Below are 266,525 nucleotides of genomic sequence, written 5' to 3'. Positions count from 1 at the left end.
GGGAGAGGCCCGGAGAGAATTCCAGAGGGCTGGGCGACCCCCAGCTGCCGTTGCCCACCCCGTGAGGCTAGGGATTGCCGGAGATCTCGGAGAGGACTGGGGCTGGAGAGAGTTCCAGAGACCCAGCTTAGTAGCCTAGGGGGAAACCCTACAGGCTCACAGCAGCCTTAGGGAAAGCCTCTGCACAGCACCAGTAGAAGGCACCCAGCCGCCAGCCACAAGGCTGGAAGACCCCAGGGCAAAAGCAGCATAGCTAGGTGTACTAACCACAGACTGTAGAAGATGCCAATAGCTCTCCTGCGACCCATAGAGGACAAGTGAGATTTGGTGGGTGCCGACAGCAACGGAGCGACAAATATAAGTGATCCCACCCCTGGCCGCTGGAAAAGCCCATAACACCGTTGCAGACCCCAAGGAGAGAGTGCATCTAGGTGGGCAACAACAGTAGGCACCTGCAGCCTGAAGCCCCCCTGTGACGGCCCCCACGGCAGAGGAGGGAATCCAAAGGGCCACTGTGGCTACGAAGAGGGGCCCAGGCCCAGTTAGCAACTACACACAGGGTTCCTGGTTGGTGAAATATAAACAGCTGCTCCCCCCACCGCAGCAGCTGAAACAAGTGAAAGGAGCAACTAAACTCTATCTCCATGCGGAGGCACAAATCAACATCATCAAGCAATATGAAAAAATACATTAAATCTCCAGAACAGAAAGAAAGTAACAAATACACAGAAAACAATCCCAAAGAAAATGAGATATATAACCTAAATGATGATGACTTCAAAACAGCCATCATTAGGATTCTCAATGAGTTAAGAGAGAATTCTGACCGACAACTCAACGAGTTCAGGAGCTATGTCACAAAAGAGTTTGATACGATAAAGAAGAACCAAACAGAAATATTGGAAATGAAGAACACAATAGAGGAGATTAAGAAAAATCTAGATGCTCTGAACAGTAGGGCCGATAATATGGAGGAAAGAATTAGCAATTTGGAAGACGGCAATATAGAATTGTTGCAGGCAGAGGAGGAGAGAGAAGCAAGACTTAAAAGAAATGAAGAAACTCTCCGAGAATTATCAGACACAATTAGGAGATGCAACGTAAGGATTATAGGTATACCAGAGGGAGAAGAGAAGGAGAAAGGGGCAGAAAACCTATTCAAAGAAATAATGGCTGAGAACTTCCCAAATCTGGTGAGGGAGATGGATCTTCAGGTGACAGAAGCCAATAGATCTCCAAACTTTATCAATGCAAGAAGACCAACTCCACGGCATATAGTAGTGAAGCTAGCAAAAGTCAACGACAAGGAGAAAATATTAAGGACAGCCAGGCAAAAGAAACTAACCTACAAAGGAACCCCCATCAGGCTATCAGCAGATTTCTCAGCACAAACTTTACAGGCTAGAAGAGAGTGGAATGATATATTCAAAAATCTGAAGGACAAAAATCTACAGCCGAGAATTCTCTACCCAGCGAAAATATCCTTCAAATACGATGGAGAAATAAAAACTTTCCCAGATAAACAAAAATTAAGGGAGTTCATTGCCACAAAACCTCCTCTTCAGGAAATCCTCAGGAAAACCCTCATTCCTGAAAAATCCAAAAAAGGAAAGGGGCTACAAAACCAAGAGCAGAGGAGATAAGTAGAAGGACAACAACAGAGAGTAGCAGCTCTACATCAGAACAGATTAAACCATGGGACGAGAAACAAAGGAAACTGAAGAAAAGCGGAAAACAAGACACAAAATGGTAGTGGTAGGTCCCCACGTCTCAATAATCACTCTAAATGTAAATGGATTGAACTCCCCAATCAAAAGACACAGAGTGGCAGGATGGATCAAAGAACAAGATCCAACAATATGCTGCCTCCAGGAAACACACCTCAGCCCCAAAGACAAACACAGACTCAGAGTGAAGGGATGGAGAACAATACTCCAAGCTAATAATGAACAAAAGAAAGCAGGTGTCGCTATACTAATATCAGACAAGGTAGATTTCAAAGCAAAACAGATAAAGAAAGACAAAGAGGGACAGTATATAATGATAAAAGGGACTCTCCACCAAGAAGACATAACACTTATAAATATATACGCACCCAACACAGGAGCACCAAAATTTGTAAAGCAACTCTTAATAGAACTAAAAGAAGACATCAACAACAATACAATAATAGTAGGGGACCTCAACACACCATTAACACCAATGGACAGAACATCCAGACAGAAAATCAACAAGGAAATAATAGAATTAAATGAAAAATTAGACCAGATGGACTTAATAGATATATATAGAACACTTCATCCAAAAACAGCAGGTTACACATTCTTCTCAAGTGCACATGGAACATTCTCAAGGATTGACCATATTTTGGGAACCAAAGCAAACATCAATAAATACAAGAGAGTTGAAATAATATCAAGCATCTTTTCTGATCATAATGCTATTAAACTAGAAATCAACTACAAGAAAAAAGCAGAGAAAGGTGCAAAAATGTGGAGACTAAACAACACGCTTCTCAACAAACAATGGATCATTGAAGAAATTAAAGAAGAAATCAAATATTATCTGGAGACAAATGAAAATGAGAACACGACATACCAAATCATTTGGGATGCAGCAAAAGCAGTCCTAAGAGGGAAATTCATCGCAATACAGGCTCACCTCACTAAACAAGAAAAAGCTCACGTAAGCAACCTCAAACGACACCTAACAGAACTAGAAAAAGAAGAACAAACAAGGCCCAGAGTCAGTAGAAGGAGGGAAATAATAAAAATAAGAGCAGAAATAAACGATATTGAAACAAAAAAGACAATAGAAAGGATCAATGAAACAAAGAGTTGGTTCTTCGAAAGAATTAACAAAATTGACAAACCCCTAGCCAGACTCACCAAGAAAAGAAGAGAGAAATCGCAAATTAATAAAATCAGGAATGACAGAGGAGAAATCACAACAGATACCAATGAAATACAAGAGATCATAAGAGAATACTATGAAAAACTATATGCCAACAAACTGAACAACCTGGAAGAAATGGACAAATTCCTAGACTCCTACAATCTCCCCAAACTGAATCAGGAAGAAATGGAGAATCTGAATAGACCAATCACAAGTAAGGAAATAGAAACGGTAATCAAAAACCTCCCCAAAAACAAGAGTCCAGGACCAGACGGCTTCTCTGGAGAATTCTACCAAACATTCAAAGAAGACTTAATACCTATTCTCCTCAAACTGTTCCAGAAAATTGAGAAAGATGGAGAACTCCCTAACACATTCTATGAAGCCAACATCACTCTGATCCCCAAACCTGACAAGGACAACACAAAGAAGGAGAACTACAGGCCGATATCACTGATGAACATAGATGCAAAAATCCTCAACAAAATTTTGGCTAACCGATTACAGCAATACATCAAAAAGATTATACACCATGATCAAGTGGGATTTATACCAGGGACACAGGGATGGTTCAACATCCGCAAGTCAATCAACGTGATACACTACATCAACAAAATGAAAACCAAAAACCACATGATCATCTCAATAGATGCAGAGAAAGCATTCGACAAGATCCAACACCCATTTATGATAAAAACCCTCAGTAAAATGGGTATAGAAGGAAAGTACCTCAACATAATAAAGGCCATATATGATAGACCCACAGCCAACATCATACTCAATGGACAAAAGCTGAAAGCCATCCCTCTGAGGACAGGAACAAGACAAGGGTGCCCACTTTCACCACTCCTATTCAACATAGTTCTGGAGGTGCTGGCCAGAGCAATTCGGCAGGAAAAAGAAATAAAAGGAATCCAAATAGGTAACGAAGAAGTAAAACTCTCGTTGTTTGCAGACGACATGATCTTATACATAGAAAACCCCAAAGAATCCACAGAAAAACTATTAGAAATAATCAACAACTACAGCAAAGTAGCAGGGTATAAAATTAACGTGCATAAATCAGTAGCATTTCTATACACTAACAATAAACTAACAGAAAAAGAACTCAAGAACTCTATCCCATTCACAATCGCAACGAAAAGAATAAAATACCTTGGGATAAACTTAACCAAGGAAGTGAAGGATCTATACAATGAAAACTACAAGACTTTCTTGAAAGAAATAGGCGATGACATAAAGAGATGGAAAAACATTCCTTGCACATGGATTGGAAGAATAAACATAGTTAAAATGTCCATACTACCTAAAGCAATATACAGATTCAATGCTATCCCAATCAGAATCCCAAGAACATTCTTCACAGAAATTGAACAAACAATCCTAAAATTCATATGGGGCAACAAAAGACCGCGAATTGCTAAAGCAATCCTGAGCAAGAAAAACAAAGCCGGCGGAATCACAATCCCCGATTTCAAAACATACTACAAAGCTACAGTGATCAAAACAGCATGGTACTGGTACAAAAACAGGTCCACAGATCAATGGAACAGAATTGAAAGCCCAGAGATAAAACCACACATCTATGGACAGCTAATCTTCGACAAAGGAGCAGAGGGCCTACAATGGAGAAAAGAAAGTCTCTTCAACAAATGGTGCTGGGAAAACTGGACAGCCACATGCAAAAGATTGAAAATTGACCATTCTTTTTCACCACACACCAAAATAAACTCAAAATGGATCAAAGACCTAAAGATTAGGGGCTGGCCCCGTGGCCGAGTGGTTAAGTTCGCGCGCTGCGCTGCAGGCGGCCCAGTGTTTCGTTAGTTCGAATCCTGGGTGCGGACATGGCACTGCTCATCAGACCACGCTGAGGCAGCGTCCCACATACCACAACTAGAAGAACCCACAACTAAGAATATACAACTATGTACCGGGGGCTTTGGGGAGAAAAAGGAAAAAATAAAATCTTTAAAAAAAAAAAAAAAAAAAGACCTAAAGATTAGGCCTGAGACAATAAGTCTTTTGGAAGAGAATATAGGCAGTACACTCTTTGACATCAGTTTCAAAAGAATCTTTTCGGACACTGTAACTCCTCAGTTGAGGGAAACAATAGAAAGAATAAACAAATGGGACTTCATCAGACTAAAGAGCTTCTTCAAGGCAAGGGAAAACAGGATTGAAACAAAAAAACAGCTCACTAATTGGGAAAAAATATTTACAAGCCACTTATCCGACAAAGGGTTAATCTCCATAATATACAAAGAACTCACACGGCTTAACAACAAAAAAACAAACAACCTGATCAAAAAATGGGCAGAGGACATGAACAGACATTTCTCAAAAGAAGATATGAATATGGCCAATAGACACATGAAAAGATGTTCATCATCGCTAATCATCAGGGAAATGCAAATCAAAACTACACTAAGATATCACCTTACCCCCGTTAGATTGGCAAAAACATCCAAAACCAAGAACGACAAATGTTGGAGAGGTTGTGGAGAAAGAGGAACCCTCATACACTGTTGGTGGGAATGCAAACTGGTACAGCCGCTATGGAAAACAGTATGGAGATTTCTCAAAAAGTTAAAAATAGAAATACCCTATGACCCAGCCATCCCATTACTGGGTATCTATCCTAAGAACCTGATATCAGATATCTCAAGAGTCCGTTGCACCCCTATGTTCATCGCAGCATTATTTACAATAGCCAAGACGTGGAACCAGCCTACATGCCCAGAAACCGATGATTGGATAAAGAAGATGTGGTATATATACACAATGGAATACTACTCAGCCATAAAAAAAGACGAAATTGGCCCATTCACAACAACGTGGATGGACCTCGAGGGCATTATGTTAAGCGAAATAAGTCAGTCAGAGAAAGACGAACTCTATATGACTCCACTCATAGGTGGAAATTAGTATATTGAGAAGGAGATCTGATCGGTGGTTACCAGGGAAAAGGGGGGGTGGGGGGAGGGTACGGAGGGGGAAGTGGTGTACCCACAACATGACTAACAAAAATGTACAACTGAAATCTCACAAGCTTGTAATCTATCATAACATTAATAAAAAAAAAAAAAAGATTTTGAAGATCCAATAGAATAAAAGATTTTATTTCAGCCCCCAATCAAGTCATATTTAATCAGGAAACACTACAAGTATTTCCATTAAAGTCAAGAACAAGACAAAGATGTCAAATATTACTATTATCTAACATTTTACGAAGAACTAGTCAATGCAATTTGTTGAGAAAAAGATAAGTGAGGTACAAAAATGGGAAATAAATACATTTATCATCATTCACAGCTGATAGGATTATATACTGGAAAACCAAAGCAAATCAACAAAAAATTTACAACAAACATTAAAAAATTCAATACACTAGATGCATCAAAAATTAATATGTAAAAATTAATAGCCCTTATATGCAAACAACAGAAGATATAATGAAAGAAGAATTCCCATTTACAACTGCAACAGAAAAGAAAAAAACTAAAAATAAACATTGTAAGACATGTAAAAAATATATTTAAAAAAATTTTTAATGTCTATCAAGAGACACAAAATACTTGAAGAGAGGTAAAAGCATGCCATGTACTTATATAAAAAGACTCAATATCATAAAGCTATCAATTCTCCCTAAATTAATCTATAAATTTAATCTCAATAAAAATGGCAATAGTACATTTTTGGAAACAGGCAAACTGATTCTAAAACTCACATAAAAAATAAGGAAGAAATGTCAAGAAAATTCTGAAAAGGAAAAATAATGATGAAGAACTAGACTAACCAGATACTAAAATAAAGCCACAATGATTAAATTATAACAGCGTAGGGCTGGTCCGGTGGTGCAGCAGTTAAGTTTGCACACTCCACTTCAGCAGACCGGGGTTCACCAGTTCAGATCTTGGGTGCAGACCTATGCACAGCTTATCAAGCCATGCTGTGGCAGGCGTCTCACATATAAAATAGAGGGAGATGGGCACAGATGTTAGCTCAGGGCCAATCTTCCTCAGCAAAAAAAGAGGAAGATTGGTGGCAGATGTTAGCTCAGGGCTAATCTTCCTCAAAAAAAAAAAACCAGCATGTACTGGTATATGAATAGAGAGGTCAATGCAATAGAATAAAGTCCAGAAACAGACCACAATACTTAAGAAATTTTAGTATAGAATAAAGGTGAAATTTGCAATCAGTGAGAAACATACTAAATATATAATAAATGTTGCTGATACAACTGAGTAGCCATCTACAAAAATAAATTCCAGATGGATCAAATATTTAAATATAAGTAGTAAAATCATAAAAGTGATTCAAAAAATGATAATTTTATTTATAATCTAGGAGTACAGAGAGCCTTTCTAAATAATAAAAGAAATGGAAGCCAGAAATGAAAAGATTAGGACAGTAAACAACAAAACAAACTATTTCTAAATTGCAAAAATTGCTACAACTTAGTTTAAAAATCACTGCAAGCTTGGAAAATATCTACAATTCATAGGACAGATATAAAGGAGTCTCACAGATTAGTAAAATAAATATTTATTTTCCAGGGAGGAAAACTAGGGGGCAGAAGAAGGTAGATATTTTTCACTGAATAATCTTTATACCTTTTGAGTTTGTACCATGTGATTTTAAAAATAAACTCAACTGAAATTAAACAAAACTAGATGTTCTAAGAAAAGCAAAAATAGAATATTTGAAAACAAAAGAGAAGCACATTTAAGAAAAACAAATAGAAAGTCTAGAAAAGAAAAACACAGGAATTGAAATAAAAAACCTCAATGCATGGTTCAACAAGAGTAGACCCAAATGAAAATTAGGTAAGTAGAAAAATAAGCTGAGAATCACCCCCTTCCAAAAAAAGTAACACAGAAAGGCAAGAAAATGAAAAATATAAAAGAGAAATTAAGAGACATGAAAGATAGCACAAGACAATCCAATATGTATGTAATAGTACCTTAAGAGATGAGAGAAAAAAGCAGAATTTGAAAAGATGATCCCCAAGAATTTTCGAAAATTGAAGACAAACATCAGTTCTTAAACTGAAGGAGTATACCACGTCCTGAGCAGAATAAACTGTAATTAAATACACTCCTAGACAAGCACAGTGAAACTACTGAACAAAAAAAAAGATGATTCTAATTACCAGAAAGAAAAGACTGACTAACTAAAAGGAATAACAACTAGACTAAGAATTAACTTATCGGCAAGAATAGTGGTCAGTGAAAAAAAGGAAGAGTATTTTCAAAAGGCTAAAGAAAATAACCGTTGTCCTAAATTCTGTCCTCATTAAATTACCATTTAAGAGTTTATTCAACATAAAGATAGAAGCAATCATAACAAATGTAAACAGGTTACAATCTCTGTCTCTTTACGGGCAAATTTAACTTTGGATCAAAAAAATTTTAATATAAAACTTTCATAAGACACACATAAAAAATGTACTATAACAGATAGAATAAAAATAGAGATGAAAAAAGATATACTGGGAAAATACTAACCAAAACAATACACAAATGCATACAAGGAAGAAGGTATGTGATATTGCCATAAGGTAAAATAGAAATTAAAGCTAAAAGCATAAAATGGGACAAAAATAGACAACCAATATTTACAAAATAGACAATCCATCTATAGTGTACAAGCCAATAATAATCATGAGCTTCTATTAACATCTACCTCACAAGATAGCTTTGAAACAAACAACATACTGAGAGAAACATAAGGAGAAATCTATAAACACATTAGGAAATATTAATAGAACTTTTCCTAAGAAATACATCAATTAGACCAAAATAAGTAAGGCCATAGAACATCTGAATAATACAATACAAAAGCTTGATCTAATAGAGATATGTAGAACTTTAAGCAAAGAAACAAAACAAAGAATTCATATTTGTTTCAAACACATTTGCAGCATTCAAAAATATGACCATATGTTAAGCCAAAACAACATCTAAATATACTCCAAAAGGCAGACATCATATAGGCCATTTTCTCTGATCATGATACACTAGAATTAGAAATTAACTATCAAACAATTACCAGAAAAACTCACCATGTAGAAATTTTAAAACTTTCTACTTTCTTTTATATAATTCTTAGATTAAAAAGGGAATCAAACCAAATTACATTTAGCAATGATGAGAACACATAAAAGCCTGTGATATGGACAAATCAACAGGAAACCTTAAAGTTTAAATGCACATATTAGAAAATAAACGCTGGGGAAAACTGAAATAAGAATAGAATTCTGGGGGCTGGCCCAGTGGCAAGTGGTTAAGTTTAGACGCTCTACTTCAGCGGCCTGGGGTTCACAGGTTCAGATCCAGGGCGTGGACCTAGCACCACTCAAGCCACACTGTTGCAGCATCCCATGTAAAATAGAGGACGATTAGCACAGACGTCAAGTCAGCTCAGTGACAATCTTCCTCACCTTCAGCATATCTGGAGGATAATCTCCAAAAGTGGAATTGCTAGCTAGATCAAAGAAAATATACATTTGTAATTTTGATAGCTATTTCCGAATTGCACCCTCCTCCCACTATAGAGATTGACCACTTGACTTTCCCACCACTAATATATGAAAGCACCTATTTTCCCACAGCCTCACCAAAATAATGTATTATCAAACTTTTGGGGTTTTGATACATGATGGTTAAAATGGCATCTGTTGTATCTTAATTTACATTGCTCATTTTTTGGGAGGTTGGGCATCTTTTTGTATATTTGACAGACATTTATGTTTCCTTGCTTGAAAGCATTCTGTTTATAACCTAGCTCAGCTTTCCTACTGAGTATTGGTTTTTCTACTGATTTCTAGGCACTATATATTAGGAGACTAATACTTTGTTCATGAAATGGAAGACATTTTCCCCCCAGTTTGTTCTTTCTTTTGACTTTTCTTATGATTTTTTCGTCGTGCAGAAATTAGTTAGTAATTTTGGGGTGGGTGAAATTATCAAAATAATTTCTATGGCTTTTGAATTCTGAGTCATAGTTAGAAAGACCTTTCCTACTCCCACTTTTTTTTTTTTTTTTTGGTGAGGCAGATTGACCCTGAGCTAACATCTGTTACCGATCTTTCTCTTTTTGCTTGAGGAAGACTGTCGCTGAGCTAACATCTGTGGCAATCTTCCTCTATTTTGTACATGGGACACCACCACTGCATGACTTGATGAGTGGTGCATAGGTCCATGCCAAGGATCCAAACCTGCAAACCCCAGGCCACCAAAGTGGAGCACATGAACTTAACCACTATACCACTGGGCCAGCACCAGCACAGTCCATTCTTAAAAATTAATTTTGATTTATGGTTTCTAGTCCCATATGCAAGAAGCATGGAAGTCACCACTACATCCTATAAGTAAAAACCTGAACAAAATGAAAAATCAACAACTCTTTTTATATCCCTCAGAAGAGTGAGGTCACAGGGCAAACCACTGCCCCCAAAACTGAAGAGACAGACACGCAGACACAGAGAACCAAAACTTACCAGAGCAGAAACTGATGAGCAGAAACCTCTGGAGGAGCCACTGCTGGGGTAGGAAAACCTGAACTGTAATTGACAAATTGCTGGAGGCTCAGTATGGACAACTTGGAGAGTTAAAAACTCCAGGGGGATCCAGTCATAGGGGTCCCCCAACATTTCTGTGAGTTTTACCTCCAGCAGCTCTACCCGGTTCTCACAGTGAAGACTGGAGAAAAATCTCCTCTAGCTTCTGGCCACAGGAGGGAAAAGGAACCATTTTGAAATATACCAGAGGATTCTGTTCTTAAAGCATGCCCTCAGGAGAAACTATTTACCAGATGCTAACCTATTGGGGTTTTATCAGAGCCTAACCTACTTGAGGGGAGGGAAACACCCAACTCCAACCAGCTCTAGCCTTCCATGTAAGGGAAGGGAATTACCCAAACTCTTGCCTACTCTAGCCATCCTACCCTGTCTAAGGAGGTAAAAAAAAAGAGAAGCACTGATGAAGTTCACAGTCCAAGGGCACAGGCTCACCAAAAGACTGAGACCTCCTCATAGGACTATAGAATTCTTTCACACACATACACACCTTACCACTACATTACTAAAGGCCTTTTACAGATCCTTATACCCAGTACATCACGTCTACCTTCCAACAAAAAAATTACACTTCATACTAAAAGACAAAAAACACAGTTTGAAGAGACTGAACAAGCATCAGAACCAGAGTCAGATATGGGAAGAATGCTGGAATTATCAGAGTGAGAATTTTTAAAAACTATAATTGATAAGCTAAGGGCTTTAATGGAAAAAGTAGACAAGATGCAAGAACACACAGATAATGTAAACACAGAGAAAGAAATTCTAAGAGAGAATCAAAAGGAAATGCTAGAGATAAAAAACAAAATAAATAAAAAGAATGCCTTTGATAGGCTCATTAGAATGAGCAGCTGAAGAAGAATCTCTGAGCTTGAGGATATGACAATAGAAACTTCCAAACTCAAGAGCAAAGAGAAAAAAAGATTGAGAAAAGGAAAAGAATATCCAGGAACCATGGGACAGATACAAAAGATGTAACATACGCAAAAAGGGAATACCAAGAGAAGAAAGAGAGAAAGGAACAGAAACAATATTTGAAGCAATAATGACTGAGAATTTCCCCAAATTAATGTCAGACACTAAACCACAGATCTAGGAAGCTCAGAGAACACCAAGCAGGAGGACTGCCAAAAAAACTACGCCTATCATAGTCAACCTTCAGAAGATCAAAGATAAAGAAAAAATCCTGAAAGAAGCCAGAGGAAAACAACACCTTACCTATAGAGGAACAAAGATAAGAACTACATCCAACTTCTCATGAACTATGCAAGCAAGAGAGAGAAAGAAGTATTTAAAATGTTGAAAGAAAAAACCATCAACCTAGAATTCTGTACTCTGTAAAATTATCCTTCAAAAGTGAAGGAGAAATAAAGACTTTATCACACAACAGAAATTGAGAGGATCTGTTGCCAGGATACTTGCCATGCAAGAAACATTAAAAGAAGTTCTTCAGAGAGGAAAATGATAACAGGCCAAAAACTCAGACCTACATAAAGACAGGAAGAGCATTACAGAATGAATAAATGAAGAAGCATCAGATCTTAATTGAGCAACAGATCACAGTTTGTTCAAAATAACAGTAACAATGTATTCAATTATGTATGCTTATATGTGTGTGCATGCTTATATATGCTTAAGTTTAAATGAGGTATAAGTAAGACGAATGACAGCAATGCTACAAGGGACAAGAGGGAATAATTAGGAATATTTTGTTATTATAAGGTACTTATACTACCTGTGAAGTGGTATAGTATTATTTGAAAGTGACTTGGATTAGTTGTAAAGGTATACTGCAAACTCTAGAGTAACCACCGAATAAAGTAAATAAAGTAAATAAATTAATTAATAATAAATAAATAAATAAAGTAAATAAAGAAGTATAACTGGGGCCAGCCCAGTGGCACAGTGGTTAAGTTCCTATATTCCGCTTCGGTGGCCCAGGGTTCACCAGTTGAGATCCCAGGTGCAGACCTATGCACCGCTTGTCAGGCCATGCTGTGGTAGGCATCCCACATAAAATAGAGGAAGATGGGCATGGATGTTAGCTCAGAGCCAGTCTTCCTCACCAAAAAGAGGAGGAGTGGCAGCAGATGTTAGCTCAAGGCTAATTTCCCTCAGGGGGGAAAAAAGAAGAAGTATAACTGATGTGCTAAGAAAGAAGAGAAAATGGAATTATATAAAATGCTTAATTAAATTGACAAAAAGCAAGATAAAAAAAACTGACAAACCCGTAGCCAGACTCACTAAGGAAAAAAGAGAGAAGGTTCAAATAAATAAAGCCAGAAATGAAGAGAAATTACAAAGGATACCACAGAAATATAAATGATTATAAGAGAATACTATGAAAAACTATACACCAACAAATTGGATAACCAAGAAGAAATGGATAAATTCTTAGAATCACACAACTTTTGAAAACTGAACCAAGAACAAAGAGAATTTGAATAGACTAATCGCCAGTAAGGAGATCAAAACAGTAATCAAAAACTTCCCAAACAATAAAAGTCTAGGACGAGATGGCTTCCCTGGTGAATTCTACCAAACATTCAAAGAAGACTTAATACCTATCCTTCTCAAACTTCAAAAAAAATTGCAGAGGAGGGGAGGCTTCCTAACTCCTTCAACAAGGTCAACATTACCCTGATACAAAAACCAGATGAGGACAATACAAAAAAAGAAAACTACAGGGGCCGGCCTGGGGGTGTAGCAGTTAAGTCTGCACACTCCACTTCAGTGGCCCGGGGTTCATAGGTTCGGATCATGGGTGCAAACCTACACACCTCTCATCAAGCTATTCTGTGGCAGGTATCCTACATATAAAATAGAGGAAGATGGGCACAGATACTAACTCAGGGCCAATCTTCCTCAGTAAAAAGAGGAGGACTGGCAGTGGATGTTACTTCAGGGCTAATCTTCCTCAAAAAAAAAGAAAGAAAATTATAGGCCAATATTGTTGATGAACATCAATGCAAAAATCTTGAACAAAACACTAGCAAATCAAATACAACAATACATTAAAAAGATCATACACCATGATTTATTCCAGGGATACAGTGATGTTTCAACGTCTGCAAATCAATCAACATGATACACTACATTAACAAAATGAAAAATAAAAATCACATGATCCTCTCAGTAGATGGAAAGCATTTGACAAGATACAGCATCCACTTATGATAAAAACTCTGAATAAAATGGGTAGAGAAGAAAAATACCTCAATATAATAAAGGCCATATATGACAAACCCACAGCTAGTATCATACTTAACAGAGAAAAACTGAAAGTTATCCCTTTAAGAACAGGGATCAGACAAGGATACCTATTTTTACCACTCTTATTTAACATAGTATTGGAAGTCCTAGCCAGAGCAATCAGGCAAGAAAAAGAAACAAAAGGGATCCAAATTGGAAAGGAAGAAGTGAAACTGTCACTATGAGCAGATGACATGATTTTATATGTAGAAAACCCTAAAGAATCCACCAAAAAGCTTTTAGACATAATAAATGAATACAGTAAAGCTGCAGAATACAAAAATCAACATACAAAAATCAGTTGCATTTCTATACACTAACAACAAAGTAGCAAAAAGAGAAATTAAGAATACAATCCCATATACAATTGCAAGAAAAACAATAAAATACCTAGGAATAAATATAACCAAAGAGGTGAAAGACTTGTACACTGAAAACTATAAAACATTATTGAAAGAAACTGAAGAAGTCACAAAGAAATGGAAAGATATTCCATGCTCTTGGATTGGAAGAATTAACATAGTTAAAATGTCTATACTTCCTAAAGCAATCTACAGATTCAATGCAATCCCTATCAAAGTTCCAAAGTCATTTTTCACAAAAATAGGACAAAGAATCCTAAACTTTATATGGAACAACAAAAGACCCCAAATAGCCAAAGGAATCCTGAGAAAAAAGAACAAAGATGAAGGTATCACACTCCCTGATTTCAAAATATACTACAAAGCTATAGTAATCAAAACAGCAAGATACTGGCACAAAAACAGACACACAGATCAATGGAACAGAATCGAGAGCCCAGAAATACACCTACACATCTATGGATGGCTAATTTTTGACAAGGGAACCAAGAACATACAATGGAGAAAGGAAAGTCTCATCAGTAAATGGTGCTGGGAAAACTGGACAGCCACATGCAAAAGAATAAAAGTAGACCATTATCTTATACCATACACAAAAATCAAGTCAACACGGATTAAAGACTTGAATGTAAGACCTGAAACCATAAAACTTATAGAAGAAAACATAGGCAGTATGCTCTTCGACATGGGTCTTAGCAGCATAATTTCAAATATCATGCCTGATCAGGCAAGGAAAACAAACAAATGGGAATACATCAAACTAAAAAGCTTCTGCACAACAAAGGAAACCATCAACAAAACAAAAAGTAAAAGTGTCAAAAGAATGAAAGGACAAGCCAAAGACTGGGAGAAGATATTTGCAAACCATATATTTGATAAGGGGTTAATATCCAAAATATATAAAGAACTTATACATTTCAATGACAAGAAAACTAACGACCCAACTAAAAAGTGGACAAAAGTTCTGAACAGACATTTTTCCAAAGAAGGTGTACAGATGGCCAAAAGGCACATGAAGAGATGTTCAACATCACTAATTATTAGGGAAATGCAAATCAAATGACAATGAGATATCACCTCATGTCCATTAGAATGGCTATAATGAACAAAACAAGCAATAACAAGTGTTGGAGAGGATGGAGAAAAGGGAACTCTCATACACGGCTGTATGCTGCATGAGTGCAAACTGGTGCAGCCACTATGCAAAACAGCATGGAAATTCCTCAAAAAAATTAATACATCTACATATGATCCAGCTATTCTACTGCTGGGTATTTATCCAAAGAACATGAAAACACGAATGCATAAAGATATATGCACCCCTATGTTCACTGCAGCATTATTCACAATAGCCAAGACTTGGAAACAACCTAAGTGCCCACCAAGGGACGAATGGATGAAAAAGATGTGGTATATATACACGATGGAATACTACTCAGCCATAAAAAAAGACAAAATCTTGCAATTTGTGACAATATGGATGGACCTTGAGGGTATTACGCTAAGCGAAGTAAGTCAGAGGGAGAAAGTCAAATACTGTATGATCTCACTCATAAGTAGAAGACAAAAACAACAACAAACAAACACACAGATACAGAGATTAGATTGGTGCTTGCCAGAGGGGAAGCGGGGAGGGAGGAAAGTGTAAGGGGTGACTGGGCACATGTGTATGGTGACAGATGGCAGTCTTTGGGTGGTGAACATGATGTAATCTATACAGAAATCAAAATATAATGATGTACTCCTGAAATTTATAGAATGTTATAAACCAATGTTACCGCAATTAAAAAAAAAAACTTGGAACCAACCCACGTGCCCATCAATGGATGAATGGATAAAGAATTATGTAGTATGTGTGTGTGTGTGTATATATATATATATACACACACACACACACATCAACAATGGAATATTATTCAGCCATAAAGAAAAGACAAAATCTTGCCATTTGTGATCACACAGATGGACCTTGAGAGTATTATGCTAAGCAAAATAAGTCAGAGAAAGAATATTACTTCACTCATACAACATGCTCGCTCGCGAGTGAGTATGACTTCACTCATATGTGGAAGATAAACAAACACACAGATATGGGGAACAGACTGGTGGTTACCAGACGGGAAGGGGATGAGGAGAGGGCCAAAGTGGTGAAGGGGTACATGTGTACAGTGACAGACGGCAACTAGACTTTTGGTGGTGAATAAGATGCAGTCCATACAGAAGTCAAAATATAATGAGGTACACCTGGAACTTATATAATGTTATAAACCAATGGGACCTCAATAAAAATACAATGAGAAAAGGCAGAAAAAGTGTGGAAGATAGAAATAGGAACAAAGAAAAAGGGCAAAAATAGAAAATGGTAACAAATATGGTAGATAGTAATCCAACTATATCAATAATCATCTTAAATATCAATGGTCTAAATATACCAATTAAAAGACTACTTCATGGGGGGCTGGCCCCGTGGCCGAGTGGTTAAGTTCGCGCGCTCCGCTGCAGGCGGCCCAGTGTTTCGTTGGTTCGAATCCTGGGCGCGGACATGGCACTGCTCATCAAACCATGCTGAGGCGGCGTCCCACATGCCACAACTAGAAGGACCCACAACGAAGAATGTGCAGCTGTGTACTGGGGGGCTTTGGGGAGAAAAAGGAAAAAAATAAAATCTTTAAAAAAAAAAAAAGACTACTTCATGGGGCCAGCCCGGTAGCACAGCGGTTAAGTGCGCATGTTCTGCTTCGACGGCCTGGGGTTCACCTGTTCGGATCCCGAGTGCGGACATGGCACCGCTTGGCAAAAAAGCCATGCTGTGGTAGGCGTCCCACATATAAAGTAGAGAAAGATGGGCATGGATGTTAGCTCAGGGCCAGTCTTCCTCAGAAGACTTCCTCAGAAAAAAAAAAAAGATGTTAGCTCAGGGCTAATCTTCCTCGGGGGAAAAAAAAAAAAAGGAATTACTACCAGGGCCGGCCCAGTGGCACAGTGATTAAGTTTGCACATTCCACTTCTTGGCGGCCCAGGGTTCACCAGTTCAGATCCCAGGTGCGGACATGGCACCGCTTGGCAAAAAGCCATGCTGTGATAGGCATCCCATGTATAGGGTGGAGGAGGATGGGCATGGATGTTAGCTCAGGGCCAGTCTTCCTCAGCAAAAAGAGGAGGATTGGCAGTAGTTAGCTCAGGGCTAATCTTCCTCAAAAAAAAAAACAAAAAAAGAATTACTACCACAGGGGCGGCCTGGTGTGGTAGTAGTAAAGTTCACATGCTCCACTTCAGTGGCCCAGGATTTGCAGGTTCAGATCCTGGGCATGCACCTAGCACTGCTCGTCAAGCCATGCTGTGGCAGCATTCCACATAAAATAGAGGAAGCCTGGCACAGATGTTAGCTCAGTGGCAATCTTCCTCAAGCAAAAAGAGGAAGACTGGCAACAGTTGTTAGCTCATGGCCAATCTTCCTCACAAAAAAAGAAAGAAAAAGAATTATCAGGATATATAAACAACTTTTAAAAATTTAACATAATAAAAAGACAAATAAAAATATAAACAAATTATATAAATGGACTTAATATAAACATAAAAGGACTTCATGGATAATCAGAGCTGATACAAATTAAAACGAGTTATCAACCCTAGCACATATGGTCAACCAATTTTCGACAAGGTGCCAAGACCATTCAATAGGGAAAGAACATATTTTCTTAACAAATGGTGCTGGGAAAAATGGATATCCACATGCAAACGAATGAAGTTAGACCTTTACCTTACACCATATACAAAAATTAACTTATATGGATCAAAGATCTAAATGTAAAAGGTAAAACTATAAAACTCTTAGAAGAAAACATTGGGGAAAATATTCATGATATTGGATTTGGCAATGATTTCTTGGCTATTATACCAACTGCAGAGGCAACAAAAGAAAAAATAGATAAATAGGGCTCAGAATTAAAATTTTGTGCGCATCAAAGGACACCATCAAGAGAGTGAAAAGACAACCTACAGGAGAAAATATTTTTAAATCATATATCTGATAAGGGATATATAAATATTCCTTATATACAAAGCCAATCCAATTCAAAAATGGGCAAAGGACTTGAATAGACATTGCTCCAAAGAAAATACACAAAAGGCTTATAATAAGCACATGAAAATATGCTCAGTATCATTAGCCATTTTAGAGAAATGCAAATCAAAATCACAATGAGACACCACCTCACACTCACTAAGATTGCTAGTATTTTTTAAAAAATGAAAAATATCAAGTGTTGTTGAGAATGTGGAGAAACTGGAACTCCTGTACATTGCTGGTGGGAATGTAAAATGGTGCAGCCTCTGTGGAAAATAGTATGATGGTTCCTTAAAAAGTTTAATGGGTACAAAGTTTCTGTTTAGGATGATGAAAAAGTTCTGGAAATGGATAATGATGATGGTTACACAACAATGTAAACGTACTTAATGCCACTGAACTGTATCCTTAAATATAGTTAAAATGGTAAATTTCTGTTAGGTATATTTTACCATGATGAAAAAAAAATTTTTTGAGAGAGAATAAGAGGAAAGGAACTGGAAACGGTGAGCGGAGACAACTCTAAGGGGAAGTTTTGGTCCAAAAAGAATAAGGCATGACGGAATATAGCTACAGGAAATGACAGGGTCAAAATGAGGGTTTTTTCCCCCTAAAGATATTTTTTTTTTTTTTAAAGATTTTATTTTTTCCTTTTTCTCCCCAAAGCCCCCCCCGGTACATAGTTGTGTATTCTTCGTTGTGGGTCCTTCTAGTTGTGGCATGTGGGACGCCGCCTCAGCATGGTCTGATGAGCAGTGCCATGTCCGCGCCCAGGATTCGAACTAACGAAACACTGGGCCGCCTGCAGCGGAGCGCGCGAACTTAACCACTCGGCCACGGGGCCAGCCCCCCCTCTAAAGATATTTTTAAGGTGCGAGAAATAACAAAATGTTTACATGCTGATAGAGATAATTTAACAGAGTGAAATATGATACAGGAAACAGAGGGGAGACTTCCTAGGTAATGTCTTTAAGTAGGCAAATGAAAGAGGATATACAATACAAATGGAAACACAGCTTAGATTGGCACATGGGTAGTTCACCCATAATGACCTATATAAAAGCCCAGTAAGTGGGTAAAGATGTGGGTTAGTAGCCATTTGTGGTGATATGAGAGGCTGTGGAAGTTCTCTTCTGCTTGCTTCAATTTTCTAAGCGAATTAGGAAGCACACTTGTCACTGAGAGTGAGGACCAGAGAGAAGTACTGGGAGTTTGATGAGAGAAGAAAAGATAAATAATCCTCTTGGGGAGTAAATGAACTAGGGAAACACGATAGCTTGAGAGTATTAAGGGCTCAATTTTATTAAAAAAGCAAACAAAAACTATATGTGTGAGTATATATATCTTTTTATATGTATGCATAAATGGTTACATATGTATATATGATGTGTGTGTATAATATATCTAAGTCACGTGCCACATAACAATGTTTTGGTCAACAACAGACCGCATATATGACAGTGGACTCCTAAGATTAGTACCACACAGCCTAGGTGTGTAGTAGCCTACACACCCACGTTTGTGTAAGTACACGCTATGATGTTCACACAACAAAATCACCTAACAACGCATTTCTCAAAATATATCCCTATCATTAAGCAATGTATGACTGCATAAGTACAGAAAAGGGTCCAGAAGTATACATACCAAATTGTTAATAGAGGTCATTATTGGAGATTTTATATATATATTGTGTGGAGATTTATATATATATATAATATATATTTTATATATATTTATATATATTATATAAACTTTTTATATATAATTATATATATTATAGAGAGAGAGAGGCAGGGGGAATGGAAAAGACTTACATTATTTGGATTTTTGATGAGCACATATTATTTTTATAATTAAAAGACATAAAATATCTTACAAGTTCATAAAGAGCTTGACAAGAGGGTTTAGAACACTGCTCGTGATCCACAGCACCCTGACTAGGCAAAGCCTATCTCCTAATTAAACACAACTATCAACTCTGCAGTGAAGCTGACTATCAACAAAACAGTGTGAGAAAAGCTGAGGCATCACTCACCTTGAACACTTCAGAGAAGAAGCCAGACCCTATTTTTTCACAGGTGAAGTCATCTAAACGCGTCAGTCTGGAAAAGGCACTTATAAGAGCTCGATATGAAGAAGGCCAAACCCTTCCCACCTGGGTCATGTTCCCATCCCCTCCGCCACCTCCTTCAAAATCTTCCAGACGCTCCACACGTGGAGGAAATCCTGCAATTGAATTCCGTTTGCTCCGATCCATAGTCTCAATAATCACTTTTTTCTTCTCTTAAGAAGGAACTCCACGCATAATAAAGTTTTGTTGACGTCTACTTCTCTTCCGGTTTGACACTAAACAAGAGATCAAAAAGATATTAAAACCATTAATGAATAAATTCATGCAAACCAATGAACTATTAACGTAAAAATATCTCCTCTTTCACATTCTAGCTCCTGTTTTCAGATGTAAAAAACACTTTATACCTTTATCTTCAAAAAATACTGATATATTTAAAGCCTAAGATGTAGATAGTCTTTAACATGAGTAGATTATAATGAAGATTATCGAGTACATTCTAAAAACAAAATAATGATAATATCTATTATTCATTGAGCACCTACTATTTAGGAAACTTTATATAAGAGCCATACACATGTGATGTCATCTGATTCTCAAATAATCCATGATATAAGTGTTATTATGTTCATTTCACAGAGAAGTAATCATACAGTCACTAAGTGGCAGAGATAAAATTAAAATGCAAGACTCCGATTCAAAAGCCTGTGCTCCTACCAATGTCCTCCACAGCCTCACATAATTTTCTCTTCTGTTGAAAATTTATTAATCCCAAATATATAAAACAAAGATGACAAAGATTTTATACTATAAAATTATATAATTTTAAAAGAGGAAAACTATATCCAAAAGCAAGTTAAAAACTCATTGTTAGAGCCGGCCCCGTGGTCGAATGGTTAAGTTCACGTGCTCTGCTTCAGTGGCCCAGGGTTTCACGGGGTCGGATCCTGGGTGTGGACATGGCACCACTCATCAGGCCATGCTGAGTCAGCGTCCCACATGACACAACTAGAAGGACCCACAACTAAAAATTACATAAAACTATATACTGGGGAGATTTGGGGAGAAAAAAAAAGATTGGCAACAGTTGTTAGCTCAGGTGCCAACCTTTAAAAAAAAAACTCATTGCTTAAACAGCACAGTCCAGCAAAAGCAAATGTAAAAGGCTCTACACCATCTGGTACATGACTAAGAAGAAACACAAGCCCACTTTTTCTTTTGCCTGTCTCTCCCTACTTCTACTTTTTTCCATGAGAATTGACTGTAAGGGTCCTATGCAAAATGCAATACTGTGACTCTTCAAATAGTGAGATGCTTTCATAAATGTGGTGAATATCTAGCCAGGAATACCTACACCACCTCCAATTATGGAGAAGAGAGGCAGGGCTCCCCAAAGCCGTTCTTAAAATATGACCCTCCCTCCCTAGCCATAGACAGAAGTTGGTACCACTCTACCCAATAAGGACCAATTCACAGTTCCTTTCCTAGCATTTGGCATTGAAATTAAGATATCCCAGCCTCCATCTGCTGCTTTCTAAAATGCAAGCCACGTACAAGGGCAACAAAAGCACAAATAAACAAATGGGATTACATCAAACTAAAAAGCTTCTGTACAGCAAAGGAAACCATCAACACAATGAAAAGGGAACCTACTGAATGAGAGAAGATATTTGCAAATGATATATCCAATAAAGGGTTAATATCCAAAACATATAAAGAACAATACAACTCAATATGTAAAAAAAAAAAAAACCCAATCAAGAAATGGGCAGAGGGGCTGGCCCCGTGGCCAAGTGGTTAAGTTCACGCGCTCTGCTGCAGGCGGCCCAGTGTTTCATTGGTTCGAATCCTGGGTGCGGACATGGCACTACTCATCAAGCCACGCTGAGGCAGCGTCCCACATGCCACAACTAGAAGGACCCACAACGAAGAACATACAACTATGTACAGGGGGGCTTTGGGGAGAAAAAGGAAAAAATAAAATCTTAAAAAAAAAAAAAAAAGAAATGGGCAGAGGAGCTAAATAGACATTTTCCCAAAGAAGACATACAGATGGACAACAAACACATGAAAAGATGCTCAACATCACTAATCATCAGGCAGGTGCAAATCAGAGCCACAATGAGATATCACCTTAGATATGTCACAATGACTATTATCGAAAAGACAAGAAATAACAAGTGTTGGTGAGAATGTAAATTGGTACAGCCACTATGGAAAACAGTATGGAAGTTCCTCAAAAAATTAAAAATACAGTCATGTACTACATAAAATGTTTTAGTCAATGATGGTAATCCCATAAGTACCCATTAGTAATCCCAAATCCCATTAGTACCACACAGCCATATAACCTAGGTATACCATAGACTATACCATCTAGGTTCATGTAACTATACTCTATAATGTTTGCACAATGATGAAATTACCTAATGATGCATTTCTCAGAATGTATCCCCATCGTTAAGTGACACACGACTGTAGAACTACCATACAACCTGGCAATTCCACTTCTGGGTATCTATCCAAAGAACATAAAAACACATTCGAAAAGATACATGCACCTATGTTCACTGCAGAATTATTTACAACAGCCAAGATATGGAAACAACCTAAGTGTCCATCAGTGGATGAATGGATAAAGAAGATGTGGTGTATATATATATATACAATGGAATGCTACTTAGCCAGAAAAAAAGAATGAAATCTGGCCATTTGTGACAACATAGATGGAACTTGAGGGTATTATGCTAAGTAAAACAAGTCAGATGGAGAAAGTCAAATACCATATCTCACTCATACATGGAATCTAAAAACACAAAACAATGAGCAAACAAAAACAACCCCACAGATACAGAGAACAGACTAGTGGTTATCAGAGGGGAAGGGGGTTGAGGGGTGGGCAAAATGAGCAAAGGGGGTCAACTGTATGGTGATGGATAGTAACTAGACTTGTGGTGGTGATGATTTTGTAGTGTATTCAGAAGTAGAATTATAAAGCTGTACACCTAAAACTTATACAATAAAAAAATAAAATGAAAGCCATGTAAACTCAGGAGCTATTGACTGTGGCCATTTTCTACCACAAAGAAGGCAAAAAAGCCAAGGAATTGAGGCCCATTTGCAAAGAAAAAAGAGACAGAGAGAATTTGTTAACTTTCCTAATGTGCTCTAGACCCTGATTCCCGACACCTAACTGCATCCTGGCTTAAGGTTCCATGAGATATCCCTGCATCTTTAAAGTAAACTATTTTTGCTTAAGCTAGTTTCACCAGAATCTTCACAGAAGGAAGAATAATCTGAGCTCCCAAAGAATAAAACATCTAAGCACCTCTATTGGACCTCTGCCAAAAAGTGGCAACAGACCACCAGATCAAAATTTAGGATTACAAGACCAAAACTGTTTTAATTTTACAGCCAGTAGAGACCGTAAAGTTCAGTCATTCATTTTATATTCGAGGAAACGTAAGGCTCAGAAAGTAGAAATGATTTGCCAGTACTTATAAGCTACTTACTAGGAAAGCTAGACTTGGAACCAAGGGTAGTGCATTTCTAAAAGTGTATCTGTTGATCATCTGCTTCAAAGTTACACAAGGAGCACGTTTAAAACCCAGATTCTTGAGTCTCAACCTTGACCTACTAAATCAGAATCTCTTGGAGTGAGGCCTGGAAATTTTACTAAGCTCCCCAGTGATTCTTATGTACACTAACAGTTGAAGATCCTCTACAGCAGGGATCTGTACAGCAGGGTGGATTATCTTTTTGCTGAGGAATATTGGCCCTGAGCTAACATCTGTGCCCATATTAATATAGCTTTAAAAAAAAAAAAAAAAAACAAGTATTTTACAAAAATTTTTTCATTTAATCCTCAAAACATACCACCAAAGTATGTGTGATCCCCATTTTACAGGAAAAGAAACGTAGGCTCAGGAGGTTAAGTAACTTGCCTAAGGATACACAGCTGGTAAAACCAGAATTGGAACCCAGGTCTATCCAGCACGAAAGTTCAAGCTTCTTCCATTTCATTATTACTTTACTCAGCGTTTTTCCACTATAAGAGTTGTGAAGAGTTAAGCTAGTTATACGCACAGAAAAGAGGACCAGTACTTGAGTACAGAGGAAGGCCAGGGTGATTGTAATTTGTTCAGAGATAGAAAAGAATGAAAAAGAAACAACTGTAGAAAAATAACACAGGAAACATTAAAGTTAAAATTGAATATATAAAACATAGTTGCCTGCTAAACTAACCGAACAAGTTAATAGGCTTGCCATCTACTGACTTTTTCACTTTTTTCAGATATATTTCATTTTTAATGAAATACACTGTTAACCTCCACAATGCAAGGGTTCCCTAGGGGTGGCAGATTCTATTCTCTATGCTAAGGTTTAGAAGACACACACACACAATCGCTCATTGCAGCTCACCAGGTCAGGTTTTCCATTCTCAGCTAGGTGAGAGGAAGTAAGGAATAACTAATTGCAACTGAGCTAGTATGGCTGGATTCTGTTACAAGTTTCACAATAGCACAACAGACTGAAACTTTTGGTATTTATTTTGAAAAAATAACTTTGTATCTTGGCTCACAGCACTTTTCAAAAAAGGGAAAAAGTATTTTTAAAAAGGTATATGCTGAGCCAATTCTGATGGCCTAATGGTTAAAGTTCAGCACACTCCATTTCAGTGACCCAGGTTCAGTTCCCAGGCATGAAAGCACACCACTGTCTGTCAGTAGCCATGCTATGGCAGCAGCTCACACAGAAGAACCAGAAGAACTTACAGCCATACACAACTATGTACTGGGGCTTTGGTGGAGGGAAAGGAAGAAAAAATGAGGAAGATAGGCAACAAATGTTAGCTTAGGGCAAATATTCCCCTGCAAAAAAGAAACAAAAATGGTATATGCTTATAGAAATTCTTGCATAAGCACTGAACAAGGATGTGCATTTCATTTCAGCATTGTGTGTAATAACTAGCAAAAAGGAAACAACTCAAAGTTAGTCTGTAGGAGCAACAGATATATTGCAGCCTATTTTTCAATGAAATATAAAGCACTTACAATAAATGAACTCTATATAGTAATGTGGATGTATTTCAAAAGCAATACTTAATGGAGGAAAAGAATCAAGTTGTAGTGAGTGGTATCACCAAAATTTAATTCAAAAGAAAATTTTAAGAAGTTACCAAAAAAAAAGAAAACACTACAGGACCATTCCTACAGATGACACCATTTTAATAAAAAATGTATTTCTAAAAACATACAAAACAATATATATTACAGAGATGCAGGAATAGCATCTTGATTAAAGGTATAGCCTCTAGAGTCAATCTGGGTTCAAATCCTTGCTCCATTAACTTGTAGCTATATGAACCTAGCCAAGTCATTTTAAAACCTCTCTATATCTCCAGTTTCCCATCTATAAAATGGAAATAAAAATAATACCTACGTGACAACGTTTTGTATGTATTAACTCATTTAATCCTTACAACAACCACAGGGTTACTGATTAAATGGCCAGTGCCTGGCAAACAGTAAGCATTCAACTCCTATTGAATTATTATTATTTAAAACAATTATTTAAAGTAAATTTAAAATCATTAAAGATACATAGTCATAGTAAATGTCTAAAAGCATGAATTAGAAAAATAGACACTAAATTCATAGTAGTAGTTGCCTTGGTGGGAAAGAAGAGACATGAGACAAGGAAGAGAAACAAAGGAGATTTCGACTCTAGCAATAGTGTTTTGTTTCATAGCAAACAACGCAAAATTATATATTTGCTAATTTTGTTATTTTTTGTCAACTAATATTTGTTAATTATGGGTGGTATTATATTGTACACTTTTCTATATTTAATTTTTTGAAATAAAAAAAGAAATTTAACAGTTTTTTTTTTTAAGTCTATTGCCAATACAATAGCTATGCAGTATGCTTGGGCCAAGAAAACTGAAAACAATTTGGCAAATAAACAGCACCCCACTGTGCAAGCCAAGTCTCTAGATTCTCAAACTTTTATTCAGCAACAGTTCCACTACAGTTTTTAGTCCAAGGAGTATTTATATCTTAAGCAAAAAACTCAAAAACACTGGAAGAATTTTTGGATAGCCTAACTTATTCAAGTCCAAAAACTTAAAATATAAAAGCACTCGTGATAAACACTGCTATTTCACAGTAGAGTTCCTACTACGTGCTAAAGTAGTACTAATTACTAGACAGTTGAGATTAGTGGTAAAAAGCATAGCCCCCTCACGGGAGTAAGAACTTATTAATCCATTCTGAGAAGTGCTGAGCATGGGAAAACTTCCAAACCATGCCTTCTGCTCCCTTAGCCAGCATACTAAAGGACCACATTTTAAATGAAATCAACCAAGCTATAAATGGCTTTCAGTTTAATCTGACAAATTTTAGTTAGCCATAAAAGACAGCAAAAGTTTGTATGATTCATTTTAAAATCAGAAAATATATTATTTGAAATGTGTGAGATTTCATGGTGTTTTCAGCCTCCGGATTGCCTCTCTTGGTCTTATATATGGAATACTACCTTTTGATACTAATAGTGCCCCTTAAAGTATACAATTTGGGGGGAACAGAGACACAATTACTCTCACATTTACTAGAAAGATATGATTTAAAAAATGCAGGTTTCGCTCTAAAGAGCCTACTTGATTCAAGAAACTACACTTTGTTGATCAAGAATAATTAATTTTGGGGCCAGCCGGTGGGGCAGCGGTTAAGTTCGCACGTTCCACTTCTCAGCGGCCCGGGGTTCACCAGTTGGATACTGGTGCGGACATGGCACCGCTTGGCAAAAGCCACGCTGTGGTAGGCGTCCCATTATAAAGTAGAGGAAGATGGGCATGGATGTTAGCTCAGGGCCAGTCTTCCTCAGCAAAAAGAGGAAGTTAGCCCAGGGCTAATCTTCCTCAAAAAAAAAAAAAGAAGAAGAAGATGAATTAATTTTTAAGCTTGTAAAAACTTGGAATTTTTAAATGAAAACTAATGATACTGCGATCTGCTTCACTAAAAATATTTCAGCTAGAGTCCCAGGGATTCTCAATAAGGGGCATGTGAAAATTTAGGGAAAAGGAGGTCCTTGTCAAGGAGGAGTAATTATCACAATGGCGGGGGTGTGGGGTGGGCACCATTGGCATTTTAGTGGGCAGGGGCCAGGGAGGCTAAAAGTCGTACAATGCACAGAACAGTCCTGCACAACAAAGAATTGTCCTGCCCTAAATGCCAGTAGCGCTCCCGTTGAGACCCACTGTGTCAGAAAAGCTTAATCAGTCCTGTTCTTAAACTAGGAAACAGCATTTAGCAGTCTTTCAAAAATGCCAAAATTATGTTGCTTACAAGGGTACAAACAACTTTTTAGTAACTGTGTTCTCGGTTTCAATATTTATAAACTTGGAAGTTCAAAACTGTTTTTCTTTCTTTTCTACGTAGGCAGGTTTGTCTTTTCAAAGGGTGATTTTCACTTATACTGGGATTGATTAATCTTTCACAAAGAAGGTACAATTAAAAGCTTTGATTGGGGAAAGTAATTTGAAAAGCTATCAATAAAAAGTTAGGGAACTAAATTTCTTATATTCAATACTATATATTTTATCTTTCCAAAGTGGGAATTCAACAAATCATTTTCCAGAGACCCAAGGAAACTTTTTTTTAAGGAAACTTTTTTAGGACGCCCAGTTAAAACATGCATTCTCCCATCTGAAAAGCTTCTGTAAATAATAACAACTGCAGCCACCATTTACCATGGGCCCATGCATTCTACCAAGTGTTTTGCATATGCTATCTCCAATCATTATGACAATTCTGCAAGGTAGGTATTATCATCTCCAAATTAAAGAGGAAGAAATTAAGACACTGAGAGGTTAAAAGACTTGCCCAAACTCAAACAACTAGTGACAGACTCAGGATTCAAATCTAGTATTTCAAAATCCAAACACTTCCCACTGTGACATGTGTCCTCCAGAAAAACAGCTAAACTTCTGTGAAAATGATTTGCATATTAGCTAGGCAAAAAGCTATTACTATTCCCCATCCTACCTTTACAGCAGAGATTAAAGAGTATACAGTTGATGGTCTTCAGTCATTTAATCACATTCTATAGACATAAAAATTAGCATTCATTTTAACAGACTGTCTAAAGACTGCATGCCAAGCTGACAGGGAAGATACGCCAACTCTCCATCAGTCTTTCTTTTCCATTCTAATGTACAGTATTTGTTGTTTCTTACCCTTTCACAAAAACAAAGAACAAAGAACAAGAACAAAGTAGATGAAACTTCATAACAGCATAGACACAAATAAAATCCTGCAATGCACTCAACAGCTATCAACCAACAGGTAGCAGGACATGGCAAAGTGTCAGCCAGCAACCAAAAATCTTCAACATCCATCCAAATACGGAATCATGTGTGCACAAAGCTGGTAGTAAGTTCCACAACACGAGTAAAAAAGATTTCTGAGAATTTAGTGGACTTTTATACCCTGGATATATGGAGTAAAAAAGGAATGCAAACATAATATCCTAATCATATTTTTTTTCTTTCTATAATCATAAAAAGTGCCTAATTAATTCAAAATAAAACAAGGATTCGTTGTGGGTAAGATGTAGCCAAGAAAACTGGCCATTTTCCAGAATAGGAATACAGACAAGTATTTTAGCTGTGTATCAAGACCAACCACATGGCAAATCTACATGACAGGTCTGCTCAGCTCTTATCTCTTCTATGGACCAACATAGCAAATACAGACACATTTCAGGATGACTGCCTAATTAAAAATAAAAGCAATACTGCTGAACTTGCATCCTACTGTGAAATAATGAGTTGCAGTTTCCATTCAAATCAAAGGCAATCTAACATAAAAACTGGCATCCCCTATTTAATTAGCCATGAATATACACAATGGCATATATTAGTGCCAGACAGATCAAAAGCCAGTTCTTAAAATTGTATTATCTCTTTGGCATAAGCATCTTATTTTGCTGTTCTAACTACAATCCACCAGGCCCTAGAAACTTAGGTTGAAAGTTGCAAAGGCATTTAGAGGTTAACTAATCCAATCTTTTGGCCAATTCAGGAATCCCCTCTGTTAACTGGGTTCCCACTGGGTATAAAGTATTATGATAGGTGCTATAATATTTACTGAGCATTTACTATAATCCAGACACTCTTCCAAGTGTTTCATGTTTAATATTCATAAGAGCCCTATAAAATAGATACTATTATTATCCAAGTTTTAGAAATGTGGAAACAAAGACATGAAGGAATTAGTTAACATGTTCAAGCTCTTACAGACAAGAAGTAGTAGAGCCAGAATTCAAATCCAGAGCCTGTACTCTTTTTTTTTTTTTTTTTTTTGAGGAAGATTAGCCCTGAGCTAACTGCTGTCAATCCTCCTCTTTTTGCTGAGGAAGACTGGCCCTGAGCTAACATCCATGCCCATCTTCCTCTACTCTATATGTGGGACGTCTACCACTGCATGACTTGCCAAGTGGTGCCATTTCCACACCTGGGATCCCAACCAGCGAACCCCGGGCCCCCGAAGCGGAACGAGCGCACTTAACCGCTGCGCCACCGGGCCGGCCCCCAGAGCCTGTACTCTTAATCACTATACTAATACTGCCTCTCTGGGGGAAGGATATATAAAGACGAATAAAACATGACTCCACCACTCCAGGAACTTAGTCTCCCAGAAAACACATCCGTACATCAATGAGTACAATACAGAGTGATAACTGCTAATATCAGATTAGAAGTAAGGAGGGCTTAATGAAGGCACTAGCAGTGAAGACAAAGAAATAGGGAAGGAGATAAGTGACTTTAAAAAAAAGTGAGGGGCTGGCCCCGTGGCCGAGTGGTTAAGTTCGTGCACTCCACTGCAGGCATCGTTGGCTGGAATCCTGGGTGCGGACATGGCACTGCTCATCAAACCATGCTGAGGCAGCGTCCCACCTGCCACAACTAGAAGGACCCACAACGAAAGAATATACAACTATGTACCAGGGGGCTTTAGGGAGAAAAAGGAAAAACAATTAAAAAATCTTCAAAAAACAAAAAGTGAGCAAATGGATGTACAAGGTACAAGAGGTACCTAGGATGACTCCAAGTTTAACTAGAATCCTTCCCATGTTTCTGGTTTGGGTGATTGCGGGAATGACTAGGCATTCACCGAAAGAAAAAGATTTGTAAAGAGATTCAAATTCTTTTCTGATCTTACTCAGTTTAAGGTGCCTGAAGGAATACCAGGTGACAATGTCTAGAAGGCACTTGGAGGCACTACCCTGGAGCTCAGGAGGAGGACTAGACTGGAGATGCAGACTTGAAAGTCATTAGCGCTTACATATATTCTAAAGAGTTTCCTAAAGTAGAGAACATGAGTAACAGATAATATTTACTGAGTTGCTACTATGTGCCAAAGCCCAGTCTCCTTCTTTATATCCTTAGGTGAGACCAGATAAGAGGCCAAGGGAACATCAACATACACAAGACAAAAAAGAAACAAAAGCGGTAAGAATAAAACCACAGAAAGTATGTCACACAAGCAAAAGGCGGAAATGATGAACATATCAAATGCCACAAAGTAGTCAAACAACACGAAGAAAAATGTCCACTGGATTGGACACTACAGATGCCAGAGTCAGCTCAGCCTGCTGAAACAACACACTAACAATGAGCTCACTAATTCCTCAAGCAACCTTATAATAGCAAGTTCTATTATTGCAAAGTTCTGATTGGTACAAAGTTTTTTCTTTCCAAGGAAAGAACAGCATAGGAAAAGCACAGTACTGTGTTCAAATTCTGACTCTGAAGGAGAATTAAGAGTTATAACAACTAAATACAATAATGATATTTGACTGGATCCTGATTTGAACAAACCAGTTATAAAAGAAAACTGGGGAAATTTTAATAAGGACTACTATTAGATGATAGTATAAAATTATTATTATTAATTGTAAGTGTGATAATATTAAGATTATATAAGACTTATTTTTGGAGATGCCCACAGAAATAGAGGTGAAATATCATGTTTGTATTTGCATTAAAATATATCAGAAAAGGGCCAGCCCCAGTGGCCTAGTGGTTAAGTTCGGCATGCTCTGCTTCAGTGGCCAGGTTCAGTTCCTGGGTGTGGACCTACACCGCTCTGCTAGCAGCCATGCTGTGCAGGCAGCCCACATACTAAAAAATAGAGGAAGACCGGCATGGATGTTAGCTCAGGATGAAACTTCCTCAGAAAAAAAAAAAAATATATATATATATATATACACACATATATATACATATCTCTCAAAAAAAATAGATGTGGCAAATTTTACAAAATGCTAATAATTGTTATATATGGGTAATGGGTAAATGGGTGTTTGCTACATTTTTCTCATAATAATAATGAAAAAGGCTTCAGAAACAAGAGATGATACTTTTTGTCAATAAAAAAAATCCAGAAAATGAATACAGCATGGAGACCACAAACACCAACACTAGAAATGGAAAAACCAACTGGCTTTATGTTGTGTGAATGAGTACTTGTTGCTTGGGATAAAATTTCTAATGAAGTAGCATTGCATACATATTCAAAGAATGCTGTATCTTGGGGCCGGGCCCATGGCGGCATAGTGGTTAAGTTCACTGCACTCTGCTTCGGCAGCCCAGTTCACAGGTTCAGATCCCAGACACAGACCTACACCATTCATCAGCCATGCTGTGGCAGCGACCCACATATAAAGTGGAGGAAGACTGGCACAGATGTTAGCTAAGGGCTAATCTTCCTCAAGCAAAAACAGAGGAAGACTGGCAGCAGATGTTAGCTCAGGGCTAATCTTCCTCAGCAAAAAAAAAAAAAAAAAAAAAAGCTCTATCTCTAACAGCTCAAACAGAAAAGCAGATAACATACATACATACCATGGCAAACTGTGATAGATAATTCAAAAAGGATCTAGTGATGGCAAAGACACTGAGATTGAAAAAGTATGTAAAAGATGGATAAAACTTCATAAAATGAGTGCAGGAAAAAAAGCAATTTTTCTAAAATAATATATATTATTTAAAATATATGTGTATGACTAAAATAAACAGGACAAGTTTAAAAATTCTGATTCCAACTTAGCTGAATGATCGTGGCATGTTGCTTAACTTCTCTCCTTATCTATAAAATAGAAATAAATATCAATTGTACCTGAGTTATTATGAGAACATAGTAAGGAATTTAAGGATAAAAATGCATACATGAAGCACTAGGCAGGGTGCCTGACACACAGTAAGCATTTAATAAATATGAGTTCTCTTTCTTCTCCCTCCCCCACCCACCCTTAATCCTAGTTCTGGATGCTGCAAGTATACAACAAATTAAGCCTGTTTTTTTTATTCTTTATGATACTTTTCAGTTACCAAGTCTAACCCAGGGCAAATACACACAAGTCTTTCAGGTTTCCCATGGAACATAGCACAGACATCTCTCTGGTTACCTTCTTTAAAGTTTAGCCTTAATTGCCCTCCAAACTGTCAAAGCCCTTCTAAAATACAATAGCAAAAACTGTACACAATGTTATGTATATGATCTAACTAGTACAGGACTGAGCAGGACTATTATTTCCCATAATCTGGATATAAAGAACACGGTTTCTTATCTTCTAAGTACACTCAATGTATCTGTAACTTTGTATGGGTCAACATGAAACTTGACACAAGATAAGCTGATACTGGACCCCATTCAAATAAACTGAAATGCTAAAGTACTAGGGGGATGTATGACTTTCCAGGATAATATCTCTTTTGATAAATTTTTCTATTTGATTTTAAGAAGACCTGTACATGACCACTTAGGTCAGAGGCAACTCACCTCTTCTTCTGATAAAGTGAGTTAGAAGACTATTTCAGACACTATGGGAAAGAAAGCAATCAAGAGGAAAGAGGAAGTTAGGTTTCTGGGGTCAGGACAGGCTGTTCTATAGTCTACATTACAAAAGTCAAAAGAGGAATCTGATAAAAAGGAAAACAAAATTAATAACATGAAGTATTATCAAAAAATATTCACCAAAAAAATTTTTTATTCAATCTTGTTTCTTTCTCAAATATATTCTTTCCACTAAAGGGAATATTTTTTAGTCATTAAAAACGACAGTTATTATAAGCACACAAAGATATATGTACAAGAATATTAACTTACATGTTGTCAGTAACAGGAAAAAAAACAGAGACAATGCAAATGTCCTTCAACAGGGATAGGTTAAACAAATTGTAGTACATCCATATAACTTAATATTACATAGTCATTAAAAGAATGAGGTATGGGGCTGGCCCAGAGGTATAGTGGTTAAGTTCGAACACTCTCCTTCAGAGGCCCAGGATTCGCAGATTTGGATCCCGGGGGCAGATATAGTACCGCTCCTTAAGCCACACTGTGGCAGCATCACACATAAAATAGAGGAAGATTGGCACAGATGTTAGCTCAGTGACAATCTTGCTCAAGCAAAAAGAGGAAAGATTGACCACAGATGTTAGTTCAGGGCCAATCTTCCTCACACACACAAAAAAAGGGGTACATTCTATACATACTAACATGAAAAGATGTCCAAGTTTCACTATTAAGTGACAACAGCAAGTTGCAAAATAGAATGTATAGTGTGATCTTGTTTTTATTTTTTAATATAATATATTAAACATTAATATATGCCTAGAAAATTTAGAGAAATACATATACTAAACTGTCATCTTGGTGGAGGAAGCAATTGTAAGAGACACTCATTTTTTTTTTTTTAAAGATTTTTTATTTTTTTCCTTTTTCTTCCCAAAGCCCCCAGGACCCTCGTTGTGGGTCCTTCTAGTTGTGGCATGTGGGATGCCGCCTCAGCGTGGTTTGATGAGCAGTGCCATGTCCGCGCCCAGGATTCGAACCAACGAAACACTGGGCCGCCTGTAGCGGAGCGCGCGAACTTAACCACTCGGCCACGGGCCAGCCCCGAGACACTCATTTTTTTTAAGGAATACATTTCTGTGTGGTTGTTTTTCACAATGATCATGCATTAGTTCTGTTTAAAAAATGAAGATAAAGGGCAGGCCTGGGGGCATAGGGGTCAAGTTCACACACTCTGCTTCGGAGGCCCAGAATTCACCGGTTCAGATCCCAGGCACAGACCTATACACCGATTATCAAGCCATGCTGTGGCAGGCGTCCTGCATATAAAGTAGAGGAAGATGGGCATGGATGTTAGCTCGGGGATAATCTTCCTCAAAAAAAAAAAAAAAAATGAAGATAAAAAGGTTAGAACGACAAAAAACCATTCTTTCATCTTTCCCACAATAGTAGCTTAGACTATGTAAGATAAAATTTATGATATATGTTAAAGAGGAAGAGGGAGGGGCAAAGAATGTAAAAATTGAATAATCAATAATTACAATTATATAAAATTATGCACTGGGAAAAAAATAAAGGAATTATACCTAAGTGATAACGTTATTTTGGAGTGGAAGGATTATGACTTATTCTTTACTCTTATCCTAAACTTTCTGTAACGTTATACCACTTCTATAATTATAAAACAGAATATCAATTTATTGACATAATAAATGTAGCAAAGCATAATTTCACAATCAATGTATGATGAACCTGAGTCTCTTAAAACATTCAATTATGAATGTACAGAAATACAAATACAAAAGATGTAGTCATTAACTGAATTCATATTAACTGCAGCATATTACCTGGCAATTATTTAACTTTCTGATAGGGGTTTGCTTCCTTGAAATATTTTCTTTCTGATTTAAGTTCAGGAAAAAAAATCCAGTTCCAGGTAAAAATGTATTTTCTAATGTATTTATGGAGCGTTAAGAGGGCTTTTAATGTGATTTCCTTAAGCTTGCTGAGAAGCCTCAACAAGACCGGAGCTTCACTACGCCGGAAGAGTTGTCTGCTCTCAAGAATCCAAAGGAGACAGCACATAACCATTAGAAAAGGTACTTTCACATAATGCCTAGTTTCAAGAGTCTTTACTATATATAGTTCTTTTCAAATAAAGCATCATTTTTCAGTCTAAAGTTTCACTCCTATTTAAATACAATTGCCTTTGATAATATTTCTACTATTTCATAGGCACGAAAGATTTCGACAGCATTTCAGACTAGCCGGAAGAAGCAAACTGCAACCTGTAACAGTTCACATAACACACATGACAGTTAAAAATCTTCCATGACATCTGTTGCTTACAAAATTCCTTAGCCTGGCATTCAAAGACTTTGCTCTACAAAAACTGGCCTAATCATTATCCCCCAAATTTAACCCACCTTTCCAGTGTAGCCTTCCCTTCCTATCTCAGCTTAAGTGATGTTCACCTCCCCCTTCCACTTCTTGCACTCAACTAATGTTTTCTTGGTCTTCCTATCTCGACTCTCACACCTCTTCCAATCTATTCTCCGGGGTGAGCAACCTTTTGAAAACTCTTCATGTGTCATACAAAGGCTCTTTCTTATTTGGCCCCTACCCACATGTCCAGCATCATCGATCTCTATTCCTCTACCCACAGACACAATCTACTCCAAATATAGAGCACCACTTGTAGAGCCCTGCTCACACTTCAGTGATTATGCACGTAATATTCTTTCTCCCTGGTGTGTTCTTCTTGACCTCTTCTATATGGCTCTCTCAGTAATCATCTCATGTGGTAAGTGTTCTCTGACCCCTCAATCTCCTTTTTCTGTGCTTTGATAATGCCTTGCACAAATGTGTTATTACAGTTATCACACAGCATTTTAATTGTTGCTTGCCTGTCTCTTTCACTGGACTATGAGCTCCGTAAGGGCTTAGAATGGAACTTACTCACCTCCAAGTGAATTGTGGCATACAAATTTTAATACTATATGAATCAAGATTTACAATCGAGGGGCCGGCCCGGTGGTGCAGCGGTTAAGTGTGCACGTTCTGCTTCAGCGGCCCAGGGTTCACCAGTTCAGATCCCAGGTGTGGACATGGTACCGCCTGGCAGGCCATGCTGTGGTAGGCATCCCACATATAAAAAGTAGAGGAAGATGGGCATGGATGTTAGCTCAGGGCCAGTCTTCCTCAGCGAAAAGAGGAAGATTAGCAGCAGTTAGCTCAGGGCAAATCTTCCTCAAAAAAAAAAAAAAAAAGATTTACAATGGAGAAAAAAAGAAAATAAATAGACATTGAGATTCCATACTTTCTATGAAAAAAACATGTTCATTCTTTCAGTCATTCAGTCAACAAATATTTATTCAGCACCTACTAGGGACCAGTCACTATGTCAAGCCCTAGAGAGTTAGTGATGACAATACTTACACAAACACAAAAATAATTCTGAGAGGATATAGTCCAAAATGTTAACACTGGCTATTAACTCTTTGAATCTTGGGAAGATATGAATAATTTATATCTTCTTCAAAATCATCTCTATTTCCCAATTCTTCCTTAATGAACATCCATTAATTTTAAAATCACTCCAAAAAAATGAGGGGTCCTCTCAAATTACAAATTCCTACCAATCAGTAGGAATACAATACCGATAGCAAATAATGTGCAAATTTGTGAACCATAGCTAATGTGAGAGCAAAACAATTTTTGAGAACTTTAAGTCAGATTCTAATTATACCTAATACAAAGAACAAGACTAAAGTATGCAAAAACACTTCAGGATTTCCACAATGCCTACTTTTGAAAAAGATCCCATGCAAATTGTCCAAGAAAAACACTGACCACAAGATCAATATCACCTAGTTTCCCACACTGCAGAAAAAAAAATTATACTATTCTATTCTATTTAATGCAGAGAAGAGATGACAGCCTCTATACAATTTGTTCAGATGACAAATTAATAAACACCATACTTCATCTGTATAATGATTTACAGTTCACAAAGTACTTTGACCTTCACAATAATTTTGTTTTCTTGTTCCCATTGGATAGATTTATAAACTAAGGATTGAAATGGAGAAGGCCTTTCTAACTATGACTTAAAATCCAAAACCCATAAAAGAAGTTTGTCTACATAAAAAACTAAAAGTTCTGCATGGGAATAAAATAAATCAGAAGACAAACATCAAAACAGGAAGGTATTTGCAATACAAATCACAGATAAAAAATTTATCTTACCATATATTTATATATGTATGAACGTGTGTGTGTATATATAGAGAGAGAGAGGGAGAGAGACCTAGAAATCATTAGGAAAGAAACCTATGACTCAACAGGAAAATAGGTAAAGAATTTAAACAGGTAGTTTACAGAAAAGGAAATATGAGTGACTCAAACAGTATAATAAGATGCTTAACCTTAACATAATTTTTGAAAACTTAAAACTACTCTGAAATATTATTTTTCTCTATCAGATTGGCAAAAATTTAAGTTTGATAACAGCAAAGCATATTATTAACAACACTGACCCTGAAGCCAGAGTGCTTAGTTTGAATTTCTGCCTTAGTAGCTGTGTGATTTGGCTAAGTCACTTAAACTCTCCATTCTTCAATTTACTCACCTGAAAAATGGAGATAATAATAGTACCTACCTCTGAAGGATGTTATTAAGATTAAATGAGGTAATGTATATAAAGCATTTAGGATAGATCTGGCACATAGTAAGCACCATGTAAGTATTAACTATGATACAGCTAATGGTGAGTGAACAGGCAATGTATATTGGAACAACCCCTAAGGAAAGCAATTTGGCAATATATTTCATAGTTATAAATGCACATATCCTTTGACTTAGAAATCCTGCAAATTTATTCCACAAATACCTTGCACACGTGTAAAATGACATATGTTCAAGGGTTGTGATTACAGAATTGCTTATCAAATCAAAAGACTGGAAGCAACACCAATGTCCAACAATAAGAAACTATTAAACTATGATACATCCATTCAATGGAATACTATGCAGGCATTAAAAAAGAATGTGCAAGCTCTCTATAAATTGATCCAGAAAGGTCTCCAAGATACATTAAGTGAAAAAGCAATACAGGGGTGAGAGGGAAGAAAGTACAGAACAGTGGGGAAGAACCAGGGGTTAAGTTTTCTATGAAAAGTAAAAAAAATAAGATTATATATTCATATTGATAAGTATTTGCCTAAAGAAAGTCTAAAAGAATATAAAGAAACTAGTAAAAGTGGTTAGGGAGGGGCATGGAACTGGGTGGATGGGAGCTAGGCATAGGAGTGAGACTTTTCCACTGTCTATATAAAATATATAAATATGCAAATATTTATTTAACCATTTGAGCATATTACCTCTTCAAAGACTAAACTTTTTTTTTAAGATTTCATTTTTCCTTCTTCTCCCCAAAGCCCTCCAGTACATAGCTGTATACTTTTAGTTGTGGGTCCTTCTAGTTGTGGCGTGTAGTACACCACCTCAGCATGGCTTGATGAGCAGTGCCATGTCCGCGCGCAGGATTCGAACTGGCGAAACCCTGGGCCACCAAAGCAGAGGCCGCGAACTTAACCACTGGGCCACAGGGCCAGCCCCCTCAAAGATTAAATTTTAAAAAAGAAAAAACTAAAGCTCACATAGGATAGGAAATTTGCCTACAATCATATAGCTAATAATAACGGAGTTGATTACTCTTAGCACTTCCATTGTTTTTCCTTATATCGTACTGCCTTTCTCAAAGTTTCAGGAATGGAAGATTCAAAAATTATCACAATGAGGGTTTTCTCTGAAACAGCCACTCTCACTGAGTGCTCAGCAAAAACAACACTAGTGAGACCACGCTGAAGTCATCGCCATATGATGACTTGGAAAATAGTATAATACCCATTGTTGGTCCAAAACATTCACCATCACCCACACTACACAATGTAATAATTGGGCTTCATTTACTGGAAGGAGATGAAATTCTCATAAAAAGCCTTATCACAGGTTTCAAATTCCAACACAACATTCATTTTGCAGAACAATGAAGCGTACGACACTAAGAATTTATCTATAAACACTTTCACACAGGGAAAAAAGTATTAACGCAAGTCAGCTTTCTACTCTAAATAAGCCAGGGAATGAGCACATGTAAATATGTAATTTTCTTTTTACAATTAACATAACTACAAAACGTTATTGGGGATCCCAGGGTAGAGAGTCCCTAGCCTAGCTTCCCAACACATACACTTTTAAACAGAATTAAACAGGTCCATCAAATGCCAAATTGCAAAGGATTTGTGTTTGAGACCATCCCAAATATACATCCATATGAGAGAATAATACATCATATATTCAGGGCACCAAGCATCTGAGGATCTCCACATTAATTCACACACAAACATCTGCACCATCTAGACTACTATTAACAAATGCCAAGGAACCTCCAACTCAACTCTGGGTCCCTCCTTGGTGAGCAGCCCCACTTATAGGACCCAACATCTCCTCTGTTCCATTTCCTGCTATCATATTAGGCAACTATGACATCCATATTGATGACATATTCAACATATTTCAGAGCCCCTTAACCTCTCGCTACTTCAATAACCTATAGCTCCATTCCTCTTCAACAGCACTGAGACAGCTACATCCTGTTTTTGTTTTTACCTTGAAATATTACCTTGACTATTCCATTCTTTATTTCTTACAAAATCTGGTTTTCAACCACACTTCTGGTCGTCTCCTTACTCTCCAAGTAACCAGCTCCTCTGCCAGTTTTAGTTCTTATAACCACAGCCTGGACTTTCAGAGTCCATCATGTCTCCCACACTATCACTAGCAGTGTAAAGTTGCTCTCCGTTTTATCTTCCTTTCTTGTAAATTCCAATCCTGTCAACCCAAACATCTTTTTCCACCCTCCCAGTGGCAAGCTGCTGGAGAAAGTGTAAAATCCACGCTACAGGGCCCCATTACAAATACATTATTTCTAACTTGAACTGGGCCCTCAATGTGGTCCGTGATCTTTTTTTTCAATCTTTAATCCATTCCTCTTTCATTTTCCATTAAAGATTTCCATGGCCATAATACTCAAGTCAGAAATTCACCATAAAAAAAACCCTCACCATATTTCCTCCAATCTCCAGAGATAACTGACTTCTCTACAGATAAGCAATCACATCAAGAAAATAAGGCCATCGGTCAAACTCCCTCACCTTCTTTCCTTTCTACCATATCATTATCCATCTTGACTTCTATCCTTTTGGCATCAAAGAATGAAACGCCCAACCTATTTCCTATGTAAGTTTTCTCCTCAATTTACAAAACTGTTTCACCTATACTAAAAAGAAAAGCACACACGTGCCATAGTGGAAAAAACACAGGTTTCAGAGCTAGGCAGACTTTGTTCAAATTCTTACTTATAGTCTTCCCAACTGTAAAAGAGGGATACTGATACCTAAACCACAAGGCTGTTGTGAGCTATAAAGCATCTTTACGGTACCTGGCATATAGTATGTCATCAATAAAGACATTCCACTACTATCACTCTCCTTCACAACCACACTTATTGAAAAAGTAATTATATTCACTGCCTCGCATTTTACTCTCAATCCATCACGATCTGACTGCTGCCATCATTGCCACCATCACACTATCTAAAGTGTCTTTCAAAGGAAACAAGTGATCTTCTAATTGCTAAATTCAGTGGTTTCTTCCTAATCCTCATTCTACTTGACCTCTGGAGCAACCGACACTGATGGTCACCCCCTCCCTTCTCGAAACCCTTTCTTCCTTTGGCTTCTACTATAACGCCATTCTGTTCTAGTTCTTGTCCCACTCCTTCAACCTCTTTCTCAGCGTCTGTTACCCTTCAAACAATGATGTTCCTTCTGGTCCATAGCCATTTTCTTCTCTTCTTTCAGTATTACCATATCATACTAAGGATTCAAATATCTCCCATATATTCTCTGTTGACTCTCAAATTTATGTATTCAGTTTCAACCTTTCTCCCAATTTTCAGACCCAAATTTCCAGCGAACTACAATGATACCTGAAAATACCTCAAATTAAACGTCCCAAACCAAATTCATTACCTTCCCTCAAAATTGTTTCTTTACGTTCCCTATTTCAATTAACACCACCAATCCATCCCATCAGCCGAGTCAGAAACCACCCACTATTAATCCTCTCAAGTCTATTCTGAAACCTCATGGAACTGAAAGCCATTCTCTTCATTTTCCTACCACTATCCTCGTTCATCCCCTCCGACCTCGATTAGCACACTAGTTTCCAGTCCACCTAGGCTTTCTGCCTCCACACTGTCTTCACTTTCAGTTCTTCCTCCACATTTTCACCGGAGATAATCAATCATACCAAACTCCTGCTTACAAAACTTTCAACGGCGCCCCATGCCTACAGAATAAAGTCCAAATTCTTTAGCAAGGTTTCCTCAGACGTATAAATTGAAAGGTTTTTAAATCAGGCAAACCCTGGTTTCACTTCTAGCTACATCTGAATACTGTCTTAGTCCAGAGTCTTCAAAGTGAAGGGTAAACGGCAGAAGAGGGAAAAGGAGGGATGGGGAGAAGAGGGATGACAGGGGAGAAGAGAAAAGAAGAGAGGGCGACAGCAGCGTCAGAGGAGGGGAAGGATCTCTCGAGGGCAGAAGTGGATGTTTTGGAGGGAAGAGTATGTTGGAGGGAAGTCAAGTGAGGGAGTCCAATCTCTAAGGGAAGAGGGAGCGCTGAGACCACAGAGGCTCTCGGTGTGGAGCTGGAGGTCTCAGAAACAGGAGCTCTCCGAGGAGAGAAAGGCTTCCTGGGTCTCCAAAGTGAGGAAAGTCCCCGAGAGGAGTCCGGGCCGAGTCCCCGACATGAAGGAACTTCTAACGGGTTCCGGGCCTCCGCGGGGAGAGGCGGGGGGCGGGCTGTCCCGGGACCCTGAGGGAAGTGAAGGGGCAGGGGTCGAGGAGCGTTCCCGGCCGCTGAGAGGACGAGCCCCGGGAAGCGAAGGGTCCCGTGGGTGCTAAGAGTCCCGAGCGCCAAGGCTCCGAGCCGCGACGGGTGCAGCAGCCGCGCGCGGGCCGGGGAGCCCTGGGCGTGTGCCGCACGCGCTCTCTCGGCGTTACCTGAGGCGGGACCGAGCAGCCAGAGGGGGGCCTGCACGGGCGGGAGGGGGAGGCGGCGGCAAAGAGGGGGCATAGTAGCCCTCCCGGCTGGAGGCGGCAACGGCTCTTAGCCTGTGGAGGCGGTGGGGGTCCCTCGAGCAGAAGCCGGCGACTCGGCAGGGCTAGCGGCGGCGGAGGACGAGGAGGCTACTGCCATGGCCCCGCAGTCGGGGACTGCTCCCCCCGCCTGTTTGGCGGGGCCAGGAGGATGATCCGGCCGGCGAGCCAGAGGGGGCAGCTGGAAGCTCCGCTGGGCTCCCCGGCCGCGAGCGACTGAAACGCCTGCCCGAGCGGGCAGGCGAGCTGGAGGCGGGGCTTGGGCGGGCCACGCCCCTCTCAGAGCAGCCAATGAGTCGTCAATCCTTGATAAACGAGCTAGAGGAATTGCCCAGTTAGCGTTAGGCATGCCACGTGGTATGAGGGTGGGCACAATGGGCGTCTAGAAAAGCCAATCAACAGCCCTAGGCGCCAACTCTGGAGGACGGAGGGACCCAATAGGAAGGAAGTGAAGGTAAAAACAGAAGAGGCAGTGTGTTGGAAAGGCGGAACCAAGGAGGAGGGAATACACCTGGGGGAAACCCAAGTCGAGCAGTCTCTCAGAGGGCGGGAGAGTAAACACAAAACGGACCAATCAAAATGCCAAACATATAAGCGATTGGTAATTGATAAAACCAACAGAAAATGGATACGACTGGCGCGGCTTTTGGGTTGGTGAAACTACAGCCTAGTAAGGACCATCTGAGTGAGGAAAACCTATATGAATGCGGCGTCCTGCAGGATCTCAGTTTGGGGGGCAGGGGAGAAGGACTAATATATAAACAATTACTAGCGACTTGAGATAGTAAAAGCAATGAGTAGGGTTAAACAAAACGTAAGGAAGTAATTCATCTACACTAAGAGATTCGATTCCGTGAAGGATTCGTGGAGGAGTTAACACTTGAGCTGGCTTGAAAACAGGATTTTGAAAGAGCTGGGTAGGGAATAAGAATTCTAATCATCTGTTCAACAGGCACCTATTTCCTCATGCTTTCCGTATGCCTGATTTCAGGTGCTCAAAATCTCATGCTTGAGCACATTGGAACAGAACTAGGGCTTCCAGGGGGAAGAGCAGGCAAAAAAACAGCGGAGTTCCGGCCTTCCTGCACCAGCTCTCCCTTGAGTTAGAGACCTCCTTTCAGACATCTTTAGACTTGCCCCCTTCTGGAAGTGTATTCACAGATGAGCAGGATTTGAATAATTGGAGTATAGGTGGTGTGCATTCCTGGTGGCAATAAAGTTTAAGAAAGGTGTGTGGTAGGAGATAAAAATGGAGAAAGGGTTAAATGTGGGTTGGGATTAAATGCCAAATTTGTCCTTTCTTTTTTATGCTGTGAGAGCTATCAAAAGTTCTTGAGCAGGAGAGTAGCCTTAACAGGACCTGTTTTAGGAAGATTGGTAGTTCACAGGATCTCTGACAGAAGAGACCTCCCTAGCCCAGTCCCCTTGGCCCAAAGCCTTTTCTGTATCATTCTTCTGGCAACAAATCATGTGCTGCCACCTGGTGACCGTTCAAATACCATTGTTCCACAGTACTGTTTCTGTTTCTGTTGTTAGAGCCCTGGTATCCTTGCAAACTTTTCTCCCACAGAGCCTGATACAAAGTAGTTGATAAATAACTAGGGCACTGGTAGCAAGGACAATCGAATAATGCCACCATGCCAGATGTATCACCTGGCCAGTGAAAGATGTAAAAGACAGGGGTTCCTTGCACTTGCTTCAGAAGGAAGAGGAGTCTGGATGGGAAGTTTTTGGTTTTTTGAGCAGGTTCTGTTAGACCCAGGTCTGATCTCTATCATTCTATTCTCAGCAATCTCCCTAATGCTGAGGGATTGCCTTATAGCTATTCAGGTGTCAAGGACCTACTCTTCATGACCTGTTTGCTAGTTACGCCAGGGCCGTGAATGCACCCCACAACAGGAAGTAGTTCCAGCCCTACTCACCTCAGCCTTTTATTATGCTTTCATTTCACATAACTGTCTCCTCTTCTCAGCTAGACTGAGCTAAGAGCTGAGACCTTTACATGAGCCCACTGGGCATCTCGGTTCAGGGCAAATACATACCAGTACATATCATGCTAAAAAAAAATCCACTTAGGGGATGTATGGCATTATCATTTGGCTATAAAGTCATGCACTGCAGAACAACATTTTGGTCAATGACAGACTGCATATACAACAGGGGTCCCATAAGATTAGTACCATATAGCTTAGGTGTGTAGTAGTTACCCTCTAGGTTTGTGTACTTACACTCTATGGTGTTTGCACAATGACAAAATTGCCTAACGATGCATCTCCCAGAACAATGCACTTCTCAGAACATATCCCCATCGTTAAGTGACACAAGACCGTATTTAGCAGTGGAAGAGACCTCAACGAGATGCTGTTGCTTCTAAGAAAATCCTGGACTGCACTATCTAGAATACAACACCCAGGAAAGGAGAAAGTAAAGCTGCCCTTAGTCTATCTAGGAACATATACTTTCCAGAGAGCAACCAAGTGGAGGAAGGATTAGAACCAATAGCCACAAGGCATTTTTTGGTACATCACTCCTACTGAATAACGAAATTTGTTGAATATCAGAGTGCATCACTCCTATTGAATAATGAAATTTATTTCAGTTAATAAACATATACATGTGTGTTTACTGGGCTACAGTGTAAACTGTATTTCCTACTGGAGGTCATAGTCAAAAAATTCTGAAAGCCACTGGATTAGAGGCAGAGAGACTGCAAGAGAGACCAGGGAGGAGACTGCTGCAGAAATGCAGGCTGAGCTGCTGAGGATGAGGAGGTGTGGAGGGCCTGGAGTAAGCCTCAAGAGGCAGCAGCTGGAGACGAGGAGAGGAAGCCTTGTGTTGCCCAGGTCCAGGGCCCACCAGAATGTCTTGCCCTTTTCTGCATCCCCACAGCAGTACTGCCTCAGAGCACTGTCCTACCTCATTCTACCCACCAAAATGAGACCTCCCATCTCCTTCCAAGTTCCACTGAGCACAGGGCTTACACTCAGAAGTTACAGTTATAAATGTCTATGAACTTGGATTTCAGAGAGAGAGGTGGCAGGAAGCAGTCAAGTAACAGAAGGAAGAAAAGGTATAGCTGAGTCTATCCCATGGGGGTGCCGAGTCAGAGAAAAGACATCTAGGAGGGTTAAACCATTTTATTTTATTGAAATTAGTGGGCAGGGATGGGCAGGCAGTGACAAGTCCCAGTAGGGAGGGGAGATTAAGAGGGGAGGGGCAGGGGGGCCAGAAAGAGGGCCGTGGAAGAGAAAGGGAGCAAAGAAGATTTCATCCTACTAGTCTTACAAGTTCTTACAGGTCACTCAGGAGCATCTTGGGGTCCTTAAAGGATAAGTCCTTCTGCTCAAGGCTATGGGCCTGGAGCTGAAAGTTGCTGGGCTCTGGTTTAGAAAGGGTGTTCCCCTGTAGATCTAAAAGGAGAGAAAGGGAAGAGAGGACAAACCATCAGCAAGCACTGTAATACACACAGAACTAGGCCCTGGTCCTGTCTGACGGGGAGAGATGTATAGGCCTGACTTGGGATAAGTAGCAACAGAGGTTGATGGATTCACAAAGAAAGAGGCAGAGACTCCATTCTACCCAGTGCCAAACAATTAGGCAGCTGACATCCAGGTATCATTCAGATTCAGCCTCCCCCAAAACTGGGATCCCTGCCCTTACCCCCACCTAGCTTCCTTAAGACTTCCCAGCTACTGTCCCGAAGACTGACTTCAGAGCTAGATGAAGAAAGAGACATGGCGAAGGTGGCAGCCAGGGGCAGCTCATATTGGAGGACGTGAACAGAGGTCCTAGAAAGGGGAACAGAATCAGAGGTAGAAATGATGATGGTGGGTCAAGGGGGCGCTACCTCTTCCTGAGTCCTCTAGTCTCCTCTCCCTTTATCCTCCAAACATATAAAGATATTTCAGTGACAAGTAAAGAATGTCCACTACTGCCCTTATGGGCTATAACCCGGATGCTCATACCGCCCCTACCAGCCCATGTCAAATCTGGGATTGCTGAACTTTGATCTCCAATGTCTGACCTCTGTGAGACAAATCCCTTCCAATGCCACAAGCACCCATACCCCCTGACCTGAGGAGGTCGTTCTCCTGCCGGGCATCCTGGGCCTCTGTCCTGGCAGCCTCCAGAGCATGACCCTTGCCCACCTGGACACTTTGCAGCTGCTTCAATATCTGCCAGACCATGGGCCCAGGTAGGACCAAACCTCTCCCTCTCCAGGAGGAACCCCCCTCCCCATGATTGGCTTCTTCAGCACACTTGGAACCCTCATGTTAGACAGTTTCTCATGGCCTGGAGCAGAAGGCGTGGGAAGAAGAGTTTTGGAGGGAGGTGGAGTCAGCACAGGGAAGAGAGGAAAAGAGATAGGGGTGGAAGAGGGTATCCTGGCCTGCCTGCAGAAGAGGACAGACAAAGAAAGTAAGGGGCCTCCACAGGGAGATATGAAGAGATAGGTCCAATCCTGGTCCTACCTTCCAGCCACGGGCCTGAGTTTGCCGCCCCTGAGCCATCTGTTTCAGCAGCAGCTCCTGGTGCTGGCCTACAGATGAAAGAAAATAAGGGGGCTGTTCTCCAACTTCTTCCCTTCCCCCTCCCTGCCTTGTGCCCAGCTCAGTGCTGAAAACTGAGACAGAAGCATTCTGGTCCAGCTGTTGGGAAGCTTCCTAGCTGTCTGGGGAGACTAGACTCACACCATGGGAGGCACAACAAAATACCTGGCCAGACTTCTGAGTAGCTCAAGCAGTCAGAGCTATGACCACCTACTGAGAAAGCAAGAAGCCTTTCCAGAAAAGGGGACAGACAGATGAACTCATACCCACTCCCAATCTTTTACTCACTCAGCTGGTTCCGCAGCAACTTCAATTCCTCCCACACAATCTCTGACTCCTCCCACAGCAGTTGCCGCCTACAAAGATGACAGCAGTGTCATTCTAAAGGCAGTCAACAAGGCCAGAGGAGGCTACCAGAATACCAGGAGTTCAGAGGCCAGAAAAAGGAAAGGTCTTGCCCATTGCTTACTCATTCTGCAGCTCTTGGTGAAGGCCACTGGTAGCACTGCACTTTCGTGGTCCTGTCTGTATTTGGGTTTGGGCCTGTTCCTGCACCTGGCTTCGAAGGCCCTGTAGTTCCCTTCTTAGCCCCTCCAGGCGTTGCTCCAGGAGAAGGACTCTCTGCTCTGGGCCCTTCTGCAGCAACCTTAGTGATGCTATAGTGGGACAAGTTGGGGGTCAGCCCCTCTAAAAGCTTCACATATGAGCCTAGAGACTCCACTCGCAAATCAAGACACAAGCACACACATAAGTGTGCAACAAAATTGTGTGCATACATATGAGGATGTGTGCATAAAGAAAAAAAAATGGCCAGATACCTTCCAGAGTACAGATCTGGTACTTCTGCTGCTCTCGCTCTTCCAGCAGACCCTGCACAGCCTGCCTTAGAGCCTCAGTCACCTACCCAGGCAGAAACACCACATGAGCTACCGAGTAAAGGGCTTCCCCAACACCTGGTATCCTCATCGCACACAAACACCACATATATACACCTAGGATTCCATGCCTCACCTTAGCCTGGGATTGAAGCTGGGATCGGAGAACAGTAACTTCATCCCAGAGAGAAGATGCACTATGGGCCTCAGCCCAACTCGGCCTCTCTGGGACAATGGGAGTCTCTAGACCCCAAGGCTTTTGTGCTTGGACTCCTGACTGGGGAGGCAAGTGATGAGGGGAAGTCCGAATCCCAGTCAGATCTCCTGCTGAGGGAATAAGGAAGGGACAAGTGCAAGGCTTAAGGGGGTTGGGGGGGCACGACACATGTTTGTTCAGGAAAGGAAATGGAATTTGGAAGGAACTGTGGATGTTACAGGCACTAGAAAAAAGGCAGATCCTGGAAAGCGAAAAGGCTGGGGAGTAGAAAAGGGGGCAACACTTACCTGAGGTAGAGACCCCAAGGGGATACAGCCGCTGCTACAAAAGACACAAGTGCACAGGCCAGTGAGCTCTTTATGAGAGTCCCTTAACCCAAACCCCCAAACCGGGGGCCACAGGCGCGCCCCCTCACCTTAATCCTGGCCACATTTCCGTCAGTCGCACTGAGAAGCGCGTCGAGCTGCTCAGACCAGCTCAGGCCCCTACTCATAGCCTGCGGCAGGGGTCTGGCTCCCCGGCGTCTTGTGCCCTCACTCTCCCAGCCCGAGGCACCCGAGGCACGGCCCAGAAAAGACCGCAACGTCAGATGGAAAACGGGGAGTAGAGATGCAATACTAAGGGTAGGGATGCAGTATCAGACCAAAACTGAGCCTCTGGGACTAGTCAGGGGAGAGGCGTTCTTGGGGATCTGGGGTAAAAGCAGGATACCCAGATATGCAGACATCAGGTAAGGGTTGAAAGTGCCGAGTCTTGGTCGAGACCTCTCCAGATACAGGACACTGACGCCATCACGCCGAACCTGTCCCAGCGTCTACTGCCGCCGCTGGGTTCAAACCCTCGGGTAGGCCGGGAAAGTCCAACTTCGGACTGCCTTCCGCAGCGCCACTTGGGAAACTGAGTTCGCCTCTGGCGGAGAAAACCGGCGTTGGAGGCTGCCGAACTACGTTTCCCTGGAAGCGACATGTGAAGTCACACCTCCACCGTGAAGCTTGCCGGGAAACCGAGTCTTTCTGATTCTGTTGTAGTTGTCTCTAGGACCAAATGAACTACGTATTCCAGGATGCATCGCGCAAAGCTAAGGCTTTCCTGCTGCTGGTCCCAGTAGTTCTTGGGAAATGGAGTCCAAGTACCTTGAAACTTAACGGCCCACGTTGTCCTTGAGACTCCATTTCCCAGCAAGCTCAGCTTGTAGGGCGCGCTATGGAGCCGCAAGTTGCAGAGCTGCAGCAGAAGATTGAGGACACGTTGTGCTCTTTTGGCTTCGAAGTTTACCCCTTCCAGGTTGGTCTCTCCCTATTTCTGTACTAGGGCAAGGTGTATGAATGGCCTCTGTGCTACCTGCGTGAGGCCCGGGAGCCCTCTGATCCTTCCGGAGCTCCTCTGGCCCCGTGTCCTTCTGACCTACAGGGACAGGATATCAGCCGGGGCTTGGGTTAAAAGTGTGGAGAAGCAGTCTCACGTTTGTCCTTTTACCTCCATATAATGCCAGATTGGTGAGTAGGAGACACCATATGATCCAGTAACCTGTGGCTCTGTCACCTACATAACTTACAGGAAGAAAGGGACCCATGGGGCCAGAGTCACTTTTGGAAGCTTCCTGAAGGAGTTAGGAGAGGGCAAGGCCTGGAAGGTTTGCATGGCTAGGATTTAGGTCATCTGAGGAGAGAAGGGCATTCCTGGTGTTGAACAAGCAAACAATTGACTGGTTTGTTCCATCTACCAACAGAAGGATAATTCATGATGTTGCCAATCACCAGCGCTGGGCTGGGTGTAGAAACTCTTTGCACCCGCCTGACACAGAAGTCTGGCACCACCATCTACCTTTGTTTACATAAGTCCATTTCCCCCTTATCCAGTGACCCCTGCACTGAGCCAAATGCTTGGACACAAAGCTAAATCAGCTCAGCTTGAGCCTTAGCTTGATGCCTATGAGAGCCCATTCTCACCCTTTCCACTGAGTGGCCCACAGCAATGCTAGGGGATGATATAGAGGAAGAGATAGGTTAGGTCTAGCTTGAGAAAGAAGGCTTCCCAGAAAAAAATGGAGTTGAGCTATATCTGAAAAGATAGACTGGAAGAAAGGAGGGTTATGTACATCCCAAATATCACAAGCAGCTTGAGTAAAAGTGTGGAGACAGTGGTGGATGGCAGGTATGGGTGAGAGTGAGGATGCCTATCTCGTGGGTGAGGTAGACCTGGGTAGTGGGAGCTATTGTACTGAACAGAGCCATCTGGAGCCCTGACAGTCCTCCTAAGCTCCTACTTCTCTCATCTCCAATCAGCCACCAAGACCTTTAGGAGTCTGTCTCCTGAATCTCCCAAATCCAGTCTCTCCATCCAACCCATCTATGGCCTGGTCCAGGCCACTATTTCTCATTTAGATTACTGCAATAACCTTCTTGCTGTCATTTTGCCTCCAATCCATCCTCCACACTGCAGCCAGATTGATTAAATCTTAAATCTGAAATGGCTAGCCCCTCACTGTCACCAAATTATATCCATATTCCTTAAATTGGTATTCAAGGTCAGTAACAATCGCGCTCCTAGTGATTTCTCCAGCCTTCTTTCCCTCTGCTTCCCTCTACAGACCCACTTCTGGCAAACTAGACAATTTGCTGTTCTCCAAATATGCCCTGTACTTTTTCCCTGTCTTTGTTTATGCTGTTACCTCTGTTTAGAATACACATCAGATTCCCCCTCCCTGCATTAGCCTGTCAGTTTCCTCCCCAGCCTTCAAGATTCAGCTTCCAAGAAGCCTTTTGTAATTTCAGAGGACCCTGATCTGGCCCTGTCATTGCACTAATCACAGTACAATCAGTTTCTTTTTTTCTTAGTTGTTCATGAATTCTCTATTCTAAACTCCCTTTCAAATTCGGATGAATCCTCCATAAACACATCACACAGCATCAGTAGAAATTCATTGATTGAATGAATGAGGTGGAGGTTGGGGTAAGATATATGAGGCCTTGAATGCCAAGCTAAGGTATAGGCTTAGCTAAGGCTTAAGTTCACCCTCCTGTGTGGCCTGAATTTTCTCTCTGTTCCAGGTGGCATGGTATAATGCACTCTTGCCTCCAGCCTTCCACTTGCCCCTTCCAGGACCTACCCTGGCCTTCCTGGTACTCAGCACACCTGCCATGTTTGACCGGGCCCTCAAGCCCTTCCTGCAGAGCTGCCACCTCCAACCACTGACTGACCCTGTGGACCAGTGTGTGGCCTACCACTTGGGCCGTGTTAGAGAGGTGAGCAAGGCTCATATCCTCCCCTAACTTCCAAATCTGCAGCTGCTTCCAGCTCCTCCAAGCTCATTGCAGGATCTAGACCTACCTAGGGTTAGGAGCCATTTCTCAGGTGGAAAGATACCTTAAAGCCTGCCTTGACATTGTGATCCTTCCCTATTCTGCCTTCTCATCCCAGGTTCGCCCATTTCTTCCAGCAGCACCCACTCTGGTCTGAAATCAATAGCACTCACCCTACACTGATAGGCAACTGTATGAACCCCAGACCAGACTTCCCTTGGCTTCCAAGTGAAATAGGAATAAGCCCAACATTCCCCAGGTATCTCTCACCTGTCTGCCCTAGACCTGGAAGTTTAATGCCGTCTCTGGGGTCTTTTGAGGACAGAACAATAGTCCCCTACCACACGCTCACATGTACACACGCATATGTACATATACACTGGGTCTCCCCAAAGGTGGGCCAGATCTTCCCCTACACTGGGACTGTGGAGGGCAGAGCCAAGTCACCCCTCATAATGGAAGTTTCTGTGGAAGACCTTGTATATTTCCCTTCAAACATGGGCCCTCCTAGACAGAATATCATTTTCTTCACACTGGAGCTCCCTACCCCTACGCCCACTCCAAGTTTAAGGTCACGTTCTTCCCTTAAACATGACTTCCGAGGACAGGACAGTTTTAACACAGATCAGGGCTCTGTAGGGCAAGGTCATGATTCCTCTCATGCTGAAGGGAGCTTCCATCTTGTCTTCTATCCCAGAGCCTTCCAGAGCTACAGATGGAAGTCATCGCTGACTACGAGGTACACCCCAACCGGCGCCCCAAGATTCTGGCTCAGACAGCAGCTCACGTGGCAGGAGCTGCTTACTACTACCAACGACAAGATGTGGAAGCTGACCCCTGGGGAACTCAGGTCAGAGACCGAGTGTGAATGAGTAGGGACTAAGAGAGAAAATGGCAAAGGCCCCTGAAGATATCAGGTCCCACATTCCTCCACCTCCCCTGGGTAAAGAAGTTGGTAGACACAATCCAGGACAAAGGTGTGCCCTGGCCAGGGATCCAGCCCAAATGCTTTCTGGAGTCTACCTGGAGACACATCAGTTCAGTGAACTTAGTCTGTTCTTAAAACCCTGTTAAAGGATGGAGGATCTGAGTGGTTATCAGACCAGTGAAACTGGGAAGTTGATTGAGGCTCAGCTCAGGGAACTCTTCAAGGCCAGTTAGCTCATGAAAAGGGTTGTTCAGAGGGAATGGGGGCCAAGCCAGCCACAAAAGTGACATAGGCTTACATGTGGAATTAGTGTCTGTTGAGTGAGAAGTGAACAAAACCTAGCTTGCAGTGATGGCAGTTGGACTTGGTGACAAGGTGACCTCCATGACATTTTCCTTACCCTCTTCCCAGCATATATCAGGCGTGTGCATACATCCCCGATTTGGGGGCTGGTTTGCCATTCGAGGGGTGCTGCTGCTGCCAGGAATAGAGGTGCCCGATCTGCCACCCATGAAGCCTCTTGACTGTGTACCTACAAGAGCTGACCGAATTACCCTACTTGAAGGCTTCAATTTCCATTGGCGTGACTGGACATACCGGGATGCCGTGACACCCCAGGAGCGCTACTCTGAAGAGCAGAAGGCCTACTTTTCCACCCCACCTGCCCAGCGCTTTGCCTTGTTGGGCTTGGCCCAGCCCTCAGAGGAGCGTGGCTCTTCTGTAGTGTTTCCCTTTACCACCCTCACACCCAAGCAGCCTCCGAAACCCAGCAGAGCCCGGGGCTGGCTCAGCCCCAGGGTCTCACCACCTACATCCCCTGGCCCTTGATACCCTCCTTCCCTGTGGGATCCCTATTTATGACAGTGGTACTCGCTAAGACTTATTTGACTTTGGCAAGGCAAGAGGTTTTATTTTGGGTACAAGATGATTATTTTTGATAAGAGAATTAGAGGTCTTCAATTAAGATAAGGCTCAAAGTTTTGTCAAGACACAAATCAAAGACTAAGGGAGATGCAGAATTCACACCTGCTTTGGACTATCGGATTATTGCCTGTTACCCTTTCTCTGCAGGGCTCTAAGACGCCTCTTGTTAATTAATGGGACCTGCCTCATTGGGTTGTTGTAAGGACTGAATAAATACATGTGAAGTACTTATGAAACAGTGCCTGGCATATAGTAAGCGTGCGTAGGCTGCTGTTATTGAAGACGCTGGAAATCCCATACTGCTGCTCAGAGGTCTTGACTGAATACTGGAGGGGTGGGAAGGCTGGGGTAGCTGATAAAGGCAAGCGTCTGGAAGGGCACATAATACACAGGGTCCTTAGTTCTGAATCTTCCCTAGCCTAAGGGCCCAGGAGGAACCCACCTTCTCCCCTGCAACACCCTTACTCAGAACAATGATATGAATGAGGGGCAAAACAAGACTACCCTCAAATCAGTGCCCAAACCCAAGGAAATCGAGAAGCACTCAGCACTGTCCTTTTGATACCAGAAGTCTCCCCCTCCCACTTTGAGTTCCAAAGGTAGAGAAACCTCTAATTTTGATCTTTTACAGAGCCAGTACCAGACATTTATTAGAAGAGGCCAAGCTTCAGATTCTCACGCAGTCCTCCCAATAGTGTAAAGGTAAATGTAATCTCACTGGGGCCTTAACCTACAACCCAGCCTATAGCATAAATTGCAGTGCCTTGGCCAACACTAGAGCTCCCTCACATATACGGTGAAACAAAATGTTAACATCTTGGTTTAGCTCCATTCCCTGTATCTACTTGCATTTCCCCTCAATGTAATTTCCTGATTCTGAGGCAGCTCTCACTACTCATTTTCCCCTAAAAGAGGGAAAAACAGAGGGAAGCCTGGTGGCACAGCAGTTAAGTTTGCACGTTCCGCTTCAGCAGCCCAGGATTCGCCAGTTCAGACCCTGGGTGCAGACCTACACATTGCTCATCAAGCCATGCTGTGGCAGGCATCCCACATATAAAGTAGAGGAAGATGGGCACAGATGTTAGCTCAGGGCTAATCTTCCTCAAAAAAAAAAGGAAAACAGAGTAAATTCCTCTTAAAATCAAAGGCTAAGGCCCCCTAAAATGAAGAATCAACAAGGTCTCAGTTCAAGTTTAATAGAAACTACAAAAGTGATGCCCCAGTACTGTACACATCAGTTGGCCTGCCCCACAGCACAACTCGGGCCATTCCCTCCAGAGGAAAGCAGGCTGGCCTCCCCAACCCCTGCAGGAAAGGCCTGTCCTGTCCCATATCACATCTGGGCTGAGTCTAAGGCCTTGTTATTTTAAGCATGACAATAGTACAATAAAAGAAGTTTTGTTTTCATGGCTGCCCACTGCAGCCTGGCCCTAAAATGGCCCAGCACTCATTTCTGCTTCGAGAAATATTCTTTGCTCTTCTGGACATCAGGCTTGATGGTATCACTGCCAGGCTTCCAGCCAGCTGGGCACACTGCAAAAGAAAGATACCACTAATTGATAACCTGCTCAGTGGTGAGGCCCACTCTCCTCCCACAGACAAATGATGCCTCAAGACCAAAACTGAGCCTTAAACAGCCTCAACACTCCGCGGCACCAAGAAGCATACCCTATAGTTTAAGATCATTCAGTCTTTTAGTGGAAGGCTAACTACAAACATATAATTTAATCCTCACCACAGCCCTAATACTATTCTACCTAATTTATTCATGCAGCACTTGAAATTTAAAGAAATTAAGTAACAACTTCAATTGTATACTTTGTTCTAAAAATCATCTGTCTAAAGCATATATGGCAAAATATTAAGGTTTGTTAACAGTAGATAAGTAAATGGGCATTCATATGTTCTCTATAATTTTACGTATGCTTCAAATACATCCTTTTAAAAATAAATGTTTTGGGGCTGGCCCCGTGGCCAAGTGGTTAAGTTCGCGCGCTCCGCTGCAGGCGGCCCAGTGTTTCATTGGTTCGAATCCTGGGCGCGGACATGGCACTGCTCATCAGGCCACGCTGAGGCAGCATCCCACATGCCACAACTAGAAGGACCCACAACGAAGAATATACAGCTATGTACTGGGGGGCTTTGGGGAGAATAAGGGGAAAAAAAAATCTAAAAAAATAAATAAATAAATGTTTTTCGGGGCCAGCCCCACGGCTGAGTGGTTAAGTTTGCATGCTGCACTTCGGCAGCCCAGGGTTTCACCAGTTCGGATCCGGCGTGTGGCCATGGCACCACTCATCAAGCCATGCTGACTGAGGCGGTGTCCCACATACAGAGCCAGAAGGACCTACAACTAGAATATACAACTATGTACTGAAGTCTTTGTGGAGAAGATAGAAAAAAAAAAGATCGGCCACAGATGTTAGCTCAGGTGCCAATCTAAAAAGAATTAAATGAAAAAATAAAAATAAATGTTTTGCAACAAATGGTGCTGGAACAGCTGGATTTCCACATGTAAAATGAAGCTGGACCCCTACTTCATACCATATACAAGAAGTTAACTCAAAAATGGATCAACATCCTAAACATGAGAGCTAAAACTTTGAAGAAAACATAGAAGGTAAAACTTCACGACCTTGGATTTGAAAATATATTCTTAGATATGATACTGTAAGCACAAGCAATAATAAAAAACAAACTGGACTTGATCAAAATTAAGAACTTCTGTACATCAAAGGACACAATCAAAAGAGTGAATGGGGCTGGCCCCGTGAACAAGTTCCATGTGCTCTGCTTCAGCGGCCCAGGGTTCACAGGTTCAGATCCCGGGCGCAGACCCACTCCACTCATCAGCCATGCTGTGGAGGCATCCAACATACAAAGTAGAAGAAGAGTGGCACAGATGTTTGCTCAGGGCTAATCTTCCTCAAGCAAAAAAAGAGGAGGATTGACAAGAGATGTTAGTTCAGGGTGAATCTTCCTCACCAAAAAAAAAGTGAAGACAACTCACAGAGTAGGAGAAAACATTTTCAAATCATGTAGCTGATATGCGATATATCAATATCCCCTTCTATACAAATACAACCCATTTCAAAAGTGGGCAAAGGAGGGGCTGGCCCAGTGGCACAGTGGTTAAGTTTGCACACTCCACTTTGGCGGTCTGGGGTTCACAGGTTCAGATCCCAGTGGAGACCCACACACTGCTTATCAAGCCATGTTGTGGTGGCAACTCACATACAAACTAGAGGAAAATGAGCACAGATGTTAGCTCAGGGCGAATCTTCCTCATAAAAAAAAAAACCTTAAAAAAATGACTTGCGTCTACACCCAAGAAAAAATTAACCTAAATAAGCTAGGACTGTGTAAACCCACAACACTAAGCTGCTCCGCCCTCTGGCAGCCCTTCAAGAGATCTGAAGGCAGCAAACAATCTGCCTCCTCAGTGTTCTTTAACTGGCTACCCTGAAATACAAAGCAGTAAGGAGCGCCACAGAAAGCCCTGCTTGTTTCACTAAGTAACTCCCTTCTACCCCTACGTAAGCAAAAGGTCTGCGTTTGACTGTTTCACACACGGACACAGGAAGCATAGCCTTCAACCTTTCCCTACAATCCTAAGCTGCCAAACGTTCCTTGGGTGAAGCTGAGGAAAATGAGGCAAGGAGATCAATCTCTGATTTTCCACTTCCATTTGCTATTTGTCTTCTAGGAGACACAAAGTCACCAAAGTCCAGTAATGGAGCAGCAAAAGTCTCACTTGCTCAAGCGAGAGAGAGGAAGCCCCTTTTGGTCGAAGGATGTCATAGCCTCAGATGCCAGACTGCAACCAGCTGTCTGGGAACAAGGTATGGATGAATAAGCATTAAATGGCAGACCTGGCTGCCATTCCTTCCCCAAAATCTCCATTAGATTATTACATAGTTATTGGCACCAAAAGGTTAAAACACAGGTCCTAAGTATACACAAGATGCAGAGAACAAAGAGAAGCACGCAAGCAAAGACCAAGCCCGAGCCAGCCAGAAGTTTGGCAGTAGGTGCTAAAAGGGGACCAGAAAGACACTCTGTCTAGGAAGAAAACATGAAGCTTTACAATGGCCCAATTATAAATCACAACACAAAGATAGGAGGAATAATGAACCAGAAAGACCGACCTTGCCAACTTAGTCCCTTGGCACTAAGGCCTCATGGTACTTAAGACTATACTAGTAATTAGTGACAGGACAGAAAGGTCTACACTTGTCTGTTTCACTCATATCCAACAGTGTTGCTTTTTCAGAATCAATATGGAGCCCAGGAGAACTGGCTGAGTCCCACATAAACCAGCTTCAAGTGCAGCTGAAGTACCATAACTCTCCAAGGAGAAGATAGCAGCCATGGCAACCTCAGTATGAGAGAAACAACTTACCCAACACAGAAGGCCCTAAACAATGACTTTTTCAGCATTTTAATTACCTAAAAAAAGGACGGCTTTGAATTTGGATCCCAGTTCCAACATTTACTATGAATAAGTGCTGGTAAGTATTGGTTTATTGGTCCTTAAAATAAGAAGGCAGGATATACAGATATCAAATCATTATGTTGCACACCTAAAACTCGTAAAATCTTAAGTCAATTATATCTCAATTCAAAAAAAAATAAGGGCTGGCCTGGTGGCGCAGCAGTTAAGTGCGCACATTCCACTTTGGCAGCCCAGGGTTCACCAGTGCGGATCCCAGGTGCAGATACGGCACCGACCACTTGGCAAGCCATGCTGTGGTAGGCATCCCACATATAAAGTAGAGGAAGATGGGCACAAATTTTAGCGCAGGGCCAGTCTTCCTCAGCAAAAAGAGGAAGATTGGCAGATGTTAGCTCAGGGCTGGTCTTCCTCAAAAAAAAAAAAAAATGTAGGGTTATTTGTCAAATAAACAACACGTGTAAAGTGCTTAGTATTCACAGGCTCTCAAATGGTAACTGTCATATTATAAGCCATAAAAGGCTGCACACAGAAAGCTGTGCCTCTTTGGTGGGATGGGAAGCAGCAGAGACCAACAGAGACAGAGTCTGAAGAAGCAAGCTTCAGAGAGTTATAAGAGCTTGGGTTCAAGAGTCTAGCCTATATATATGCAAGGTCCCAGGAAAGTCCAGTAAAGGGCTGACCTGGCCCCTCCCCAGCTCCTAGAGACTTCACGCTGAACCTCACCCCCCACTAGGGGGCAGTCTCAGCAGCTGTCTGCTCCTTCAATCCACCAGGGTAAAGCCCACACATGCTTCTGTGAGTAGTGCCTTCTGGTATCAATGCTCACTGATTCCTATTAGCCTTCCACTCTAGCTAAGCTAGTAGCACTTTTGGGTCCCCCAAACAGAAACCACTAATTCACTCTAGCAACTTCCAATTCTTTAAATCACAAGATCAGAGCTGAAATGGGCTGTAGAAAGGGAGTGAGAACTACTTAATACGCTAGAGAAAGAGAAAAAGGTGTAGTAAGACAAGAAATTTGTCCAAATCCTCCTGTACATTTGATCTGCTATCAACAGCACTTAATCTATTAATAGCACTTAACTATCTTGTCCTCAATTACATTAAGCTTGGGCGGGTAGGGGGATCTAAGATTTTGTTTCCCCACATACCCAGCACCTGCTGCCTCAGGAGCTCAATCCTTTAACTCAGTTGGGATAAGGCTGTCTCATTCTAGTTAACTACTACACTCGGGGCTGGGGAGGGGGGCTGCGGGGGGGGGGGACAAAGCCAAAAAGCCATAGTCTTTCAAACTCAAAACCTGGGATCAAGCCGTTCAGTACTTTATCACAACACTGCAATGAGAATACACCAGGAGAGAAGTACTAGTGGTGGAGCAATAGGAAAAGAAGGGCCTACACTCTAGCAAATGCTGGATAAACACCATAAAGTTGCATCTGCTCAGTCATGTTTAGATTTTACAAGGACATACTTACAAAAACATTATCTTTGACCCTGAAACTTCTAACGAAGAACCTTGACATTTTATCTGAAACCTTCTAGCCCGAACCCTTCCCCCTACTTAAAGTTTTTACAATAAACATTTATACAATTTAGTATTTGGTGACTGTTAAGTCCTACAAACACAGCAACCACAATGTCTAACTATGGACTTTTAAAAGATAGAACTGTATTAGCTGTATCTGCCTATTGTCTTCGGTAAGTTATCTTAGTGCTATTTTATTTTCTAAATTTCAAAACTGGTCATATATAATCTTTATTTTTTAAAACCCCAATAAAACAAATAAGGACGAGAGGGATTAAGCTCTTCTCCCAATAAACACTTGTCAAGAATGGCAGGTTTTATCTCTAGAAGTGACCTTTTTGTTTTCCCTTTGAACTTTTGTTTTGCCTTTATACACCTATGAGATCTCCCTACACTCCTTTAATAAGTTTAATCTTCAATAAGTTAAATCTGCAGCAATGAGTGATTCTAAATGAGCAGGGCAGAAGCTGGGAATATGCCATTAGAACAAAAAGCCTTTATATTCTCCTCCCGGAGCTTTTCCATTACCCCACCCCTCCAACCCACTATAATCCAGAAACTTTAATTTATTGAAGAGACATAATCACTCTTTTCTTACTGAGCAGATTTAGTTCCTACCATCTTTCCCACCCTACTATTCTGTTGTCCTGCTACCAGGCAGATTAGCTTACCTTCCCCATGTTTGTCAGTGAACTGGAAGGCCTGAACGAGTCTCAGAGTCTCATCCACAGAGCGGCCAACAGGAAGGTCATTCACAGTGATCTGCCGAAGGATACCTTTATCATCAATGATAAAGAGGCCCCTGGGAAAAAGATTGAAGATTTGAAGAAGAGGCAGTACAGGTTTAGAAACCACTTTGTTAGAATAGAGAAGCAATGGAAATGGGCTGGTTTCCCAGACTTGCACTGGCCTTGCCCATAGTGAAGAGGCCCCAGCGTACAGAATGAAATGAGGGGCCGGCCCCATGGCGTAGTGGTTAAGTTCGGAGAGCTCTGCTTCCGCATCCCGGGATCATGGGCTCGGATCCCAGGCATGGACCTACACCACTCATCATATGCCGAGGCAGCAACCCACATATAAAACAGACAAAGACTGGCACAGATGTTAGCTCAGGTCTAATCTTCCTCAAGAGAAAAATACGAAGATTGGCAGTGGAGGTTAGATCACGGTGAGTCTTCCTCACCAAAAAAAAAAAGGAAAGAAATGAGACCATCATGTTGTACACCTTAAACTTATACAATGATGTATGTGAATTATTTCTCAATACAACTGGGGAAAAAAGAATGAAATGAGAAAGGAGTCTATAAATCAGGGCTCTACCTTTCTCCAAATTAAAGGTCCTCGGCAAACTAGGTAATTCTCCTGATGAATCTCAGCCCCCTAAGGAGGTATATACCTGAATGAGATGCCTTCATCAGCCTTTAAGACCCCATAGTCCTGAGCAATGGTGCGCTTTGGGTCGGACACCAAGGGAATGTTCATGGGTCCCAGTCCTCCTTGTTTCTTGGGTGTGTTGATCCTACAGCAAAAAGCACACACAGAGTTACATTCAAATTCTTGTGTAGCAAAAGCATTAACTATCTATTCCTTCCCCTTTTCCAACATTCCTAATCTAACTTCCCCAAAAAAACTTCAAACTTTTTCCAACAGTAAAGTGAACGGCTGAGCACAGTTAGGGTCACCAGGGTACACTCAGCTGCAACCCAAGCCGCTTTTCCTCTGCTGCCAGGTAACAAGAGCGCATCAAGAGGAAGTCAGAGCCTTTGCACTTCCCTTCCATGAGGAGCCAGGAGCCAATACCTGACACAGTTTATTATCAAAGCTGCTGATTAGTTAAAAAATATGCCAAATGGACCAAGAGATTTACCAAGCCAGGTGACAGAAGTGAGAATCAACAGAAGCTCCAATCACTTGGCAGTTGAGTTTCTTGAATTCTTCTGCCCTATCACTGAAAGCAATGATCTCCGTGGGGCACACAAAGGTGAAGTCAAGAGGGTAAAAGAAGAACACGACATACTTTCCTGGGGAAAAAAAAGTTTCAAGTTAGTTTTTTTTTTTTTTTTTTTTTAAGATTTTATTTTTCCTTTTTCTCCCAAAGCCCTCTGGGTACATAGTCGTGTATTTTTAGTTGTGGGTCCTTCTAGTTGTGGCATGTGGGATGCCATCTCAACATGGCCTGATGAGAGGTGCCATGTCTGAGCTAAGGATCCAAAAACCAGTGAAACCCTGGGCCGCCGAAATGGAGCACACGAACTTAACCACTCAGCCACAGGTCTAGCCACTCAAGCTAGTATCTGAAACAGATTTCCTTGCTTTAGAGACACTGAAAACCTAAGAACATTTTCCTACGGCAGCTGAAGTTGACGGCAGACAGAACGACTGCTAAATGCCAAGATGCTCAAGACAGGTCTCTTAACAGTTGCTTTCAGAACCTCTTGCAGCAGGAGGATGCGTGAAAAAAAGTTCCTTCCAGTTCCATGCTTTATTTTCCAGCTTCCATATTAGCAGCCAACTACAGAATAAACTGTTCAGTCTAATTTTGATCTTCTCTGGGTAGTTAAAATTAGCACAAACACCAAGTTCCCCAGTGAAGAAAGGCAAAAGCAAGGAGGCAATTATTTACTGGATAGCCTAATGCCAATGCTTACAATCAGTGCCCAGAAAGAGCTGAATTGCTGGATTCTCTGCTACAAGGCACAAAGATACCAACACGAAATTAGAGCCTTTGCACTTCTTCCACAATGAGCCACAGTTTGGGGACAGGTAAGGTTTAAATGAGCACCTGAATCAGCACAAAGATGTTCCTAACAACCCTGATAGGACAAGAAAAGAAAAATCTCCTAAGGCAAAAGTTCCAAAACTCCAGTAGATAACGACTTCTAGTTGAAATTTTTTTTTTGTTTTGGTGGGGAAGATTTGCCCTGAGCTAACATTGGTTGCCAATCCTCCTTTTTTTTTTTGCTTGAGGAAGAACAGCCCTAAGCTGACATCTGTGCAAGTCTTCCTCTACTTTGTAATCTGGGATGCCTCCAGAGCATGGCTGATGAGTGGCAGAGGTCCACACCCTGGATCTAAACCTGACAACCCCAGGCCACCAAAGCAGAGTGCATGGAACTTTAACCACTTGACCACGGGGCCAGCCCTGTAGTTGAAATTTTACTGAAGTCACTCACATTACCAAATGGAGTACATCTTCAACTAGCCAGGCAGACTCTCACCCTACCTAAGGGGCTGAGCTACTGGAACAATTCCAAAGATTCACTTATTTCCAGGTAACAGCCATGTTTGAAAGTCAAAACAGGCTGCTCCTTTTGACATTCACTTTGAAAACCAAATCAGTGGAAACTCATCTAAACAACCTCTCCAGGGCTTTTGCCTAACAAGCACTTGGAAGCCACAGCAGGTCAAGCCCTGGAGGGCAGAGAGCAGCTCTTCTTAAACCTAGTGCCTCTACCCTTGGGCCAGAGTCACCTCTCTAGGGTGCGACTTACTTACCTTGTTTGTGAGGAGGAGGTTCCCTCCAAAGGGCCCCACTTACCTGCTCTCATTCCAACCAGCAAGTGTGATGTGTCAGTAAACCCAGTCACCCGTTCTACCCAAAAGGTGACTCCAGGAACTGATTACTACACCACTAAGGAAGGTACACTGGACACCTGAGTTTCAAGTTTGCATTCTAAGAAATCTACATCCTCAACTGTCCCACAAGACCTAGCTGTTCTGGGAATGCTTTAGGCAAGGAAAGGAAAACCTTCATTAGAACTTGCCAAGTGTCTGCATGAAACTAACAGAAAGGAAACTGGTTCCAACTGTGACGTCATCTCTTCTCTGGGGACAAAACAGTTGTCAAGGGAATGTGCCTAGGCCCTCTGCCTAATAATACAGCAGGTGTGACAGTTCAGTGACAAACTGAACTGAACAAGCAGTGTCACAGCTCCAAAGACTTGAGCTCTGAGACTTTAAACTGGTGAAAGCCTCTCACAGAGATCATGAGAATGTCACCAATAATACAACTAAGGAGGAGCATTGAGAAAATAAGTGAGCTAATATGCCCGGGCATAAGAAAGCATGTGCTTTCTCCACAAGCAGTCTGGACCTAGGATATCTAGCCTAGTGATCTGTGATCACTGTTGATAATCACTTCACTTCAACATGAAGGCAACAGCCTCCCACCCTTAAAGACCTTAACCTGGAAGATATAAAGCATTCTACAATCAAACATAACAGAGAGAAAAATCAAACAAGCCATCCCTAGAATGTAAAATAATTCCATTTTAATGAAGCTAATGTAATTACTCTTACCTTTGTAGTCAGCTAAGCTGATATCTTTGAACTGACCATCTGGCATAACAGCAGTGGCTTTAAAGTTGGGGGCAGGGTACCCAATTTTGGCATTTCCTGAAGACATCTTGCTATCTGCTGAAAAACGTAAAATAAATTAGAAGCAAGCCTTATTCTTCTAGATAACCAACGCCCTCCAACTACTTAGACAGTAAGTGGTAGAAAAAAGGAATTGTTCAGTGGCCCTGAATATATAACCTTTACGTTAGTAAGAAGCCTAAGCTGAACTTCCCAATTTCTGAAACAAAAACAGATTATATACCTCTGAATCTCAGCTTTTCTTTTCATTTAAAAACAGTAATTTCTTTATAAATTGAAGTAATCTCTATTACTCTTCCTGAACCATCATCTGTGCAATGGCATTTTCTTCTGTATTTTTATTATTGGGGGGGAATGACTGTGGACTCTCAAAACTGAACCCAAACGCACAATGCCACCAACACCTGACTCCCACAAGCAACCATGTTGCCCTTCTGCGCCTCCATCTGCCTTTAAAACTTGGGAGGTGCACAATCTTTTTCCAGGAAGATTTGCCCAAGACAGCACATACTATAAAGTCAATCCAACTTTTTAACAAGCAAGATCAGGATTCAGGCCTCTGCTCAATTTCCAATCTTTAAGTCCTGTGCTAAAAGCCTAGAAGTCCTTTCAAAAATGGGTTTCTGGGGCCGGCCCGTGGCCAAGTGGCTAAGTTCACACGCTGTGCTTCTGTGGGCCAGGGTTCACCCGGTGCAGATCCTGGGCGTGGGTGTGGCACCACACATCAGGCCATGGTGAGGGCGCATCCCACATGTCACAACTAGAAGGACCCACAACTGAAATATACAACTACACACTGCGGAGATTTGGGGAGGAAAAAAGCAGGAGAAAAAAAAAAGATTGGCAACAGTTGTTAGCTCAGGTGCCAATCTTTAAAATAAAAAAAAAAAAAGGTTCCTGACCTCAGGGCCAAGATCCCGTTGCAATAATAAGTAGAACAAGAGTCGATTTATCGCTAAAAAAGCAATACTACACTGGATTCACCAGGTCAACACCAAGATAAGGAGTTAAGATTTAACCTAGTAACCTACGGGTTTGAAAACCCCAAGAAGCTAATGTTACAAGTCCCAAAGGATTTGTTTCATATATATCACCACAACCAAAAGAAACGTTGCGAGAACCGATCAACGCAAACTTTTTACTGCTTAACATCTTCAATAACAGCAACAAAAACCAAGCAGTAAGGCACGCTACAACTGGGCAACGAAACATAGGGTGTGACCCTAACACAAACGGCCGCCTTGCCCCAACTTGCTTTTCAAGCTGTTTCCCCCACATCACTAAAGTCCGACCAATTGGGAAAGGCTGGTGGACTTTCAGCCGGTGTGGGCGCCCTTAAGGGGTCTGCCCAAGAATTTCCCTGGGGAAAGCCACGCCCCCGAACTCCACTTCAGGTACTCTCCCGCCACTCCCATCATCACCCCCACCCTAGCACTTCGGAAAGCACCAGCAAAAAAGAGTCTGCAGTCTTCACCAGGGCATTGGGGATCACCACAAACCCCAAGTGGGAAAGTGGGAAAACGACAGGGAAGGGAATCCGAAGCTCCAGCTAGTTACGGCTCAGGACAGGGAACAGCATCTACCCTTGCCACACAACACACGAGTTAGCCTCAGATCAATTTCCAGATCCATTCTAGAAACTTCCTGAACCCGTCACGCCCCGCCCGACAAAAGACTAGTCCAGAGGACCCCACCACCACCACCAGCAGACCCTGCTGCGACTCCAAGCCAATCAGCGCCCTCTGCCAGGGTTGCCGGGGAAAAAGACGACTTGAGTCGACGTTAGCCTCGGGGTTCAATCAGGTCCCCGCACCCACAAAAGGCGGGGGCACGTGAAGGCGCGCGTACCTCCCAACCACTCGAGCGCCAGGCCTCGCCGGGGCGCCTACCCCATCATACCGCCCCTAGGTGAGCCAGGCAGGCCTCAGGGAGGAGGAGGAAAAAGCGCCCAGCGGGGAGTGGGGCGCTTTGCTCAGGCAAGGCCGCGCTACCCACACACACTCACCAGCTCGGAGGCACAAACCAACAAGGCCAGGCAGGAAGACGATGCGCGAAGCACGCGCGAGGCGCTGCTTTTATAGCCTACACGGCTCTCGCGAGAGTCAGAGCGGGCCGGGGGTACGGAAGGGGGAGAGGGGAGGGGGATTTGGCTCGAGCTCCGCCCCGACCCTACCCATCGCGCCCCGCCGGAATGACTCAGCGCTTACCCTGGCGGTGGGGCGCGCTCCGGCGCCGAAGATAGCCATCCCACTCTCTGCAGGCTGCGGTCGGGGCGGGAACCTCTTGACCGCCTCCAAGCTCAAACGCCTCCGATAATCCGGGATCTCTGAGGGGGCCCCCTGCGGGCCTTGCCCCCAAAGCCCAAACCAGAGTAAGAGTCCTCGCTGCTGCCCACGGAGGACGACGTCTAACCATACCAAGCCCCGAGAGCTGTCTGCCCAAATATTTCTCAAATATTCTGCCCCAGTCTCCGCAACCTCTGCCCTAGTGCTGATCCTCAGTAACCGTCACTGCTTAGATAGCCTCCTTTATTGTTCTGATAACAGAATTGTTGCTTTCCATCTCCCATCCGTCCCTTTCACTATGTCTGGAAGAAATCTCGCTGAAATCTGATCATGTCACTCCTCTGGTTTGTGGTTAAAAAAACTAGGGCTCTGTAGTCAATTTCCTGAGTTAAAACTCACTGTCATTTTATGCGTGGCCTTCAGGCAAGAGTCTTAATCCGTTGCCCTCGCTTTTCTCACCTGTAAAATGGAAATACTATAATTTTTTGTTGAAGTCATCTCTGTAGCTTGTTTAGCACTCTTCTTGTTATACATTATAAGTGTTAGCTACTATTATTACTGTAACTTTTCCTTGTTCCTTGATTGTAATATTCAGAATTGTGTGTAGTGGTTTCAAGCTGTCTGAAGAATCTGTTCCCTCCTAGTTGGCCAAGAGAAAACTTCTTTAAAGACTCAGCTGAAGCATTACTGCCTCTGAAACTGTTCTTGACCTTGTCTCATCCACAGAAGTGACCGTTCCCTCCTTTGTGACCAAAAAACAGCCTGTATAGGCAAAAGAGTTTTAAGCTATTTTATTTGTTTAGATGTCTGCCTCATCTTGCTAGACTGACTTTCTGGATTGTAGGGTTTGGGTCACATCCATCTCTGTATACCTGTTAGCACACAATGGGCACAATCTGCTCACCATGAGATAAAAGCTAATTGTCAAGAGGCAAGATGGTGGCAGAGAAAGGGCATTTTATTACAGCTTGCCAGCAAGAGGGAAGATGGCTGACTAATGTCCAAAAGAACCATCTTCAGGGGGGCACAGAATCTTGAAGCAGTTATATAGGCCAGTGGGTCATAGGGGAGGGGTTAGGAATGTTGACCCTCTGGTGTTACAGACCCAGAGTTGCCACAGCAGATCTTTCAGCAGTCATTGATGATGGCTATCAGCATAGACTCTCTGTTTGGGGGGGTCATCACATTCCTAAGGAACGAAAAAGAACAAAGTTATCGTCTTATCACAGCTGGGAGGTATATGCACTAGGAGGGGTCATAAAATCCAGACAACAGGTGGATCTCCTGGAGGGTGCAAATCCAGCTGGCTTAGTCAGAGGACATTCAAAGTTACAACATGGTCTCTTTTCTACAATATGGCTTCCCTTATGTCAACCTTGTGTTGAGCCGGTTTCATACCCAAGTCATGAAAGAGCACTTGACTAAAACAAGAGTATCTAATAAGTACTACTGTTGTGACAGGGAAACAGGCAAGTTACTGAGAATCTGATCAATAACTAACCTAGTCTGTCAAATGTTTTCCGAACAAGGAGAAAACTAAATGTGCTGTTTTTCAGAGGTTGATGTCCTCATTTTTTGCAAGTGTTGCTGTCCTACAGTGAGACTTACACGGTTGCAGCAAGACCCCCACAGGTTGCTCCAGCTTCAGGTGTCCAAAAGTTAACATGGACCTGTTATGTAATAACATGTTCCTTGACCTCACTGTGTAATGAATGGCATGTTGCATTGATCCTGTTATGGCACCTTGACCTTGTCATGTAATGGCATGTTATATTGAACTCGCTATGTAATGGTACCTTGAATTCCTTACATGATGGCCTGCACATGTGCCCTGACTGGGCCCAGTTGTTACACAGTTGTAGCATATCCTCTGCACTCTGGTATAAAGTCTCCACTGGCACTAAGCTCAGGGGAACACTGCTTTGGGAGCTATGCCCAGTGTTCACCCTTTCTTGTGCAAGCAATAAATCTTTCCCTTCACCCACTTCGGCCTTGGTTTTGCTTTTCGACTCTGTACTCACCAAGAGACAAACCCATTGAGTTCAATTACATTATGTCCCCCTTTCTGCACCCCCTCCCCACTATCCTACTAACTCCCTTGGACTTTACAGAAGGATAAGAAATGGAGAAGTGCTGTGTCATGCTGGCTGAGCATCTCAAAATTTTTTGTTATTTATCATCCTGCTTGCAACAGTAGTGATTTTTTTTTCCCTTCTCTGCCTTAGGCTGAACAGTTATTTGGCCGTTATTCCTTCCTTTTTTTTTTTTTTTTTTTAAGATTTCCCTTTTTCTTTTTTCTCCCAAAGCCCCCTGGGTACGTAGTTGTGTATTTTTAGTTGTGGGTCCTTCTCGCTGTGGCATGTGGGATGCCGCCTCAGCATGGCTTGATGATCTGTGCCATGTCCGCACCCAGGATTCAAACCAGTGAAATCCTGGGCCTCGGAAGCAGAGCGAGTAAACTTAACCACTCAGCCATGGGGCCAGCCCCCACTTCCTTTTTTTTTTTTTTTGCGGAAGATTAGCCCTGAGCTAACATCTGCTGCCAATCCTCCTCTTTTTTGCTGAGGAAGATTGGCCCTGAGCTAACATCCATGCCCATCTTCTTCTTTATATTTGAGACACCTGCCACAGCATGGCTTGTCAAGCAGTGCCATGTCCACACCTGGGATCCAAACCGGCGAACCCCAGGCCGCTGAAGCAGAACGTGTGCACTTAACCTCTGAGCCACTGGGCCGGCCCCTATTCATTTCCTTTTTGAGGAGGCAAGGGAGATGTAGAAGTTCAGACCTTAATAATGCATGGCTATTGCTGTGAGTAGGTTAAACCAACAACACACAGTCCTACTTCAGCCAGAGGAAAATTACCATTTATTGCCTTTACCATATGTCAGGCCCTAGGCTCAGCACTTGGGCTTATCTCATTTAAGAACCAGAAGAGTCATCTTGGCCCAGGAAAATGTTAGCAACCTATCTCTACGGGAATATAAAAAATGAAATAGCAGGACAACTGTCTGAAAAGAGAAGAAATCTGTTGAACACATCTAAGTAAGTGATTGCGGAGTCTCTTTCCTCAGAGAACGGTAGAGATTTCAGAGATGGGAGCATAGGGGCTTTCTCCTTTCTCTTTCTACAGGACCTAGTATATACCTCTATCTCTATTTTTACACATATCCCATTGTTTTGTTGTTGTTGCTGTTTTGTTTTCTTTTGTTTTTTGAGGCAGATTAGCCCTGAGCTAACTACGGCCAATCCTCCTCTTTTTGCTGAGGAAGACTGGCCCTGAGCTAACATCCATGCCCATCTTCCTCTACTTCATGGCTTTTGCCATGCGGTGCCATGTCCACACCCAGGATCCAAACCGGCGACCCCCCAGCTGCCAAGAAGCAGAATGTGCGAACTTAACCGCAGCACCACCGGCCAGCCCCATCCCATTGTTTTGTCCTCACTTGTTCAGCAGTAGTCTGGGAAGGATTTTACCTGTTTTATTTATCTTTGCCAGATAAATAGCAGCACCTAGCACAGTAACTGGCCTAGGAGAAGTGCTTAATTAATTTTGGAAAGTACTGAAGATTTTTGAGTTGTGGAGTTAACTTATTTGAACTATGTTTTATGAAGATGACTCTAGCAGCTGTATGATGGATGAGCTAGGAGACAATGACCAGAAGACAAGAGACAAAGAGACCAAATGGGAGGCTACTGCAATGGTCCAGACAAGAGAAGTCTCAGAATTTTAATATGACATTGGCAACAGGATGAGAAGAAGGAAAGAAAAGATATTTCTATAGGCTTTAGGATTAATTGGATTTAGGGTGAGAGGAAAGAGGAAGGTCAATCTGATTCCTTGGTTTCTTATCTTGGTGACATAAGAACATCGTTAACCAGTGACATAGGAAATACCGGAGAAGCAGTTTGAGGTTAAAAATAATGACAAACACTTGTTGAGTACTACTTGTTTTACAGATGAGCCCTGATGCCCAAAGAATTTAAGCACATTGTCCAAGGTCACAGCTAATAGGTGTTGGAGCCAGATGCCATCCCAGGCAACAGAGCCATCATGTTGCACAATATGTAAATGTTACCTTTAGATAGATTATAATGTGGATGGTGCCCCTTGGAGTTGTGCCTTACAGTGGTCTGGCCAGGCTGTGTGACTCTGGAGTCCACCCTACTAGTGGCTCCTCTCTCTCTCTCTCTTTTTTTTTGAAGGAAGCTTAGCCCTGAGCTAACTGTTGCCAATCCTCCTCTTTTTGCTGAGGAAGAATGGCCCTGAGCTAACATCATGCCCATCTTTCTCTATTTTATACGTGGGACGCCTACCACAGCATGGCGTGCCAAGCGGTGCCATGTCCGCACCGGGATCCCGAGCGGCAAACCCGGGCCATCGAAGCAGAACATGCGAACTTAACGCTGCGCCACCAGGCCAGCCCCTGGCTCCTCTCTTAAAGAAGATAATCAGTTTGGTTTGAGGCGAATAACATTGAGATGCTCACAAGATATCCAGGTGGAGGTGTCCAGAGGTCACCGTTGGAGATGTAGATTTGAGAATCAGCAGCACGGAGATTAACTACATATTTATTGTTCTTCTATTTACAGGAGGCCTACACTTTGCTAGGGACCAGACAAGGAAAAATAAACACATCATCTATTGAGCAGTCTTAAAGGATCACTAAAGAATTAGCTAACAAGAAGAAAAGTGAGGGAAGAGTTCCAAGCATAGAAAACAGACAAAGGGGACTGGCGCCCTGGCCAAGTGGTCAAGTTCGCGCACTCCGCTGCAGGCAGCCCAGTGTTTCGTTGGTTCGAATCCTGGGCACGGACATGGCACTGCTCATCAAACCACGCTGAGGCGGCGTCCCACATGCCACAACTAGAAGGACCCACAACGAAGAATATACAACTATGTACTGGGGGGCTTTGGGGAGAAAAAGGAAAAAATAATCTTTAAAAAAAAGAAGAAAACAGGAAAAGAAGTAGGAGACAATATTACACATTTGGGGAAGTACAAAAACTTTCATATTAATAGAATGTAAAGGCCAAAGACTAGAATGTAGGGACAACGAACAGAGATTGGTTATAACACTCTCTGAGATTGGTTATGATATACCACATAGGCCCAGCTAAGGAGTTTGAATTTTATCCCAGGGATAAAATTGGATATGGGAGTATAGAAAGAAATAGGAAAATGATCACATCAGGTTGTATTATCAATCATTCTGGCAGGCGCAGAGAGAATAGATTTAGAGGATCAAGAAGATATGGGATAGGGAGACCAACAAGGGGCTCTTGCCATGATGCGGGAAAAGAGGTTGAAAACTTTGAAGGCAGGCGTGCCAAACATGGAGAGATGGGATTAGATGGCAGAGTTTGCAAGATCTGGGCATCAGATATGGGAATTGAAAGAGAGGAAAGTCAAGGATGAGTCCCAGGGGAACTGGGTGAAGTGTGTTGCAATTCACAGAAATACAGTAAAACAGATTTTGGAAGAGATGGTAAAAAGCCCACTTGGAGGCATGTTGAATTTGAGATTCCCCAGGGAGATGGCCAGGAGAAAGTTGGAAAGGTGGAAACCTGAGGGTAAGCCCATAGGAAGGCAAGGACCCACCTCTTTTTCATCATGTTATAAGCCTAATACTTGGCAGCATGGTTCCTGGTACATGTTAGGTACAATAGATATTGGTTAAATAAATTAATGAATTATATTTTTTGATATCATTCACAAAATCAAGGATACTTGAAGCTTGGGGAGAAAATGAACTCCCTGAGAAAGTGGAGAGAAGAGAGCCGATCTCAGAACCTCAGAGAATTTCTGTGAGAGTATGAGGAGGGACAAAAGCAATTAAAGGCAACTCAAAAAGAAGAGCATTTTGTGGGTGAAGGGTCACTCATGAAGATGGACTGTTTCTTCCAAAAATAATTTCCTTTGGTCCCCGCCATCAGCTTCTAAGTTCATTCCACCTGGGAAAGGGTAACAAACAAACAAACAAACAAAAAAGGAATGAGGTAAAAAGTCAATTAGTAGATATAGAAGCTGCTGCCTGTGAAATTTACTTAGTAAGTTTTCTCGAAAGTCTTTTAAATTAGACAACAACAATCTGTTCCTAGTTGCTGGTTGCTGAGGGCGTTAGGTAGGGCTTTGTTAGGAAGAATTGTTTAGAGTCAGGGCAGCTACTGAGAAAATAGTTGCATAAATCATATTTCGTTCTATTTCTTAGAAGTGAGGCCCTTAAAATTTTTCTCTGCCCAATTAAAATGAAGTATGGCTCTTTTTTGCTGGGCAAAGCACTGATTCCCAGTCCAGTTCTTCAGAGGACTGAGCTCCCTTCATCTATTATCTTAAACTAATATTCTCAAACATGAGTAATATAAGGTCCCTGTAAAAAGAAAAATATTCTTGAGGAACCCTGATGTTGGTTTGATTTATTTAATTATTTAACTTCCATTAATTTTATTTTATTCATTTTTTTCATTCAGACTATTTAATATTTTAGTAGGTTGCCCCAGGATGCGATATTGAAAATAATTTAAAATACTGATCATGAAAATATTTTCCTTGTTAATTAGTAATACCCTGCTGCTGCTGAACTATTGTAAGTTGAAATATACAAGATGAGTTTCCTGCAAGCAATACCCTCCATGAATATTATCCCAATGCTAGTGTATCTCCTTCTGGCTTCTGCATACCTATACTGCCTACACCCTGTGACGGTGACTCATCTCTCCCGCTACCTTTCTCTGTTCAAGCTAGTATTAAACTTTTGTGCATAGTGCTCTCTGACATCATCTGCCTTCACTTAACAAAGCAGTGGTTACATCACTGCAGGGATTTGCTGTGGTAGACACAGGTAGCTGACTCATCAACAGCCGTTGCCCGTTTTTCATAGCTAACTAGATACAACAGATAAGGCAATTCAACGATCATTTTAACATTAGGACTTGTTAACCTAATAGCAGCCTGCCACAAACTTAGAAACCATTAAAGTTAAACCTATAAACCATTAAAGCTAAGTGCTTTCATGTAATTATAACAACAAATACAATCATGGAAATCAAAATCATAAGGTAGCGCTCAGTTATGAGGCCATCCAGATGATTCAGAATATGCTCATATTAATTTTTTTAATTACCACTGAAAGAAAAACATTACATCAGCGGTTCTCAGAGAACAGTTAATCTTTAAATTTACAAGAATTTAATTCATAAAATTATATTTGGGGGGCCAGCGCCGTGGCCAAGTGGTTAAGTTCGCATGCTCAGTTCTCACAGCCCAGGGTTTCCCCAGTTTGGATCCTGGGCGCGGACATGGCACCACTCATCAGGCCATGCGGAGGCGGCGTGCCACATGCCACAACTAGAAGGACCCACAACTAAAATATGCAACTATGTCCTGGGGGGGTTTGGGGAGAAAAACAGAAAGAAAAAAAAAGAAGATTGGCAACAGGTGTTAGCTCAGGGCCAATCGTTAAAAAAAAATTATATTTGGGACACACAAAAGCCTACAGATACCAATTTGAGAAACACTGTTATTAAGGATCATATGTTTGTTAGAATTGAATACAGCTGCAAGTAACAGATTAAACTCAAAAAATAGCAAGTTTAACCAAATAGGGGATCAGTTTTTCCCATTTAACAAGTAGGCCGTCCAAGGCTGGCATGGTGATTCCACACTGCTATCAGGCACCCAGAATACTTTTAACTTTCTGTTCCCAAATCCCTAGCCTCCAGCTTTTATTCTTATGATTACCTTATAATCACAAACGTCTGCTCTACTTCCAACCTTACCTATATTCCAGGCAAGGAGAAGGAAAAAGGCAGCCAGAAGGGAGGGGGGTGCTATGCTGGGGAAGCAAAGCATTCCCAGAAGCCCTCAGGTTACAGATCATTTGCCAGAACCATGTCACATGGCTGCTCCTAGCTGTAGGGGAGGCTGGAAATTGTGTCTGTTAGTTGGTATATTACCACCCCTAACAAAATTAGAGATTTTGTTAGGAAGGAAGGAAGGGAGAAGGATATTGGATAGGCAACTAGAGTGACTGAGCTTGATGGAATTTGAAAGGAGGAATTTAGGATTCCGACTATGGTCATATAAGCATGTCAAAACTCCAGAAAAAAAGAGACAAAAAAAAAAAAGTAGAACATAATAGATTATATCTACAGATATTTTCTCTATTAAAAAAAATGATTCAATTACGGGGTTTTTTTCCTACCCTTGCTAGAGATGGCAATTCATTTTATTAAAATTGCCTTATATATAATAAGGGCCTCTGTGTTGCACAGCTTCAGGGGATGATATTCACATTATATCCTCTGTGAATAGTGCCCCTGGAATTGGGTAACAAAACAACCTGATTTGTGGTAATGCTTCTGGTATTGCAGACCTTTCATGAAGTGATATATAGCTCTTGGTCACTTGGACAATTAAATATTTACTTATGAACCGTTACCCCCTCAAAAAATATAGAACCCTAAACCCTCAGAGATTGAAGGAATCACATTTAACTAATTTAACAATTTAGTTCCCACCGTGTGCCACGCCCTATCCTAGGCCCTGCCCTCTGTGCCCTGCACTGAACATGGAGCTTAACATCCAAGCTTCCACCCATTACAAGAATCCCTTCTTCAATAGGCCTTACAGTCCTTTGGCCTTGGCTTGAACACTTCAGTGACAACTCCTTTCTATCTCTGTCACCTTCCTCCAGGTGTTCATATGGGTGCTCTCTGGACTGTCCGTGACCCCTAGAAGTGGGTAGCAATTCAGCTGCATAGAACTATGGTATTACCCGTGTGGAACACAGTGGAACTGTCTCCCTGCCTTGGCCTGCCCACCAAGTTCTGGAGCAGTTTGTTACACAAACATAGATAGCTGAGATTTCATGTAACTCTCCTCAGCCTCACTTTTCTCCTCATTAAAATGGTATGACAGTTATCTCTGGCACAGAGTAAGTGCTCAACACATAAGTGTTACTATCATCATGATCATTATTATCGCTGTTAAAATTTGTTGCATTGGGGTCAGCCTGGTGGCACAGCGGTTAAGTGCACATGTTCTGCTTCGGTGACCCAGGGTTCCCCGGTTCGGATCCTGGGTGCAGACATGACACCGCTTGGCAAGCCATGCTGTGGTAGGCGTCCTACATATAAATTAGAGGCAGGTGGGCTTGGTTGTTAGCTCAGGGCCAGTCTTCCTCAGCAAAAAGAGGAGGATTGGCAGCCGATGTTAGCTCAGGGCTAATCTTCCTCAAAAAAAAAAAAATGTGTTGGATTGCTTTTAGCCCCTCCTTTGAGTCCATCAAAAAATAAAAGTAAGTAACTCTTTACCTAATCTTCATTTAAGCTTGTTTCGGAGATAGCATTGACTTGTATTTTTGGTTTTTATTTTTACAAATCTGACATCCCAATTCCATCATTTTCAATCAGCTTCCAACCTTCAATTCAAGTATGACCTGGCATTTGTTACTCCTCTGTCATTGTCCTGTTTTGTACTGAGCTGCTGGTCATAATTAAATAAGGCGTGTGTTTGGGATACTGAACTCTTGATTTTAGGCTCAAGTTTTCCACCTTCCCACACCTAACTAGAAACATAATCAAGATGTTGATTTTCTTCTCTCCTTGCATGTTCCTTCCCCTCCAGTTTTAGGAGAACTAGAATGAAGGCACGATACAGTCCAGACCAGAGCAGTAAAGGGGAAGTACCAAGCTGGATCAACCATGGAGTCGTCATAAGCTAGACTAGCAGGGCACTTGCAGCCTACTTTTATAGAATTAAAGTTGGCTTTTACCCTAGCCACCTGATATTTCATGGATTAATTTTAAATACTTTTCCACCCAAACCCAATCCTTATAAACATGAGCATTTGTCAGTTATTTCTCAACCTCAGCGCTATCAACATTTTGAATCTGATAATTCTTTGCTGTGGGGGGAGGGTGCTGTCCTGTGCATAATAGAATGTTTAGCAACATCCTGTCCTCTGGATGCCAGTAGTACCCCCACACACATTGGCAAATGTCCCTGGGGGACAAAATTGCCCCAAGTTAAGAACTGCTGAGCTAAAGAAAGTCAAATAAGTGACTTAAAGACTCCTAGCCTATCTAAGCTTCTGGCCCATTTGTCCTGGCTGGTAGAATCTTCTCTGCCTGGAAGCAGGAAGTAAAAACTCCTTACTTCTTTCATGTATTCATACTTTAATTCTCGACATCTTGGCTAAAGTTTCCAGAAAAGAGAGACTTACTTGTCAGAAGCACTGCAATGAGGAAAGTACTGATGTTGACACTAAAAAGACACACCCAGTGTAATGAGTCCTTGGCTTGTTCTTCTGGGGGCCACTTCCCGTTAACAGATTGGGGAGAAAGGGAGACAAAGGACAAAAGGCTCTGAGAAAGCATACAGAAGGAAAAGGAGCGCTTTACCTTGGGCAAGAAGGCTTCGCTGATTCATTCCTAACCTCAACCACACCTCTAACCACAAGCTGCCATCCTGCCTTTCATGGCTCCCTTCATCGTGTTCCCTCGGCCCTTCAAGCCGCAATTCTACAACTAGAGCCATCTCCATATTCTCTCCTTCCACTTTCCCCAGGGGAATATCAGGGCTGACAAGTGGACCCTAATCTGAGAACTCTAAGACCAGAGTAGGATAGGAGGCAGGACCATCATAGATGGTTTAAGAGTGGATGGGGCTGGCCCAGTGGCCCAGCGGTTAAGTGCACATGTTCCGCTTCTCGGCGGCCCGGGGTTCACCGGTTCAGATCCCAGGGGTGGACATGGCACTGCTTAGCATGCCATGCTGTGGTAGGCGTCCCACATACAAAGTGGAGGTAGATGGGCACGGATGTTAGCTCAGGGCCAGCCTTCCTCAGCAAAACCGGAGGATTGGCAGCAGTTAGCTCAGGGCTAATCTTCCGCAAAAAAAAAAAAAAAGAGTTTGGGCACCTGACCAAAGCAGCTAATGGAGGTCTAGTAATCTGCCCCTAAACTACTCATTATATATTGCTCACCAAGCCAGGATAAAAGTTGGCTCTTTCTAATTCTTTTTTTTTTTTTTTTTTTGAGGAAGATTAGCCCTGAGCTAATTACTGCCAGTTCTCCTCTTTTTGCTGAGGAAGCCTGGCCCTGAGCTAACATCTGTGCCCATCTTCCTCTACTTTATATGTGGGGCGCCAGCCACAGCATGGCGTGCCAAGTGATGCCATGTCCACACCCGGGATCTGAACTGGCGAACCCTGGGCCGCTGAGAAGCGGAACGTGCGCACTTAACCGCTGCGCCACCGTGCCAGCCCCTTTCTAATTCTTAAGTAACACAAAATTTAAAACTCTGCACATGCTATAAATCAGAAGATTTATCTCCCCTAAGTCTTCTCTTCTTCCATTTAAACAGCCCCATTTCCCCAGCTGCTCCTTATGTGACGTGATTTCCAAACCCCTTGCTGATATCGCCCCGTAGCATTTAGCTTAGCCTCCTTCCTTATCTTAACACACAGGCCCTCCAGCATCTGTCGCCCTGTCTCTCCTCCCTCACATACGCCCCATGCTGCTCTAACCATAAAAGCTCTATGTGCAACCCTGAGTGTATCACGATGGTACAGATCTCCCACATCCTGTTCACTGACTCTGCCTAACTCCTGCTTGTCTCTCAAAAGTGGGCTCAAGTGTCACCATTCTTGGATACCTTTCCTGACCACCTCCCCATTCCCAATCTGATTTTCAGCGCTCCTTCTTCTGTATTTCTACAATATTCTGCATATTTCTATCATAGATGACACTTACCACATCATTTTGTATTATTGATTATTTCTTTTTCTCTGCCCCGATGAACCATGATCTTAGTGAGTCAAGGTCATGGTGCCAGTAAGTACCTCATAGCATTTAAGAGAAAACAGATTGAGAACCCTTGCATTAGACCGTCCATTCTTTGAGGGCAGGACCACATCTTGGCCTCTGCATCCCCAGCATCAAGCACATGGCTCATAAGCAGTTGGTGCTCAGTGAATGTGGAATACAGTAGTCTCCGTTATCCACGCTTTCACTCTCCGTGGTTTCAGTTAACTGTGGTCAACCTCAATCCGAAAACAACACTACTATCACTCACTTCACTTCATCTCATCACCTAGGCGTTTTATCATCATCTCACATCAGCACAAGACGAGTGAGAAGAGTACAATAAGATATTTTGAGAGAGACCACATTCACATGACTTTTATTACAGCATATTTTTATAATTGCTCTATTAGTTATTGTTGTTAATCTCTTATTGTGCCTAATTTATATATTAAACTTTATCATAGATATGTATGTATAGGAAAAAACATAGTATATATAGCGTCCAGTACTTGTCTTTTTTTTTTTTTGAGGAAGATTAGCCCTGAGCTAACATCTGCTGCCAATCCTCCTCTTTTTTTGCTGAGGAAGACTGGCCCTGAGCTAACATCTATGCCTATCTTCCTCTACTTTATATGTGGGATGCCTGCTACAGTATGGCTTGAGAAGCAGTGCATAAGTCTGCACCAGGGATCCATGCCAGTGAACCCCAGGCCACTGAAGCAGAGCATGCGAACTTAACCGCTGTGCCACTGGGCAAGACCCAGGGTCCAGTACTATCCGTGGTTTCAGGCATCCACTGTGGGGTCTTGGAAGTATACCCTGCAGATAAGGGGGGACTACTCTAAATGCATGAATGCCTCAGACATGGATTGCTCTCAGGTGGCTACCCACACATTTGGTGATTTTATTTTATTTATTTATTTTTAGATTGGTACCTGAGCCAACATCTGTTGCCAATGTTTTTTTCCTTCTTCTTCTCCTCCCAAAGCTCCCCAGTACGTAGCTGTATATTCCAGTTGTAGGTCCTTCACCCCTGCCATGTGGGACACTGCCCCAGCATGGCCTGATGAGCGATGCCATGTCCACGCCCAGGATCAGAACTGGAGAAACCCAAGGCTATGGAAGTGGAGCTCACACACTCAACCACTCGGCCATGGGGCCAGCCTCTGGTGATTTTATTTTTTTAAAAATCCCTGCTGGTGGGGCTGGCCCGGTGGTGCAGCGGTTAAGTTCGAGTGTTCTGCTTCTCGGCAGCCTGGGGTTTGCTGGTTCGGATCCCAGGTGCGGACATGGCACCGCTTGGCACGCCATGCTGTGGTAGGCGTCCCACATAGAAAGTAGAGGAAGATGGGCACGGATGTTAGCTCAGGGCCAGTCTTCCTCAGCAAAAAGAGGAGGACTGGCAGTAGTTATTTCAGGGCTAATCTTCCTCAAAAAAAAAAAAAATCCCTGCTGGAATTTTTTTTTTTAAAGATTTTATTTTTCCTTTTTCTCCCAAAGACCCCTGGTACATAGTTGTGTATTTTTTTTAGTTGTGGGTCCTTCTAGTTGTGGCACGTGGGATGCTGCCTCAGCATGGCCTGATGAGCGGTGCCATATCCACGCCCAGTACACGAACTGGCGACACTCTGGGCCACCAAAGTGGAGCGCGCAAACCCAACCACTTGGCCACGGGAATCAGGGAATCAGGGAATCAGGGAATCAGATTCCCAAAGTTCTGTGCTAGCAGAGTTCAGAGAAGTCACCTGACCCTGGTGATTTCATTTTTAAGTGTCACAAGAATGCTAAGGGGACCAAGTTGGAGCCAGGAGGCTGATGCAATCCTGCCCTCATCCCATTCACCTGTCATAAGTGTGCAACTCCCTTATTCATGTCAGGAGCAGAGGAAGTGCTGAAGAGGTATTTGCTGAATTAATCAGTCTCAATTTCCTCCCTTTCAAAAACTGAGGTTCCTGCTTCCCTCCATCATAGGCTAGCAAGAAGATTAAATATAAAATAAAAAACAACTCTCCCAAGTATTCGGCATTACTTTCTGAGTTCCCTGGGGGCAGAGAGCATTATGGGTCAGCTCCACTAAGACTGAGCCAACCAGTTGCTCTGGTCTGGATGGTGGCCTGGAACTGCTGACAGGAGGGAGCTTTACTTCTGTGGAACAAACCCAGGCCTGAGAATCACACTGTGACTTCTGTCCCCCTCCTTTCTGGAAAAAAAAAAAAAAACTGCAGGCATTTTTTAAGTGTCTAAGAATTGGGCCCCTAGTACCTTAGGTAGGACAAGCCGATGTGGCAACTTTCACTGGAGAATGTTTTTAATCAGTAAGTATTATAAACTGGATTTATGGCCTCAATCCCAAGAGGGTTTCCAGGTGGAGCCTGGCCAGGGAATTCTAGAGCCTTCATTAGCTGCTAATTCACCATTTAAGTAGTAATAGCTTGGTCTGTCTAAGGCTCAGATCTTGAAATATTTCCTCTAATGACGAAGCCACTTTGCTTCCTGGAATCTTACTGGAAGCCCAGGCTCATAGGAAGCTTAATTAGTGTTTATTAAGTGCCTACTATTTTATTTCTGGGGGGGCCCTGAAATCTCATGATCCTCTCGCCCCTCAGAAATGGACTCAAATATCTCTCCTCTAATAGAATTTGAGCAAAACAAGTGGCTTGGCTATAGTGGTTTATGACTAAAAGGTCAGCCTTATAGCAAAGGCTTAACTGCTAGATTCCCTAGAAAAAGGGAATCAGATTCCCAAAGTTCTGTGCTAGCAGAGTTCAGAGAAGTCACCTGACCCTAATGAAGTAGGAAGGGCACCAGTACAGACTCAGGGCTGCAACCCTTACCCACATGCTGCCCACAGAAGGAAATCCAGGCTCCAAGACAAGGATCTGGTTCCCAGGCAGTGTCACGGCTGTGGCAGAGCTGGAGAAGAAATCCCCACCGTCACCTCTGCTCGTGGCCAGCCTCCTCCCTCATCTTGCACAGCCTTGATCCAGGGGCAGGAACCAACACCCTGGTCTTCTGAAGTCCTAGGGTTTTGATCCTTGGAGCTGAATGAGCTGAACACAGCTAGTGCCACACCTGCTTTTGGTAAACTCCTTTTTTGTTTTTTCCCACTTAACACCACATCATTTTCCACTACAATACTTACAGATCTACTTTATCCTTGTGGCTGTATCGTTTTTATCATATGGATGTACAATAATTTATTTTGCCAATTCCCTTCTTATGAACATTTGGGTAATATTTATCTCCTCTAAACAACACAGTAAACATCCTAGTCACTTTTTTATTATTTCCTTTGACTAAATTCCTTAAAATTCCTGGATCAGAAGGAACGTACATTCAAAATTTAATATATATTACCAAATTACACTATAGAAAGATTATACTATTTTGTACCCCCATCAACAGTATGTGAGTAGATCCCTTTTTTCATACTATCGCTAACTCTGAGGCTTGATCTTTTTAATTTTATCAATCTGATGGAGAAAGTGATTTGTATTTATTTTATTAGTAGTGTGTTTGAATAACCTTTTTACAGACATTTTTCTTTCTTCTATTAAGAAGCACCTGTTAAGAATTTTGCCTATTTTTTACCAAAATATTTCTATTTTTCTTATTGATGTTATAGCTATTCTTTATTTTGAACCCTTTAACCATTAAATGTTGCAAACTCTTTTCCTACTTTGTCATTTAATCTTGCTTATGATGTCTTTTGCGGCACAATTTTCAGTTTTATCTAGTGAAAAGTGTTGATATTTTCCTTTATACTTTCTGACTTTGGTTGTAAATTTAAGAAAGACCTTCTCTACTCTAAGATTATACACATATTCTCCTATTTCTTCTTTTAGTGTTTTATTTATTTATTTAATATTCAAACCTTTAAACCTTCTGAAATTTACTTTTGTGACCAATGTAAGGTAGAAGTCTAACTCTTCTTCCCAAATGGTTAGTCCATTATCCACTTTTATTTTTTTGGTGAAGAAGATTGGCCATGAGCTAACATCTGTTGCCAATCTTCCTCTATTTATATAGGATGCCGCCACAGCATGGCTTGATGAGCAGTGTGTAGGTCCATGCCCAGGATCTGAACCAGTGAACCCCAAGCTACCAAAGCAGAGCATACAAACTTAACCACTACACCACTGGGCTGGCCCCTATCAGCACATTTTAATGTGGCACCTAAAGCTCTTTATGAACTGGCCCCATCCTACTTCTCCAGTTCATCTCCCACTTTTCTTCCTGAAACTCTCTGCTCTCTTCTTATCAAACCACATGTAGTTCCTGGAATGCAACATCCTGCTTCATTCCTCCACAACTTAGCACACTACTTCCTCTGCCCGGACTGCCCTTCCCCAGCTCCCTTTATCTCCCTGACCAACAACTGTTTATCCTTCCAGAAAATTCCTGGCACATGGTAGGGATCATTAAATGTTTGTCGAGTGAATGAATAAATCAATCACTTCTACCCACTTTTAGCACAGAGCGGCCTCTGTGGGTGACACATGCAATGGGAGGATGTAAAATTGGGAAGTGAAATTGACAGGGGAAATCCGTACTGCCATATGACTTGGGCTGTTTGCTTCCTGCTGTGGTTCTGCCTTTGCCTTGTCAGCCCTGCCCACACCACTCCCTCCTCTTCCCCTCCCTTTTCCAGCCCCAGACCGGTGGTTTCAGTCAACTGCAGCCTCCTTTCCACCACTTCACTGCAGCCTTGATCTTTGTGACTGTGATTCCTGCCCTGATATAACCATGGCTTCTACATCAACAGCTGGAGCTCTACATAAATGTATGTGTGCACACACGTGTTTGAGTGTGAGAGAGACAGAGAGGAGAGTGCAACCCTTCTGTTGAGTCCTCCTCCATTCAGGAGCCCTGCTGTCTCTCTCAGGACTAGGGAGCAGTTTCGGCAGCTTCCCTGGGTGGGGAGGGAATAATTCCCCTCCCAGCCCAGCTTGCAGCAGTCTTCTCTGAATAGAAATGATCATCACTACCAACCACTAAATCCCTTCTATGTACCACCAGACACTTTACATCCACTGTTTCGTTTAATCCCAAAACATCTCAGCAAGGTAGGTATCAAAAATCTCTATTTCATAGATGAGGAAATTGCCCAAGGTCACACAGCTACTACAGGGCACAGCAAGGATTTAAACACAGTTGTATCTAGACGACTATCCTGGTTGATTCACAGCTAATCTAGTTGGGAGCCTCGAGGTTGGAGGTTCAGGGCTGTGAGATTCCCAGTTTCCCAGCCTGACATTCTAGGTACTCTACAGCTACTCTCCGACTTCTTGAGTAGTATATGTCTGTGTACCCTCCTCATTCACTGATTCAAGAAACTTTGTTGATCTCAGGGAAATGAACACTTTCTTTGAAACCAGTCAAAACTTTTAATACCATCTTCACCACTATGTCACTAAACCTCTCTGAGATTCACTTTAAAATAGGGATGATAATACCAATGTGCTGTATTATTGTGAGGATTAAATGAGATACTGGAGATCAGGAGGCATCAATTACGTTAAAAAGTATTTATTAGTCTCCTCTCCTATCTAGGGCCTAGAGAAAGTGAGAGCCTATGCCTTCTTGCCTACTGAAGGATATTGTTCCCACAATGACTTTTTTTTTTTAAGATTTTATTTTTTCATTTTTCTCCCCAAAGTCCCCCGGTACATAGTTGTATATTCTTAGTTGTGGATCCTCCTGGTTGTGGCATGTGGGACGCTGCCTCAGCATGGCTTGATGAGTGGTGCCATGTCGGTGCCCAGGATTTGAACTGGTGAAACACTGGGCTGCCTCAGCGGAGCACACAAGCTTAACCACTCAGCCATGGGGCCGGCCCCTCCCGCAATGATTTTCTCTTTCTCCTGAATTGTCTATTTTCCTCACTCTGCTAGATCAACATGTAACCTACTGGAATAGTGTATCTCCCAATTCAGGAGGAAAAAAAATTCCACCTTTGACTTCATTACTCCTCCAAATACCATCCCATTTTGCTATAGCAAAATTCCTAAAAGCGTTGACTATATGCACTTTGTCCACTTCCTCACCTCCAATTCTTTTCTTAATTCACTCTAATCAAGGTTTTTCTACACCACTTCCCTGAATGCTTTTGTAGGGAAGGAATACAATTCCTCGACCCTTTAGGTCCTCTTGCTGGCTTAAGAATTAAATTGACATGAGACAGAATAACAGGTAAAAATCAAACAAAGTTTAATAACACGTATATGTGGGAGAAACTCAGGAAAACTGAGTCACTCACCAAAATAGTGGAAGCCATTACCTTAAATACCATCTTTAGCTAAAGACAATGGAGGATATTGGGGGTACTGATTTGGGACTTCAAAAGGGAGGAAAACTGAGTCACTCACCAAAATAGTGGAAGCCATTACCTTAAATACCATCTTTAGCTAAAGACAATGGAGGATATTGGGGGTACTGATTTGGGGCTTCAAAAGGGAGGAAAACTGAGTCACTCACCAAAATAGTGGAAGCCATTACCTTAAATACCATCTTTAGCTAAAGACAATGGAGGATATTGGGGGTACTGATTTGGGACTTCAAAAGGGAGGAAGGCACTTTACGTCGAGATGGAAAAGCAAATGTTTGACAAATGTTTGCTGGGCCACCTATAGACAATGAGACCTGAGAGAGAACTTTGATAAAAATGGACTTAGCAAGGATCCTCCCAGTCTATCATACCCAGAGTTATCTATGGCGATATCCCCTCCTGGGGGGGGGGGCCTTCTATCTTAAATTCTTTTCTTTTTTTGAGGAAGATGAGCCCTGAGCTAGCTGCTGCCAGTCCTCCTCTTCTTGCTGAGGAAGACTGGCCCTGAGCTAACATCCGTGCCCATCTTCCTCTACTTTCTATGTGGGACGCCTACCACAGCATGGCGTGCCAAGCAGTGCCATGTCTGCACCTGGGATCCGAACCAGCGAACCCCAGGCCTCTGAAGCAGAACGTGCAAATTTAACTGCTGTGCCTCCAGGCCGGCCCCTATCTTAAATTCTTTTAGGCAGTTAGGGTGAAGTTTCCTTCAGAGTCTTTTGTCCTTAAAAATAATCAAGCCAGGGGCCAGCCCGGTTCGCATCCTGGGTGTGGACATGGTCACCACTTGGCAAAGCCATGCTGTAGTAGGCATCCCACATATAAAGTAGAGGAAGATGGGCATGGATGTGAGCTCAGGGCCAGTCTTCCTCAGCAAAAAGAGGAGGATTGGCAGCAGTTAGCTCAGGGCTCATCTTCCTCAAAAAAATAAAAATAAATAAAAATAAAAATAATCAAGCCAAAGAGACACATTTTGGAGTAGTAAATTCTGATCCCCTACACTTTATTGTCAAGATCTCCAGTGGCTGCCATTATACCAACTCCAATAGTCAAGCCTCAGTCGTCATCTTACATGACCTCTCAGCAGCATTTGTCCTAGTTAATCTTTCTCTCCTTGAAAAGCTTTCCTTACTTTCCATCTGAGATTCTGCATTATCCTGATTTTTCTTCTATTTTATTGGTTGCTACTTTTCTGGATCCTTTTCCCAACTTCTAAATGTTGTAGTTCCCTTCAGAATAGAGTCCTTGGTCCTCATTTCTCTTACGTCTCACTCACTCTCTAGGTGAGTTCACCTGGCTTCAGGACCTTAGATATCATTTATACAGCCCTGAATTCACCACTAGGCTCTGGACGCATACATCCAAAAGCCTACTTGGCTCCTCTCTTTTATGTCGTGTAAGCATTTCAAATTCAACCTGTCCAAAAAGAACCCATTTCTCCCCACCACTCATACTACTTTCCCAGTTTTCCCCATTTAATAAAGGACACCAACATTTGCCCAGTTGCTCAGGTCAAAACCCAAGGGGTCATCCTTTATTCCTCTTTCCCTCGTACTAATTGATGAGGATTTTTAGGCTGCTTAATTTTAAAACGGTTTATGACGAGGATTTTTAGGCTGGTTACTTTTAAAACTACAGATAAGAAGCAGGCTCCGAGGAGTGGAATTTGTTTGCCCTTTGATCAGAGACAATTGCATTTGTGAAGGAAATCTCCATGCCTCCCTCTCTGCGCCAGGAGGAAGGGGGGATGGCCTTATCTCTGGAAACTCTTAATGGGGAAGGCAAGAACTTAAGTTGTTTACTGTCTGGCAACCTCATGTAACTGACCCCCCACCCCAAAATCCTCCTTTGTCTTTAGCTGAAGATAATATTTGAGCGGTGACTTCTGCCATTTACTCCATCTGGTTTGATTCTTATCTAAAAGTTGTGGGACCGCCCAATGGCCGGACCCTACCGGCACTGGTAGCATTTTAACTTTTTTTTCCTTTGTCTTGTAAAGAAATGACTCACATACCCATGCCTTAAATTTAGCCCTAACCCTCAACTCGGGGCAGCAGCAGGAGCTCTGACTGCCCGTGGGTCCTGTCCCCACGCACCAGCTCTGCCTGCCCATGGGCTCTGTCCCCATGCCAGCGGGGGCAGCAGAAGTGGTGGCAGCAGAAGCTCTGACTGCCCATGGGTCCTGTCCCCATGCTATTCTATACTATTCTCTAAATAAAAGAGCACTACTGCCAGATCTTAAGAGTCTAAAGAAATCTTTCTTTCGACTCCTCGGCTCACCGACCCCGCATCACTAATTACCTAATCTATCCTGTCAGTTCTCTCTTCAAAATATATTCTGAATCTGACCACTTCTCACTACCTTATCACTCACACCCTTGTCTAAATCACTTCCACCTCAAGCATGGTCTACTCTTCAAGCTTCCTAATTATTCCTCACACAGCAGCCAGAGGTGCAGGCTGGGTGCCTGGGCAAGACCTTGCTTGGTCACTGCAGCTCAGGGCCTAAGCCTCAACTCAACTTTTCTTAGGGGATCCTAACTCAGGGGAGCTTACTAGCATTTACATACTCAAAAAGAACTGATATACAGATTAGAAAATCCGTATATTAATTCACTGTGGAAAGATTGCTGTTCAAGGATGAGCATGTGCCTGCCTGCCCTTCAGAATAGTCTCTTCCTGACATTAAGGAATATAAGAAGTCAAATATTGCTAAGAAGTTTGCTTTGATGTATATGGAATCTGGGAAAAGGCAATGAAGCTGTTCTGAGGACCAATTCACTCTGGCTTAAGGACAGCCAGTTGGGCTTTCAAGTCCTCCATCCTCACCTGCCCCCCCACGCCCCCCACTCCCCACTCCTCACTCCCCCACCCCCACCCCCCACCATCAGAGGTGCCCTGCCCAGTGACTCCCTCCCTTCCATATTATAGCATCTCAATTCCTTTAGTCATTGTCATCAGAATGATGCTAATTAAGTTGGCTCTCTAGGTACGCTCTGACAGATTACAGACTGTTACAGTTTCAACAGGAGTTTGCTATCCTCAGGGACTCAGAGGAGGAGAGCTTCCTCCCTTGACTTTGGGGGCAGACAGGGATCATCTTCTCACATGACCAATTTTTCACCATCTGGAAGATACTTTACCTTATTCCAGTAACAAAGTACCTCCCTACTACACAGGCTTTGGCCTGCTGCTACCTCCTGATTTCTAACTGTTACTGAACCAAAGAGAGTTCACCTCCTGGTGAGTTAAAATCAGACTCTCCACCAGAAGTAGTTGTCACGCAAAGCAGAGTTTATTTGCAGTAAATAGGAGACCATGTGGAAGCATTTCCAAACTTGTGGATCTCCCAGAGCACAGGATAGCAGAGGCCTTTTATCTCAGATGGGGGATGAATATATAAAAGGGAGAGGTAGGTATTTGCTTGCAGAGGCTCAGCTGGAAAACATGCATCCACATACATCACATGTTAAGTGAAGGGCCACTTTAGGTCATCTCTCAGCTTATCTGCACAAGGCGCTGCTCTTGTGGTGGGGCTCAGTCTAGTTCAGGGTGGTTGGGATTGCATCTCTTAACATAACAAAAAGATAAAAAAAAAAAAAGGGGGCCAGGCCAGTGGCACAGCAGTTAAATTTGCGCATTCCACTTCAGCAGCCCAGGGTTTGCCAGTTCAGATCAGAGCCATGGACCTATACACCACTTATCAAGCCATCTTGTGGCAGATGTGCCACATATAAAATAGAGGAAGATGGACACAGATGTTAGCCCAGGGCCAATCTTCCTCAGCAAAAAGAGGAAGATTGGTAGTGGATGTTAGCTCAGGGCTTATCTTCCTCAAAAAAAAAAAAAAGGAAAAAAAGTTTGGAGCAACAGTTAAATGCTTCCGAAACCTCCGTTGAGTTCCTCAGGGCAATTAGTCAGTAACATAACCATTACTCCATCTATTTTCTATATTCTACCCAGTTAATCTTCCCAATGTACTCCTCTAATTATTTATTTATTTTACTGCTTAGAAACTTTTACTCTCTCTACAAAGTCCAAACTTCTTAGCTGAGCAATCAATGTTCTACATGAACCTACGCAGCTGAAGTGGCCCACTGGCTGAGTGTACCTTGGTCCTTCCTGCCAATATACCTTGCTAGTTAACGCTCTGGGCAAGTTCCCTCCCTCCATTTCTGCCTGTCAAAATGATACAAACTTCATGGGAAAACACCATCTCTAAAGTAATAGCTTTCAACATTTTCAAGTTTATGTCCTCTGAATCACTTTCCAAACAACCTCATTCCCACTATTACAGAAATTTAATCCATTTTTCCTTTGTTCATAGGTATCATTGAGAATACTATGAATACTATGAATTTCTATGATTAAATCACAAACTAATGAATAATTCTTTTAGTAGTTTAGATTATAATAACACAGTTAAAACCACAAACACAAAGGTAAGAAATAATTTATCATATGCTAAACGATACCAGTAGCTGACTTTGGGTAGTAGGACTATTCTTTTTTTATTTTCAAAAGTTGAAATGATGAACATGTACTAGTTTTACAAAAGAAAAATACCAATTTTTTTTTTGAGAAAAGAAATACCTTGATGACAAGTGTCTTAGCTGAGGTTCCTCTAAAGTCAAACTCTAAGACAAGGGCTTGGGCAGAGGTCATTTATTTGGCAGATGAGTCTAGGAATCAGAAGGAAGAGAGCAGGGAAATGAGGCAGAAAAGGGGGAAAAACCAATATATGAACTGGTTAAAACTATGGGCAAATGGAGTCAACCCACCTAGGGTATCCTCTGAAAAACTATGAAAACCACACCTCAAAAATTGTCCCAGTGGAGGGTGGGGAGGCTGGAGCATTTACCCACAGACCTCTGTCCCTCCATTTTTTTAAGGATTTCCTCTGGAGACCTTAACTCCCTCACACTTCCAGGTTGTAGATGCACACAGCCAAGCAGCCTTCCATGGCCTGAAGAAAGCCCTGGGGCAGCAAAGCAAAGAGACATCATAGCACATGATTGAAACTATGGGTCACTGACCTCCACAGCTCTGTTCCACGTGGTAGGTTGATGCATCACACAAATCTCCTATAACAAGAAGGACAATAATTGTTGGGAAATTCTCTGCTTAACCCAGCTCACTTCTATTTCTAGTAGATGGTATGTACAAGTACCTAGGGGCTTTGCCTTCCATAGGCGGTACTCATGAGACCCACTGACCTACTAAGGCCTGACTCTAGCCACATCTTCCTTCTAGTTTGTTACTCCTTTGAGTGCTTGGACCATAGGTGAATACAATTTTCAAACATTGATTCACTGAGCCCTTAGTATGAGCCAGACATCATTCTTTTTTTTTTTTAGGAAGATTAGCCCTGAGCTAACTGCTGCCAATCCTCCTTTTTGCTGAGGAAGACTGGCCCTGAGCTAACATCCATGCCCATCTTCCTCTACTTTATATGTGGGACATCTACCACAGCATGGCATGCCAAGTGGTGCCATGTCCACACCCAGGATCCAAACCGGCAAACCCCGGGCCCCTGAAGCAGAACTTAGGCACTTAACCGCTGTGCCACCGGCAGGCCCCTCCAAACATCATTCTTGGCACCATGGTTACAGAGATCAACAACCCAGTGGAAAAAGCATAGACTTTGGAGTCAGAGATGTAGGTTGTACTTCCATTTACTGTGTGACCCTGCACAAGTCATTTAGCCTCTTTTCTCAACTGCAAAAGGGGATAATAATGTCCCTACTCCTAGAGTTGTCGTGAAGATTAAATGAGGTAATCTCTACGAAATATTCACTACAGTGCCTGATGTATATAGTAAGAGCCCAGTAAGTATTAGCTATTGTTTTGCTATTAAAAACGGTAGCTAAGGGGCCGGCCCTGTAGCTGAGTGCTTAAGTTCGTGCACTGTGCTTCAGCAGCCCAGGGTTTTGGCAGTTCAGATCCCGGGCAGGAACATGGCACCGCTTATCAGGCCATGTTGAGGCGGCGTCCCACATGCCACAACTAGAAGGACCCACAAATAAAAAAGTATACAGCTATGTACTGGGGGTATTTGGGGAGAAAAAGCAGGAGAAAAAAAAATGGTAGCTAAGTCATGTTCTCTAAATCAGTCTCTGGCCTTAAAGAGGGCTCCCAGTCCTATGGGTAAGACAGGACAAAGCACACAGTTGTAGTCCACAGTGAACTATGGCACAGCGGAATCCTGCACACATGGAATGGCATGTTGGGGAGATGAGGGGATTGGAGCTTGGATCTGGAAGGATGAGGAAGCCGACTGCACACACAGCGCCCAGGACCTGGTGCCAGCTTTGCTGGCCCTCAGCAGGCTCTTGAATTGAACCACAAGATCCAAGGGGCCAAGAAGGAGAGTAATGTCTCTGTGAACCTGCCGAGGGCCACTCCCAGTAGCTACCTAGGCAGGGATTCTCACTTTTTGGGAAAATTAGTCAGGTGTTGTCAAGTTGGTATCATCCCTTTGCTACAGAAAAGTTAACAGCCTGCTTTGAGGGCTGGTCTCTGAGCTGTCCAGGGTTTAGGAACGATTCTGCCCTTCAGAGACATTCATGGATTGGAAGGAACTCAGGCTTTTCTTTTTTTTTTTTTTTTAAAGATTTTATTTATTTCCTTTTTCTCCCCAAAGCAGCCTGGTACATAGTTGTATATTCTTAGTTGGGGGTCCTTCTAGTTGTGGCATGTGTGATGCTGCCTCAGCATGGCTTGATGAGCAGTGCCACGTCCGCACCCAGGATCTGAACCAGCGAAACCCTGGGCCGCCACAGCAGAGCTCGCGATCTCAACCACTCGGCTATGGGGCCAGCCCTCAGGCTTTTCTTAAATGTGCTCCTGCCCTCTACTACAACTCACTAGAAGGTCAGCTCATGAAGGCAAGATCCTGTTCAAGGTATCTCAAGCATCCTAGAAGAATACCTAGCACATAGTAGGACCTCGATATGTATTAGTTAAATGAAGGACACATCACTGGATGGAAAGACACTCAGCCATGAGCTCCTGTGGGTGAGTCTGGATTTAAAGTCTCCTTCTTCCAGGAGTGCTGACTGACACTGATAAGGGGTCTGGATCCAGGGATCTGAGATGCCCAGAGAGGGCCAGGCCTGAGGATATGGACTGGCACCTCAGCTTCCTTTCATCTAGGTAGGGTACATAGGCCTACTCCCTAATTCTCCTGGCTATGAGCTTCCAGGGTGGCCCCTTTATTACCCTGCCTTGCATATGGGTCCTATGGAAACCTGAACTCTGTTCTTGGTTTCTTGCTCAGACAGCCCAACCTAGGGTAAGCAGGAAGTACCAGTAAGTAAAACACTGGGATAGCTCCGAGACTGACTCAGAGACTTGGGAAGAGGGCATTTCCTCATCCTTCTGACCTGACCACACTCCTCTCAGATTCTAGAAACTTCTGCCAAATTCTGAAATGCTCAGTGAGGTGAGGCTGATAACTAGTTCCTCCTACCTAGTGGTCCAGAGTGGGGCATGCCCTCCTCATTCCTAGGAGGCCCCTCTCTCTTTCTAGCTCTTCATCTGTTTCAGCCTCTTCCCAATGCAGCCCATAAGGCTGCCTGTATGCACACACCTCTGGGTCTGCATTCCACTGTTCTACATTAGCTGCTCTGGTCTGTGAACCCTAAAGCCAGAGGACAAGCCTGGTCCATTTTTGTGTCCATTTTTGCACCCAGCCAAAGGACTAGATGCTATGGTCTGAATGTTTGTGTTCCCTCAAAATTCATATGTTGAAGTCCTAATATCCAATGTGATGGTATTAGCTCATGAGGCCTCTGGTGGGTGCTTAAGTCATGAGGGTGGAACCGTCATGAATGGGCTTAGTGCCTTACTAAAAGAGGCTCCAGGGGTCGGCCCTGTGGCCGAGTGGTTAAGTTTGCATGCTCTGCTTCGGTGGCCCAGGGTTTCCCCAGTTTGAATCCTGGGTGCAGACATGGCACCGCTCATCAAGCCATGCTGAGGCAGCATCCCACATGCCACAACTAGAAGAACCCACAACTAAAAATACACAACTACATATCAGGTGGCTTTGGGAGAAAAAGGAAAAATAAAATCTTAAAAAAAAAAAAAAAAGGCTCCAGAGAGAACCCTTGCCCCTTCTGCCATGTGAGGATGCAATAAGTCTGGCACCTGGAAAAGGGCCCTCACCTGATCATGCTGGCACCCTGATCTTGGACTTCCAGCCTCCAAAACTGTGAGCAATAAATTTCTGCTGTTTATAAATCACACAATCTGCGGTATTTTGTGATAGCAGTCTGAACAAACTAAGATACTAGGGCTTAGTAAATGTTATATAAATGTTAGCCAAAAGCATGACTCCTTCCATTGTCCTCTCCCCTTTCAAATCTCCAGTCTCTTCCTCTGGACCCTTCCCCTTACCACATGTTCATGTTCAAATTTCCCACATAATGAAAAATTTTCCCTCCATTTGCTTTTCTCTCAAGCCCCTAACCCATCACTTTCCTTATTTATTTATTTTTTTTTTAAAGATTTTTTTTAAATTTTTTTTTTTTCCTTTTTCTCCCCAAAGCCCCCCGCCATTACATAGTTGTATATTCTTTGTTGTGGGTCCACCTAGTTGTGGCATGTGGGATGCTGCCTCAGCGTGGTCTGATGAGCAGTGCCATGTCCGCGTCCAGGATTCGAACCAACGAAACACTGGGCCGCTGCAGCGGAGCGCGCGAACTTAACCACTCGGCCACGGGGCCAGCCCCTACTTTCCTCATTCTTGCTACATTCTTGAGAAGTCTACCTTCTTATTCTCCACATCTTCATCTTCTGTTCATTCCTAAATCCAGGCCATCTGGCTCAGGATTAACCACTCCACTGAGCCAGTTCTCCACAAAGTCACTGATGAACTTCATGTCAACCAAAGCCCAGAGTTTCTGCTGGGGAGATTCGAGATCAGGAATTTAAAGCGTATGGCAAATAGTGGATGCCCAATAAAATGGTAGTTGTTCTCATTTCTCTTAGTTTCCCTAACATACTCACTTCTGGTTCTTCTTTTTAATCATCTTTCTCCTCTCTCTCTCTCTCTCTCTCTCTCCACTCATTATAAAGGTAATATAGTTTTATCTTAGCCTGTTTCCCTGGAAAGCCAGAGTTCAGGGCAAAGTTTACATGCTAAGGCTTTACTGGGAGGTTCAATAAATAATTCTCAGAACAAGAAGAATGAGAGAAAAACAGTAAGGCGGGAGAGAAGAAGGGAAAGAAAACAAAAGGTGGTGTGCTACAGGGCTAGCTATAGCTTTATAACGAGACATAGCTAATTGCCCAGTTGTATAGGACTGAAGCTGTATGAAACAACTCCATAGTGTCTAGGAACCATTTACTGGGGGAGGAAGAACAAACTATCTGTTGGCTCTCTCCTTCTCTCTCTCCCTGATCAATTTCCTTATACCCTATGAGACATTAACTCCTCTGCACCTCCGGGTTGTGTTTCCTGGCTCCTCAGGGCAGCCCGGGGAGACTGATCCCACGGCAAGTGCTTCAGCTTACTCTAGAAGTGGTGTAGGTGGTCAGATTCTCTGTGAGTCTGGTTAAGTTGGCCTAAGTACCGTCGCTGCTGCAGCTCCTGTCACAATAAGCACAATAGAGAAGGTATGTGTAGGGGCTCTAGGCTGCGTGTGCTTTAACAGCCATGTGTCCTTCTGGCCCCCTTCTGGGCAGGATGCCCACCTTCTGGGCAAGATGCCCAGCTGCTGGGACTTGTAATGATTCAGGGCCTGGCCAGCCCAAATCCTACTTTGTCTCACTCAAAGAACATCACATCTTAAAGGAACACAGAGCCGCTCCATGTGAACTACTCTTCCTGGAAATGCTGGTGGTACTAGGGACAGCCCCTTTTGACTAGCATATAGCTTTTGTGTCCCCTGCCTATATAAGCAACCCCCTCCCCACCCGTGGAAGCAGGTGCACATTTCTGTCCAGCTGGCTGCCACTGGACATCTCTGTAACCAACTCCCAATAAACCTAGATGTCTCATTCACCTTCTCTGGCTCTTTTCTTCGGTCTTTCCACAACCTATCCTGCACTGCTCACCCAACTGGGCATGTGACCAGACTGTAGGGAAGTCTGGCCCACACACTTGGGGAGGCTGAGACAGACTACTGTCTCAGGAGATGGAGCAACAGTAGTGACTAGGGCTCTCCACTTAGTGAGTGGGTCCGAGTGACTCTGGAGAGGTACTAAACTGGATCCAATACGATAGCTACATTTCAAAAACTTGATAAATGTGAAGAAAAACCAAATAACCTATACTTTCACTAATCAAATGCAACTGTTGTAATTAGTTTGGTGAGTTTTCATCCAATCTCTTTCCTTATACATATAGATTTTTCTTTTTTTTAATTTGAAAAGTTTTTCTAATTTTTTTTTTTTTAAAGATTGGCACCTGAGCTAACAACAGTTGCCAATCTTCTTCTTTTTCTCGTTCCTTCTTCTTCTTCCCAAAGCCCCCCCAGTACATAGTTGTATATTGTAGTTGTAGGTCCTTCCTGTTGTGTTATGTGGGACACCACCTCAGCATGGCCTGATGAGTGGTGCTGGGTCCTCATCCAGGATCCAAATCAGTGAAACCCTGGGCCACTGAAGTGGAGCATGCGAACCCAACCACTCGGCCACGGGCTCAGCCCCCAGGAAGATTAGCCCTAAGCTAACTACTGCCAATCTTCCTCTTTTTGCTCAGGAAGACGGCCTTGAGCTAACATCCATGACCACCTTTCTCTATTTTATATGTGGGACGCCTACCACAGCATGGCTTGCCAAGCGGTGTCATGTCTGCACCCGGGATCTGAACTGGGGAACCCGGGGCCGCTGAGAAGCAGAACGTGCGCATTTAACCGCTGCGCCACTGGGCCGGCCCCAGAAACCGGGATCTTGATGACAATATTGAGCTGCTGAATCAAACCAACCCTGAAGCCTGCCTATGAGTCCATAAATTTCCTGCATTGTAGAAGCCAGTTTAAATCAGGTTTTCTGTTAATGGCAATATAGAGTTCTAACTCATCTATGGGTAAGTACAGGAGGCTTTGGGAATACAGAAGAGGAGCATCTAACTCAATCCAAGCCAGTCAGGGAAGGCTTCTCAGAAGAGATGTTTTGGGAGTAGGCGATATTTGAAGGAAAGGGTATTCTAGGTAGGGGAAACAGCACACACAGAGATACAAAGGTAAAAGAAAACATGGTGTGTTTAGGAAACCATCCACTATCCTCTTAGGTACTCAAGCTGGAAACCGAGGAGTCATTCCAACTCTTCCTTTTTTTTCACCTCCCATTCTCAGTGGATCACTAAGTGCTGCTGTCACTAATTGCCCCAAGGAACTCAAGGGAGGTTTCAGAAGCATTTAACTGTTTCTCTAAATTTTTTTTTCTCTTTTGTTAAGAGATGCAATCACCAACCACCCTGAAAAAGTCCAAACTCTACCACAAGAGCAAGCCTGTGCAGATGAGCCAAAAAGAGCCCAAGAGATGACATTTGCCTCATTTTTATTGCCAAGATATCCACCCCAGGAGGACCTTAGGCTTTATTACAATAACATGTGATGTATGTGGAAGCATGTTTTCCAACTGAGCCTGAGTTAGTGAATACCCTTCTCTCCCTTTTGTCTTTTTTTTATAATCTTTTTTTTTTTTTTTGAGGAAGATTAGCCCTGAGCTAACTACTGCCAATCCTCTGCTTTTTACTGAGGAAGGCTGGTCCTGAGCTAACATCGCACCCATCTTCCTCTACTTTATATGTGGGATGCTACCACAGCATGGCTTGATGAGCAGTGCCACGTCCACAGCTGGGATCCGAACCGGCAAACCCTGGGCTGCTGAAGTGGAATGTGTGCACTTAACTGCTGCACCACCGGGCCGGCCCCTCCCTTTTCAATATTCCTTCCCTATCGGAAACAAAAGGGTTCTGCTGGCCTTTTTGCTTGGGGTCAGCCACAATTTTGGAAATGATTCCATGTGGTCTGTTTGCTGTAAATAAACTCTACTTTGTGTGACAACTACTTCTGGTGGAGAGTCTGATTTTCACTCACCAGGAAGTGAACCCACTTTGGTTCCGTAACACTGCCAATTCTGCTGCTGAATATTTCTAAAATGTGTCCTCTGTACTCCACGATGAGGGTGTGAGCGGCTGTCCTAGGACAGAGCCTCATTGTCTCTCACCTAGGTGACTGCCTCCTCACAAGTGTTCCTGCTTCTAGTTTTGCACTTTTTCCATTCACTCCCTTTATAAATCTATATCTGATCATGCCACAATCCTGCTGAGAACGTCTCCTTGTTTTCCTCAGGATAAACTCTAAGCTTTTCAGTTTAGCACACAGGGCCTTACCCACCTCTTGGACCTCATCTCTTAGACCTTCCCCATAGGCACACTCATCTAGAGTTTGATAAATAAAAGGCAAGCAATAGGATACTGGAGTATATGAGGAAGCCATGTGGTGTAAACTTAATTCAGCCTAACCTTGTTTTTTTTCCAAAAGGGCTTGATGTGGCCATTGGGCATGCATTGTATATCTGCTTTAAGCATTTTTATGTCCCAAAGACAAGAACAAATGGCCTTACGATAAAAATGCAACTTCCCCCACATTAGTATTTCCTTAAGGATAAGCATCTCTCCTTGGGCTAGGAATTGATTGCTGTGCTCACCCTGTGTCCACCCAGCTAGAAACAACAGACCTGCTACCCTGCTGTGTCCATCGAGACAGCAGACCTACTACCTGCTGTGTGAATAGCTGTGCTGTGCCAGGTAGGCAATCTCGTGATTGTTGTAAAAGGGACATTCCTACTATATGTGATGTATGCTCTTTGTTCCAAGCAGGTGTATGACCACTCTGTGCACCCCACTTCTTTGGTGCCCTTCCTTCCTTGGGGAAGGAAGGCTCTGGGCTAAGCTAGTCCTTAGATTTGGCTCATAATAAACTCACACCAATTTTCATTTATAGATTGGTTATATATTATTTTTGTTGACATTTCATAGCAAACCACTTGCCATTCCCTTAACCTTCTTTTCTTACCTCTGAACTTTTTACCTGTTGTCTCTGTAGAAATGCCCTGTTCCATCTTCTTCTGAAAAACTATTGCATGTCTCTGTCAGTTAGGGCGCTTTCAGCTACAAATATCAGAAAAACTTGATTCAAAGGCTTAAGCAAAAAGGAAATTTTATTGTCTTATATAAGTCCAGGGATAGGGCAAATTCCAGACATAGTGTGACCATCAAGGCTCAGTGTCTCTACTTCCCTGACATTCTCTTGGTTCCTCTTTGTGGCAGTTTCATCCTCATTCTGGAACCAAAATGGCTACAACAGTTCCAGGATCACATCTGGATTTGATCATTGATATAAATATAAATAAACCATATTTATATCTAACTTGAATCACTCCCCTTGCATTTTATGCAATACCTGAATCATCTCAGAGAGATATGAAAAAACATATTAACATTTTAGTATACAATCCTTATTTACCATTTCCTCTTTCCATTACCTCTTTTTTTAGAGTTCTCTGTGATTTTCTTCCTCTTACTCTTCTTCTTGTAGCAGTTGGTGATATTTTTACTCTTCTGTGTCTGTTGCAACAAAAACTTGCTCTGTCTAACCAAAGAAAAAGAGAGTTTTTTTGGAAGGCTGTGGAACTGTCAGGACCAAAGAGAAGGCAGAGTGTGGAATAGGCAGGAACCAGGTGGCTTCAGGGGGTGGTCCTATTAGCAGGGATTGCTTAACAGTTTTGGCAGGGTGCTGTTGAAATGCATTTCCTGATGGAATGCATGAAATCCAGCTGATTTTAGTCTTTTGGTGACTATCTTCAGGATTCACGCTCAAGAAAGGAAGCATCCAATTGGCATATCTTGGGTCATTCACCCTCCCGTTGGCTTGGGAAGGGCAGGTACCTTAACTGTTAAATCAGATCCAATAAGGAGGAAGAAATACTTCAAGAGGGAGGAATGGAGACTAGCAGGCCCAAAACAATAAATTCCTACTATCCCTCCTACCTGAACCACTCATTTTCCTTGGATTCTGAGACATCTCATTCACTTGGTCTCCTCCTACCTCTCAGGCTGTTCTGCCTCCTTTTTGGGCTTTTCTCTTTCTCCGACTTCTTAAATATTGTCCTCCTTGGAGCATAGGCCTGGGCATACAACTACCTAGTAAAAGTGAGGAAATGTTGAGAACTAACAGGGAATGCCTGAGTCTTTCTCAGAATCCAATGCTTTCCTTTGCTAATGGCAGGCCCTCCAGGACCAGTTCAACTGACCCCATCTCTTATCAACAGACTGATTAAGAATTGTTTTTCAGAAAAACTGCAAAGTCACGTAGCCAGGGCTTGCGCAAAAGAAGAAATCGTGACTTGAAACCAACTCAGAACCAAAGATCCTCCTCCCCACGGAACACAAGGACTGGGACATGACTGGAACTTGAAAGTCAGACTCTTATCAGAAGCCAGGGGTCCCTCATTCAGGAAGATCTGGTGTTAAAATTCCTTCCATAGCTCATCAAAAATGTTTAGCGGGGCCGGCCCGGTGGCGCAGCGGTTAAGTGCGCACGTTCTGCTTTGGTGGCCCGGGGTTCTCAGGTTCAGATCCTGGGTGTGGACATGGCACTGCTTTGCACGCCATGCTGTGGTAGGCGTCCCAAATATAAAGTAGAGGAAGATGGGCATGATGTTAGCTCAGAGCCTGTCTTCCTCAGCAAAAAGAGGAGAATTGGCAGACGTTAGCTCAGGGCTAATCTTCCTCAAAAAAAAAAAAAAAGTTTAGAACCCCATCATAAATGTTTAGAATCCTATCATAAATGTTTAAAACCTTACCATAAATGCTTGAAGCCCATCAATCAAAATGTGTCCCACCAGCGTTCCCATGTGCCAGCCTGTTCTCCCTAACCTCTTAAATTTCACCTGAAATCCTGAATTGGGGAGACAGATCTGAGGGCATGTGCCCCCTGCCTTCCTGCAGATCGGTCTTGCAGAATAAAAGCTGATTTGTCTCCCCAAAGGCTGATGCCATAATTAATTGGCTTGTTTATGTTGTGGGGACCTGGAATTGGCCACCCCAAGATATGTCTCTTTGGTATCAGGACTATTTGAGGTTGATTGCTTTTGATAAACTGGGACAGGGAAGGAGGCTCTGAGGAATGGAACTTGCCCTTTGTTAGGACATATTTACATTTGTAAGGTAAATCTCTATCTGTAAAATGTGCCTCCCTCTCTGTACCAGGAAGAAAAAAGGAGATGACGTTCTCTCTAAAAACTCTTAATCAATACCAAAGGCAATGACTTAAAATCTGCATTTTATTGTGCTAGTCTGGTAACCTCCTGTAACTGACTTCCCTCCCCCTCCCAACTTTGGCATTTCTTTAAGGATTAAGCATCTTTCTTTAGTCTGGGACCCGATTGCAGCGCTCATCTGTGACCCTCCCCACCCCCAGCCCGAGGCAACACACACACCTTGGGACAGCGGACCTATCTGTCGTTTCCATCGAGTTCTGTGCTGACAGAGCGGCCTCGTGACTATTGTAAAAGGGACATTTCAATCACATGTGAAACACCCCATTTGGGGGCTATATAACCACTCTGTGCACCCCACTTCTTCGGTGCCCTTTCTTCCTTCGGGAAGAAAGGCCCCGGGCCATGGTTCCTCATAAAGCTTTGTTTAATTTTTTCTTGCTATTCTGTCTCATGTGAATTTAATTCGTTCTCCGGCCAGACGAACCCCCATTTGGGGAGAGGAAATGTCCACCTCCCCTACAATGTGCATCGGGCAGATTACCCCAATTTTGTGCAGTATCACTTTCTCTGAGGTTTGAAATAGCCAATTCCATCTAGTTAAGAATATTCTTGGGGCCGGCCCCGTGGCCGAGTGCTTAAGTTCGCCCGCTCCACTTCAGCAGCCCAGGGTTTCGCCGGTTCGGATCCTGGGTGCGGACATGGCACCGCTCATTAGGCCATGTTGAGGTGGCATCCCACATGCCACAACTAGAAGGACCCACAACTAAAATATACAACTAGGTACTGGGGGAATTTGGGGAGAAAAAGCAGGAAAAAAAAAAACACTGGCAACAGTTGTTAGCTCAGGTGACAATCTTAAAAAAAAAAGAATATTCTCGCTCTCTGGATTTGTAGTCTTCAAACTTTTTGCTCTACTACTCTCTCAAATCATTTTGAAAACTATGAACACTATCATATATTTTTCACCATACGTATATATCGATATTTAAAATAACCTCCTTTAAATATACCCAGTTAATTCTAAATACTAGAACAATTTGATTCCCGCCACCATCCATTTAAACAAAACAAGCTCTTCTCAACAGCTGCTAATTTTATATCGTTCATTTTTCTCCTTGAATTTGTTTTTCAGTCTATTTCCCCAGAGAATGTTATCTTAATAGAATATAGTCTGGGGCTTGAAAATTTTATCATCCTTTTCTGCAATCAAAACATATAAATGAATTTATATAGTTTTTAAAAATTTGTGATCATGTTTAAAAAGTACAAGTATTTTTACATAATTGATCAAAATAACATACGGTAGAAATTTTGACACTTATTAGACATAAAAATGAGATGGGCTGGGGCTTCTTTCTTTTTTCCACTTAAACCTTGTACCTGTGCATGAATATTCCTTATTTTTAGGATGGATAGAGTTCAACATCAGTTCCACTCTCAGTTTGCGTTTGTATAGATACAAGCTGACATAACTTGTTCACATAAATAAGTGGATGAAAACAAAAGTCTTATTAATGTCATTTAATTGTTTTAACTCTTTCCAAGTTATATGCCCCAAATCACAAAATCTATCATCAAAAATTATTTTTAATGGTCTAGCAGCCTTCACCAACACTTTTCAAAACAAAGAATTGGAAATGACTTGCATAAGGGTTTACGATCCAGTCATTAGAGTCATCAGTATTTCCAAGAGTCCCTTTGTTTAGTGGCCTCAAGGTTTTTACACTGGGGCAATGCACCTGAGAAGCTGGCCGCAAGGTCTGTCTTTTGTAAAACGGGAAGATGATTGTGAAAGGAGTGGTGTCTTTTTAAGCCCACCTGTTTTAGAAAACAATACACCATCAATTTGACTAGTGTTGCCCTGAAAACTCTTGGAGGGCCAGGGTCGCGGCTTGCATTTAACAATCCCTGTGGCCGCAATTAAGAGCAAAAGCTCCAGAGCTGGGGAAGGAAGGGGCTGGTTACAACGACTCAGCAGTTCGTCAGTTGGCAAGGTCACCGCTTAATTATTGCACTTGAGACTTTTACGAAGCCAGACTCAGCAGGAAAAAAAAAAAAAAATACAGAGAGTTCATCAGCCCCTGCAGAAGATGGTGGGAGGGACGGGGTACATAGCATGTGTCTATTGATGGTAAATCTTCGCTGGGCTGTTTGAGGGATTCTAAATTCTGATGACATAAGCTGAAATTTAGATGTCTTTATGAGTCTATCTTGTGTGAAACGTCGGGCACTTGGTCTATCAGGACACCACTTGTGTTGGGGAGACAGTGGAGAGTAACGGGGCAAGGGGGGAGGGGGTATGGTAAAACAAGAGCAGAGTGGCTGGGGGAGTGGAGGGGGGCGGGGGAGACCGAGGTATGGGGCGAGAGGCTGAGCTACACCAGGACAAACCTGCTTCTTCCCAACTCCCGCTAAGGAAAACACAAACTCAGGACATCTCTCAGCCCAAATGGCAAGGGCTATTTCAAATCTCAAATGTGTAACTTAATACCTGTGTGACTTTGGACAAGCTATTTTACCTTGCTGAGTCTGTCCAATCTATAAAATGGAATGTGTAGGGACCTGAAATTGGCCACCCCAAGATATGTCTCTTTGGCATCAGGATTATTTGAGGCTGATTGCTTTTGATAAACTGGGACAGGGAAGGAGGCTCTGAGGAATGGAACTTGCCCTTTGTTAGGACACGTTTACATTGGTAAGGTAAATCTCTATCTGTAAAAGGTGCCTCTGTCTCTGTACCAGGAAGAAGAAAGGAGATGACCTTCTCTGTAGAGACTCTTAATCAATACCAAAGGCAAGGACTTAAATCTGCATTTTATTGTGCCTGTTTCTGGTAACCTCCTGTAGTTGACTTCCCTCCCCCTCCCAACTTTGGCATTTCTTTAAGGGTTAAGCATCTTTCCTTAGGCTAGGAACTGATTGCTGAGCTCACCTGTGACCACCCGGCTCAAGACAGTAGACTTGCCTCCTGAGCAATAGACTTGCCTTCGGCTACCCCCTCTGAGACAGCAGACCACTATCTGCTGTGTCCATCAAGCACTGTGCCGACAGGGCAATCTTGTGACTATTGTGGGAGGGACATTTCAATCATATGTGAAACACCCTGTTTGGGGGTCTATAACCAATCTGTGCACCGCACTTCTTCAGTGTCCTTCTTCGTTTGGGAAGAAAGGCCCCGGGCCATGGTTCCTCATAAAGCTTTGTTTAATTTTCTCTTGCTATTCTGTCTCATGTGAATTTAATTCATTCTTCAGCCAGAGGAACCCACATTTGGGAAGAGGAAATGTCTTCCTCCCCTACAAATGTGAATACCTAACTCGCTCGCAGGAGGGTCCAGTGTGCTGGTATGGTCTGTCTTCATTTGGATGGTAGCTACATTGCAAAAAGAATCACAGAGCGCTACGTTTAAGATATGTGTGGGGGGTTTTGGTATGTATGCTATACTTCAATAAAAAGGCTTTCAGGAAATAAAATTGGAAAGAACATCCTCCTTCCAGAGTTGTGAAGATTCAATAAAATCATGTTTATAGCCTAGTACAGTGCTTGGCAAAGAAATGCGCGGCCAGAGTTCACGGTCCAGGTAGAAAGACCATAGACTTTCTATGTCCTGGAGTCTGGAGACCCCACACCGTCCTTGTTAGGGTCAACCTTTGTGTTGCGGCTGCTCTCTGGGCCTCAGTTTGCAGGACCAAAACGGAGCCAGATTAGGTAAATTCTGGGAAGCCAGCCAACCCGACTCTACGGGAGAGAACGGAGCTAGACCTGAAGTGGTGAGTCCGGAAGGAGCCGGACACCACAAGAACTCGCAACGTGGCACTCGGGATCCTCCTTCCTCCGGCAGGAGCAGGCCCTCCAACGGCCGAGAGTAGCACAGCCGCCGCGCGGCGCACCGTCGGCCAGCAGAGGGGCAGCCCGCCCCGCCCCCGGGCCACCGCGTGGTCACAGGCGCAGGCTTGGCTCTGCAGGTACGTGCCCCAAACCCGCGCGGGGAAGTGTGTCCGTGCTCCGGCCAGTCGGACCACCAGCACCCAGGGGAGGGGATGGTGCAGCCTAGCAGGTCTGGCTCCCACCCAAATCCCACCCAACCCCCCGAGTTCTTCCCCGGGGCTAAGAGGCGGGGTCCCTCACTGCGAGAGACGCTGAATGCCCTGCCTCCGTCCCTCCTCTGGGAGGAGCTTCTTCATGACCGTCGGACTTAATCCTGATGCCTGCCTCGACCTTCCGGTCCACTTGCCGCCCACTGTTCCCGGAAGCTGAGGCCCATTGGATCGCTAGCAGAGCGCAGTACTGAGCCGAGATCACACTACCCTATTCACGCTTTGTGCTCGTGCCTAGGTGAGTCTCTCCTGCTGCTGCCCCATCTTTTTCGCAGAGGAGGTAGCTTTGCTCCTTCACTACAGAGGTGTTCGCCCCCGGGATAGAGCGGAAAGCGTAGGCTCTGGGGGCGGCCAGACTTGGTTTCGGATTTGAACTCTGCCTCTAACTCGCTGTGTGATCTTGGATTAAGTTCTCCGTTTCTCTGGACCTCAGTTTCCTCCGCGGTAAAATGAGTTGCTACATCAGAACTGTAGCGGGAATTAAGTGAGATAAAGTTTTTAAAGGGCCCTACGCATTTTAGGTGCTCAGCAAGTTTTAGTTGCCGTCTTTTTTGTTTGCTTAACAACGCTTTTTCCAGGAGCTCTGGCTTTTCCCATGGAGTTGGAGAGATGCTTCTCGGAAGTGGCGGGAGCGGGTGGAATTCGCTTACTTAGGCGCTTGCCTTGGGTTTGGGAAATCCAGGGCATGTTTTTCTGTTGTCCCAGAGCTTTTATAAATGAGTCTCGAATCTGAACCTTCACCTCTTAGTAATTAAGAGCTACTATTAATTAACTTTTCCCTTCAGCCTGTCCACACGCACGGCTGTAGGACCTCCCTCAGAAGAGCCTTGATGGTTCTCGTTCTGATCAGGCCTGTTGCTTTTCTCAGGGTCTAGGTTTTCTCTCCTGAAATACAGCAGCAATCCCAGCATAATCCTGTCTGGAGTCACTGGCACTTTTTTTTCTTTTTTTTAAAGGGTAGTGAAGAAATACTTGTAACTTTTTTTTTCAGGGAAAGATTCTCCCTGATCTAACATCTGTTGCCAATCTCCTCCCCGCCCCCCTTTTTTTTCCCTCCCCAAAGCCCCGGTACATGGTTGTATATCCTAGTTGCAAGACATTCTAGTTCTTCTTTGTGAGCCCTCCCACCCCCAAACCTTGGCAGCTGACAGACGGGTGGTGTGGTTCCGTGACTGGAACCGAGGAACTGAACTGGGGAACTGAAGTGGTGAGCACCGAACTTTAACCAGTAGGCCATCAGGGCTGGTAGAGCCACTGGTATTTTTTGCTGGTAAAGTGCTTTGATATTTTCCAGAGATGATTCTTTCCAGGTTACCCAAGAAGTAAGGGAGAATGGTGATGAAGGCAGTGACTTCCTCAGACGCCCCTCCAGCTAGACAAACTCCAGCTTTCGAGATCTCCCCCATTTGCCTCTGTGTGTGTTTAGTGTGTATATGTATGTATAGAGCGTGCCCTTTAGGAGTGAGGAGTTAGACAGATGACAGGCCCTGACCTCAAGGAGTACCTGGGTTTTTGGGGGAAACTTACATAACAGACAAATGCAACAATGTACACGGGAGGAACCAGAAATTTAAAGTGCCAGCTGAAGGATGAACAGCAGTTACCCAAGCAAGGGTGGGACTAGGGGAAGGAAAGGGTGCAGAGGCCTGGGGTCAAGTGAGTGGTGGCTTGTTCTGCAAAGTCTGGAACATGGAGTCTGAAATGAAGACGTGGAGAAATGAGGAAGGTCGGGAGTCAGGTTATGAAAGGTATTACTGAGGAGTCTGGACTTTATCCTCAGAGTAGGAGAGAACTGCTGGAAAAGTTTAAGCCTGAGAGCCACATGCTTAGATTTGGTGAACGGATTGTGGGAAGAGGGGCCATGCCAGAAGCAGAGAGATCCCTGGTTCAGGTAGGAGTGGTCACAGGCAGAGCAGTGGCAGTGGCCCAGGTTTGTGGGTTCGGATCCTGTGCGCAGACTTATACCACTTGTCAGCCATGCTGTGGCAGCCACCCACGTACAAAATAGAAGAAGATTGGCATGGATGTTAGCTCAGGGCTAACCTTCCTCAGCAGAAAAAAAAAAAAAAAGTACATGAAGTGTTATTTCAGTCTTAGGTTATACGTTACAGTTTAGAGCAAATACTATCTTTTTTTTTTTTGAAGGAAGATTAGCCTTGAGCTAACGTGTGTTGCCAATCTTCCTCTTTTTGCTGAGGAAGACTGGCCCTGAGCTAACATCTGTGCCCATCTTCCTCTGCTTTATATATGGGACGCCTACTACAACATGGCTTGCCAAGTGATGTCATGTCCGCACCTGGGATCTGAACCACTGAACCCTGGGCTGCCGAAGCGGAATGTGCGCACTTCACCACTGCGCCACTGGACCGGCCCCAAAACACTTTTTTTTTTTTATATTTACATGTATTAACAGGGTTTTTAACTCAGCCAAACAGACCAAATCAGAGCCACCATTGCCCAGGTTGGTTTCTCAGAATTACAGGAGAAGATATACTTCTCTTCCCATCACCTGATAATACTCAGAAATCCCTCAAATGAACTGAAATACTTTCTTTAGATGGCTTTTTTAAGACCTATAGATTGTACAGTGAACATGTTGCCTGGTTTGCTTTAACACATTATCCAGGATCTTGAGTCTCTGGTGAGATACAGTGTACAGAAAGAAACCGTGGATCAGGAACTATGCAGAGTACTTTAGATATAGTATTTCTTCAAAGGGGGGGGGGATGAGATTCAAAGCCAGGTCTGTGCAACCCCATAGCTTAAACTGTTTCCTCTGTGCTCTGCTTCTGGATTTGATGAGTACAGTTTTGCTCGTGTTGTCTCAGATGCCTGTGCGACATACTGGTGGAGGTGTCCAGAGGGAGCTGAATATACAGAAGAATCAGTGCTTACGGTGGTAACTGAAGACGTGAGCTCAATTAGGGAGTAAGAAGAGGACTGGGGACAGAACCTTGAGGGGTACCAACGTTTATGGGAGGCAGAGGAAAGGCCCATGCAGCCAGGGGACACTCGCGTAAATAGTGCTTCCCCTTTTTCCTGTGTTTTCGAGTTCCCTGTATCCAGGCAGCAACTATAGAGCCCTCCTCTGAAGAAGGGGAGACTGAGCCCCAGCGAGAAGGAATGCAGGCATTGAGTTAGAATGATAAAACCTGAGTCCTGATACTCCCCTCTTCTCCCCTCTCCCACACCCTCAGCTTCTCTCTTTTACATCTAGAACCTCTCCCAAGATAACACGAGGGTTTCTGAGTGCTGCCTGAGGTCTAGCTGGGAGGTTCCTGACAGGCTCAGAGCCTGTTAATGCAGGGCTAGGCTGGAAAGCTGTTGCCCCAGGCAGATGATGAGGAAGTCAAGAGCTGGCAGAGGACGACTAACTATCCTCGAACAAAACATCTGTCCTCTGCTGTGGCCTCTCCATTCCGTCCTTTGGAGCTCTGTTCTTTGCGTGTCTTTGTTAGGTGTTCCTACCTCTATGATCCCAGCCCCCAAGCCTCAGCCCTTTTGGTTTTCAGTTTCACCAGCAAAAGAAAAGGGAGAAGTGAGCATCGGGTTTCTTCTTCCTTTTCCCCTTAGGCCAGGTTTTTGTTCAAGCTCTTAGCCCAGGTGTAATTTCAGAGCCCTCCCATGTGTGCTGGGAAATCGAGGAGAAGCCAACAGGTCAGTTGTTTGGGGAGCAAGCCCAGGAAACCAGTCACAGAGCCTGGTGGCACCTGGCAGGCTAGTTCCTCCTGTGAAGTCCAGACATGCTTGCCTGATCCCTAGGAAGTTTGGTAACAAAGAGTATTGCCCTCACTGATCTGTGGTTTGCTGCCCACATTGAACATTTTGTTTCTGTTTTAGCAGAAAAGAGCATAATTAGCATAATCAGGTTACACTAGACTGGAAAATTCTCCTTGAGTGAGAAGTATTAGGAATGACACCTTTGGTGTGTTGGTTCATTACTTGTCTTACCCTTGCTCTACCATAATAATCTTGATGTCCTTTCAGAACTTGTAAACAAAGGTCATATTTATAAAAGCTCTGCTGGCAATGAAATCCAGTGCTGCGAGAGTGATCTTTGTAGTACTGATGAGATCAAGGGAAAAGGTTGTTTCTACATTATTTGCTCCTGGGATGGCAAGGATTTTTTCACTTGGATGACTCCTGTTTATTAAGACTTGACTTGACTCAGATGTCACCTCCAAGGAGCCATCCTACCAGGTTACTCTTTTCTTGCAGCTCCTGTGCAGATTTTGGTCATATCTCTTATACATTATGCCGACATCCTCTATCCTCCCCGCACCAGACCGTGAACTCCAGGAGGGCAGGGACTCTGAATACCTATGTCTCTTGGGTCAGGCACAAGGCCGGGAGCATTCATCATTTGCTGACTGAATGAGTATTCTTGGGCCATTTGGAGACTTCTGATTTGCCTAGCTCTCCAAAGGCACTTGTTCCCATTGCTCACATGCTTTGTTCAGTCGGAAATGTTCTTGTACGTGTAATTTACTGCTTTCTGCTGCATTGATGTCCTGGGTCTAGTTCCCCTTCCCCTCAACTCTTGGGAAAATCCATCTCATTCTTAAAAGCCAATGTCAGTGTTCCCCGGTCCTTGCCCTACAGAAGTCACTTGCTTTTCTGTAGCACACTGTACATGTGTTTACTGTGAGGTATTCCACGTGTATTTTATAGATCTGTGTTTACCTGCCTTTTTCTTGCCTTTTTCCATTAGCTCCTCCTTGGATCTTTGCCTCTGCCACTTCTTAGATGTTGATTTGGGGCAAATAACTTCACCTCTCTGAGCCTGTTTTTTCATCTAGAAAATGGTATACTTTTCTTATAAGAGCCCACTTGGGCCTGGCAGCATGGCCGATCAGATCTCTGTGAGAGGGACTCAGAGAGACTCTGTAGTTCTGACAACCTCCTGGGAATGCTCATTCCCTCCTCAGAGGAGTGACCCTTTCCTGAACCTGTTCTGTCACCTGGTCTCGCTTTGGTTCATACTGACCTTTTCCTGTCTTACCCTGGCTAGAGACGTTATGTAATCAAGTCTGGGTACTTTTGGAGACACACTCTGCCTTTGTTTTTAGGTGTTGGAGCTCTTTAACACAGACCTTTAGCCTGGTAGAAGGAAGGGCAGCTAGGCTGGTGGTCCAGTTAGTGTTTGTCCAGGAGCTACTGGCTTTGGTTGGTTCTGGGTACCCTGTCTCAGTTGCTTCTGCTCACAGGCACATACATGCAACTGCATCTTTGTTCTCCTGTCACCTCTGTTCCCCTTTCCCACCCATGTTTTACAGGAGTCTTGACCAGTGGATAGCTGAGGCCCAAGCAGAAACACTGACTGCCACACCATTCTCTTGCCATCTGTGTTTCAGGGGGCAATGGCGACTTGTGTTCTCCTGCACACTGGGCAGAAGATGCCCCTGATTGGACTGGGCACCTGGAAGAGCGAGCCTGGCCAGGTGAGGGATGGGGGAAGAGGAGAAGGGCTTCTTGTACCTCTACAAGGGAAAAGGTAGTATTTGGGAGAGGGTCCCTGCATTTTTCCTAGCAGCCCCACCCCCATACTCCACTTTGGGTAGGGGATGAGCCTGGAGGGCAGTTGGAAGAAACAAGGGAAGAAGGGACCAGCAGTGAGCCTTGGGTTCCCCAGCTGACTCAGAGGAGGGCCTGAGTGGCCCAGCAGGGCCAAGGGCATGCAAAGGAACCCTTCCTCTAACTGGATCTACACTGAGTGCCTCTGTGCCCGGCCCTGTGCTGACCCCTCATATGGTACTTAGCACCCTCTGCTGTGATCATGTATCCCACACTGGGCTCCTGGGGAGAGCGTCTCCCTAGTGCTCAGTCCGGAGGTAGGCATGCCGCAGGTGTCAGGGTTTGAAGAATAACTAGGTCAACTGTGTTAGCAAACTTTTTCTTAAAGAACCAGATGGTTAATAGTTTAGATTTTGCTGGACAAGTTGCAAAATGGAGGCGATTATGTACTTATGTAACCACTTAAAAGATGTGAAAATTGTGCTTAGCTCAAGGGCTGAAAAAAACCAAAGGCAGCTGCTAGCTGGAGTTTATTGCCCCCTGGTGTAGACCCTACCAGCCTAGGGGAGCCTAGGAATGGAGACCTGCTTTCCTAGGGTCGACGCTACTAAAGATCAAGCTCCCACCTGGAGTGAGGCATCTCCCCAGGGCTGCTTCCTTGTTCCTTAGAAATCTGAGTCTGAGTTTAGAGAAGTTTGGGGATTAAGTTTGGGAGGGCCTCCGGCATGGAGAACAGCCTCTTCTCTCAGGGATTTAAGTTGGTATTTGTGGTGTGGGTGGACAACCTCTGCCTTTTTTCCCCTTACTTTTCTTCCTACAGCTGCCTAGGGCCCTGGAGCCGGGGTCTTTGTGCTCCAGGCAGGCACTGACATGGCCCAGGACAAGTCCAGGAGCTAGATGAAGGCAGTGGGTGGAGGCCAGAACCAGGGTGATGACGGGGGCAGCAGGGCTAGGGGCAGAGGTGAGGCGAGTACGTGTGGATGCTAAGATTTGCACCTAGATGAGGATCTGGAATGTCAAGGGCCTGGCACCCTTGGTTCTACTTCTGAGATCATGTTTCTAGTCTGGTTTTTAGCAAATGGACTGACCTGTCCTCCTACTTGATGTCCGCTTTCTTCTCTCCTGACAGAGGGCTCTGAGCCCAGCTTCCATCTCACTTCTCTGCCTTCCTTAGTTTTCTCCCCCTCTCACCTCTTCTGCTCACTTGAGCTTCCAGAGCTCACTTGGTCTGTATGGCTCCCTGAGGGTCTCTCTGCATAGCCTTGGCCTACGAATTACTTACCTGTGTATCACGTTTCCCTAACCAGCTTCTCAGGGTGGGGGGACCTATCTCCGTGACCTATACTTCTGACCTCTGTCAATGTATCCATCCATCTTCTGAGCATCTAGCTAAGAAAGCAGTGTTAGTTTATTGCTGGGCCCTGCTGACACTGCTTGCGTAGGAAGGAACCCTGGAGGTTAGTGGGGTGAAGACAAAGGATTTGGGGACTCTGAAGAGGCTTCTGGTCCCCTAGACTAGAAGCGTTTTCCATCTTCTCACCCCCACTGTGTAGATGACTGCAGTCGTATATTCCTGCTCCCTGCCCACATTAATGACCCACAGGAGGGCAGTTTCTGGGCCAGACCAACAGAACTGAAACCTCTGCTTCTCCCACCTGGCAGGTACAAGCAGCTATTAAGTATGCTCTGAGTGTAGGCTACCGCCACATTGACTGTGCTGCTGTCTACGGCAATGAGACCGAGATCGGGGAGGCCCTGAAGGAGAATGTGGGACCTGGCAAGGTGAGGACTAGAGCTACAGATGAGTGGGGTGAGAGAGCTCAGAGGCTGGGGCTGCGGCTGGAGGGATCTGGCATCAGTTTCCTTCTGATTCTTCTCCCAGAGGTGAGGGTGGGTGAGACTGGGTACCCATGGCTCTTCTCACAATGGGTCCTGCCCCCTGTACCAGGCAGTACCTCGGGAGGAGCTGTTTGTGACTTCCAAGCTGTGGAACACTAAGCACCACCCTGAGGATGTGGAGCCTGCCCTCCGGAAGACACTGGCTGACCTCCAGCTGGAGTATTTGGACCTCTACCTGATGCACTGGCCTTTTGCCTTTGAGTGAGCCTTGCCAGGGCCTTCATCCAGGGAGGTGGGGGTTGGAGGAGTTGTGTTAGTAACTTACCATAAGTCACAGTGGCAGAGCAGGAGAGGAACACTTATCTGTGTGGCAAGCTAAGGACCTTGCCATAGGATCTCAGCCTTTTCTACTGCAGAAGCCAGGAGTTTAGCTACAGAAAAAAGGAGGACAGCTTCACAGGGTGTGTATCCTAGGGTGTGCATGAGTGGTCCCTCCTGCTCCCTTTATTAATTCAGGAGACATACTAGCTTCTGCTGAGCAAGGCCCTGGAGTCGCAGTAAAGAATAAGCTCCAGCAAAGGGGGTGAGAGGAGCCTACCATCAGCTCTGTGCCCTGTGCTGGAAGACCTCGGCCACGGCACGTAGCCCCTTGAGGAGGAAGGAGTTAACAAAGACTTCTCAGAGGAAAGGTGATATAATCTGTGTCTAGGAAGGAGAAGAGGGGGAATGGGCATTCCATATAGAGTTAACACCTGGGTCATGATCTGGAAGGGTAAAAAACCGTGCTTGTTTCTCATTCTTGGTCCATTGCCCTTCCCAGGCTTGGAGTATGGGACATAGAGTAGCTGCGTGGGCAGGTAAGGCAGGAGCCTGGCATTTGTGCCCACTCTTGGGGGACTGTCTTTCACTTAGGCAGGGAGACAACCCCTTCCCTAAGAATGCTGATGGGACCGTCCGCTATGACTCCACCCACTACAAGGAGACCTGGAAGGCTATGGAGACACTGGTGGCTAAGGGGTTAGTGCGGGCGCTGGGCCTGTCCAACTTCAACAGTCGGCAGATTGATGATGTGCTCAGTGTGGCCTCTGTGCGCCCAGCTGTCCTGCAGGTGAGCACAGCAAAGCAGATCAGTTGGTTTGGGGGAGGGGTGTATGAGCAAGAGCATGAGTGAGCAGATGATGGGTCTGCTTCATGGAGATGGCTAGCAAATTGTCAGAAGTGTTGGTGGAGAAATCCTCTGCATAAAGAAGGGCATTGAGGGGCTGGCCCAGTGGCGCAGCGGTTAAGTGCACACGTTCTGCTTCGGCAGCCTGGGGTTCGCTGGTTCAGATCCCGGGTGCGGACGTGGCACCACTTGGCAAGCCATGCTGTGGTAGGTGTCCCACATATAAAGTGGAGGAAGATAACAGATGTTAGCTCAGGGCCAATCTTCCTCAGCAAAAAGAGGAGGATTGGCAGCAGTTAGCTCAGGGCTAATCTTCCTCAAAAAAAAAAAATAAAAGAAGGGCATTGAAATGTGGGAAGAGAATAAAACAGACAGTGGAAACTGGAGAATGAGAAAAGCAGGCTCAGGAGAAGTAGGAGTGTCAGCAATGCAGGGTTGGTCAGTACTTTCATGTCTGGTAGGGGCCAGGCAAGCTGGGTGTGGCCACCCCATGGTGATGAGTTCTTTCTTGGCTTAGGTGGAATGCCACCCATACCTGGCTCAGAACGAGCTGATTGCCCACTGCCAAGCACGCGGCCTGGAGGTGACTGCTTATAGCCCTCTGGGCTCCTCTGATCGCGCTTGGCGTGATCCTAATGAGCCTGTCCTGCTTGAGGAGCCAGTGGTCCTGGCATTGGCTGAAAAGTATGGCCGGTCTCCAGCTCAGATCTTGCTCAGGTGCGGACAGTCTTGGGGAAAGGAGGTCAGGTCGGGGAGAGGGCTCCTGGGTTGGGAGGCAAGAGCTGAAGTGTTCTTTATCCAAGTGCCTGGATAATGCTGAGAATCTTGCCGTGTGAATCTGGGGGAAGGCCACTCTGAGGCATATTCCCCATTCCATTGGGGCTCAGGGACTCTAGGAGCCTAGGGAAGGTTGCACAGAGGACAAAACCATGCTTATGAATACTGACTCCTCTTCCTCATCTACCTCAATGCCCCGCTTTAGATGGCAGGTCCAGCGGAAAGTGATCTGCATCCCCAAGAGTGTCACACCTTCCCGTATCCTTCAGAACATCCAGGTACTTGGTGATGGGTCCTGTCTTCTTTAGCCCATTGGGACGCAGTCTGGCCCCAACTCTACCTGGCTAAGGCACTGTTTGGGAACCCTTACTTTCATTCACAAAGCTGGCTTTCCTGACCCCCATTCCCGATCCCCAGGTGTTTGACTTCACCTTTAGCCCAGAAGAGATGAAGCAGCTAGATGCCCTAAATAAAAATTGGCGATACATTGTGCCCATGCTTATGGTGAGTATGTATCACCCCCCAGAGTCAGGGAATGTGAGATTTGGGGCGGGATTCTGGGCCAAGTCTGGCCTTGACCTTGCTGGTCAGAGGAGGGGCAGGATGTTGTTGGTAGGATTGCTGTCCTGGATGCAATGGGCTCTTTTTGATTGAGCTCGGAGAAGTAGTATGGCTCAGGGATAAGGCGTATAGCTTCTGAGTCCAGTCCTGCCTCTTGATACCTTGTAAACTGGAATGACTTTTTTAACTTCTCCAAGCCTCAGCTTCCTGTCTGTGAAATGATCCCAGTTCCTGACACATAGCAAGTTCTCAGGAAATGAAATAAGTGAGGGGAGCTTAGAAGGTATTCTCAACCTTGTTAGGGGGGATTGATGTGGGGTTGAAGCCTGCTACACATAGGGAAATAAAGAGTTCCTTATTCCAGCTGAGATTGCAAACTCTTAGAGGGCAAGGTCAGCTACATACCAGGCTATGGATTTGGTGCTGGAATGCTGTTGATAGTGTGGCATTCTCTGAGGCCAAGGCCCTGTCACTGCCATCTGACATGCTGCTGTACACAGGTGAGGTTGTTTAGGAAGATTCAGGGAAAGATACTTTGCCTCTTTGAAATGTCAGTTCTTCCTAAGGGAGTCATTTGTCTCTCTCTTTTCAGGTGGACGGGAAGAGGGTCCCGAGAGATGCAGGGCATCCTCTGTACCCCTTTAATGACCCATACTGAGACCACAGCTTCCTGGCTTCCTTTCCAGCCCTCTAGCTATGAGGTCCTGCCACCCTCAGAAAGAGGGAGTTAATAAAGCCACTGGAGCATCCACACTGCTTGCTTGTCTTATTTGTCTGGTCTGACCTGGGATGGAAACTATTTCCTTTAGGAATGCCAGACCTAGGGATGCTGGGTGTGACCTGCCTTGAGCCCAAAAATTTCCTTATGTTTCTTGATTCTGGAGGAGCCAGGATGTACCCGAATTCTATTTCTGCTTTCCTGAATTAGATACATTAGTGGAATAGCGCCATCTACTGGCAGCTCTTAGCACTGCATGCTGCCCCAGAGATGTGTTAGGGAGAATGCCAAAAATTGGTCACCTTGCCTCCTCCCCCTATCCTGATCAGTGCCTAGGTTTAGGAATATGAAGAGCCAGAAAAACTTATATTCATAAGTTTGGGGGCCAGCCACGTGGTGGAGTGGTTAAGTTTGCTTCCGCTTCTGCAATGCGGGGTTTTGCCAGTTCACATCCCGGTCCTGGACATGGCACCGCTCATCAGGCCATGCTGAGGCAGCATCCCACATAGCACACCCAGAGGCACTCACAACTAGAATATACAACTATGTACTGGGGGGCTTTGGGGAGAAAAAAAAAACAAGATTGGCAACAGTTGGTAGCTCAGGTGCCAATCTTTAAAAAACAGAAGTTTGGGAGTCCCAGCTTGCAAAATCAGGAAAAGTAAGGACAGGGGCTTTTTGCGTCAGACACTACAGTGTGCATAGGCTACCTGAAGGAGGCAGAGTCAGCCCAGAGCTTGTCACTCCGCGCCTAAGGTCCTATCTTACATACTTTCTAGTCCCACCAGAGGCCACTGAGGTTTTAGGAGGGTTTTTGGAAAATCCCTCTAAACTTGAGTCACTCAAGACTCATTTTAGTTTTCCAGTTGAACTGTTGCTCTTCATTCAACAAATGGTACTTATATGGGTTAGGCACAATGCTAGACCCTGGGGATATAGCTATAACCAAGACACATAGGTCCCTACAGTCTAATTGAGAAGACACACTTTAAGGTAATTGCATAATTAGTTTAATTACAGTTGGAAGAAGTGCTATAAAAAAGTGCAGAGCAAGAAGCCTACTGTTTTAATCAGCTGAGATCTGAAGCATGAATGAGGATTAATTAGTTACTAGAGGTGAAAGTGGGAATAGTGTTTCATGCAAATTGGATAGCTTGGGGGAAAAGCCTTGAAACTGGAAGAAGCTGTTGGAAAAAGCTGAAGAAGGCTTGTGTGACAGAAACAGAAAGTGAACTGGGTAGGGGGTGGGGAATGGCATGAATTAGGTAGGGGCTTGGTGATAGAGGGCCTAGGAGAGTGGGTTAAGATTTATTTTTTTCATCCTGAATGCAGTGGGAAGCCATGGAAGAGTTTTGAGCAGAAATAACATGGCATGATTTGTGTCTTAGAAGCAACGCTGGGTGGGGCCGGCTCTGTGACCTAGTCGTTAAGTTTGCATGCTCCACTTCCACAGCCCAGGGTTTCCCCGGTTTGGATCCTGGGTGTGGGTCAAGCCACGCTGAGGCGGCGTCCCACGTAGTAGAACCAGAAGGACCTACAACTATCATATACAACTATGTACTGGGGGGCTTATGGGGAGAAGAAGAGGAAAAAAAAGATTGGCAACAGATGTTAGCTCAGGGCCAATCTTTAAAAAAAACAAAAAAGAAAAGGAAACACAACTCTGGTGCAGTGGAGAGAATGGCTTAGAGAGAGAAAAAGTAGATGGAGGGAGGCATGTTGGAAGTTAGTCTTTTCATCTCTGGTCCTTTCTACCTGGAACATTCTGACCCTTAGCCCACTGTGTAGACTAATACCTATTACTTAAACGTTCAGTTTAGCTGTCACTTCTTCTGGGACATCTATCCTGACCTCACCCTCCCCAGGTGGCTTACTGTGTGATTCCCTAGCTCCCTCACACAGTTTCATGGTCCGAGTTTCACGGTGATGAGGTAGTTTGAGTATGATGTGTGTTAGTTTGCTGGGCTGCCATAACGGTACTACAGACTGGGTGGCCTAAACAACAGGAATGTATTTTCTCATAGTTGTGGATGGTAGAAGTGCGATAGCACAGTGTCAGCAGGATCGGTTCGTTCTGAGGGTCATGAGGGAAGGAGCTGCTCCTGGCCTCTCTTTTTGGCTTGTAGATGGCCATCTTCTCTCTGTATCTTTACATTGTCTTCCCTCTGTACACATCTATGTTCAAATTTTTTCTTGTAAGGACACCAGTCATATTGGATTAGGGCCCAGACTACTGACCTCATTTTAACTTAATTACGTCTTTAAAGATCCTGTCTCCAAATAGAGTCATATTCTGAAGTATGGGGATTAGGATTTAAGCATATGAATTTGAAGGAGGAGGACACAATTCAGCCCATATAAAGAAGCAAAAGTTGTCATAACGTGAAGTTAATTCAATAATAAACTGACTAGTTAAAAATTATTTTTGAGGGCCAGCCGCGTGGCTGAGTGGTTAAGTTTGCACACTCTGCTTCGGCGACCTGAGGTTTCGTTGGTTCAGATCCTGGGTGCAGACCTAGCACTGCTCATCAGGCCATGCTGCGGCGGCGTCCCACATAGCACAACTAGAGGCACTCACAACTGGAATATGCAACTATGTACTGGGGGACTTTGGGGAGAAAAAGAAGAAAAAAATTATTTTTGACTCAAACATCTCACCCTGCTTAACATTAGCATTTCTCTGTTGACATCTTTGTCTAGTCACTGGACAGTACGGTGCACATTCACTGCAAAGTGAAATTGCAAGTCTTACAGAAGATGCAATACTTTATGAAACAGTAAAAGTGATGCTGGAAAACTTCACACAATGTACCCAAAGCCATTGAAAAGTGGGGATCTGACAGTTAATTGGAAAAGAAAATCAAAGAGGAGGACTAGACTTTAAAAGAGGATATCTGGAATATAAAGGAAGGCTTTTGGGGAAAATATCAAGTCCTCAAGTATTTTTGCAAAAGAGATTCTTTAGACACTTTTTTTTAAAGATTTTATTTTTTCTTTTTCTCCCAAAGTCTGCCGGTACATAGTTGTGTATTTTCACTTGTGGGTTCCTCTAGTTGTGGCATGTGGGATGCCGCCTCAGCATGGTTTGATGAGTGGTGCCCTGTCTGCGCCCAGGATTCGAACTGGCAAAACCCTGGGCCACCGCAGCACAGCACACGAACTTCACCACTCAGCCACGGGGCCGGCCCCCGCAAACAAGATTCTTTATATATGATTATTGTTTCGAATAAAGACCACAGACTCAGAATTTTAAAATGAGACTTGCCTTTATAAGACGACATTCCAGAAGGAAGGAGGAGAGTGCTCACCAGCTAGAGGCTGGCACCACCACATTCCAGTTCCTTACATCAAAATTCTTTACACATAAGTACGGTCTAAGACTCCCTTCAGAAACTGCCTTGTGGTCTGCAAGGGAGGAGGGGCTGTCTCACACTCAAGTAGGAAAATTGAGACCTTGTGACATTCTGTAGGGGAAGGAATGTGAACCCCGTAGTCAAAGGTTAGCAAACTTAAAAAAGGGTGCTTGGAGGGGCTGGCACAGTGGCGCAGCGGTTAAGTGCACGTGTTCTGCTTCGGGGGCCGGTGTTAGCCGGTTCGGATCCTGGGTGCAGACATGGCACCGCGTGGCAAGCCATGCTGTGGTAGGCATCCCACATTAAAAAAAAAAAAGTGTGCTTGGAGAAAGAGGACTGATAACATACATTTGAAAGAGGTAACAGTATTTGTCCAGGAAAATATGACCTATGGAGGAGTCTTGATATTTGTACAAAGCGTTAAAACATTGAAAATCTCTTTATTGGTTGAGATGTTAGCTTCTAGAATGTTCATGACAAGTTCTATTGATTTTCCCCTTGTATTCCTCTCTTTGTGGATCATCCACACTTTGACACCTGTATATATGAAGCTATAAATATGCCCGTCCAGATATATGTCTTTGTTTTGTTCTTCTACTTCTTCAGCCTTTGGCCTCTCAAGGTTTTAATTGGTTTTGTACAATATGACAAGCAAGCCCAAACTAGTATAATAAATACATGGAGAGTACATATTTTTCGCCAGAATAATTAGTCAAGATTTAATTACCTTTAAATCAATTTTTAAAAAAATTTTTCCTTCTTCTCCCCCAAGCACCGCCCCCCCAGTACATAGGTGTATATTTTAGTTGTGGGTCCTTCTAGTTGTGGCGTGTGGGACACTGCCTCAGCGTGGCCTGACAAGTGGTGCTAGGTCTGCATGCAGGATCTGAACTGGCAAAACCCTGGGTCACCAAAGCAGAGTGTGCAAACCCAACCACTGGGCCACAGGGCTGGCCCTGCAAGACTTTCTTTAATCTTAGGGGTATCCCTTTCTAATTGACTTTACAGTTTAATAGCTTGTGTTGACAAGAGTGTGAACACCACCTTGAGCTATGATAATAAGGTCAAGTGTCATTTGATTCTGCCACAACAGAAATGAGATGATACTTCTATTTGTGAAGCTCCAAGGTGTCACTTTTTGCATTAAAGCTTTACTCTACTATTCCAGGGACATTAACATGACTTGTTCTGGTCAATGAAAAGAGAGAAAAAGTGGTATGTGTTGGTTTCCTGGTGAAAGCTTTAAGAGCAAGTGTGAGTTCCGATTCATTCTCTCTTTCTCTCCGAAACAGTGACAAGCAATGCTCTGTTTTCTTTGTGGTCACTGTTCTCTCAGCTTGAGATCAGAGTGAGGATGACACAGAGCAGAGCCTCCAGCTGACCTGAGATGAAAATACACTATGACTGGAAACTGAACCTTATTGTATGAGGCCATTGAAGTTTGGGGGTTGCTTGTTACCATAGCAAAACTTACCCCATCCTAATGAGTACGGTTAGCTATTACTTTAGGATGCATGCAATGACATTCATAAGTGAAAGGGGCCTGTGATTTGATTTTTCATATTTTCCTATTTTGGAATCAAGACTACATTAGCTTTTTTTTTTTTTTTTTTTGCTATCTATGAATGTATGTGTTCAACCCATCATCTTTAACAGGAAGTCTTCCCTAAATCTTGTTAATAAAAATCAGGATTCTATTACTATTATAGAAAAGTTTTTGCTTCTTTTCTATATCTGGAAATACTTCTGGAAAATGTGTTAATCTCACCTATAAAACCATATGGACATTTTGGGGAAATGGTGGGAAGACTTTGATTACCATTTTCAATTATTTTATTATTTATTGATCTACGTAAGGCCTCTCTTTCTTTTTTTCTTTTATTGAGATGGTATTGGCTTATAACATTATGTAATTTCAGGTGTATGTTATTATATATTAGTTTCTGTATAGACTGCATCATGCTTACCACCAATAGTCTAGTTTTTATCCATCACCATACCTATGTGCCCCTTTACCCCTTTCACCCACCCCTCCAACCTTCCCCTCTGGTTAGATTAGAACTCTAATCTGTTCTTCTTTTTTAAGATTGGCACCTGAGCTGAAAACTGTTGCCAGTCTTTTTTTTCTGCTTTTTCTCCCCAAATCCCCCTAGTTCACAGTTGTACACCTTAGTTGTGGGTCCTTCTAGTTGTGGCATATGGGACACCGCCTCAGCATGGTCTAATCAGTGGTGCCATGTCTGCGCCCAGGATCTGAACCGGTGAAACCCTGGGCCACCGAAGCAGAGCACCCGAAATTAACCACTCGGCCATGGGGCTGGCCCCTAATCTGTTCTTTTTATCCATGTGTTTGTTTATCTTCCACATATGAGTGAAATCAAACGGTGTTTGTCTTTCTCTGTCTGGCTTAGTTCACTTAACATAATACCCTCAAGCTCTATCCATGTTGTTGCAAATAGGACCATTTTGTCTTTTTTATGGCTGAGTAGTATTCTATTGTATGTATACATCACATATTTTTTATCCATTCATCTGTTGATGGGCACTTGGTTTACTTCCACATCTTGGCTATTGTGAATAATGCTGCAGTGAACATAGGGGTGCATAGATCTCTTTGTATTGTTGATATCGTGTTCTTTGGATAAATACCCAGTAACTGGTTAGCTGAATCACATGGTAGTTCTATTTTTAATTTTTTGAGAAATCTCCGTACTGTTTTCCACAGTGGCTGCACTAGTTTGCAGCAGTGCATGAGCATTCCCTTTTCTCCACATCCTCTCCAACACTTATTATTTCTCATCTTGTTAATTATAGCCATTCTGATGGATGTGAGGTGATATCTCATTATAGTTTTGATTTGCATTTTCCTAATAATTAGTGATGTTCAACTTCTTTTCATGTGCCTGTTGGCCATCTGTATATCTTCTTTGGAAAAATATCTGTTCATATCCTCTGCCCATGTTTTGATGGGGTTGTTTGTCTTTTTGTTGTTGAGTTGTATGAGTTCTTTATATATTTTGAAATTAACCCCTTGTTGGATATTATGATTTGTAATTATTTTCTCCCAGTTGGTGGGTTGTCGTTTTATTTTGTTCATGATTTCCTTTGCTTAAGCTCTCTGTTTCTTTGTGTGCCAATTTTAGCATTTTCTTTTTTCCTAGGACCACTCTATTAGGTTTTCAAATTTATTAGCATATAGTTATTCTTAATTCAATTATTTTGAAATTGTCTATAGTTTCTATAATTATTTCTTCTGCATTTTCTTTTTTGCATTTGTTATTTATATATTTTTTCTATATATTTTTAAAATTTTTCACAGAACCAGTCTCTAGTTTTATTGATCCTTTATTTCTCTCTTTTCTCTTGATTTCTGCTCTATCTTATATCTTTCTCTCTTGTCTGAGGTTTCTCCACTGTTCTTTTTTTAAATTCACAAGTTGAGGGGCTGGCCCCGTGGCCCAGTGGTTAAGTTTGTGCGCTCCACTGCGACAGCCCAGGGTTTCGCCGGTTCGAGTCCTGGGTGCGGACATGGCACTGCTCGTCAAGCTTATGCTGAGGCAGCGTCCCACATGCCACAACTAGAAGGACCCACAACTAAAAACATACAACTATGTACCCAGGGGCTTTGAGGAGAGAAAGGAAAAATAAAATCTATAAATAAATAAATAAATAAATTCATAAGTTGAATTTTTAGGTAGTTTTTTGTTTCCTGATACAATTTCTTTTTTGGAAAAAGATGAGCCCTGAGCTAACATCTGCTGCCAATCTTCCTCTTTTTGCTGAGGAATACTGGCCCTGAGCTAACATTTGTGCCCATCTTCCTCTACTTTATATGTGGTATGCCAGCCACAGCATGGCTTGAGAGCAGTGTGCAGGTCTGTGCCCGGGATCCCGGTGGCCAACCCCGGGCCACCGAAGTGGAGCGCACAAACTTAACCACTCTGCCACCAGACGGGCCCCTGATAAAATTTTTTGAAAGCTGTAATTCTTCATCTTAATACAGCTTTATCTGTGTCCTATGGATTTTGAAATGTAGTGTGTTCCATATCACTCAGTTCTAAGTATTTCTTAGCTTCCTTCATCATTTTTTAACCCAAGGGCTATCTAAACAGATATGATATTATTAATTATATATTAATTATTATTATATATATAATTATTATTATATATTAAAATATATTATTTTTACTACATATAAGCATTAATTTGCAATGCAGTAAAGCTTTGTGGTTGGAGAAGATAGTCTCTATGATAATGATAACAATCTTTAGAATTTATTGAGGCATTCTTTGTAGATTAATATATGGTCGATTTTTGTAAATAATCTATAATGTTTGAATATAATGTGTATTTGCTGTATTTTGAGCATAGATTTCTATATATATGTGGTCATTTGAGTATATTAACAGTATTAGTCATGTCTTCAATATCTCTGCTTATTTTTTGTCTGCTTGTTATAATGATTTCTGGGTGACGTGTTAAAAATTTCAACTACAGTTGTTGATTTGTTTCTATTTCTTTGCAATTCTGCTAGTTGTTGCTTGACATATGATGGATATATCTAAGAAGTGTATTTCTCTCTTATATAACATTTTGGGAGTAAGCAGTCCAGAGCTGGTATGGTGGCTCCATGATGCTAGGAACCTAGGCTTCTTTTTCTGTATTACTTTGTCCTTCCTGGGGCATTGCCCTGACTGACACGGTCCAAGATGGTTCATCACCATGTCTTCTGAAAGACTAGCCCCTTCCTTCTGATGTCTCTACATGGAAGTTGCACACATTGCTTCTGTTCACTTTCCATTGACCAGAATGTCATTATGTGAATACTTCTAGCTCCAAGGGACATTGACAGTTTTGGTTTTTATTCTTGTGGCTATGCACTAAAATAAAGACATAAGTAAATAAAAATCAGGGTTCTATTGCTACTATAAAAGAAGGGAAAAATAGATTTTGGGAGACTAGTAGTCTGTCACAAGGTCTCATCATTTTGTATGTAATCATTTGTTTAATCCCTTTCTTTTCAACATCCTTCATCTACCCTCAACTTTCAGTCAGTTCAATATCCATTTTGTTTTACCCTCTCCAGAAAATAAACTTCTAGTCTTCTATTTGCCTGGGAGAGAAGATTTAGAGGGCCTAACTGCTTCTTAAAAAATTTCAACCTAACTCACTTTTCTCAGCCCTATCTTCTTCCCCTACTAATAGAGGTATCTGCTCCAACCAATTCCTGAGCCATTTGTGGTTTCTGTATTGTCGATCTGACTGCTCTTGGCTTTCCCCACTGGGATTCTCCTTTCTTAGTCTGCTAGGTCAGTTACTACTTGTCCATCTCTTTCTGAGCTTTTAAAATTTTGTTGCTGTTGCTTCCTCTCCCATTCTCTTTGATCTTGTGAGTTTTACCTTAAAAAACAAATACATTTCTTTATTGTTATGTAGACAGATTTCAAAAGGGAATGGATGTTAATCTATGTGTTCAACTCACCATCTTTAACTGCAAGTCCTCCCTAAATCTTGTTAAATATAACTTTTATTTTTCCCCCAAGATAAAGTCCCATTTACCCTCATTACTTACTGTGAAATCTTGGTTTCTATTTTAAGTAAATATATTTTGAATGAAATCTTTTCCAGTTCTAATTATGATTATACTATGATTGCTTCATTCATTCATTTATGCATTAAACAAATTCACTGTGGACACCTAGTATGAATCAGCCATTGTTGTATGCATTGGGGATTTGGCTGTAAACAAGACAGAAAAGGTCATATGGAGCCTATATACTTAGAAGAGAGTGAAAAAAATGTAAATGACCTTAGATTTTGATAAGTACAATGGGAGAAATAAACAAAGGGAAGCTAATTTTGATTGAGTGGTCAGGGAAAACCTCTTTGGGAAAGTAACATTTCAGATGAGGCTTAAAGGATAAAATAGGATCTAGTCATTCAAAGTATTGGGAAAAGAGCATTCTAGGCAGTGAGGTAGCAAGTGCAGAGGCCCCTGGACATGAGGAAGGGCTTGGGCATTCAGAGGAAGAGAAGGGACATCAGCTTAGTAGGACTATGGTGAAGGAAGAGGAGTAATATGAGATGAATTTGGAGAGTGGATTGGAGACAGATCATGTAGGACCTTATACACAATAGGGAGCTCAAAATTTCTTCTAAGAGCAATAGAAAGCTATTCAAGGAGAGTGACATGATCTGATTTACATTTTTATTTTTATTTTTGGTGAGAAAATTGTCCCTGAGCTAACATCTGTTGCCAATCTTCCTCTTTTTGCTTGAGGAAGCTTGTGGCTGAGCTAACATCTGTAGCAAGCTTCCTCTATTTTGTATGTGGGTCACCACCAGAGCATGGCTTGACAAGCAATGTAGGTCCAAGGTGGGCATCTGAACCTGCGAACCTGGGTAAGGAAGCTGGGTGGGGGAACTTAACCATTACACCACCAGGCAGGCCCCTGATTTACATTTTTAAAATATTTTTCTGGAAAAGGTTAAGTGGAGACCAGAGGCTATGTAGTAGTATAAGTACTAAATACTGTGAGAAGTGGCTGGATTAAAAATCTGCTATAAACATATTATTCGGGGTTTGGCCCCGTGGCCGAGTGGTTAAGTTCCTGTGCACTCCTTTGGCAGCCCAGGGTTTCTCCTGTTTGGATCCTGGGCATGGACACGACACTGCTCATCAAGTCATGCTGAGATGGCATCCCACATGCCGCACTAGAAGGACCCACAACTCAAAAAAATATATACAACTATGTACCAGGGGACTTTGGGGAGAAAAAGGAAAAAAAATAAAATCTTAATATATATTATTCATAAGACTGAGTTCCTCAGCGGCAGAGATCATGTCTTTTGTCCTTTGGACCTAGTACAAGGCTTTGCACATAACAGTTGCTCAGTGAATATTAGTTTCACAGATGAGTGAGTCACACAAGTTACTGGATTGGGTTTCTCAGGCCCTAGTCCTGGCTGCAAAGGACTCTGGAAAGATCTCCCCTTCACCCACCCCAAACCTCCAGTCACCGTGTTATCAGACTGTGGTAACCATTTAATGAGTGGTTAGCATGAGCAGACACAGTGCTGATTGTTGAAGCAAGCTTTACCTCTAATTCTCACAATATCCTTAAGGGGTGGATATTATTATTGTCCTCATTTTACATTTAATCTTAAAAGGTTACATGACTTGGCTCAGGTCACCCAGCTAACAACAGGTGAGCCCACATCTGTTTGCCACAGAAAATGGCATTTTCAGGTCCAGCTTTATACCCCAAAGATTTCGACCTGCCTGAGCCTTGACAGAGTGGCCTAAGAATCCACCCCAGGAATCTTTCCCAGTGTGCCCAAATCTGGACGGAAATAAAATCCCTGTTCTGATCATTGTAGGCAAGGCCACGGTGGAAGGCAATGGATATGCTGCAGATGTGACGAAGTACAACCATTTCAGCCTGCCAGTTATCTTCCACTCAGCCAGTTGCAGGAAATGAGGCACACTGCTTTCCATAACCGACTTGTCTTGCAACTTTCTGAGCAAGTCACATCTTCCCTGAAGCTTGGTGTCTATCTCTACCAAGTGGGGCTGATGACACTGATCTCACCAGTAGCGTTATTGTTAAGATTAAATAAGACGGCTAGTAGCTTTAAAGTGTCTAATCACAGTACCTTCGCACGTAGCGGGCAAACGATCAATCGTACTTTAACTGCCCGGAAAGCACTGGGCGCACTGAGCTACTCAGATTCGGAGTCTGGGTAGGGCCCGAGAGGATGGCGGCAGTGGATTGGTCCTGCCGAAGGAGGCGGGCCCGGAGGGAGGAGCCCGCCGCGTCCCGCCGCAGCACAGAACTTTGAATCAAGCGCGGGTAGTTTCAGCGATAGCCAATCCTAGAACAGCATTTTCTTGCGTCAGTTGTTGCTGAGGCTCAGAGCCACGCGTCTCTCACGGAGTTCCGTTCTAGCCGTTGCTACTGTACCCGACCGTGTCCGTACGTTACGACTGAGGGGACGGACAGAAAGTCTGTCAGCTCCCTGAGTATCCGGGCCGGAAAGAGACCCTCGGCGGTCGCTCCAAACATGCAGAGCAGCACCAGCTTCCCCGTCTGTGTTAGTCGCTGGCCGACGCCCAGTCAGGAGTTGTAATACCAAGATTCCAGTTCTTACGCGACTTGCCAGAGAAGCAGGAAGTTGCCTTTTGTGAGGAAGGCGGGCCAGGGAAGGAAAGTACCCTGCAGAACCAGACGGGGGGGCGGAGGGAGTCCTTGGGCTGGACTGGGGCTGAGTCCTGGCCCTTTAAACTCGAGGGGGAGGACCCGGAAGTGGATGGGCGGGGCGAAGGGCCCTGATATATAAGAGGGCCCAGCCGCGCGGGGTCTCCAATCTGCCATTTTCTGTCCCTGAATAAGTCTCTGGCGTCCCAAATTCCCTGTTTTTCTCACAGGCTCTATTCCGCCCGCTGGTTCACCACCTCAGGGGAACGATGGCCGCAGAGTCCACAGCCGCTGCCGCCATCGCCGCGGAGCTGGCTTCCGCCGACAAGTAAGTGGGACCGCGGAGAGCTTGAAGCACTGGCCAGTCCGCGGGGAGGGGGTGGTGGACGGGGGCTCCCTGAGACGGACAGACCGGTGGGTGGGAAGACGTGCCTCCCAGTGAGCAACTGTCGCTGTTCGGGGGGGCCCGGACACTGGGGAAGCCCACCTCTTGCAGAGAGCCTCGCGCATTAGCGATAACGCCGGGCGGCTGGCGCCCCCTGCCCCGCTTTTCGCGGCCGCCATCTTGCCGGGGGCAGCGGCGGCTGTCTCCATCGCCTGCCCCTCTCCTTCCTCCCCCGGCCCGGGGCTATCGGCGGGGAGGCGGGACCACAGCGCGCCGGTGAGCCTTCACGCCCCTACTGTCTCCGCACTTGTGGCGCGCGTCTCCAGTAGGATCCCCAAACAACCCCGGAAAATAACCAACGGAGATTTGGCGCCAAAAAAAAAAAAACCCTGCACGAGGGAGGAGGCTGGACCGGTGGGGTCGGAGTGGGCGGGGCGTCTCGGGGGGCGGGGTCTTGCGCGCGTGCGTTCGCTTCCCTCCGCGGGCTCTGGAGCAGGGGGCGGGGCCCTGAGGAGGCGGGAAAACTCCATTGTTTGGGGCCGGGCGGCTCGGGGAGAGCCTCGGACAGCCGCGGCGGGGCGCGGTGCAGCCTGCTCCGCCCCGTCTCGTCGCTCGCCTCGCGCCCTTCTGCTCCCAGCTAGCCTGGTTCTTCGGCCTGTGGTGGAGAGCATCTTGGTTCTTTAGACTTTGGGAGCGTTGGCTAGAGACTTGGCTGCTTCGGGGGGATTTTATCGGGACGCCGAGCATCTTCCCCCAGCGCTGCGTCGAGGTCCTCACTTGCAGCTGCTAGTGTTTGGTTGCCAGGTTAATGGGCAGCAGTGTGCGCGAAGTGTAGTAGGAGGACCGGGCAGAAGATAGGACTGCTTTGAAGGCGGCACAGGGCCCCTCACAAGACATAAGGCATTTCTTGAACAGTGAGGGGAAACTCTCCGTTAATTCGAGGAAGCAAGTGCTCTTTTCCATCCAGTAGGTCTGACTTCCCAATCTTCCCTTGTTTTTTAGGGGCCTGGTTTTATGTTTTTCCTCCTCTTGTGCACTTTAGAAGTTAGCTTCCTTCTCTATAAATTATAGGGAAAGGGTGCTGTGAGGTTTTTATGGTTGGTCCTCTTAGGGGCTTACACTCTGTTAGTACATTTACAGTTACCAGAGGTTTACTTATCTCTACATGCTCTACTTAACCACTTTTTGGGTCGTTTCCCCGTGGGTTCATGTTGAGCAGTGGTTCTCAAACCACCTCAGAATCGTCTGGGAACTCTTGGGAAATACAATTTTAATTTCAAACTTCATTTTCAACCTCTCTACCCGTTGATTTGAGAGGACTGGAATAGATTGGGTTTGGGAGTCGTGTGGTATCTATTATAAAAAGAACTCCTTGCTTGAGAGCGATGCTCAGGAGACCATTTTTCGGTGCGCTAGACAACTCGAGCAGTCATGATTCCACTTAGAGGAATCTTTGCCCTCTACAGTACTTAATAAAAGCGATGTTTTTTTTAAAGATAAAATCATGCACTGAATATCTCTTGCAGATTTTCGGGTGTTATCTGTGTCTAGCCAAAGTTAGGTTAATAGTGAACTAGTCTCCAGCTTCCTGGCAGGTCATAGACAGAGAAAGTTTACGTATGTACGTCTAGAAAGAAAAATAAACCATTTAAGTTCCTCCTACCTTAAGTTGCAAACTGAAACTGAGCGATTGTGGGTATTGAGTGCTTTTTTGGGGGCAGTTGTATGTTTGAGTGCTTTCTTGAATGTCTTTTTTTGATCTATGTGAGTATACCGTGAAGTAGTTATCTTCCTTTTGTAGATGAGAAAAACCAAGATTAGAATGGAGAAATAATTGACAAATTAATTGGTGGCAGAGTCTGGATTAAACTCTAGTATTTCAAGTTTTTATTCCCTCATTACCTACCAAAAAGCTTGCCTGAGAGGAAATGACATGAAAACCTAATTAGCTAGTCTGAGAGCAATAAAGACAGCATTCCTCAGTTAAGTTGGTTGGTGGGGCTATTCAGAGTTGAAGCCTTTAAGGGGAAGGGTAAAGAAGATGACTTGATTTTAGACTGTCATAAGAATACACATTATAATTCCAGTACAACCGTTGAAAGAATAAAAACATGTATAACTTCCAAACCAGTAGAGAGAAAGAATGGAATGAGAAATAAACCTCAATTCAGAGTTGATTTTGATAGCAGCTCCATTGCTTAAGTAGTGATGTTGGACCACAGTGTTATCATCTGTAAAAAGCTTCAATTTAGCTTCTGTTTCCTCATGCCATTTAAACAACCTTGCTAAAGGTAATCAATGATTGTTTAAATGCTAAATCAGTCCATGTCATTATTAACTTTCTAATTAATTCTTAACCTTTTTCTTTGTTTCAGAAGATAGAGAACATAGCAGTTTGTACTGCAGTGACCAGGAGGAATGAGAAAGCTCAGAAAGAAGTCTTGTGTGATACATTGAATTTTGGGCTTAGCTGTCTTATAATAATTCCTGAGCTGCCTATTTGTTGCTTTAGAGGAGAGATATCAAAATGCAAACAAGCAGTTTAGCTCAGTAATCCTTAGAGTAAAGTTCTGGGGTTTATCATTTCTGTTTTCACACCTGGTTTGTTTCATCTGTGTTGGTGTGGGGCTTATTTTGGTACTTAGTATTTTGCTGTTTAAGATTAAGATAACCTCTTGAGTAGATTTGTGGATTTATGATGAATTAATGTCATTGTAATTAGAATATGTTTGTGTGAAAGATTGAACCAAAATATCTGGGTACCTATTTTTTGGTGAAGTGGAGGAGTTAGGTCAGTATATTAGCTCAAATGTGTAAGTGGGAAGAGTCCCTCTGGTGGACCTCCAAATAATTACCATTTTTAGAAGACTGTTTTAGATGAATTCTGTTATTTGATAATGTCAAGGTGCTTTTTTGACGTGAGGGGAAAAGGTTAAGGCAGAAAAATAAATGGAATAAGTATGTTGAAATTATTTCTGAATGAGATGAGAATGATCTTATATTCTTAAGACAGTTTACTCATCACATCCATTCACCTTGATAATGCTTATATGCATGCTTAAAAGTATTCTTCACTTAGCACTTTAAAAACTGAGTTCCGTCCTAAAGATTCCACAAAAAACCTGTTAGAACTAATAAATGAATTCAGCAAAGTTGCAGGATACTAAATCAACACAAAAATCAGTTGTGTTTCTATACACTAATAATGAACAATGTGAAAAGGAAACAGTTCCATTTACTATACCATCAAAAGAAGAAAATACTTAGGAATAAGACTGACCAAGCAGGTGAAAGGCTTGTACAAACTTGTGGTAAAAACTACAGAACATTGCTGAAAGAAATTAAAGACAGAAATAAATGAAGAGACATCCCCTATTCGTGAATTGGAATGCTTAACATTGTTAAGATGTCCACACTACCCAAAGAGATCTCCAGGTTCAACACAATCCCTATCAAGATCCCAATGGCATTTTTTGTGGAAATAGAAAAGTTTATGATAAAATTCATATAGAATCTCAAGGGACCCCCGATAGCCAAAACAGTTTTGAAAAAGAACAGAGTTGGAGGACTCATTTCCTGATTTCAGAACATTACAAAGCTCTGTAATCAAAACTATGGTACTGGCATAAGACAGACAAATAAACCAATGGAATAGAATAGAAAGCCTAGAAATAATAAATCCTCACATATGGTCAAATGAACTTTGACAAGTATGCCAAGACCACTCAATGAGAAAAGGGCAGTCCCTTCAATAAATGGTGTTGGGAAAACTGGATACACGCATGCAAAAGAATGAAGTTGGAACCTTAAGGATCTTGCACCATATACAAAAATGAGCTGAAAATGGATTAAAGACCTAAATGTTAGACCTGAAACTATAAAACTCCAAAAGAAAGCATAAGGTAAAGGCTCCATGACATTGGACGTGGCAGTAATTTATTGGCTATGACACCAAGAGCACAGGCAACAAAAGCAAAAATAGGCAAATGAGACTACATCAAATTGAAAAACTTGTGCATTGCAGGGCACAGTCAACAGTGAGAAGGCAAAAAATGAAATGGGAGGAAATATTTGCGAATCATACATTTGATAAGGGTAATATCCAGAATATATTAAAAACTATATTAAAAACTACAACTCAAGAACAAAAAAAATAAAATAATTCGATTAAAAAGATCAAAGTGGGCTGGCCCTGTGGCCGAGTGGTTAAGTTCGTGTGCTCCGCTGCAGGCGGCCCAGTGTTTCGTTGGTTCGAATCCTGGGCGCGGACATGGCACTGCTCATCAGACCATGCTGAGGCAGCGTCCCACGTGCCACAACTAGAAGGATCCACAACGAAGAATATACAACTATGTACTGGGGGACTTTGGGGAGAAAAAAAAAATCTTTAAAAAAAAAAATGAGCAAAGTACTTGACTAGACATTTCTCCAAAGCGGACATATGGCCAAGAAACATAAAAAGGTGCTTATTAACATCACTAATAAGAGATGTAAATCAAAACCAGGATGAGATATCTCACATGCATTAGGATGGCTCCTTAAAAAAAAAAAATGCCAGTGTTGGCAAGGATGTGGAGAAATTGAAACTCTTGTATACTGTTGGTGGATGATAGAAAATAGTATGGGGATTTCTCCAAAAGTTATAAGTAGAACTACCATATATGATCCAGCAATCCCACTTCTGGGTATATATCCAAAAGAATTAAAAACAGGATCTTGAAGAGATGTATATATTTGCATGCCCACATTCATACCAGTGCTATTCACAATAGCTAAGGTCTAGAAGCAACCCAAATGTCCCGTTGATGGATGAATAGATAAGCAAAGTGTGGTATATACATACAATTGAGTATTATTCAGTCTTTAAATGAGGAATTTTTTTTTTTTGGAGGAAGATTAGCCCTGAGATAACTGCTGCCAGTCCTCCTCTTTTTGTTGAGGAAGACTGACCCTGAGCTAACATCCGTGCCCATCTTCCTCTGAGTATATGTGGGATGCCTACCACAGCAGGGCTTGCCAAGCTGTGCCATGTCTGCATCCGGGATCCGAACTGGCGAACCCCGGTCTGCCAAAGCGGAACATGTGAACTTCAGCGCTGCGCCACCAGGCCGGCCCCGAAATCAAGAAATTCTGGTGCTTCAGTGTGGATGAATCTTGAGGCTATCATGCTAAGTGGAATAAGTCACAAAAAAGTTACAAAAAGACGAGTGGTGTGTTTCCACTTAGACGAGATATCTAAAGTAGTCAAATTCATAGAAACAAGGTAGAATGATGGTTGCCAGTGGCTGGGGGGAGGAGGAAAAAGGGAGTTGTTTTTTATTGAGTATAAAGGTTTAGATTTGTAAGATGAAAAAGTCCTGGAGATTGTTGTCACAAAAATGTGAATATACTTTAATACCTTTGAAGTGTATACTTAAAAATGGCTAAGGTGGTAAATTTTATGTTGTGTCTTTTTTACCACACACAAAAAAGATCATAAGCATGGGATGAACAAAAAATTGGCTTTTCAAATGAAAGGGAAATACTTTTCCTTCTGGAAAAAAAATTAATATTTGGGGTCATTCAAATAAAGATTCGTAATCCTCTACTTTTTTTTTTTTTTGGTGATTCTTTTTTTTTATTTTTATTTTTATTTTTTTATTGAGTTATTGATAGGTTACAATCTTGTGAAATTTCAATTGTGCATTAATGTTTGTCAGTCATGTTGTAGGTGCACCACTTCACCCTTTGTGCCCACCCCCCACCCCACCTTTCCCCTGGTGTCCACTAAACTGTTCTTGGTCCATAGTTTTAAATTCCTCATATGAGTGGAGTCATACACAGATTATCTTTCTCTTGCTGGCTTATTTCACTTAACATAATTCTCTCAAGGTCCATCCATGTTATTGCAAATGGAATGATTTTGTTCTGTTTTGCAGCTGAGTAGTATTCCATTGTATATATGTACCACATCTTCTTTATCCATTCGTCTGTTGATGGGCACTTAGGTTGCTGACTTCAGGCTCTTTGGATAAATACCCAGTAGTGGGATGGCTGGATCGTATGGTAGTTCTATGTTTAGTTTTTTGAGGAATCTCCATACTGTTTTCCATAGTGGCTGCACCAGTTTGCATTCCCACCAGCAGTGTATGAGGGTTCCTTTTTCTCCGCAACCTCTCCAACATTTGTTGCTATTAGTTTTAGATATTTTTGTCATTCTAACGGGTGTAAGGTGATATCTTAGTGTAGTTTTGATTTGCATTTCCCTGATGATCAGCCATGATGCGTAATCTTCTACTTCTTAACCTTCAGTTCCTTGTTACTAACAAGGTCAAGTATAAATTGTGGAGTTAGTGGAAAATAATAAAATTTGCAAAGAAACATCTCGAGAAAACCAAAACTGAGGTCCTTTTGTTTTTCCCATTTAAATATGCAGTGGAAATTTTAGTTGGCAGAAAGAAGCCATGTCCTGAGTCAAAAGAATTCTATTAATTGCAGATCCCTGCTTTTTAATTTTAGATAGGTTTTTTTTTTTTTTTTAAGGAAGATTAGCTCTGAGCTAACAATCACTGCCAGTCCTCTTTTTGCTGAGGAAGACTGGCCCTGAGCTAACATCCATTCCCCTCTTCCTCTACTTTATATGTGGGATGCCTGCCACAGCTTGGCTTGACAAGCGGTGTGTAGGTCTGCACCTGGGATCCAAACAGATCAACCCCGGGCTGCTGAAGCCTAATGGGCGGACTTAACTGCTGCACTACTGGGCTGGCCCCCAGATAGTTCTTTTTCAACATTAATTTCTTTTAGGTAAAAGTACAAGGCAAATCATTGAACTTTTAAAAAGAAATTTACCTGTCAGTTTTTCAGTACATTTTATTGAAGTATAACAATACAAAATGCAGAAAAGGTAAATGTACGGCTGAGTGAATTTTCATAAAGGGAAGTTAGAAACAAAACACTATATGGAACCCGGAATCCCCCTTTTAGTCATACTCCTCCCACCAAGTGCAGCTCTTCTGACTTGTAAAAGCACAGATTAGTTTTTACTGGTTTTGAACTTTATATAAATGGAATTGTTCAGTATGTAGTCATGTTTGGCTTCTTATACTCAACATTATGAGATTGATCCACATTACATGTTCTTGTACTGTTTTCTTTCTTTCTGCAGTATAGTGCTCCATTGTTTGAATATGCCACACTTTATCCATTCTATCATAGGTGGACATTGAACTTGGATTTATTTGTAAGGGTAACTTAAAACTTTCTAGGGGGAATGACAGATGATGTTAAGTTTCTATGATGATCAGGACTCAGGAAAACTGGATTCTGTTTCTGGCTGCTGCTGTCGCCCTTGGTTTTCTCATTTCCCGTGATGGCAGTAGTGGGGAGCTTCTACAAGTTAACTAAGATTCATTCTTTTAGGAAAATTTTGTGAAGCAGTTTTCTTTCCTCCCCGGTTACAAGCATATTTTCCCTATGTATGTTGAGCATTTGTTTTAGTTACTAGAGGTACCTTAGTTAAGGAGACATAAGAGGTCTCTGCTCTCAAATGGAGCTTCCACTACTGGGATAAAGACAATAAACGTATAGATTAGAGAATGTTGGTGAAAAAGTGCTATGCAGATAATTATTTTAGTTTACCCTATTTTACGGTGATGTCAGAGTAACTGGGTGCGTATTTAGATTGGGTGATTATGGATTGTCTCAATGAGATATGAATGACAAAGGGACCAGCTATATGAAGATTTAGCAGGGAAACTTCATCTAAATAGGGATAGCAGAGGATATGGATACCTATGCAAGCAAGTTAGGTTTGGTGGTTAAGGAAAGGAGCCTTCCTAATTGTTCTTTTTGCTCAATGAAGTGTGAGATAAGATCCTCCAGAAGTAACTGGGGAGTAGAGTATGGTATAGGAGATTTGAGGAGAGAAAGAGTCATTTTGGAGACTTGGGTGACAGATATTCTAAGGAATGTGGTAGGATTGCCAATGTTGTTCTTGTTTTAGATTTGTGGCCAGAATTTAAAATGAGTCCAGTCAGTGCTGTTGTATGTTTCCTTCAGATGTTCATTCAGCTGCTCTGCTTTAGCAGACACAGAATAGATGGCTGGAAGTTGAGAGTTCTTGTGGAAATTAAGAGTTTCCAAAAGAAAAATCTGAATAGAATAATTTCTTCACAGAGTGAGGGTTTATGTGAAGGAAAAAAATATTTTGAAGATAAAACAATTTGGAGATTTGCTTTTTATGTCTAGTTGTCTAGCAGCAACTACCTGTTTGGTCTCTTCTTGATGCTTCCTCTCCTTCCCCTCAGATAGCAGTGTCTCCTCTGCAATCAAACATCTTAAAGTGGATGCATTTAAAAACATTTTCTTTATCACATATCTCTATTTAGCTCCTGTCTTTGGTTCTTCCCTTCATAGCCAAATTTCTTTAGACAAGAGTCTGCATTCCTAGTCCCTATTTTCTTCCCTTCTGTTTGCTTAATTTAACCAATCTATTTAATATATATTTTAATGCATTAGGTTTTAGAGATGAGAAGGTGAATAATATCTCAGTTTCTTGTGGTCATTAGGTCAAAAGAATAGGACAGATGTGTTCTGAGATTATACACATTTGTTCAACCTGCCTCAATCTGACTTCTTTTTGAAAACTTTGTGCCATTTGAACAACATCGCTGAAAGTAATCATTGATCACTAAATGCTAAATTTGTCTTTTTCATTCTTAGCTTTCTCATTAGTTCTTAACCTTTTCGCTGTATCTGATACCAGACACTCCCTCCTTAATTTTGTTTTCCTTTGATACTACCTCCATTTCTTCCTATCTCTCTGTTCTTTCATTGTTAATAATTGCTAGAATATATTGACTCCTTATGTGTCAAGCATTGAACAAAGTACTTTGTGAACTTTCTCATTTAATTTTCAAAACAAATCTTATGAGAGAGGTGTTGTTAATTATGGTTGAGGAAACTGAGGCACCTCACTTGCCAAGTGGCAAAGTCACTTGCCCTAATCCTATCCTAGTGATTCAGAATTGATCACTTATTTTAGCACATAATTGATTAGGTGCCAGGCCTTGTGTTTGGTGCTAGGATACAGCTAGGATAAGGTGGATGTGGTTTCTTTCCTTAGAGCTTAATCCTGATGGGGAATACAGAAAGTCAATAGGCAATTGGAATAGAGTATGAGTTATAATTGGGTCATTAGGTTACTAAGTCATCTGTGTAATTGGGCAAGTTGCCTCTCTGTAAAATGGGATTATAGGAATATTGCCACCTGCCACAAGTTTTTTTTGAGAGAACTGAATGAAAATAGAATAGGTACTGCATGTGCTATGTCTGGAAGTCAAATGTTTGCTCTGAATTGCGTATTGAACGTTGTCCATTTAGGTGTTCCTCAAAATCAGCATATGTAACCCCCTCAATTTTCACTAATGAATCCTGTTCTCAAACCTTATTTTGGTTGGATAGCACTGTTTCCCAACCTCAGAAATAGAATTCTGGACTCCCTTTCCTCCTTTTCTGATTTCCAAACAGTCACCAGTATTTAGCAGTTTGGTGTTCTGTAGCAGTGCTTAGAAATGTTAAGCATAGGGGCTGGCCTGGTGGCTGAGTGGTTGAGTTCGCACACTCCACTTCCACCCGGGGTTTCACCAGTTCGAATCCCAGGCACGGACATCGCACCACTCGTTAAGGCATGCTGAGGCGGCATCCCACATTCCAAAACTAGAAGGACCCACAACTAAAAATACACAACCATGTACCCGGGGGGCTTTGGGGAGAAAAAGAAAAAAAAAATAAAAAAGAAAGAGAAATGTTAAGCCTAGAGGGCCAGATAGGAAAAAGTGAAGTGGTGGGGATTGTAGTGAATTCTTCTCCCTTAAAGTGACTGGTCCCTGTTCAACTTCAGCTGATTGTGTGAGCATAGTGGTAGATACTCCAATTTAAAAAAATATTTTAAGGGGCTGGCCTGGTTGCATAGTGGTTCTGTTCGCGTGCTCTGCCTTGGCAGCCTGGGGTTCGTGGGTTTGGATCCCAGGCACAGACCTACACACTGCTCATCGAGCCATGCTGTGGCGGCATGCCACATAGAAAATGGGGGAGGATTCGCACAGGTGTTAGCTCAGGGCCAATCTCTGTCACCAAAAAGAAAATAAAAGTAATAAAACTTTGTTTTTATTTTGTTTTGTTTTTGCCATCATTTCTTTAAATATTTTCCTTCCTACTCCATCCCCCTCAATCCCTTCAGAGAATCCAGTTAACATATGTTAGTCTGCTTAGTGTCTCACATTCACAAAGTTCTGTTCTGTTTTTTTCAAGTCTCGATATTTTCATTTTGGATAGTTTCTACTGCTGTATCCTTAAATTCATGAATTTTTTCTTCAGGGTCTGATCATTGTTAATCCTGTAAAGTGTATTTTTCATCTCCAGCAGTTTGGTTTGGGTCTTTTTAAAAAATATCTTATTTTTCTCATCATCATGCTAATGCTTTCCTTTACATTCTTGAGCATGTGGAGTATATTTAAAATAATTGCTTTAACGTTCTTGTCTAATTCTGTCATCTAGGTCACTTTTGGGTCTCTTTCTGTTGGTTACTTTTTTTCCATTATGGATTTTAATTTCCTGCTTCTTTATTTGCCTGATAATTTTTTTACTTATATAATTTATTAGATATTGTAATGTTTGTTGGGTACAGAATTTTTTTTATTCCTTTGAATATATTTTGACTTTGTTTGAGATGCATTTTCTTGGAAACAGTAACAGTAACCTCAGTCCTTTTGAGGTTTGCCTTTATGTTTTGTTAGGCAGGTCTGGAATGGTCTTTCGTGCCATTGCTAAAGTAGTACTTGATGCCCTGTGTGGTAGCAGGTCTGTCTACCCTGGCTATGGGAACATGAGTTATTCTAGACCCTGTATGATCTCTGAGGATTGTTCCATCTACTCCTTTCTGGTGGTTCTTTCCCACGCCTCATTTTTCTTGTGCATAACCCGATCAGGACTTAGATAAAGACTGGAGGGAACCCTCTGCAGATCTCTAGAGCTCGCTCTCTCCTCTCTATTCTGTCCTGTAAATTGCCGCCACCTAGACCTCCCCAAACCTGGAACTCTGTCTCCTCACTTCTGTGAGATGGACTCTGTTTGGCTTCCTCCTGTATGCTGTGGACAAAACTCTCCAGGCGGTAAGCTGGCGATACTGGTAGGGTTCACCTCATTTGTTTGCCTTCTCTCAGATCACTGTCCTGTGCTACGAGTTGTTCAGTGTCTGAAAACTAATGTTTCATGTATTTTGGCTGTTCTTTTTAGTTGTTTGAGGTGGGAGGCTGAGTCTGGTCCCTGTTCACTTCCACCATGGCTAATAGTGAAAGTTAAATAGTATTGCACATCACCCCTTACCTGTGTGGGGTACAGAACATTTCGTGTGTTCCTGTTGCCACTGGTGCCTGAATGTTTGTAGCATGTATGTGCAGCATTAATGTGTTTATTTTTAGTACTCATACTCTTATGGGACATTTGTGTTACTACTTCATTGTGCTAGTTTGTGAACTTTCTGTTACTGGTCTGCAAAGAGAGAAGTATAAAAATCTGGAGTAAGCATTTTGAAACAAAGAAATTTGATATTTGACATTTCTCTTATATAAAAACCCATCTGTTACACATTGGAAATAAAAAATCTAGTCCTTCACTCACAGGTAACTTGAGAAGCTCTGAGAGGATTTGGTCAGAATAACCTCTTAGTGAAATTTTGAACATACTATGATAGAAAGTGTTTGTAGATAAAGATCCAAGGCCATTCCAGGGTTCTGGGCAGATTGCCTGCTTGCTTACCTGCAGCTGGAAGCACTGCCTTTTAAATTATGCCTCCTCCCTGTGGCTCTGTCTGTGAAGTCTCTGCTTATTTTCAACTCCATTTTTTCCCCTTTCCTTAGGGCTTTTCATCAAACTAGTAGACCAGTATAATATCCACAAAAGGATCAGTAGTTGGGAGCAAAGATTTTGGATCCTGCTGAAAGTAACTGACAACTTGTTGTCTATAAAGCATGTTCTAGAACTCAGACTCTAGTACTCCCCCAATAGTCATTTAATCTCCTCTCCTCTGCCTTTCTCTGTGCTTCTAAACAAGTTGTCCCCTCTGCTTTAACTGTTTTTCTTGCAGACTCTCCAATGCTTAGCACATACTAGGTATTAAAATGTCTATTTAACTAAATATTTATTGAATTGAACAAGCTAACTTTTCATTGTTCATTTGTTTCATCCATATTGCATATATTGCACATCTATTTTCATAAGTTTGGTGTAGCTAAATAAGAAAGTCCAAATATGTAAAACTAATTGACTCTGTCCTGTTTGTGTGTGTATATTTTAACTTTTTGGGGCGTTTTCAGAAATGTCTACTGGAGAGCCCTGTTCTCTCCTACAGCTTTTTCTCTTCTCTCACGCTTGTAGCTCTCTTGCTCTCTGTATTCCACTTCTAATTTATTCCTTCTGAGGTGTTATTAGTACTTGGTAGTAAAGTTACCCCTTCCCCGCTGTGCTTCCCTTTTCTCTATTTCACCACAGCTAACAGCACTTTTGGCGCTCATTTGAGATGTAGTGGTTCTTGATTTAAGCTCTGGTGTGCTTTGGGGGCACACATACAAATGATATATGTCCTTGTCTGAATATTGCCTTTGGGATAGAGGTGAAAACCAGTGGTGGAGCAGGTAAAAATGGCAAAGATTTAAATTAATATCAAGTTCATGGTGTCAATATATAGGGTTCCTTAGTAATAACTTAAGTCAACCCTGTCTTAAAACCTACCTAAGGTACAATTGTATTGTAAAGAAAAGGTAAATAATTCTTCCCGCTCATTTTTAATTTTCAAAATAATTCAGTGGTCTCTTGTCTTTCTCCAAAGATGACTAATAATTTTTTTGTTTTTGTTTGTATCATTGAAAACTCATTGATTTAAATACGTTCAAAGTTTTTCAGTCCGTTTTAGTTATCTTTGTCAATGCTCAAATTGACTCTCTTGGCTAGTGGGATTTTATTCAGGGTGGCTCCTGAGTGTGCTTTTGTAATTTTTTGGTAAATTATTATGAAACATGTCAAATTTATAGAAAAGTTGCAAAAATAGTACAAAGAACTCTTCCTATGCCTTTCCTCAGATTCTCCGTATTTGCGTTATAATTCCTTTGGCATGACCATAAGTAGTTATGATCCCAAGTAATATTAGATATAGCTTTGTTGCTTTCTGGCACAAAATTGTCCCAGACTCACCTTTGTACTTCCCCTGCCCTGGCTTAGGATTTACTGTTTCTCAATAATTGGTTCCTATTAGTGGGAAATGGATTTTCGGGAACACAGTCTGGCTGCAAGAGGGTACTCATTTCTACTGAGTTGGTCATTATTTCTAGATCTTTTCAGTAAACACAACTATGAAATGTTTTAAAGATTTATTAGCATTTTTCAAAAATGAATGTTCTGGGAAACTTTGCTTCTTCCTTTTTTAGAACCATAAACCTTATTTTTAGTGAGCAGTTTTGCAGAATGAGATTTTTCAGGAATGCAAATGTTGCATTATAACAGAAATATTTCATTCTCTTCTATCTGATCATAAATCCAATCTTCCATCTGATCAAAGCGAGGATGTGACTGTCTTATTTATTGTAGTATTTCTCATGCCTAGCAAATAAACATTTAACAGATATTTAATGGGTAAGGATTAAGTTTGATAGTGTAAGTAAATATTACTTTTTTTTTGCAGTAAGATTGGATTATAACATCATATAGCTTTTGGATGTACATCATAATATATTTTGAATTCTGTGCGGATTACATCATGTTCACCACCCAAAAACTAGTTATAGTCCAGTAAATATTACTTTTAAGATCTTAATATCATTTGGGCATTAGCTCTTTTGGCTTTATGTTTTTCTTTATTTAATTTCCAGGCTTAAAATAGCCTCCATTTTTACTTTTTTCCCCTTAATTTTTCATTACAGAATTGAAGATGATGCTCCTGCTCCTTCTACCTCTGCAAATAAAGTGGAGAGGTAAGATTATTTACATGGTACAATTTTAGATTTATTTGTGTATTTATTTATTTTGCTGAGGAAGATTCGCCCTGACCTGACATCTACTGCCAATCTTCCACTTTTTAAAAATTAAAAAAAAAATTTTTTTAAAGATTTTTATTTTTCCTTTTTCTCCCCAAAGCCCCCTGGTACATAGTTGTGTATTTTTAGTTGTGGGTCCTTCCACTTGTGGCATGTGGGATGCCGCCTCAGCATGGTGTGATGAGTGGTGCCATGTCCGTGCCCAGGATTTGAACCGGCGAAACCCTGGGCTGCCGAAGCAGAGCATGCAAACTTAACCACTCGGCCATGGGGCTCACCCCAGTCTTCCACTTTTTGTTTGTGAGCCACCACCACATCATGGCCATTGACAGATGAGTGGTGTAGGTCCATGCCTGGGTACCAAAGCTGGGCTGCTGAAGCAGAGTGCGCTGAACCTAACCGCTATGCCACTGGGGCTGGCCCCAATTTTATATTTTTATCTGGAATATAAACTATATAACTTGAGGGCAGTTCGTTTCATTATATTTAATAGATAACAAGACTGAATATTAAGGTACTTGTCTGTAGTTTAAAGTATGGAGTCCAGACAATTGATATCTTCAGGGTTTTTGCATTTGCTTAAAATAGTAGAAGTGAAAGTTATTTAGTTTTTCTCTTTACTCAGTACATGCCTGGCAAATGCTAACCTATTTTTCTTTGAATACTTTTACTGATTTAGGTGTCTATTTTGTAAGATTGCCATTTTGAATTTTGTTGTTATTCTAGTTTAAAAGTTCTAAATTTTATATTGAGCCCATATCTACTTCTGCATAACTTCTTCATCTTGATGGGACCAAAGTTCTTAACCAGAGGTAAGCATAATTAACTAGGAAGCTTATCCAAAAGGTAAGGTGCCTAGGTTGTACCCCTAGAGATTTTATTTAAGCTTGAGATAGAATTCAGGTTTGTGTCTTTTGGAAAAGCTTCCTGATAATTCTTAAGCACACTTAGGTTGAGAATCACTGTTCTAAAATCTGTTTCATCCTTCTGCAGAATATCTGCACATCTGTTTTTAACGAATCTTTAGGTTTTTTGTTTGTTTTATTATTTCATGTTTTTCATGTTGTGGTCTTAAATCCTCTTTTCATCTTGGTTATTTAAACTGTGTCTTCTAGAAATACTACGTAATGATTTGTGAGTCAGTCTGGTTTTGTGGAAGGAGGGGTACCACTCAGGATTGGTCCTAAACACACATTCATGTAACCTTTTTAGAGGGTTATTCTTGGATATACCATAGTTTTTAAATCTCTGGACTGAGCATAAAGTGTAAATAGAGCTTGGCTACCTGACCCCTACAACACAGTGCTGATATGGAATTAGCAATATTATAAGCATTTATGATTTTTTGAAGAGGATGATACTGATTCTGAGACAAACATGAAGGTTGGTTGGAGAAAGCATGACTAGGGACCGGCCCGGTGGCACAGCTGTTAAGTTTGCACGTTACACTTCTGCGGCCTGGGGTTTGCCGTTTCAGATCCCAGGTGCAGACATGGCACCGCTTGACAAGCCATGCTGTGGTAGGCGTCTCACATATAAAGTAGAGGAAGATGGGCGCGGATGTTTGCTCAGGGCCAGTCTTCCTCAGCAAAAAGTGGAGGATTGGCAGCAGTTAGCTCAGGGCTAATCTTCCTCAAAAACAAAAAAGGAAAAAGCATGACTAGCCTCATTATAAATTCATATTGACCTGAAGTGGATATTTAGTACTATCTGGCAGTTATAGCAACTTATTTTCCCATTCTGCTGAAGGACTTTTTCTTAACATTTTCTTAAACATTCAATACCATCACCTCTCTTCTTGCTCTTACTTGATGATTCTACTTTATTTATTTATTCCTGATTTTTTCTCCCCAAATCTCCCCAGTACATAGTTGCATATTTTTTAGTTATGGGTCGCCGCCTCAGCATGGCCTGACGAGCAGTGCCATGTCTGTGCCCAGGATCCGAAGCAGCGAAACCCTGGGCTGCCGAAGCGGAGTACACGAACTTAACCACTTGGCCACAGGGCCAGCCCCTCTGTTTTTGTTTGTTCAGTGAGTAAGCAATAGGAAGAGAAATTTCTTAACACTCTGCCATAAATCTGTACTACATATTCTCTTTTGGACGTCAGTCCATGCTCTTATTCAGCAGTTCTCAACGTATAGTCTGTACACTGCTGGGTCCCCGAGACCCTTTCAGAGATTTTGCAAGATCAAAACTATTTTCATAATAAGGAACACCATTTGTCCTTTTTACTGTATTGACATTGGCACTAACGGTGCAAAAGCAATGGTGGATAAACCTGCTGGCCCCTTAACATAAGTCAAGGCAGTGGCACCAAACAGTATGAGTAGTTCTTTTGTCGTTCTTTACCAGTTTCACTTAGGAATGTCCGTGATATAAAATACTACACCTGTTTCACTTAAGAATGTTCGTGATGAAGTGCCTCAAGCTAAGTTTATTCTCAGCCCTTCACTTCATGGCTTTATATTTTGTATGACAAAATTGGAAATATGGTTACTAGATCTGCATACTGAAGTAGGAATGATTGTTGTCTTTAGGAAAAGCACTCATTTGATTGTTTGAATGAAAAATTGAATTTTTCTTGGAGTTTTAATAGTCTGTCTAGTTGATAGTTCGTGCTTTTTCCATCATATTTAAGATGTATTTGCCAAACTCAAAGTTACCAAGATTTTTCTCCCATATTTTCTTCTAGAAGTTTTATGGTTTTAAATCTTAGATTTAGAAAGTCTATGATCTGGGGCTGGCCCCATGGCTGAGTGGTTAAGTTTGCGCGCTCTGCTGCAGGCAGCCCAGTGTTTCGTTGGTTCGAATCCTGGGCGCGGACATGGCACTGCTCATCAAACCACACTGAGGCAGCGTCCCACATGCCACAACTAGAAGGACCCACAACGAAGAATATACAACATTGTACTGGGGGGCTTTGGGGAGTAAAAGGAAAAAATAAAGAAATCTTAAAAAAAAAAAGTCTATGATCCATTTCAAGTTAGTTTTTTTTTTTTTTTTTTTTTTTTGAGAAAGGTTAGTCCTGCGCTAACATCTGCTGCCAATCCTCCTGTTTTTGCTGAGGAAGACCGGCCCTGAGAGAACATCCGTGCCCATCTTCCTCTACTTTATATGTGGGATGCCTTCCACAGCATAGCTTGCCAAGCAGTGCCATGTCTGCACCTGGGATCCGAACTGGCGAACCCCGGGCTGCCAAAGCGGAATGTGCGCACTTAACCGCTGTGCCACTGGGCCCGGCCCTCAAGTTAATTTTTGTATATGATGTGAGATAAGGGTGGGGTTCACTTTTTTGCGTGTGGATATCCAATTATTCCAGCACCATTTGTTGAAAAGATTATTCTTTCCTCATTGAATTGGCTTGGGACTGTTGTCAGAATTTCAGTTGGCCATATATGTGGATCTATTTTTAAATTCTGTTCCATTTGATCTATTTGCTTTTATTTATGCCAATACCACATTGTCTTGATCTTGAGATCACCGCCTTTTGTTTCTTGATTTAATTTTTCTTTATGCTAGTACAACTTGCTTTATGAATTTATGGTTCTTTTATGATTCCATCTTTATCTGTTGCTTAATTAGCAAATATTTATAGTAACATGCAATATAGACTTTGTGAGTAGATAAACTGTTAAGAGAAAATATTTTAGTCAAACTGAGAAGACTGCCTTTGAAATTTCTCTTGCTTTTGTAGTGTGGGATAAATAAGTGTGGGTTAGCTAAGCCTTGCCAGAGTAGTTCAGAGGTTTAAAGAAATTAAAGAAACTATTATTTAGATGTAGCAGGTATTGAAAAAGTGTTGATTTTAAAAGTATTTGACACTTGAATCTTTTTCTTGCAGTCTGGATGTGGATAGTGAAGCTAAGAAACTATTGGGTTTAGGACAGAAACATCTGGTGATGGGGGATATTCCAGCAGCTGTCAATGCATTCCAGGAAGCAGCCAGTCTTTTGTAAGTAGTGTTTTGCCATGATGTGATACTATGTTCTTATAAACGTAAGTCATAAAAAGTTGTTTTGTGGAGGAAAAAATGAAGAGCAAGAGTTCAAAAGATTTGATTATTTTTCACCTATGAGTTTATTCCTGTAACTAACTATAAACCCTACAAAGCACTGAACATTTCAGCCTTTGATTTTTCCTGAATAAGGTAATTTGTTTTCCTCTTGCCACTGATCAGGGTGACCAACTTGTCCTGGTTTGTTCTGAGACTTTTCCAATTTTAACACTGGAAGTTCTGTGTTTGGGGAACTCCTCTGTCCCAAACAAGCCATGATGGTGGTCACCCTGCCACTAATGCTATTTACTAATAGCACAGCATCTTTCATAGATTCTTAAACACCTTTCTTATCTGTTGCAACTACTGGAAGTTGGCAGTTACTACCAGGTGGCCATATATATCTATATCTTCGGGGGACAGGTTAATGTTAGTGCCTCAAAAGTGATTTATTGTAACCAAAGACTCTAATGTATCTCTGGAGTTGAGACAGAAAACGTATAAGTTAAATCTTTAAGCAATAGCCTTTTAGCCTATGACTCGGTTTGAGCTAGTTTTCCTCTAAGATACTATTAGCAATAGCAGTTGAAGTTAGTCATGTTTCCTAATTAGTTGATTACACTATATACGGTTGTGTTGAAGGCATCTTCCTTATAAAATAAAGGCTTAGAATAAATCTGGGTTTCAAGTTTGAGGCTCACTATGGTTTAAAGCCTCTGGCTTTTTTATTTCTTCTTTTCAGTCAGTCAGGGTCATCAGTCCATTCTTTTCCCAGCCTCCACTCCCTCTCCCAACATCTAGAACAGAATCTCATTCTTGGATGTCTGCAATAATCTCTTGTTTGATTCCTGGCCTCTGGCCTCTTTGTTTCTTACCACTTGGGCCTGAAGAACTGGGGCTCTGATATTCATTCAGTGGTGTGCTAAGAGTAGAGCCCAGATTTTATCTGATGCTAAGTATTTAGGTATTTTTATATTAAAATGTATGGTTATCCTACAGTGTAAAATATTAAAGTCCAAGTTCTTGAGATTAAGCACGAATAAACACATTCTTAGCTTATTCCTCCCAGATTCCTAGAGAGATCAATATTCTCACTGTCCTGCCATTAAGGGTATTTAGGAGGAAAGTTTGAGATACACTATTCTAATCTAGTAGGCTACCCTTAAACACAGTCTTCATCACCATACTTCCTGCTTAGTGTCTCTAGTTGCTCTCACTAGACTCAAGTTCATTGGTTGGCCTGACTTTGTGTGGACTTAGGCCATTCCTTTACTCCATGAAAGCTGGTCTCCTTACTCCAGAGAGTACCTCCTCCTTCCCATCTATCACACTCGTGTGATTTTTTCCCCCCTCCCTCTTCTCTGTCTAAATATTAATAGCTAACACTTATGTATAGTGCTCTTTGTATTTCTAAGCATTTGTTTTTAAAGGCTTTTATATACGTTAACTTTATGCACTGTTTCTTAAAGTCCCTTTGACCTTGATGTGAAAGCAAGAAGATGGGAGTATTGGTTTCCTAGAAGGATGTGTTACTGAAGAAATGTCATTCTATAACTAAAGAACCAGAAATAAATGTTTTAGAGTAGATGTTAATTCAGATCTTAGATTTTTATTCTCTTTGTAGAGGTAAGAAGTATGGAGAGACTGCTAATGAGTGTGGAGAAGCCTTCTTTTTCTATGGGAAATCACTTCTGGAGTTGGCAAGGTATGTCTTTAAAGCTACAGTTTATAAGTAGGATGTTTTGCATCACCTTAATGGTCTATTTACAAACTGTTTCTTTGTTTGCTAAAATTGTTTACTAGCTTTGAGATTTCACATGAGCTATGTGAGACCAGTTTTACTAAGAAAGGGAGTGTAGAAGGAACATGAAATATTGATGGAAGTTTTGAAATGAAGTTTTTAGAATTTTGATGCTAAGAGCAAAGTTATACTTAGGTTTTGACTTTTGGGGTCATTAGAGGTAGAAGTCTTTCCATTAGTGAATGGTCAATAATTTATCAAAGTCCGATACAGAGAGAAAACCTTTAAAAGCACTCTTATCCCAAAACAATCATCCTGTTTAACAAGGACTGAATGAAGGACAATTTGAAAACACTCGCATGTGAGAATATCTAGTAAATAAGACTCACAAGTGGTCTTAACTGTTGGAAAGTTGTGGCGTATCTTCCACCAGAATTTATTAACCAGAATAAAATATATTGAGCGTACACAAACTAGCAAATAATCTGTGATCTACTTAATCTCAGTTCTGGTAAATTTTCTAATTTTGTAGAGCATTCTGATGATTTGTCATGAAAATCTTGCCAGAATGTTTTTGGCCATGTGGAGAAATGTCGATGGATGTGAACTTGGGGAAATATTATGACCCTATTGTGAAGGGAATATATATTGATGTTTTTTTTTTTGACATGAGTCATCAGTGCTTTTAAGGTGGCTGGATGAAGGGTATGCTTCTTTCCTTCGGTGCTCTTATAGCTTTAATTTATATTAATAGTTTTGATCATTGCTTTTCTTGCCGTGAGTACTTATAGTTTAAGTTTTCTGCACTTGCTTACTCTTCTATTGCTTTTATAACATAGGACTACAAAAATTGTTAGGTTCTAGCCATCATACCTTTGGTGCTTTCTCCTTTTGTTCTCCTAGAATGGAGAATGGTGTGTTGGGAAATGCTCTGGAAGGTGTGCATGTGGAAGAGGAGGAAGGAGAAAAAACAGAAGACGAATCTCTGGTAGAAAATAATGATAACATAGATGGTATGTGGAGTTGCATGTGACATTCAAGAGATGCGACGTATATTTCTCATGTACAAGTGATGAAAATAGGGCTCTCCCTATCCTGGATGGTCTCTTCCTAAGATGCCCGGGGTGACACCTGCATTTGGTGGAGACTGCAGTTGAGGTAGCCACTTATTGAAACTGACAGTGGGCTTTTGTAACAGGATAACTTAATTTCCCAAATAAATCTGGTTATTTAAATTGATGTTTTAAATATTATAACAACCTTAAATATTTTTCTGATGCAAATTTTTAAAAGTCTGTGCAGCTCACTTAGTTTAATAGCAGTGCTTTCGGAGCCTGTTACATTTTTTGTGTCTAAGAAATGTCAGTTTCTAACCTGAGTTTGGCTACTAGAGTTTCACATATCAGATGGAGGTCTATAATGTTTAGAGGGGAATGTAAAGCTTGGCATCTCTTACCTAACTGATAATCAGAATGCTCAAGTAAAACAATATGTAGTTTAAGGAGCTTGGGTTTCTTTTGCAATAAGTTGCTCTGCTATCTGGGACTTTTCCCTTTGCTTTTCTCAAGGGGGCAGATAATTTTTAGGCCATCTGCTAAAACTTAAGCCAGGCTGTTTGAAAGTTTAAAGGGAATGTATTTTTAGTTTCCATTTATGCCTTTATCATTAAACTGGAAGACATGTTTATGCTTCATGTTCTTTAACCATGTAGAGGAAGCAAGGGAAGAGTTGAGAGAACAGGTTTATGACGCCATGGGAGAGAAAGAAGGCAAAAAAACAGAAGACAAGTCTCTGGTAAAGCCTGAAACTGAAAAAGAGCAGGAGACTGAAATGGAGAAGGGTGGAAGAGAGGATATGGATGTAAGTGAGCCTGCAGAGGAACTACAGGAAAAAGTTGAATCAACTCCAGATCAGTTAACTGAAACCACTGAAGAGACAAAAGGAGCAGCAGCACCAGGACTAAAGGAAGCTGAGGTCACTTCTGGGAAGCCAGAACAGGCAGCATCAGATGCTGAGGAAGGAAAACCAGGTTTTGGAACTTATGTCCAAGAAGAGTACAGAGAAAAAGGAGGTCAGGAGAAGCAGGGAGAAGTAATTGTGAGCATAGGGGAGAAACCAAAAGAAGCATCAGAAGAGCAGCCTGTTGTAATTCTAGAAAAGCAGTGCACTGCAGTGGAGGTAGAAGCCGAGCCTATAGATCCAGCAGTCAAGCCAGTTGATATGGGGGGGGATGAGCCAAGGGAGCAGGTAGCTGCCTCTGAAAATGATCCAAGAAAGGCTGTTCTTGAGCAGCTGGTAGGGCAAGAAGTGCCTCCTGCTGAAGAGTCACCAGAGGTGACAACAGAGGCTGCAGAAGCTGGATCAGAAGTCTCTGAGAAGCCTGGGCAGGAGGCCACGGTTTTCCCTAAGGATGGTACAGTCAATGGACTGTCAGCTGCAGGAGATCAGACTCCTATTGAACCACAGACTAATGTAGAAGGACCAACAGAAACAAAAAATGGCTCAGGACTAGAGGAGAATGTCAGGGCAGAGTTTGTTCCTAGCCAGGAGGAGACTAAGCTGTTGATACAAGAGTCTGAGGCAGCTGGAGATGAGGTTGAGACTGAGGTAGCCCAGGTGGCTACTGAGAAATCCCCTGAAGACAAAGTTAAGATAGCTGCTAATGAAGAAACACAAGAGAGAGAAGAACAGATGAAAGAGGGTGAAGGTAACCGGGATATGCAAGAGCTGCAGTGGGTGGAGTACATTCTGGATTTGACTCACTAATCCTGGGTAAAAGTCAGCCTTCCATTCAGGATTTTCCGTCTGCCTTTGGATTAGGAAAGAGCTAAATGAAAATGGGGTAGTTTAAGAAGGTTGTGATAAGTTGTGAAGTTAAATCAAAAGCAAGTCTTCTTTAGCTGGCTTATAAACTAATGCTTTTACTAACTGCAAAATAGGCCTTCTCTGTGATTTCTGAGACTTGGCTAGCTATCAGTAACTTGTTGCACCATACTAGCCAATAAAGGTGGCTGGGTTGTGGGCGAGGTAGGGAGACTGTGGGCTAGGCTGGCAGAGAATGCTGAATGGATGTCCACTTGCATGCCTCTGAATTTTTCTATTTACTGTTCATGTGGTTCCTTTTCTCTGCTTTAGGAAGCAGGATTAGAGCAGTAGAATCCACTGAATTGGTACACTTAAGCAGGCATGCCACTTAAGTGAAGATAGTTAACTCTTGAATGTTCTATCACCACAGCAAAAGAATTCTGGTGACGCTCTTTACTTTTAGTCTTCAGGGAGGTTTAGAGGCTTATTCACATTAGTTAAATTAGCCCCTTCCAAAAGATAACAAAAAACTTAACCATTAGCCCTCTTGCTCTTTCCCCGCCATTTCATGCTTGCTTTGGCTGTTAAACTCGTTTCTGTTACTTAGAATGCTATGAAGTATGGCTGCTTTGTGTAGGATTATTGGTCTAATTGTGATTCAGTTTCATCAAGATGTATAAGCCTCTAATTAGTAATTACGTAATTGGCACGTCTGACTTGAGTTGTACTATCATTTGAGGATTCTACTGTCTATAAGGTTCATCTAACATTGGTATTAATAAGCACAGGTATATTCCAATTAATCATTATTACTTAATATAATTGCCAGACTACTTCAAGAGTTCTCTAAAGTTTTAGCTTTTCAAAGACCCATTATTAGTATTTGCAGCTCATTCTGGTAAACTTCCTTCTACCTATGTGCAGGTCCCTGCACTCCAGCCAGCACAGACATGGTAACCAGAAGTGTAGCACCATTGGGCTGCTTATTGGGCTCTAGGAATTCTTTATGAAAAAAACCACAGAACTGAATTTCTCAATTTTTTAAAAACTCCCATGTCTTGATCTTTAATGATAGTGAGCAAAGATAGTGAAAAGCTCTGCTGGCTCTCTCAAGTTGGATTTTGAATAATAAGCTATAGTAGAGATGTCATATTTCTCCATAGTTTGTTCAAAAACTGTTAAGTTGGATCACAGCATTTTTACAACTCTCTCAAATACATTAATATTATGTACTAGGTAGCATTATTCCAATTATAGCAATGCAGGAATTGGAGTTTAGGGGTTTTGTGACTTCCTTAGGACCAAATAGTAAGTCTGTAGTACTGGCATCCGACCATAGATCTGACTTGAATGTATTGTCCTTCCCAAGCTACTTCACACTGAGGAAGGCAACTTTTACATCCTCTCCCTTAACCTACCTCTTACCAGAAATTTCCTAGTCACGCTTTTTTAAAATTACTTACGTAAGTCCTAGGAGTCGTTAGTTGCATTTTTTTTAGTGTGTGTGCTAGGTGCTGTTCTACTTATAAAAAAAGTGCAGTTTTCCATATTTTACAGATGAAGAAATGGCAGAAAGAGGTAAAGTTGTTTGCCCTAGTCACACAGCCAGTAAGGGCCGGGGGCTACCCAGACCATCTGGCTTTAGGGCCCAGGCTCTTCCTTCCAGTGCTTTTCACTCTTTCTGCGGCAGTACTAGCCTGCAGGAATCTTGCAAGTGGTTTTCTCTTGAAACCCCATTTCCTGCCACCTCTTGGGCTGTCCATATCCCTTACAAAGATAACTGGTCTGGTCTTTTCTAATTGTCATGCTAGATACGATTGGTAAGTAAACAAAATTTCAAACTTTTAGGCATAAAGCTTGCCCCTGCTCAGATTATACTGGTCAAACTGTAGTGGTTACCTGGCTTCATCCTCTGGGAGTGCTGGAAAAACCAGAGAAGGAACAGATTGCCTATAAGAGTCATTCTTGTTTGCACTACTCTATGTGCCCATGTTTTGAAGAGGCTATGAGATCAGAGAAATGGTATAAAACAGTGTTACCCTTTCTCTGAAGGATGGTAATATGCATACCACAAAGAAGATTCCATTTTCGAAGCAGCTCCAAAAATATTTTAGCAGATCTCTTTACTGAGGATATCAGGGCGTTTCCTTAATACCTGGGTACAGGTTACCAGGTTGGAAAGTGTTGTTTTAAAAGTAATGACTTTCTCATTAACCCAGCTTCTTCTCCATCATTCTTGAAGGTAGTGCAGATTCCTTAAAAGAAACCAGTATTTTTCTCACACTTGACTCAAATTTGATGTAAAACTCCAAATAATTAGATAGTCTATGCCAAATTAGATGTCACCTTCTGGCATTCTTGTATGAATAGGAATAGATAGGAGATAATTAATACAGAATAACAATAAACATTTTGTTAATTTTTCCTGCAAATTCGGAAGAATGAGGTGTTTTTTTGGAGGTTTATTATGAGAAATGCATAGGTCTACTTTACCTGTCTTGCATATTCTCCTGGAGGGTGGGCTTCATCGTCAGAGTCGGTAAAACCACCCATCTAGTCTAATGTGAAGGAACTAAGTACGCAAACCACTTATCAGTTTGGGCATGGAAGGATAATGGTGTGTGCTGGTGGATATTCAGAAGCACTAAATTACATGGTCAAGGGGAGAAAAGTGAGTTAACTTGATAAAACAGAGGTTAATTGCTTGTGACTTGTAACTGGTTCTTAGAGGAGGACTTTAGTTTGTCTTACTAATTTATAATATATAGGAATTTTCTGTGCCTGTTCCCATCCAGAAGCAGTAGTGCTAGAAATGATAAAAGTCCTTTAACCTGACTTCATGGCTCTAAGGCCTAATTTGCCATATTTTAAATTCCCATCATAGGTTGTTAGGAGCCTAGTTGAGCTCTTGTGTTGGCGTTAACAATGCTTAATGATGGGGCCGGCTCCCTGGCATAGTGGTTAAGTTTGCATGTTCCGCTTCGGTGGCCCGGGGTTCGCTGGTTCAGATGCTGGGTCAGGACATGGCACCGCTTGGCAAGCCATGCTGTGGTAGGCATCCCACCTATAAAGTGGAGGAAGATGGGCACGGATGTTAGCTCAGGGCCAGGCTTCCTCAGTGAAAAAGAGGATTGGCAGCAGTTAGCTCAGGGCTAATCTTCCTCAAAGAAAAAAAATACTTAATGAAAGATGGCAGAGGTAGGCACACTATACTCAGTTCATGAATTGTTTGTATCCCCAAAAGCCCACTTTAGTCACTTGACATTGTGAACTTTAAGTGGTGTATGGAGCTATTTATTAGCAGCCTGTCCTTAGAGGCAGTTGACTTGTGAGTGTATGCCAGTATGACACAATGTGTCAGTATGGCTGCAAATTTAACATGGTACTGGACTAGAACAAGTGGTTGTAGTGGTGCTCATTCAAATTCTGTACGTGCTGGAGCTGGCTGGAGTCTGTGGCATGCTCATGGGTGAGAGTTGGTAAGGGCTATGCTTTTCTCTCCACGGTTCTATTGTGGGAAGGCTAGTCTCTTAGGGATTCTTGCTCTGAATGGACTGGAGTAATTTAACTTTTGGTACTTTCTCAACCTATTAGGATTATCTAACAAGTGACTTAAAGACACCAAGAACGTTGGCTGAGGCCTCCAACTGCTGGCCGAGCAGATGGGAGCTTCTAATGAACAAGAGGCAGCAGCTAATCTTTCTTGATCTGAATGATCCAGATTGACTTTTAGAAGAGAAACACTCAGCCTTTTGGTTGTTGAAGGCATGAACCATAGACACTATAAGATAACACAATCTAAGTCTAGATTAGACTTGAATTAGACTGCAACCATTGGCTTTATATTTAAATCCAGTTCAGATGTTAACTGACTTAGCTTAGTTAGCATTTGGCCTTCCTACCTCAGAATATGGATTATTTTACCGATGTTTATTGGAATCTCTGACTAGTCAGGAGGTATCCTTAGTATTCTCAATACTGAGGAATTTTTGCTTGCAGAAACTGAAGGCTCAGAAGAGGAGGATAAAGAAAATGATAAGACTGAAGAAACACCAAATGATTCAATTCTTGAAAACAAGGTAAATTACTATTTGTTCAGTATCATTGTTAGTTTTCTTATTGTAGGACTGGCTTACTAGTGTAGCTGTGGTTATTATAGATAGCTATTTTTTAGTTAGGGATTGGGGACCCTTTATTTATGCCTAGAATAGATAGATCCATTTGACCCTAACAGACAGGACCCAACATATCACTGTCAAATATCACTGACATAAGGTGATGACTTGGGATACAAACTTGGTAGGAACCCATTCTGTAGGTTTTAGGGAGAAAGTCCAAATTTTGAATCCTATATCAGGGTTTGTTTGTTTTCTAAAGCCGTACTAAATTATACATTTAGATTTGTAAAAAGATTTATAAAGATGCTTGTCTTGTACTTCTGCCTAATACCAATGGTTTGGATACACTTCAGTCTCTTCAAGAAAATGAAGAGGAGGAGATTGGGAACCTAGAGCTTGCCTGGGATATGCTGGATTTAGCAAAGATCATTTTTAAAAGGTAAAACTCTTGGTGCTTCTTGGCTCAGGGTGGGAGCTTGTTGGTTGAAAACAGAAAGCAGTTAGGGGTTGGACAAATGCTCTTATGGTTTCTGATCACCTTTGCTTCTAGGCAGGAAACAAAAGAAGCTCAGCTTTATGCTGCGCAGGCACATCTTAAACTCGGAGAAGTCAGTGTTGAATCTGGTAAGACATCTTCTGTTTTACTCTCCTCTAACCCCCACTCTCCCCCCGTTCTTCCTCTGATTCCTTAAAATCCAGCTTGATTGATCATAAGTTGTGGGCTTTTGCTATAAAAGGACAGTAGGTTTGGGTTCTTTATACTCCCTAGAATAACGAACGATCTCTTCTAACTGATACTCTAACCGAAAGTCGTTCAGTAGATTTTCTTAGTTGTTTTGAAATTTTTTTTTGTAGTCAGTGGTCCTGGAGATGGCTACAAAGAAAAATGAAATGTAAAATGGGGGAGCCTTCCTGCAGAATGGTCTGAAATTTAGAATTACTGTATATTAATGCTGTCTATTGCTTGCTGTCCTTTTTCTCTTGATTAGAGAATTACGTCCAAGCTGTGGAGGAATTCCAGGCATGCCTAACCCTGCAGGAGCAATACCTGGAAGCCCATGACCGTCTCCTTGCAGAGACCCACTACCAGCTGGGCTTGGCCTACGGGTACAACTCTCAGTATGATGAGGCAGTGGCACAGTTCAGCAAATCTGTTGAAGTTATTGAGAGGAGAATGGGTGAGTGACCATGAGCTGTTTTTAAGATCTTGGTGGATCCAGTAATTGACAAGGTAAAAAAATGGATCCTTTTGTGATAACTATTACTGATCACTTCAGCCTGTTCTTTGTAGCTGTACTAAACGAGCAGATGAAGGAGGCTGAAGGATCACCTACCGAATACGAGAAAGAAATTGAGGAGCTGAAGGAACTGCTACCTGAAATTAGAGAGAAGATAGAAGACGCAAAGGAGTCCCAGCACAGTGGGAACGCAGCTGAATTGGCTCTGAAAGCAACTCTGGTTGGTTTGGTTTCCTTTTAAAGTTTTGATAACGGCGTGTTTGATATTGTTGAAGGTATCATGGTATTAGTGTTCCATTTGCTAGAAATTTTAGTCATGACTTGGTTTCTGGGGAGTTGGTGGTCAGAGGAAGTGTGGGAACTTATCTAATTATTCCTATCAAATACTGTAATGCTTAGGAGAATACACTCTGGAGCCAGACTGTGTGGGTTTGAATTCTGTCTCTGCTACTTACTATGTGCAACCATGGGCATGTTATTTAACATTTCTTTATTTAACATTTATTTGCCTTAGTTGACTCATCTGTAAAATCGGGATAATGGTACCTGTATGTTATATTTCTGACAGTAGAAGACAAATAATATTTGCTTACAAATGAAAGCTATTATTTCCATCTCTGAGAACTCCTCTGTATAGGTTAGTGAGATATTGAAGGCTTTTAACCCCAGATTGCCTGGTTCTGCTTTTGGCTGCTGGAATGTCAGGGAGCTTTCTGTCCTGCTGATGATGACAGGATATGGAGGGTTTAGTTTCATGTCTACGCTCTGCCTGTGCTGGGGTCGGGGGTGGCAGGTGCAGGTAGAGGGGGTGCATGATGTTGCTACTATATGGAGGACACTAGTATTTGAGGTCTTAATCTGTTGTTTGGATGGTGGGCACTTGCAGGACTGTGGATGACCTAGTGGGTTTTATCCTGGGACCCACTTGGCGTTTGTCATCTCTCACAGGTGGAGAGCTCTACTTCAGGTTTCACTCCTAGTGGAGGAGGCTCTTCAGTCTCCATGGTGGGTATTCAGGTGATTTTTTGTCACTTAGTATTGGGCCTCAGTGTTTTTCTCATACACATTGCTAACAAAAGCTTCCTTCTTGCCAGATTGCCAATAGAAAGCCGACAGATGGTGCTTCCTCATCAAATTGTGTGACAGATATTTCCCATCTTGTCAGAAAGAAGGTAAAACTACATGCAGTTAGTTCTTTTGTGTCTTCTTCCCAGTGTGCTTTTTTCCCCCCTCCAAATGATACATGAGGAATACCTTTCCTCTAGACACTCCTAATACTTGGCGCAGTAAGACATTCATTTTGTAAAGGTGGGGAGGATTTGTGAGTGAAGATAGTTTTCACTTGAATACCTCTTGTAGCACAGCTCTCCTGACTTGTTTCAGCTCAAGGACTCTCAGGAAAGCTGTGCTGAGGATTGGTCAGATCCTCGGAGGAAACCCCGCTTTTTCTTGGGCAGTAGTTTAGTCATTCAGCAGCAGGCCTGCTGATACTTAAACTCCTGTGAGTCTGCCTTCTGCCTGTGGTTGCAATAGTTTTGGGAGAGTCTCACCTCCTGTCTTGTTTCCTGACTCAAATGCAGGAATTCAAACATGCGTTTCATTATTATTCAGATCTGCTTCTCACCCCTACCCGACCCTTCCACTAGAGAGGCTGAATTGGTATGCTGGGGCAGACCAGTTCATTCTGCAGAGAACAGGTTGGCATCTGCCTCCTGTTGCTGGGGAGAGACCCCTAGAGCTGTGAATCCTGGTGGTTAGGATCTTTGCACCATGGCTGGGAGGGGGGTGTTAAGGAAGTGTTTTGCAGTTGTCTTTTTAAAAACATTAAGCACATTTGTGAAGCCTTCACAATTATATCTTTAGAGGAAACCAGAGGAAGAGAGCCCCCGGAAAGATGATGCAAAGAAAGCCAAACAAGAGCCGGAAGTGAATGGAGGCAGTGGGGATGCTGTCTCTAGTGGAAATGAAGTTTCAGAAAACATGGAAGAGGAGGTGGGCAGTTAAACAGGGCTTGGACTCTTGCCTCATTTCCCCTTGTTCTCAGGGCCTGGGGCTACCAGTCCTCCCAAGTGCATGTTCCCCATCTTGAACCTGTTTGGATTGCTTGAGTGCAGCCTCATAGAAACAATGCTTGTGCAGGACACAGTTATGGTTATGGACAAATGGAACCTATATACCTACCACAATCCCCTTCTGCACGGATGAGGAGGCACTTGATCAGCAAGACCATTGGGTCACTTCTGCTTTCTCCTTTCCATGTAATGAATGAACAATGAATGGCTCTGTCAGCCCTATGACAGAGAATTTAGGAAACAGCCTTATACTTGGTCATTGCCATGTAGTGTAGGGAGCAAAGCAGAGTTTGGGGGTTCTGTGTTTACTTCCTCTGACTGAAGCCTGCTCAGTTGTAAAAGATAGAATGGGTGAAACTAGGGTCACTTATGCCCAGGCTCCCTGTTTATCTTCCAGGCTGAGAATCAGGCTGAAAGCCAGGCAGCAGTGGAGGGGACAGTGGAGGCCGGAGCTACAGTTGAAAGCACTGCCTGTTAAGAGAGGGAACAGAGCCTTCCTCCTGAGGGAAAGTGTTTTTGTATATAATGTATTTTTTCACTTTTGGGGGATTCTTTTTGTATAACTTCAATAAAGATTGTAAGCAAAGGTTGAGGCTTTGCTGTTTTTTTTCTTAAATATTGGCTGAATCTGTGCCTTGGAGCACTCTGGGTTTTGTGTAATGGCCAAAGGTACTTTTTTTCCTGTTCTCTTACTGACCTCTGTGTTTGAAGTTCTAATCCAAATTCCTGTCTGATGTGGAGGTGATGAAGTCGGGTGGCTGTGGCCTTTGTCTTCCACTGGCGCTCTAGTGTTTCCATGTTAAACACTTGACTGAGCCCAGCTGTCTTGCAGAGCTTCCGTAGTGCTGTCCCTGGTAGGGGCTTGCTCTTTGGTGCTGATACTGTTCAATGGACTTTGACTGTGAGCTGATAACAGCCTCTAAGGCAGGCCTTGGGTGGTACCTGTCTTTTATCCACTTAGTTTCCAGCTGGGGCCATAATCCTGTCCTGGTAAAGAACTGAAGACAGCTTGGGGGTGGTGAGTGATCCTTGAGGAAAACTGGTACGCTCATTGTAGAGAATTGAGTTTTCTGGTTTGAAAGTGGCTGAAGGACTGACTGATGTACACTTGGGATGAGATTGGAAGAATCTGTGGGGAGGCTGGCTGGCTGAGTTAATATTTGTTATTTTCTGTACAGAAAGGTTGAAATATATCAACACTTGGAATTGTTCCCCGTCTGCAGTTTTGACTTCTCAAATAAAGATGCTAATACAAAGCTCCTAGTCTGGACTGGTGTTTAAAGATCTTACAGCAGGATCCCGGGCTGTCTGGAGTATTTCAGAGCGGGATGTGGAGTTGAAAGGCAGAAACTTGCCCAGCAATTCTGAATGCCCAGTCCAAAGGTGCTGGTGCTCAGGGAACTGGCACTAAAGCTATGCCAGTGGGCCCTCTCTGATGTCCAGGACTCAGGGCTAGTGTGAGACTCTGACTGAGCTGCCTCTGACCAGACCCTTAGTTTAAGAGCTTGCTGTGCACCAGGCACTGTTTGGATCTGAATTCTAAATGGTGCCTGCCCTATAATACCCACGGGGATTTAATGATTGTGACACCCACAGGGCTACTTTACTGCACTAGACAGACAGTAGATTAGAACTGGCTGTTTGAACATCAAGTGCTGGAGGCAGAGGGAGCTCTGCTGACCCCCAAGCCAACCCCATTTTTCAGGGTTTATATTTGTTTCTCTAAATACGAGAGAAAATAGTTGGAGTTTTTCTGGACTAGTTACAGTAACTTGTGGCTGCAGGATCTTTGGCTTTGAACTTCCCTCCTGAAGATGCCATTGTGTTGCATGGTTCAAATCCTGAGGCTTTTTTATTCTATTTTTATTTACTTTTTTGGTCAGGCCAACACAGTCATGACATACTTGACTCCCAGGCCTTTGACCTTTGGTTGACACTGGGGTCTGGGCCAGGCCCAATATCAAATATCAGCTACAGCTCACATGAAGCCCCGCCCCGACTTAAGAGGAACATTATTGGGTCCGGGCCCTGTCCTTGAATCTGTAAGTCTATAAGGCTTCTTGGATGTCCTTGAGGGTTGCCTTGAGAAGCCTGGAAGGATGGCCTGAGGAAGCTTGAATTTGAATGAAGAAGTGTGGTAGTAAGACTGGCTTTAGCAAAAAGACATGTGGGAATGAGTTTATCAAGTTCCTTTAGCTGGAATTAAAGAGTGCGCCCTAGCCACCTTTCAAAGAATTTCCTATGTGCCAGGCAGTATTGTAAATACCTGGCATTCATTTAATTCTCACATCAATCTGTTTACAAAAAAAAAAAAAAAAAACAGGTAAGGAAAGGCCACGTACTTGTGGAAGGTGGTAAAGCTGTGGTTGGAGCTCATATTTTGTGCTCATGTCTGCTGTTTGCTGGACTCTCTGTCAGAACATGATGGAGTAAAGCTGCAGGTTTGGGAAGAGGCCTCAATTTAGGCCCTAGTCCTATGCGTGTTAAGCTACTCATAGCCACGTTCTTCTGGACTCAGAGCCAGTGGGGGTGCGTGAAAGCCACAAGGACCCAAACCCTCATCCCTCTCCTTGACTCAGCAGCCGACGGGCTCTTCTGCAGGAGGAGGGGGATCAACAAAGCCAGCTCTTGGGGCAGCGGAGCTGGCTCCCAGTGAAGATGAGCTGGACACCTGTGGAAGAGGGAGGGCGGGTCCTTAGCAAAAGGTTTATGTAGTGGTTAACAGCACAGGTTCTGCAGTGGGACTGCCTTAGAGTCTTGACTACTGTTTGTGAAGCAAGTTAACCTCATTGTGCTCTGGTTTCCTTATCTGTTTACATAGGACCTAACTAATAGGATGTGTGAGGGTCGCAAGTTAATCCACAGAAAGCATTTGGTAGTGACTTGGTATCGGGGTCAACAAAGGCTGGCTGTTAACCACACCTGTGGTGTCCCTAGCTCTAGTTGGGCCCTCACCGGAGGTGGGTACTGGTACTCGTGGGCACTTGCTGGATTGATCTCTGCCAGTGCCTGGACAGCTGCATCTCTTGCATTCACCAGCCGCAGAAAGAGCTCAGCCTGACCTACCTGGGGAGAGGTGAAATGGTACTACATCTGTACCCTGGAGGAGTAGACCCAGTCCCCATCCTCCACACTCACCTGGGGAATACCATTCAGCTGCCCAAGGCTCAGGCTGGTGTCCAGAGGAAGGGCTCGAAGTGGGAGACGCCAACGGCCACTTAGCACCCTCTGATCCCGGTCAAATAGCACCAGTGAGGCCCAGGCCTTTGGCTGCGGTGCCCTAGCCCAGGCCAGGCCCTGTGAGGCCTGTAGCTCACAGACCAAGGCCACTGACGGTGACGGTGGTAGTCTAAAACAACCAAACAGGTGTCAGAGCCAGAACTGGCTGTAAGTGCTAGGACTTGGTCCTCGGGGCCAGTGGCCTTATGTACAGATAAACAAACTTAGCAGAATGAGGGACAAGCCACAATTGTGGCAAAGAGCACCAAAGTCATAATCCCCATCTACTGACCTGGGTACAGGCTGCCTGCTGGCAAGGATGGCACAGTTGCCCATGGGCCCAGGAGCTGGAGGCGGGGGCAAGCAAAGGGCTGGGGGCAAAACTGTGGTCCCTCCTGTATCCTGTCCATCTCGTGCCAAACCAGTCGTTAGTTGCACCCAAATCCAAGAAGCCTCAAGGCCCCGCAGGAAGTCGTAGAAAATGACCAGGCCAGCTCTGGGGAACACAGTTCTCAGTGCACACCTACACACACACACCCCAACTCCTCTCACCTCCCCGTCCTCCAGCCAGTTCCCCAGCCCTAGCTAGCCCAAGTGGGTATCCTTAACCAGTGGTAATGACGAAGTCACAGAGGATATCAAAGGATGAAGCAGGCCTCACCCGGGGTCGTAGGGTGCAGGGCCCAGAACGTCAGATGGGGGCAGGAAGAAGTGTGGATCCAGGCCCAGGTTCCTGGTCACGGTTGCAGGAAGCTGTGGCTGTGGGGGAAGAGTTGACCCCTCCAGAAGGCCTCCTGGGTGCCTATGCTCCCCCCGCCCCCAACCCCTGGGTCCTCACAGCATTTTCCGGACCACCCAAGAATAGGCCGCCTGTCGAATGTGGAAGCGGTGGCAGAGGGGGAGCCACTGGCGGCGGGAGGCGTGGGGGATCTTCCCTCCTCAGGCGTGGGCTGGGATTGGCCACAAGTCCCCGCTTTCCGGGCCCTAGGTGCAGGACGTAGCAAGTAAGTGGGCTGAGAATACCCCTTCCCGGAGAGGCGAACCCCCACACACGGACACCTGGAGATGCGCGTGGACAAGCACGGACGGGGCGCAAACACGCGTCTCATTCCCCATGCACAGTCCCTCTAACCCTTTCCTCCAAGCCCAGCCTGCAGGGGAGGGCTACACGGCGTGGGACTACGGTGCCACTGACCCCAGGGCGCTGCACCTCCGCCCCTCTGCAAAGTCAGGATTTCTGCCTCTAGGCGCCGGTTTTCTGCCTCCACTAATAGAAGTTCCCCGGATGCGGCACCTGTCCGTCTTCCTGCGATGAACAAATTTTACTTGTCACCTCTGACCTCTGGTGACCAACTTGTCCGGTTCTGAGCAGCTCTCCAGCCTTAGGACTCTCTGGACAAGCTGGACTTGTCACCTAATATTCTAGCCACTGCCACAAAGACCACCCAAGTGTTCTACCTCGGGGCTTTTGCTTAGGTGGTTCCCACGCCAGACACCCTCGCTTCCCACCCTTCGCCCTTCTCTCTTCCCAGGACTAAGACCACCGCTTCTGAGAGGCCTTCCTGGCTGGCCCCTCCTGTTCACCCCTGCGGGTCCGCGACCGCTGAAGCTCCAGGGCTGATGCCTCCACTTGCAACTGCCATATCTGGCCCAGAACGCCGGGGTCCCGGCCCCCGCCTCGAATGTAGGCTTCACGCAGAGCCCTAGGGAGTAGGGGACAAGAAGGCAGGCAGCGTCTTTCCAGAATTGATCAGAGCTTCACCCCATGGCCGACCCCGGGCCCCGGACCTCACCCGATCTCGGCAGCCAGAGTCCCTGGGTTGGCCTGTAGCACCGGACAACAGAGTTCTGCCTCTCGCGAGGAGTTCAGCCGGGTGCTGGGGTCGGGGACAGCGCGCAGAAGCTGTCACTGATCCAGACCTGGCCTCCGGCAGCCCCGCCCCTCCCCGACCTCACAGGCGCGGCCATCCAGCTGAGTCCGGACCGACGCCTCGCGCCTCCCGCCCCTCCCCGGCCCGCCCCCACAGGCCCCGGGCCCGCCCCCACGCCCGTTCCGAGACGCTCCGGGATCCCGCGCGCGGAGTGTCACCCAGGCTCGGGTAGTAGCTGCTGAACTCGCGCCCCTAACTCCTCTAGAGCTCCCCGCGTTCGCCCGGCCTCTGCTCGGAGTTCTCGAAGCTCCCGCTCCAGGCCGAATAGGCGTGATATCCCGCCCCGGGTTCGGGCCAAACCTTGGAGGCGCCGGCTCAGTTCTGCGGGGGGAAGGGACCAAGTCGACCGGGTCCGAGTAACCTCAAGGCAAAGGGCGAGCCCCTAGTCTCCACCTTTCCCCTCACCCTCGCCGCGTCGCTCCAGGGCCCGGCTCTGTGCCTCCGTCTCCGCCACGCGCCTGGCGTGAGACCCGTGCAGCGCCCGCAGCCGCTCGCCTGGGCTCCCAGCAGCTTCGGAGCTGGGGCCCTGAGTCGGCCCCTCTGACCTCCCGGGGACCTCTGTTATCTTGGGTCGCATTTCCTGCAGGTACAGCCGCAGCCCCTGCACCTGGAAATAACGGTACCCCGCCATCTCTAGGGGTGTTGGGATGGGTAATCTGACCCACGCATGATGTACAGGTTTGGAGAGGATGCTCAGTTTCCAGCCTGTGGGGAACACCGGTGTACCTCCTCTGTTAGCCTCTTCAGAGCCGGTTTGCTGGCCTCCTGCTCTAGGAGGCCCTGATGTTCTTGTGGCACAACCTGGGGACACGGCGTGGGGCGAGGAATCCTGAGAGTCATGGTTGCTTGAATACCCACCCATGGCCATGGAAGAGGCCCCTTACCGCGGGGCCCTGTGGTTCAGTGGCTTTTGAGGGCTGTGCTCCAAGTGTCACCTCCTGGGTCAGACGGCCAATGCAGAAGCGCTGAGTGTGGGTGGCCAACAGGGCCCAGGAGCGGAAAACCATGTCACAGGACCCACAGGGCAGGAACCCTGGCTCCCCCAAGTGAGAGGCCATGGGATGGGACCCCTTTCCCGACACCAGCCAAGACCTGTAGGAGACAGGAGAGAGGGCTGGGGAAAGGGAGAGGAGGATGAAAGACAGAAAGCCAGAGGCAGCAAGAAAGGCCAGGTCTATTGTAGCTTCAAGATCGAGTTTATGTTTGGGGAGGAGCCTTAGCTCCCTGGGCAGCAACTACAGGTCCGGGCAGATCTGGAGGACGGGTGTGGAAGGCTTGGTCACCTTTGGGAGGAGCCGTTGGCTTGAAAAAATAGCACGAAGTCTGTCCCACTTCATTTCATGAGCATGGGCAAGTCTCTAACACTACACCTTGTTTTCTCAGCCTGTATTAATAAAACAAAGGGGAACAAACAGCTGCCTCCTAGACCAGCTGGGCCCGCATGATGTATTCCATCTCTGGTCATTTAATAGCCTCTGGCAGGGAAGTGTTATGTTCACTGCCGTTTTGCCCAAGTAGAGGTAACACGAGTTAGTGTCATTCTCCATTCCAGGGAACACCTGGAGAAGAGAAGGCAGTCTGCCCCTTGGGGCGTTCTGCCTGGAAACCATGTCTTTCCCCTAGGCTGAAATGCTCTTCCTTGCACTGTGCCTCCCTGGAAGCAACCACAGCTTTTGCATAGCCAAGTCACACTGAGGCTAGTGGTCTGCCTCCCAATCCCTGACTCCTGGGGTTTTGCCGTAGAGGGAGGATAATCAGCACAGCCTGAGGAATGCAAGTTCTGGGCGGACGGTAATTAATCTATCGGAGGAGGGAATCAAACACAGAAAGGCACCCCTTCACTTGAGACCGGCCAGGGCCCAGGCAGGCCCTTTCCTGCGGGCAAATTTCCCCACCACCTCCCGAAAGACAGGCATCTAACGGAGGTGCTCCCAGCTAGCTCCATGTTTCTAAACAAGCACCGTTTTCGAAACAACATAGGGACTTACGGGAGCCGCTCCACCACTGGAATGTAAGGCCAAGGTACCCCCAGCAGCAGGTTCCAAAGAATTTCAAAGTATGTGATCTTAGTCTAGCTTAATTCCAAGTGAGGAAAAAGGAAAATTTTTAGAAATTCGTTCTAAGAAAGCTAGTAAGTGGCAAAGCCCAAGGCCAAACAGGTGGAATCTGTCTCAACCTTCTTCTCATTTCCAGGTTAATACTTTTGCAAGTTAGTTCATTTTATAGTATTTCATTGATTCTAAAATGCACATTTTTTAACAACACTGAAATCAGGATTCACAATTAATGGAGTGTCATAAAATTAAATAGCAAGTTTCTTATTCTTGGTACATGTCTCAAAATATATTGAATGAAATGAGTTCTAGTTCTTACTGCTCTATCTCAACCACTTCCACAGTTTGCACACGGACTGCTTATACCACGAGCAGGAGGGAGTATGGCAGACAGGCGCTCTGCCTTCCTAGCCTTTAGAATCTAACCTAGCAAATGTGATGCTGGTCGCTCTGCCTCTAGCCTCCATCCTCTGGAGCCCACAATACAAGTTAGTTATCTTTCTAACATGCTATCAGGCCTGTTACTCCTCTGCTTGTCTCCCATTAGAGTATGATCTTGGACTTCTATATCCATTAGAGACTATGTACTGTAGGGACAAAGAGTGCCAGTGTCACTAAATATTTGTTGTTTCAATAAACGTCTGCTTTTCCAACAGATCTCGGCCTAAGTTTTTTTTTTTTTTTTGATGAGAAAGGCCCTGAGCTAACATCTGTTGCCCATCTTCCTCCTTTTGCTTGAGGAAGACCATTGCTGAGCTAATGTCTGTGCCAGCCTTCCTCTATTTTGAATGTGGGATGCCTACATAACATGGCTTGATGAAGAGTGCCAGGTCCGCACCCAGGATCCGAACCCACGAACCCTGGGCTGCCAAAGCAGAGTGTGTGAACTTAACCACGATGCCACTGGGCCAGCCCTAAGCTTTCATTTTTAACGTGTTTATTCTCCTCTGTACTAGGCTGGGCACTCCTCGTATCTCCAGAGCCTTGCACAATGCCTGGGACACACAAGAACTTGGGAAGTATTTGTTGAATGAAGAACCCTGCCTCCTTCACTGGTCAGCCAGCCAGCGTTAGCTCTAAGCCTTCCTCCCTAAGTTCTTATTTAGCAGGGAAATTGAGGCACAGGCCTTCCTTAAAATATGCACATTGTTAAACACACGGGCAGCGAAAAACAGTTTCAGGAAGGAAACTTGGGTTTCTGATTTTATTACTGGTAATTTATTGCACAGGTTTTTCTGCATTGAAAAAGTATCTGCTGTAAGGAGAAACAAGTGGGTCTGAATTCAGATTTCCCTCAGACTTCTAAAAGCATTTCCCCTAAAAAAGAAGCCATTCATCTAATTTTAAAGAAAATATATTCTTACACAAGACAATCCAAACTGATGCAAAATATTTATTCCAAGTTAGTTATTTTATGCAGTAGTTTCCCCTCAACAGACTTGTGATAACCACTTCTTTTAAATCTGTAAATAATGTTATCAAAATAATCTTAATCTTTGAAATCTCACAAAAATTTATATTTTACAATCCACCCTGAATATCAAGGCTGCAAGAATAACACAACATTTTTCTATATCCAAATATTTTACAGCTGTACCCAAAAAGGAAAAAAAAAAAAAAAAAGAAACCACATATGCTTGGTTAAGGGCTAACGTTACCCGAGCAGCCAAAAAGAAAATAAAATATCCAAATTATTAGCATTAATTTAATACAATTATAACTTCAATAGTCACTTTGTCATTGACAATGATTGCTTGAGCACAGGGGTGAGTGCCCCAAGGGCTGGGGGTAGAAGCTGCTGCTGCAGACCCGCGTCTCCTCCACTCTGCACGGCCAGCTCCCACCTGTGCATCGCCCCATATAGACTGTGTGTGTGTGTGTGTATTTTAAAAATCTCTCCCACCACACAAACTTCTCTCTATTAAGCAGATAACAGGGAAGAACAACAACGAAAGCTCAACAAGCCAACTGCTCTCTCTTTGGGATAGGATTATTTCCCTTGTGCACGAAGTACTCAACAACAACCTAAGAAAAGGAAAAGAACGCTTTCTCCTGTATACTCCCCAAACACACAAGCGGAGTTTACTGGCACAGACTGAACTGTAAGCACTGATATGCCTACTTCCAGGCATCGTCATCGGATGTTTCACTGCTACTGGTTTCCGTGTCTGAGTCCTCAAACTCTGCTTTACAAGTGCTTCTCCAAGGGGAGAACAGGCTGGAACTGCGGCTCTGCAAGAAGCCATTCTTCCCAAAGCCGTTTCTTCTCAGCTGTGGTTAGCACGGGAAAGAAAGAAAAAAGAAATCAATAACTACACTGGCCCATGGGACCCAGGAAAGGCCAGGCCTCCATTAGATTCTAGGCGGAATAAGGGGGAGGGCCCTTCTAAGAGACTGAAGATTTCTTAGACCAGTGCTTTTCAAACTCTAATGTGCAAACGAATCATCTAAGGATCTTCAAAATGCAGATTCTGATTCAGTATTCTGGGGTAGGGCTTGAGATTCCCTAGTTCTGAGAGTTCTTAGGTGAAGTCAATGAGCGGGGGAAGAGCGCTGAGTGGCAGTCTTTATGTCGGCCTGTACCTTCTCTTTATAGGACTTAACACAATTGCTCTTTATGCTTTAAATAGGTATCAGCAGAACATCAGCTGCATGAGGTTTCCAAAGACCCCTCTGTCTCGTCCACTGCTGTAAACCCTAATATCTGAGAGTGCTTGACTTGGAGAAAGAATCCAAGCATTTGTTAAATAAATTCAAATAGGCCATCTGACTTCTTGGCTCTGGCCAGAGGACCCGCAGGAAACCCAGGCCTGGAGGCATAGGAGGGTGAGCCTGCTCCCCGAGAGACCCAGGGCTCAGCTCCTAACTCTGGGGCCCAGCTTTGTGATTCTGCTAAGAGGTTAGAGCTTCCAAGATGAAAGAACATACTTCTTTCTGAAATCTGCTACCTACTGATGTGGTTTGTCTCCACCACTGAAGATTCCCATTGCTCTGGCAAAATGAGATGCTCCTCTCTCTATGTCTATTATGGCAACTTATTTTATACTTTCTTGTTCAATGTCCTTCTTCACACTAAACTTAGGCTCCCAGAGGGCTATGACTGTCTCATTTCTCTCCTTGTCATTAACTGTCTTCCCGGGAAGGGTTCTGACATACCTGCTCTGTCTTCATGTGGAACTCTCTGAGCTCATCCTCTGTGAGGGGAAGGCAGTTCTCATCATTTTCAGGATACTCCTGCCATCCCATTGCTTTCAACAACCTGGTGGAGGCAGGTCAGGCAAAGAAAATAAGACACCTTTAAGCATAAGTGGGAAGCCCACAACCTTCCAAAGAAAACTTTCCTGCCCAGGGGAATGGTATCCACTCGGATATTAGAGAAGAAACTTGGTTTTTCTTTTCTCCTCACTGGGATAAGGTTTAATTATGGCTACTTAGGTGCTTCTAATTAAATGGAGGATCTCCACAGTTGAGACAATAAGAGCTATAGAGAAGAGACAGTAGAAGCAGCAGAAAATACGCCAGCAAAGAGAGACGAGCCAAACTGCAAAGCCCTCTCTGTCCCAGAGACAAAACAGAGGAAGAAATCTCCCTTTTCTTTCTTGTGAGCAGATTAACACATCTCCACATGTACATAAGTTCTCTTTCAATTTCATGGCATTGTGGACTCCTTCATAATCTTGTGATCTTGCTGACTCCCAAAGTTCCTCTGGACAGAAGCCTCCTTTCAGAAAGGTACTGCCATGCTTGGCAGGCCTCACCTGTCATTCAGCTGCCCAGACAGCTGGCTGCTCTATGTTCAAAGCCCTCATTTAAAGAACAAGCTCCACACATGGGGGTCTCACGCCTCCCAAGGTCCCCCCTTTAGGGGGTCCTACGGTAAGTGCTCACTTGGGCCAGGAGGGTCCCAGGGGCCAGCACAATAGTCTCAGATCCCCTCTCTCCGCTCCAACTGGAGCCATAAACTGAGCCTGAAACTAAACTACATGAAAACCTTGGAGAGAAGAGTGTGAGAAAGCTAGCCGAGTCTCTAAAGCAGCGCCTAGTGGGCAACAAGCCAACCTGGAGCATACAGAGAACAAGTTAACGGTGCTTGTGGGCACGTTTCTCTGTATGCTGGACTCAATCTGAGACGTCTTCTTAAGTATCTTCAAGCTCCTTGCAGGCCGCACACAGCATGCCCTGTAATCCAATCCTCTCTCACCTGTGCTCTGCTTCCAGTGAGTGTGAGAGGACCTCCCCTTCCTCCTCTACAGGGAGTGCAAGACCATTCTGATGACAGCCTTCCCCTCCATTTTCCTTTGGTTCAGGAGTGCTGTTGTCCTCCAGCTGCAATAAGGAAAGGAAGGACACACTTAGTTAATGATCTTTTGGGGTAAGATAAGCAATCTACAAGATTAAGGAATCCTAATACAGGAAAATGCTTTCCAGAAGAAAATCTAACCCATAGGTCTTCCCCATTTAAAAATGAGGACTTGGGGGCTGGCCCTGTGGTCAAGTGGTTAAGTTTGGCAAGTTCAGCTTCAGTGGCCTGGGTTTGGTGCCCGGGTGTAGACCTACAGCACTTGTTGGTGGCCATGCTGTGGCAGTGACCCACATGCAAAATAGAGGAAGACTGGAACAGATGTTAGCTCAGGGCCAATCTTCCTCAAGCAAAAAGAGGAAGAATGGCAAAAGATGTTAGCACAGCGCCAATCTTCCTCAGCAAAAAATGAATAAATAAATAAAATGAGGATTTGTTCACTTTGCTAAGATTTTCAAAGGATACCAACCGGCCACCATCTTAACTTCATATCATGTCAACTGAGGCAGAAGCTACTAGATGCCTGTGCGGTATCAATTCTCTATTCTTCCTTACTGACTTGGACTAAGGAACCAACGCACTCAGCTTTAAAAAGTTCACTCCCGTACAACTTCCTTGCAGCTAGGAGTGGCCATTTGACAGCTGGCCAATGAAATATAGGTGGAAACTGCAGGTGTGGCTTTGAAGAAAGCATTTAAAAAAGGGGCAGACATCCCTTTTCAGGTTTTTGGCTCTCTGTCCTTTCCCTAACTAGAATGTGAACTGGAAGCCCAGAGGTGCACAACTATCCTAGTCCAAGGTAACCAAAAGTTACAAATTTCCTGATGATACCAATGAGCTGGCATGACCTCTTGGACTGTGACCTCTAACCTTCCTGGTGCAGAATACAAAAACTCTTGTTTGATGGTTCTGTTGGTCAGATTTTCTTATATTGCCACTAAATATAATCCTAACTGACAAAAGCTTCTGTAATTTTTCAACTTATTTTTTTTAAAGATTGGCGCCTGAGCTAACAACTGTTGCCAATCTTTTTTGTTCCTTTTCTGTTTTGCTCCCCAAATCCCCCAAGTATAGTTGTATATTTTAGTTGTGGTATGTGGGATGCTGCCTCAACATGGCAAGATAAGCAGTGCCATGTCCGTGCCCAGGATCCGAACCAGCGAAACCCTGGGCCGCCGAAGCAGAGTGCGCAAACTTAACCACTCAGCCACGGGGCCGGCCCCTGTCAACTTCTTACAGCACTGACCAATTCAAGACTTACTGGCAGTGCTGGCCTGTTTAAGAACCCTGACTCCCAACGCAACTATCACTGAAATAAGCCCTAACTTGAAATCTGCTGAAGAGAGGATTACTCACTTCATAGGCTGTCACTCCTACAGATAAATCTCTGTACATTTAAAAAACCTGCCATATCTTTCTCCCTTCAGAAGAAAAAAAGCGCACACATAACAAAGGAAAACAGCTAAGTTGCCCCAGAAAAACCCTATGCGCTTACGTCCTCCAGCTTGTCACAGTCTCTGCTCTCTGAGAAGTCTCCAATCCGGTCATCCTTCAGAGTCTTCAGGAACTCGCTCTTCCTGTCGGTAGTTCGGCGGGTCAACTTGGTCAGACGAGAGGAGCTGATCTCAATCGGAGGAGTGGTGCTGGAGGGACTCTAGGCAGATATCACAAATAGGTTGCTCCTGACAGCAAAGAGCAAGAACTTCCAGATTCTCTGGGTTACTTTTTTTTTTTTTTTTGAGGAAGATTAGCCCTGAGCTAACTACTGTCAATCCTCCTCTTTTTGCTGAGGAAGATTGGCCCTGAGCTAACATCCGTGCCCATCTTCCTCTACTTTATATGTGGGATGCCTACCACAGCATGGCGTGCCAAGCAGTGCCATGTCCGCACCCAGGATGTGAACCAGTGAACCATGGGCCGCTGAGAAGCGGAATGTGCGAACTTAAGAGCTGCGCCACTGGGCCAGCCCCTATGGGTTACTTTTTTATGGTACTGATTTCCAGAATCTGGTAGCCTATTTATCATTCTGTTTATTACCAAAAATAAACTATCCTTTTCATTTAAACAGACTTCACCTTTGCAGAGTTTTTATGGTTACGACTGGACAGCTTATACAGATACCGGTATAATGCCAGTCTAACACAGGCCAACCTTGGTGTACCACACGGCAACTGCCCCACCCTGCTACTGCCCATCTTTGGATGCTAACAGGAATCACCAGTAAATGAACGAGTCTGAGCTAAGCACAGCTACAAAAGAAGTGGAGTTAGAGCAGTACATGTCACACCACATATCTTAGTGTAAGTAAATGGGAAATGGCAACTTTAGAAAAGACTACACAGCTTTCTCCTCACTCACCTCTTTGGGAGAGCTTAAAACTGTGCCACCAGCCAGTACTACTGGTTTGGTTACAGAGATTGGACTGGTAAAAGCAGACTCCCGGCTAGAAGAAAGGGATCCTGATTTGTGTTCCATTCTGTTAGCTTTCCATGCACTGGGCTACATGGGAAGAAAGAACAAATCAGTCAGAACAAGAAGCAGACAGAAGCTCAGCTAGTAGGATCATAAAGTAAAGAGTGAAACGGTATGTGGGAACATGAGTTCCCAGAACTTACCTGTCTCAACATGTTTGGGAGGTATGTAACCTCTTTGTGAGGTTACACACTTGAAGGAAAAAGGCAGACAGGAACCAGAAGGGCCATGGGATACTGATAGGTACTTCTCAGAGAGAGAGCTCTAGTTCAATAAGCTTGGAAGATGCTGGGGTGAATAAAATTCAACAGGTTTCTTTCTTTCTTTTTTTTTGAGGAAGATTGGCCCTGAGCTAACGTCTGTTGCCGATCTTCCTCTTTTTCTGTTTTTGCTTGAGGAAGACTGTCGCTGAGCTAACAACTGTACCAATCTTCCTCTATTTTATGTGAGATGCCGCCATAGCATGGCTTGATGAGCACTGCTATGTCCACACCCGGGAACCGAAACTGCAAACCCCAGGCCACTGAAGCAGAGCGTGCAAACTTAACTGCTATGCCACTCTGCCGGCCCCTCAACAGGTTCCTTTACTGTGCTATTTCTCAAAATATGCACATGTGAATTTGAGAGGCAGATATAATATGTAGCATTTTCCAAACTTATCTGACCCCAAAATGTTTTCTTTTATGGTGTGTTTGTTAACCTCTGATGTAATCCAGTACCCTTAAAAAAAAAAAAAAAAGAAAAAAGGCACATCAGAAAAATGCTGCTTTCCGGGAACTTCAATGGCAGGGGACTAATTCCAAGCCAGGGTGGGCAATGTGAATGGCTGGACAATCCCAATTTAGTCCAGAGGCCTTCTTTTGCTCAGCTTGTGGGGTGTGGGCCCATTCTGTCATTCTGCCCCTGGCCCCAACTACGATGGCAGTGTAGTATAGCTGGAATAATCCTTTTCTTTTTTTGAGTCAATCACACTGTTTCAGAAGAATAGGGAAGATGAGGCATATGAATGGAGTGAGGCTAAAGTAAGGGAAAAATGTCCATTTTCCCAGAATGAAACAATTAGAACTAAGAGACTTTCAGGACAAAGGAAGGGTCTGAGTGAAAAGAATTTCTTTCTTGGTATTAAAGAGGATACTACAGGCTTCAGGAAGAGAATTAACTATTTACCATGAACCACATGCTTGTCATACGGTTTTATTTAATTCTTAACCCATTCAGGTATAATTATTATGTCAACTTTTTACAGAGAATGACTCTAAGGTTAAGTCAGTCATGCAATTTGTCCAAGGTTACTCAGCCAGTATGTGACATTGTTTTTTCACAATGCCTCCAAAAGGAACATGCAAGCAGATAAGAGATGCAATGACCCAACTGGAATGGAGATTGATTTCTTTCTTGCACTGATGAAAATCTAAAGATAGGCTGTTTATGTCAGGCTAACTATCCAAGATGATAGTTCCCTAGTGGCTTCCCAAAAGTTGGAGAGGGTCATCAGATGTCTTGTCTTTAAGACTGCCAACTCAGGGCACAAAAACACTTGGGTTTCTGCCATAGTAGAACCAGACAGTGTTACCTGCAACAGGATACTCACATCTCTGCCCAACTCTATTCCAACTTAATCTTAATTTTCAGCTAACTCAAACACTATGGTATAGCTGGCTGCTCAATGGAGAAAAACATTATGCCCCGCACCCCTTTTTATTAGAGGCACTACCTATGTGGAAATCCACTAAAGTAAACCAATATCAACCATTGCTTTCTTTTTAAAATGTCCTCTCCTTTCCTCCAGACTCCAAATCAACCCCAATACTCTCCACCTCAGTTGATCTTGCCTTTTCCTACTGGAGTAAGTCAGAAGTCATTGAATCCAAACTTTCCCCAATTCTTTCCTTTGCACCTCAAGCTCCTTCAATAGCTTCCTCCTCCCTTTCTACCATTCTACATCTGTTCATTCCCTTTGTGAATTTACCATTTATTTCTCCCTTGTGTCTTTAATCTCCTTCCAATTAAGTTCTTCTATTTTATCTACAAACATGCTAAGCTATCTTATTGAACTAAGAGAAAAAAACTAAACAGATTTATTTTCCCTTATATTACTATCCTTTTATTGCCAAACTTTTCTGCATGAGTCAATATCTGCTGTCTTTCAGTGCTCATTATTGCTCATTATTACTTAGTATTTAATTCCCTGCAATACTCAGCCTCTATCTATCCCCATTTTAATAAAATAATTCTTTGAGTAAGTAAACAAAAATCTTGTCCTCATATTATATTCCAAGGCCAGCTCTTAAGTATCTGTTTTTGGAGAATGAGAGACTGCTCGTTACCCATCTTTTTTCAACCTGTCCCTCTTTCCCTTCTCAATTCCCTGATACTTGACTCTCCTTAGCTCCTGAATTCTTCCCAGTCTGTTCAGTGGATGTAGGCATTCTCCAAGGTTCTAGTCTCAGTACTCTTCTTCTGCTGGAATCTGTTCCTAGGTGAACTTCATTAGAAAAACTAGTTATTTGTAACTGTTTGTTTAAATTGCTAAAATTATGTAAAACTGTCTCTCTATCCCTAGCCTCTCCTGAGCTTTTACAAAGACCTCCACGATTTGGCTTTAGTCTTACTTCCCAACTACTAGCTATATTTAACCACTTGTCTTCTCCCAAAAGTGGCATGTTTTGCCTCCAAATTTTGGGGGTAACAATACTCCTGCCTGGAATGATCACCTACTTGCTCTCTAACAAACTTCTACTGTTTTTGCAAACTACCATTTACTGACTACTTAGGATGTGCCAGTAATATATTCCGAGTACTTTCAGAACTTCAATTTTATTCTTTTACCACAATTATATGACAAATGATAATTAGCTCCAATTTATTTATTTAAAGATTATATTTTTCCTTTTTCTCTCAAAGCCCCCCGGTACATAGTTGTGTGTTTTTAGTTGTGGCATATGGGACGCTGCCTCAGTATGGCTTCACGAGCGGTGCCATGTCTGTGCCCAGGATTCAAACTGGTGAACCCTGGGCCACCGAAGCAGAGCATGCAAACTTAACCATTCAGCCATGGCCCCTCCAATTTACTTTTAAGGAAACAAGTTTAACAAAATTAAATAACTTGCTCAAAATCACAGCCCTAGGGAGCAGCATGAAGTCTGACTCTAAAACCTGAATTCTCAACTTCCTCTCTTCTTCTTTTTTTTTTTTTTAAGATTTTATTTTTTCCTTTTTCTCCCCAAAGCCCCCCAGTACATAGTTGTGTATTCTTCGTTGTGGGTCGTTCTAGTTGTGGCATGTGGGACGCTGCCTCAGCGTGGTCTGACGAGCAGTGCCATGTCCGCGCCCAGGATTCGAACCAACGAAACACTGGGCCGCCTGCAGCGGAGCGTGCGAACTTAACCACTCGGCCACGGGGCCAGCCCCGTTCCTCTCTTCTTTTTACCCTTCAAGATGGGAGATATTCTGGGGCAGTGGTAAGAGCCCTGGTGTGAAGTCAGACAAACCTGGTTTAAGAGTCCTGACCCTATCACTTTATTAGCTATGTAACTGCATGTTACATAACTTTATATATGATAGGCTTAGAGGAGTAAATGTTATAAAATATGTAAAAGGCTTAATGCATGTCTTGGAACATAGTAAGATATCAACAAATGGCAGTTCTCTTTCCTTTGCCATTTCAAAACCCAGTTCAAATACGATCTTGTCTGTAAAGACTCTGACCCTCTCCAGGCAGAAGAGTACAATGATTTTTTTTATATCTTTCTCTCCACTAGACAGCAAATTCTTTGAGATAATTTTGTGCCTCTAGTGACACACAGCTTTTAGTACCTAGTACTCAATGTTTAATAATTGCTGAATGCCTAGAGAAAATGAATGAATGGATAAAGCCACATCTGCCTACTAGTCACCTCACCTCATTTCTCTAGTATCTCACATTCAAGGTAACCAGAACCACTCTCATCAATTTTTCCTGAAAACTCATCTTTCTCTCCTGTCTAACCCTATGGAAATGGTTGCAGAGTTACCCCAGTTTCCCAGGGAAGAATGCTCAGTATCCTGTTTTTCTCCCGTCTAATTAGCTTCCCACTAGGTGCCATCGCCACCTCCCTTCTCTGCCTACCTTCACCACCGCTGTTCAAGCTTCATTACCTTTACAAGGATCACGGCAGCCTTTACATTAGTTTTCCTGAATTCATTTTATCCTTAACTCAGTCCTACACAACAGGGCTAACTGATCTTAAATGCTGTGTCCATGATTTTTATCCTTGCCACTTCTTCACTCCCAGAAGATTTCTGAGATCCTTGACAATATGGTATTGTCTTACTCACTTTTAGACTTTCTATAGTCTAACAGAATGCATGCAGACATTTCAATGAAGTAACACTTATGAAAACTCTTTATAAAATGTTGATAATAACAGCTATCATTTATTAGCACTTACTATATGCCAGTTTTAAGTACTTTACAAAATTTTCTCACTTCTCATAAAAACATTAAAAGATAGGTACCATTACCTCCATTTTATAAATAATGAAACAGACACTTAGAACTTAAGTAACTTGCCCAAGGTTCTATCACAAAGAAGGTGCAAAGTAGAATCTGTCTACAGCAAAGCCCTGCTGTTAATTTCCATGCTACACTGTTTCTTTTAGTAGCTGCTCTCGACTTGAATTCATTCTTTCCCTTCTACATCAGTGGAACAAGTACCCTGCACACCTTTTTCAAAGATAATTCCACTTGTCAATCAGTTATATTCCCACTCATTTCTCCTTGGGCTATGCTCCTTTAATGTCCTCTTTCAGGTATATTTCAAGTTGCCCCCAGGGGCTTCTTGCTACAGATTTTCTTCATCCTTTCTGTGATAGTACACCGTTTTTTTCTAAGTCTGAATTACAATTTCTCAGTCCTATTGACTATATTGTTATTTTCCTACTATCTATGAAATATTAACTATTTCCCCATTCTTTACTCCTCTTGATACTCTTCCCTTAGAAGCTTATCTACCCTAAAAGCTTCATTATCACGAGGATAATGACCCTCAGTCCTGATATTTCTCCAGTGCTACCAGGAATAATTAAAATAGTTCATTCACTATCCCTCAAATATGCCTAGCGTTTTCTGGATTCAGAACTTTTATTTAACTATCTCTTCTTTTAACATTCACAATACTCTCCAGACTCTTCTGCCTATCCAAACCTGGACCACCCTCCAAAGATCAGTTCAAATCAGTTTTTCAGTAAAATTTTCCTTGATGGTCATAGTCTGAGCTGATATTGCTCCTCTGAACTGTGTAAACAGTGTTTAATTAATTTAGTTATTCCAAATCTGTTTAGGATTTATTTTATTTCATATGCAATAATAGGAGCTTTTATCTTGTCATATCTTGTCATCTCAATTAGACTTTCAGCTCACGGAGGGTCAAGACTCATTTTGTACTTCTTTGTATTGCTCATAAGCAGCAAACACAGTGCTTGCATCTAGAGGAAAGTGAATTAATTAATGCTCACTGTTTTTTCTCCCAGTAAATTCTAATTATTTGTTTCCTTATAGTGGCTGGAATTCATTCAAGCAATTATTATCAGGGTGCTTGGGATACAAATATGAAAAGGACCTGAAACCTGCCCTTAAGGAGATTACAACCAAGTGAAGAAATAAACAGACGCAATAAAGTGCTTTAGATATTGTGATAAAACACAGAGTGCTATTCAATTACAGAGATACAAGAATAAATTAGATCTTTAGATGTATGTGATAGAAAAGGATTCACAGAAAGAATGACATGAACTTGAAGGATGAATAATTTCCCGGGAAAGAAAAAGAAAGGGCAGTAAAATGTAAAAGATAGATTGGGCTTAGGCTATAAAGAACTATATATAACACTGCCAAGGAGTGTGTACACTGCACTATAAAGTCAAGGAGTGGCAAGCTACAATTCATGGTCCAAATCTGGCCTCTTGAAGCTGTTTTTGTACGGCCCAGGAGCTAATAAAGTTTTTTATATTTTTAAAGGGTGGTTAAAAAAAAAAAAAAAAGAACAGAACAAAACATGTAACAAAGACCATATGTTATATATGACCAGCAAAGCCTGAAATATTTATCATTTAGCCCTTTACAGAAAGTTCACCAACCCGTGTTATAGATGGTTTGGAAGCACTGAAGGGATTTAGGAAAGCATGTGATACATGCAAATTGTTTTAGGATAATCATTCTGGCAGTTCTGTGAAAGACGAATACAGAGAGAGGAGCAAATAGAAGGATATATTACACCAGTACGAGGCATAGTATATCACAGAGGCAATAACTGACAAGGACTTTATAACTGCTTGGTAAAGGGGAGTGAGTGAGGAGCAGGAAAGAAGCAGCCAAGATATTCCAAGTGATCAGATGGATGCTGATGCTTTTATTGCAAACAGCAAATCAGGATAAGTAGGTTTATGAAATGAAGCTAACAAGTGTGAGAAGCCTACTAAAAATCCAGTTGGCAACAGTTTGGAGACAGAGTACAATACTATACACATAACAGGCACTGAATGAATATCTGGTGAATGATTCAACAGGAATAAACAAATTTACTAAAATTTTTTGATTTATTCCCAAACATCTGCTGTACAAGGTTCTTACACTGATTCCAAATCATACCTTGGAAGGAGGTGGTGCAGGCTTAGGAACCAGGTTCTTATAGACACTTGGAACCATGGTTGACGATTTGTTCCCATTTGCATGGTGAGATCCTGGTGAGGTGAATGCAGCAGAGAAGGCAGCAGCAGGATCTTCTTTGGAAACTTTTTTGATGACTAGCATTTTGGAGGGTTGCTTGGCACTAGGTGGGTTTTCTGTGAAATACAACAGTGGAGAGACACAAGAATGTCAAATCCATTCGTTAACAGGAAGCACAATTTATAGAAAAAGGCTTCACTTTCAACAAAGAGCTGAGAGTGGAGACTGAGGGACAAACATTTCCTGGTGTGCACTTGACAGGTACTCTTGAAAGTGACACTACTTGGGTACTGTAGGAAGAAAGGCAGCATTTGAAGCACTTCATTCTAACTTCATAAATCAACCAGAAAGCCCAAAGACGTTAGCAGTCCTTCAGGGGTGTAACATGTCTAGAGTATGGTGTGATCACTCAGGCATAGACCAAAGAATGGTATCCAAGGGTGGCAGCTCCTGTCAGCTGGGAATGGAGAGGAATGAGGAAATTGGGGAAAAGAGTCTGCCATGAAACCTTCTGATAAGGCAAACTAAAGTAAAGCTATACACCATTAACCAAGGGGAAACGGCACAGCAATCACCCATAATCCTATAGACTCAAGATCCAAACTACATTGGGATATGCTAAAGCCTTCCCAGTAAGACGCCTGTCTACTGAGTGTGTCTACTATAGGGACTAGGAGAGTCCAATTTGTAAATGCCAAACATCTCAATGCCACAGATCAGGTTTGGTTTGAAATAGTGATTTGTGTTAATTTTTTTATAAGGCTAGTTATTCCTAACACATACATATAAATGTGTGTATTTATATGTTTTCCCCTTGCCCTATACAATAAACATCTTTTTTTTTTTTTAGTGAGTAAGACTGGCCCTGAGCTAACACCTGTGCTGATCTCCTTCTATTTTGTACATGGGACACCGCCACAGCATGACTTGATGAGTAGTGTGTACGTCCGCATCTGGGATATGAATCCGTGAACCCCAGGTCACCAAAGTGGAGTGTGAACTTAACCACTGTGCCACCAGGCCGGCCCCACAAGCATCATTTATAATTGCCCCCAAAATCTCAACGAAACAAAAAAAGTCAACAATTGGAACCTGGTTAAACAAAATGGTCTATAGAATGTGGTAATATATAGCCTTTCAAAGAATATTTTAGAAGATTATTTAGTAACATGGAACAATGTTTAGAATATATTGTTTTGTATGCCCATCAGAATTTAGGAGACAACTATAACGCATAACATTCAATTTGTTACAAGTTAATTAGCAAAGTTAATTAAAAGCTACTTCTTATGAGTTTTCTATTGTTTTCCCTTTGCTTAAAATCTGCTTCCAAATTCAGAGCTCTACAAGGTCTCAAGTGCCTTTATTCTGACTCCCCTACCATTAGCTTAACGACAGTGATATGTTCTGAGAAATTTGTTGTTAGGCGATTTTGTTGTTGTGCAAACATCATGGAGTGTTATTACACAAACATTACACAAAGACAGTATAGCCTACTACACACCTAGGCTATATGGAACTAATCTTATGGGACTACTGTCATTTAGGAGGTCCATCATTAACCAAATGTCATTATGCAGTGCATGACTGTACATTTCAATGATATTTTGGGGGGCAGAGTATGAGCTAATAGGTGTTAGCTACCATGTGCAAATGGATGGGATGAGAAACAGGAGATAAAGAAACAAACAAGAGATAAAGAATTTTTTTCTCCTTTTCTTAAGAAAAACTTAAAATTGGGATTTTAAAATGGTAAAATCTACCTACCCCACACTCCAGAAGGGGTCCCAATAGGTCTGCATGGCGGATTCTGTTTGCCAGCTTCTGGATTCAAAGAAGGCTAGGAAAAAAGGGATATTAATGGTTGATACAGAAAGCTAATCATTTTGGCACTTTCAGCAAAGTAGCCACTATCATGGAACCTATCAAATAATTATCTATCAGCAGCACTTATTTAACGCTGTATTCAGAATTAACAAACAGATGTCGAAAAACAATAGATCTTACATTAATCATAGGCTCTCTTGGGTTTCATTTCCTTTAATATAAGAGGATTTTAATTTTTTTTTTAATAAACAGACTAAATGTGCAAGTTCTCATCTTCCTATAGGACACGTATGCCAAATAAGGAGGCAAAGAAAGCTGAATGAACAAGAACGTGGATCACTTTTCTGAGATTTAAGGAGCACAATCTGGTCAGCGAAATGTATAGTATTCATAGCTTTTCTAAGACTGCTTTAGGGCAGAGGCAGACCATGTGCCAGGGACTGAGCAGGAATACAAAGGCAATTAAGACAATTAAGAACAACCCTTGTCCTCACAAGGGTCACAGTCTCACTACAAAAATAAACTTATAAACAAATAAGTACAATAAAAGGTTACAGGGACTATGATAAAGACTCACATCAGGGAAGAGGAGTACTAAAGAAGGACTAGTCAATTCCACTCGTAAGAGAAGTGCTAACAGAAAAGGTTGCATTAGAGGTGATGATGAATTCCAAAGCTGGAAAATGGGTGATTCCAGGAACAGAATGCTCAATGAACATCAAGACAGAAAAGCAGGAAAAAGAATATTCAGAGATCTGCAAACAGTTCACCATGCTTAGTGCTAGGGAAGGAGCGGACCCTCTGTGGGAAAGGGATGTCTGGCAAGAGCCAGACTGTGAAGTTCTTTCTTAGGGAGACTGAGTTTTATTCTGTAGGTAATGGGGATCCATCTCTTATGCTCAGAGTTAACATGATCCAATTGTTAGTTTACCAAAGCTTGAAGGATGTATTTGTGGGGTTTAAACATGAAGTAGGAGACCAATTCCATAGCCCAGGAGAGTAATGAAGGCAATGAGAGTAGAGGAAAAGATGAGGGGAAGGACGGAGAAGTGTTAAGAGCAGTAGACTGGACTTAACACTAATTGTTTAGGGAGTGTGAGGATGACACTGGCATCCAAGCCCAAACTTCACAATTTGGTAATAGAGTATGAAAACGGCTTTTCAGCACAATTGCCCATGGAACATTAAACAAACAGAAAGATGCCCAAACTCTATGACAGTCTCCGAATCAAAATCTCCAGGGGTGGGGCCCCAGTAGGTATATATTTTCAACCTGTCAAAATGAGAACCACTGGCATAGAACACACACGGATACAAACTGAACCTACCAACTCACTATATAAATGGACAATCAGAGACAGAATAAGGAGGACAGATAAATACACTCCTCTGGATGGAATAGTATAGGAAGAAGGAGTCCCCATGAACAAACGCTATGGTTTCTTGTTTTAATAGGCCTGTGTTCTTAGTCACGTTCTATTAGGGTATTCAGAGATACTGATCCTATTCATGTGATATCGATCTCTTTCCACTGATTCTTAAAAACAGTAAAGTATAAAACAAATACAGAAAACTGCATAAAACAGATGGGCAAAAGTTCTTGTAATCACCACTGAGTTTAAGCAACAGAACATTACCGGCCAAACCAGAAACATTTTATAAGCCTTTTTCAAAAAAATTTTTTTAAAAAATCCCTCCCTGATCTTTAAAAATAATCCTTACTTACGGTGATCACCTCTTTGCTTCTCTTTTACCACCCAAGTGTGTATCCCTCAAAACAATAGTTTTGTCTCCAAAAAACATCTCAACTTTCTTAATCTATACGTCACCTTAAAAAATCTTACACCTATTTCCTATAAATTGGTAGTTGGTTCTAGTGGCTATAGAACCCTGCCCCCACATGCATTGGCAAGGAAACTTCTTGACGGTTTTGTGTTCTTCCATTAGGAGACATACAAAGTCTGGCTGTGCTTCTTTTTGTGATGTTGGTAGATACTGATGCTCAAAGCCTATAACAATTAACACAAGCAGCAAAACAATGATCTTCCTTCTTTTTTTTTAAAAGGTTTTATTTTTCCTTTTTCTCCCCAAAGCCCCCTGGTACATAGTTGTGTATTTTCAGTTGTGGGTCCTTCTAGTTGCGGCATGTGGGACGCCGCCTCAGTATGGCTTGATGAGCAATGCCATGTCTGCACCCAGGATTCGAACTGGCGAAACCCTGGCCCACCAAAGCAGAATGCGTGAACTTAACCACTCGGCCATGTGGCCGGCCCCTGATCTTCCTTCTTCATTGGCTAGTATACTTCCACCAAAAAGGAACTTCCGTTCATCTATTCGGTGACTCTGTGGTACGATTCACATGGAAAAGATAGAATACATGCTTGTTTCTTAAGTGAGGTATCATTGTGAACTCACAGATTTAATCATATTTGATGTGATTCAAACTCTTAAAGTTGTTATCCTTAATTGCATGAAATATCCCATGTTCAGCTGGTGGGAATCTCTTTACTTTAGATTCTGAATCCTTTTGATACAACCCTAGTAGTCTATAATCACTTCTTTGCTATGCAGTATGACAAAATATTCCTAACTTAGCTTGTAAATATCCAGTCCAGCAACAGGATTTTCAGACCACAATCTGGGCACTAGAGATGCTCACTGCTGGTTGATTATGGTTTTTAGGTCTTTTCAGTGGACAGAGCCTGAATACGTATCTACACATTTTCAAAGATAAAATACCTTATGACTTCTTACTGATATTTCCGATTCAAATTAAGTACCTTGTGTTTTTACTGAACATCTTCTAACTTGTATCTGTTATTTCCTTTCTTCTACACTGAGAATTCTGATTTTCAAGGACACAAGGTATAGAATATCGTATTCAATTGCTTTATCTCATACTACATACGACAGTCTCAGAATAACAATATTACACCACCAATGTGATTAACACAATGTTAACTTCTTGGCACATGCTCTCCTCATTCTCCCATTAAAAGTGATGCTGTATCTGGACTGTCAGAGTCCATAGCTATTACATGCTATACTCCCTTTTAATTCTCATTGAGTCTTAGTTTTACAATTAACCCTATATTTACCACCATCCTTTCTGTTATCTTTCTGGTTAGTTTGGTTATCTAAATCCTGTTCTCTAGTACTTTCCTCAGGAAAAGTCTTGGGAACAATATTCCAAGTTCTCACACATTGATGTTTGTGACCTTTATAAGTGAAGATAAGTTTGAAAGAGTCTAAAAACCCTCGGCTCCTATTTTCTTTCCTTGAGTAGGTACTGTAATTGTTACTCCACTGATTTCTGTTATAAAGCTTTGTTATCAAAGTCTATCTATTTTCCTTCTCTTTATAAGTTACTTGGTCTCCATGTCTGGATGCCCAAAGGATCTTTTTCTTTTTCACTTGAGTCTAGAATTTTATGACTCTTGAGGTGTCCACTCTTTGGCTCTCCTTTCAATTTGTAGCTTCAAATTTCATTGTATTTCAGGAAATTATTCCTGCATTATACTTTTTAGCAGTTAAGCTGTTCCTTTGTTTTGTTTTTTTTTTTTGGTGGGGGGCACAGGGAGGGGAGAATTCTATTATACATATATTGGATCTTTTTTGCCAAACTTCTGTATCATTTTTTTCTCAACTCTTATTTCTCTGTCATTTAAAATTTTTCCTGTCTTCTAACTCTTGAAAAAAATTAGTATTTATCCTCCGTTACTTTTTTTACTCTTCCTTTTTCCGAAATATTTTATTACTTCTTTCCAAAGTTCTAGCACCTTGAGATTATCTGGTTTATGTTGTTCTTATACTATTTTCTTGGTATCATTTAGCTAAACTTTAAAATAGCAGGCTATAGTTCTTAGCTGTTTTGTGGATATGTCTCACAGGTATACTTTGCATTCCCTGTAGGGATGTTATTCTGCTCCTTATTCCCTTGACCCTTTTACGTTGTTCGGTTACATATGACTAATTTTTGTGAATGTGGCTCAAGACAGCTTTTCTAACATCATGCTTTAGAGCTCTCTCTTCTGTTTCCATGGAGTGTTCAAAAATATAGTGGTTTACTTTCTTTGATGTCCTGGCTGCCCCCACCCCCCCATCTGAACCTTCCCTTTCTTTTATCTTTATTGTCTCTGTCTCCGTAGCTCAACATAGATTCTATTTCCAAAATTTTGTCCTCAGTGAGGGGCTTTGTTCTGGAAGGGAATATTAGCTCGCTAGTATGAACAATGATAGAACTTGTGCTATTTATCAATATTTATTGCCTCTTAGTTCCAAAGACATCCTTTCTGCTTGCTGCGTAAATTTATCTGAGCAGTTTAAAATTTTCCCTTTGTAAGCTGGCATGTTAACTTTTATCACTAGAGAGCAATGGAGAGACTTTTCCATCCTGTTCCAGGGTGTTTACTCAGCAAGTACCTGTAGCTTCTATTTCCTGCTAAGCCAGGTACTACAGTGCAAGTGAGCTCTGACTTGAGTAGTTTTGTAGCAGAGTGACATCTCCCATGAACAGCTTTACCAGGTACTCTAGTGGGCAGATTTCTAGCTTGTTCCTGGGAGAAGCACCTTAGCAACTGCTCTGCCATTAAGTGAGCCACAGCTAAGCCCTTTTCAAAAAGGTCTGGATCTCAGTCCTGGAGTGTGACGGGGGGATGAGGGATTCTTCCTTGGTCACTCTAAATTAGCCCTTGGATTAGTGGCTGCTCCTTTTATCTGCTATTTCTATATTGTTTAGAGTTCTTTTTACTTCTTACTAGCCAATCACTCATCACCCCAATCCTGTGATAGTTAATAATTCTTCATATTATAAACTTTCCTTTCGTCAAACAATTGTGTGGTTTCTCTCTCCTGATTGGTCCAGTCAGATCCTTCATATTTCATCCCAGAACCTCTGTATTTACTAGTTTTTCGAATATGGAAAGCCACTCCTAATTTCTAGTTGCTGTTTTCAAACGAGCCCTCTGAGCTTTCTAGAACAAGTGTTAGCTCTTTTGGGAATCCTGGGGTTGTCAGATGCCCTATTGCTTCCTTCAATTTCTCCCGCACAAATGCTAATGCTACTTTTGGTGGTTTGTCCCTAATGTTGTGATACCTCACTGTTTTTTGTTGTAGGTGACATTCATGGGTTTTTTGGTTCTTCAATTCCATTTGCTTTGTGTTTTTTCATTTATTATTTTGAAATAATTTCACTTACAAAAATTTGCAAAAATAACACAAAGAATCCCTGTACTTCTTGCATCTAAATTCTGATGTCAGCATTTTACCACATTTGCTCCACCATTCTCTATACTTTTTTCCTGAAACATTTGCAAGTTGAAGGACTGGATGCCATTTACCCTTCAATACTTTATTTGTATTTCCTTAAAACAATATTCTCTTAGATAATCATAGTACAATTATAAAAATCAGGAAATTAACATTATTAAATACTATTATCTAATCTACAATTCTTACTCAAACTGCAACACTGATGCCTTTTGTAGCAAAACAAAGTTTAAAAAATAATGTTTTTTCCCTCATCTAATATCCAATCTAGGTTCACATGTTACCTTTAGCTGTCCTCTCTCTTTAGTTTTCTTTAACCTGGAACTTTTTTTTCACGATCGTAACATTTTTAAAGAGTATAGGCTAGTTCTTTTGTAGAATCTTTTGTGGAAACCTCAATTTGAGTTTGTGTGATGTTTTCTCAAGCTATGTATTTTTGGAAGGAATTCACAAAGGTGATAGTGCATCCTCCATGCATCACCTCAGGAGGCTTCTGATATCTAGCTGTCCCATGACTGGTGATGTTAATCTATCTTTTAACAAAATAAAATTTACATAAAATGAAATGCACAAATACTAAGTATACTCTTTCATGAATTTCGAAAAATGCTTACACCTCCCCAACTTATATAAAGATAAAAAATACTTCCTACAACCAGAAAATTCCTTCATGCCCTTTCCCAGTCAATCCCTACTTCCCACAGGCAACCGTTGTTCTGATTTTCTTTCTCATCATAGATTATTTGCCTGCTCTAGAATGTCACATAAATGGAATTATACAGTATGTACCCTTTTGTGTAAGGCTTCACTGAGAGTGATCACGTTGTTGTATCAGTCACTCCTTTTTATTACTTAGTAAGTAGTCCATTACATGGTTACACCACAATTTTTCTATTCTTGTGTTGACAGATATTTAAATTGCTCCCAGTTCAGGACTATTATGAATAAAATTACAATAAACACATATACAACTGTCAATTCTCTTGAGTAAATACCTAGAAGTGGAAGTACTGGGTCATAGGGTAGGTTTATATTTAGTTTTATTAAAAACTGCCAGACCTTTTCCCAAAATGCCTGTACTACTTCACATTCCTACTAACAATATATGAGAGTTCCAAATGCTCTAAAATGTCACCAAATTTAGTGTTTCCATACTTTCAAATATTAGCCATGCTGGTGGGTATGTAGCAGTATCTCAGAGCGGTCTTAATTTGAATTTCCACACTTCCCTTATGACTGACAGTGATCATTTTTTTCATGTGCCTATTGGCCATTCATATATCTTCCTTTGTGAAGTGTCTATTCAAGTCTTACTCATGATTTTTTTTTAATTGAGTTGTCGGAATTACTCATAATATGGATATAGGTCCCGTTTCAGACATATGTTTTGCAAATATTTTCTCTGAGTCTGTGAGATAAGTAGAAAGCTTTCAATTTGATGAAATCAATTTATCAATGTTTTCCTTTATTGTTATTGCTTCTTGTGTTCAAAGAAATATTTTTCTATCCCCTAAGCCAGAAAGATATTCTAAGTTTTCTTCTAAAAGCTTTATAGTTTTGAGCTTCTAGGTATATTCAGAAGTCTAGTATGGATTAGGTCTATAATCCATCTCAAATTCATTTTTTTGTATGCTTATGAGGTAGAGGATACAGACATATAATGTGACATCATCTTGACTACTGCAGCTTTATACTAAGTCTTCAAGGTACGTACGATAAGTCCTCCAACTTTGTTCTTTTTCAAGATTGCTTTGGATATTCCAGGTCTTTGGTGTTTCAATATAAATTTTAGATAACTCTGTCAATTTCTATAAGAAAGCATGCTGGTTGGGGTTGTGCAGAATCTATAGAATTTATATCCTAACTGTTGAGTCTTCCAAGTCAAAGCTTCCCATACAAAATGGTGTCTCTCTCCTTTTATTTAGATCTTTACGCTCTCATGGCAATATTTTGAGGTTCAGTATAGATGTCTTTCACATCTTTTGTTAAATTTATTCCTAAGCAGTTTTTGCTCACTTTACTTTAGGCATTTTATAAAATGTTATTTCCCAATTGCTTGTTGCTAGTATACAAAAATAAGACTGATTTTTTTATATTGACCTCATATCCCAAAAGCTTGTAATTTATAGAGCCCTTAGGATTTTCCATGTAAACAATCATGTCACCTACAAGTAGACTTTTAGTTCTTCCTTTGAATTTGTATGCAATTTCATTTCTTTTTCTTGCCTTATTGCACTTGCTAGGACTTCCAGTACAATGCTAAATGTAAGCGGTGAGAGTAAATGTCTTAACATTGCTCCTAATATTAAAGGGAGCACTGCCTTTACTGGAGAATTTGGGGAGACTGAAAAACTATTGCTACACTGCTGCCATCCTCTCAGAATCTTTCCTCTCTACAAATTTCTTACTTCTCAGGTTCCAACCATATTAAAGTCTCTCAATCCTAGAAACTCCAGCCTCACACTTGGCTTCTCTTTCTTCAAAGAAGAGTCTTCAACCATGCCCATCACTTTTGAAAGTAACCTTTGAAAGGTCACCTCAAACTGCCAAATCCAAAGTTCTCGCCCACATTTAATAATATCTACTATTTAAAAACCTATGTGGGAAGGTCTGTAAATGTTTCACATTCATCATATGTGATCTTCACTCCTTACTACAATGTTGCAAGGAAGACATTACTATCTACCTAACAACTCAGGAAAAATCAGGGCTATTTAACTTGTCCAAGGTAACAATATAGGATTGTTAATAACATTAAACTAATACTATTTCAAAACAGAAAAATAACTTCCCAATCATACGATGTACAGTATGGAAAAAAATATACATAGAAAACAATTAGGTCCCAAAATACCTTCGTTATTTTTTATTATTCCTTCTTGGATACCCCTTTCTTCTTCAACCAATTACTTCTCAGTTTACTGCTATTTCACAGGTATCTGCTCTAGGCCTCCTGTCGGTATATATTACTCTCCTTGGGTGATTCTACCCATGCACAAACCTCAACTATTATTCTACTTCCATGTGCCTATCTCGAGATCTCACTCTTCTCTTTGGTCCTAAGAATTTGTTATCTACTCCCTACAATTCTGGTCCTCTTGTGCTTCCTTTTCAAATTAATTATTATTCATCAACTCACTTTGGACAGAAATCTCATTTTTGACTCTTCTTTCTTCAGTTACAATACCTCAGTTCTAATCCTTTAGATTTATTCTCCAAAACAAGATCTTTGACAAACTAAATGTCTGTCAACAGGAAAATGGATAAATAAATCTAGTACATTCACACAACAGAATATTTACTATACAATTGTGGAAAAGATAGGGCGGGGTTGCTCAACCATGGTACAACAGAAATTTTGGGCTGGTTAAGTCTTCGTTACAGGGCTATTCTGTGCATTGTAGAATGTTTAGCAACATCCCTGACCTCTACATACTAGATGCCAATAGCACTACCCCCAGTTATGACAACTCAAATTTCTCTAGATATTGCCAAATGTACCCTGGGGTGCAAGGTTGCTCCTGGTTGAGAACCACTAATCTAAAGCCATATCTATCAACACAGATAAATCTCAAACAACTTTAAGCAAATAAAAGAAAATTACAATATGATACTATTCATATAAAGATCAAAATCAGGCAAAATGATATTATAGACTATTTACAGATACACACACACAGTAGAAGTTTCTCAAAAACATGCTTAAGGATGACACACACTGAAATCAAAGATGGTGAGTACCTCTCGGAGAAAGTGAAGAGAATACAATCAGGGAAGCTTTAACTGTACCTGTAATATCTTGTCTCTTTTGTAAAAGAATGGTATAGGGCATATCTCGCAAAATGTCAGTACTTCACGAAGCTAGGTGACGTGACTGCTTGATTATTTTTCTCCATACTTTTACATACACTCAGAATTATTTCATAAAAACATAAATGCTAAATTTGCCTTTACTGACCTTGTTCAGGTTTGATAGCAAAATTCCCTGTAAACCACTTAGGTGAAACTAATGCTACCTTGACATTTATCTTTCCACTGTCAATTCATTTCCCACTGGGAATGCCCCAGAACTGATAATGGAGTAGTTTAAAAGGCACTCTAAATAACTTCCACTTTATCCCACACTACTACTTATTTGTTACAAACTGTTTTTTACCAAGGCACATAAGAAACAAAACTACTAAAGAGACCCAAATAAACTTGTTTACTACATGCTCACTGGCTGTGGTCATAATCTAAGATGTATGTTACATAAATATTCACATCAGATATAAATAATTACAGTGGGTTTTACTTAATTATGCAGATTAAAAGTGCAAAAAGAAACTCATTTTATAATAGGACTATAATTAAACTTTTTTTGGTTGCTGGTTTAATGAGGATTTCACCGAGTTCCCAAAGTGTGATGAACAAAAGAGATTTTTTTTTTTTTTTGGAGGAAGATTAGCCAAGCTAACATCCGTGACCATCTTCCTCTACTTTATATGTGGGACGCCTGCCTCAGCATGGCTGGAGAAGCGGTGTGTATGTCCGCACCCAGGATCGGAACTGGCAACCCTGGGCCGCTGAAGCGGAACGTGCGAACTTAACTGCTGCGCCACCAGGCTAGCCCAAGAGTTTGTTTCTTAATCACTCCCACTGGTCTTTCTTGGATTTGCTTATAAATTTTATTGAATAAATAATCAAAGTTATAATTTAGTGTCATAGTAATTTCTGGACTACTGGATATCTAGAACATTCTGGACAAATATTCAATATGTCAGGACAAAACAGACCTTTGCAAGACTAACGCTTTGAAGGACAGCTGCCTAGGGGTAAGAATTCACAGTGATAAATAACATGTAAATCAAGGACCCCCAGGACACTTGCTAGACTCAGGAGAAGAGGGGCTGAAGCCTAAATTTGACTCTTCTTTAGTTGGCTTTATTAACATATTAAAATGGCTGTCACAGGAGAGACTGCTGGTCTAATGAGCTACTTAAAAACAACTAGAGCTGCACTACCCAATATGGTACCCACTAGCCACATGTGGTTGTTGAGTACTCAGAATGTGCGTAGTCTATATTGAGATGTGCTACAAGTATAGAATATATAACATTATCTTAATAATTTAAGATATTGATTACATGTTAAAATTATAATAATTTGGATATATTTGGTTAAATAAAATATATTAAACTTTTTTTTTTTAAGTTGCACTAAAATTTCTACTTTTGGTTTAGAGGTCAAAAGGCACTAACTCAACACACAATAGCATTAAGTTTTACTGAATATCTTTTTGTTGTTAGCACCATCGAGTCAATTCCAACTTCTAGTGACCCTGTATACAGTAAGGCAGAACCCTACCCCATCTTTTTTACTATCCTCTCATCTTCTGGTGCTTTATCAGGCAATGCTCTGCTGCTATTCCTATGGTTTTCAAGGCCAGTTCTTCAGAAGTGGGTGGCCAGATCCTCCTTCCTAGTCTGTTTTAGTTTGGAAACTCCAATGAAATCTGTCCACCATGTGACCCTGCTGGTATTTGAATTACTAGGGGCACAGCTTTCAGCAACATACAGCTGCCACAGTACGGCAACCGACAGGTGGTGTGGTTCCCTGACCAGGAAATGAACCCAGGCCACAGCAGTAAGAGCAGTGAATCTTAACCACTAGACCACCAGGGATGGGGCTACTGAATATATAGACAATAGCTAAACTACTCCTGGCTGCATATTTATAATTTATCACAATTTTTTTATATAAGTGGGTAAAATCAAGAGAAAAAACCTCTTATGATAGTTGGAGAAAGACATTTAACATGCAAGACTACATAATTATATTTGAACATTGAACCTTATAAAACTTAAGGGAAATTAAAGATTTTTTTTTAAAGTTTCAAAGGCATAAAGATGAAAAACATGAAAATTTGCTAAAAGTTACACAGGAATTTTGGTCATCATCTTCATACTAATCAACTCTCTCCCTCTAAAAACAACAAAAATCTAAACTTAAGGACTCCCTTTTTAGTAATTCCTGAAATGTTCTCATTACTAACAGGGTCTTATATTTAAGACATTATTTGTTAGGTTTTAACTACACATCTAACCCTTCATACTTACAAAGTCTTCCTCTTCAAACTGCAACTTTTCCACCTTGTCTTCTTTCTTTTCTTCCCTAATCTCTGTAGATGGCTTTTCCTGAAAGGCACAGCCTTTCCGGGAGTGGAAGCTGCCATTCCAGTGGCGATGGTTTCCTATGCCACCGCCACTACGCTGGCTCATGCCATCATGACCTCGGGAAGAGCCATGCCAACCAGACAGGTTCCCTGTGATTCCAGCATGTGCTCCCTTAGAGACACCAGAGTCCACAGAATCATGGCGGAACAGGGAGGGCTGGTGCCAGGAATCTAGAATAGTAAGGCAAAGTAGCACATTAGATTGTGTGCTTCCTGGAAATTCAGAAACAATTGGGCCAGATGCTTCCTGATCTGGTTTATGTATGGTACTGCTGAAAGGCCCTTCAGGGGACTTTTTTTTTTTTAATTTTTATTTTTTTTAGATTGGCACCTGAGCTAACATCTGTTGCCAATCTTTTTTTTTTTTTTTTTTTTGCTTCTCACCTAAGCCCCCTGGTACACAGATGTATATTCCAGTTGTGAGTGCCTCCGGTTGTGCTATGTGGGACGCCACTTCAGCATGGCCTGATGAGCGGTGCCATGTCTGTGCTTGGGATCCGGACCAGCAAAACCCTAGGCTGCCGAAGCAGAGTGCGCAAATTTACCCACTCGGCCATGGTACTGGCCCCTATTTTTTTTTTTAAGATTGGCACCTGAGCTAAGATCTGTTGCCAATCTTTTTCTTCTTCTTCGTCTTCCCCCCAAAGCCCACCAGTATATAGTTGTATATTGTAGTTGTGGGTCCTTCTGATTGTGCTATGTGGGATGCCGCCTCAGCATGGCTTGATGAACGGTGCTATGTCCATGCCCAGGATCCGAACCAGCAAAACCCTGGGCCACCGAAGCAGAGTGCGTGAATTTAACCACTCGGCCACAGGGCCAGCCCCCAGGAGACTTCGTAAATAAAAGATTAAGTCCCCAAAAAAAGCAATCACAAAATACATCTTTTTCTTTTAAGTAATTTCTATATGAATTCTTCAATTGAATAAATAACTCATGAGAACATACGAATGTTAGAAAGCCAATGTAGCTGAGTAATGACTACTGGAGGATCTAGTTGAGAACTATTTTTACAAAGGACCATTATTTCAAAATTATGGACATGCAACCCCAGCCTGGGCTTACCCTGAGCAGCTTAAATAGACTCATGGAAGTTGGGCATGGCTCACCTCCTGCAGTTCGTAGAGGTCCATTGTTGAAAAAGCCATCAGAGGAATTATGTCGACGACGGCTTACTCCAAATCTACCATCTCCTCGGGGTAGGTGCTCTCCGTGTTTTTCGAAGGTGGCTGTAGGTGACTAAGACGATAAAGTATAGAGAGGCAAACAGGTAAGTAGATATGAGTCTCTTTCAGTATCTTAAGTTTTGTATCAGGCTTTTAGAAAACAAGTACTAATGGCAGTAGAAACCCCCATTATGAGCATAAGGGTACCAGAGGCCTCTCAGTCAGATGAGCCCTAGGTTACACATTCAATCATTAACTCATTTCCTTTATCCCAGAAGGGGAGAAAACGAAGTTACAACACTTAGTTGTTTGCATGAGAGAGGGGAAAAGAATCCTGTCAATATCCATAAAGAATAAGCCCCAAAACTTTACTCTTAAAAATACTAAGTTAATCTTGCAACAGAAAAAGAAAAGCAAGATGTTTGCTTTAAAAAATTCTCAACAGCTTTATTATTTCTGTAAATTATTCCACCAGTGAAGAGAAAGGAATGTTTAAATACCACCTTGCTAGGCCATTAACAACTACACAGAGTGTTTATAGTTTTGTAAAACACTTATTTCCAAACATTACTTAATACTCATAATACTATTATAATTTGGTATCATCCCCATTTTACTCATTAACACTCGAGGAAAGAGGTCAGGGAAAATAAGTCTTTGAGGTTAACAACTAAAAGCAGGCAGTTTGAGAACCACTATTATAGATGGTCTCTAATGTCCCTTCCTTTTTCAAATTAATTTTATTCTATGACATTCTTTAGTCTCAGATGATAGAGGCCAAAGTCTAAAACGCCATGAAAAGTATGAGTATGTTTGACAAGTGCATATAGGAAAACTATAGGTTGGGGCATAGACATCCTTACATCTATTTTCTTATTATTAATAACTTCACTAATACTTGGTATTGTCAGTCTTTTTTATTTTAGCCATTCTAGTGGGTTACAAAGATTTTCTCCTATTCTTTCTTTTAAGTTTTATGGTTTTTAGCTCTGCAATTTAGGTTATCATCCACTCTGAGTTAATTTTTATGTGTGGTATGAAGTAAAGGTTGAGGTTCTTTCCCTTCCCCCAAGACAGATATCCAGTTCTAGAACTATATGTTAAAAAGACTATCACTTTCACATTGAATCACCTTGGCACTTTAGTCAAAAATCAACTGATTTTATGTACAGAACTATTTTTGAATTCTCTATTATATTCCATTGCTTGATATGTCTATCCTTATGCCAGTACCATACAACTTTGCTTACAACAGCTTTACTGGAAATACTGAAATATTTCCTAATTTTTTTCACTTAGTTCATTGTGCTAAATCAACAACTCTTTGCAGATATAACCTCAGCATACTTTAATTTTAAATGCTTTCCTGGATCCCATACCTAATCCTTCAGGCCTACCACCCCCTAGCCTTGGGTCAGATTATATAAATTATGAGATCTTGGGAATTTCACAAGGGCAATTCAAAATGAAATTGAGAGCAAAAGGTTGTGGTGCAGATAGATGAGGAACATCTTCCCCAAAATTCACATTTAAATACAGGTAAGACAGGCTATTTTTTTTTAAGACTACCTATCAGCTCTGTCCCTTGTCTATTAGTTGGCAAAATGAGAAGAATTTTTAAGTTTACTAGCTTCCCAAAGATTTCCTTTATCAATAATTTAGGCTGTTCTGCGTACTGTGACTAGGGCTACTTTATTCTATATGAACTAGTTGTCCCATTTGTCTTTATCCCTAACACAACACACATTTCCCCTGAAATCATTAAATAGATTATTGCCTCTAAAATAGCAATTTAAGGATTTAAATTTCTAGGATTTAATGAGATCCATGTAGTAGTCAATCAATCACTGTCTCTCCTTTTCCTTCCTCCTCATCTACTACTATAGACAAATGTGCGCACATTCTAAAGGTCCATTTCCCCAGAAACCATTTCCCTTTTATGCCTGCCCCTTTGTCCTCGACAACAGGTTACCAGGTATGTTTTACTTCCAAAGTGTGCTGCAGCTTACACAGGAAGTCTTCAGTGTGTCACGTAATGAGACAGCTTAGCACGTAAGGAAAAAAGTGGGACACTTGGCAGTAGTAGGGCACACACTGAATTGGATGCCTATTAATTTATATACTATTAAAATAAAGGTAACGTCTATGAAAACACATTTGAAATCCTCAGGCAAGGTTGAATATACAAAACACACCTAGAGTATAAAACAGAGGCCATAGACCAGTTGGAGATGAAAAGAACTGGTATTTGGATTGTTACTACAGGAATGGAGAACAGTACCTTAGCTGACTGTGGTGTTGAGAAATTTAGCCAAGCAGGAACAAAGTCATGCTGCGCCATTTAGGTCCAGTGTCTCTTTTCAGCAAGGTGAGGCATCCAACCTCATGGCCAGGATCTGAAAATGAGAAAACTCAAATCACTTATGCTTACAAGAACATGATACCATTGTGTAAATGAGTCAATGATTTCTCTAAGATACTCTCTTTACAGAAAGACCTGCCCTCTGAGCCTCTCCAGATTACTTATCAGGCTCTATTCTTCAGAGAAGTTCTAAACAAAAGCAATAGTCTGTGAATATATGACCATGAAAAAAAACATAAACAGAAAAACGTGACATAGTTCTAGAAGATTATATGAAAGCAGCTAATGAATTCTTGAGTTATAGCAGAAGAACCTTAAGAATAAACATCTACATAGTTACAGATACTTGAAAAGAGATTAATCTGCTTCAGGTCCTCAGGTTACTTCCGGCAAAAACAGTACAAAAGATCTTCCTAGAGAAGGGTGATACAACCTCTCCAGAGTTTTTCTATTTAGTTCACATTAATTTCCTTAAACACCAGTTAGAGTCATTTTTCCTGAGAGATCCATTGGTGTCTCCAAAGCACTCTACTGATAGTCTCCAAAATTAAACATCAGAAAGCAGTAGACATTTTCCATGATACATATACATACACAGTCTTCTTCCAAAGTTAGGCATAGGAGCATATTTACCCCAGAGTGTAACCTCTGTGGTCCTGTTTCCTGAACTCCTTGAGTCTGCCAGCTGGATTTCCCACGAAGTTCTCTTGTTAAAAGGGTGCTTAATTAGGCTGGCCAGCAGCACGCCTTGTGATGAAGCACAAAGAAGCCAGACTCTGTGTGGCTCACTCTCTCAGTCCCCTTAATTGCTCATCTTAAACTATCTAGTTCCTGACACGTTTCCAAAAGGGGGAAGGGGAAAGGGGAAGGGGGGAGGGGAACATAAAAAGTATTTGTTACATTTAAAAAATGGGGGGAAGGGGAAAGACCTATATCTATGTTCACCTCATTCAACTTCCTTGGGTGATGGCACTATGATGTTGCTTAAATAGATAATACATGGATATTTGGACAGTGAGTGCAAACACTGTTCATAACAAGGTCACAGATAGAAAAATAGGTGGACTCATGTGTGGGCAAATAATGTCATCAAAGTGATAGATCAAAAATATAACATTAAAGAGCTACAAAAGATCTTCTCAGGAGTCAACTCCAGTGGCAAAACATCCACATGATAAAGCCTTTAATATACAAATCTCATTATTCTTACACAGCTGCTAAAATAGTGTGCAGATAGGTATTTATATTTGTCTTATCCTTCAAAATCTAAGGACACAAGAAATCTTGTTTAAAAAAAAAAAAAATCAGACAGGAACTTGATATACTTTTCCCTCCAAAGAACAGCAGCTTTCAAGGCAAATTTCTTGGTATAAAGCTCCCAAATGTATCTTCTATTTCTTTGGTCTTCACTATTTATAAATTCAGAGCAAAACTAAAACAAGCAGAAAGACAGGGGCTAAGGGGGAGTCAAGGAGAAAGTTCCAAAGTGAAGTTTTCTTCTCTCAGTTCTCTGTATTTCACGTGTTCTGCTCCTTCCTGAAGACTGAATTGAGCTACTGGAAGGTGATATGAAGAATCTTCTACTGCTTCAGTAGAAAAGTCACTTATTTTGAATCCATGTCCATCATTATTCAACCATTTAAAAGGCCACAGGAATCACTATAAATAAAAAAACAAAATAATACATAGTATCACAAGAGGCAAAATCATTATTATATATAATTGCTAAAATGAGACACAGTCAAACGATCAATCAAACAAAGGTCCTAGGAGTCAAGACTCAAGTCCAATTTAGACATTAATGTGTCACCACCACCTATAGCAACAAAATAACTGGCTACAATTCTTTTAAGAATTGTTTTAAAGGACTTTAGAAAAGTCACCTGAATAGAGTTTGCTTTTTCATATAACCATTTCTCCAATTAGCTATCAAAGGCAATTCAGAAATGCAAATTAATGAGTCTGTTAGCTAGATTTTCTCTCATACATGGAATAGCTTGCCATCGGTGGTCAAAGAGACTATTTAACTTTCTGGTTTACTACCACAGTCATCAACTACCTAATTATTTAGTACTAACCACAGCTAGATCCTTAAAAATGAGACATCTGTCATAGTACTCTTTATATATATATTTACATATTTTTAGATATCTAGTTATTAAGAGACTTAAGCTCTAATGCTGACTTAAGATATGCAGTAACAGATAACACAAATATTTCTTTGGCAAATCCCCAACATTCTTCCAGTGGCTAGAAAGTTTTCTGATGTAAGAGAATGCTTACATCTGTGGGCAAGTCTACTCTATGCTGGTAAATTCTAGTTTGGTGGCTATTTCTCATATAATCAACTGGCAGCCTTGCTCTACTGTTTTAAGTTGATGAGAATAAGAACATCAAATTCAGGATAGTAACTACCTCTGTGGGGAAATGAAGGGAAAGGAATCAAAAAGAGGTCCCAGGGGGCTTCAATTGCATCTGTAATGTGTTATTTCTTAAGTTGAATGATGGGTATGACACTATTCAGATGTTCTCTACTTTTTATAAACTTGTAATACTTATGAGTATTAACAGAACAAGCATCTAGAGAGTCAGGTAAAAGATTTAAATAACGTAATTTATAAGTTGAAATACCTACGATATACATAATCATCCAGAGTATATATATTCCTTCAGCACACATGGAACAGTTATAAAAACTATCAGAAGTTAGAAGTTATACTAGTTAGAAGCCTCAATTAATTCCAAAGCATAAAACATTCTATGTTCTCTGACCATATAGTATTAAAGTTAGAAAACAACTTTCTCTTGTAAGTCCCACTCTCCCTCCTCTTCCTGAAGAAATCCTGTCCAAAGCCATTAGGTGAGGTCAAGCAAGGTAAGGATCCATGGGCGGCAGAGGGTGAGCTGCAGAGGCCCAGAGTAGGTGCAGGGACCTAACCAGGATGTGAAGGGTGTCCATGCAGGGTGGAGGACAGAGAAATGTTTGTGTGTATGGCAGCAGCCCAGTGCAGGATGTCAGAGCCCACTGGATAACGTAAGGTGAGCGTCCCAGGAGGAAGGCATCCCAACGCAGAATGTGGGTGCCTCAGTGCAATAAAGAGTGCATGCTAGCAGAGGGACAAGGTCAAGCAAGTTGAGGGCTTCCACGCAGCAAGGTGCCTTGCACAAGTGTTGCAACCTGGGTGTGGTGAGGAAGAAATCCATGCAAGAGAGGAGGTGGCAACTGGAGGCTGGTTACATACTGGGAATTAATCAAAAAGTAAAAAATACTAAGGTTATATACTTGCAACATAACAGCTAGACCAGTACTTAATGGAAAATAAGCTTTATAAACACTGTCCTTATTAAAACAAGACTAAAAACAAACTAACCTAAGCATTTTAATCAAGAAGATGGGAAAAGAGCAGTAAAGCAAACCTGAAGAAATAGAAAGAAGCAAAAAAAGATAAGGTCAGACAAAAACAGATGATTTAAAAAAAGATAATCCTTTTGAAAAAGATTAATAAGAGACAAAGTGGTAAACTTGCTTGGAAAAAAGATAGAAATAAAGACAATGAAAAAGGGTAAACACACACAACAGATTAAGAAATACTATGAACAAAACAATATTACAAGCAATTATATGTGAATAAATTTGAAAATCTTAAACTAGATGCATTTCTATGAAATGGCAAAATCGGCACAGTAACAGAAAACTTGATAGACCTATATTACATTATTATATACACCACGGACACTTAAATGTGAATCAGACAAACCCCATCCCCCCTTAAAGTGTCCCAGGTGAAAAAAAGAAGCCTGTAATTTGCTCTCTTGGGCAGCAAAGAGGTGCCTTGTTAGTGAGCTGGGAGTGAGGTGGTTAGCACTTTGGCCCAGGCCTGAAGTTTAGGGCCAGCCCGTACAAAGAACAGTTAGTTCAAGGATAATCCCTTGATATTGGATAATCAGCCTAGAGATTTTTAAAATCAAAACTGACTGCAGGACACACTCCAGGGAAGACCAGCTCTTAATATAAACAAATTAAAATATTCACAAAATATTTAGGAAGAAGCGAAATAAGCAGGACTTCACAACCAGTGGGATATTGGGGGTAAAGGAGAAATCTAGGCTCATGTTGTGATTTCCAGCTTGTACAACTAGGTGGATGATCATCACATCACTTGCTGGTATAGGGAGTAAATGCTGACTGGCTACTGTTTATTCAGTATAATTCAGAGTTGTTTTTATATAGGTTTACATGTGCAACTCCCAGTAATAAGTATGATGACAATGTCCCTGTAATAGGTTCTTATGGAAATATCAATCAAATCAAACTTCATTATGGAAAAGACATAATTGACTATTTATTGCATACTTTTTGTCTTAAGAATTCTGGCTTAAACCACAGAGAACCTGAAATACAAGGCAGTGAGATGAAGCACCCATTAGGTTATGAAACAGACATGAAGGAAAATGTCTGAATTTTAAATAAACATCTCCCCCTTTGAAACCCCATTACACACGTTCCAGTCTTCCAATTGACACTTACACACCATCTTTTCAGTCAACAGTCAACCCCAAGTTTCTCTAAGCAGAGTCCCAGTTAAGGTAGTGATTGCAGAGGAAATATTAACTGGCAATGCTTTGCTACTGGTCTGAAAATTCTCAAGCTGTTATAGATTCCATAACAACTACTTACTCACCATCCTCAACATATTCCAACACCTAGGCTGTAAAGTTATGAAAGTGTGGTCTGCGCCTGCATGTACAGAGTATGTGGTGGGGAGGAGATGGATGGCAAATGAGAATGTTTAGTAAAAGGGAACAAATAAAAGATGATGAAAGAGGACAGATAAAAGAAAGTCCTGTGCTTTAAAAGAAATTCCTGTTCTAGAAGGAAAAAACTAAAGGGAAACATGACAAAATACCAATAATGGTTTCATTAGGGTGGTAAAACCATGGGCATTTTGTTTTAAGTTCTCTATTAGTCAAACGTTTTTGTAATGAAATTACTTTGCTCTGTGAATTTTTGTAACTTTTTATAAAATTTCATAAAGTTCTTCAGTGATGCCTTTTATAGCTGTGGCTATTTTTATAGAATGACTAATTAGAGGGGCTTTTGCTTACTGGGGAGAGATTCTGAGGAGGAAAAATACATCACTTAAAACTCTCTCAGAATTAAAAAAAAAAAACATTATGCAAGACTAGATTGGAGGGGAAATCAAGATTTAAAAAGAAAATTTTTAAATGAGATGTCAAGTATGTGTTCTGGAGCTCAGAGAGGTGGTTCCTGAGACAGAATTTTGGGAACTGTCAGTATTTGGTAGACGATGTTCAGAGTCAGGAGAAGAGATGAGATCTAGGGAGCCTTTAAAGATCTAAGAGTTTCCAAGTCCTGTCCGTTCCATTCCTTAGGTTCCATAACTGTTTGTCACTCTAGGTTTCAATTACTCTCCAATAAAAAAAACTGGTTTCACTACTAGTCTCTTCCACCCTCTGGCTCAGCCTCTACTCTGGCTGCCAGGTCTCTGTTCCTAAATCCAGGTTCAAAATATATCACTACCCTGCCCACAAATTTTCTGGCTTCCTACCAACTACAGAATTGGATTAAAGTTTCTTGGTCTGACAGTCAAGAAATAAGACTTTTCTCACAAGTAATCTCCCCCTCTGAAATCCTCAAAATACTTTAATTGTGCCTTCTAGTGCACTCGACACTTCCTCTTTCCAAGACAGTTACAAATTTTGACCTTAACTACCAGCAGATCAAAAACTTACTGCTTCTAGACTCCTGCCTTGCCCTTCTTTGAAACTCACATAGCATCTAGCACGGTGCCTTGCATGTGGTAAGGATCCAAAGGTTTAATGAATTAATTTTTGCAAATTATAATAAAGCAAGGATGCAGAGAAACTGGAACCCTCACACATTGCTGATAGAAATACAAAATGGTGCAGCTGCTGTGGAAAACAGTTGACGGTTCTCCAAAAAGTTAAACACAGAGTCACCTCATGACCTACATTTCCACCCCTAGAGGTTTCTATCCAAGAGAAATGAAAACATATGTCCACACAAAAACTTGTAAGTGAATGCTCACAGCAGCTTTATTCACAATAGCCAGAAAGGAGAAACAATCCAGATATCCATCAACAGATGAACAAAACGTGGTATACCCATATAACAGAGTAGTATTCAGCTATAAAAAGGAATGAAGTACTGATACATGCTACAACACAGATGAACTTTGAAAACATTATGCTAAGTGAAAGAAGCCAGATACACAAAACGACACATATTAGATGATTCCATTTATATGAAATATCTAATCCATAGAGACAGAGAACAGATTAGTGGTTACCAGAGGCTGGGCTGGAGGGAGTGACTGCTTAATGCATACCAGATTTATGTTTGGGATAATGAAAAAATTCTGGAACTAGATAGTGGTGATGGTTGCAAAACACTGTGAATGTACTTAACGCCACTGAACTGTACACTTTAAGAACTGTGGTTGTTAGTGCCATCAAGTCAATTCTGACTCTTAGCAGCCCCGTTGTACAGCAGAGCTGAACCCTGCCTGGTCTTCTTGCGCCATCCTTTCACCTTCTGACACTCTATCAGACAACACTCCAGTGCTATTCACAGGGTTTTCATGGCCATTTTTTCCGAAGTGGGTGGCCAGGTCCTTCCTCCTAGTCTGTCTTAGTCTGGAAGCTCCAGTGAAACCTGTCCACCATGGGTGACCCTGCCGGTATTTGAAATACTAGTGCACTGCTTTCAGTGTCACAGCAACACTCAGCCACCACAGTATGATGACCAACAGACAGGTGGTGTGGTTCCAGGACTGGGAAACAAATCTGGGCCCTGGACTGGATGAGAGCATCCAACCTTAACCACTAGAGCAACAGTTCCTGGGCACAGACCTATACCACTCATCGGCAACCCACAGACAACATAGGGGAAGACTGGCACAGATATTAGCTCAGGGCAAATCTTCCTCGGGGATAAGAAAAAAGGCACCTAATAAAATGTGGCTGGTAAGCACATGGTTCCTGATCTTAATAAAAGTACAATCTTAATATCCTTAGCCTGTAAGAACAGCACCCATAAATCCAACTCCTCATTGGGAAAAATAACTCAAAACATGTACTACTGAGCCATGAAGCTCCAAGGACCTGCCATATTCACAGCTAGCTGAGGAAAAGAGAGCAAAGACAGCAGCCGGACCAGTGGCGCAGTGGTTAAGTGCGCACATTCCGCTTTGGCGGCCCGGGGTGCACTGGTTCGGATCCCGGGTGTGGACATGGCACCGCTTGGCAAGCCATGTTGTGGCAGGCATCCCACAGGGCTAATCTTCCTTAAAAAAAAAAAAAAAAACTTTCAGCAAAAGTTAATTAAAAGGTTCATGTCCTAAATAACTACTCAAGAAAATGTAATGTAAATCCTCAACATATGTTTAATATAGTCCCTTTTTTAAAAAAACATGCTTCAAACTTTATAATATTTTCATTTATTCAGAGATGTAATGTTGATCTGTTGGAAGTAAATTGGACCTTTTCACTCTCAACAACTTGGAATCATGGAAAACGTGCAAGCAGGACACAGTCTCAGGTGCAGACGAACAAGTCCTCGCCAAGCTTTACACGAGATTGCTCTTTCTCAGCATGCTTTACCAGCAGCATTGCTGTGAATCTGTCACCTACAAGAAATAAGGCTCTATACCTTACCCACACTCTCTATGCTTTAATCATAGTTGCTCTCAGAAGCAAGACATTCTTTGATACTAGTAAGGAGACCAAGAGGTGAGGCTGTTAAAAATTATCATCGCTCCTGTCACCACATCCTACAACCAGAACACTCCAAGATGAATCAAAAGACTTATTTTTCTTTTTAATACACTTGAGGTAGTATACGATAGTAAGATGGGTGAGAGGGACAATGGCACTTGTGAACCAGGGAGATGAGAAAGAAGAACCAACATGATGCCTTAACTACAGGTGCCTTCTGAGGCAGATCAGTTTTAGGCAAGTGGAAGGTAGGGAAGGTCCTTTCAAAGTCTCCATGTCCACTTATTCCTTTTAGCCAGGGTCAGTTGGCATTAAGCTTGATAACCTTTTGCAGAAAGAACCTCTTGTGGCATCTTTGCTTTCTTTTTTTGAGGAAGATTAGCCCTGAGCTAACATCTGCTGCCAGTCCTCCTCTTTTTCGTGAGGAAGACGGGCCCTGAGCTAACATCCATGCCCATCTTCCTCTACTTTATATGTGGGACACCTACCACACCATGGCGTGCCAAGCGGTGCCATGTCCGCACCCGGGATCCGAACTGGCAAATCCTGGGCTGCCGAAGCGGAACGTGCCAACTTAACTGCTGCGCCACCAGGCCAGCCCCATCTGAAAGGTTTTTGGTACGATAAATCTATTTTCATTTTTACTTTAGTACAAGTCTTGTTCACTGTCATATGTCAAGTATTTCACTGCACAACTAATCATCCCTACCATATACTTAGTTAATTTAAAGGGACTCTTTATGAACGCTTTAGGAACTCTTAAAAAAAGTTCCTAGCAACATAAATTGCATTCTTAAAAACAGAACACCTACATCTACATATTAGGTAGGACAAATGTTCTGAAATGCATTCTAGGATGTAACGCCCTAAACTTAAAAACAACAAAAAAACTTCATTTAACTCAAATAATCTCTCCCTCTCAGATGCTGGCACCATCTTAATTCTGTCAAAAGCATAATTATAAGCACATGTTCAACCAAGAAATCAAATTTCTATTCTCTCTATACTATATACAATAATTCAAAAGTTACCTCTATAACATCACTGAGGTTTGGCTCTAATATAGCTTTTTTTTAAAAAACCTATGGGAATATCCAAAAATATGCAGTGCTTTTTAACCAATCTTGCTTAATTTTATGGCTCAATATACAAAGTGCCTTTACATACAAGAATAAAAGATATAATTTAGTCATTTGATAAGTCTTTTTTGGGTGTATCTTCTAGAAATTGAGAAATTTAATGACTGGGTAACAAATCATTTCATAGATCAGGCAGTTTACAATCTGTGTAGCCCACAGAACTGAAAAAGGATGTAACCTAGTTCTCAGTTAAGAGATTATTAAAAATAACTTTTGATGATGGATTAGGAAATAATTTTTCGTAAATAACTCTAAAGATTCAAAGAACTGAGTGGCACTGATATAACAAACCACATATAACATTCTTAGAACTTATATCCATAAAAATGAAAAAACAAGAAGAGACCTGACATTGAACTGCTTTCATTCTAATAATAAGCAACATTTTCCTATAGCACTGATCACCTATATAACTTATCTTTCACTGTCTCCCACTGAACCAAGGCAAAAAGAACACTGCCTAGCACATGGTAGGTACTCACTAAATATATGGTGAATCAGTCTATAAATAAATAAAGGGACTGCTAATAGGTAGTTTATCTTCAACTTCCCATGGCAATGCCATATTGCTTTCCAATCATGCACTACCAGTTTACACCACCAGCAGTGGTTATTTTAAGAATTCCATCTGCTCCATACCTCACCAAGCTAGGCATTGCCAGACTGGTAGTTATTCTTTGCTCGGCTGATGGGTATAAAATGATCACCTACTGTGATCTACATTTGCATTTTTAATCTATTTATCAGCTGTTCATGTTTCTTTTTTTATAAAATACCTACTCCTATCTTTTTACTGTTCTTTTGGTCAGTGATCTTTCTCTTATTTGAACTGAGAATACAATGACCCTAATCTCTGATGACAGACATTACAAATACTTTATCCAATTTCACAAGGTGTCTACTGATGAACACAACTTCTTTAAAAAAATTTTTTTTCCATTTTCTCCCCAAAGCCCCCCATACATAGTTGTATATTTCAGTTGTGGGTCCTTCTAGTTGTGGCATGTGGGACGCCACCTCAGCATGGCTTGATGAGCGGTGCTAGGTCCACACCCAGGATCTGAACCCGCAGAAACACTGGTTTCCTGTACTTAACCACTTGGGCCATGGGGCCAGCCCCAATGAACACAAGTTCTTAATTTAAATGTAGTCAAAGCTGTAGATCATTTCCTGTATGATTTACATTTTTGCATCTTATGTATAACAGTCTTCCTTCTCCAAGGTTCAAAGAATTTACCTTGGGGCTGCCCTGAGGCCGAGTGTTTAAGTTCCCAAGTTCCACTTCAGGGGGCCTAGAGGGCCCAGGGTTTCGCTGGTTCGGATCCTGGGCCGTACACAGCACCGCTCCTCAGGCCACACTGAGGTGGCATCTGACATGCCACAACAAAGAGGGACCCACAACTAAAAAATATACACCTATGTACTCGGGGGATTTGGGGGAAAAAAACAGGGGGAAAAAAAAGAATGTACCTATTTACCTCTATTGTCTTCTTAGTTTTATAGTGTTGCCTTTCACATTTATTTTTTTTAAGATTGGCACCTGAGCTACCATCTATTGCCAATCTTCCCCCTTTTTTTCCTCCTTCTTCTCCCCAAAGGCCCCCATGTCTGCCATGTCGGCGCAAGGGATCAGAACTGGCGAAACCCTGGGCTGCCAAAGCAGAGCCCGTGAACTTAACCACTCAGACACCAGGCCAGCCCCTGCCTTTCACATTTAACACTTCAATCAGTTGGCTTACACTGTTTACACATTCCTGAGCCAATTCCACATTAAAAATCCCTTCTCCTAGTTTCTATGACATTACATCATTAGATTAGCAGTTTTCAGACGTGGATTGCATCAAGCTATAAAATTTCAAAATACGTTTCAAAGGCTGATACTGGTTGACTATTTTATCTGGATAAGGAGAACATTTTAAAAAAACCCTAATACTACCATTTTGTAAAAGAAAAGGCAAGAACGTCATAAAAGAAAGAAAGACAAACCTTGGGGAAAAAGAACAACTCATCTTAAAATCAAAGAAAAAGAAAGACAAGTTGGCATCCTCACATCGACAATATTCACACAAGGGGTTGGTGAAATCTTCCGTCAGAGAACCCCTGCTATAAGATAATCCTGGTCTTCTCCCTACCCTGTGATTACTTCTTTTCTTTTTTCTGTTGCCTTGTAAATGTAACAGCTACTTAAACGCTTTGATGCAGCACTTTTCCTATTTCTCTGGAATCTCCTCACTATCTCACTCAAGTCTTCAGTTCTCGCCTCTAAATAGGTGACATAAATTCTTACTTCATGAAACACTCTATCACAGAAATACCTATACTCCATCATCCTTCACAATGCATTACATTTACCTGTTTACATACTTACCTCTGGTATAAATGAGGCGCAGTTGCTAGGGATTAACAGCATATGGAATAATCTCTTAGTACAGACAAGATACCTATTAAATAATTTCTTTTTAAGAGATATTGACAATTCCATCAATTAGTATCTCCTTTATCTTACTATTCTTAAGAGCTCTCCTTTAACATTGTTTATTCCTTAAATTACAGAGCCTAAGACTATATCTCTGCCTATCTTCAAATATTCACTGGCTCTAATATTTCCTTTCCAAATCTCACAATTTGAAAAGAAAACTACTTAAAGTTTAAATGTCTACTACTTTCACTTCCTCTAAAGGATTAAGTATCCCTACAGTATAGTCTATACTCATTTCCTAACTGTCTGCACATCAGTTTCCCTCCTAAGTCCTCAATAAGGAGAACACAAGAGTTACCGGTGCCCTGCTTCGTTTATTTTCAATCCTCAGTTGATACTTCAACCCAGCAAAGAGCCCAACATCATTTTCTACTTTAGTATTTATTTTAATTTCAGAGGAGATAAATTCCTATCTAAGAATTTCTAAAGGACATGAAATCTAAGCATTTCTTTCAATGAACCAAAAGGCGATATAAGACACCTTTAAGATTTTTTCCACTGCAACATTTCTATTAAGAAAATACTTGGGGCCAGCAGGATGGCAAAGCAGTTAAGTGCACACATTCTGCTTTGGCGGCCCAGGGTTCTCCAGTTCAGATCCCGGGTGTGGACAAGGCACCGCTTGGCAAGCCATGCTGTGGGAGGCATCCCACCTATAAAGTAGAGGAAGATGGGCATGGATGTTAGCTCAGGGTCACTCTTCCTCAGCAAAAAGAGGAGGATTGGCAGCAGATGTTAGCACACGGCTAATCTTCCTCAAAAAAAAAAAAAAGAAAGAAAGAAAGAAAGAAAGAAAAGAAAAGAATACATACCATGGTTATTAATATAGACAAATGAAGTCTATTATATGATTGGGTCCAATAAAGGAAAAAATTTCTATTTCTAGTACCAACTCAATGACCACAGCTATTTCCGTCAAAAAATATAACTGGATATTTAACACATTAGCCTGCCCATAAGAGACACGCATGTGATACACAAGTCCTCTGAAATAATATAAAACACTGCATAAAACATCACCTTGAATTACAAATTCACACTTTAAAAACCTGAGTCAAATCATGAGATACTATTTCACACCTACCAAACTGGCAAAAACAAATTCTGAACTAATCAGTGTTGATAAAGACGGAAAGCAACAAAGAATTCTCATATATTGCTAGTGGGAATGTAAACCTGTACAACCACTTCAGAAAACAGTTTGGCGAATATAAAGCTGAAGTTGTAAAATTTCTATGACCCACCAATCTTTTTTTTTTAATTGAGTTAATGATAGGTTACAATCCTGTGAAATTTCAGTTGTACATTAATGTTTGTCAGTCACGTTATAGGTGCACCACTTCACCCTTTGTGCCCACCCCCCACCCCACCTTTCCCCTGGTATCCACTAAACTGTTCTTAGTCCATAATTTTAAATTCCTCATATGAGTGGAGTCATACACAGATTATCCTTCTCTCGCTGGCTTATTTCACTTAACATAATTCTCTCAAGGTCCATCCATGTTATTGCAAATGGAATGATTTTGTTCTGTTTTACAGCTGAGTAGTATTCCATTGTATATATGCACTACATCTTCTTTATCCATTCGTCTGTTGCTGGGCACTTAAGTTGCTCCCATGTCTTGGCTATTGTAAATAATGCTGCAATAAACATTGGGGTGCATAGGACTTTTGGGATTGCTGACTTCAAGCTCTTTGGATAAATACCCAGCAGTGGGATGGCTGGATCGTATGGTAGTTCTATTTTTAATTTTTTGAGGAATCTCCATACTGTTTTCCATAGTGGCTGCACCAGTTTGCATTCCCACCAGCAGTGTATGAGGGGTCCTTTTTCTCCACAACCTCTCCAACATTTGTTACTATTAGTTTTAGATATTTTTGTCATTCTAACAGGTGTAAGGTGATATCTTAGTGTAGTTTTGATTTGCATTTCCCTGATGATCAGTGATGATGAGCATCTTTTCATGTGCCTATTGGCCATCAGTATATCTTCTTTGGAGAAATGTCTGTTCATGTCTCCAGCCCATTTTTTGATTGGGTTGTTTGATGTTTTGTGGTTGAGTTGCGAGAGTTCTTTATATATTAAGGATATTAAGCCTTTGTCAGATATATGACTTGCAAATATTTTTTCCCAGTTAGTGGGTTGTTTTTTTGTTTCAATCCTGTTTTCATTTGCCTTGAAGAAGCTCTTTAATCTGATGAAGTCCCATTTGCTTATTCTTTCTATTGTTTCCCTTCTCTGAGAAGGCATGGTGTCCGAAAAGAGCCTTTTAATACTGATGTCAAAGAGTGTACTGCTTACGTTTTCTTCCAGAAGACTTATGGTTTCAGGTCTCATCTTTAGGTCTTTGATCCATTTTGAGTTTATTTTGGTGAATGGTGAAAAAGAATGGTCAATTTTCATTCTTTTACACGTGGCTTTCCAGTTTTCCCAGCACCATTTGTTGAAAAGACTTTCTTTTCTCCATTGTATGCCCTCAGCTCCTTTGTCAAAGATAAGCTGTTCATAGATGTGTGGTTTTATTTCTGGGCTTTCAATTCTGTTCCATTGATCTGTGCACCTGTTTTTGTACCAGTATAAAATGGGTGAATTTTATGTTATGTAAATTATAGCTCAATAAGGCTATTTTTTAAATTAAGTCAATGATTGATGAGGGACTGAGAACTCTTTTAGTGCAAGGTAACACCACGCAAATCAGTTTCCTGTTGCAAGAAGAGAAGACTTACTGTTTAATATATGGATTGGACTACCATCACCTTAATCCAAGGATCAATCCTAGCATTACTAAAGTAGGTCAACCAGGTACTATGTGTTTTACAACGTGATGCAAAATGAGATAGAACTATGATGCATTCTAAGGAAAAATGTTTAGATGTGACTCTCTCAAGCTTTTAACTGTAAACTTGAGAGAAAAATACAGGAATTAAAGGAACAAATTAAATGATACCAGAAGAATGCAACTGTACAAAACCGTTCTCAGGACAACTAGTCCAGTCTCAAAGTCAGTGTCACTGAAAAATAAGGACTATGCTAAGCTAAAGAGACATAAGGAAATTAAACTGTTATATACCACAAGGTCCAAGATCAGATATTAGTTTGGATAGCCGGCTGTAATGAACATTTTTTTGAATAAGGAAAGGAAATTTGAACAGCCCCTGGATATTAGAGGAAATAAACATTTACTCACATGAAGAGAAGATATCACTGACTAAAAAAGCAAGTTGCAAGTTGATCTCATTTTAGCAAAATAAAAATAAAAACCTGCATATACGTGCTTAGAGAAAGATCTGTGGAAAAATGCACCAGAAGTTATTAACAGTGATTTCTGGATGATGGGAATGTTGAGTTTTCATTTTTGCATATCTATATATTCTAATAGTCTACAAAGGACATATACTGCTTTTGTAATAATAAAACAATTATTAGAAGACAGAATCATGTGGACAGCTTTAATAAATCTAATGATGCCCAGGCCTTACCCCAGATAAATTTTAAAAGATTGAGAACTACTGCTTTTAAAAATTAGGAGTGGAGGGGCTGGCCCCGTGGCTGAGTGGTTAAGTTTGCGCGCTCCGCTGCAGGCGGCCCAGTGTTTTGTTGGTTCAAGTCCTGAGCGTGGACATGGCACTGCTCATCAAGCCACGCTGAGGCAGAGTCCCACATGCCACAACTAGAGGAACACACAACAAAGAATATACAGCTATGTACTGGGGGGCTTTGGGGAGAAAAAGGAAAAAATTAAAAAATCTTAAAAAAAAAAATTAGGAGTGGATAGGGGCTGGCCCCGTGGCAGGGTGGTTGAAGTTCCGCAGGCTCTGCTTGGGCAGGCTGGGGTTCGCGGTTCAGACCCACTCCACTCACTGGCCATGCTATGGAGGCATCCCACATACAAAGTGGAGAAGATCGGCACAGATGCTAGCTCAGGACAAATCTTCCTCACAAAAACACACACACACAAAAAGAACTGGGAGTGGATAAAAGGTAAAATTCTTGTCTAAGACTGTCTTTAAAAAAGACATGCATGGGGCCGGCCCGGTGGTGCAGCAGTTAAGTGCGCATATTCCACTTTGGCGGCCCGGGGTTCGCCGGTTCGGATCCCAGGTACGGACGTGGCACTACTTGGCAAGCCATGCTGTGGCAGGCGTCCCTTGTATAAAGTAGAGGAAGATGGGCACAGATGTTAGCTCAGGGCCAGTCTTCTTCAGCAAAAAGAGGAGGATTGGCAGCAGATGTTAGCTCGGGGCTAATCCTCCTCCTCCTCAAAAAAAGACAGACATGCATGGAAGTTTTTCACTTCACGAGTTAGGAGACTACCCTATATAGAACCAGTAACAAAATCTTCTAGAAGGAGCAAATTATATTAGCCAATTTCACAAGTCAGGATCTTTGGCTGAAAAAAAGAAACCATGTTTAGGTCGATGAAGCAGAAAAGGAATTTATCAGGATACTGGGAGTTCAGAGAATGAATGAGAACTTCTTTGACCTGGCAAACCTGCAGTAACCAAGTAAAACTCAGCAGTCAAAATCATCAACCAAGGTCACACCACAGGAAGAGCATGCTTAGGAAACTGCTCTGCTAGCAATGCCACTGCTACCAGCTGATGGAATGAATTCTAAACTGTCCTTGCTTCTTTGCATCTTTCACTCCACATGCAAGTCCCTAGTCAAGTGTATTTGATTCACACAGCTTGGGTGACAGCTGCCAGGGGTCCGGGACAGACAGTGTATCTACAAGATATGTGTATGCATACAAGTTAACACACACAGCCTTTCCAGCTTTCTTTCCCACTAAGAAACACAAAAAGGCAATAGTGGAAGGGGCTTAATGCGTCTGCTCGAACAGGCACGGCCTGATCTGGAAGTACGGCCTCAACATGTGCCGCCAGTGCTTCCGCCAGTACGCCAAGGACATCGGCTTCGTGAAGTTGGACTGAGTGACCTTCCACGAATGGGTTATTCGAGACATCTACCGACGGCAGAAATGATGCTAGTTATTTGTACATAAAAAAAAAAAAACTTCAACAAAAAAAAAGGAACGGGCTTAAAATGGTAAAGAGACAAAAGAAACAATAAAAATCACTTTAAGGCTCAAGTGGTAGAATGTTCAACACAGGAATTCTGCCAGTCTTCCCATTAGTAATAATCTTTAATCATTCTGCCTTCTTCCGCTTCATTATTCCAGAAAACATTTCCTGAAAGTAAATTTCACAAAGTACAAAATTTTTAAAGAGGAAAATTTATAACCTTTCTCAGGTAATCTCCCTTCCAATATTTTGTCATTCAAATGTCACAACACTTGCTACAACCATACCTAAACACTCACTATCCCACTAAGGGAAACAGAATTTACTTAAATCACAACAGTTCCAAACAAGAATAGTATGTTACAGAAGTACATTTATGACCTAATGCAATGTGACACATTAAATTCTGGCTGTAAGATTCAGATAACTAAGATTTATGTAAGTACCAGAAACTATAAGGTTTTAGAACCAGCAAAAAATGTTTTTACAGCATTTGCTCCAAATGTCACTGTATCAACTACACAACGAAGAAACAAGCCACTTCGTAGTGATAACTTTTATCAAATAGTTGCAGCTACGGTTACTCTGACAGGCTCCAATTTCCTATGAATATAAAATAGGCTATTTGTGACATTTAAAAACTATACAGCTTTTATAATTGAGAGATTTAACAGTAGTAACTACTATATCATGAGACATACATTTTTACTTCAAGTTCATTTTACTTACAAGCATTTCTAAAAATTTCTTCTCAAGAATAAACTTTGCTTCCAATCCAAATATTACTTTTAAGTTAGAGGAGTGGACTCTGGATCTAGCTGGCTCTGCCATGTACTAGCTGTGTGACTTTGGGCAAGTCATTTCACTTCTTTTTGCTTCAAATTCTTATCTGTAATTTGGAGACTACTGGAAAGCTGATGATTAAATGAGCGAATATATGTAAAGTACCAAGAATAGTGCCTGGATGTTTTGGGGGTGGAGTGACCGCCTGGCCTACAGTGAGTACTCAATAAGTGTTAAGATTAAAATGCTTAATGGTTGGGGGGGATCAACAACAGGGGGGAAAAAGGCACTTTTGAGAAGAGAAATTTTCAGACCAAATAGGCTGAGATAATTATTCACTAGAAACCAAAACCAAGAAAACAAAACCACTGCAAACCCAGCATATTTAGCTTATTTTTTTTTTTTTAAGGAAGATTAGCCTTGAGCTAACATCCATGCCCATCTTCCTCTACTTTATATGTGGGATGCCTACCACAGCATGGCTTGCCAAGTGGCGCCATGTCTGCACCCCAGATCCAAACCGGCGAATCCCGGGCCACCGAAGTGGAACGTGCGAACTTAACCGCTGCGTCACCAGGCCAGCCCCTAGCTCAATTCTGTTATAATAAAATAAATATACACTAGGAAGAAATGAAGGACAGGAAACAAACTACCTGGAAAAGTTAATACTGAATTGGGCAGGGGAGCAAACCAAACACTCCATTTTACAAGCATATCGAAGGAGGGTAAATAATCATACAATTAACTCTATGCTGCTCAAGAGAAATTTAAGAAAACGATAGAGATGAGAACCACTGAACAAAATCCCCAAATGCACAGAATCACCTACAAAGTCTTTTCCTCACTCTCCCCCTAGCAAACTCAAATCTTAATCTATGCTTCTATATCCAACTACCAAGTTATAGGAAATCAGGAAAATCTAGAATGTGGGAAACTCTACAGGACAAATGACTGGTTTCTTCAACAAAGGGCAAGGAAAAAAAACATACAAAGAAGCTTGAAAGACTATCAGTCAATTACAGTGTGTGGACCTAGATCCTGATTCAAATAAACTAGAAAAAGTCAACAGTCAAGTACTATCCAAGAAAACAAAATCCAAAAATCAAAGAATTCCACTTGCAACAATCTGTTTACATTTTACCGAATTTCACTCGACAGGTAAAAGAATGTCTATTAAAGACAATTTCATACAGTTTATTTAACAACTATGAAGTAATTACTATAGTCAGGCATTATTTAAAAAACTCTACAAATATTTCATTTATTTACCACAATAACCCTATGAAAAGGTACCATTATCCCAATTTAACAAAGAAAGAAACAGGCATAGGAAACTCACCTAAAACTCCCCCAAGGTCACAAAGCTGTAAATGGCAATGCTGAGATTCAAACCCAGTCCATAAAGTTGGTGCTCTAAATTACTATACATGACTTCTCTCTACATGACGTGGTGGTAGAAATCAAGCTTTAGAAGCAGAGAAAACTGCCTGAATTCCCATCTCTCATTACGTTATACAAATTACTTAACTTCTTGGAACTTTTGTACGCTCACTTGTAGAAGGGTTAATATCATCCATTTTAAACAAGTCTGTTAAGGAATAATGAGATTATATATATTGGACCCCATTACAGCCCCTAGCTTACAAAGCCCACAATAAATGCTTCCCACTACCCTCCCCACCATACTTAGTAAGACTAATTAAAAAGTAGAGCTAATAATTCATAAACACATAGCAGGTACACTGGAATAGCTCCACCTTTTAACTAACTTTTCAATATACTTATAAACTTCAAGGACAGCAATAATTCAGAAGAGAATTTTTTATATATAATGAAATTTAAACTTACAACCAGCAGAAACAAGAATCTGTAATCTAAATTTAAAGTATAGCCAAACTTAAATGAATTTGATTTTTCTGAAAACAAAATTTATTCCACAAAAACAGACCTACTGCTCATAAAAGTGTACCAAAACTTTGTTGATGCTCCTGATTCTCTAGCCTGACATCTGGTTAATACAAGGCAAAGTAGTTTTATCACAGAGAAGGAAGGTAAACTAATGAGTATGTTAAAAATGAACTCCTTTAAGAAAGACAGCTTTCTATGTTGTTATCCTGTGAATATTTTTACGCTTATCTGTTAAACTACTAAGTTCTTTGGTGGCAGGACTGTTTTATGGTCATCTGGGCATTCCTACCCCTGGCACACTGAAACTAGCACCATAGTAGCCTCTAGCATCTCTTAAAATTTGCCCAATAGATCTATTAAAGGCTGATTATTTGCTTTAGTCAAGGAAAATAACTATTAGATTCCTTTAAATGTCTGCCTAGTATATTTGAAATCACCTATAAAAATTCAATTTACATAACACTTGCAATATTTTATCTCATTAGTTAAGATACACCTGTAGACAAAGAAGTTCAGCTCCTCTTACTAAATCATTTTTCAAATTTGATTGTAGGCAGTTTTGTTTTGGGCAGACTTCAGCGGGAAATAAAAATCAGAATCTGATTTAGAAATAACTTGGGCAGCTAGGTCTCAGCACAACCACATATTAAATTACAGACAATAGCAATAACTATATTACTCGTGAGGAGGTATGCACCGCCTAGATTCCCCCCACCACCCGCTACCATCCATCTGAAAAACCATTAATACAAACACCAAAATTTCCCTTTTTCATGAACTACTTTTTTAGTTGGGATCCTTTAAAATTTTTTGTGCCTCTCATCTTTCCAATAGTCTTATTTCCATGGTTAAAGGCAGCAGCCATAATGGTTAAGCATAATGACTTAGAAACAGACTGCTACGGTGTGAATACAGACTCTGCTACTTACTAGCTGGATGAGTCACTGGACTTATTTGCTCAATTAAAAAGTGGGACTAAAACAATATCTACCTCACACAAATTAATAAATATAAAGCACTTCGAGCAACAGTCCATGGCACATTAGAGTTATCACTATTATTAAGTGCATACAATTAAGCATAAAACAAAGATATGCAATCTGCTGAAGTATGATTCAGAATTGTGCATTTTTCTCTTTAACTGAGCATTTAAAAATGAATAAGCAAAAACGTGTCCCAGATTTCTCATCATTCCAAACTTACTAAAATGGTTCCATGTGCCCCTTTCAGCCAAGCTTTTAAACAGCCGCTAATGAAAAATCCAGTAAGCCGAATTCATTCAAAATAAATGGCTTCCTAACATTGCCCCACAAAATTTCAAGAGCTCTGAAATCAAGTGAATGAGAGTTTATATCAATACATACAAACCGTTTTGACTACCCCGAAAAAAAAATTAGAGTTAAGTTCTCACCTAGGTTTACGGGTCGAGTAGGCAACAACGGCAAAACACAAAGCAACTGACATATAATTTTTAACCTTAAATGCTTTTCTGGTACAAACCACCAAAATAATTTAAGAACAACAAAAAAAATCCTAGTAGAACTGACAAAAATGAACTTTTGTGCTGAAAGAATGTCGGAAGGTAAATTGAAACTGACTCCCTAAGAAAGACGACTCTTTATTTTACTATTAATCCCAAAGTTCTCATTCACAATTAGCATTTTATTATTTTATCTTTTAGACAGCCTGCAACTTGAAACTCAAGCACCTTTCCAAACACCGAAGTTCACTGTTTTTGATTTCCATTCTATGCCTTTTGTTTTCAGCTAAACTTCTGGATCTAATGGTTAAAAAAAAAAAAGCAAACAAAAAGACAGGCTTTTGTTTGAAAGGGCACAACAATCAAGAACCCGGCATCTAACTTTGTTTTCACTTGTCGTCTTCCAATTCTCTAATAAATGTCCCAAACTTAACAGTACTCTAGTTCCCCTTCAAGTATTACACATAAAATAAAAGACCTTACAAAAGGCCAGCAGTTCAAATTACAAATCTAAGTCTACCGAAGACTACCAATCAACTACTTTTGGATGGGATTTACAAAGGAACGTGACTTCTGTTACTAAACTAAAACACGAACGAGCATTAACTCCGTTTTTCCCCCGGTAAGTAATAAATACCAAAGTTAGGAACAAGTACTTCAACAAATATGACAAAGCAACCTCAGAGCACAAAGTTGGCTAATAAAATTAACACCACAGCACAATTTCAAAACCATAAGCAACTATAAAAACAAAAAACAAAAAAACCGCACCCACTCTTATGTAAACTTTTGGAGTAAGCAAACTTCTTTAGCCTCACCTTTGTTTTCACCTACCAAGGACTCTTCAAGATGAGACGCCAATTCCAAGAAGGCCAAAAGATCAAACGATTCAGTTGTTGTCCCCGCAGGAGAAACAACTAAACATTTAAGACATGTTAACGTATTTAAGTTACCGAAGCGCACGGCACTTCCCCAAGCTACAGCCATTTTAGATTCAGCCTTTCCTTTGAATTTCACGGCGGTGGGGAGAAGTAGGTTTAAAACAGAAAAAAAAAATCCTCGTTGAAACACTTCAAGATCCACCAGCTTTTTTTTCGGGGGAGAGGGGGTCGATAGGTGCTAGACAATCTAAATCAACGAAGACCCCTCGCTACCAAGGAGAACAGCAACGCTGGGGGGGGGGGGTTACAGCTCCTCTTTTCCCCTCAAGACACTCCAAATTAGACTTAAACACGATTTTTTCCTCCTTAGATTTTCCTTCATTGGAAAACAAAAGCCCTTGGCTCCAATTTAAGAAGGAAAGCACAAGAAGCCCGTAAACCGAGACATTCACCCACCAAGCCGGAACGCCTGGAGAGGAGCCAGAGAGCCGCAGGTGAGCGTTCGCCCGAAGACCAAAGTTGAAGTCGCGGCGCTCCGGCCGAGCCGCGGCGACGCTCCAGTGTAAAGCTCCCCAGCGGGGGGAGGTGCCCCGGCCGAACCACACGACCGAGGGCTCCGCTCCCCGCCCCCGGGCCGCCCCACACCCAACCACCTGTGTGAGAGCCTCCTTTAACTTGTCTCAGCAGCCGGCCGGTTAAGGCACCGGGCGGAGCCCTGCTCCGGGAGGACTCAAGATCCCCTACTGCCCAGTTGTGCGGGACTCCCACTCACCTGGCAGCGACGGGGTTCCAGCTAGGGACCAGACGCGGCGTCGGAGGGCGCGTCCCCAGCTTCCTGATCCGGCAAGAGGTGGAGGGCCCACAACCATAACAAAGCTCTTCCCAAAATGGCTGCCCGGCCCACACGGCCCAGGAGGGGCAGAAAGGGTGGAGGGGGAGGAGCGACGACAGCCCCGCCCTCCTCCAATCCGACCCCGCCTCACATACGCCCACCACTCGCACCGCCCACAGGGGCGCACGCGCACGCGCACGAGCCACGTTCGGGTGACCCTGCTGGCGCCTCGCGCCGTCAACGCTCGGCCGCGCGAACGGCGGTTATTCCCTGCCCCGCCCCCAGCTCCTTTCACCGCGGCTCGGGGCGGCGCGCTGTCACCCCCGCCCCTCTGCAGAGGTGAATACTCTGCCTTTCCTCGCGCCGCCTCAGGGGCGGAGACCAACTGAGTTTGGTACTCCCCTTCTAATCCCCCTGCCCAACACGAGGGCCTGAGCGCGTGTAAATGAGTGGGTGTGTATATATGTACATACATGTACCCGTTTTTCCCCGCCCCTTCGTTCTTCACCCTCCCACACCCACCTTTGGGCAAGCACGCGTCCCCAAACTACCTCTACAAGTACTAGCAAAGCGGTTTCGTAGGAGCTTATGTTCCGATGCCTTCCCACCTTCCGCTCCTTCCTTCCTTCACGCGCGCGTGTCGTTAAGACTCCAGCCCCCAGCCGGCTACACGGCCGGGCTCTGGAGTCTTGAGCGGCTGGCGCGACGCGCTTCCCGCTGGGAGTGGTAGTTCCGCCCGACGGCTGGCGTCACGCCCCCGGCCCAGCGCAGGGCGGATTTCTGGTCCGAGCCTGCCCCTGTGCCAAGGCGGAGAAGCTGTTTCTCCGACTCAAAGTCTCATTGGGTATCGCACGACGGGAAGGAGCGGCGCTGCCATGACAGACGAAAAAGGAAATAAAAATGAAAGGCTATCGCGACTAGAAGAATTCGCTGTGAACCCATCCTGCACGGGAAGCTAAGCCATAGGATGGCTGGGAACCAGAAAGCTAGACTACCTAGAATCTGGGGAACGGAGAAACTGGCCGGCGTGGGCCCCTTAAGCTCCCCTATTAGTTGTCTTCGGGAAGGACGCCCAAATTGCCTGGTGCTGTTTCCTTTCATAGAATGAAATGGAGGCCCAGAGAAAGGAAGGGACTTGCCCAAGGTCACACAGACAACAAATAAAAGTTAAGGCGAGAGGAATGGGAGGAATGATCTAACTTCTCGGATCACCACCAAGCCCAGGGCTCCTATCACTACACCTTTCGTGGGAGTGCAAATACTCCCCCTTGTGCTCTTTATTTCTCAATGAAGGTTTCCAGGTCCTAGCAAAGAGAATGGAAGTACAAACGGGTTTTATTTCCCCTATAAATAAGATTAGTAGTTCAGGACCCTAATGCTACGTGAGATGTGCCCCGTTGAACCTAGATACCCTGTTGTTTTGCAAAGTAAAAGATGAGTTCCAGAGATGGCCAGCAATTTAGCCAAGTCACACTTGGCCTAGACTCCAAATCTCTCCTACCTTCCTCCACCGCCATTACTGTTTCAGTAGTTTCACCCTACCTTCCCAAACTCTCCGAGGCCGATTCTGCTGGCTCAGAAACCTGGAATAGAGAGACAAGGACCGTTCTGGTACCCCACAGACTTCACAAGCCGTCTTCCACCAGAATTAAGATTTTAAACGAATGGCCCAAGACGGAAAGCCGGGCGTCGGAACCAGTTAGCACTGGTCAAGTCCCCACCCGGACTCATTTTTGTCGGTGCTCAGGAAGTGGGGGGCTGTCTAACCGCACTTGCCGGAAGTGCCTTTCATGAGCACCTGGCTGTTCACGCAGCTCATCTTTTCATCTGCTGGCGCGACGCTGGCAAGTAAGTAGCAGGGCTGCTGTCACAAGTGCTGGTTGGGGAGGGGGATCCAAGGGTTGGGAGTAGATAGAAGTCTTGGGCACTGCCTGGCAGCTTCCCGAGGATCTTTGCGTCCAAACTCCGCCTTCTTTTCTCAGAGGTCGGCTTTGAGGCTTGCAGTTCGAACTCTGTCCTTTGGGGCAGTGGAAATATTGAGCGTTTTCACCTAAGTTGAGCGGATTGACCCTTGGGTCTTTGTCCTTGATTACCTCACTAGTTGCCGTCCCCGGGCTTTACGCTATCATTGTTTTTTGCTTTAATACTCGTGAGTTGGAAAGCACGTGTCACGAGGCATAGGCTACTCCTAAGGTGGAGGGAGCGTTGAGATTTTAAGTGGAGTGGTCTGGAAAGCCCTTACACAAGCAATTTTGAGCAAAAGTCAGTGTGTGGGCCCGGCAGATATGTGTGTCTGGGAGTCCGGAAGTGGATGTGGGTGTCATCTAAGATCTACTCAAAGGCCCAGAATAACTTAATTCCTATTTGTTTCCTTATGTATAGAATAAAGACACTGACTGGTATACAGATTTCTTGAACCAGCCCTAAGATCTGTGATCAAGAATTTAGTTCAATATTTTTTTTAATTAAGCAGCAACTGTGGGTTTTGGATTTTTTTAGACACCTTTCTCCTGGTCAAGAGTAGGACTCATGCAAGACAGATCTGGAGTCACATTCTCACTCAGTCACTTACTGGCTGCTTACATTAGACAGGGTTCTTAACCATTCCCTCCTGTGTAAGGTGGGAATAATAGCTAAGATTTTTTGAGTGCTTACTTTGTGTCAGGGACAGTTGTCAGCTCTTTACATTAATTAACTCAATTTTTATGACGACCCTATGTGGTTATTATAATCCTTATTCCAAAAATGAGTGAACTGCACCATAGCAAGTTTAAATAGCTTGTGCAAAGTCACGTAGTAAATAAGTAGTGGAGCCAGGATTCCAACCCAGATTGTGTGACTCCAAAGTATGCACTCTTAACAGGCTACACTCTCTTATCACCAGCTGATGAGGTTATTGTGAGTATTAAATAAGTTAATGCATATAAAACACATAGTTGCAGTGCCTGGTTTACAGGTAAATTGTATTGATTGCTACCATTAGTATTTTGAGCTGTAAACTCCTAAGCTCCAAAATAGATAGCTAAGGGGAAAAAAGAGAACAGAGAACCTATGACCTTCAGTTTTAAAGATGAGAATACTGGCACTTCAAGCAAGCAATTTACCGAAGGTCACACAGCTGGGAAATGAGGTATTCGTAAAATCCAGATCTTCTGTCTTGGTGCACTAATCTTTCTATTACACCAACAAGCAAAAGCTAAATGAACGGTTCAGAGAAGAAAAGGATCTATTTACTTAATGTGTTACTGATTTTTTGAAAACATTAATGATTGTTTTCAAAGGAAACTGTGTTATATGGAAGAAATTTTGCTGAGTTACTACTTTAAAAAAATTATGTATAAAATGAAGAAAATTAAGTGACATCTTGTACACAGCAGCATGCTTCTGATTCAGACCCCCCACTTAGCTGTAAAACTACATTAATCAGAACTGTCTGGCATCTTCCTGAGCAAGACTTTCAACTGGGCCCAGTATGCTTCACTTCATCAAGAAGTTTTCTCAAGCATCTTCAAAGGTTGGTTTATTCAGCAAATATTTGAGCACTACCTGCCTCGCTTTGCTGGGGCAATAGCAGTGAAAAAGAAGACAAAGATCCTTATTCTCTTATATTCAGATAAGGAGAGGAAGAGGTGGGTAAAATAAAAATAAGTAAAATATTTAATATGTCAAGTGGTAAGTGCTGTGGAGAACTATAAAGCAGGGAAGGAAAGCAGAGAGTGTCAACAATAGATTTAGAATTGCAGTTATAAACAGGGTGGTCAGAAATGAGGGAAGGGGCCATGGAGGTAGCTCAGGGAAGACCATTCTAGACAAATGGGAAAAAAGGCCTCAAGGTGGAATCATTCCTACCATTTTGAGGAATCACCAAGATTCTTAAATAACTGTTTCATTTTTTCTTTCATCCAACACTTTTTGAGTTACTGTTGATCTGTTCACTAGTTGAAGTCTGGAATCTGCTCACTAAAGCACAGAATCAGCAGGAAAGGTTATTACTTTGACCATGTACCATGAAAGGCACTGGAGATTTTTTTTTTAAGGCAAAGAAAAAAATATGGTCCTGGCTCTTGAGTCTGCTGAGACAGACAAGTAAACACACAATTTAATTCATTGTGAGAATTATGATGGGAGTGTGCATAGGGTACTTACTTATAGGAGCATTAAATCAGATTGGCGAAAGCTTCAAGCTGAATTTGGAAAGATAAGACGAGTTCCCTAGGTAGAAAAGTAATAAGCTAGAGTTCTAGGCAGACATGTGGAAAGGCACAGAGCTATGAAAAGTGTGCATTGTCTACAAAGCTAAACTGGAAGGTAGATTGCTTTTCTATACATAAAATAGCATTCCCACAGTAATTAGTGCTGCTGCTTTTGCAATTTATAAATAAAAAAGTTTAGCATGCCAAATACGAAAGACTTAGTCTTTACTTGTTCCTCTTTCAGATTTTTCTCTCACAGGGTAAGATTAGTGGTAGGCAGAAACATCACTGGGTTCTATTCAGTAGTTTCCTTTGCATGTTGTATAGCTGTTTAGTAGTCTTAGCCTGTGATATTTTCACCCTGTAGTCAGTTCAACCTTTCTGTAAAGTTCCATATGCCAACAGAAAGATATGGTTTGTTTTTATGTTGTTTCAAATTGGGATTAACTAAGACATTTGGTGATTTTTTTTTTAAATCTGTTTTTTCCTTCTGGTTCTATTTTCTCTATAGATGCTGAAGCACCCCTTCACAGTCGGACTAGGTGCCAGCAGGAGAATAGATACGTTTTCTCTCAAGACATGTCTCCAGCAGAACTTTTCCCCTTTGTTTCCAAGGACTTGGCTTTTCCCAACATTTCCAGTGTGTATGAGCAAGACACAATACTATCATACTTCCCCGTGCAGCTTTAAGAAGAAGCAGAAGCAAGCAGTAGTTCCAGCCAGGTCCCCGAGCACCATGACTTACCTGCCTGACAGCCCAAAGCCAGCATTATATATAACTCTGGCAGGACTAATCCCCTTCATTGCTCCACCACTGGTCATGGTGACGACAAAGACTTATATCCCCTTATTAGCTTTTACTCAGATGGCTTATGGAGCCAGTTTCCTGTCTTTCTTGGGAGGGATCAGGTGGGGTTTTGCTCTGCCAGAAGGTAGTCCAGCCAAACCAGACTTCCTCAATTTAGCTAACAGTACAGCTCCTGTTTTGTTTTCATGGTTTGCCTTCCTTATTTCAGAAAGACTCAGTGAAGCTATAGTCACAGTAATAATAGGTTTGGGGATAGCATTACACTTTGAACTTTTTCTCTTGCCACATTATCCCAGTTGGTTCAAAGCCCTGAGGATAGTAGTCACTTCAGTGGCTTTTTTGTCATTTTTAATCACTTTACTAGTTAAAGATATTTATCCAGAGAAAGGACCCAAGAGACCAGGTCAAGCAGAATAAATATAAAACTATGAGGATGATGTTAGCATGCTGGCTACAAGCCTTGTAAGGTTGTGTTTTGACATCACCTTTCTGTACTTCTCCTATTTGGCTCTTTTTTCCCACCAATGGTAATTTATTCTTCACAGATTATTTTTCATTTCTAGAAATCTTTGTTTCATAGGAATTACTTAAGCAACAGCTTGAAAACCCATAATAAGTCCTTTTCATGTAATATTAGGTTACAGTTCTCATTCAGTCTTTTTATGAATTATGCAGTCATTCACTTAAACAGTTCAGTGTTTTAATTGTTTTGAAAAATGCAAAATGATTTTTAAAAAGATGAAAAATCCCTTTTGCTAGAGCCTTGTGATCACTGGAAAAAAACACACACGATTCTCCCACTTCAAGAGGAAAGGTTCGTATCCATGAGTGTCTAAAAATAATAGGTGGTTCCAGTGTGGAGTTTTCATTGCAGTTGCCTCTGGGCATTGCATTTCCAAGCTCATTTTACCTGGTATCACCTAGTTATATGAGCTGAAAGATCTGTGGCTCTAAAGTCAGTAGGGAGTGTCACAAGGAGAAGCCATGTTCAAAGAAAAGCTGGATATATTTTCCAGTTTTTATCAGGATATTTGGCAGAGTATTGATGCAACTTATCTCCTAATCATGAAACATAACACCAGCTGGTCAAAAATAGTTAAAAGAATAAAGCCACTAGTACATATAAATTAGGAAAAGTCAAGCTGGAGCCACCTTGATGTTGTAAAGAGCAGGGCCATCTAGTTTTACATGTTGACTCAGAGAAGCCTTTTACAATCTTTTTTTTTTTTTAAAAGATTGGCACCTGAGCTAACATCTGTTGCCAATGTTTTTTTTCCCCAAGCCCCCCAGCACGTAGTTGTATATTCTAGTTGTGGGTCCTTCTGGTTGTGCTATGTGGGACGCTGCCTCTGCATGGCCTGATGAGCGGTGCCATGTCCGCACCCAGGATCAGAACCAGCGAAACCCTGGGCCACCGAAGCCAAGTGTGCGAACTCAACCACTCTGCCACAGGGCTGGCCCCAGAGAAGCTTTTTTAAAATGGCAAAAGCAACACCCTGGATTCTAACTTGAAAAGCTAGTCTCTTGGGAGTCTTAGTCTCATAAAAAAGGAAAAACATTTTAAATGGTGTAAGAATATAAATCAGGAAATGGTATCACCTGGTATGTGTTATTTTTGCATAATATACGTATTCAAATATTAGTTAAGTTAAATTTCATAAGTAAATTATATACATGTGATTTCTACTCTAGTGATTCTTGCTGTGAAGAGATCAGGATCTAGAGTGGTAACATGTTTATTTTCTTACACACTTGTTATGGGTTGAATTACATGTTGAAGTCCTAATCCTCAATACCTCAGAATGTGTCCATATTTGGAGATAGGGTCTTTATAGAAGTAATAAGGTTAAAATGAGGTCATAACAGTAGGCTGTAATGTAATATTACCAGTGTTTTTATAACAAGGGAAAATTTAGAGACAAACACATACAGGGAGAACGGCATGTGAATGTGAAGATTGCCATCTACATGCCAAGGAGAGAAGCCTGGAACAGAGCCCTCCATCTTAGCCCTCACAAGGAACCAACTCTACCAACACCTTGATTTCAGACTTCCAGCCTCCAAAACTGAGACAATAAATTCTGTTGTTTAAATTTCTGTGGTAATTTGTTACAGCAGCCCTAGCAAACAAATACACTATCGAGCTAGACCTTGTTCTGATCATTGAGAACCTTACCAGTTAAAGCCCATGGCTGCAACCGCCACACGATCCTTTATTAATGTAGAGAATAGTTTATGACGCCTGATAGTGAAGGAAAGAAAGCTCATACTCTTCAGATGATCTTTCACAGATTCTACTCATTAAGTGTTCCGGCAAGGAAACTCACTTTTCTTCTCCTAAACTGCATGAAGACTATACAAACTTAAAACTTTTCTCTGATCTCAACTAAATTCATTATCTTTCAGAATAGGGGCAAGTCATATTTTTAGGCTAATTGCCCAATTTCACTAAGCAAATATAGGTGAATGCATTTTGCACGTGAATTTGCAGCGTATGATTCTTTAAGTACATTGGACAGGATATTTAGAAACATACTGAATTGTCGAATATTTTGGAGGAAGAGCATGTTAACAGTTGCTCAGAAAACAGAAATTAAATATAACACTAAATGTGCAAGTCCATAACGTTAAAACACTAAAAAACATGGGCAATCCTAGTACAGTTTGGTAATTCAGCAACACTACTAATAAACTAAAGTAATACAAGGAAAATCAAAAATCGAGATACTTTATTAGTACATTCTTTTTAAAACAATCTGTCATTACTTAGGAAATAATAAGCATATTTACAATTACCTATTTTCAGGGATTGTCTGCATCTATTAAGCGCAAACACTGATTGTCTTGACATTACATTTCTGCCACAGCATACAAAATGCCTCCCTTCACAGTGCCATTTTAGGTTGGGACCACGTAATAATGGTGCCAATTATATAATGGCTTCAATTATAGGAGCATTTTATAAAGCTCTTTTGAACCAGAATGCAGATTCTCTGTAACTAGAAATATTAAAGGCACATGAGTTAGAGCTTAAATAATCTACAAATCATCTTGATACTTCATTCCTTGACATTTTACAGATACCAACCAGGCATCTGTGACCCTTCAGACTCAGGATGCCCCAAAGAAACGGACACAGAGCTTTCTGTCTGTAGTACCTAAGCTTTTCTTAATACATGCATATGGTTAAGTTATGAAAGAAAGTATCCTTGTGGGCCAATCCAAATATTTTGGATATGAGTGCAACCTGAGTCTAATGCTTACCAAAGGTTTTCTATCTAAATAAGCTGCTGATGCCTGTAACAGTATGTTGAAGGACTTTAGTAAAGAAGAGAGGAAATCAGGGATATACAAATCAAATCCTGGAATCAGCAGGGAAACCTAAATGTATGAAAGACCTTTAATAGACATGGCTCCAACTGAGTAGTAGAAATAACAGAAGTGATGATCATGTACATGGAGAAACTTCCTCTCAGAAGCAGACAGAGAACAATTCTTTAGAATGCTTCTCAGGGGGAAAAGAGAAGTTTTGGATCAGAGGTCTTTCAACTTAGACTTATGAGTCAGTGTCTATAAAAAGTTTCACAGGTACCTACAATTCCACCTTCTCCAAACCAGGCAGTAGCTTTGTAGAAAGCTCATACTTCGGCTTGCCCAAGTACAAGTAGGCTTCTCAAAGCTTGATAATCTAATACAATGCTCTCTTCCCAAAGCCAAACATATTTTTGGTGACTTTAGAAAATAGGGAAGAAATTTACTAGGCACATACCACCTGCTGGGCTCTATCACCCATTACATCATCCTATTGCAATAAAGGACTATCTCTAAAAACCTCCTATAAATTGCTCATTTGCATTCTCAGCATGAAGACAGAAAACATAAGTGAGCAAAAGCTTTTTTAATGCTGTTATCACCAGGTGAAAACTTATCTATCTAAATAAATTGCTGGATATTTCCCACATGTCCCTCCCAGTATATATGCTGCCAATAAAAAGTTTGGGGCTAGTGAACACTCCTGGCCATCAAAAGTAGGAAGTTGTTTCATTGGCTTTTCTCTGTAGGTTAAACTATGGCTACAGAAAATTGTGCTCTGGATTGAATCATGAATGTACAGATATCTTTAAAGTGTCTCACTGATAGTCTTTTATCACATAAGGGTCATGTTACAGCTTGAATTGCACTGGAGAAGCATTTAGAGGGGCTATTGCCAAGAAGCTTCTAGCAAATCATTTTTACAAATAGGACTCTACCCCTAACTGGAGTAGAGCATAAACAGCATTTCTGTCGGTAGAGTTGGCAAATTTTTGTGAGCTCTTCATTGATTTAGGATATATACCATATCCTTTCTTACTTAAATTCTTAGAAGAATCATTCTTTCGTTATTTATCTACCAAAACATGGAAAATTCAATAGAATCAGAGGGTCCTGTCACCAAATACATATGTGATTTGCAAAAGGTCAGATTCTGTATTTTGAAAATGTTTCTTGTGCTCTCTTATGCTTTACATTTCATAATACAGCAACACCTCCTTCACAACGACTGGTGATCATGTTACCGATTTCTGTCCATGTATCTGAATGAGGGTTATAAACTTCAACTGAGTCCAAGGTACCTGGGGCCAAGAAATCATGGCTGGAAGATCGACCTCCAGAAACATACAGAAGTCCATTGACTGCCACAACACACATGCCTGCTCTGGGCACTTTCATTGAGGCAACTTCAACCCACTTTTCCTGGGTAAGAGAAAAAAAAAAGTGTCATAAAATGATAATAGAGAAAACTGCTGAGAAATCAAATACTCTGGTTCTTTTTGCACATTTAAATTCCAAACTTACAATTCAATTTGCCATAAAGTATGTAGAACCTTTTTTTTTGGTGGGGGGCGAGAGGGGGGTGGGGGTGAGGAAGATTGGCCCTGAGCCAACATCTGTGCCAATCTTCCTCTTTTTGTATGTGGGATGCCTCCACAATGTGGCTTGATGAGCGGTGTGTAGGTCGGCGCCTGGGATCTGAGCCCATGAACCCTGGGCCACCAAAGCATAGCATGCAAACTTAACCACCACGCCACTGGGCCAGCCCCAATATAGAATATTTGTAAATGAACTTTTGAGTAGGTATAGACAAAGCAGTGAATTTAGAAGAAAATAACTGAAAAACATGTCTGTGATTAATTATAAATTATGATCAGGAGATAATCTAGAAATTCTATATAGGCAGGCATGCTGAGAAACTAGTTCTATGGTATGCAAGTAGGTAATACAACCATGCGTGCGCGAGCATACACCACACACACATATATACAACACCCACATACACAACACAAACCCACAAAGCTCCAAGGAAAAAAACTTATATACAGAGTGCTTTTAAAATTCTTTAATATGCTAATGAGCCTTATAAATCTCCAAGAGAAACAACACTTGCCAAATTTATTTGACCATGGAATCCTTTTTACAAGGACCATCTAGTGGAGTTAGTGGTCTGCAAAATATATTTTCAGAAAGGTAGTATAGATAGGGGTTGGAGACTATAGCTATTTTTGTAAGCCTACAAACTAAGAATGATCTTTCCATACTAAAAGGTTATTTTAAAAAACAAAAAAACACTATGCCAAAAAAAGAGATTGTATGTGGCCCAAAAGGCCTAAAATATTTACCATCTGGCCCTATAACAAAAAGTTTGCTAACTCCTATATACACTGTTCCCTGAAGAAACTTCAATAAGCTGCTATCGCCTAAATGACTCATAATGTCCTACTCCAGGGAAAATGTCTACACCCAGAAAACAGAAAAGCTAATAAAGCTTCTGAGAAATAATCAAGAGAGAAAAGAGCAAGTAGCCAGATTAAAAAAGAATCTGGAAATGATGAACAAAGCCTAAGAAATCATAAAAGGTAAACACTGATTATTTATCCATGCTAGAAAGTGAACTTTTTGAGGACAAGGACTTAATGAGCTTCATATCCTAGTACCCAGTATAGCACCAGCATATTATAAACAGCCAATTTATGTTTGCTGATCTGAACGTAAATGAAATTCTGAAACACTAAAACCAGGGACAATCCTTTGAAAATTGAAGCACAATATTACATTTGAAGGCTATTTGATTATCTGAAATTTGCAGAATCCATCACAAAGTTGGAATAGCTGAAAAAATACTCATTTTAAAAGACAGATATATTCACAAAAATATCCATAGCTGGTTAACATAAATTAGGATGTTGGCGTATGTTTATCATTAGGGAGAATTAACCTTTGCTCCTCCGCACAAAATGGCTCTTGACATATTAAGGAAACCATGGGGCTCATCCCATAATGTTTATTTTTCATTTCTATCACTGTATTAGAACTACAGTTTGCTTTTTATCCTGAGTCATCTCAAAATAAACTCTGTAAAACCAGAAACAAGTTTTACACTATCTTTAGGGTTTGGTCTATAATGTAGGACTTTAGTAGATGGTAAATAACAATAATATTTCAGAATTATGCATGAAAAACCAAGGTAACTCATTACTAATAAGCACTTACTTTGGAATGAAAACCTATTCATTTCCAGTCTTATAGAAAAGTAAGCAACAGAAAATGCCCTCAGAGAGTTCACTTTGTATATTCCCAAATAAGATCATATAGAAGGTGAAAGGAATTTGAAATACCACCGAAGTTTGAAAGTTGTCAGAAATGAAAATCAAAATCACACTTTAAAACAAGACAAGGATTCCACTCTTGCCACTTCTATTCAACACTGTACTGGAGGTCCCAACCAGGGCAATTAGGAAAGAAAATGAAATAAAAGGCATCTAGATTAGAAGAGAAAAAGTAAAATGATCTTTATTTATAGATGACATTATCTTGTATACAGAAAATCCTAAGGAATCCCCAAAAATCTATTAGAGTATGAGTGCTGCAAGGGTTCAGGATATAAGATCAATAGACAAAAATCAATTGAACTTCTATATAGTAGCAATGAAAAAATATGAACATGAAATTTAAAAATTCAACTTACAATAGCATCAAAAGAAATACAATACTTGGCAATAAATTTAACCAACAAACTGCAAGGAACTGAAAACTATAAAACATTGTTGACACAAACTGAAGAAGACCAAAATAGATGGAAAGACATTCCATGTTCAAGATAAAAAGACATAATATTGCTAAGATGGTAATACTCCCCAAATTGATCTCAGATTTAATGTAATCCCTATCAAAACTCAGCTGGCTTCTTTGTAGAAACTGACAAACTCATCCTAAAATTCATATAGAATTCAAAGGACACAGAATAGCCAAACCAACTTTTAAAAAGAAGTACAAAGTTGGAGGACCCACAATTTCTGATTTAGAAACTTAATACAAAGCTACAGTAACTAAGACAGTGTGGTCCTGGCATAAGGATAGATATGTAGTAAATGAATGGAATTTAGAGTCCAGAAATAAGCCCTCACATTTATGGTCAAGTGATTTCTAACAGAGGCTCCAAGATAATCCAATGGGAAAGAATAGTCTTTTCAACAAATGGTACTGGGGCAACTGGTTTACCTACCTGTCAAAGAATGAAGGTGAATCCCTACTCCAAACCATATACAAAAATTAACTAAAAAGTAATCAAAGACCTAGAAATAAATCTAAAACTATAAAATTCTTAGGAAAAAGCATAGGCATAAATCTTCATGACCTTGGATTAAGCAATGGTTTCTTAGTTTTGACACCAAATGCACAAGTGACAAAAGAAAAAATAAACTTGACATCAAAATTAAAAACTTTTGTGCTTCTAAGGATACCATAAAGAAAGTAAAGAAAACCACAGAATGGGAGAAAATTTTTGTAAATCATATATCTTACAAAGGACTTGCATTTAGAATAGAGAACTCTTACGAAAATTCAATACTAAAAAGCCAATCCAGGGCCCAGCCCCGTGGCCAAGTGGTTAAGTTCACGTGCTCCGCTTCAGCGGCCCAGGGTTTTGCCGGTTCAGCTCCAGGGCGTGGACCTAGCACCACTCGTCAGGCCACGCGAGGCGGCATCCCACCTGCCACAACTAGAAGGACCCACAAGTAAAATATACAACTATGTACCGGGGGTTCTTTGGGGAGAAGAAGGAAAAATAAAATCTTTTTTTTAAAAAAAAAAGACAATCCATTTTAAACTGGACAAAACAAATAGATTTTTCCTCAAACAAGATATAAAATAACCAACAAGCACATGAAAAGATGCTTAACATCATTAACCATCAGGGAAATATGAATCAAAATCACAATGAGATACCAATTCACACCTGTGAAGACAGCTATGATCAAAAAGAGGGGCTGGCCCCATGGCCGAGCGGTTGAGTTGGTGCACTCCACTTCGGCGGCCCAGGGTTTCACCAGTTCGGATGCTGGGCACGGACATGGCACTGCACATCAAGCCATGCTGAGGCGGCATCCCACATGCCATAACTAGAAGGACCCACAACTAAAAATATACAACTATGAAAAATATATATATATATACAACTATGTACCAGGGGGCTTTGGGGAGAAAAAGGAAAAATAAAATCTTTAAAGAAATCTTTAAAAAAAAGAGAGAGAAATAAGGGGCCAGCCTGTGGCATAGTGGTTAAGTTTGGTATGCTCTGCTTTGGCAGCCTAGGTTCACGGGTTAGGATCCCGGGTGTGGACTTACACCACTCGTCAGCCATGCTGTGCTGGTGACCCATATATAAAATGGAGGAAGACTGGCACAGATGTTAGCTCAGGGCTAACCTTCCTCAAGCAAAAAAATGAAGATTGGCACCAAATGTTGGCTCAGGTCTAATCTTCCTTGGCAAAATAAATAAATAAATAAACAATAACATAATAACAAGCATTGGATGTGGAGAAATTGGAACCCTCATAGACTGCCAGTGGTTATGTAAAATGGTGTAGCCACTTTAGAAAACTATCTGGCAGTCCCCAAAAAGGTTAAACATAGAGTTACCATATGATCCAGCAATTCCACTCCTAGGTATATACTGAAGAGAAATGAAAACATATGTTGACACAAAAATGTGTACATGAATGTTCACAGCAGCATTGCTCATAATAGCCAAAAAGTTAAAACAACTCAAATGTTTGGTGTGTCAATTATATCTCAATAAAACTATTTCTAGCATAATTTAGTCAACCCAGTAACTGAGGGCATGAAAAAAACATTAGGGAGCTCATATGGGCAATAACAGGATGGGTAATACGCAGAGGTGGCAGATGAAGAAGACAACTGGTGTGGTAGGGAGATTTGTTTCATTTAACAAATTAGTAAATTGAATGAACAAGTAAGTAAATATATTGAGAACAACGGGAATAAAATTTTAATTGACAGAGAAGGTATTTACAAACATGGAAAGGGGAAAGGCCTGAAAGAATCTGATATGTTGTACTGGAATTGGAACTATCATTATGAACTGACGGTTTTATAACATACATGCACAGATATAGAAATACTTATAAATGAATATGTGTGTGAAAATATACACACATATTCATACATATTTCCTAGCTCTGTTTACTCAGAATGCCTAGAAGCAGCAATACCCCAGTAGCAATAAAGTACTCTGAGTGTCTAGATCTTCGTTTTTAAATACTGTCCTTCAGTAAGACGAGCTGGAGCTTCTTGGAGAAATGGCTGATTCCAGGGCTGGAGCAGAGATCTCTGTACAAGATGAGCCTGAAAGATTTTATTATGCTAGAAAGTAAAGAAATGCTCAATGAATAATGGAAACATGTCTAAAGGATACAGGAGGGATTTCCACTTTCAGCCATGATAGAGTAACTGTTACCAAACTTACCCTCCTACCATAAAAACTTAGACACTGGACAAAACATATTAAACAAAGTTCTCAGACAGTGGACAACAGGCAATGTGAAACTGTGATCCCTGAGAAAAAGAACCAAACAAGGTGAGCTCCATGGTTGTCCAGGCTTTCTGCAAGGCATGACAGTCAGCTGATTTAGGAGACAGAGATCAGAGTTTAGAGAGGTTGAAGCAGCTGAGATTTGCAAGGAAGAGTGCCAGAGGATAGAGGTCCCCTTGTGTCTTTGGTGGAATACCACTAATCTGGGTACACATAAAGTGAGACTCCATGAGAAGAGGCAAAGAACAACTAATGGGAGGATGTGACACAATAAAAATATATATTTGGTCTCTGACTCCAGTTCCTGACACAGAGTTCCTAAATTCCTTGGAATTTCCTGGGTGATAGGAGTGTCTTTTGTTCTAATGAGGCAACTCTTAGTGGGCTGCTGAATAGGTGGCAGGTTACTAGAAAGACTAAACCAGGATTAGAAGCTTAGAACTTTCAGCTCCACCCCCTATCATTCCAGGAGGGGAGTGGGGCTGGAGGTTGAATTAATTGATCATGCCTACATGATGAAGCCACCATAAAAATCCCTAAACTATGGGGTTTGGACAGCTTCCAGGTTGGTGAACACATGCATGTGCCAGAAGAGTGTTGTACCCCAAACTCCTCAGCGACAGGAGCTCCTACACTTGAGACCCTTCTGGACCTCACCCTATGTACCTCTTTATCTTAGGTACTTATTTGTGTCCGGCTACTTATTTGTGTCCTTTATAATATCCTTTATAATAAACCAGTAATAGTAAGTAAAGTGTTTCCCTGAGCTCTGTGAGTCGTTATAGCAAATTATTGAACCTGAGGAAGGGATCATGGGAATCCCTGATTTGGAGCCAAGTCAGACAATGTAACCAAGTCAGTGGTTAACCTGAGGACCCACTACTTGAGACTGGTGTCTAAAGTTGGGGGCAGTCTTGTGGGACTGAACCTTTAATCTGTGGAGTAGTTAGTGTCAGAATTGAACTGACTTGTAGGAAACTCAGTTGGTGTCCATGGAGAATTAGAGAACAACAAACCCACATGTTTGTTGTCAAAAATATTTTAAGTAGAGAAGAAGTTTTCCTTTAGAGTTATAAGCTGGACAATTTTCAGAGCTCACAAAGGGCTGGATGATAGTCTAGTTCTTTTTTTTTTTTTCCCTTCTTCTCTCCAAAGCCCCCCAGCACATAGTTGTATATTCTAGTTGTAGGTCCTTCTGTCTCTGCTATGTGGGACACTGCCACAGCATGGCTTGATGAGTGGTGTTAGGTCCATGCCCAGGATCCAAACCGGTGAAACCCTGGGCTGCCGAAGTGGAGCTCATGAACTTAACCACTCAGCCATGTGGCCGGCCCCTGATATACTAGTTCTGACCAGCAAAAGTGAAGAGACCTTGTTGAACAGCTAGGATATTCAGTTGAGACTCAAGAAAGGTCATACTTTAGTGGTAAGGCTAAACTAGACCTAAAGGAAAGGCTACTCTAGACGTTCCCTACAAAGCTTAAAAACAAGTCTCAAAAGAATCAATCTGATTTACAAATACTTTAACTACTTACCAAAACTAAACTCTTCTTAAAGGAAGAAAACAAAATCCAAATACTCAGCAACATAACATTCACAATGTCCAGCATCTAATCAAAAGCTACTAGAAATATGGAAAGCAGGAAAAATGTGACCTAAACCAGGAAGGAAAAATTTCAACAGACAGATCCAAAAATGATGGAATTAGCAGATAAGGACTTTAAAAGATATTACAAATATGTTCAATAATCTAAAGGAAAACATGAACACAATGAAGAGAGAAATGGAAGACATAAAAAAACCAAAAAGATCTTCTAGAAGTAAAAAACATCATATCTGAAATGAAAAATTCCCTAAATGGGATTAGACATTGCAAATTAGAAGTTTAGACACTGTAGAAGATGAATGAACTTGAAGACATAGCAAGAGAAACTATCCAAACAAGCATGGAGAATAAAGTTTCAGTTACACAGGATGAATCCATTTTGGAGATCTAATGTACAACATGGTGACTATAGTTAATAATACTGTATTGTATACTTGAAATTTGCTAAGAAAGCAGATCTTAAGTGCTCTCATCACAGACAAAAAAAGGAAAAGGGAACTATGTGAGGTGATGGATATGTTAATTAGCTTGATTGTGGTAATCATTTTATAATGTATACTTATATCAAAACATCACATTGTACACATTAAATATACACAATTTTTTTAAATTGAGGTAAAATTAGTATATAACATTATATAAGTTTTAGGTGTACATCATTATAATTTGACATCTGTATACACTACAAAGTGATCACCACCAAAAGTCTAGTTATCGTCTGTCACTATACACTTGACCCCCCTTCACCCATTTCATCCACCCCCAACCCCCTTCCCCTCTAGTAACCACAAATCTGTTCTCTATATCTATGAGTTTGTTTCTGTTTTGTTTTGTTTGTTCATTTGTTTTATTACTTTTTGGATTCCACATGAGTGAAATCATAGTGTTTGTTTTTCTCTATCTGACTGATTTTACTTAGCATAATACCCTCAAGGTCCATCCATGTTGTTGCCAATGGCAAGATTTCATTCATTTTTTATGGCTGAGTAGTATTCCATTGTGTATATAGAACCACATCTTTATCCTTTCATCCATCAATGGATACGTAGGTTGTTTTCGTATCTTGGCTACTGTAAACAATGATGCAGTGAACACAGGGATGCCTACATCTTTTTGAATTAGTGTTTTTGTATTCTTCAGATAGATATACAGAAGTGGAATAGCTGGATCATATGGTAGTTTTTAATTTTTTGAGGAATCTCCACACTGTTTTCCATAGTGGCAGCACTAAATATATACAATTTTTGTCAATTATACCTCAATAAAGCTGAAAAACAAAAACAAACTGAAGCACAGAGAGAGAAAAAAGATGAGAAAAAAATTAACAGAGTCTCAGTGACCTGTGGAACAATATCAAGTGGTCTTACATGCATATTATTGGAGTCCTAGAAAGAGAGGAGGAGAATATTTGAAGAAATATGGCTGAAAATATTCCAATTTGATGGAAGCTATAATCCCACAGATTCAAGTTCAATCAATTCCAAGCAGGTCAAACACAAAACTCCAACAAGACACACCATAATCAAATTACTGGAAAACCACAATAAAGAAAAAATCTTAAAAGTTGCCAAAGAGAAAAACGACACATTATATACATGACTACAAGAATGACTACTGAACTTCCCATCACAAACAAAGCAAGAAGATAATTAAACATCTCCTTTAAGGTGATGGGGGAAAAAAACCACAACCTAAAATTCTATACTCAGCAAAATACCTTTCAAAAATGAAGGTGGAAAAAAAGTTTCAGAAAATGAAAGCTAAGAGAATCATTGCCAGCAGACTATCACTAAAAGAAATATTAAGGAAGTTCCTTAGGCTAAGAGAAAATGCTATGAGATAGAAACTTAGTTCTACACAACAGAATGAATAGAACTAGAAATGGTAAATATACGCATAATTATGAAATGTTTTCTCATTAAAAATTTATTTTAAATATAACTGACTAAGCAAATATAACAACATTGTATTGTAGCGTTTACAACTTATATAGAAATAAAATGTACAATAGCACAAAGGATGGGAGGAGGAAATGAAAATATGTTTTTCTAAGTTTCTTACATGAAAAGTGAAGTGGTATGATATTATTTGAAAGGAGATTTGATACATTAAAAACATTAAAAAATATATAATGTAAATACATATATTATATAATGTAAATGACCACTAAAAAAAGGTGAAGAGATATAGTTAATTGAACAATAAAAGAGGTAAAATAGAATACTAAAACAATCAACATAAAGGCAGAAAAGAGGGAAAAAAGGTATCAAAGAATGGATTGTACAAATAGAAAAACAGCAAAACAGGAGAATAAAAACCAACCATATCTTTAATTACATTACATATAAATAGTAAAAACTCTGAAGACTTCATTTGAAAGTCAGAGATTGTCAAATTGGGTTAAAAAACAGACCACAACTATATGTTATCTTACAAGAGATACAGTTTTTAAAGATGTAGATAGATTTAAAGTAGAAGGAAAGAAAAAGATATATGATGTAAATACTAATCAAAAGATAGCTTGACTACATTAATGGTTATATTAATATCAGACAAAGTAGACTTCAGAATAAAGAATATTACCAGAGACAAAGAAAACTTTTCATGACTATAAAAAAATTAATTCATCAAGAAGACATAATCATCTCAATATATACACACTTAATAACAGAGATTTAAAACATGTGAAGCAAGACCCCTGACAGAAATGAAAGGAGAAACAGACAAATTCATAATTACAGATGCAGATTTCAACACTTCTTTCTTAATAATTCACACAAGAATAGGACAAGTTGGAAAGACTAGGGGAAGCTTGAACAATACTAACCAACTTGACCTAATTGACATTATAGAACACTACACTCAACAACAGCCGAATACAAATTCTTTCCAGGTGCACATGAAACATTTGCCAAGACATAAATCATACAAAATACGCTCTTTCATCACAATGGAATTAAATTAGAAATCAATAACACAAAGATATCTGGAAAATCTCCAAATATTTGGAAATTAAATAACATACTTCTAACAACCCATTGGTCAAAGAGGCAATTAACAGGAAAACAATAAGATATTTTGAAATAAATGCTAATTAAAACACAACATATCAAAGTGTGTGTGATGTGGTTAAAGCAGTGCTTGAAAACAACTTATAAATTTAAAGGTTTACATCATAGAAAAAGAAAGGTCTAAAATGAATCGTCTAAGCTTCCACTGTAAGAATCTAAAAAAAGAAGAGCAAACTAAACCCAAAACAAATAGAAGAAAAAAAGAGGAACAGAAATTAATGAAACAGAAGATGGATAATCAAAGAAAAAAATCAATGACACCAAAAGTTGGTTCTTTGAAAAGAAAAAAGAGATAAAAACCTACAAATGATCAATATCATGAATGAAAGAATGCACATCACTACAGATCTTACAGACATTAAAAGAATAATAGGATACTAAATATTTGAAATCATCCAACCTACCTCTTCAAAGGAATATTTTTCTACAGTATGAAGAGCATCTTGTGTCTCATTCCACCCGCCAACAGAATAGATGCAGTCATTGAGTGCAGCCACTCCAAGATATGCTCTCCTGGTTCCCATTGGAGGAAGTGGAGACCAACGCTTAGAAAGTGGATCATAAACTTCAAAAGAACGAAGCTCTATTCCTTCATTGTTGATGCCCCCAATTACGTAAATTAAACCTGGAAATGGAATATTTTTGCTCAGATGCTATAGAAAATAGGATATAAATAATTATAAAAAGTAATAGTTGTGATTTCAGTTTGCTATGTCAATGTTATATTTAATGTAGGGCTCACAATATTCTTTAAGAGAGAAAATCAACTTCTGTCTAGTTTATCACGGCTCATATTTAAGCATGTCACAAAGAATTAGTGGTATGAATTTAAAGTGCCATTGAATTTTCAAAGAACTTAATGATGCTATAACAAAATAATTTGTTAGGCAAGGATTTCCCATCTTACTGTCTGCATGATGATCTCAAGTTCCAGATCCATCACTGCCAAATATAGGTAAAAAAGGAAAGGGAAAGGGATTTTTCCCCCTAAAAAATTTCACACACTTAAACCAGGAATGACATGGCCATATTTGATGACAGCCTACCTGTTGCTCAGATGGACATAAAATAAAGTAGAAAACTGAATTTAAATTAGAATAGTTATATGGCTAGATTAAGGTATCAGGATCAATTACTAGAGTACAATAGAATGTAGTTCACAGGCATTTCCTTATTAAATTTGATTTGAAAACACTGGTTCTGACAATATACAATTATTTTTGAGTGCCTAATGTTGTTTCCCATGTTCTAAAGTAAGGAGTTATAAGTTATAAAGAATGGCATTTTAAAGAACATGAGCTAAATGTTAGTAAACTTAGATTCTAGCCCCAGCTTTGCCAATAACCAGCTATGAGAAAAGACAACTCACAACCTGATCTTTAGCTTCCTCTTCTATAAATAATGAGGTTGAAATAGATAATCTCTAACATGCCTCTCCAGCTCTATGATTTTAGATGAGAAGATAAAAATAATAAATATAAAACAACTAGAGAACACTATAATATTAAACAACAGAATACAGTCTGCACCATGTAGTTTGAGCATTTAAATGCTAGTGGAAATCTGAAAAGGTACTCACAAAACAGAAAGAACTTGAGCTGGGAACAGCAGGCTGAGTTGTCAAATAGCAATGGGCAGACTGCTTTCTGCTTTACAGGTACATATAAATCTGCTCTCCAACTCTGCACAGAGAATCAGGTTCTATTTGACAGTACTTACTACCTCCCTCTTAGGGTATAGTAGACAATTAAAATAATGTCTGTACACACCATTTTAATATGCAGTACAACATTTTTCAAATCTGTCATAGCATTATATTCTATGCAGACTAAATCACAATGTATGGTGTTAAAAAACACTGAAGAAGTCTATAAGAAGAGACTATGACGATTGTTTTTGAAATTCTCTCCCTATTTAGAAATACTAAGGCCTGCATGGGACAGAAAACGGATGACAGTTCAAATGCTTATTTTGCTAGTCAGGTATTTTTGCCTATCTGTAATTTAATCCTAGCTTTGTTTATTTGGGAAAAAATTGATTATTTTGGCAATACAGAAATAAAGATATAAGAAATTAAAAGATATAAGAGGTTAAAGGCAGAACTTCCATACTGTTAGTGTCAATTATTCAATACTAACAGACATAAAAAATACTTTTGTGAAAATAAAGCCTCAAGCTCAGTTTTTTAAAAAATGTATTTTCAGGAAAAATATTTTATAAAGCAATTACACCTTGCATTTCACAGCAGCCAAAGTAGTAGCGTGACATAGCCATGTTGCCAACTAGTTCCCACTTATTTTCATCAGGATCAAACCTTTCAATGGTATTCCCTATCTCAGCTCCAACCCATCCACCTGTAACCAAACAGAAATGTTATTTCTGGGATAGAGGAATCTTATTTATGAAAAACACCTTAGAAAATATCTAATCTGAGGTCTTCATATTATTAATGATTATGATATGGTGGACCAGAGAAGTTATTTGTCCAAGATTACATGAAAAATTACAATCTGTGAGTAGAACTTGGGTCTTTTAACTTTCTTCCTAGTTTTCACTAGAGATTTAAAAAAACGAAACAACAAAAACGACAACATATTGCATAGGAAATACAGTATTTTGCAAAACTACCTTTTGAAACAACTTCCGCATATTCAGAATGGTTATCCTAATCATGAGATTTAACTAGTCAGCTAAAGTGCTTCAATGGACATCTCATCTATGTTTTATCTCCATCTCCTTCTAAGAACTCCATTCTTGACAATATTCCCCAAGTAATACAATTTGAGAAAATGAATTCATAAAGCTGATAATCTCATACAGACACACAATATATAATAATATTTATGGTGTTTTCAATCATTTTATAAAATTATAAAATGTACATATTATGTACATTGTTCTGCATTTTATTTGCTCATTTGGCAATACCTCAGGAAAACATCTCTAAGCCAATTGTTAGAGCTATAATTCCTTATTTCACATAGAAAAAAAATTTTATAAAGCTGAAAACATACAAGTTTCTTAAGGGACAGAAGGAAAATTTCTAAAGTAATCAGAATCTGATTAAGAATTTAAATAATATGAGATATCCTTAAATTGAACACCATAATTACCCAAAGCATAGATAGCCCCATAACACACACACACTCCCAGGCCACATCGGGGTTGATTCATGGAAGCTACAGTTGTCCACTGTTTAGTAACTGGATCATAGCATTCAGTACAGTCAAAAATCATTGAATCCTTTTCACCTGAGTTAAATAAAAGAGACACATATGAGAAAGTCTAGTAATACTAATAGCTTAGAACCATAATACAATATTCAGTAGCATTTCATGTTGTCAGAAATTCAACTATTATGTTCTAGCAAAGCGTTATTTTGAATCCGTGCCATACCACTGTTATTTATTAAAATCCACCTAATGAAGCAAAGACATAATTTTAATATTATCTATTTCTAATTCTACCACCCAAACAATCCACGTAATTTTTAAGGATACAATTTACATTTTAACACTTCTATATTTTTTCATGTATTTTTCATGTATTAGTTTGGTCAGCTGACCCTGGTATAATTGGAGTTTTAATGTAATCCTTATCTAGCAACAAACAGAAAATAAAAATTTTTTAAAAGATATCACTTAAAATAGAATTTTAAAATATACTATACCTAGGAGTAAATCTAATCAAAGATTGTACAAGACTTCTATGGATAAAACTTCTAAACTTTATTTAGATAAAATTTTAAATTAAAGTATATCTAAATAAACAAAGAGATGTACCATGTTCATGAATTAGAAGAGTCAATACAAAGATGACAATGATCCCCAAACTGATTTATAGATTTACTGTATTCCCAATTTTAAAAAAACTTTCTTTTCTATTTTGTTAAAATATACATAATATTTACCATCTTAACCATTTTTAAGTGTACAGTTCAGTGATGTTTTGCAGCCATCACAACCATCCATCTCCACAACTCTTTTCACCTTGTAAAACTGAAACTCTAGACTTAAACAATAGCGCCTCATTCTCCCCTCCACTCCCCGCCCCCCCTCCCCGCTCCCTGGGCAACCACCATTATATTTTTTGTCTTTATGATTTTGACTACTTTAAGTACCTCATGTAAGTGTAATCATATATAGTATTATTTCTAATAACAGATTTGATGAACTGATTCTAAAATTTATGTGGAAGTACAAAAGGAGTAGAATAGCCAAGCACTCCAAGAAAAGAATAATGAGAGCGAAACTGTCCTATCAGATAAGCTTATCAGACTTAAAATAGAGCTATAGTAATTAGTAAAGAGATAGTCAGAAAGACCAACAGAACAGAAAAGAAATTCTAGAAAAAGATCCACGTAAACATGATTACTTAATATATGAGTTTGTACTGCAGAGCACTGGGAAAACAAGTCTTTTATGCTGGGATAATTGGTTACATATCTGGGGAGAAAATGAAACTGGTTCCCTACTCACACTATCCATAAAAACCCAATTCCAGGTAGAAGACAGACATAAATGTGAATGGCAAAACTCGGGGCTGGCCCCGTGGCTAAGCGGTAAAGTTCGCGCTCTCGGCTGCAGGCGGCCCAGTGTTTCGTTGGTTCGAATCCTGGGTGCAGACATGGCACTGCTCATCAAACCACGCTGAGGTAGCGTCCCACATGCCACAACTAGAAGGACCCACAACGAAGAATACACAACTATGTACCGGGGGGCTTTGGGGAGAAAAAGGAAAAAAATAAAATCTTTAAAAAAAAAAAACTATAAAATTTTAGAAAACAATAAAGGTATATATCCTCATGACTCTGGAGTAGGGAAAGATTTCTTTAAAAAGATACAAGAAACACTAACCATAAAGGGAAAAAAATCATAGAGTTGGCTACATTAAAATTAAAAATATCTGTTTATCAAAAGATACCATAAAGTGAAAGATGAAGTAGTAGAGTAGAAAAAGATACCTGCAGCACATAAAACTTTACAAGGGCCTAGAATCCTGAATGTATACAAAACTCCTACTGTGCAGAAAACAGTTAACACAGCAGACCCGAGACTACTTATCCTTAGAAAGGCCTGCTTTCAAGGTTGACCCTTAGCTGGAGTTTGGGAACATGGATATAGTAAGCAGTTCCCTACAATGATACAAAATTTTCCCTAGGGGCTGACCCAGTGGCACAGCGGTTAAGTTCACACATTCCACTTCGGTGGCCTGGGGCTCACGGGTGCGGACCTACACACCGCTTGTCAAGCCATGCTGTGGCAGACATCCCACATATAAAGTAGAGGAAGATGGGCATGGATGTTAGCTCAGGGCCAGTCTTCTTCAGCGAAAAGAGGAGGATTGGCAGCAGATGTTAGCTCAAGGCTAATCTTCCTCAAAAATAAATAAATAAATAAATATAAAATAAAATAAAATTTTCCCTAAATGATAAGAGTGGCTCACTGTGCCTACACTGTTTGTACAAACAATGTGGTTTATATTGAACAAAAGCTTTCCTTCTGAGAGTCTGGAATTTTGGTATGTGCTAGGAAGAGGGATTCTATATGACTAAGCCCCAATAAAAACCTTGGACACTGTGTCTCTAATAAGTTTCTCTGATAGACTACACTTCCTATATGTTGTCACAACTCATTGCTGAAGGAATTAAGCATGTCCTGTGTGACTCCATTGGGAGAGGACTCTTGGAAGCTTCAATTGTTTCCTCTTGTGCCTTTTCCCTTTACTGATTTTTTTCTTTATCCTTTTACTATAATAAATCTTAGCTGTGAGTACAACTATATGCTAAGACTTGTGAGTCCTTCTAGCAAATAGTTGAACCTGGGGGTGGTCTTGAGGATCCCTGACACACCAACAAATCAATAATACAGACATTTTTTAGATGAGCCAAAGACCTAAAAAATCACTTCCTAAAAGAAGAAATCCAAATGGCCAAATAACAATGAAAAAATGTTCAATGTCATTACTTATGAGGGAAATGTAAATTAAAACCATAATGAGATATCACTATATTTCCACTAATAGAGAAAAATTTTCAAGTCTGACAATACCAAAAGTTGGTGTAAATAGGTGAAGTGTAAAATAATGCAGCCACTTTTGAAAATAGTTTGGCATTATCTAGTAAAATTGAAAATCTGAATACTTTATGACCCAGCATTCCACTCCTGGGTATACACCCTAGAGAAACTCTGGCACAGGGAACTTGTCGATACATATAAGAATTCTGATAGCAGCAATGTTGTCAATAGTCAAAAGCTGGAAACAATTATTTAGAACAGCCAAATCAAGTCGGTAACTTTATTAAAACAATCCAAATGTCTCATGATAACAGAATGAATAAATAAATTTTGATATAGTCCATGGTGTACAACAGGAATCTGTACAGCAAGAAACAACATGAATAAATCTCAGAAACATAATGTTGGACAAGACAGAGCAAGAATATTTATATAATTCAGAGTTCAAAAATAGGCAAACTTAGGTGTATTGCTTAGGAGAGCCTACATCGGTGGTGAAAAGTATAAAGAAACAAAAGGAAATGATTATCCTAATTTTCTTCAATTATTTATCAAACTAGATATATAAAATGCACTTTTATATACATTAATGTATATTTCACATCCTAAAATTTAAAACGTAAACCTTATGAATTCATATAATCAACAATTATATTTATTGAACACCTAATAAATGCCAGAAAAAGCTAAAAAAATGGTTCTTGTGGTTTAAAGGATCACAAACACCTGGGCAGATAAGAATCAATCAGCAAACACTACAAGGCTTAATAGTGAAGACCTAAATTGTCCCACTACCAAATGCGCTGGGAGTCCTGGGAAGATAACCATGTTCTGATCCTCTGAGTTCAGTCAGGATAGAGACATAAACAAAACTTACTGCTGAAGGACTTCTTATGTATGCTTGAGAAAGCACAACAGCAAGATCATTATCAGAGATCTAGTTTTTAAATAATAATGTTTATCTTTTCCAATTGGTAGGAAAAAACTGAAAAACCCATAAAAGTAGGCTACTGAAGATTTCTCAAACGTGAGGTTCAACAACAAGAGCAAATTTATTCTCTGTTGCAATTGTAGCCACCACTGAGTTTTCAAACAGGTTTCACATACTCCTCTTATGACTGAGGAAACTGAAGCAATTATACCAGAACTCAAGTAACTTTTCTAAGAGAAAGGCATGAAGGATACGTAGCTAAGACATAATGAGGGGGAGAACGACAGGAAGCGAGATTTAAGAGGCAGATGGGGAGACAGACCACGTAAAGGCCTTGCAGCTATGATGATGACTGCACTTTACCTGCAGGGTGAACAGGAAGCCGATATAGGGTTGAGAACAGGGCAGTAACATGATCAGACCTGAATTTTAGGAAGATCTGAGGCCACAGTGTACAGAAAAGACTTAAGGGAAATAAAAATAGAAGCAGGGAGGGGCTAGCCTGGTGGTGTAGTAGTTAAGTTCACGTGCTCTGCTTCAGCAGCCTGGGATTTGCCGGCTGGGATCCCAGGTGCAAACCTACACACTGCTCATCAAGCCACGCTGTAGCAGTGTCCTACATAAAAAGTGGAGGAAGATTGGCATGAATATTAGCTCGGGGACAATCTTCCTCAGGCAAAAAGAGGAAGATTGGCAACAGACGTTAGCTCAGGGTCCATCTTCCTCACCAGAAAAAAAAAAAAAAAGAAGCAGGGAGACTACACTATTATAGCAGTCGGGCATATATATATACACACACACACACACGCACATTGACGATTGGATGTAGGGTGTGAAAGAAAGAGAGGTACCAAGGATGACCAAAATTTTGTCCTGAGCCACTGGGCAAATGGTTGTTACCACTTACTGGATGGCAAACCCTGGGAGAGAAACAGATCTAGGAGATGAGGAAATCAGAGAGTTTGGTTTAGACATGTTGAGTTTGAAATACATATTAAGACATTTAAATGAGGATAAAAAGACAGTTATATATGCAAGTCTGGAGTCTGTGATTGGAGAGACATGAGTATATAGATAGTACTTAAAGGCATGAGACTGGATAAGATCACCCAGACAGTAAATGTAGATAGAGTAGTCACTTCAGAACTGAGTCTTGGGGCATTCGGCATAAGGAGGTCTGAAAGAGAAAGAAGACCCAGCAAAAAACACGGAGAAGCAATTGCCAGTGAGGGAGGAAAAAAACAGGGAGTTCATCAGCTCAGAAGCGTAGAAAAAAGAAAAAAGGAGGAGAGTGTGTATTAATCACGTCTCTTTATTTTCCGTATTTCTGATGCTTTGACATCTGGGGCCTTTCTGACTTTGGAGGGACCGCCCCTCTCAGGGCTAGCCAATCCTTAAAGACAGTGGAAGACTCACCTGCAGGCATGCCTTTCAAATGTAACTAATCAATTCATCCTTTATTACTGCTCCCCTGTCCTAATCACTCCAGGGCCAGGTACCACACAACGAGGGACCACCCCTATGCCCCAGAGCCTGCTGAAATTATTCAAACTAGCTAATCCTGTATCTGCTAACTCTGCCTCACCCATTCCTTCCTGTAGAAACCACAATAAAATTCTTGCCCACATTTTCCTTCCATTCCCTCCACCTCCTGACCCTGGTGCTTCCCCATGTGACTCGCCCACCCACCCACCCACAACATGGTGAAGCAAGGTGTACCCCTTCCTCTTCGGAACATTGTCTCCTGATGTTTTGGCCTCACTGTACCTGAAAAATAATAAAACCTACATTATAAAACAGGGGGCACTTCAAGAAGTAGAAAGTAATGTGTCAAACGATCCTGAGATGTTCAATAAGATGAGGACTGAGAATTGAGCCCTGGTTTTGCAATGATGAGGACTTTGGTGACCCTTATAAGAATAGTCTCAGTGGACTAATGGGGACGAAAATCAGACAGCCTGATTGGAGCTGGTTCAATAGCATGGGAGGCAAATAAAGACAACTCTTTCGTTTTCTATCAAAGCAGCAGAGAAATGAGGCAGTAACTGGAGGAGGATGTGGGGTCAAGGGAGAATGTGTTTATTTTTTAAGATGAGAGATATTACAGTAACTTCTTAATGGTAATCATTCCGTAGACAGGAAAAACCTGATGATGCTGTAGGGAAGGGATAATTACAAGAACAAGATCCCTGAATTTGAGAGAGGGGATAGGATCTGGGACATAGTGGAGACAACAGAGGTAGAAACAGCTCATCCATAGTAACAGGAGAAAACAAGAGCATATGAGGAGAGATGCAGGTAGACTGGTAGATATGAGAACCAAACAGAAAAGTGGACAAACAATATTAAGTGGTAATTCACAGAAGACAAAATACAATTGGCCAATAAACATACAAAAAAATGCTCAACCTTACTTATAGAAAATGCAAATAAAAATAAGATACTATTTTTTACCTAACAGATGGGCAAAAAATTTAAAAGTTTGATAATATATAGCACTGGCAAGGGAGTAAAAAAACAGGTACTCTCATCTGTTGTTGGTGGAAGCACAACTCGGTATTATCTATCAAAACTAAAATTGTGGGGGCTGGCCCCGTGGCCGAGTGGTTAAGTTCGCGCGCTCTGCTGCAGGTGGCGCAGTGTTTTGTTAGTTCGAATCCTGGGCACGGACATGGCACTGCTCATCAGACCACACTGAGGCACCGTCCCACATGCCACAACTAGAAGAACCCACAACGAAGAATACACAACTATGTACCAGGGGGCTTTGGGGAGAAAAAGGAAAAAATAAAATCTTTAAAAAAAAAAAACAAACAAACTAAAATTGTGCTTAAGCACTGACTCAGCAATTTCACTTCTCAACACGTACTTACTGAAATGCTCAAACACATGCATAAGGAGGCATAAATCTAATGATATTCATTGGAGCACTACTTGTAGTAGCAAAAAATTTGAAACAAATGTCCATCAATAAAAGAAAAGTTAAATATATTACAGCATACCCAAAATATAAAATATTTTAAGGAAAAAAATTTTTTTTTCCAGAGCAAGAGTCACCCTGAACTAATATGTGTTACCAATTTTCCTCTTCTTTTGCTTGAGGAAGATTAGCCCTGAGCTAACATCTCTGCCAACCTTCCTCTATTTCATTTGTGGGTCGCTACCATGGCATGGCTGACAAGCGGTGTAGGTCCACACCCAGGATCTGAACCCGTGAACCTGGGCTGCCAAAGTGAAGCACATTGAACTTAACCATTAGGCCATGGGGCTGGCCCCAAGGAAAAATTTTTTAAATGAGGTCTATCTCTATGAGCTGATTAGTAAAGCTTTCCTCCTACAAATATTATAAAGTGAAAAAGGCACATTTTGGAAACCTATAGTTAGATACCAATTATATATTTTAAAATCTATATAAGATAAATGTATATATATATATATTTTTCCATATAGATACGAATGCAAGAATAGAAAAAGATCTAGAAGAACACAAACAATATTGATAACAATGATTTCTCCTGGAGCTTTCAAAGGGGATTACTGAGGAGGAAGTTAGAGTCTTTAGTTGAGAGAGACTTCAACTATTATCGCAATGGATTTTTTAACAATGACAATGTAGCCACTTAGTACTTGAATAGTTAAAAATAAGTATTTTAATAAAAAGTAAACAGCAAAAAAGTTTAAAACAATACATATCTCCAAAAGTTAAACATAGTGCTACTATATGACAATTCCACTCCTAGGTATATATCCAAGAGAAATGAAAACACATGTCCACATAAAAACTTGTCCATGAATGTTCACAGGAGCTTTATTCATATCAGCCACAAAGTGGAAACAATCCAAACGTCCATTACCATTTGATGAATGTAAAAAAAATGTGGTATTAGCCATACAATGGAATGTTATTCAGCCATAAAACGAAATGAAATACTGACACATGCTATGACATGGATGAACCTTGAAAACATTATGCTAAGTGAAAGAAGCCAGACACAAAAACACCATATATCGTACAATTCCATTTACATGAAATGTCCAGAATAGACAAATCCATAGAGACAGAAAGGAGATTAGTGGTTCCTAGGGGTTGGGAGGGGGGATGGGGAGTGACTGCTAATGTGGACAGTGTTTCTTGATGCAGTGATGAAACTGTTCTGGAACTAGATAGTGGTGATGGTTGCACAACTTTGTAAATATACGACAAACAGCTGAACTGTATACTCTAAATGGTGAATTTTATGGTATGTGAATTATATCTTAATTTTAAAAAATAGTATTTAGAATATTAAGTATGTACGTATATGTATGTGTCTAGGAGGAAATAAGCCAAACTAGTATCTGATTTTCTCTGGATGGTATAATTACAGTATGAGTGATTTTTATTTTCTTTTTCATATGCTGAAGTTTTAGCAAAATTTTCTAGCACAAACCTGAATTACTTTGATAACAAAAATTATCTTTAAATGATATATTAAGAAATATCTTGGGGCCGGCCTGGTGGCGCAGAGTTTAAGTTCGCACGTTCATACATAAAAACAACTATTAGGGTTCTAGTCAAAGATTATATAGAATTATGGTCTTTATACTGACAGAAGGTTATTGCTTAAAACTAATTTCTTTGGTGGGATTTTCTGATGCACCATGACATTTATTGATTTAACGAACAGTTTTTGAACAACAATTACATTCCCTCCAAATGATAAATAAAAATCAACTATTCCCTATATCTCTCTCATTTTAAACTGACAGTATCATAGTCAGAAAATAATAAAATTTTTGATATAAAATTTTTACTGTTTTAGACTGACCCATAGAAATAAAGCAAAAAGATCAGCTGTAAGGGTTAGAGAGGATCTACATAGGCTTGTTGCTATAAAGACAAGTTATTCAGAAGTAAATATCAATATGAAAAGTGTTACATTTATTACTCTTTAGATCTTCTCTGATAATTATTTTCTTCCAACCCTCAAATCTCCTTTTATTTAATTTTATTCATTTATCATTTTACAATACATAATGGTAGTTTCAGAAAACACAGTGATCTCAATCAAGAACTATATCCCAATATCTAGCTAACTTGGTTCTTATATAGCCCACTGTCCAGATAACTTGTCTAATTAAAAATGATTCATAATGCAGCTTTCAGAATTTTTAAACTTTTTATTATAAATGTGGACCTAGGGCCAGCCCGGTGGCATAGTGGTTAAGTTCGCACACTCTGCTGCAGCAGCCCAGGGTTCACCGGTTCGGATCCCAGGCATGGACCTCATCAAGCCATGCTGTGGTGGTGTCCCACATACAAAATAGAGGTAGATTGGCACAGATGTTAGCTCAGCGACAATCTTCCTCAAGCAAAAAGAAGAAGACTGGCAACAGATGTTAGCTCAGGGCCAATCTTCCTCTCCAAAAAAAAATGACCTAAATTTTGGTGCCACATTTTATAAACGACTTTTCATTAAAACCAAACCTAAGTATTCTATCTTGTGATAAATCACAGTATCTCTCCGATCTGAAATATTTAATATCTGTGTTTCCTTTTTCTTTCTTTCATTCATTTATTCAATAAATATTTACTGGCCACAACTATATTTATGTATACCCCACAGTACCTAGCAATATATATATATAAGGCATATAAGAATGCAGCCAACTTATAACTAGAGACTAATAAGGGAAATAAGACATTTTCATTATTACCTCCAATAGCGTAGACCATCCCTCCAAGAACTGCTACTCCAAGTCCACACCGAGCCTGATGAAGTGAAGACACAGTGGTCCAGTACTGGCTGAAGGTGTCAAAACGTTCTACACAGCTGAGGGCTCTGCTATCACTCCAACGACCCCCCTGCAACCGAGTATATCCACCTGAACAAAGGAAGGAAAGGAGGTACACAGCAAATCCCTTGCTGCTAAATATGGAAATAGTAGTAATGAGGAAAAATCTAGCCCTAGACATTCAGTATAACCATTTCATAGCAGGATATAAGTGCTTTAGGGCCTGCCATATATACATATATTATTCTTAAATGTGCCAAGTCCTGAAAGATTATGGCTTAAACACAATAAGGCTAACCATAGTACTCTACCACCTGGTCTTGGTTATAAAAGAATGTTAAATAAAACATAAATCTAGGGGCCAGCCCCGTGGCCGAGTGGTTAAGTTCGTGCACTCTGCTTCGGCAGCCCAGGGTTTCGCAGGTTTGAATCCTGGGCAAGGACATGGCACCGCTTGTCAAGCCATGCTGAGGTGTCATCCGGCATGCCACACCTGGAGGGACCCACAACTAAAAATACACAACTATGTACTGAGGGGCTTTGGGAAGAAAAAGGAAAAATAAAATCTTTAATAAAAACAAACAAAAAAAACACATAAATCTATGGCCAGCCCAGTGGTGTAGTAGTTGGGTTCACACACTCTGCTTTGGCAGCGTGAGGTTTGTGGGTTTGGATCCTGGGTGTGGGCCTACACACCACTCATCAAGCCATGCTGTGGCAGTATCCCACATGCAAAATAGAGGAAGACTGGCACAGATGTTAGCTCAGGGACAATCTTCCTGAAGCCAAAAAAATAGAGGAAGATTGGCAATAGATGTTAGCTCAGGGGCAATGTTCCTCACAGGAAAAAAACAACCACAAATCTAGAAGCTGGTTACCTGTCTAGTTATGAAGTCTCATTATGACTTCTATTAGTATCTTTTTCAATTAAAAATAGTGAGTTGTGGGGCCAGCCCAGTGGCGCAGCAGTTAAGTGCGCACATTCCACTTCAGTGGCCTGGGGTTCACCAGTTCAGATCCCAGTTGTGAACCTATGCACTGCTTATCAAGCCATCCCTGTGGCAGGCATCCCACATAAAATAGAGGAAGATAGGCACGGATGTTAGCTCAGGGCCAGTCTTCCTCAGCAAAAAGAAGAGGATTGGCGGCAGATGTTAGCTTAGGGCCAATCTTCCTCAAAAGATAAAAAAAAATTAAAAAAAAAACATAGTGAGTTGAAATCCTTGTCTGACTGCATATCCCATCAGTAAAAAAATTTTAGCATGCACTCAGAAATCACATATTTATATATTATAGCATATATAAAATTATACATATAATTACATTAAATTATACAAAGTATTTATATATAAATTACGTATATAAATTTGAACAATTTGTCTATATATCAAATATTGATAAAGTTTAATGTTTTTTAAAATAAAAATGAAAAGAGGTTTTAACATGTCCATCTGATACTCCTATGGATTATCTGCACAACTACACTTTGGAAATCACTGGTTCCTATCAACCCTAATGACCATTTTAAGACACTGTGAATAAAAATTTTGAAATTTATTTTCCTATTTTTAACTAGAATTCAAATTTTTAACTTTTAATGCTAAAGCAGCATTTCTTTAGTCAGTTTTTGACAAAAATAATTTAATAAGAATAATTTATTCTTAGATGTGCCCACTGTGTTATATAAACACAGTTTATAAATATGCAGCCTATATGTAAATTAAATATGCCTATTTGACACCTCTGCATATTCTGACATGTACGGTAATAACAGCAAAATATTAAAAGGTTTTGATACCCAAAATAAGGATAATTTCTATTACCTTTTTAAAGGTTCTTACCTACTGCATACAGGTACTTTCTTGCTTTCTTCCTAGGTCGAACCTTAGATGTCTGCAGAAAACCACAAAATTTGTTCTCTTTGGGAGATTTGCACACCTCACAGTACTCTTTCAAAAGTGTTTGCAACGCAACACGAAGATTAAAATCAGATACTCCTAAAGCAATGTTTAAAAAGATAATCTTTTAAACAACTTTTAAATAACATTGAAAAGACATTTTTCCATGAACATAAAATGCATTTAACAATCAAAAAATAAAAATTCATCATCGATGATGTATGTTTCCTACAACACCAAATATTATTTTTCTCATTGCTACTGAAGAATATACTTTCCTTAAACCAAAGATTGCTTTTAAAAATACGCTTCATAACATCCAATTGAAAACACATATATGAGGATTTCTAAATAAAGATGGTGAATGAAATAGGATTACAATTATCTAACAAAATGAAAACATAAAATAGCTCAAAATTCTATACTTACAACCAAATAACAAAAAGGACATAAAATTATGTCACAAACTTTACAAATGATAGTCAAAACAAGAAACAAAAAATTCTGGTAGAATGAGGTCTATCTCCTAACAAGACTTTGAGCATGATTGGGTAGATGATCCCTGCTCAAGGGTGCTTAGCTGAGGAGGTGAATTGGGGATGAAAGCCAATCTGCCCCAGCTAGCAGGCTGTAAGACCCAGCCTCCCTGAAAGGGCACTATTTTCTAATTTGCATAAAGGCACCATATACACTAGCAAGGGACGATCTCCAAGTCTTGTCCCTATATCCCAGAAGCAATATTGAGGAAAAAAGGTCAAGTAACAAAATCTTGAGAACTTTCCCTAATAATTAACAATTTGGAGAGAGGTAGAACAAGCCGGTAAGAAGGAGAACTGAGAAGTCAAAGAACAAAACCATTAAAAGAAAAATCCTCTATGGGAGGATGAGTAATGGTGGAAAGGATCACCAGGGTTTGCCATCTAACAGCATAGTGCCAGCCAAAGTCCACACTTCGGATAAGATACATCCTTGGCTGGATTAAGTAAGCCCTAATACAAGATCAATAACAGGATCTTAAAAGACAAAGGTCAGAGCCCAGGTCCCCAAGCAAAGACCTCAGCCTTAGCAGATCTTTATTGTTTCACCATCCTCATGCCTCAGCTAGAAAGAAGTGGTGAGAACACATACATAGCCCTCAAATTTTAGATGGTAGAAACAAACCAGTTATACTAAGATAAATAGGGCGTCAAGGAGAATTAGCTCTTACATTATCAGAGCAAACAGTTTTGAACAGAGTTGCCCATGTTAAGCATGAGCAATATATCAAGAAACAGCTATACAACTATTAAAATATATCCCAGAAAAAAGAGAAAGAGATTGAAGAATTCAGTCTGGAAGAAAACATTAGCCACAAACAGAAACAGACTCCCCAAGAATGCTTCACAGGATAGAATTACTTAGGAATACAGATTCTATTAAAAAAAGAGCTCAAAGACAGAATGAGATGCATTCGTAAGGAAACAATGTGAGAACTGAAATGACAGTACTACAGACTTAATGAATTAGAAAGAAACACAATAGATATGACAAAAAATCAAATTAGCGATTTGGTGTACAGACGAAAAAACAACTGTGAATACGGAGCAAAAGACAAAAAACATTTCAACATTAGAAGAGAGTAAATATGAAAGACAAGGAAGTTCTAATAAAAGGATGAAGACTACTAAATGAAACATTAAAAGTATTCAGAAATTTCATACATGAAAATTTCCCCCAAATTAAGGAAAAACTGAAGCTTTAAAAGGAAAGGGTAGGGGCCAGTCCTGTGGCCGAGTGGTTAAGTTCGCACGCTCTGCTTCAGTGGCCCAGAGTTTCACCGGTTCCGATCCTGGGCGCAGACCTGGCACTGCTCATCAGGTCATGCTGAGGTGGCGTCCCACATAGCACAACCGGAGACACTCACAACTAGAATATACAACCATGTACTGGGGGGCTTTGGGGAAAAGAAGGAAAAAAATTTTTCAAAGGAAAGGGTATAGTCTAAATGAAAAATGACAAACCTTAACACAAATCAAGAATAATGAAAGAGGATTCTTTAGGCATCCAAGCAGAAAAAGCAAGTCATTAAAAAAAAAAAGAACCATGCCTTACAAAGTTTGGGGGGGGTGGATGCAGGGAGGAGTATCATGTTAACTTAAGAATATTATGTCACCCAAATTGCTGCTAAATTAAAAGAGCAACAGGCAGAAATTCTCAAATATGAAAAAAATTCAGGAAATACAGTAATCATGAGCCTTTCTTGAAAACAGTTACTTGGTGACGAAATCCAGCCAACCAAACGATGAATCAAATAAGAAAATTCAGGAATAAAAAGACTATGGTTGAAAAACTGGAAGACAGCGTCAAATCCACTTAAATACAAAACAAAAGCACAGAACTAGGGGAATAATTATTGAAAAAAAAATTATATAAAAGCTACAAACCTTGAGGGGGTAAGAAGAAAAATAACAATGCTAATTACCTCATTTTTCTTAGCAGAGAGCCTATTCTGTTTAAAATTGAAACATGAAATGAAACTATGATTTCCTCTTTTAATGATTTTCCTCTTTTGTCCTTAACTCTATAAGAACATTTTATTTATTTTTTATTTTTGAGGAAGATTAGCCCTGCACTAACTACTGCCAATCCTCCTCTTCTTGCTGGGGAGGACAGGCCCTGAGCTAACATCCGTGACCATCTTCGTCTACTTTATATGTGGGACGCCTGCCACAGCATTGCTTTTGCCAAGCGGCGCCATGTCCACACCTGGGATCCAAACCAGCAAACCCCAGGCCACCGAGAAGCGGAACGTGCAAACTTAACCGCTGCACCACCAGGCCAGCCTCTATAAGAACCTTTTAGAACGAATATTTCTTGGGGTAAAGAAATATTTATCTGAAATTAGGTACTACTTCAGTTACTTCTTTGTTAACTTTTAGTGAGATTTAACCATATTTTTTGTATTGTAAATAGTACGCATAGGGGGCCGGCCCCATGGGCGAGTGGTTTCGCCGGTTCAGATCCTGGGTGTGGACATGGCACCGATCATCAGGCCGTGCTGAGACGGCATCCCATATGCCACAACTAGAAGGACCCACAACTAAGAATACACAACTATGTACCAGGGGGCTTTGGGGAGAAAAAGGAAAAAATAAAATAAAATCTTTATAATAGCATGCACGAAATGATTCTTATCCTTATAATTTTTTTTCTATCTATCCATCCAATCACACATCCATCCATCATCCATCCTCCTATACAGAGATATCTAGAATGATATTTACTAGATGTTAATTATAACTGGTTAGTTCTGGGTGGCAGACTTTGGGTGATTTGCTGTTTTTTCATACTTTATTACCTAATTTTTTTATAAGAGCAGGTACCATTTAAAAAAAGTAAAGTCACTCTCTAAAATGCAAGAAATAAATGTTATCATATAGCTAATAATATTAAATTGTCTGAATTATTCCAGTGGTAAATAAAAAATATATACACCAGGGAAAACATCTACACATTTCACGTAACATAATTTAATGATTTCAATTGAGTCTTTTGCTTCCTCTCTGAATTTTGTGGTAGATTTTCATTTTTCTACATTACCTGCCCATCTTTTTCCCAAGATGATCAAACAGAAAAAGTTCCTAAGTTGAAAACTATTCAGATTGCCTTATAAAAAAATCCTGCACTTACTTCTCCCTTAACTCCTTACAGTTTTTACTCCAGTGAAATACCTTCAGGTGTTAACTATTGGGCATACTTAATAAGCAGTGCAAGACTTGAATATTACCAACAAGCTGTAGGAAAACACGGCCCGATTCTAGGGAACCTTCCCTAGCTCCTAGCAGAGGAACTTTCCTTTGGCACTGTGTCTGTGGCATTTGGGAAAAGCCAATGCAAGGAAGAAAGCCTTTGTCCCATTCCTAAATTCTCACATGATTCATGCAAAAATTGTCTGGATAATTTCTCTCTTCTTGTTTTAGCATTTAAATACAGTTAGACTTCATTATTTGTGGATTCCTTATTTGTGAATACATCTACTCACTAAAACATATTTATAACCCAAATCAATACTCCTGGCGCTTTCCCAGTCATTCATGGACATGCCACAGAGTAGCAAAAAACGTGAATCACCTGACATGCACGTTTCCAGGTGAGGCTGAACAAGGTGATGCTCTGCCTTTTTGTTTCAGGTCTCATACTGTAAACAAGTGTCCTTTTCATAGTCTACTTAGTGCCATGTTTTTCATATTTTTGTGCTTTTTGTTGGTGATTTTGCCATTTAAAATGGACCCCAAGCATACTGCTCAGGTGCTATCTAGTCCTCCTAAGCGCAAGAAGGCTGTGATGTACCTCACAGGGAAAATACAAGTGGTAGATAGGCTTCACTCAGGCATGAACAACAGTGCTGTTGGCCATGAGTTCAACGGTAATGAGTCAACAATATATATTAAATAAGGTGTTTCTGACAGAAACACACATAAAACAAGGTTATATATTGATCAGCTGACAAAAATGTTGTGACCAGAGGCTTATAAGAACTTACCATGCATTTCCCCTATGAACAATAGCTCAGTATTTGCCAATTTAGTGTTTGCGGCAACTTTACAGAACATAATTACCATGAATAACAAGAATTGGCCGTATATGCATTAATACAAGATATCACTCAGAAAAACCTACAAAATTCTATTAACACTGTTAAACAGAGTGGAGAAAAACTGAAAATCCACATTAAATATAACTCCTTCACAGAATTATGCCTTTAACACTAATATTTAATTTATAAGATCATTTGCAATTCAGTCATATCGTAAAGTTTCAGTACACGACAAGAGTAAAAGCTTCAAATCTTGAGACCAGGTCTAAAGTAGTTTTTAAAAATAAATTTAAATATTACCATTTTTCTAACGTAAAGATAAAAACTATTTTATACTATGGTGAAAAGTATTTTCAAAGTTTAGAACCTAAAGATGAATCAAAGGCTACTTAGAAGTTATGATAGTATATCACTATAACATTCATTTTATAATGAGAGGACTTACAGGATTTATTGAGTTTTGTTTTTAGGGTATGCATTTTCCTCAAATGTTAAGTTTTGCTGAATTTTTCAGAGTGGCAAGAGGAAATCTTACACTGAAATAATTAGTATTGCCAAAAACAGAAGTAGTATTTTAGCTCTGTTAGTAATTTTATCTATAACTCTAAGCTCCCTTAGTATTTAATCTCCAGAAAGTTACATAAAGATTTGATTAGGGAGTCGGCCCCATGGCCGAGTGGTTAAGTTCGCGAGCTCTGCTCCGGCTGCCCAGGGTTTAGATGGTTCGGATCCTGGGCACGGACATGGCACCGCTCATCAGGCCATGCTGAGGCAGCATCCCACATGCCACAACTGGAAGGACTCACAACTAAAAATACACAACTATGTACCGGCGTGCTTGGGAGAAAAAGGAAAAATAAAATCTTTAAAAAAAAAAAAAAGATTTGATTAAAATAATGAATAGAAATACTGAACTACTACTGCCTACCCACAAAACACAAAAGTTGTATCTCGCATATAGTAATCATTCAATAAATGTCTGCCATTGAACTGAAAAATGAAAACACTATCACCTTTCAAACAGAGACAAAGCCATTGGATAATTAATTGACTAATTTGATATGCAACAAAAAATTACCTTCTATATACTTTAGAAGCCTCTGAGGAGGTAATAAAGGGAATCGAACTGGGTCTAGCACTTCCACCACATATTTTCTTCTCTTTCCTAGATCTTTCAGAATCCATTGCATTGCAGCTAAGAAGACCTGGTATTCATCCTCAATGCTAAGCTCTTCACTTCGCAAAATTTTGATCAGCTGATCTTTTGTAAGTGCCAGGAACTCTTCCCCACTATGAACCTCCAAGAAATGGACATGAATGTAGTTTTCTGTGAATTCCAAAAGATCATGGCAGGCAATTTGCTCTGAGAACTGAAAGACCCCAATACAGTTCAGCGGATCAATTTGTCCCTTCAGAAACTCACAACAAAGATTGACAACTTCAGTCAACTGTAGCATGTCCGCAGCAACAATCAACTCCTGGACATTATTCACACCTATGTTCACTATACCTAGGGAAACAGGGAGACAAAACAGCCAATAAAATAAAAACAAACACTTGACTTATATTCAAAAAGCATTATACTTGATTACACTGATAGCTTAATGTTCGCAGTGTAGATAAATGCTAAGTAAAAAGGCAAAAAAGAATTTATAGAACGAGTACAAGACAAATGATAATGATACTTAGCATTAATGGAACACTTACAACGAACCAGATACAGCATTAATTGTCTTATGAACTCATTTAACCCTCACTATACCCCAGAAAGTAGGCATTTTTTTTCTTAGTTTTGTATTAAGAAAACAGAATCAGACTTGTCCCCAGTCACATGGTTAAGTGAGTTGCAGGGCTGAGACTAATATCGAAGTCTCGCTTTTACCATAAGGCTACACGCATCTAACAAACATTATGAGGCACTGGGGAGAATAAGACAGGGTCCCTATCTTCAATTATAACAAAGTGCCATACAAATATCAACTTTTAATTTTATGTATAACCAAGAGTCTATAAACATGAAAAGTTGTTAAGTACTTAATATTTAAGTAACTATATATATTCTGCTCTCTTTCCAGAGGCTTTCACTTTCATTTATTTATATAATGACTTTGGGAGGACATCAAATAGTCAATTATATTGAAGAGGAAAAAAACCACTGTATTTCTCCTACCTAAGGATAAACTCTCCGACTCTCCATTCAGTCTTACACTTTCCCTTTATCCCTTTTATGACATTCACTCCACTAAACTATTTGTTTGTATTCCCAATTAGATCTATAAAAACTTTTGGGGCAAAGCTTGCCCCTTCTGTATTCCCAATGCCCAGCACACACTGAGTGCTCAAAAAAATTTCTTTAAATGAATGAAGGGTCAAAGAGATTATGCTGAGAGGAAGAGTATGGCTTGTTGAATACAAACAGGGATTTTTCCAAAAGTATGAGAAACGGAATCCACCATGGAAGTAAATGGTAGTGGCTGCAGAGAAAACTGAGATAAGACTACCTGAATAAAATGAGAATTCATTACATATTAGGAAAAGATAAGATCATGGGTAGTGACATACAGGAGGTGAATCACTGCTACTGGATAAAGCCAAGAGTTACTTGAGAGTAATAAAAAGAATGCCCTACAACTTAATAAGCCTTTATAGTTTACAAAAAGCACTTTTACATTTATTAAAATTTATCTCATTTAACCTTCACATGAAACATAAAGTGCTACTTATCCCCTTTTTATGAATAAGGCAAATGAGGCTCTCATAAGCTCATTTTATTTTGTAAGTACCTGAACTGCATTACCTATGAAGCTCTGTGAAGCCAGAGGCCATGTCTGTCTTGTTTACTGTCATACCCCTGTGCCTAGCTCAAAAAAAGTACTCAATAAATATCTGTTAAGAGAATGAATGATTGACTAAAGCTAAATGAAATGCTTTGTATCACATAGCTAATTATGTGATCACAGCTAGATCACAAACCTAAGTCATTTAATTACAAGTAAAGTAGATGAAAAACTAAGGTGAGAAACATTCATTAAGACCTATTAGAATTGTGAACGGGTAATAAAGAATGTATAGACAACAGGCCAGCCCCAGTGGCCTAGCAGTTAAGTTCAGTGTGCTCCGCTTTGGCAGCCCAGGTTTGGTTCCCGGGAGCAGACCTACACCTCTTGTCTGTGGCACCCATGCTGTGGCAGTGGCTCAAATACAAAAAGGGGAAGATTGGCAGCAGATGTCAGTTCAGGGCGAATCTCCTCAGCAAAAAAAAAAAAAACAATGTATAGACAAGTCCAAAGGAGAGATCAACAGGTTTTGCTGCCCTCATATCTCAAAAAAGGAAATGCTATTACAATGAAAATGAAGAACATATTTTTAGGGGCTGGCCCTGTGGCTGAGTGGTTAAGTTCGTGTGCTCCACTTCAGCGGCCCAGGGTTTTGCTGGTTCAGATCCTGGGCGCGGACATGGCACTGCTTGTCAGGCCACACTGAGGCGGCGTCCCACACGCCACAACTAGAAGGACTCACAACTAAAATATACAGCTACGCACTGGGGAGATTTGGGGAGAAAAATCAGAAAAAAGAAAAGATTGGCAACAGTTGTTAGCTCAGGTCCCAACCTTAAAAAATTTTTTTTTCTTTTTTTTTTCTGCTTTTTCTCCCCAAATCCTCCCAGTACATAGTTGTATATCTTTTTTTAGTTGTGGGTCCTTCTAGTTGTGGCAAGAACATATTTTTAAAGAACTAATTGTATCAAAAACTACAAAGCTTCCTGTCCAATAAATATCCAATATTCATTTTCTTTTCATCCTTACCAACAGAATCTTGTTTCTGCTGTGGGTGGCAATTGCGCCCTGCTGAAAATTACATTTCTCAACCTCCCTTGCAGATACGAGTAAACTTTTGACTGAGTTTGGCCAACAGGATATAGGCAGCAGTTATTGGGGTAGGGCTACCAGAAAAGCTTAAAAAAGAGGATAGACGCAGCTGGCAAGCACTTTTGCCTTTCCGTCTTCCTCGTTCCACTGGCTGGAGTTCAGTGATCATGAGATTAGACGCTACAAACTATAAATGGTGGAGCAAAATGTTGGAAGAGTAATGGGACACCAATGACATCATGAAGCCACCACACCAGCCTTGGAATGCCTACTACGGACTCATCTTTGCAGAAAAACAAATAAACTCTTATCTTGTTAAACCATTTTATATCTTTTACTAGCAGCCAAACATTGTTCTTAACTGTTAAACCAATTTTAGCCTTAAACATCAATAGTTCTCCACAATGTTATTTCCCCCAGATACACTCAGTAGCTTTATTTCTGTGAGTTTTACCACTTCTTATTTCTTTGATGGAAGTGCTTATCACCAGCAATACAGTGATGCCATGAACATTCTCTTTCGCTAAAAATCTCTTGTTGCTACTGTCAGACAACAGAGTTAGAACACACAACTTGTGGCATTTCTTCTTTTTTTATGTAGTTCAACACTAATGCCATTGGGTCAATCTGTGTTAATTTATACTTTGCAAATAAGAGAAGCAGGAGCATTTATGAAGTAGTTTAATCAGCTCATACGTCATTTAGAAAAGTGAGGTCAAGAACTCCTCAACATTAATTTGTATATTAGCCAATAGATAGAGCTGCACTGATTTCAGTAGATAAAGATAATCATTTTTACAGTCCCCAAATTAAGAATTATCATTTTCTGAAATTTTCCAAAAAGGAATATGAAACAACACAGAGAACAGAAATCACCTTTTGTCATTTTCCAGGTTTAAATACCATGCATTAAATAAATAATACTTTATTAGGCCACATAATTATCTCCCACCAAGTAGTCCCTTAAGAAGAGCATGGTATATTCTCAAAACTAGACCAAACAAACATAGTCTTTGATCTCAAACATTTTCTTCTGACTGTAAGAGTAATACACATTCACTGTAAAAAAAACTTTAAGGCAGAAAAGTATAAAAACAAGAATTAAAATCACACATTTTCCCATACACATACATTGTGTATTTCTTTCAAACTTTAGTTTCTTTCAACACTCTAGCATATTTCTTTGAAATCTTTTTTCCATGCATATTTATGTTGCATAAGACTTATACTTTATAATAGTTTTTGTGTGCATTTTCTAATGTCATTAAAACTCCTCAAAACATTTTAAAATTAAAAGTTTTGATTAAAATAACATGCTGATTATAAACATTTTTGAGGAAAAACAGAAAAAAAGGAAAAAATAAGAATCTTCCATATCTGTCATCTAGAGATAAACACCATCAACACTCTAGTCTCTTTCTTGTGCACAAATACACACACAAATGATTTTTTTTATTTTTACAAAATTGAGGTTGTATCTATATCCAGATTTTTTTCATTTACTATACTGTAAACATTATTCCATGATAGTGTGCATGTAGGTATATATGTATATGTAAAAATCATTTATGAGATCTAGAAAAATATTCCATTATATACACATGTACTATAATTTATTTAACCATATAACCTGCTGAGGGACAATTAGATTGTATTCAATTATATACTATTATAAATAACGTTACAATAAACATCCTGGTACATAAATATTTGCCTGCATCACTAATTAATTTCTTAGGATTCCTAGAAAAGGAACACTGGGTCAAAAGATAGGAACTTTTCAAAGGCTCATAATAACATATTGCCAAATTCCTTTCCACGTAAGTTAGAGCAATTTATATGCCATAGTAGTGCATAGGTGATTGTATCACTCTTCACTCAAAGCAACAGGTTCACTTAACGTACCTGTGTAAATGAAATCTAGAAGTATTCGAAAGATTCCAGCTTGAATTCCTAGAATCTGTACAACATCTTTTGAAGACTCTTTCATTCCTCCAGTGAACAAAGCTGCAAAGTAAGGACTACTGGCAGCCAAAACCAGCCGATGAACTTGAAAAGTCTCCTTCCCAACTTGCAGCTGCACGTCACAGAAATGCTGTTCATTCCTCATTTTACTGATCTGGGCCAAGATGAGTTGGGCATGTTTATCTGATGAAAAAGGACTATCACCCGCCTTGGAACAGCCCTCACTAGCCATGATGATGATAAATTAATTAAAAGGACTGTTGCCCATAATCCGGTCCTATCCTGAAAAACAAAGTAGAAAGAGACCAAGCAACATACTTTCGTGTTTAACATGTCTTCTATTCACACACATATGAAACATTTCCTATCCTCAAGGAGATTACAATCTACTTAGGGACACAAACACACATGAAACAACTAAGGACTAAACTGTGTGGTACATTTCCTAATAGGGTTTCAGAGAAGGAAATAAGTAATGGAGGCTAAAATAACTAGAGGATGCTTCACAGCAGAAATGGGACCTCTAGTGGATAATGAAAGATAAATAGTACTAAGGCACCAGGAGAGGGCATAAGCCCTTTTGGGTAAAGAAAATAAGGAAAAGCACAAACATAGAAAGTTTTGTACACTGCAGTAAGGAGGCACACATTGCAGCCAGAATGAAGTTTCAGAAAGCAACTGTGACCGGGCCAACTGTCTGCTTAAAATCCTTCAATTTGTACACTTCCCTTAGCACAGGAAGCCCTTCATATAGACAGGGCAGGGCCTGTCTTTCATAGCTGTCGCACCAGTATCTAATACACTAGATTTTCAAATGTTGGTAAAATGAATGAGTACGATGAGAAATAACAATAATAGCTTAGGTTGTTTTTGTTTAACTCTGATAGCTTTTCCACACATTACGCCAATTATAATTTTCACAATAATTAAGAGGCTGGAAGAAAAAATATTGTTATTCAAAACGAGAGAGAACAACGGAGCTCAGAGTTTACCAAGGACACAGTGTTAGTATAATGACCGTCTTGGTATTTGAATCCAGGTCTTACTCTAAATCCTGGGCTTTTCCCACAGTATCACATGCATAGGAAATACTAGGCCAGGTTATAGAGAAAGGGCTTTGAAACCCAAGCATAGAAATCTGGTCCTGAGCCTTTACAGGTTCATCAAAGTAAACATGACTATAGTCATGTTTTAGAACTGTTATTTGAGCCTTCAGGGTGTGAGTTAAGAGGTAACAAAGTCCTAGAAAAACAGACTTACGGCTTCAACAATGAAAATCAAAAGGATAAATCTAAGTTACTTTTTGAATAAAGAAAACATGAGATTTGGCAATATAAGAGATATAGAGATGAAGCATAAGAGAAACCTAAGATGACTAAGGTTTTGTAATTTAGGCATCAAAGACAATTGCTAGTAAGACTGACAAATGGTGTGGGATCATATTAGAAAAAAGTGGTTAAGTTTACAGCATTCAGTCAAACTTATCAAAGAAAAAATAAGGTGATTATCATGATGATCTGGGAATTAACTTATTGAGAAATTTGATTGCGAGTTTCCAAGGTAGCTGCTAAAACTTCACGTCAGCATCTACAGAACGTCAACACATTAGATTGAACTGGCATATAAAAGCAAAGAGTGTATTTGTCTCTATGTAGAAATTTGACCTGCAGATACTAGTAAACATGACATGGCTGTCAGGCTTTTTTCTGCTTTAGATTTCTTCCTGTCAAGAGGTTTTGGACCCGAGTGGTTTAATTACAAAGTATCTCCTTTGCCCCCAATTTCAAGGCACCAAGCACAGTCACTGAGCTAAAATGCTGCCTCCTGCTACGAAGAGTTCACTAAATACCCACTCTGTAACAGCCCGTAGAAATCCTAATGTTACCACGCTTCGCAGTAACTGCAGATGCTATCCCACTGCCAGGGGAGTACTTCGTTCCAAAAGGCGCACCTGGGGTGACCGTATTTCCAAAAGGAAAGAGCATAATTCCGGGACACTGCATAGGAATGTAAGGCACATGCCTCAAGAGACGCAAACTTGAAAGGCAGATTATCAGGAAACGGTGGAGACGCCCAGGGAACTACAGAGAACCTATGTCTAGTGGCCTTGAATTCAGCGCCCAGAGCATCTGGTAAACTGCTCCCGCAGAGGGTGACAGAAAGAATCCAAGGACGAGCGAGCGTCCAAAGAATGAGGCTCTTTGTGCTTGAAGTGGGGGCTGGACCTGGAGGGCCAGCCCTACGTCGCTGCGACACTAAAGGAGGATCAACTTGCCGGCGCTACCTAAATGGCGGGGAAGGCATCTCAGACCTGTCTGGGGACAGCAGACGGGCCAGCGGCTCGGCCTTCGGCCTGCCCCGTGGGGGCGGGGAGAGGAGAGGCAGGAGCGGGCCGGCCCAAACGACGCCCGGGGAGGGCGCAAACACTGCGACTGCCAGCGGCGGCCGCACGCCGGTTCCAGAGGCTCCTCTCACGCTGCTTCTCAGGCTCCCGATAGCCGGGAGAGCCGAAGAGGAAACCCCCACCTCCGTCACAGACGCACCGGGACGCAGGCCCCTCTTACCCGCCGCTTCCCCTTCCCGCCGGCGCCCGCTCCGGCTCTGCGCGCGCAGCCGCGACCAGCAGGGGCGTGCAGAGGGCGGGGTGACCGGGCAGCTCGGCCGCCGAGGGCGGGAGCCGAGGCCGCGCCTGGCGAAGGGCCTCTCTCTGCGCCGCCGGCCCCGGCCGTGGCTGCGCGTGCGCAGTGTTCCTCCGCGCGCCGGTAGCCGCGGCTCCCTGGGCCGGGCTGTCGTGGCCCGCGATTTGTGCTGGTCTCCTCGCAGGCAACAGCCCAGCTGCACATCTGAGCTCCTGCCTGTTGAGCTTTGAGCTATCTGGCTCACCCTTTCCACTCCGCCTGTTCTTTCTCGACTCTTGTGGCCTCCCAGGCGACCAGCGAACCTCAGTGTTAATGCAGGACAGAGATGAACACCCGGCGTGGCGCTTCTCTCTCGTCTTTACCATTCACTCACATCATTTTCTGAGTCTCTGCCTGACTGATCCCGGAGCTGTGAATGGATGCCTACTTTGAGAGAAGGGAGAACTCAAAACGTCCAGTTATTTTTCTTTGTTGAAGCTCATAATATGTCGCATTAGTGACTTTCAAACTTTCTGACCCCAGCCCGCGGTGAACAAACACATTCTACATCAAACCCAATAATACCACACACGTGTATATAGGTGCATATATCTGAAACAAAAATCCGCAAAACTGTTTATGCTTACTACTAGTAATGCTCTGAATTCCTATTTCTTCTTTTCGATTTCGTTGCCAAAAAATACAAAAGGTCAAATTGTCAAAGGCTTGGAAATGAGCAAAAGAGATTACCGGCTGCCCTTTCAGTGTAAGGCTGGGCATTGTCTAGCAAGCGCTGGAAGGATTTGAATCCCTAGGGACCTCTTTCTATTGACTAAGCTATTTTACAAGACTGATAATATTTAAAATAAATCTTGTCTACCCTGTAGAAAAGACGTCTCAAAACATTACATTTTATTGACCTATGGGATGTTAAACCACCTTTGCCTCTGTTAGCAAACTCATTTCAAAGTCTCGTTTCTTAGCAAATTCATACAACATTGCTATGACGTTTTACTGGTTCTCTCATTAATTAATGAGATAAATAACTTCTTTTTAAAGATTGGCACCTGAGCTAGCATTGTTGCCAATCATTTTTCTTCCTCTTCTTCTTCTTCCTCTTCCTCAACTTCCTCTTCCTCCTCCCCCTCCTTCCCCACCTTCCTCTTCCTCCTCCCCCTCCTCCCCCACCTTCCCCACCTCCTCCCCCTCCTCCCCCTCCTTCCCCACCTCCTCCTCTTCCCCAAAGCCCCCGGTACAAAATTGTATATTCTAATTGTGAGTGCCTCTGGTTGTGCTATGTGGGACACTGCCTCAGCATGGCCTGATGAGCGGTGCCCTGTTGGCACCCAGGATCCCAACCAGTGAAAACCCAGGCCACCAAAGGGGAGTGTGTGAACTTAACCACTCGGCCTCTGGGCGGCCCCCTAAATCATATTTTGGCGTGTTTATTTTATATTTATTTGAAAGTCATGATTTTACCTTTGAGAAAATTATACTTCACCACTAAAATTAATTTCACAATTTACTATTGGATTGCACCCAGCAATTTGAAAACCAGTGCTTTAGAGTATGTACCTAGGAGCAGAATTGCTGGAACATATGGTCCATACATCTTCGATTTCGGTAGAAAATACTTCTTTTCCAAACTCTTTGTTCCACTATACATTACCACCAGCAGTGAATGAGAGTTCCCTTGCTCTGCATCCTTGCCAACACTTAATATCATCAGATATTTCAGTTTTGTATAATCTGAGTGTAAAATATTTCACTTTTATTATAATTTACATTCCCTGATTATTAATGAGATCAGGCAGTAAAAAGATGTTTATAAACTGCTATAGACTGAATTGCGTCCCTGCAAAATTCATCTGTTGAAGCCCTAACTCCCAATGTGACGGTATTTGGAGATGGGGCTTTTGGAGGTAATTAGGGTTAGATGAGGTCATGACAATGGGCTCCTAATGATGAGATTAGTGCTCTTATAAGAAGAGACACTAGAGAGCTTGCTCTCCCTCTCTCTCCCTCTACCCCTATGTGCACAAAGAAGAGGTCATGTGAGCAGGCAAGGAGATGGTGGCTGCCTACAAGCCAAGAGAGAAGCATCAGAATGAAACATACCTTGTGAACACCTTAATCTTGGACTTCCCAGCCTCCAGAACTGTGAGAAATAGATTTCTGTTGTTTAAGCGACCCACTCTATGGAATTTTGTCATGGCAGTCCAAACGACTAATACATAAGCCAATTACGTTTCTTTTCCTGTAAAAAATGGCTATTCATGTCTTTTGCCCGTTTTTCTATTCAATTTTTTGTTTTTTATTGATTTTAGGAGGTTTTTTTATTATATACGTAGCCAATATTTTCTTCCAATTTGTGGTTCTCTATATCTTTTATTTATTGTTTCTCTTGGTGAACAAAAGTTCATAATTTTACCAATTTATCAGCCTATTTATCTGTTTGCACTTTGGTGTGTTGCTTAAGAAATTCTCCCCTCTCCAATGTCATAAAGATGTTATCTTACATTTTATTCTAAAAGTGTTATAATTTCTCTTTTCACATTTAATTCTTTAAGTAACTAGGAATCAATTTTTGTGAATGGATTAGGATAGAGATCCAAGTTCTTTTTTGTTTTTCCATATGTATAACCAATTGTCACAACACTATTTATTCAATAGTTCATATTTCCCCACTGATGTGCAATGCTAGGTGTCTCCTATATTATGTTTCCTTTTGGGTTGGGATCAATTCTCAGTTCCATTGGTCTGTTCATCCGTGCCCTACTGTTTTAATTACTGTAGTTTTGTAATATCTCAGTATCTGAAAGGATGAGTTTCCCCATCTTGTTCTTCAGCAGTGTCTTGCTATTCCTGGCACTCTTGGATCTTCCACATAGATTTTAGAACCAGCCTGTCAAGTTTCAGACCCACATACACACAAGGTGGGGGTTCTATTAAAATTTCAATAAATCTATAAGACAATTTGGAGAGAATTAACATCTTTGTAGTATCGAATATTCTTGTCCATTAAGAAAATTAAATTTTAGAAATTTTTAAAGTTTGGTAATTTTATCTATAGGGCCTTATTTTTTTTATTAAGTTTATTCTTGAGTATTTTTAGATTTGTGCTATTACAAAATATAACTTTTTTTTCAAAGATTTTTAAAATTTTTCCTTTTTCTCCCCAAACCCCCTGGCACATAGCTGTGTATTTATAGTTGTGGGTCCCTCCAGTTGTGGCATGTGGGATGCTGCTTCAGCATGGCTTGATGAGCAGTGCCATGTCCACGCCCAGGAATCCAACCAGGGAAACCCTGGGCCGCAGAAGCAGAGTGCGGGAACCCAACCACTCAGCTACAGGGCCATCCCCGTAAAATATATCTTTTTAAGAATTAGACTGTAGGGGCCAGCATGGTGGTGCAGCAGTTAAGTGCACACATTCTGCTTTGGCGGCCCGGGGTTCACCAGTTCGGATCCCGGGTGCGGACATGGCACCGCTTGGCAAGCCATGCTGTGGCAGGCGTCCCACATATAAAGTAGAGGAAGATGGGCAGGGATGTTAGCTTAGGGCCAGTCTTCCTCAGCAAAAAGTGGAGGATTAGCAGCAGTTAGCTCAAAGCTAATCCTCCTCCTCAAAAAAAAAAAAAAACAATTACACTTTATGTTTTTTGGATACAGAAATGAAATTCACGTCTGTATATTGATATTATAGACAACAACTTTGCTTAATTCTCTTATTAATTAACAAAATATAGATTTTTTC

The 266,525-nt window shown here is 41.2% G+C and overlaps 11 protein-coding genes across 57 annotated transcripts in view; 5 read left to right on the top strand and 6 right to left on the bottom strand.

Annotated features, from left to right (window-relative positions):
* Positions 1-42,694, bottom strand: part of TESK2 (testis associated actin remodelling kinase 2) — a 163,381-nt gene extending 120,687 nt beyond the window's left edge. Inside the window, exons 1-2 of one of the 2 annotated variants that reach the window (XM_070609797.1) lie at positions 42,219-42,694; positions 20,196-20,506 (exon numbers count right to left, since the gene is read on the bottom strand). In XM_070609797.1, coding sequence (XP_070465898.1) covers positions 20,196-20,417 — 222 coding nt within the window. In that variant the 5' untranslated portion in view covers positions 20,418-20,506; positions 42,219-42,694. The remainder of the gene's footprint in view (positions 1-20,195; positions 20,507-42,218) is intronic. The other variant, XM_070609796.1, reaches the window with a different exon arrangement.
* A 2,742-nt stretch (positions 42,695-45,436) lies between these two features.
* On the bottom strand, positions 45,437-49,087 carry CCDC163 (CCDC163 homolog). Of its 5 annotated transcripts, none has more exons than XM_070609789.1 (11): positions 48,668-49,083; positions 48,372-48,573; positions 48,244-48,277; positions 47,876-48,066; positions 47,683-47,764; positions 47,334-47,520; positions 47,153-47,220; positions 46,787-46,854; positions 46,389-46,489; positions 45,975-46,102; positions 45,437-45,724 (listed from the first exon to the last, which is right to left on the bottom strand). In XM_070609789.1, the coding sequence occupies exons 2-11, from the start codon at positions 48,447-48,449 to the stop codon at positions 45,606-45,608; spliced, it is 1,056 nt and encodes a 351-aa protein (XP_070465890.1). In that variant the 5' UTR covers positions 48,450-48,573; positions 48,668-49,083; the 3' UTR covers positions 45,437-45,605. The 5 variants fall into 5 exon arrangements, with proteins under 5 accessions (XP_070465890.1, XP_070465891.1, XP_070465892.1 ...); XM_070609790.1 differs by having other exon boundaries at positions 47,876-48,063; XM_070609791.1 differs by having other exon boundaries at positions 45,981-46,102; positions 48,372-49,087.
* Positions 48,662-53,346, top strand: MMACHC (metabolism of cobalamin associated C). Of its 2 annotated transcripts, none has more exons than XM_008521571.2 (4): positions 48,662-49,240; positions 51,007-51,201; positions 51,956-52,108; positions 52,598-53,346. In XM_008521571.2, the coding sequence occupies exons 1-4, from the start codon at positions 49,160-49,162 to the stop codon at positions 53,012-53,014; spliced, it is 846 nt and encodes a 281-aa protein (XP_008519793.2). In that variant the 5' UTR covers positions 48,662-49,159; the 3' UTR covers positions 53,015-53,346. The 2 variants fall into 2 exon arrangements, with proteins under 2 accessions (XP_008519793.2, XP_070465896.1); XM_070609795.1 differs by having other exon boundaries at positions 48,978-49,240; positions 51,059-51,201.
* A 944-nt stretch (positions 53,347-54,290) lies between these two features.
* PRDX1 (peroxiredoxin 1) lies at positions 54,291-67,731 on the bottom strand. 4 transcript variants are annotated; one of them, XM_008521572.2, is made up of 6 exons: positions 65,676-67,731; positions 63,391-63,507; positions 60,959-61,112; positions 60,488-60,610; positions 59,763-59,893; positions 54,291-54,643 (listed from the first exon to the last, which is right to left on the bottom strand). In XM_008521572.2, the coding sequence occupies exons 1-6, from the start codon at positions 65,881-65,883 to the stop codon at positions 54,558-54,560; spliced, it is 819 nt and encodes a 272-aa protein (XP_008519794.1). In that variant the 5' UTR covers positions 65,884-67,731; the 3' UTR covers positions 54,291-54,557. The 4 variants fall into 4 exon arrangements, with proteins under 4 accessions (XP_008519794.1, XP_008519795.1, XP_008519797.1 ...); XM_008521573.2 differs by having other exon boundaries at positions 63,391-63,504; XM_008521575.2 differs by having other exon boundaries at positions 65,474-65,699.
* A 35,587-nt stretch (positions 67,732-103,318) lies between these two features.
* AKR1A1 (aldo-keto reductase family 1 member A1) lies at positions 103,319-113,831 on the top strand. Of its 4 annotated transcripts, none has more exons than XM_070609785.1 (9): positions 103,319-103,460; positions 108,499-108,663; positions 110,399-110,518; positions 110,685-110,836; positions 111,488-111,683; positions 112,258-112,457; positions 112,723-112,795; positions 112,935-113,021; positions 113,671-113,831. In XM_070609785.1, the coding sequence occupies exons 2-9, from the start codon at positions 108,583-108,585 to the stop codon at positions 113,734-113,736; spliced, it is 975 nt and encodes a 324-aa protein (XP_070465886.1). In that variant the 5' UTR covers positions 103,319-103,460; positions 108,499-108,582; the 3' UTR covers positions 113,737-113,831. The 4 variants fall into 4 exon arrangements, with proteins under 4 accessions (XP_070465886.1, XP_070465885.1, XP_070465888.1 ...); XM_070609784.1 differs by having other exon boundaries at positions 103,321-103,460; positions 108,577-108,663; XM_070609787.1 differs by having other exon boundaries at positions 103,391-103,666; positions 108,577-108,663.
* NASP (nuclear autoantigenic sperm protein) lies at positions 103,321-156,355 on the top strand. 5 transcript variants are annotated; one of them, XM_008521550.2, is made up of 16 exons: positions 103,321-103,460; positions 125,578-125,675; positions 139,685-139,735; positions 143,643-143,753; positions 145,420-145,500; positions 146,440-146,549; positions 147,248-148,243; positions 152,341-152,420; positions 152,813-152,898; positions 153,010-153,083; positions 153,449-153,637; positions 153,751-153,917; positions 154,646-154,702; positions 154,792-154,869; positions 155,561-155,689; positions 156,167-156,355. In XM_008521550.2, the coding sequence occupies exons 2-16, from the start codon at positions 125,617-125,619 to the stop codon at positions 156,245-156,247; spliced, it is 2,349 nt and encodes a 782-aa protein (XP_008519772.1). In that variant the 5' UTR covers positions 103,321-103,460; positions 125,578-125,616; the 3' UTR covers positions 156,248-156,355. The 5 variants fall into 5 exon arrangements, with proteins under 5 accessions (XP_008519772.1, XP_070465860.1, XP_070465861.1 ...); XM_070609758.1 differs by lacking the exon at positions 103,321-103,460 and adding an exon at positions 125,112-125,333; XM_070609759.1 differs by lacking the exon at positions 147,248-148,243.
* Positions 149,379-162,122, bottom strand: CCDC17 (coiled-coil domain containing 17). Of its 13 annotated transcripts, none has more exons than XR_011537384.1 (13): positions 161,325-161,927; positions 161,078-161,240; positions 160,782-160,865; positions 160,573-160,691; positions 160,184-160,294; positions 159,827-159,972; positions 159,650-159,747; positions 159,281-159,511; positions 158,908-159,118; positions 158,725-158,835; positions 158,112-158,440; positions 156,467-156,630; positions 149,379-151,405 (listed from the first exon to the last, which is right to left on the bottom strand). XR_011537384.1 is itself a non-coding variant. In XM_070609761.1 (13 exons), the coding sequence occupies exons 1-13, from the start codon at positions 161,975-161,977 to the stop codon at positions 158,345-158,347; spliced, it is 1,821 nt and encodes a 606-aa protein (XP_070465862.1). In that variant the 5' UTR covers positions 161,978-162,122; the 3' UTR covers positions 157,618-158,344. The 13 variants fall into 13 exon arrangements, 7 of the variants coding, with proteins under 7 accessions (XP_070465862.1, XP_008519778.2, XP_070465864.1 ...); XR_011537388.1 differs by having other exon boundaries at positions 158,725-158,831; XR_011537385.1 differs by having other exon boundaries at positions 159,281-159,484.
* A 2,229-nt stretch (positions 162,123-164,351) lies between these two features.
* Positions 164,352-217,506, bottom strand: GPBP1L1 (GC-rich promoter binding protein 1 like 1). 10 transcript variants are annotated; one of them, XM_070609782.1, is made up of 13 exons: positions 217,116-217,469; positions 196,660-196,705; positions 193,922-194,947; positions 193,208-193,322; positions 190,870-190,999; positions 189,645-189,931; positions 178,219-178,291; positions 176,374-176,567; positions 169,632-169,772; positions 168,769-168,927; positions 167,175-167,299; positions 166,130-166,232; positions 164,352-165,244 (listed from the first exon to the last, which is right to left on the bottom strand). In XM_070609782.1, exons 4-13 carry the CDS (start codon positions 193,265-193,267, stop codon positions 165,092-165,094), a joined length of 1,425 nt encoding a protein of 474 aa, XP_070465883.1. In that variant the 5' UTR covers positions 193,268-193,322; positions 193,922-194,947; positions 196,660-196,705; positions 217,116-217,469; the 3' UTR covers positions 164,352-165,091. The 10 variants fall into 10 exon arrangements, with proteins under 10 accessions (XP_070465883.1, XP_070465881.1, XP_070465882.1 ...); XM_070609780.1 differs by lacking the exon at positions 217,116-217,469 and adding an exon at positions 216,125-216,298; XM_070609781.1 differs by lacking the exon at positions 217,116-217,469 and adding an exon at positions 216,096-216,256.
* On the top strand, positions 209,492-209,606 carry LOC139078950 (small ribosomal subunit protein uS14-like; the record flags this gene model as incomplete). Its single annotated transcript, XM_070591355.1, has 1 exon — positions 209,492-209,606. A coding segment is annotated over one exon (108 nt), but the record flags the coding sequence as incomplete, so codon positions are not given.
* TMEM69 (transmembrane protein 69) lies at positions 217,318-222,667 on the top strand. Of its 4 annotated transcripts, none has more exons than XM_008521544.2 (3): positions 217,318-217,421; positions 218,951-219,087; positions 220,278-222,667. In XM_008521544.2, the coding sequence occupies exons 2-3, from the start codon at positions 219,046-219,048 to the stop codon at positions 220,989-220,991; spliced, it is 756 nt and encodes a 251-aa protein (XP_008519766.1). In that variant the 5' UTR covers positions 217,318-217,421; positions 218,951-219,045; the 3' UTR covers positions 220,992-222,667. The 4 variants fall into 4 exon arrangements, with proteins under 4 accessions (XP_008519766.1, XP_008519767.1, XP_070465889.1 ...); XM_008521545.2 differs by having other exon boundaries at positions 217,320-217,421; positions 218,967-219,087; XM_070609788.1 differs by having other exon boundaries at positions 217,321-217,421; positions 219,027-219,087.
* A 619-nt stretch (positions 222,668-223,286) lies between these two features.
* On the bottom strand, positions 223,287-262,911 carry IPP (intracisternal A particle-promoted polypeptide). 7 transcript variants are annotated; one of them, XM_070609768.1, is made up of 9 exons: positions 262,715-262,911; positions 260,091-260,432; positions 255,395-255,826; positions 249,684-249,839; positions 247,765-247,932; positions 238,233-238,370; positions 237,351-237,473; positions 235,524-235,744; positions 223,287-225,308 (listed from the first exon to the last, which is right to left on the bottom strand). In XM_070609768.1, exons 2-9 carry the CDS (start codon positions 260,380-260,382, stop codon positions 225,084-225,086), a joined length of 1,755 nt encoding a protein of 584 aa, XP_070465869.1. In that variant the 5' UTR covers positions 260,383-260,432; positions 262,715-262,911; the 3' UTR covers positions 223,287-225,083. The 7 variants fall into 7 exon arrangements, with proteins under 7 accessions (XP_070465869.1, XP_008519769.1, XP_070465870.1 ...); XM_008521547.2 differs by having other exon boundaries at positions 262,462-262,873; XM_070609769.1 differs by having other exon boundaries at positions 262,102-262,761.
* Positions 262,912-266,525: the final 3,614 nt, after the last annotated feature.

Source organism: Equus przewalskii, chromosome 2, assembly GCF_037783145.1.
Source record: "Equus przewalskii isolate Varuska chromosome 2, EquPr2, whole genome shotgun sequence".
NCBI classification, from domain to species: domain Eukaryota; kingdom Metazoa; phylum Chordata; class Mammalia; order Perissodactyla; family Equidae; genus Equus; species Equus przewalskii.
This window is presented reverse-complemented; position numbering and strand designations above follow the sequence as displayed.

What these genes read in the sequence shown, in the direction of transcription:
- CCDC163 (XM_070609789.1), bottom strand. Translation starts at nt 48,449, where the DNA reads ATGAGTAGGGGCCTGAGCTGGTCTGAGCAGCTCGACGCGCTTCTCAGT. An exon ending in CCTTGGGGTCTCTACCTCAG is followed by an intron (nt 48,067 to 48,243) that starts GTAAGTGTTGCC and finishes TTATTCCCTCAG; the next exon opens with CAGGAGATCTGACTGGGATT. An exon ending in CACCAAGAGCTGCAGAATGA is followed by an intron (nt 47,221 to 47,333) that starts GTAAGCAATGGG and finishes TCATCTTTGTAG; the next exon opens with GCGGCAACTGCTGTGGGAGG.
- MMACHC (XM_008521571.2), top strand. Translation starts at nt 49,160, where the DNA reads ATGGAGCCGCAAGTTGCAGAGCTGCAGCAGAAGATTGAGGACACGTTG. An exon ending in ACTTGGGCCGTGTTAGAGAG is followed by an intron (nt 51,202 to 51,955) that starts GTGAGCAAGGCT and finishes CTTCTATCCCAG; the next exon opens with AGCCTTCCAGAGCTACAGAT. An exon ending in CTGACCCCTGGGGAACTCAG is followed by an intron (nt 52,109 to 52,597) that starts GTCAGAGACCGA and finishes CCCTCTTCCCAG; the next exon opens with CATATATCAGGCGTGTGCAT.
- PRDX1 (XM_008521572.2), bottom strand. Translation starts at nt 65,883, where the DNA reads ATGGTTAGACGTCGTCCTCCGTGGGCAGCAGCGAGGACTCTTACTCTG. An exon ending in GAGCGCGCCCCACCGCCAGG is followed by an intron (nt 63,508 to 65,675) that starts GTAAGCGCTGAG and finishes TACGTTTTTCAG; the next exon opens with CAGATAGCAAGATGTCTTCA. An exon ending in CACTTCTGTCACCTGGCTTG is followed by an intron (nt 60,611 to 60,958) that starts GTAAATCTCTTG and finishes TTTTTGCTGTAG; the next exon opens with GATCAACACACCCAAGAAAC.
- AKR1A1 (XM_070609785.1), top strand. Translation starts at nt 108,583, where the DNA reads ATGGCGACTTGTGTTCTCCTGCACACTGGGCAGAAGATGCCCCTGATT. An exon ending in TGCGCCCAGCTGTCCTGCAG is followed by an intron (nt 111,684 to 112,257) that starts GTGAGCACAGCA and finishes TTCTTGGCTTAG; the next exon opens with GTGGAATGCCACCCATACCT. An exon ending in GTATCCTTCAGAACATCCAG is followed by an intron (nt 112,796 to 112,934) that starts GTACTTGGTGAT and finishes CCCGATCCCCAG; the next exon opens with GTGTTTGACTTCACCTTTAG.
- NASP (XM_008521550.2), top strand. Translation starts at nt 125,617, where the DNA reads ATGGCCGCAGAGTCCACAGCCGCTGCCGCCATCGCCGCGGAGCTGGCT. An exon ending in CAGGAAGCAGCCAGTCTTTT is followed by an intron (nt 143,754 to 145,419) that starts GTAAGTAGTGTT and finishes TTCTCTTTGTAG; the next exon opens with AGGTAAGAAGTATGGAGAGA. An exon ending in AGTTATTGAGAGGAGAATGG is followed by an intron (nt 153,638 to 153,750) that starts GTGAGTGACCAT and finishes TGTTCTTTGTAG; the next exon opens with CTGTACTAAACGAGCAGATG.
- CCDC17 (XM_070609761.1), bottom strand. Translation starts at nt 161,977, where the DNA reads ATGGCCTCTCACTTGGGGGAGCCAGGGTTCCTGCCCTGTGGGTCCTGT. An exon ending in TGAAGAGGCTAACAGAGGAG is followed by an intron (nt 161,527 to 161,645) that starts GTACACCGGTGT and finishes CGTTATTTCCAG; the next exon opens with GTGCAGGGGCTGCGGCTGTA. An exon ending in CCTGGAGCGACGCGGCGAGG is followed by an intron (nt 161,241 to 161,324) that starts GTGAGGGGAAAG and finishes TTCCCCCCGCAG; the next exon opens with AACTGAGCCGGCGCCTCCAA.
- GPBP1L1 (XM_070609777.1), bottom strand. Translation starts at nt 193,267, where the DNA reads ATGGCGCAGCATGACTTTGTTCCTGCTTGGCTAAATTTCTCAACACCA. An exon ending in ACCTCTACGAACTGCAGGAG is followed by an intron (nt 189,932 to 190,869) that starts GTGAGCCATGCC and finishes TTACTATTCTAG; the next exon opens with ATTCCTGGCACCAGCCCTCC. An exon ending in AGTTTGAAGAGGAAGACTTT is followed by an intron (nt 178,292 to 189,644) that starts GTAAGTATGAAG and finishes CTTTTTTCCTAG; the next exon opens with CCTTCTTTGAATCCAGAAGC.
- TMEM69 (XM_008521544.2), top strand. Translation starts at nt 219,046, where the DNA reads ATGCTTCACTTCATCAAGAAGTTTTCTCAAGCATCTTCAAAG. An exon ending in TTTCTCAAGCATCTTCAAAG is followed by an intron (nt 219,088 to 220,277) that starts GTTGGTTTATTC and finishes TTTTCTCTATAG; the next exon opens with ATGCTGAAGCACCCCTTCAC.
- IPP (XM_070609768.1), bottom strand. Translation starts at nt 260,382, where the DNA reads ATGGCTAGTGAGGGCTGTTCCAAGGCGGGTGATAGTCCTTTTTCATCA. An exon ending in GATGGTCTACGCTATTGGAG is followed by an intron (nt 238,371 to 247,764) that starts GTAATAATGAAA and finishes TATTTAACTCAG; the next exon opens with GTGAAAAGGATTCAATGATT. An exon ending in TGGCTGCTGTGAAATGCAAG is followed by an intron (nt 235,745 to 237,350) that starts GTGTAATTGCTT and finishes TTCCATTTCCAG; the next exon opens with GTTTAATTTACGTAATTGGG.